General features: G+C 42.9%; 1 protein-coding gene across 7 annotated transcripts; it reads right to left on the bottom strand.

Annotated features, from left to right (window-relative positions):
* Positions 1 to 28,839: 28,839 nt before the first annotated feature.
* Positions 28,840 to 222,473, bottom strand: LOC140186899 (ATP-binding cassette sub-family C member 9-like). 7 transcript variants are annotated; one of them, XM_072241657.1, is made up of 41 exons: positions 222,263 to 222,473; positions 190,126 to 190,267; positions 168,095 to 168,216; positions 163,393 to 163,559; positions 160,522 to 160,764; positions 158,192 to 158,377; positions 156,570 to 156,629; positions 154,912 to 155,073; positions 149,775 to 149,930; positions 145,810 to 145,944; positions 142,673 to 142,835; positions 140,956 to 140,996; positions 137,074 to 137,216; positions 131,455 to 131,563; positions 124,297 to 124,407; positions 123,468 to 123,540; positions 119,487 to 119,592; positions 118,190 to 118,228; positions 117,345 to 117,383; positions 115,370 to 115,468; positions 113,262 to 113,346; positions 112,569 to 112,649; positions 103,033 to 103,170; positions 98,854 to 98,979; positions 95,627 to 95,726; positions 91,598 to 91,839; positions 88,926 to 89,083; positions 77,606 to 77,675; positions 74,397 to 74,554; positions 70,813 to 70,905; positions 70,404 to 70,506; positions 69,673 to 69,786; positions 68,955 to 69,075; positions 64,270 to 64,400; positions 59,442 to 59,520; positions 58,993 to 59,101; positions 55,042 to 55,145; positions 37,613 to 37,746; positions 36,032 to 36,094; positions 32,642 to 32,761; positions 28,840 to 29,508 (listed from the first exon to the last, which is right to left on the bottom strand). In XM_072241657.1, the coding sequence occupies exons 1-41, from the start codon at positions 222,405 to 222,407 to the stop codon at positions 29,371 to 29,373; spliced, it is 4,908 nt and encodes a 1,635-aa protein (XP_072097758.1). In that variant the 5' UTR covers positions 222,408 to 222,473; the 3' UTR covers positions 28,840 to 29,370. The 7 variants fall into 7 exon arrangements, with proteins under 7 accessions (XP_072097758.1, XP_072097753.1, XP_072097751.1 ...); XM_072241656.1 differs by having other exon boundaries at positions 29,419 to 29,508; positions 32,593 to 32,761; positions 158,192 to 158,374; XM_072241651.1 differs by having other exon boundaries at positions 29,419 to 29,508; positions 32,593 to 32,761.
* Positions 222,474 to 288,358: the final 65,885 nt, after the last annotated feature.

Here is a 288,358-nt window from a genome sequence, read left to right on the forward strand (position 1 = left end):
AGTTTCTGTCACCTTCCTATCAGCTTGAACTAGTCTAGCCATTCCCCTTTGGCCCCTCTCATTAGCAAGACTCACTGCTGCTAACTGGATGCTTTTTGTTTCTCGCACCGTTCTCTATAAACTCCAGAGACGGCTGTGCCTGAAAATCCCAGGAGATCAGCAGGTTCTGAAATACTCAAACCACCCCATCTGACACCAATAATGATTCCACGATCAAAGTCACCTGAGTCACTTTTCTTCCCCATTCCGTCATCTGGTCTGAACAATATCTGAACTTCTTGATCATGGCTGCATGCTTTTATGCATTGAGTTGCTGCCACATGATTGGCTGATTAGATATTTACATTAATCAACAGGTGTACAAGTGTACCTAATAAAGTGGCTTCTGAGTGCATAAGTAGACGGGGACTGATTAGGGATAGTCAACATGGTTCTGTGCATGCTAGGTCATGTCTAACCATCACCCATCTAGGACATGCCCTCATTGTGTTCTATCATCAGGGAAGAGGTACAGGGGCCTGAAGACCCACACTCAATGATTTAGGAACAACTCCTTCCCATCAGATGTTGGATTTCTGAATGGTCCATGAACCCATGATCACTACCTCACTATTCCTTATTTGTACTTATCTTTTATAACTTATAGTAATTGTTTATGGTTTGCACTGTGATGCTGCCACAAAGCAACAAATTTAAAGGTATGCATCAGTGAGAACAAATCCGATTCTGATCCTACTTCTGATTCTGACGTATTATTAAGTTTAGTTGTGCGGAACAAGGCACAGCACAAGAGGAGATATTTCTTAATGCAAGCAAGTGGGATCTGCAAGGATGGGCAAAAAGGATGGTCTCAACATGATGGGCCAAAAGGAGCATTTTTTTTAGATTATGAAAACACTCAGTCCTCTTTTATTGTCATTTAGAAATGCATACGTGCATTAGGAAATGATACAATGTTTTTCCGGAGTGATATCACAGAAAACAAGACAGACCAAACACTATTACTGACAGTATTGGACTGTATTCATTAGAGTATAGAAGAATGAGAGGGGATCTCATAGAAACATTTCAAATGTTGAAAGGGTTGGACAGAGTAGATGTGGAAAGGTTGTTTCCCTTGGTGGGTGAGTCCAGGACAAGAGGCCATAGTCTTAGAATTAGAGGGTACCCAGTTAAAACAGAGATGAGGAGAAATTTTTTTAGCCAGAAGGTTGTGGATTTGTGGAATTCATTGCCACATACAGCTGTGGAGGCCCGATCACTGAGGGTGTTTAAGGAGGAGATTGACAGGTATCTAATTAGTCAGGGTATCAAGGGATATGGGGAAAAAGCCAGAAATTGGAACTAGATGGGTGAATAGTTAGCTCATGGGGGAGCTGCGGAGCAGACTCGATGGGCCGAATGGCCTAATTCTGCTCCTTTGTCTTGTCTTGTGTGACAGAACCACATAATTATAACATATAGTTACAGCAGTGCAAAGCAATACCATAATTTATTGAAGAACAAACCATGGGCAAGGTAAAAAAAAGCATTTTTGTTCTTTATAGCAATGTGTGACTCTAAACTGAGCCTAGTCTCCCTGTAAGAAGAACACTTGGCAAATAGTGATCGAGGCTTGGATTGGTAAGGGGTCAGTGCTCTCTGAAAGAGACACTTACAACACGCTGGAGGAACTCAGCAGGTTGGGCAGCATCCGTGGAAACGATGAGTCAACGTTTCAGGCCGAAACCCTTTGTCAGGACCGTAGAGGGAAGGGGCAGAGGCCCTATAAAGAAAGTCGGGGGAGGGTGGGAAGGAGAAGGCTGGTAGGTTCCAGGTGAAAAACCAGTAAGGGGAAAGATAAAGGGATGGGGGAGGGGAGGCAGGGAGGTGATAGGCAGGAAAGGTGAAGAAGGAATAGGGGAAAACACAATGGGTAGTAGAAGGAGGCGGAACCATGAGGGAGGTGATAGGCAGCTGGGGAAGGGGGCAGAGTGACATAGGGATAGGGGAAGGGAGGGGGAGGGAATTACCGGAAGTTGAAGAATTCTATGTTCATACCAAGGGGCTGGAGACTACCCAGATGGTATATGAGGTGTTGCTCCTCCAACCTGAGTTTAGCCTCGTCATGGCAGTAGAGGAGGCCATGTATGAACACATCTGAATGGGAGTGGGAAGCAGAGTTGAAGTGGGTGGCAACCAGGAGATCCTGTCTGTTGTGGCGGATGGAGCGGAGGTGCTCGCCGAAGCGGTCCCCCAATCTGCGTCGGGTTTCACTGATGTAGAAGAGGCCGCATCGGGAGCACCGGATACAATAGATGACCCCAACAGACTCGCAAGTGAAGTATTGTCTCACTTGGAAGGACTGTTTGGGGCCCTGAACGGTGGCAAGACAGGAGGTGTAGGGACGGGTGTAGCACTTATGCTTACAGGGATAAGTGCCAGGTGCGAGATCCGTGGGGAGGGACGTGTCTATCAGGGAGTCACGGAGGGACCGATCCCTGCGGAAAGCGGTGAGGAGTGGAGAGGGAAAGATGTGCTTAGTGGTGGGGTCCTGTTGAAGGTGGGGGAAGTTGCGGAGGATAATGTGCTGGATCCGGAGGCTGATTGGGTGGTAGGTGAGGACAAGGGGAACTCTGATCCTGTTGTGGTGGTGGGAGGATGGGCTGAGGGCTGAAGTGCGGGAAATGGAGGAGATGTGGGTGAGGGACGGCAGAAGGGAAACCACGATCCTTAAAGGAAGAGGACATTTGAGATGTCCTGGAATGGAAAACCTCATCCTGGGAGCAGATGTGGCGGAGACGGAGGAACTGGGAATAAGGAATGGCATTTTTGCATGTGGCGGGGTGGGAAGAGGTATAGTCGAGGTATTTATGAGAGTCAGTGGGCTTGTAGAAGATGTCAGTGGACAGTCTGTCTCCAGAAATGGAGACCGAGAGATCAAGAAAGGGAAGAGAAGTGTCCAAGATAGACCAAGTGAATTTGAGGGCTGGGTGGAAGTTTGAAGTAAAGTCGATGAAATTGACGAGCTCAGCATGGGTGCAGGAAGCAGCACCAATGTGGTTGTCAAGGTACCGAAGGAAAAGTTGGGGAGCAGTACCAGAATAGATTTGGAGCACAGACTGTTCCACATAACCAATGAAGAGGCAGGCATAGCTGGGGCCCATGCGAGTTCCCATAACTACACGCTTAGTCTGAAGAAAGTGGGAAGAGTCAAAAGAGAAGTTATTTTCACCTTTCCTGCCTATCCCCTCTCTGCCTCCCCTCCCCCACCCCTTTATCTTTCCCTTTACTGGTTTTTCACCTGGAACCTACCAGCCTTCTCCTTCCCATCCTCCCCCCACCTTCTTTATAGGGCCTCTGCCCCCTCCCTCTACAGACCTGACAAAGGGTTCCGGCCCGAAACGTCGACTCATCATTTCCACGGATGCTGCCCGACCTGCAGCGTTCCTCCATCGTGTTGTGAGTGTCGCTTTGATCCCAGCATCTGCAGAGAAATTTGTGCTCTCTCTGAAAGAGAACTTGTTAATTGGACATGGGCAGAATTCAATAGGGTGTGAAGTGATTCAACCAAGATTATACGAAACCGAAGCTCAGCAAATACAGCTATTGTGAAACAAGTAAAGAGCAGAATACAAGTTGGTTCCACTCGCATGAGGGGGACAAGTATACCGTTAGTGTTCAAATTCAAAACTAAAACAAAAATTTTTGTTGTGTTTTTACAATAAATTACTGGTACAGTAGATGGTATTGTGAGACTGCATGTGAAAGTGATCAATAATACAGCAGTTGGTTAATTTTCTTTTTTTCAGCATTCAAGATGGTTTGTCGTCATTCTTTAGCAGACAAGTGTAAAGGAGAATGAAATGATTGTTACACTGGATCTGATGCAGCATAAAGATACACAATAAGCAAAAATAACACAGTAAAACACAATAAATATAAATACATAAATGCGAGGAATTCTGCAGATGCTGGAACTTCAAGCGACACACATCAAAGTTGCTAGTGAACGCAGCAGGCCAGGCAGCATCTCTAGGAAGAGGTACAGTCGACGTTTCAGGCCGAGACCCTTCGTCAGGACTAACTGAAGGAAGAGTTAGTAAGGGATTTGAAAGTTGGAGGGGGAGGGGGAGATCCAAAATGATAGGAGAAGACAGGAGGGGGAGGGATGGAGCCAAGAGCTGGACAGGTGATTGGCAAAGGGGATATGAGAGGATCATGGGACAGGAGATCCAGGGAGAAAGACAAGGGGGAGGGGGGGAAAAACCCAGAGGATGGGCAGAGGGTATAGTCAGAGGGACAGAGGGAGAAAAAGGAGAGAGAGAAAAAGAATGTGTGAATATAAATAAATAACAGATCCGTGATGGTAGGTGGGACAATTAGTCCATAAACAGTGTGGGTGGGATCCTTCACATTATTGCTAGCCTCTTTCTTGTACCTTTCTATATACATGTCCTTAACGTCAGCCAGCCTGGAGCTGGTGATGCATTGAGCAGTTTAATGACCGACTGTAGAAATTTCCTGTCTGCCACAGTGCAGTTACCATACCACACAGTGATGCAGCGTGTTAGGATGCTCTCAATCTCTCTTCAGCCTACTCAGAAATTAGAGGCGTTGGTGAGGTTTCTTGGCTCCGGAGGCTGTGTTCTGGGACGATGAGAGGTTGTGCAAGATGGGCATTCCCAGGAGTTTGAAACTCCTTGCAGAATCCACTGTTGTGCTGTGGGTGTATAGAGGGGTGAGACTGGTGTGAGGTCTCTGGGTGAGACTGGTGTGCGGTCTCTGGAAGGCAGTAACCACCCTGAAAGTGATGTTGACAGTGAGGAAGTGCTTATTTGCCTGGCACCAGCTCTTGAGCTCTGTCACCTCCTCTCCGTAAATCATCTCACCTCACCCCACCACTGGTGTCATTGACAAACTTAACAATGTGATTACTTGGGGTGCTTGGCTATACAGTTAATTGTGAGCAGAGTGTACAGCAAAGGGCTTAGCACACAGCCCCGGGGGGCTCCGTGTTGAAGATAAAGGGGAGGGAGGAGCAGTTGACCGTTTGATGTCTGTTGTTTCAGAAATCCAACAACCAGTTGCACAGTTGTATGCTTAGACCAAGGAGTAAGAGTTTTTTAAACCAAGGTCTGTGGGACAATTGTGTTGAATGTCAAACTGAAATCAAGAAACAGCATTCTGACATAAGTTTCCTTGTTTTTTAGGTGTGTCACGGCAATGTGAATGACAAGTGCAGTTTTGTTGGTAAGCATATTGATGAGGGTCCAGTTATGGCAGTAATGGACTTTTAGATATGTACCATCACCAGCCATTCAAAGCACTCCATGATCATTGGCATCAGCGTCTCTGGACAGTAGTCATGTTTTTCTGAAGGTGCAAAGTTCTCAGGCATAGAGATGGTAGTGGCTGATTTGAAGCAAGAGGTGACAGCAGCCTTAATGAATGAATTTAGTTATATGCACTAAATATTAATGAAGATGTCATTTTATAAACATTGCGTTTTGAACTGTTCTACTAATTCAACTGTGAAACCAATCTTTCCAAAATTATGTCAGCTAAGTTGTTTTTCCTTGACACTGAACGGTTCACTAATGTAGATTTTGCAGAGCCAAATTCTCATTTGATGTAATCAAAGCATCTACCAGTGTCAGGAAACAGAGCGGGCTTAATCCAAATGCAGAGTGGTGGAGCCAATTTAGTGGTGAGTGTTACATACCCAGTAACTGGGTTGCCAAACCAGCAGAAATGGAACGCTCGTTGGAGTCTGGATTACTAGGAACTAATAAAGTTTTATTAAAGGCATAAGTAATACAGTACTCTAACCAAAAGGATATTGATGTAACAGGTTAGCAATGATAATGCATACATATACACAGAAATAGGGTAATAGGAATCAACCAAGCTCTATCGCAGTATAGGGGTAAAATGATCAGTCTTAAGTGAAGCAGAGTTCAGTTCAGTTTAGTGCGGTTCGCAGTAATCACTGTTGTACCGTTGGAGAGAGAGAGAGAGAGAGAGAGAGAGAGAGAGAGAGAGAGAGAGAGATGCAATTTGGTTCAGGCAGATCTTTGATGTCTTCGCAGTTGGTTTCGGGCAGACACTTTTGTGTCTTCAATTGTAATGCTAGTATGATTGCTGGTAATTCCTTCTCCACAGTGGAATAATTTCTCTGATAGACATTAAACTTAGAAAAATAAGCCACTGGGTGGTCAATCTCCTCTTTGTCTCTAACAGCACCGCCCCGGCTGCTTCGTCGCTAGCATCTGTTGCTAGGGAGAAGGTTTTTGAAAAGTCAGGCGCATTCAATACAGGAAGGTGACACAGAATAGCCTTTAGACTCTCGAAGGCTTGTTGACAAAGGTCGTCCCACACAAACTTCGCATTCTTCGGCAAGAGCTTAGTAAGAGGGAGGGTAATATCCGCAAAGTTTTTACAAAACTTCCGATAGTACCCCAACATCCCCAAGAACCTTCTCAGAGCTCTCTTGTCCATCGGGATGGGAACTTCAGAGATAGCCCGCACCTTAGCCTGCATCGGGTCCAGCTGCCCCTGTCCTACCACATACCCTAGATAAGTGACCTTCACGTGGCCGAATTCACTTTTTGCAAGGTTCACTGTCAGGCTGGCTTCAGACAGCCGTTCAAACAGTTCATCTACTGCCACAATGTGTTCCTCTCACGTGTCGCTCCAGACCACTAAATCGTCAATATACGCTTCTGCGTTCTTTAACCCTTTTATCACTGAATTAATCATCCTTTGGAAGGTCCCTGGGGGGGGTTTCATGCCAAAAGGTGAAACATTACACTTGTATAACCCGGATGGAGTGACAAATGCTGAGATTTCTCTAGCCCGGTTGGTTAAAGGAACGCACCAGTACCCTTTCAGCAAATCGATCTTTGTGATGTACTTAGTTCTCCCCACTTTATCGATGCAATAGTCTACCCTTGGCATGGGGTAAGCATCAGCTTTTGTGATGGCATTCACTTTTCTGTAATCTGTACAGAATCGTATGCTCCCATCGACTTTCAGGACAACCACACAGGGAGACGCCCATTCCGACTTGGATGGCCTAATAATATCTGTGGCTAGCATGTGCTCAATTTCTTTCTCCACTAGCTTGCCCTTCTCCAAGTTCACCCTATAGGGGTGTTGCTTAATAGGCTGGTCTGAGGTGACCACAACATCATGCACCGTCCCTTTGCATCGCCTCGGGACATCTGGACACACATTGGCATGTCGGTTACTTAGCTTTATCAGCGGCTCGCTCTGTTCAGGGGTTAAGTGAGAGACCTTATCAGCAAAGTTGGCCAAAACAATAGAGTTCTCTAATCTGGTCGGCACCATATTTATCTTTTCAAGATGGGTCTTCCCCTTATCATTTGGCACCCCAGCCTCATTAATTTTCGTGATAACACCAACTAGATCTGCTTTCTGATCGTGGTAAGCTTTTAACTTATTAATGTGTACTAATTGTGTTGGCTTACACCTGTCCGGCTTTTCGATAACATAATTCAAAGAGTCTATCTTTTTAATCACCTTGTACGGACCGTGGAATCTCACCTGGAGGGGGTTGGTTACCACTGGAAATAGAACTAAGACCCGATCACCCACTTGAAACACTTGTTCACAGGCACGTCTATCATACCACTGTTTCATTTTAGTTTGGGAGAGTCGTAGATTTTCTTTGGCAAGGTCACAGATCCTTTTAAGCCTCTCACGAAATTTTAAAACATAGTCAATCACATTGACGTACTGCCGGACTGGACCATTGCTCTTTCAGTAAGGTCAGAGGTCCTCTGGGCCGATGACCGAAGACGAGCTTGAATGGGCTGAACCCCAATGACTCCTGAACCGTGTCCCTTACAGCAAATAGCAGAAGAGGCAAAGCATCATCCCAGCCCCTAGCGTTCTCTTGACAATAAATTTTAATCATGGTCCTTAATGTTGCGTGGAATCTTTTCAATGCCCCATGGGACTCTGGGTGGTACGCGGAGGCCAAAATCTGCTTTGCTCCCATCTCATCCAACACCCGTCGGAATGTGTGAGATGTGAAGACACTCCCCTGATCTGACTGGATTTCCCTGGGCAGCCCCACCGTAGTGAAAAATTTCACAAGTGCCTTTACCACTGCGGGAGCCTTGACGCTTGCCAGGGGCACCGCCTCCGGAAACCTGGTGGCGGCACACATCATAGTCATCACATACTCTCGCCCATTTGCAGTTCTGGGCAGGGGACCGACAAAATCCACAATTATTCGGGAAAAAGGTTCCCCGAAAGCGGGTATCGGTCGACGGGGCGCTTTAGGCAGGACCTGGTTCGGCTTCCCTACCACCTGACATAAATGACATCGCCTACAGTATTCAATAATATCCTTCTTCATGTTCGGCCAGTCAAACTCTTTCATAATTCTATCGACTGTTTTCCTCACTCCAAAATGTCCACGGAGGTTTATCTTGTGGGCCAGGTTAAAAATCTCATCCCTATAAATTTTTGGCACTACCACCTGGTGTACCACCCCCCACTCCTCATCTGCGGGCACGGTACTTGGTCTCCACTTCCTCATTAGTACTCCCTCCTTCACATAATAGCCCACTGGTTCCCTATTTATCTCTGCTTCGGAGAGAGCTGTCTCCGTCAAAACCATCAGCTCCTCGTCTCGTTCCTGTGCCTGTATAAATTCCTCCCTCGCTAATGGTAAATCCACCTCAACTCCCTCACTTCCTTCCACTCCACGATGCTCCTTCTTCTCACTTTCTAACCCCTCCTGGTACAAGGCTGGTAAACATCTCAGCTAAATCTACATTTGCCTCGACAGCCTTTCTGGACATGCGCTGAGTCACTGCGCAAACGGGATAAACCTGTGAGTCCATGGGCGGGTCCTCAGTCCTGGCAGGCTTACTCGTCAGCTTTACTGCTGGGTACACACCTCCGCCTGCAAGGTCATTACCGAGTAAGACCTTCACGTCTTCCATCGGTAATTCAGGCCTCACCCCTATCGTGACCGGTCCGGAGACTAAGTCGCTTTTTAGGTGTATCTGGTGCAAAGGTACTGCTTCAGTCCCTTTCCCAATGCTTTTTATCACAGTGACCTCCCCAGTCTCGGTCTCTGAACTAAAGTCTAACACCCTCCTTAAGATCAATGACTGACGAGCCCCAGTGTCTCTCCAGATCCCTACTGGAACTGGGTTTGTCCCCTCCTTCACCGACACCAATCCAGCCGAAATAAACTTCTCACGCCCTTCCTGAACTCTATCAGACCTCTTCTCCCCTAGCGGTTTGTTTGCCGGCTCAATACAGCCAGTTGGAGTCGCCGTTTTTCCTTTCCCCATCTCCTTCTTTGGGGCAAAACACCTGGACGCAATGTGACTGGCTTTCCCACAATTATAGCATACGACCCCAGGAGACTTCCTACCAAACTGCTTCCTGTCTTCCTTATCCTCCTCACTAGTCCCCGGCTTACTTTCTGGCTTTTCCGGTGGACTTTCTCCGCCCTCTCGACTACCCTTCTGGTAGCTCTTACTCAGGGTAAACTTTGCTTTGTGTGTTAACGCGTACTCATCCGCTAACTTAGCAGTTGCGGCTAAGGTTTCTGCCTCTTTCTCATCTAGATAGGGCCTCATTCCTTCAGGGACACAACCTCTAAATTGCTCAATCAGTATTAACTGTAGCAGTCTGTCATAATCCCCATTGACCCCTTTCGAGGCGCACCAACGCACCACCATCTGCATCTCACGGGCAAACTCTAAATACGTGTGGCCCCACTGCTTCCTCACGTTCCGGAACCTTTGCTGGTATGCCTCCTGGACCAACTCATAAATCCTGAGTATAGCCTCTTTCACCACATCATACCTCTGGGCATCTTCTGCGGACAATGCCGAGTAAGCTTGGTGAGCCTTCCCCTTAAGTACGCTCTGAAGCAAAACAGCCCACTTATCCCTCGGCCAGTCCTGACTTGCAACGACTTTTTCAAAATGTAGAAAGTACCGATCAACATCGGCCTCCTCAAATGGGGGAACCAATCTAACCTCCTGGGTTGCCCTGAACCCTTCACCTTGGTTCGGCATTTGACCCCTCTCTAGCATCATCCTTAACTTCTCCAGTTCAAACTCCCTTTCCTTCTGCTTCTCTCTCTCTTCCTGCTCTAACTGCTTGTCTCTGTCTTCTCATTCCAACTGCTGTACTCTCTCTTCCCATTCTAACTGCTTTACCCGGAACTCATGCTTGAGTTTCAATTTTTCCATCTGCAGCTGCACTGCTTCCCCACCAAGTTTGCTCATAGACACCACCTCCAGCTCCCCGTGGGGAAACACACCTTTAGATATATAATGCTCAATGATAGCTCTGTGCATCTCCACTCTCCTCATTGTCAGCTTCCCCTTAAAAAGATTCAACCGTTTGGCAACAGTCGCCAATTCTGATTTCCTGGCATCGTCTAATGCCTCCAAGGTTGGCACCTTTAGAAATTCCTCAATCTCCATTTCTGCTGTTTGCCCTTTCTTTCTTTCGGGAGTTTTAACCCAATCAATTTACCCAGTCCCAAATTTGGCATTCAAAACTCAGACTAGATCCCCGCTTATGTTACGTACCCCGTAACTGGGTTGCCAAACCAGCAGAAATGGAACACTCGTTGGAGTCTGGATTACTAGGAACTAATAAAGTTTTATTAAAGACATAAGTAATACAGTACTCTAATTGTAAGGATATCAATGTAACAGGTTAGCAATGATAATACACACATATACACAGAAATAGGGCAATAGGAATCAACCAAGCTCTATCTCGGTCTAGGGGTAAAATGATCAGTCTTAAGTGAAGCAGAGTTCAGTTCAGTTTAGTGCAGTTCGCAGTAATCACTGTTGTACCATTGGAGAGAGAGAGAGATGCAAATTGGTTCAGGCAGACCTTTGATGTCTTTGCAGTTGGTTTCGGGCAGACCCTTTTACGTCTTCAAATCCCCACTGTGGTCACCGACTGTGACCCCTCCATTCCGGATACGATTGTTCTTCCACGGTGAACCCGGCACCTAGGCTAGGGCGGACACACACCTCAGGTTCCCACTGATCGTACCTTTACACCCTGTGAGCCTCTGGTCGGTTCCCGTGAACCAGACCTCCAAACTCCCACCACTTGTCGGGGTACACTGCTCTTTCCAGGGTCTTGTGGTCTCGTGGTGTGTCGCGTGCCTTAGCAAACCTGCTCTTTTTATCCCCCTGCTGGGGTATCATCCGTCCATCAAATTTCAAACAGTTCAGGTTCAAAGCAACCGGTCTGTCAATATTCTGAATTGTGTTTCTTTTCCTTTAATCCCTCTCTTCTCTCTTATTAGCATTTTGAATGTTTCTCCATTGTCTTTCTCATCTCTCTCATTAGCATCAATCGTCTGATAGCTTTGCACTAACGTAGATTTTGCAGAGCCAAATTCTCATTTGATGTAATCAAAGCATCTACCAGTGTCAGGAAACAGAGCAGGCTTAACCCAAATGCAGAGCAGTGGAGCCAATTTAGTGGTGAGTGATTAATAATAAACTACAAAATAACAAGCCACGAGGGACAACAAGACAGGAGAGATTGGATACTTAACCCCACAAGGCAACAAGGTAACTGAAGGCTAGGAGCAACTGGTTGAGGCTGGCTGGTTCAATGGGTGAACAAGGACTGGGGATGAGAGCTGGGTTTAAATAGGCTGCAGGTGACGAGTTGGAAACGAGTGGCAGGTGACACCTGTTAGCTGGGTGGAAACTGGGATGTGACTGCCTGTACAGGCCTGACAGACAACCCCCTCCCACAATTAGCACCAAGGTGATCTGGATGAGGCCAGTGGAACTTCTCAATGAGCAATGGATCCAAAATGAAACTGGATGGTACCCTGTTTCATCTCTCCTCTGCGCCATACTCTTCCCTGTTGACCAGGTACTGCATGCCCCCATTCACGATGACATGAATCCATCAACCAGCAAACCGTGTACACTGGACCATCTTCCACCATCCTAGGTTCTGAAAGTGCAGGCCCAGGTGGATTGAGTGGTCAATAGGCGTGAGGCAGAACACGTGGAAGGCAGGTATGATCCTGAGGGACAGCGGCAGATGGAGATAGTAAGTGATGCGAAAGGTGATCTTGAAGGGACTGGTAAACCAGGGCAAGACCTCATAGGAATCAATGCACAGGGGCATATCTCAGGTGGACAGCCAGATGTGGTCTTCATGGTGGAGTAGTCTGGCTGAGTGACACCCGAGGTTGGCCTGGTGGTAGGAGACCTGGGTAGGTAGCTAGGATGGCCTTCCTTGCCCTTTTCCAAGCATTCTGGCAGTGGCGAACAAATGCCCTGCAGGACTAGACCTCCACCATTGGCTTGTCCTCAAGGAACAACATGGGCTGGTAGCCATGAAGCATTTCAAAGGGTGACATACCTATGACAGAGGAGGTGTGTAGATTTGGGAGATAGTTTGGTCCAGAGCAGGTTCTTTTTCCATGTGGAAAGTTTAGAGGTGGTGAAGCAACATAGAAACTTCTCCACTTGATGATTGAGTCTTTCTAACTGACCACTGGTCTGCTGATGATAGCCAGCAGAAGAGGCTTGCTAGAGGTGTGAGATGAATTGTGTGACTCTATCCAACACAACATCCTGAGGGGAAGCGTGGAGGCGAACTACATTTTGGAGAACCAAATCCGCTGACTCAGTAGCTGACGGAAGTATGGGAAGGGCGATGAAGAGGGCTGCCTTGGAAAAACTGGCCCACCACTGTCATAGCCCCATCAGAAGGTGGCAAACCCATTATGAAATCAATGGTGATGTGGGAACATAGGTGTTGGGGCCACAGGAGGAATTAGACCCTGCACATTGAGTGCAGGCAGTGATGAACTAACATACATCTGTGATCATGGTGGGCCGCCAGAACTGGAGTCGTAGAAAACCCAGGTCCGTCTTGCACCTAGCTGACGGGAGAGGGGTAAGAAGTGGGTCCATTGGAGTGTCTCAGAGCGCACATCCAGCAGCACATACATACGGTTTTCAGGTGTGTCGGCCGTAAAAGGTTCATGCTGTAGGGCCTGGTGAAACTAGTTCTCAGAATAGCAGACAACTGGGGCAAGGATCTGTCATGATAAAATGATGGGATGAGGGCCAATCTCCATCTCATCCGGTCAAATTGGTGGGATAGGGAACTCACCTTAGTGTTCTTGGAACCAAGCCAGTTGGAGATCAAGTTGAAATGCACGAAGAAGAGGGCCCAGTGAGCCTGGTGTGGGTTAAATTGATAGATTTGAGTTTAACTTGTGTGAGTAAAAGGCGCAAGGTTGTGTCTTCTCATTGGGTCCTCAGCGGGAGAAGATGGCCATGGCACCCACATCCAATGCATTCACCTCTATCATGAAAAGGCCTGAATGGGTTCGGATGGCGGAGAACTAGAAGTGTGGTCCACGGCAGCAGACCAGGTTATCTGTGAGGTCGGTGATATGGTGAGGGAGGTGAGAGGCTGTAGATTCTGATGAAACAGCAGTGAAAGTTGGAGAAGCCCAAGAAGTGCTGTATCTGTTTGAGGGGCCATGCAACGATGGTGTACATTTTCACTGGGTCCATGGTTACGCCTTGGGTTGAAAGGACATAACTCTGGAAGGAAATGGCTGGGCTGTGGAACTGGCATTTCTCTAGTTTGCAATGCAATTGGTTTTTGAGGAGATGCTGAATGAATGTGGCAGACATGGTCTGGGACTCCAAGGGAGGGGGTTGACTGGTGCAAGTTTGCTGTAATGAGATGGCGAATTGGTTGAGAGTGATGAGCAGACTCTGCTGGCTGAAATGGTGGTTCAAGATAAGTCAAGTCAAGTCACTTTTTATTGTCATTTCGACCATAACTGCTGGTACAGTACACAGTAAAAACCAGACAACATTTTTCAAGACCATGATGCTACATGAAACAATACAAAAACTATACTGAACTACATAAAACAACACAAAAATTACACTAGACTGCAGACCTACCCAGGACTGCATAAAGTGCACAAAACAGTGCTGGCATTGCAAATAAATAATAAACAAGATAATAAACAGAGCAGGCATTACAATAAATAATAAACAAGGCAATAAACCATAGAACCATAGAAACTACAGCACAGAAACAGGCCTTTTGGCCCTTCTTGGCTGTGCCAAATCATTTTCTGCCTATTCCCACTGACCTGCACACGGACCATATCCCTCCATACACCTCCCATCCATGTATCTGTCCAAATTATTCTTAAATGTTAAAAAAGAACCCGCATTTACCACCTCCTCTGGCAGCTCATTCCATACTCCCACCACTCTCTGTGTGAAGAAGCCCCCCCAATGTTCCCTTTAAACTTTTCCCCCCTCACCCTTAACCCATGTCCTCTGGTTTTTTTTCTCCCCTTGCCTCAGTGGAAAAAGCCTGCTTGCATTCACTCTATCTATACCCATCACAATTTTATATACCTCTATCAAATCTCCCCTCATTCTTCTACGCTCCAGGGAATAAAGTCCTAACCTATTCAACCTTTCTCTGTAACTGAGTTTCTCAAGTCCCAGCAACATCCTTGTAAACCTTCTCTGCACTCTTTCAACCTTATTTATATCCTTCCTGTAATTTGGTGACCAAAACTGAACACAATACTCCAGATTCAGCCTCACCAATGCCTTATACAACCTCATCATAACATTCCAGCTCTCATACTCAATACTTCGATTAATAAAGGTATTACAATAAATAATAAACAATACATCTTGTCAGGAGGTATAGAGGAGGTTTAAACCAAACAAAGCAGCCGAGCCGATTTAGCTGTAAGCAATCACTTTAACAATAAAACGCAAAATAACCAAGCCACGAGGAGCCACAAAACAAGAGGGAATGGATACATAACATGACAAGGTAACTGAAGGCCACGAGCAACTGACTGAGGCTGACTGGTTCAATGGTGAATAAGAACTGTGACTGCAAGCAGGGTTTAAATAGGCTGCAGGTGATGAGTTGGAAACAAGTGGCAGGTGACTCCTGTTGGCTGGGTGGAGACTGGAAGCTGCCTGCCTGTGTAGGGCTGACAACCAGCTTCAAAAGTAAAAGCCCAAATCTTAAGGACAAGATAATTGAGCTTCTCAATCATGGAAGTGAAGAGAAGAGGTGGTTGCCAACTTAATTTGACAAGTTTATAAACATTACATTATGAACAATGGATCCGGGGCTTCCCTGAATATGCTCATTTTGATTTCCAAACACAGGCAGCTTTCACTTCTGATGAGAGATGAGTGAAAGAGGCGGCACAGTGTCACGGCGGGTACTACTGCTGCCTCACTTTTCCAGTGAAATAGATTTGAACCTGACTTTGCTGACGTTTGCACATCTTCCCTCTGACCACATGGATTTTCCAAGTTCCAAATCCCTGTCAAAAGGTTAAATAACTACTCTAAATCACCGCAGTGTATCTTGTTAGCATCAGAAGCAAAGGAGAATTGATAGGCATGTGAGAGTATAACGGCACAAGGAAGTGAGAAGGGGGGAAATGAGACTGATGAGATAATTAGTATTTACTTGAATGGGTTCAATGGCCCCATTCATTGTATAAGTAAGACCTGATGTACCATAAATGCAATCTAATCAGCTGACTACTTCCAGCAGTTTCTGATTTTTATCTCCTCTCTAAATACATATAACCTATTTAACTTTCCAAACAAATTACTGTAATATTATACAGTAATGGGAGCACATTTCCACCATCTAGTTAAGGAGCAATGATAGTATTGCACAGGGTGTCCACAATAGCAATGAGTGGCAAACCGAGCTTAAACAGAGCTCTGGTTAATGGAGGTTATTAACAGTCTAACAGGAGGGGAGTCTTCACTTCCCCTGCTATAGGTTGACTCATTATAGAACCTAATGGCCAAAGAATGACCTCCTATAGCACTCTTTGGAGCAGCACAGTTGTTTCACTGAAAAGTCTTGAACTCCGATATTTCTCTGTAAAAATGCTTTGTGCTGTGAAAGGTAACTTGATCTGAGGTCATGGTTGTGATGGCCCATGAGTGCAAACACCTTCCACCAACATTACCATCTAGAACTAACAGATATGATGGTATGGGAAGTATTTTCTTTTGAGGCTCACCATTGGTCAGGGTCAACCATAGATATTATATCCTAGTTGCCTATGTGATGCAGAATCCAGGGCAGTATGACATGGAGAGCAAGCTGTTGCCCATTTAGCAGATTCCCCCTCACCACACAGCTGATAAATCCAAAGGAACAGCAGAGACTGATACTGTCTGGCATCAGCGACATCACAGTCAGCATTGAACTCAATGTAGAACTGCCTTGGGGACTCCAGCTCCGAATTTCTGCTCAGGTTTACTCCCAAAGCCTTCCACATGAGTAGGTATAGCCACAAAGCAGCAGAGGTTTGAGATCAGAGTTGTGCATCTCCTAGAAGAGCTGCCAACCACAACCGATGAGCCCTGATCTGCCTGAAGTGACTGATTTCAAGGCACCAGTAACCCACATCTTCCCCTTCTTTTGTCAGTAGAAACAGTTCCACCAGGCTTAGTAGTTAAGCCACACACGAAGGTCTATAGCTGGACTTGATTGTCAGAGGCTATCTGAGATGTATGCCATTGGGAGCATTTTTTTTTAGGTAGTGGGCGCTTAGCCCCACTACCACCCCCCGGCTATGTCAACCTTAAAGAACCATGTGAGGTATTGTGATGGGAGTTAAAAACCCCAGCTTTGTTATTCTTTGAGTTAATGAGTGATTGACATAAGGTAGAGAGTCATAAATATGCCAAGTGTAAAACAAAAATGTACTGTTGTGGAGATAAACAAGAAGAAGTATTTGATGTGCAAACAAGAGCTCAGGTAGATTTACTTGTCAGACTTAACAATAGATTAAAATTAGTCCACTTCAGGCCAAAAGACTTTCAAGTCTGAAAATTAAAAAAAACCTGCAGATGTCAGCTCGTTCCACACTCCCACCACTCTCTGAGTGAAGAAGTTCCCCCTAATGTTTCCCCTAGGGGGAACTTCTTCACTCAGAGAGTGGTGGCAGTGTGGAACGAGCTGCCAACTGACGTGGTAAATGCGGGCTCACTCTTAAGTTTTAAGAACAAATTGGATAGATACATGGATGAGAGAGGTCTGGAGGGTTATGGACTGGGCACAGGTCAATGGGACTAGTGAAATAAAGTTTCGGCACAGACTAGAAGGACCAAATGGCCTGTTTTCTGTCCTGTAGTGTTCTATGGTTGTATGGTTCTATGTTGGAAATCTGAAACAAAACAATGTTAGGAAAACAATGTTCTGGCTCCATCCGCCAGAAAAAGTGGGATTGCCCAGTGGCCACACATTTTAATTCCACTTCCCATTCTGACATGTCCATCCATGGCCTCCTCCACTGTCATGATCAGGCTACATTCAGGCTGGAAGAGCAACGTCTTATATTCCATCCAGCTGGCCTCCGACCTGATGGCATGAACGTTATCTCTTGAATTTCCAGTAATGCCCCCCTTTCTCTATTCTACATCTTTTTCCCTCTCGCACCTTATCTCCTTGCCTGCTCATCCCCTCTCTTTGATGCTCCTCCCCCTTTTTCTTTCTTCTATTCTTTTCTGTCCTCTCCAATCAGATTCCTCTTTTCCCAGCCCTGTATCTCTTTCACCAATCAACTTCCCAGTTCTTTACTTCACCCCCCCCTCCCGTTTTCACCAATCACCTTGCATTTCTTCCTCCCCTTGCCCCACCTTCTAACTCTGACCTCATCTTTTTTTTTCTCCTGTCCTGCTGCAAGGTCTTGGCCTGAAACACCAACTGTACCCTTTTCCACAGATGCTGCCTGGCCTACTGAGCTCCTCTAGCGTTTTGTGTGTGTTGCCTGGATTTCCAGCATCTGCAGATTTTCTCTTGTTTGTGGTGGGAACACTCAGCAGATCAGGCAGCATCAGCGTTAATATTTCAAGTTAGAACATTAACTCTATTTCTCTATCCACAGATGCTGTCTGACCTCCTAAGTATTTATAGCATTTCCTGTTTTTATTTCTGATTTTATCATAGAACACAGGACACAGTACATGTCCTTCAAACCATGATATTGTGCCAACCAATATAAACCTACTCCATAATCATTCAAACTCTTCCCTCCTGCACAGCCTATAACCCTCTATTTTGATGCATTACAGCTTGGGAAGTTGGTGTTTGGAATTCAATTCTGCCATCCTCTGTTAGAAAGTTGTACGCCCTTCCTGCGAGCTTAAGGGTTTCCTCTGGTGCTCTGATTTCCTCCCACAGTCCAAAGATGTACCAGTTATTAAGTTAATTGGTCATTGTAAATCGTCCTGTGATTAGGCGAGGGTGGGTTGTTAGGCACTGCAGCTCGTTGGGATGGAAGGGGCGGCCCTACGCAGTATTTCTATTAAAATAAAAATAAATATTTTTCTTAAATCCATGTACCTATCTAAGAGTCGCTTAGATGTTCCTTATGCATCTGGCTCTACCATCAACCCTGGCAGTGTGTTCCATGCACCCACCACTTACTGTGTATAAAAAAACTACCTTTGATATCTGTCCCAAGCTTTCTTCTACTCACCTGAAGTGGATATGCTCTGACATTGGCCACTGTTGCCTTGTTACCCCTGCCCATCTTGAGTGTCAGTTTCACAGCTATTGAGATGCTGCAAGGATAATGGGAGTATTCAGATAAGCTGCAAATCATTTGAATTGTTCAGCCTCAGAATATTTACGTCTGCATTGTGGACTACAAGTTTTAATTCATTTATTCATGGTGAAAAGCTACCTTCTAAAAAATTGTTGTAGTTCATTTGTCTATTATTTGTTATTCAGTGAGCTCCTGGTCTTATCTGTGCCTCAGTCCTGTTCGTCTGTCTCAGCTGAAGAGTCAAAAGTCTTTGATATCCTTAAACCGAAGTGCATTGATTGTCTGAATAAATGTGACTGTAAGTTAAGGAGGACAACATTGCTCAGGGTTTTTTATTTCACAACGTTCACACATTTCTAACAGCTATATAAAATACATCAGAACAAGCCTGCAGCAAAGCTAAAAACTGCAGCAATGGAGCAATGCATTCCCATCTCTCCCCTAGGGCTGGTGTATAGGGAGACCTTTACCCTCTGACTTTTCTATGAATTTAAACTTCATGGCTGTCTGCTCCCACTGGAACTCAGAAGCTGGAATGGAAAAATTATGCTTCCCAGCACTTCATGCGACCATAAGACCTAGGAGCAGAATTAGGCCATTTGGCCCATCGAGTCTGCTCTGCCATTGGTACAGATAGATAAAACTGTAATTCAGCAGTATTAAGTCATTTAACTAAATTCTCCCTATTCCTGGATCTCCCTACTAATCGCATTCACCTCATTCCTGGATCTCCCCAGAACACTATTATCCTCAGATCTAGATCTCCCTCCCCACCAGCAGTGTTTTCCTCAGTCCTGGATTGCACTACCAGTCCCGCTCTCCACATTCTTGTAAATCCTTGCCACTCCAAAATGCTAAAATGTCCAGTAACATTATTAAAGTAGTGGCAACAGGGCACTTGGGAAAAATGATGGGAAATGTCATGATAAAAATGAACTTTTGAAAGACTAGTTATGGTTGAAAAATCTATTGGAAGCTTTTGACTATGTAACCATCAGACTAGAAGATTGATGTGGTGTCCTTGGAATTTCAGAAGGGGCGAAACAGGATTATTAAAGAAGACGACAGCACATAGGATTGTGTAATCACAGTTTGTTGATTGATTAATGGAATAAAAACTGAAAACTGGAATCACTAGGCCATTTTGTTTTTAGAAGGCTGTGAGTGTGGTATCAGAGAGAAAGAGTTTAGGGGAATAGAGAGAGATGGCATGGAAACTGGCCTTTCAGCCCACTAAGTCTGTGCCAGCCATCAGCCACCCATTTACACGAAGGCCACATTTTATTCTCCCTACATACTTCCCGGATTCTACCACTCATGCACACCAATACAGAGGATGGTGAAAAAGATATTTACTATGCTGATCTTTGTAGATCAGGGTCTTTGAGCTGAGACAATATGTTGCAGTTATATGAGTCATTGGTCAGGCCTCACTTGGAGTATTCTGTACAGTATTGGTCACCTTCTTATAGGAAAGACATTGCCTCCCCTCTCTCTCTCTCCTTTTTCTCCCTCTGTCCCTCTCACTATACTCCTTGCCCATCCTCTGGGCTTCCCCCCTCCCCCTTTCTTTCTCCCTAGGGCTCCCATCCCATGATCCTCTCATATCCCTTTTGCCAATCAACTGTCCAGCTCTTGGCTCCATCCCTCCCCCTCCTGTCTTCTCTTATCATTTCGGATCTCCCCCTCCCCCTCCCACTTTCAAATCTCTTACTATCTCTTCTTTCAGTTAGTCCTGACGAAGGGTCTCGGCCCGAAACATCGACTGTACTTCTTCCTATAGATGCTGCCTGGCCTGCTGCATTCACCAGCAACTTTTATGTGTGTTGCTTGCCAAGCTGGAGAGTATATAGAAGAGATTTACAAGGCGCCGCTCGGCCTGAGTTATAGGGAGAGAATGCCTATGCTAGATCTTTGGAATACAGGTGAATGAGGGGTGACTCATAGAATTTTATAAAATCACGAGAGGTATGGATCAGGTGGACGGCCATAGTCTTTACCCCATAGTTGGCAATCCAAAATGAGATACAATATTAAAGGGGAGAGATTTAAAAGAGAACTGTGAGGTAACTTCTTTACACAGAGAGCAGTGATTACCTGGAATGAGCAGCCTGAGGAAGTACTCAAGGTGAGTACAATTGCAAAATTTAAGAAGCATTTGGATAGGTACATATAGAAGGTTCTGGCCAAACGCAGGCAACTGGATCTAGCGGAGAGGATGCTGTGACAGCATGGACCATTTGGGCTGAAGGGCCTGCTATATTACTCAACGACTCTATGGCACGGCTCCTGCCATTTATTTCTCAGGAGGCACTGCATTTTCTCAGTAACATCAACACTACTCTCAGTGCCCGCTTTATTAGATACACCTTACACCAGCTCATTAATGCAATTATCTAATCAGTCAATCATGTGGCTGAAAACTCAATGTGTAAAAGCATGCAGACATAGTCATGAGGTTCCGTTGTGGTCAGACCAAAGATCAGAAAGTGATCTAAGTGACTTTGACAGTGGAATGATTGGTGGTGCCATTCAGGGTGGTTTGAGTATCTCAGAAGCTGTTGATCTCCTGGGATTTTCACACACAACAGTCTCTAGAGTTTACAGAGAATGGAGCGAAAAAGCAAAGAAAAACATCCAGTGAGTGGCAGTTCCGTGGTTGAAAACACCTTGTTAATCAGCGATGTCAGAGTAGAATACCCAGACTGATTCAAGCTGACAGGAAAGTGAGAGCAACTCAAAAGTCCATGCATTACAACAGAGGTGTGCAGAAGAGCATCTCTGAACACACAACATGTTGTACCTTGAAGTGGATGGGTTACAGCAGCGGAAGACTACAAACATTTAATCAGTGGCCACTTCATTAGGTAGAGGAGATATCAAATAAAATGGCCATTGAGTGTGTGTTCTCATTCTATTATTGCTTTGACCTCGTATGACCTTAAAACACTGTTGTGAAATAATCTGTGTAGATGGTATGCAAAATAAATTTCTTTCACTGAACCTTGACACACATGACAATAATTACCCAATTGCCAAACTAGCAGTGAATCATTCAGGAAATGTGTCCCATTTCTAGTTTATTTCATTTCCAGTTCCAGTAAGATGGTGGTGTGCTCAGATGCAGTGGCCTCTCTGGGGCCAACGAAAGATGTTTCTGTCTTTTTTTAAATGTCTTTTTTATGATCGCAGGGCAATGTTGGATATTAAGAACTTGAAGTAGTTAGGGTCTATCCCATCAACGAGTTGCTCATTGCTGGAGGAGCTGGGCTTGCTGCCTGCTACAGAAAGACATCGGAGTTGTTGTGCGAGGGGGCAGCATGGAGTCTAACAATGAGTGATTGTCTTGGATGTCTTTCTTGCGATCGCAGGACTCTCTTGGACATGGGTAATGTAAAATATTGCAAGTCCGGATCACTGGTTTACTGGCACGGGAGCTGTGTGGCCTCGACTGTAGCGAAAGCTAGGCCTTATGCCACAGGCTTGCCTGTTGCAGCAATACAGGAAGGGAGTCCAGAGGTGGTGTCCATGCTGGATTAGGGCTGGCCCCATCCATTGGTGCTGCCCTCCAGTGTTCACTTGGTGGAAGATAACTGCATTCCATGTGCGTGTGTACATTTGTCCGCGGACTGCTGAGAACAGCTTATTCTTGCTGACAACATCCATGTACCATCAATTCATAGGACATACCAGTCAGGGAATTGGGCTAAATAAATAAATAAATAAACATACACACACACACACACACACACACACACACACACACACACACACACATATATATGCATGTATGTGTGTATGTGTGTGTCTCTCTCTCTCTTTATATATATATATATACACACACACACATACATATATATATCTATATATATAAATCTGTGTGACTGTATGTTTATTGTTATCTTACATGAGCCTTGTGCTATGTATGACTGAAGGTACTGTGCTTTGCACCACAGCCCTGCAGGAACACTGTTTAGTTTGGCTGTGTTCATTGTACTTATGCATGGTTGAACGATAATTAAACTTGAACTTGTTTACATGGGAGAATTCAAATGCCTCATTGACGAGACCATGTGTATGAAGTAAATGCTACTTTGCAGCGTGGAGAGATCTGCAATTGTGGGGAAGTTGTATGCTTTCTCCAACAGCTATAATCAAATATAAGAGAGAATGCAACATAGTTCATTTTAATTAACAGGGAGTATCATTGCCCTTACCTACATAGCATCAGATGGTAAATCTTAATATGTTGCAAAAACTATCCCCTCTGGCCAGTAAATCTTGATACATAAAGGTCAGCACCATTGCCAACTTCATAGGAACTGGTAAGAAGGTCCTTGCCCTGCTCAAGACGTTGGTGAAACCAGACATGGAGTATTCTTTTGTGCATTACACTATACTGCTGCAGCAAAACTTCAAATTTCATAACATATGTCAGTGATAATAAAAATGATTCTGATTGTGATTCTGTGCAGTTGTAGTTTTCCATCTGCAGCAGGGGTTCCCAACCTTGCTTATGCTTGGACCCTTACCACTAACCAAAGGATCTATTTTCCATGGAGCTTAGAAGCTAAGAGAGGACCTTATATTGTAGAGTTTCATAAAATCATGAGAGACCTGGGTGAGTAGTCACAGTCTTTTCTTCAGGATAGGTGAGCTCAAAACTAGGGGGCATAGCTTTAAAGAGGGGGAAAAGATTAAAAAAGAATGCGAGGGGCAACTTTTTCCACACAGAGGGTGTTGCACATATGGAACAAGCTGCCAGTGGAAGTCACCGAGTTGGGTACAGTTATGACATTTAAGTGACAGTTGGACAGAAAATGGATAGGAAAGGTTTAGAAGGATATGGGCCAAACAGAGGAAGATGAGACTAGCCCAGTTAGGCAACTTGATTAGCATGAAATAGTAAGCCAAAGTGCTCTTTTCATATTGTGTAACTCTATGACTCTAATGTTGCGTTTAAGTTAGAGTATAAAGCATGCTTCAGGAAGAATGTCCTAATTGGAACATATTTACCTCACACACAAATAATTCATCCATATGTTCAACACAATCATCCCATCTAAACTCATCATCAGACTTCAAGACCTGGGCCTCTGCACCTCCCTCTGCGACTGCCTACTTGGTTTCCTTATAAACACACCGTAATCCATGGGGACCTGATCCTTGCTGGCCATCAATACTGGTGCACCTCCAGGCTGTGTAATTAGCCCTATGCTCTGCTCCCTACATACACGTAACAGTGTGGCTAAGCACAGATCTAATGCCAAAGGCAAAATCGCTGATGACACTATTATTGATGGATGAATTGCAGGTGGCAATGAGTCAGGATACCAGAGCAAGATGGTTGGATGTTTCCACAACAACAACTAGAGGTGGCTTGCTCTGGGGTTGGTAGTGTCTGTGTGAGGGGCTGCATGGGTGGTGCGGGTGGGAAAGGCTTGTTCTGTTGTTCTTGTCCTGTTTTATTCCATTGCTGTTGATACTGCTGCTTATGTTGACCTGCTGAACATTGTGGACATGCTACGTTGGTGTCAGCACTTGGGGCTGCCCCAAGAACATCTTTACGTGTGTAGGTTATTAATGCAAATAATACATTTCACGGTATGTTTAAATGTACATGTGATGAATAAATCGGAATCTGAACCTGAAAAACTTCTCGGTCAACGTCAGCAAAACTAAAGATCTGATTTTAGACTTCAGAAAGGGGAATAGACAATAGACATTAGGAGCAGGAGTAGGCCATTTGGCCCTTCGAGCCAGCACCGCCATTCACTGTGATCATGGCTGATCATCCACAATCAGTACCCTGTTCCTGCCTTCTCCCCATATTCCTTGACTCCACAATCATTAAGAGTTCTACCTAACTCTTTCTTGAAAGCATCCAGAGAATTGGCCTCCACTGCCTTCTGAGGCACAGCATTCCACAGATAAGGAAGGAACACCAGTTTACATTGGGGGATGGGTGGTGGAGAGAGTCTGTAGCTTTAATTGCTGGGTGTTAATATATTGGGGGACCTGTCTTGGGCCCTGTACTTTGATGCAATTAGAAGAAAAGTACTCCAGTGTCTTTACTTCTTTAGGAGGTTTAGTTTGTCACTGACATTTGTCACTTGTCGTTGTATATCAAACTTCTGCAGGTGTACTGTTGAAAGTACTCTGACTGGTTGCATCATGGTCTGGAACGGCAACATGAGTGTACAGGAACAGAAGAAGTTGTACCGGCTAGTGGACTCTGCCCAGTACATCACAAGCATATCCTTCCCCACCATTGGTAGCACCTACAGGAGGCATTGCCACTAAAGGGCAAGATACATAATCAAAGATCTCCATCATCTGGGCCGTGCCATCTTCTGGCAGCCACCATTGGGCAGCAGGTGCAGAAGCCTGAAGTCCCACAACTCCATGTTCAGTAAATTACGTCTCTTCAACCAGTCAGGTTTGAACCAACACACAAAACCCAAATCGCTACTGCTTATCTGAACTAAAATGGATGTCTTTTTTCTATTTGTGTATCTTTCTTTTAAAAATTATGTATACTTTGGTTTCAGTTATGTTTTGTGAATGCTGCTTAGGCAAATTTCTCACTGCGCCTGTACACACATGCACTTATGCATATGACAATAACTTCAATTTTGATTCAATCCTGTTCTATCAGTGTGTCCTGCTTTGTGTGCTCATCTTCTCAGTCTGATTGTATTCTGGGACAATATATATTAATGCACCCATGTCTGAAAACAAGAGCAAAGTCCTTTCACCCCTGCCACATCATACCCTGCAGCTTAGTTGCTGGGTGCCCCTGAATATGTACATGTATTTCAATTGAACTAGACACACCTGAGATATGAAATGAGATGATACTTTAGTGCCTGTTTAGTGTTAACACCTAATTTGTCCCATTTTCCTATTCAACTCTAAAGCATACACTATTCACTTTTAATGCGGTTCCTGCTCATTTCAATAGACCACACTGTTTGAAAGTGTAAATTCTCCATTTTATTGATAAGGAAGTGTAAAGCAAACATTCGAAGGCCTTGCATTGAAAACCAGTACGGAAACTTGAATTACATATTTACAATAGTGCAACAGTGGCTGGTGTAGAGCCTTAAAGGAACCAATACCAGTCTGAATGTATTCATCCATCCCAAGTGTGCCACAGAGGCCAAATCACTATTTTCATCTTGTACAATTTCAACAAGTAGAACAAGTCTTTCCAAACTAATTTCAGTTACCTTGTACAATGTATTTTCTACCATTTTTAAAAATTCCTTTTGTCATACCTCGACATCTGCTTCTCATTTGATTTGACTTTAAGATACTTATTAATTTCCAAGGTAACAATTTCAACACATTAAATACAAATCTCTCAACATTTCACAATCACTAAAAGGATAAAGAAAAGGCAGGTTGATTAGTATTAACTGACAAATATAAGGTGTGTATGTATAGCATAATTATTCTAGGTGTTTTCCATTGTGTTTTGCACTGCAGAACAAGAACACGTTTGATATTTCAAGGCAATTTGTCATATCTTAATTGTTGACAATGATAATGTTAAGATCTTTCTTAAGTCAGTATTTATACCAATAAGCACAAATTGTGGAAAATTATCCTCCAATTGCTAAGCTAGAAAGGGATTAAAAGAAAGAGGCCATTAACAAAGCAAGTTCTCAAACTCCCCATTACATCAAGTACTTTACAGCCCATGAATGGTTTGTGAGGGCTGTCACTCTTATTGCATATGTTACAGGTTAATTTTAGAGTAATATTGTCCATGTCTTATTTCAATACTATTACCCTCTGACAACATGCAGATTATGAGTTTTGCTTCAAAGTCAACTAATCTGAAACCTCAGTTGCAGATATGCACCTCAGTGCAACCAGTCTGGTCTTAAGTAAATATTTATTGCAGCATTCAGTAATAATTCTATAGGCTTTTACAAACATACACATTTTTCTACACCACAGGGAAGTTTTATGTTTGTGATACACATTAACAATTTGGATACAAATGGAAGAATGATAATTAAGTTTGCAAATGATACGAAGATTGGTGGCGTAGTTGTTAACAAGGATGGCTGTCCAAGTCCACAGCACAATATAGATCAGCTGGAAAGCTGGTAAACGGATTTTAATCCTGACAAGTGAGAGGTGGTGCTTTCTGGGAGGGCAAACAAGAGTTGCATATACACAGTTATTGGAAGAGCCCCAGCGAGTGTTAATGAACAGAGGGACTTTGGGCTACATCTCCATAAACCCCTGAAATGGCAGCACAGTAGATAAAGTGGTAAAGAAGGCATATGGAATGGTTGCCTTCATCGACAGTGCATAGAATATAACAGCTGAGACATCATTTATAAAACATTGGTTGGTTACATCAGGAATATTGTGTGCAGTTCTAGTTGCTACTGAATAGGATAGATATGATTGCACTGGAAAGGATGAGAGGAGATTCACCTGGAAATTGTCTGGATTGGACCATTTTGTGACGAGGAGACTGTATAGGCTGGGTTTGTTTCTGCTGGAATTGAGAAGCCTGAAGGGTGTCCTGATAGAGGTGTATACAATGATGGGGAAAATATAGAGTGCAGAGTGAAAATCTTTTTCTCATGGTGGGGGAAGTCTAAGACTAGAGGGCGCAGATCTAGGCTGAGAGGCAGAACGTTTAGAGGGGATCTGAGAGGCAGTTCTTTTTTAATCCAGGGGGGTGCTGAAATCTGGAACATCTGAGGGGATGGAGGAGATTGACGCTCTCACAACATTTAAAACGCATCTAAACAAGTACATAAATTATCAAGGCATAGAATACTGTGTACCTAATGCAGATAAATAGGATCAGCATGCAGAAGTACAATGGTCAGCAAGGGGATGATATGCTAATTACTGCACTCAATAATATTATAACTCCATGAAGAATATCTCAAATATTTTTCATAAGCAAAATAGAGAGGCATACTTGGGCGACAGTGAGTGGTTGGGATCTATGAGCTTGGAGAATGAGGAGGGAAGATATCCCTGAGACCCACAGGCAACCCCTTCCACTTGCTTGTCCCCTCAATTCTGCTTCCTATTCCCACTCTGACGACCACCTCCAGCCTCTGATTATCTCATCAGAATATGAGGCTGGCTCAACAACCAGCAACAACATTGCTTTTGTCACAGAGGTTCCGCAACATCCTCACCATCCACTCCCCCACCTCCTCTCTGCCACATAAAGCTAATCTTTAGCTTTTGCCACTTATGACCACACTTGGGGTATTGTGTTTGGTTCTGGTCGCCTCATTTCAAAGCAGCATTGGAGCTTTGCCAGAATGCTGCCTGGATTAGAGAACATGCCTTATAAAAAAGGTTCAGTGGACTAGGGCCTTTCTCTTTAGAGTGACAAAGGACGGGAGGCAACTTGATAGACGTACATAAAGTTATACGATTGAGAGAGTGGACAGACTTTTTTCCCCAGGTAGCAATATTCAGTAGCAGAAAACATCCTTTTAAAGCTGGGGTTCCCAACCATTTCATGCCCCTCCCATTAATGGAGGGGCCTGTGGACCCCAGATTGGGAGCCCCTGTTTTAAAGTGAGTAGAGGAAAGTTTGAGGGAGATGTCAAAATAGCTTTTTTACACAGAGAATGGCAAGTTCCTGGAAAGTCCTGCCGGGTGTGGTGGTAGAGGCTGTTACATTGGGGATAGTCAAGATACTCCTTGATGGGCACAGAGATGAAAGAAAAGTGGAGGAGTGTGAGTTATATGGGAGGGAAGGGTTAGTTTGATTGTGAAGTAGGTTAAAAGGTCACCACAATATCCGGGGTTGGGGGGCAGTGCCATGCTGTTCTGTGATGCTCTGTCTTTTGACGCTACCTATTTACTTCCAGCATTTTGTGTATATGGGGCATTGTTATTGTTTGGATATCAGTTGGAAGGGCTCTTCCACGATGGGGTTTAAAGCCCACAAAGTTTGGGTACAGTCAAGGGCAAAGAAAGGAAGTGTGATATGAAGGAGACTGAAGGCTGTGAATCTCGAGAAGGTCACTGTCAGGCAGGGTTGACAACACACCTGAGAGCCATGTATCTTGAGCTGGTACTGGGGGAACTCAGCAGGTGGGGCAGCATCTGTGGAAATGAATAGATAGTTGACCTTTTGGGCCGAAACCCTTCTTGGGACCTGAAGAAGAGTCTTGGCCCGAAATGTTGACTATCTATTCATTTCCATAGTTGCTGCCTGACTTGCTGAGATACTCCAGCATTTTGTGGATGTTGCTCTGGGTTTCCAGCATCTGTAGACTTCCTCATGTTTATAATTTATCTTTAAATTGAATAACTAAATATTTGAAACAATGCAATCTGTAATAAGTAAAGGTATTAATCTCAGTTGAACTGCAACACTTTTCCCACAAAAAAAACTTACTGATGATTACAATTCAACACGTAGTAATTCTGAGAAGTTAGAATAAATCCATTCAGTCTTGTACAATGACAATTCTCTAGCACTGCAGTGCATTCTATGGTTCATTAAGGTGCAAAATCAATCATTTTAAGGCTAATGCTTGCATAGGCTAGTTGGATGTGACATGTTATACTGACAGACACTGATTAAAGCAAAGACGGTCTTGGAGAGAAGGTATGAAAGTATGTTTTTTGACCTAAGTAAGATTGCATAACTTTAGATAATAAAATGCAAAAAAAAACATGGTTGCAGAGTGAAAAAAAAAAGATTAACGTGGAATACCAGCATTCAGGATTATTCACATATCAGCCTTTACAAAGGATGCAAAGATGCCTCCCTCATGTGCCAGGAGACTTTCAGGTTTATCATATTCAAGGATGGTGCCTCGTTTCATCACAATAACCAGGTCTGCAGTTAGGATGGTATGCACTCGGTGCTGTGGGGAGAGGAGGAACAATTAGAATGCAGCCCACATCCTCTGAAATGGTCGAACTTAAATACTTACATTTTTGATTGTGGATCACAAGTTTTAAGTCTCTTACACATTCTGAGGAGGAAAAGATCCAGGCCATTTAGCTCATTAAGTCTGTTCTAGTATTAACCAATCCTGTTTACCCTCTCAGTTGCTGAGACTTAAACCATTGATACACTATAATGATGTTATGAAAAATGCTTAGATGATCCAACTAACACTAGATGCAGTTTAAAGGGGGACAACACAGCTCAGAAATATTTGTTTTACAACAATCAGAGATTTAAAACACTTGTGTGAAGATTAGACAAAAGGTGCACAGCAAGCTCACACCAGCACTCACAGATGCAGAGAAGCTGAACTCAATGTGTTTTCAAATGCTTACAAGTCAGACAGATAATTGCCTTTGTGACAATGTAAGGACTACTTTCTTCAACATGCTCTCTTGGCACGTAGTCTCACCCAGCAGCAACACATATTGGGAAAACTGAGAGCGAGTTCTCCACCCACTATGAAAAGGGAAGTCCCACCTGAAATTTATTGACATGAGTCCTTGTGTAATGAGGCTGGGAGCCAAGAGGAACAGAGGGAAAGCGGACCCTTCGATGCAGTTATCCTGCATTTTGTTAGTTTCACACCAAGTGAATGCACAAATATCTTCACCCCTATCTACAACAGCAAGAAAAAATTATTAACTGCTAAATGCTCAACTTTCATCACGTTAGCAGGTGTCTTGCACTTGCTAGAAAAGTTGTACTCCCTATCATTTTCACAAGTTTATTTGCATTAGCTAGAAATCAGTAGGCAGTTTACCTGTGATTCCCCAATAAATCTTCCAATAGGTAAATGGAGAATTTGCTCTTCTTGAAATTCAGAGATTGTTGGTTATACTTTCTTCAGCGGCTTTAAGTGAAGTTAACTCACTTTCTTTCATGGAATGCCTGACAATCAGTATAGTAGGGGCCCTGAAATTAATTTAGATGATCGGAAGTGATCCAACCCAGGCAAAACAAAGTGATTGCATTTATCTCTGAGACAACGGAGACTCAATCACAGAGTGTAAGACTATTGTCATGTGCAGGGAAATGGGGTGAGATCCCTCCTGCTTTTCTCATTACAAATGTGCTTGTGCAGCTTTGTAATAATCTGGTCACAAACTGCAAGATTTGTTGAATTCAATGTTTTGGTCTGCTACTATTACACCGGCTGCTAGCCCAGCAATGAAGCCAGCAACACTGAATCGCTTACCCTGTTTCCCTCCCCATAAATACTGCCTGACCCACTGTGTGTCTTCAGTATCTTCTAATTTTATTCCAGATTTTCAGCATCTGCAGGTCTTTTAAGAAATTTTTACTGAAGCCTCTCAGTTAGTCTGCTCACTGTGGTTCTGAAATAATACTTCTGATTTTTCAGTCATGTCTGGTAGCACCTACAGAGCTCATCTGAATTAGGCCATGAAAAGTATCTCTAAAGTACAATGGATTTTCCTAGATGGCTTTGCAATCTGCTATCTCCATATGAATATTCCTTTGTAATCTTGACTACCCAGCTGTCTTTGTGTTCATTCAAAGCTCTGTTGCCAAAACCATAACTTACTCTCAATACTGTTCACTCATCATATCAGTGTCTTCTGGATAATTTTTAAATACTCACACGTATTTTCAAAGCCCGTCATGATCTTGCCCCCTCATTTTCTCTTCCAGCCTTACTGGCCCTTGCACTGTTGAAATGCAAACCTCCTGCACATTCCAAATTAATAATCATTCCATCCTTAGCAGCTTTGATTCTAATTACCTTGGCTCTCGACTCCAAAACTCCCTCCTGAAATCTCCCTGCCACTCTCTTTGCTTTCTTAAGATTGTTACTAAATCAGCTTCTTTAGCCAAGCTTTCTTCTTCTAACCCTCTGTCAAGAAAGTTTGTATTGATATCTCTTGTAAAATTACTCGGGCCATTTGTAGTGTTAAAGACATTTTATACATTCAACTTATAGATGTTCACTGAGTCGTGTGCTTATCTTTAAGTTATATATCTTAAACAAATACCCCCATTATTTATCAAAAAATCCCTATTGAAAACAGCTGATTTTCAGCTGTAGGCTCGTTTAGTTGAGTTAGGTGAGAGAAATTAAATTAATCAGGGTTGTTACTGTGAGTAGAATTGGGTTGAGGGTTTAGAACTTGGATCCTACTTGAAGCTCTCGAAGATTATTTCTTCAGCTACTTCAGAACAACTAATTGAGAACTCAGGATTCATCCCTTAGGCAGTTGCACAATAGTCTGTTTCAGATTGGCCTCTTACGTACGTTTCACAATATTTGATGAATGTTTTTAAATTGGCAGCACAATATAGACGGTGCCGTATCTAAGAGTTTTGGCCCATATCCATCTAGTACTTGTCTTGATTACTCATTAAAACACATATTGCATGATCTGGGGGAAGAAAACAGTTAGGAGGTTGATACTGTCATTGTGAATACAAAAAAAAATTAGTAGTGATTGTTAGTAGAAATTAGTTTGCAATCAACAAGCACAATTCATCAACTTGTCATGTTCCATCTACCCATCAAGTTGATAAAGAAATCAAAAAAACTGCCAATCTCCTCAAAGATCATTTTTTGTCATTACGCAGTCAATATTTACTTTCAGTACGGCTTTTAAGACAAAGATGAATAACAAGCTAATCTATTACACTTGACAGCTGCTTGAGAGCCAAATACAATATCCAAATGCTTTCTCTGAATGTCAGAGAAATGCCAAATTAATCTGAATTTGAGGATTTGTAGAATTAGGGGTTAGCAGGTCACATCTTCAGGATAAGATTAAGTGAAAGTCAAAGGACATTTTGTTTTTTTTTATAAACCTACAGTATGTCTTGAATACAAAAGTTCCAAAACAGCCACACTATAAAAGTTGTGCAACAGCAGTACAGAAACTATGGTAAAGTGCAGTAAGCTAGTGTGTTAACACAAAGATTCTAGCAAAACAACAAGACCGTCAAAGCTGCCATGGCTAGTGCTAATGTGCTAATATCCATCAAATCTACAAACCCAAAAGCTAGACTCTGTGTATTGGATTCCTCTACTTGCTGGACTTCACCAGAGAGGTAAAGGGGCTTTCCTCTTGAGAGAGCAATTTTGAGGAATTGCCACACTCCACTAAAATACCTTTGCAAAAGACTAACACTAGGTCTGTATCCAGAATGGGAGTCACACGATGCTGGAAAGAAAAACAGCAGAAAAAAAAAACAAGAAAATGAATGGCCGGGATGGTGAAAGAGAGAGATGAATAATAATATGAACTGAACAGAAAATTGTTAAAACTTGGGAGAAGCATAAAGATACTGAACACAAATCACAGGATCTGTGCCAACCATTAAGCACCCATATACTGTAAATAAATTCCAGTTGCTTTTGCCTACATTCTCATTAACTTCCCCTCAGATTCTACCCCTTCCTTAACACTGGGGGCAAATTACCACAGTCAATTGACCTAACAACCTGCATAAATTTGGAATGTGGGAGGAAAGCAGAGCACCCAGAGGAAACCAACGTGATCAAAGGGTGAGGGTGCAAACGCCACACAAGCGCCATAGGAGGGGATCATTGGAACCGTAAGGCAGCAACACTCACAGCATCTGCAGCACTGAGCTTCCCAAGTAATGATGTATCATAAAAACCTACCTGTTTCAGAGGGACATTACTTGAGAGCCATTGGCTAATAAACTGAGTTGACCCAACTAGCTTATTAATGAACATATCACACCCTGGGAAAGCACTGTTTCCCAACTTGGTCTTTGTTTAAATTACTTGTTCAAGCTCACTGACCATGTGTTATTAGCTACCACATTTATTCAAAGCATTTACTTCATTAACCATGCTTCTTTATTTTCTCTTCCAACCTTGGTAGAGGTTAACAGTTAAAAGAGTGAACTGGCGGCCTGCTTTATATCTTGCTTAATTGCTTAATTGTTAGGATTCACAGTATGTTAGCACATTAAGTTTAAATCTACCCCATTACCTTCACTGATGCCAATTCATTATAACTACCGGGCATAAAGATTGCTTACATTTGTAAAGCCACTGAAAGGAGAGCTTCCTATGATTGTGGAGTACACTGGAACTTTCTTAGTTTTAAAAGGATTTCATATTGAGTATGTCCTCTCTCCGGGACGAAACTGAGCATTAAAATCGTACCTCTTAGGTTTGTGCCATAATGGATCTTTCAAGTCTGACGTCTCTGGGAAATGATGCTGTCTGTGACTAATTTTCTTGGCCTTAATATTTATTGATGTAATTGCACTAAAATAGCAGGCAGATCTGTAACATTTTATACCTAGACACTTTAAAATATAAAAGATGAGAGTAGGCCATTCAGCCCCTCATATATGCTATACCATTTAGTAAGGTCAAAGTTAATCTCTTGGCGACAACTTCCTGCACAAACCCCTGATTCTATCAGTAACTAAAAAAATATACTCAGTGACTGAGCCTTTACATCTCCCTTAAGTCGAGAATTCCAGTGATTCACTATCCTCAGGATGATTTTCCCTCATCTCACTCCTGAATGGCTGACTCTTTACTTAAGCCCTAGCTTCAAGAAACAACAACGCTGTATCTATCCTTTGAAGCCTCATAAGGATATTGACTGTAATCATTTAAGGCCTCAACACCATTCTATGAATCTTATCCATCTATTCCTGTTCTCTGTCCTTTAACCAATCCTCAGTTCAAACCAATAAATTACTCCAGTTTGATTTAGCAACCTTACTGAAGCAATAGACACAAACTGCTGGAGGAACTCAGCAGGCCAGGCAGCATCATTGTCCATCCTGTTGAAGGGTCTCAGCCTGAAACGTGAACTGTTCACTCTTTTCCATAGTTGCTGCCTGACCTGCTGAATTCCTCCAGGATTTTGTGTCTGTTGCCTTGACTTCCAGCATCTGCAGATTTGGCTCGTATTTGTTTAATCTTACTGAAGATCTTTTGGAAGTCCAAATGCAGCACTTCTGCCAGCTTCCCCTTTTCTATTCGGCTTATTACAACCACAAAACTCCGATAGATATACCAAATATGATAAACGCAAACAACAGGAATTCTGCAGATGCTGGAAATTCAAGCAACACACATAAAAGTTGCTGGTGAACACAGCAGGCCAGGCAGCATCTCTAGGAAGAGGTGCAGTCGACGTTTCAGGCCGAGAACCTTCGTCAGGACTAACTGAGGGAAGAGTGAGTAAGGGATTTGAAAGTTGGAGGGGGAGGGGGAGATCCAAAATGATAGGAGAAGACAGGAGGGGGATGGATGGAGCCAAGAGCTGGAAAGGTGATTGGCAAAAGGGGATACGAGAGGATCATGGGACAGGAGGTCTGGGAAGAAAGACAAGGAGGTGGGGGGGGGGCACCCAGAGGATGGGCAAGGACACTCAGGTTGGAGGAACAACACCTTATATTCCGTCTGGGTAGCCTCCAACCTGATGGCATGAACATCGACTTCTCTAACTCCCGCTAATGCCCCACCTCCCCCTCGTACCCCATCTGTTACTTATTTTTATACACACATTCTTTCTCTTACTCTCCTTTTTCTCCCTCTGTACCTCTGAATATACCCCTTGCCCATCCTCTGGGTCCCCCCCCACCTCCTTGTCTTTCTTCCCAGACCTCCTGTCCCATGATCCTCTCGTATCCCCTTTTGCCAATCACCTGTCCAGCTCTTGGCTCTATCCCTCCCCCTCCTGTCTTCTCCTATCATTTTGGATCTCCCCCTCCCCCTCCAACTTTCAAATCCCTTACTCACTCTTCCCTCAGTTAGTCCTGACGAAGGGTCTCGGCCTGAAACGTCGACTGCACCTCTTCCTAGAGATGCTGCCTGGCCTGCTGCATTCACCAGCAACTTTTATGTGTGTTGCTTGATACCATATATGATATCTCTTTCATAAGAGATACTGCCTCATCCAATTATTATGTATTGTAAGTATCCCATTATTACTTAAAATAATATCCAACAGTTATCCTACAATTATTACCTAGTTTGTGGCAGCATTTTTCTTTGCTCTTTTCTTTCTCAAATAGTGTGATCATTCCAGAAGTTATTGATCAGATCCAGGGTTTTATTAATTCACCGTCCCATAAACTCCTCCAGTCTTCTAGTGTTACTAATGTTCAATTTCTTTCAGTCCTCGTTTGCTCCCAACCTGCAGCTCGCCACTATTTCTGTCACTTTATCTCTGAGATTTCAGCAAAATAACATTTAATGACTTGCCTCACTGACTGACTTAATAGCTGCGATCACCACTTCAGTTATATAAACTATTCCAAAGTAGAAGGGAAAATCAGAATAATACAATAATAAACACAAAATTGCAATACTCCCACATCGATCAGTACAAAGGTCAATGCATGATAAAAAGGGAAAAAAGGATGGATTAAAAAGTATTAGTAAAATAACGTCATATGGACACTACAACACTCGGTATCGTCCTTGTACTTACTGCTATTGTCACCACAGTCCGATCGGCAAAGGCTGTCATCACCACTTTCTGCAAAATGCTCTCCTATTAAACAATAACAGATTTAGACATCGTAAAGTAACTCAGAAAGAATGGCTTCACTATAAAGTTGTGTGAAATAATTTCTTAAAGGAACTTCAATTTTCTTTGTGGCAGGGCTCCACAAAAAAAAAATGAGTCGCCCTCTCTAGGCTCGTTGAAGAATTGCAGGAAGTTCATCTTCAAAACATGCCTGAGCCAGCCCACCCTAGTAAGCTGTGGTAGAGGTAGAAATCAAGCTTGAAACAGAAGATTTAGAACATTGTGTTACAACAGTACAAGACGTTGGTGAGATCACACTTGTGTGCAGTTCTAGTCACCAACAAAAGGGATGTCATTAAGATGGAAAAGGAGTTGAAAAGATTCACAAGGATGTTACTGGGTCTGGAGTGCTTAAGTTAAAAGGAAATGCTGGGGCAACAAACATTTTGCTGGAAGACCTCAACTGGTTAAGCAGTGTCTACGGGAGAAAAGGATTTGTTGGCTCCTCAGTTCGAGACTTTGTGCCAGGACTGAGAGCAGAGAGGCAAGATGGCCAGTATAAAGAGGTGAAGGGGAGTGGCAAGAAAGGATTCTGGGGTGATGGTGGATTCGGGGGGTGTAAGGTGACAGGCAAGTTGTGCCAGTTAGGGCGGGTGATCTGGGATGGAGTTGGTAGACAGTAGCACTCTTAAAGGACATACAGCTTTTCAAAGGAAATGCAGTTTCTATTAAAAAGAGAACATTTTTAACAACCAATCCCTATCAAGATTCAAGTTTATTTATCACATGTACATTGAAACGTACAGTGAAGTGTGTCGCTTGTATCAAAACCCAACTCAACCAAGGTAGTGCCGAGGCAGCTGCAAGTGTCACCACACATTCCTGTGCCAACCATCCCAGAACTAGCTTCAGAAAGATGAAGTAGTTCAGAGACCTCTGATACTTTATCAAGAGGTTATCAAGCAGGTTCCAAGCTACGTTAACACAAACCTCGGAGTGGCCATGACCTTGCCCCCCAACACTGAACCCAAGGAGGAATTGGATCATGCTAAGTTGATCCAGTTGGGCTCATCAGGAGACAACCAGCTCACTGAGAATGCCACTGGTGGGCCGGGTCAATAAAAGCTGTGAAAGGACAGGAATTACTAGAGGCATAGATAGGGTGGATATTTAATCTTTGTTTCCCATGGTACCTGGAGCAGAAAACAGGAGGTAGGAGGTAGGAGGTTTAAGGGGATCCTTGGGGTAAGTTTTGTTTTACACAAAGAGTGGTTGATATCTGGAACGTGAGAAAATAGAAGAATCAAATATAATTACTATATTTAAGGGTATTTATACAAGCCAGTGGATCAGCGTACATATGGTAGGCCAAAAGATCTGTTTCTGTGTTGTACTCTCTGCTCCCTCCTTTTTGTCAATGAAGACACATTTTGCCACATTAGATAAAAGTAGGTGAAATATTTCATTTTGTATATCCTTCAAAGGTTTATGCTTTGTAATGCTGTGAGAAACAGCTGGGCTCTCATCTGATGCTTAACTTACTGTTGCCATGTCAATGGAAGCTGTAGCCTCATCCATAATCAGAATGCTGCTCTTTCGTACGAAGGCCCTGGCCAAACTGAAGAGTTGCCTCTGTCCAACACTGAAGTTCTCTCCACCCTCAGTAACCATGGCATCTGCGAAGAAAACAGCCAGTCAACAACGGATGGAAGCACAGCACTCAATTGTTGGTAATTTTTTGCCCACTATTACCCAAGAAAAACACATCAATTCACAGAAAGTTCCTACAGCTAGAAAGTGAAAGAAATTATCAGTTTGGTAACTATTGGCCAGGACCTCAGGAGATAGCCATGGTGTGTCTTTGAACTCATCATCCATATCCACTTGAACAAGCAAAATGGACCTCATCTTATCCAACAAGACAGCATTCCTAACTGTGCAGTATATCTTCAGAACTGTACTGGAGTGCCAGGGTAATGCTCAACTTTAAAGTTGAAAGATTTTGTATTCAAAGTCAAGTTAAAATGCTATTGTTCTCTCTGAATAATATTCAGTTATATACATAGAAGCATATTCTTTGACAATTGCAACTTTGACATTTTTTATTTTGGATAAATAAATATTTAAAATAACAGATTTAGAATGAGCTCAGTGATTCTCCAAGTTCAATATAAACATATGAATTAGCAGCAGAAGTACCCTACTTGGTCCCTTAGGCCTGCATTTAATAAGGTCATGGCTGAGATAATATTAACTTCATTTCCACGTTGCTGCCTTTCCCTGGTAACCTTTCAATCCCTTCATTATCAAATATCTATCTCCCTCTGCCTTAAAAATTTTCGGACTCTGCCTCCAACATGTTGTGCAGGAAGGGAGTTTCAAACTCCTTCTACAAGAAAACATTCATCTCATTTGTCTTAAATGAGCAATGTGTAAATTGAAACAGTAAACCCTAATTCTAGATTTCCCCCACAATCAAACCCTGTCTGTACATCCATCCAGTAGCATTTGATAATTCTAGATTTCCCCCACAATCAAAACCCTGTCTGTATATCCATCCAGTAGCATTTGATAATTCTAGATTTCCCCCACAATCAAAACCCTGTCTGTATATCCATACAGTAGCGTTTGATTGGTGTAAATGGATGTAATTGACACAAAACTGATGGGCCTGTTTCACACTGTATTTTTTATGACTCTACAAACCCTCAAGATTTTGCATATATCAATCAAGTCACCCTTCTCTCTTTTAATCTCCAGCAGATACAAGCCTAATCTGACCAACATTTCCTCATAATGCAACCTGCCTACTGCAAGTGTTAGAACATTGAACGGTACAGTACTGTACAGGCCATTCGGCCCTCAATGGTTTAGAAACCTTTCAACCTAATTGGTACCGTAGTGGCACAGTACCATGGAAGTTAGCACTGGCTGTAAATTCAAAGTTCAATCCCATTGCTGTCTGTAAGAAGTCTGCATATTCTCCTTGTGAGCTCAGGGATTTCCTGCAGGTGCTCCTGTTTTCTCTCACTTTCCAAAGATATATGGTTATGGTTTGCACGTTGTAGGCATGCTATGTCGGAGAAAGAAACATAGCTACACTTGGAGGATACAAGTATATTTCATTCACCAGATCTTTGCCTCCTCATTTTTGCTATCTACATCTTTTATGGCTTCCTCAAATTGCTTTTGTGTCTAAAACTTTGTGTGATCAGTAAATCAGTAGGCCTTTATTCTTTGGAGCGTAGAAGGTTGAGGGGGACTTGATAGAGGTATTTAAAATTATGAGGGGGATAGATAGAGTTGACGTGGATAGGCTTTTTCCATTGAGAGTAGGGGAGATCCAAACAAGAGGACATGAGGTGAGAGTTAAGGGGCAAAAGTTTAGGGGTAAGACAAGGGGGAACTTCTTTACTCAGAGAGTGGTAGCTGTGTGGAACGAGCTTCCAGTAGAAGTGGTAGAGGCAGGTTTGATTTTGTCATTTTAAAAAAAAATTGGATAGATATATGGACAGGAGAGGAATGGAGGGTTATGGGTTGAGTGCAGGTAGATGGGACTAGGTAAGAGTAAGCGTTCGGCACGGACTAGAAGGGCCAAGGTGGCCTGTTTCTGTGCCGTAATTGTTATATGGTTACATGGTTAAATTTAGTAATCACACCTACAGTGCCAACATCCAAGTCATTTATATAAACTGTAAAGAGTCGGGGGCCCTGGCAGCAATCCTTATAGCAGACTCACTATAGCTTGCTTGCTAACCTAAAAAAAGGTCCATATATTCCCAACACTGTTTCCTGTTAACCAGCCAATCTTCTATGCATGCCAATGTTACCTCCCACACCGTGAGCCCTGACTTTCTACAATAACCTTTGATGTAACACCTTCATCAAATGCCTTCCAGAAATCTTAGCTTAGTACATTCAAAGATTTCCCTGTATCCACTAAACCATTTTGACCATGTCAGATTACCTTAAGTTTTTCTAACTTATTCTGCCATTGTAAAGGTTTGTACCATCTTTCTCTACACAAATGTTAAGTGAACTGATCTGTAGGTTCCTGCTTTTTGCCTCCATCTCTTTGTCAGTAAAGGGGTTGCATTCACCATTTTCCAATCTAATCAAAACTTTCCAAGATCTGGAAAAAATCAGTCTAATACACTGCCTTCAGAAGAAATAATGTTTGACAAAGGATGTCAGACCGAAAATATTGACTGTTTTGCTTTCCACTGATGCTGCTTGAGCTGCTAAGTTTTTCAAGCATTTTCTGTCTTTCATTTCAGATTCCCAAAATCTGAAATTATTTTGATATACATCAGCTATGTTTTCATCTACTTCCAAGACCCATCAGGGCCCACAAAGTAATGCAGGGGCACCGCAAACAGATTTGCTTCCAGTGACCTGGGGTCAATCCTGGTCCCAGTGATCTCTGCATGGAGATTGCATGTTCTTCCTGTCACCCCATTGTGTTTCCTCAGGGACTGCCGTTTCCATAAGACAAAGGAGTAGAAGTAGGCCAGTCGGCCCATCGAGTCTGCTCCGCCATTTTATCATGAGCTGATCCATTCTCCTGTTTAGTCCCACTCCCCCGCCTTCTCACCATAACCTTTGATGCCCTGGCTACTCAGATACCTATCAATCTCTGCCTTAAATACACCCAATGACTTGGCCTCCACTGCTGCCCGTGGCAACAAATTCCATAGATTCACCACCCTCTGACTAAAAAACTTTCTTCACATTTCTGTTCTGAAAGGGCGCCCTTCAATCCTTAAGTCATGCCCTCTCGTACTAGACTCCCCCATCATGGGAAACAACTTTAACAACTTTGCCACATCCACTCTGTCCATGCCTTTTAACATTCGAAATGTTTCTATGAGGTCTCCCCTCATTCTTCTAAACTTCAAGGAATACAGTCCAAGAGTGGACAAACGTTCCTCATATGTTAACCCTCTCATTCCCGGAATCATTCTAGTGAATCTTCTCTGCACCCTCTCCAATGTCAGCACATCCTTTCTTAAAAAAGGAGACCAAAACTGCCCACAGTACTCCAAGTGAGGTCTCACCAGCGCCTTATAGAGCCTCAACATCACATCCCTGCTCCTAAACTCTATTCCTCTAGAAATGAATGCCAACATTGCATTCGCCTTCTTCACTACTGACTCAACCTGGAGGTTAACTTTAAGGGTATCCTGTACGAGGACTCCCAAGTCCCGTTGCATCTCAGAACTTTGAATTCTTTCCCCATTTACATTGTAGTCTGTCCGTTTATTTTTTCTGCCATACACTTTCCAACATTGTACTTCATTTGCCACTTCTATGCCCATTCTTCCAATCTATCCAAGTCTCTCTGCAGACTCTCCGTTTCCTCAGCACTACCAGCCCCTCCACCTATCTTCGTATCGTCAGCAAACTTAGCCACAAAGCCATCTATTCCATAATCCAAATCATTGATGTACAATGTAGAAAGAAGCGGCCCCAACACTGATCCCTGTGGAACACCACTGGTAACCGGCAGCCAACCAGAATAGGATCCCTTTATTCCCACTCTCTGTTTCCTGCTAATCACCCAATGCTCTATCCACATATGTACGTTCCCATAATTCAATGGGCTCTTATCTTGTTAAGTAGCCTCATGTGTGGCACCTTGTCAAAGGCCTTCTGAAAATCCAAATTTACAACATCCACTGCATCTCCCTTGTCTAGCCTACTGGTAATTTCCTCAAAAAATTGTAATAGGTTTGTCAGGCAGGATTTTCCTTTAAGGAATCCATGCTGAGTTCTGCCTATCTTGTCATATGCCTCCAGGTACTCCGTAACCTCATCCTTGACAATCGACTCCAACAACTTCCCAACCACCGATGTCAAGCTAACAGGTCTATAATTTCCTTTTTGCTTCCTTGCCCTCTTCTTAAATAGCGGAGTGACATTTGCAATCCTCCAGTCTTCCAGAACCATGCCAGAATCTATCGACTTTTGAAAGATCATCGCTAATGCCTCCGCAACCTCCACAGCTACTTCCTTCAGAACACGAGGGTGCATTCCATCTGGTCCAGGAGATTTATCTACCTTTAGCCTATTCAGCTTCCTGAGTACTTTCTCTGTCGTAATTGTGACTGCGCATACTTCTCTTCCCTGCCACCCTTGAGTGTCCGGTATACTGCTGGTGTCTTCCTCAGTGAAGACTGATGCAAAATACTCATTCAGTTCCTCTGCCATCTCCTTATCTCCCATTACAATTTCTCCAGCATCATTTTCTATCGGTCCTATATCTACTCTCACCTGTCTTTTACTCTTTATATACTTTAAAAGGCTCATGGTATCCTCTTTGATATTATTTGCTAGCTTCCTTTCATAGTTAATCTTTTCTCTCTTAATGACCTTCTTGGTTTCCTTTTGTAAGGTTTTAAAAACTTCCCAATCCTCTGTCTTCCCACTAATTTTTGCTTCCTTGTATGCCCTCTCCTTTGCTTTAACTTTGGCTTTGACTTCTCTTGTCAACCATGGTTGCATCCTTTTTCCACTCGAAAATTTCTTCTTTTTTGGAATATACCTGTCTTGCACCTTCCTCACTTCTCGCATAAACTCCAGCCACTGCTGCTCTGCCGTCTTTCCCGCCAGTGTCCCTTTCCAGTCAACTTTGGTCAGTTCCTCTCTCATGCCACTGTAATTTCCTTTACTCCACTGAAATACCGACACATCAGATTTCGGCTTCTCTTTTTCTAATTTCACAGTGAACCCAAACATGTTATGGTCACTGCCTCCTAAGGGTTCCTTCACCTCAATCTCTCTAATCACCTCCGGTTCATTACACAATACCCAATCCAGTACAGCCGATCCTCTAGTAGGCTCAACCACAAGCTGTTCTAAAAAGCCATCTTGCAGACATTCTACAAATTCTCTCTCTTGAGATCTAGTGCTGACCTGATTTTCCCAATCTACTCGCATGTTAAAATCCCCCACAATTATCATAACACTGCCCTTCTGACAAGTCTTTTCTATTTCCAGTTGTAATTTGTAGTCCACATCCCTGCAGCTGTTTGGAGGCCTATAAATAACTGCCATCAGGGTCCTTTTACCCCTGCTATTTCTTAGCTCAACCCATAAAGAATCTGCACCTTCCGATCCTATATCACCTCTTTCTAATGATTTAATATCATTTCTTACCAATAAAGCCACGCCTCCCCCTCTGCCTACCCTCCTATCCTTCCGATACACCGTGTATCCTTGGATGTTCAGCTCCCAGAGACATGCATCCTTTAGCCAGGTCTCAGTGATGGCCACAATATCATACCTGCCAATCTGTAGCTGTACAACAAGATCATCCACCTTATTCCTTATGCTGCGTGCATTTAAGTACAACACCTTAAGACCAGTATTTGATACTTTTTGCTTTGATTTCACTGCAACTCATCCCAATGGCTACAAATTTGCCCCATCACCTGCCTGTCTTTCCTGACATCTTTACTGCTCACTGTCTTAGATTTATTTCTGTTTTCCCCTTCCTCCACTCTATCATTCTGGTTCCCATCCCCCTGCCAAATTAGTTTAAACCCTCCCTAACAGCTCTATTAAACTTTCCCGCCAGGATATTGGTCTCCTTCGGGTTCAGGCGTAACCAGTCCCTTTTGAACAGGTCATATTTCCCCCAGAAGAGATCCCAATTATCCAAGAATCTGAAGCCCTGCCCCCTACACCAGTCTCTCAGCCACGCATTCATCTGCCTGATCCGACTATTCTTGCCCTCGCTAGCACGTGGCACAAGTAGCAATCCCGAGATTACTACCCTGGAGGTCCTGCTTCTCAGCTTCCTTCCTAACTCCTGGAAATCTCTCTTCAGGACTTCCTCCCTTGTCCTATCTATGTCATTGGTACCAACATGTACCAAGCCAACTGGCTGCTCACCCTCCCCCTTTAGAATATTCAGGACCCGATCCGAGACATCCCGTACCCTGGCACCTGGGAGGCAACACACCATGCAGGTATCTCTGTCAGGCTCACAGAATCTCCTGTCTGTTCCCCTGACTATGGAATCCCCCACGACTACCGCACTTCTCTTCACCCTCCTTCTCTCCTGCACAACAGCGCCAGGCTCAGTGCCAGAGACCCGGTCACCGTGGGCATCCCCTGTCAGGTCTTCCCCCTGAACAGCATCCCGAACAAGATATTTGTTGCTGAGGGGGAGAGCCACAGGTGTGCTTTCCACTATCTGGGCATTTCCCTTCCCTCTCTTGATAGTAACCCAGTTTTCTGACTCCTGTAGCCTAGGGATGACTACCTCCCTGTAGCTCCTGTCTATCACCTCTTCACTTTCCCTGATAAGCAGTTTCCTCCCACATTCCCAAAGAAATGCGAATTGGTAGCTTCATTAGCCACTGTATGTTGCTCCAGTGTATAGCTGGATGGTAGGATCCAGGGAGAATTGATGAGAACAGATTATAGGGTAATGGAATGGAATTGCTCTGAGTGTTGTCACTGACTTGATGGGTTGAATAGTCTCCTCTATGCTGCAAGCAAACATGGGATCTAGTCAAACTGTAGCACCAATAATTTGCACAGTACCACTTTCCTTGTAATTTTCCTGAATTCCTTCCTCTCATTCCGATTAAGAGCATTTCTGTGTTTACTTGTATCCTCTTTAATAAAAACTGATGCAAAATATCTGTCTAATTCGCCTGGCACCATCTCATTTTCCTCCATAAATTCCCCAAGCTCAGTTTTTAAGACCAACACTCACTTTGTGAATTCCATTCTTTTCAAGACAGCAATAGAAACTTTTACTATATTTTTATATTTCTGTCTTGCTCGATCTTGTACTTATTAATCACCATGTCATTCATTGCTTTTTTTTAATATACTCTACTATATTCTGTACTGCCAAAAGAAAAAATTATTTCCTGGTGCCAAAAAGATTGTCAATTCTGTGAATTCTTTGCAAATGACTGGAAGAGGGTAGGCTCCTCACAAGATTTGCACATGAAGAATGGTTCCACAGGGGCATAGATGGAACTGTAAAAAAAACCGAATCATCGCTTCACTGGAAAACTCGAGCACGGACCGTATCAGTCGTCAGTCAGTTACACGCAGCAGCCAACAAAATAACTTCAGCCAAACTCAGAATACAGTCACAGAGTAACAGAACATAAAAACAGGCCATTCAGCCTCCTGTACCTATCAGTGGGCACCGACTTATTTTAATGCAAGTTCCAGCACTTGGCACATAGCCTACAATGATTTAAGTGCTTGTCGGGCCACTTCATAACTGTTGTCAGTGACTCTCCTTCCACTACTCTCTCTGGCAGTGTTTTCCAGGTACTCACCTCTGTCTGGGAGGGAAAAGGCACCCCCCCCCACCTTCCCTCAGATCAAACAAACAACCTGCTGGATAAACTCAACCATTCAGACAGCATCTATGGGAAAAGACGGGGGGGAGGGGTGGTTATTAAGAGAAACTGTTGATATTCAGAATTGAAACCTTGCATCAAGACTACAGGGTTTAAACCTGAACTGTCAGCAATTCCTTTTCCTCTCACTCTACCAACATTCTGCTCCCCCGCCACAGATATTGCTTGGCCCACCGAGTTCCTCCAGCACACTATTTGTTACCCCAGATTCCAAAATTTGCACTCTTGTGGCTCCTTCTCAAGTCCACTCTAAATCTCTTATTCCTTCTCCAACATGCATGTCCTCTTATTTCATCCACCTCTGATAAGGTGGAAAGTTTCTTGCAGACTACGCTACCTATACCCCTTTGCACCTCTGATTTTTGAATATTCTGCCCTACTGTTCTTCTACTTCCCTCCCTTCTTAAAGAGTGGATGGACATTTTCAATTTTCCTGGAAACTGATGACTCTTGAAGGATCATTCCTCATGCCTCCACAATCTCTTCAGCTGCCTCTTTCAGAACCTTGGGGTGTAGTCCATCTGGTCCAGGTGTCTTATCTACCTTCAGACCTTTCAGTTTTCTCCTTGGTAATAGCAACTACACACACTTCTACCCCCTGACACTCTCAAACTTCTGGCATATTGTTAGTGTCTTTCACAGTGAAAACTGATGCAAAATATTTCTTAAGTTTTTCTGCCAATTCTTGATCCCCCATCACCGCCTCTGCAGCATCATTTTCCAGTCGCCCAATATCCACTCTCATTCCTCCTTTACTCTTTATATATGTGAAAAACCCTATGGCATCCTCTTTTATATTATTGTCCAGCTTACCTTCATATTTCATCTTTTCTCTCCTTATGGTATTTTGTTGCCTTCTGTTGGTTTTCAAAAGCTTCCTAATCCTCTAACTTCCCATTAATTTTTGCTATATTGTATACCCTCTCTTATATTCTTATGTTGTCTTTGACTTACCTTGTCAGCCATAATTGTGCCTTCCCCCTTTTAGAATAATTCTTCATCTTTGGGGTGTATCTATCCTGCACTTTCCAAATTTGCTCCCAGAAACACCAGCTATTGCTGTTCTGTTGTCATCCCTGCTAGTGTTCCCTTCTAATCAACTTTGTCCAGCTCCTCTCAGGCCTCCATAATTCCCTTTACATCTCTAATACTGATTCATCTGACTTTAACTTCTCCTTCTCAAACAGCAGGGTGAATTCTATCTTATTATGATCACTCTCTAAGAGTTCCTTTAGCTTAAGCTCCCTAATCAAATCTAGTTCATTACATAACACCCAATCTAGAATTGCCTTTCCCCTAGTGGGCTCAATCACAAACTGCTCTAAAAGGTATCTCATAGTCATTCTGCAAATTCCCTCTCTTGGGATCCAGCACCAAAATTATTTTCCCAATCTACCTGCATATTAAGATCCCCCATGACTATTAGAACATTGCCCTTTTTATATGCCTCTTCTATCTATCATTGTAATTTGTGTCCTACATCCTGGCTACTGTCTGGAGGCCTGTATATAACTCCTATCGGGATCCCTCTACACACTTCTAGTTTCTTAACTCTATTCTCAGGAATTCTACACCCTCCGATCCTATGTCACCTCTTTCTAAGGATTTGATTTCACATTTTACCAACAGAGGCACCCCATTCCCTCTTCCCACTTGCTTTCCAGTTCGATACAAGGTGTATTCCTGGATTTTAAGTTCCCCACTATGATCTTCTTTCAGCCTGACTCAGTGAAGCTCACAACATCATACTTGCCAATCTCTAACTGCACTACAAGATCATCTACCTTATTCTGTATACCGTGTGCATTACAATATTAGCACCTTCAGTCCTGCATTCATCACTCTTTTCAATTTTTCCCCCATGTTGCACTTCAATTCATCCCACTGACTGCAATTTTGCCCCTTCATCTGCCTGTTCTTCCTGACAGTCTCTCTACACACTGCATCTACTTGTATACCAGCTGCCTCTTCCTCAGCTCTATTCCTCCAGTTCCCACCCTCCTGCCAAATTAGTTTAAACTCTCCCCAACAGCTCTAGCAAACCTGCCCACAAGGATATTGGCCCCCCTCGATGTTCAGGTATAACCCGTCCTTCTTGTAAAGGTCATACTTTCCTCAGAAGAGATCCCAACGGTCTAGTAAAGTGAAACCCGGCCCCCTACACCAATTTCTCAGCCACACATTCATCTGCCAAATCATCTGATTCTTACCCTCACTGACATTTGGCACAGGCAGCAACCCCAGCAATCCAGAGAATGCTATTCAGCTTCTTATCTCACTCCCTACATTCTCTCTTCAGGACTTCCTCCCTTTTCCTACCTAAGCTGTTGGTATCTATAAATACCACAACTTCCATCTGATCATCCGCTCCTGTTAGAATGCTGTGGATCTGATCTGAGAGACATCCCTGACCCTATACATTTCTTATTGTAATTTATAGTATATTTTATATATTCACTGTACTGCTGCCGCAAAACAACATGTTACATGACAGATGTTACAGTTCAAATGTCATGAAACTGATTCTAATTCTGATTCTCCCATGACATGGTCTTCATTGTTGTCCAACACTACATCACTGCATTGTTGTCCAACACTACATCACTGAAGTACCTTGGGATGATCTACTATGCTGCCAGTAGTCTAGAGTAATGCAAGGTCTCTAAATGCATAATAAATAAATTACATGGTTGTAATAATTTATATATTTTAAGTTTTTTTTCATCAGAGGTGAGATTAAACAAAAAGAAAAAGCCCTTCTTAAATAATGGTTTGTCACAGACTAGATGGGCCAAAAGTCCTGTTTCTGTGCTGTATGACTCTAACACTTATGTTAATAGTCATTATCTATGCTTTTCATTCGACTCCATAATACCAAAGCATTAAGGTTCTTTAGGCCCACCCGACTGTGCAGACTGGGCCTCTTATTTAACATTCTATTTAAAATCCTGCTTTGCACAGAGCCCTCCCTCAGTCCAACATTGTCGTGTCAGCCAAGATGATTATTGTTTGTCTCCAGAGTGGGACTTGAACCCATGACTGACAAAATCTGAGACAAGAGTGCATTCTGCTGAGGTACAGTTGAAACCTAATTATACACCATCACACAAAATGTTGGAGGAACTCAGCAGGCCAGGCAGCGTCTTTTTCCATAGATGCTGAGTTCCTCCAGCATTTTGTGTGTGTTGCCTGGATTTCCAGCATCTGCAAATTGTCTCTTAGCTGGGCAAGCTCCCTTGTTTGGGTGCCCGACACTGAGGGTATCAGAGTGGTGCAGCTGGTAGAGCCAGTGCTGCACAGAGCCAGTGACCCGGGTTCAGTCGTGCGTCCGATCCAGTCTGAGTAGAATTTGCACGTATTTCTAGGATTGGGTTTCTTCTGCATTTTCTGGTTTCCTCCCACATTCCAAAGGCACGGGTCAGTAGTTTAATTGGCCATTTAGTTTGTCCCTGGTGTGTAGGTGTGTGGGAGTATCAGAGAGATTTGATGGGAATATTGGAGAAATAGGATTAATGTAAATAAATGCCTGATTGTTCCCATGCCATGTAGCTTTCTGTCACTCTATTCTGAGCTCTTTCATGGGACAGCGTCAAAAAAAAAGAATGTGTTTAAAGCCTTTTCAATAAAATATAATATCCCCACTGATCCTGGAGAATCTCTGACTCCTGGGAATCTGTGAGCCATGAAGAAGCAGCACTCAAGATGGTCATGACAACCGTGAGTTCTTGCATCGGGAGCATGCAGAAGACCAGTATAATGGTGGAAAGAGCTCACCATCTCAGAAATTATCCAAACAGACATCCTATCAAGTGCTTCCTGTCCAGGCTGTGGAAGAGTCTGCAGTTCCCACAACAGTTAGCTTCAAACCACAATCAGATTTTGAGTTGATCCAAAGCAATAATCAGTCTCGAGGAATATGGAGGAAGATCAGGAAAATAATGTGATATTGAAGACCGACCATGAACTTGCTGGATAATGGAGCAGGCTCAAAGGGATGACTAGTTGACCCCTACTCCAGTTCCCATGTTCTTACAAAACCAGACAGGAAGCAAGCCATTCTGAAACCTAAGTAGACTGCTTATGAAATAAGATGACACCAAAGAGATAACGTGAAGCAACCAAGAGCTGGACATATTGTACTACACTTCCATTGGAAGGACCTGTTTCCCAAAAATATAAAATAAAGCCTCCAACCTGATGGCATGAACATTGACTTATCTAACTTCCGCTAATGCCCCACCTCCCCCTCGTACCCCATCCGTTATTTATTTTTATACACACATTCTTTCTCTCTCTCCCCTTTTTCTCCCTCTGTCCCTCTGACTATACCCCTTGCCCATCCTCTGGTTCCCCCCGCCGCTAGTCTTTCTCCCCAGACCTCCTGTCCCATGATCCTCTCATATCCCCTTTGCCAATCACCTGTCCAGCTCTTGGCTCCATCCCTCCCCCTCCTCCTATCATTTTGGATCTCCCCCTCCCCCTACCACTTTCAAATCTCTTACTAACTCTTCCTTCAGTTAGTCCTGACGAAGGGTCTCGGCCTGAAACGTCGACTGTACTTCTTCCTAGAGATGCTGCCTGGCCTGCTGCATTCACCAGCAAATTTGATGTGTGTTGCTTAAATAAATGATCTACCTCACCAAAATATTTTGGAAGCTATCATGTACATTGGAGGAAAGTACCAGTGGTAGTTTTTTTTTTACACAGAGAGGGGTGGGGAGAGGTGGATACATTAGGAAGATTTAAGAAACTATTAAATAGACACATGAATAAAAGAAAAATGGAGGGCTATGTGGGAGGGAAGGGTTAGATTGATCTTTGAGTCAGCACAGCATCATGGGCTGAAGGGCCTGTACTCTATGTTAACTACTCTTCAATCTGAGTAACCGAGATGTCATGAGATGGTTTGTGAGAAATCAGCCTGGATCAGTGGCAAGAGTATATCCTGTGAGAAATGGGTGAAGGATTATTGTTATCACATGTATCATGATACGTTACATGCACCGATCTAGAGTGATACACAGTAAATTGTCTTATGAGAGAAGATTAGTCAGGCTGGGTAGGAATCTGCTGGAGTCTGGAAGGGTAAGAAGGGACTTGATTGAAACATACAAGATCCTGAGGTGCTTTGGAGGGGTAGATGAGGAGACAGTTCTCCTCTTTGAACAGAATCTAGAACTAGGAGTCACTGTGTAAAAATAAGTGCCAACATTTTCGAACAAGTTAAATGAATTATTTTTCTCTTGGAAGGTGATAATTTTTGAAATTCTCTTCCTTGAAGTGCAATGGAAGAAAAATCATTGACTATAAATCATTGGCTAAAAATCATTGGCAGTATGAGTGTGAGGGCAGTTTGCTGTTCTCGGTGTCGGATGTGGGAGGCCCTGGAGTCTCCAAGCCTCCCGGACGTCTACATCTGCGCCAAGTGCATCGAGATGCAGCTCCTAAGGGACCGCGTTACGGAACTGGAGCTGCAGCTCGATGACCATCGTCTGGTCAGGGAGAGTGAGGAGTTGATAGAGAGGAGTTGCAGGCAGGTGGTCACACCGGGGCCACGGGAGGCAGACAAGTGGGTCACGGTTAGGAGGGGGAAGGGGAAGAGTCAGGTAATAGGGAGTACCCCGGTGGCTGTGCCCCTTAACAATAGGTACTCCTGTTTGAGTACTGTTGGGGGGACAGCTTACCCGGGGGAAGCGACAGTGGCCGTGCCTCCGGCACAGACTCCGGCCCTGTAGCTCAGAAGGGTAGGGCAAGGAAGAGGAGGGCAGTTGTAATAGGGGACTCAATAGTAAGGGGGTCAGATAGGCGATTCTGTGGACGCAGTCCAGAGACCCGGATGGTAGTTTGCCTCCCTGGTGCCAGGGTCCGGAATATTTCCGATCGTGTCCAAGATATCCTGAACTGGGAGGGTGAGGAGCCAGAGGTCATGGTACATACAGGTACCAATGACATAGGTAGGAAAAGGAATGAGGTCCTGAAAGGAGAATATAGGGAGCTAGGAAGGGAACTGAGAAAAAGGACCGCAAAGGTAGTAATCTCGGGATTACTGCCTGTGCCACGCAACAGTGAGAGTAGGAATGCGATGAGGTGGAGGATAAATGCGTGGCTGAGGGATTGGAGCAGAGGGCAGGGATTCAAGTTTTTGGATCATTGGGACCTCTTTTGGCGCAGGCGTGACCTGTACAAAAAGGATGGGTTACACTTGAATCCTAGGGGGACCAATATCCTGGCAGGGAGATTAGCGAGGGCTACTGAGGTGACTTTAAACTAGAATGGTTGGGGGGTGGGAATCAAATTAAAGAGGCTAGGCGTGAGGAGGTTAGTTCACAACAGGGGGATGGGAACCACTGCACAGAGACAGAGGGGTGTAAAGTGAGGGTAGAAGCAAAAAGTACTAAGGAGAAAAGTAAAAGTGGCAGGCCGACAAATCCAGGGCAAGCATTAAAAAGGGCCACTTTTCAACATAATTGTATAAGGGCTAAGAGAGTTGTAAAAGAGCACCTGAAGGTTTTGTGTGTCAATGCAAGGAGCATTTGTAATAAGGTGGATGAATTGAAAGTGCAGATTGTTATTAATGATTATGATATAATTGGGATCACAGAGACATGGCTCCAGGGTGACCAAGAATGGGAGCTCAACGTTCAGGGATATTCAATATTCAGGAGGGATAGACATGAAGGAAGGGGAGGTGGGGTGGCGTTGCTGGTTAAAGAAGAGATTAACGCAATAGAAAGGAAGGACATAAACCGGGAAGATGTGGAATCGATATGGGTAGAGCTGTGTAACACTAAGGGGCAGGAGACGCTGGTGGGAGTTGTGTACAGGCCACCTAACAGTAGTAGTGAGGTCAGAGATGGTATTAAACAGGAAATTAGAAATGTGTGCAATAAGGGAACAGCAGTTATAATGGGTGACTTCAATCTACATGTAGATTGGGTGAACCAAATTGGTAAAGGTGCTGAGGAAGAGGATTTCTTGGAATGTATGCAGGATGGTGTTTTGAACCAACATGTCGAGAAACCAACTAGCGAGCAGGCTATTCTGGACTGGGTTTTGAGCAATGAGGAAGGGTTAATTAGCAATCTTGTCGTGAGAGGCCCCTCGTAAGAGTGACCATAATATGGTGGAATTCTTCATTAAGATGGAGAGTGACATAGTTAATTCAGAAACAAAGGTTCTGAACTTAAAGAGGGGTAACTTTGAAGGTATGAGACGTGAATTAGCTAAGATGGATTGACGGTGGATATGCAATGGCAAGCATTTAAAGGTTGCATGGATGAACTACAACAATTGTTCATCCCAGTTTGGCAAAATAATAAATCAAGGAAGGTAGTGCACCCGTGGCTGACAAGAGAAATTAGGGATAGTATCAATTCCAAAGAAGAAGCATACAAATTAGCCAGAGAAAGTGACTCACCTGAGGACTGGGAGAAATTCAGAGTTCAGCAGAGGAGGACAAAGGGCTTAATTAGGAAGGGGAAAAAAGATTATGAGAAAAAACTGGCAGGGAACATAAAAACTGACTGTAAAAGCTTTTATAGATATGTAAAAAGGAAAAGACTGGTAAAGACAAATGTAGGTCCCCTACAGACAGAAACAGGTGAATTGATTATGGGGAGCAAGGACATGGCAGACCAATTGAATAATTACTTTGGTTCTGTCTTCACTAAGGAGGACATAAATAATCTTCCAGAAATAGTAGGGGACAGAGGGTCCAGTGAGATGGAGGAACTGAGCGAAATACATGTTAGTAGGGAAGTGGTGTTAGGTGAATTGAAGGGATTGAAGGCAGATAAATCCCCAGGGCCAGATGGTCTGCATCCTAGAGTGCTTAAGGAAGTAGCCCAAGAAATAGTGGATGCATTAGTGATAATTTTTCAAAACTCGTTAGATTCTGGACTAGTTCCTGAGGATTGGAGGGTGGCTAATGTAACTCCACTTTTTAAAAAAGGAGGGAGAGAGAAACCGGGGAATTATAGACCGGTTAGCCTAACGTCCGTGGTGGGGAAACTGCTGGAGTCAGTTATCAAAGATGTGATAACAGCACATTTGGAAAGCGGTGAAATCATCGGACAAAGTCAGCATGGATTTGTGAAAGGAAAATCATGTCTGACGAATCTCATAGAATTTTTTGAGGATGTAACTAGTAGAGTGGATAGGGGAGAACCAGTGGATGTGGTATATTTGGATTTTCAAAAGGCTTTTGACAAGGTTCCACACAGGAGATTAGTGTGCAAACTTAAAGCACACGGTATTGGGGGTAAGGTATTGATGTGGATGGAGAATTGGTTAGCAGACAGGAAGCAAAGAGTGGGAATAAACGGGACCTTTTCAGAATGGCAGGCGGTGACTAGTGGGGTACCGCAAGGCTCAGTGCTGGGACCCCAGTTGTTTACAATATATATTAATGACTTGGATGAGGGAATTAAATGCAGCATCTCCAAGTTTGCGGATGACACGAAGCTGGGTGGCAGTGTTAGCTGTGAGGAGGATGCTAAGAGGATGCAGGGTGACTTGGATAGGTTGGGTGAGTGGGCAAATTCATGGCAGATGCAATTTAATGTGGATAAATGTGAAGTTATCCACTTTGGTGGCAAAAATAGGAAAACAGATTATTATCTGAATGGTGGCCGATTAGGAAAAGGGGAGGTGCAACGAGACCTGGGTGTTATTATACACCAGTCATTGAAAGTGGGCATGCAGGTACAGCAGGCGGTGAAAAAGGCGAATGGTATGCTGGCATTTATAGCGAAAGGATTCGAGTACAGGAGCAGGGAGGTACTACTGCAGTTGTACAAGGCCTTGGTGAGACCACACCTGGAGTATTGTGTGCAGTTTTGGTCCCCTAATCTGAGGAAAGACATCCTTGCCATAGAGGGAGTACAAAGAAGGTTCACCAGATTGATTCCTGGGATGGCAGGACTTTCATATGAAGAAAGACTGGATGAACTGGGCTTGTACTCATTGGAATTTAGAAGATTGAGGGGGGATCTGATTGAAACGTATAAAATCCTAAAGGGATTGGACAGGCTAGATGCAGGAAGATTGTTCCCGATGTTGGGGAGGTCCAGAACAAGGGGTCACAGTTTGAGGATAAAGGGGAAGCCTTTTAGGACCGAGATTAGGAAAAACTTCTTCACACAGAGAGTGGTGAATCTGTGGAATTCTCTGCCACAGGAAACAGTTGAGGCCAGTTCATTGGTTATATTTAAGAGGGAGTTAGATATGGTCCTTGTGGCTATGGGGATCACGGGGTATGGAGGGAAGGCTGGGGCGGGGTTCTGAGTTGGATGATCAACCATGATCATAATAAATGGCGGTGCAGGCTCGAAGGGCCGAATGGCCTACTCCTGCACCTATTTTCTATGTTTCTATGTTTCTATTTTAAGACTGAAAAATGGCTAATAAGCAAACGTAAATGGAAATGGGGAATTGAGCTTGCAATTGGATCAGTCAATATCTTAGTAAATGGGGACTGGGTGGGCTACTCCTGCTGCTAATTTGCATGTTCATATATAATCTTCATATTTCAAATACCAGCACATGAAAAAGAGAGACATGGAACTTGCCACATACTTAATCCGCCCGGTAGCGACTTGACCATGTTCTTTAGCTGAGCTATTTCCAGTGCCTCCCACAGCATGTCATCAGTGCACTTGCACTCGGGATCCAAGTTAAAACTGAAAGGAAAAGAAAAGCTCACAAAGATACTGCTTTATTTCAGTTTTACATTTTTCATGCTGTTTTTGTGATTTGTTTTGACCATGTTTATTGCAAGATCTTGGTGAAGCCAAATGCTTGTGTAATGTCCTGGTTAACATTTCTACTGCTATACTGAGAGGTAACTTATTTTAGCTGTTGTATGTAAAAGCAGTGTGCCTTGCTGAGAAACACACATCAAAGTTGCTGGTGAATGCAGCAGGCCAGGCAGCATCTCTAGGAAGAGGTACAGTCGACGTTTCGGGTCGAAACCCTTCGTCAGGACTAACTGAAGGAAGAGCTAGTAAGAGATACGTTCACCAGCAACTTTGATGTGTGTTGCTTGAATTTCCAGCATCTGCAGAATTCCTCGTGTTTATGCCTTGCTGAGAAGAGTGTTTTGGCTTCGGCTAATGATAAGGAGCCATGTTGTCCAATTTAGGAATGTTGTTTCAGCCAATCAGGGTTGTGGGATGTGAGATAAGGTTCGAGAGAGCTGGAAGGAAGAGTTTTTTTTGGAAAGATAGTACTCTTGGCTTGGGGCGTTTTGGTGGGAGATGCGGAGGGAAGAGCATCAGGGGAGATGCCTGAAGGATTCCAAGAAGGGAAACTCTACTTGCTGTTGGTGATGAGAATTCAGTGCCATGAGTAAAGAGATACACCCCTGAATTAGCTGCAATGTTTACGAGCACATTGGACTGGTTTAACTGTGATGGGCCCTTTTATTTTTCTTTCCTGCTCCTATTAACTGTTTGATAAAGTTGAAATTGGTAAATAGTTATAATTTTATGCTGTGTATGATCTGTTATTTCTTGGTGATGGATAATTGTGCATAAGCAGTATCTACACAGCATTCACTCAAATTGAGGTTCCTTTAATCAGAACGTCACGATGTTGCTGTTTGGTTGAACCCTGAATCATAGCGACCCGAGACATGTATTGCTTATGGAAGGCGGCCTTCTCACTGCTGAGTCGCACGGATGTTAGCAGGGTCAGTTAGCGAGCCAAGTTGGTGTACGAGCCCCGATGAAAGGGGTGCACTAGCATCAAATGGAGCAACCAAGGTTTTCACATATCTCCTGTTGGATAGGGTCTTGCTTGAATTGGCCCTATGCTTAGCAGAGAGTCTTGACCAAGTAAACTTAAAAAAAAATACAATCACCAATGCAAATTAGCAGTGACAACCCCCTACACCCAGCAGGGCTGATGGTAAATGAGTCTAGTGTAAATTGACAAACTGTAGAACAATGGGGGAAGGCAATAACCGGGTGCCTGTTCTCCAACTGCAAGGTTGTTAACAAATTGGTTAATGTGTTTGAGATGCCATTTCACAGATCTTTCATTTGGTAAAATCAAGACTATGTAAACAAGCCAAAAGATTATTGAAACCCCCAGAATATAATATAATCTTTTTAGGTGATTATTAATTAAAATCACATTGCTGATGAGGAGGATTTACCCCTCAAGAGACCACAAAATCTCATGAGGTGATGAAGTGAAAGGGAGATGACAGAGCGGCACAGTGGTGCAGATGGAAGAGTTGCCGTCTCACTCCTCCATAAGCCCAGGTCTGATTCTGCCCATGGGTGCCGTCTATGTCGAGTTTGCATATTCTCCCTGTAATCAGGTAGGATTCCTTCAGGGACTCTGATTTCTTTCCATATCCCAAACAACTTACAAGTTGGTAGGTGTGTCATCCACTGTAGGTTGCCCCTAGTGTGTAATAAGTGGCAGAATCTGGGGCAGTAACTGTGGGAAGAATAATTGTGGGATTAATGTAGGATCAGTACAAATGGGTGGCTGATGGCCTATGTGGCCTCAGGGGGCTAAAAACTGCTTCTGTGATGTCTCTCTCTAATATTCAAGAAGTCAGAGCAGCCCTCAAAGAAATAGGGAAAACAGTTAAGATTGGTGGGAGAGACTTGAGCAGCCGTGTTGGAATTTCATTACCCTGCCTGGGGAATTAGTCTGGTGCAAGGCAGGTGCCACCAAATCAGCAGGCAGGAAACACCCTATCTAATATTTTCTTTTCCCCGTAGAATTTAATGATATAGAGTGTAAAATTGGACGATGCCTGTTCACCTATCAATGCCATGGCAATAGGGGAGAAAAGACATGAGAACAATTCTGACTGGCAACTACTACAGTCTAGTTCCCTCTCATCATCCCAATCTGATCGTGAGTTGCATCATATTGGTGATGCAACTACAGGATCAGGAACTCCGTTTCCTGTAAAAAAAAATCTCTTGGTTAGGAAAAGCTATTTATTTATTTATCTTCAATTTCATCAGAAGTCCTCCTGCAGTAGGAATACTGTAAGTACATTTAAAAACAATGTGCTATCCTTGAGAATCATTTCAGGGTAATGTTGTTAACATCTACCATAAACGCTGCCTGGGCAGGGAGAAAAGCATTATCAAGGATGCATCTCACCCTAACCATGGATTTTTTACTCTCCTCCCATCCGCTCCCGCACCAGCAGGCACAGGAAGAGCTTCTTCCCTGAGGCTGTGACACTGCTGAACCTCACATCGCAGCGCTAAGCAGTATTGCACCCATATTGTACTGTCTCAGTACTTTTATATTTGTGTGCTGTAGCACTTACTTTATACTCGCAGTTATTTTGTAAATAACACTATTCTTTGTATTTCTGGTCAGATGCTTATTGGCTTTGTATCTGTACTCGGCACAATGACAATAAAGTTGAATCTAATCTAATCTAAACTAATCTAATCTAACCTTGTCTAGGAAACAGAGGCATAGGAATTGCTGAATAAAAACCCTAACTTCCATCTGGTCTACCTTCTTACTGGTCGGTGGATGGTGGAGTTATTGAGTAATTATGCCAAAAAATCCAGTTACAAGCCCTAGGGGTGGAAAGATTTGAGAGTCATTGGTCCATGATTATCTGTTCCTTCCACACAGGATCAACTTCATATTCTGCTTCACACAGGAGATCAAGTTTTTCCAGATTATCAGTTGTAAGATGAAGGGCAACTGAAAGCAACAAGAAATCAAACAGCATCTTTGGGGGGGGGGGTGATAAAGAAACTGTCAACATTTCAGGAAGAAACCCTACATCAGGACCATCAGGACTCAGATTCAGGGTTTCATTCCAAATTGTTAACATTCCCTCTCCTCGCCCGCCCCCCCACCCCCACACTCACAGATGCTGCTTGACTCACTGAGTACCTCCAGCAGATTGTTTCTTGTTCCAGATTCCAGCATCTACAGTCTTTTGGCCATTCTGTTGCCAAGGAATTAATCAAATGGTTAGCTGAACAAACAGCTAATCAAAAGTTACTTTGTTTTGCATGGAGGATTCTTATTATTAGGATAGTTCTATTCTGAACTTGTGGTTTTAAAAAAAGCCACATTGCATTTGTGTCAACTCCTTATAGTTCAAAAATTCAGTTGAATATATATTTTCATTTCTATCTTAGTTCTTATCTATTTCTACTGGCAATATCCATGTGTTTACCTTGTATTTCCATAGTATTTATGAGAGAGAAGAAGGTAACAGAGATTTTCAGACTTACAGATCTGACAACTAGGTGTAAGATTGAAAGGTACCAGGAATTAAAAGCTCACGTAATTCACCGTCTACCTTTCTCCTTCTCCCCCACACGCCAGCTCTCCTGATGCTCAGCATATTTAGATCTTCATTGTATTGAGACTCTATGCTTAACGCAGGCTGTAAAGTTCGAGTTGACATCTGATAGCAAAGCAATCCAACATTCTTATTTACAGTAGTCTGGGATGCTTTCCAAGTTCAAGAAATGAATTCTTTTGGATGTGGGGTGTGCAGTGGTTGTAAGTAATGCTTACCGAATGGATCCACTAAACAGCACAGGATCTTGCAAAATGATGGAAAGTCTGGAGCGCAGAGTATGAAGAGGGAGCTTACTGATGTCTATTCCATCAATGACAATTTTGCCTATTGTATTAACATAAAACACAATAAGGATTATGATTCAAGCTAAAACCTTTCCCTAAGTTTATTGTTATTCAAATCATTTGTTATTTCACCATTTAAAGAAACTATGTTTACAGTTTGATGAAGTCCATATGCCCTTTCATTGAGAGCCCAAACCAGGAGCAGACAGTGGAAAAAGATTGTTTAACCATCGTATAACAACTAAGTGACTCCCGTCTGTAGAAAGTATGCTGTAAATTAGTTGCTGTGATAATGTTTGGCAGTGATTAAATAAGAAGGTTGCCATGTATTTGAGTGTCTTACACCACTGACAAAGTGCACAATGTATTCAAAATCTGACCTTCAAATATATCCACCATTCTGAAAAAAGCCAGAGACAGGGATGATTTCCCACTGCCGGTGCGTCCACAGATCCCTACCTGGAAAGCAAATGTAACAAATTGTCTGGTACTGCATGTTGTTTCAACATCAAATAGGCTTTAATGCAGTAAATGGCAAAATGGGAAGGAGAGAAAACAAGCCCATAAATTAGAGAAGGAGTGGAGGGTGACGGATACTTCAAAGAGGGTAAAAAGACTGAGTGACCATTGGGATAAGCTTTAGATACGGTTACCTGGTTAGCACGTGAATTGAAGCAGGCAGGGGATGAGAACATAAAGAACATAGGCAAAGGCAGCTCATAAAATATTTTTAATAGCTAGTGGTGGACAGGTTGGACACATGATGCCACCAACTACATCCACAAGTTTAACTTGATGCAAGTAAAACCATGAAGGTTGCCAATCTAGCTATATCGCCATCTCATTTTCCAGGTGTTATTCCTTTGACCTTACTTGCCTTTCTACAATGAAATCCCGACACCAGGTGCTTTAAAAGCAAACCTCAGATAAAGAAGCAAGTAATTGTTTTGGATTGTGCAAAGACTGCATGCTGCACAAATGGAACTCCGATTCTGACATATCTGTACCTGCAGCAAGAGATGAGGCTTGCTTCAGCATTAGTTAAAGTTACCTCACCTTCATCTGTGTCTATTGACTTGCACATATTTATTCCTTCAAGTTTCTTCCTTAGGGGTTGCATCCCTTTTGTATTTCATTACAAATATCCATAGTGTTTCATTCAAGTATCTGTCTTCCCTTCTGAGTTAGAACCTATCCATAACCACTTAGCATACACCTCTTTGCCCTTATCTCCACACCTCACTCTCTCACCCAATGAAGCACACAACTCCAGTCCTGATCCTACACCAGATCGTCTCTAAATAGCTCCCACCCACATCTAAGGCTTCCCCTCACTTTCCCTGGTAACTCGTTTTTCTTTTGTTTTTATTCATTTTTATGGGATCTGACAAGGCCAGTAATGATCACTATATGTATTCGACGAAAAAGTGGTAGTGGGCCTTGAGGAGCTGCTCTTCTGGAGGAGATATTCTCACAATACTGCTGGGCAGAGCATTCCACAATTTAGACCATATGAGGATGAAGTACTGCCATTAAAAACAAACACAGCCGATAGAAACCTGGCTGAGACTCACTTTCCTACCTATTCTCCTACAAACTGAAAATGTACCCGTCTCAGCACAGAACACATTCACTGTTCTCCAAAGTAGAAAATGTCAAAGCTTCCCAATGCTTCCAGTGAAGTCCTGCCTCCTCTTCTCTGTCTTAAAAGGTGAAACATTATCCTTTATGCCCAAAATCTGTGTGACAAATTTATTCATCAGATAGTCCCCCATAATTTTTCAATTTTTTGCACTCAAATTACTGGAAACTTTGCCCGATAAAGGTGAGTCAAAGACAATGGGGCAACCTACTCTTGGTGAACGGCACAAGACAAAAACATTTTGTATCTCTCATACAAAGCTCTGACTTTGAAGAAAGAGAATTAACATATTAATTTTTGAATGCTTCAGCTTTCAATTCCCAAATGTACATAGCTCATTGTTTTTTCTCTCTGTCTTTATCACATTGACCTTGTTTGGTTCTTCTATCTGTATAGATTGGCCTGCTGGACATGTGACACAGCCCTGCTCTAAGTAACATTTCCTACAAAGATGTTCAATTTAATCTTAATCTTAAGCAATTGCTACTTTAAATCATATAGTCTCAACCTACCAGAGATGTTCACTTTCTTCTACCCATTCCTTTCCTACCTCGTCTGGTACTGAAATTAACTTTTTTTCCAACTTACCTAGTTCTGATGGAACAACCAAGCCTGAAACATTAACTCAGTTTCTTTCCACAGACACTACCTGACCCACTGTGTGTTTTCAGCATTTTCAGTGTTTGTTTCAGATTTCTAGTGTCTGCTGTTTTCTTTCTAAATTTTCTTTTAAACTTTTCCCTCTCAGTGGGCTGAGGAAGTTAGCAATACTATAAAATCACCGGTATCACTACGCTGCTCAGCTTATCACCAAAACAACCAGTAAAAAATATATTTAAACACTCCGGAACAAAAATAGAAAAAAAAAGATTACCTCAGTGTATACCTTAGTACAGCAATACTATGACCACTTTACACTACAATGGAATTTGCTTTTAATTTTGTTCTCTCATAAAAGTTCTGTATTATTTATGCTTTTTCTCTGAGGATGTTGTGTATCTGATATTACGTGCCTGTGATGCTGCTGCAAGTAAGTTTCTCATTGCACCAGTGTATATGAGAATAAACTTGACTTTTGACTCTAGCCTCAAATTGATTTTTGCAAACAGTACTGAATGGCTAAGTCCTAATTTGAATGGTTGTGTGTTTGTATGTTCTCTGGATCATTTTATCCTGTGGACTCTTCTCCCTTGGCAATGATGCAATTCAAATATTCTTCAGATCTAGATGCCTTCATACAGTGGAAGTGGTAGATACGGGTTGGATTTCAACAATTAAGAGCAATTTGGATAAGTACATGGACAGGAGGATATGGAGAGCTCTGTATGTTCTCTGGATCATTTTATCCTGTGGACTCTTCTCCCTTGGCAATGATGCGATTCAAATATTCTTCAGATCTAGATGCCTTCATACAGTGGAAGTGGTAGATACAGGTTGGATTTCAACAATTAAGAGCAATTTGGATAAGTACATGGACAGGAGGATATGGAGAGCTCTGTATGTTCTCTGGATCATTTTATCCTGTGGACTCTTCTCCCTTGGCAATGATGTGATTCAAATATTCTTCAGATCTAGATGCCTTCATACAGTGGAAGTGGTAGATGCAGGTTGGATTTCAACAATAAGAGCAATTTGGATAAGTACATGGACAGGAGGATATGGAGAGCTCTGTATGTTCTCTGGATCATTTTATTCTGTGGACTCTTCTCCCTTGGCAATGATGCGATTCAAATATTCTTCAGATCTAGATGCCTTCATACAGTGGAAGTGGTAGATACGGGTTGGATTTCAACAATTAAGAGCAATTTGGATAAGTACATGGACAGGAGGGTATGGAGAGCTCTGTACAATGTGCAGATCAATGGGACTAGGCAGAATAACAGTTTGGCATGGACCAGATGGGACAAAGGGCCTGTTTCTCTGCTGTAGTGCTCTATATCTCTATGACTTTATTCGCAATTTGACTTTTTCCATTCCATCTAAACACATAGATCAAATTACATTCTAGGTTGTTTACTTTGGCAAAGTGTCTGCTGAACATATTCAGCAGCTTTCTTGCAGATTATTTTACTGAGCAATCTCTTTGCTTCCCATCATCTTCTGGAGCTTTAACTAAATAGGTATGATGATAAGTGAGAACAAACTTAAGCCTCCGTTTAGCACCCTGCCTGCACAGTCCGGCCAACTTCACATTGGTTGGCCTCATCAGCAACAACGACGAGTCGGCATACAGAGAGGAGGTAGAAAGCCTTGTGAAATGGTGTGAGAACAACAATCCCAGTCTCAACATGGACAAGACAAAAGAGATAATGGTGGACTTCAGGAAGGTGCAGGTCGACTACTCTCTATTGCACATCAATGGCTCTGCTGTGGAGAAAGTGAACAGCACAAAGTTCCTTGGTGTGCACATAATGGATAATCTAACCTCGACACCAACACCTCTTCACTAGTCAAGAAGGCACATTGGCGTTTATGTCTTCTTAGGAGACTGAGGTGTGCAAGGACCCCTGCCCCCATTCTAGCAACTTTCTGCAGGAACACAATCGAGGGCATCCTGTCTGGACGTGTCTTTGTGTGGTATGGAAGCTGCAAGGCATTAGATCGCAAGACTCTAGAGAGAATCACTGGGGTCTCCCTCCCCCTATTTGTGACATTTACTGGAAGCGTTGCAGACAAAGGACCCGAGGCATAGTTGAGGATCCCTACCACCCATCCCACAATCTCTTTGACCCACTACTGTCAGGAAGGAGGTACAGAAGCATCAGGACTAGGGATGCCAGACTGGGTAACAGCTCTTTCCTCAGGCTGTGAGACAAATGAATACCCTGCCACTACTGTGGCCTTGTCACTAGGACAGCAGGCGGTTTACTTTTTACCGCATGGTTTACCTGTACTGTGCACTTCATGCATTTTGAATTCTGTTCAATTAACATATTTATGGTAATATTTGGTTTTCTGTGCCATGCGTGATACATGTTTTGTGGGTGCACCGTTGTCCAGAGGAACATTGTTTTGTTTGGTTGTATATATTTTTTACAGTCAGATGACAATGAACTTGAACTACAGTGGAAGGGCAGAGTGAAGAAATTCTAAAGTGAGGAAAACATGAGACAATGAAATGCTTGCACATATTTATATGCTGCTTCTTCTGGTAAAAAAATTGCAAACACCCATAGCATTGTTTACATGTTATTTCTTTCAGTCACCTTAAGGCAATTAAATTAAATAGTGAAAGAGAGAGCAATCCGATGGCCTAGACAAAATAACTAGACACCAGATGTGTTTACTGTGGGTCTAACACAGTATAATACATATTAATAAAAGGACAGAGCAAATAAAATTCTACTACTATTGAGATCCATTCAAATAAGGCTGCTGTTTGATGCATACTTCCAGAGTCGATAAAATTCAAGCCACATTTTTACTTTGAATTTGAAATTTCTCATATCGGTTGAGTTGTCTTCTTCTGTATCTGCAGTTCCCCCGATATGTTCACTTGCCTGATGCTATTGCCATATTCTTATCTGTAAGGACTATAAGTCAGCAAGATTTGTGCTGGTTCTCACCTTCTGGCCAGGTGTGATGTAGGCTTTGACATGTTTAAGCACCGGTTTGAGAGATGAGTCATATCGGACACAGAGGTCCTGAATTTTTATCTCTCCTTGCTGCGGCCAGTCTTCTGGGACCTGGGATGAGTCTAGATAGAACACAGATATCCAGACTGAGTACAGAACCTCAAGCAGGCACTTCTAATTCGAAAGAAAAATGAAAACTGCAGATGCTGGAAATCTGAGGTAAAAACAGAAAATGCTGCTCAGGCAGCATCTGCAGAGAAAGGAACAGAGTTAATGTGTCAGGTTAATGAACCTGATTATTGCACCACAGAACCATAGCGGCTAACACGATGCGATTACAGCTTGAGATGCCGGAGTTCAGAGTTCAATTCCAATGTCATCTGTAAAGAGCCTGTATGTCCTCCCTGTGGAACGCATGGGTTTTCTCCAGGTGCTCCGGTTTCCTCCCATAATCCCCAAGATGTACTGGTTAGCAGGCTAATTGATCATGAATCAATGGGTCAGAAGCGTCTATTCCATGCTCTATCCCAAAAAATAAGTAAATAAATAAACCTGGAAGTGGAATTCTGATGCAGTGCCTTCAATCCGTTCAATTTTATTTAATGGACTCTGATTCAATTAGTCGCTTCAAATTTAGAGCAAATTATTCGAACTATCTCCCTTCATACAAGGTAACTCCACCTGCGGCCAGGCTCTACCATAGATTGAGACAATGGAGAACTGTACATGTAGAGAATCATAGGTCATATAGATTGTACCATAATTTGTGCATGTTCCAATGCTCCAAAGTTAAGTACATCCAGAGAAACTTCAAACTCAAAGAAATAAATTGGAATTAACATGGAACATGAGAATTAGATGCAGGAGTGAGCCACCTGACTCATCAAGATCACAGTCAAAGCCAATATACCTCCCAAATATCATTTTCCTTTTCCATACTCACATTCCTCGGTTCCCTCACTCTCCAAAAATCTATCCATGTTAATTTGAATGAACCCATTGCCTAAGTCTCTACAGCCTTTTGGAGATCAGAATTCCAAAGATAAACCATTGAATTTCTCCTCATCTCATCCTTAAGTGGTCTATCTCTTATACTGAGAGTGGAAACCACAGCAATGGGAGACATCCTCTCTGCATTGAATTTTTTGAACCCTGCAGAAATTTTATAAATGTCAGTGAGATTTCATTTTTCTAAACTCTAGAGAATACAAGCCTAGTTGACACAATCTTTCCCTAAACAGCAAACTTTCCATTCTTGGAGTTCCTCCAATAAAATTGCAAAAGCCCTCCACTCTTTAAGAAAGGAAGAAGGTATCAGAAAGATAGTTATAGACCAGTTAACCTGACCTCAGTGGTTGGGAAGATGTTGGAGTCAATTATTAAGGATGAAGTTATGAAGTACTTGGTGACACAGGACAAGATAGGACAAAGTCAACAAGGAAAATCTTGCTTGACGAACCTGTTGGAATTCTTCGAGGAGATTACAAGTAGGGTAGATAAAGGATGCAGCAGATGTTCTATATTTGGACTTATAGAAGGCCTTTGACAAGGTGTCACACATGAAGCTGCTTACCAATTTAAGAGTTGTGGTATTACAGGAAAGTTACTGGCTTGGTTAGAGCATTGGCTGATTAGTAGCAGGCAATGAGTGGGAATAAAAGGATCCTTTTGTGGTTAGCTGCCAGTGATTACTGCTGTTCCGCAGGGGCCGATGTTGGGACCGCTTCTTTTTATGCTGTATATAAATAATTTAGATGATGGAATAGATGGTTTTGTTGCTAAGTTTGCAGGTGATACCAAAATTGGTGGAGGCTGCAGGTCATGTTGAGGAAACAGGCAGGCTGCAGAAGGACTTAGATAGATTAGCAGAATGGGCAAGAAAGTTGCAAATGAAATACAATATTGGAAAATACATGGTCATGCACTTTGGTAGAAGAAATAAATGTGCAGATTATTTTCTAATTGGGGAGAAAATCCAAAAATCTGAGATGCAAAGGGACTTGGGAGTCCTTGTGCAGAACACCCTAAAGGTTAACTTGCAGGTTGAATCAGTGGTGAGGAAGGTAAATGTAATGTTAGGATTCATTTCAAGGGGTCTAGAATGCAAGAGCAAGGATGTGATGCTGAGGCTTTATAAAACACTGGTAAGACCTCAGCTTGAGTATTGTGAACAATTCTAGGCTCCTCATCTAAGGGAAGATGTGCTGCCATTGGGGAGGGTTCAGAGGAAGTTCACAAAGATGATTCTGGGAATGAAAGGGTTATCGTAGGAGGAATGTTTGATAACTCTGGGTCTACATTCACTAGAATTTCAAAGGATGAGGGTGGATCTCATTGAAACCTTCTGAATGCTGAAAGGCCTGGGCAAAGTAGATATGGAAAGGATGTTTCCCATGCTGGGGTAGTCCAGGACAAGAGGGCACAGCCTCAGGATAGAGGGGCATCCATTTATAACAGAGATGTGGAGAAATTTATTTAGCCAGAGGGTGGAGAATTTGTGGAATTTATTACCACAGGCAGCTGTGGAGGCCAAGTCATAGGGTGTACTTAAGGCAAAGCTTGATAGGTTCTTGATTGGTCATGGCATGAAAGGTTATGGGGAAAGGCTGGGGAGTGGGGCTGAGGAGGGGGAGAAAAAAAAAGGATCAGCCATGATTGAATGGTGAAGCAGACTCGATGGGCCAAATGGCCTATTTCTACTCCTATGTCTTGTAGTCTAAATCTTTGCCGCACTCTCCCTGGAGAAAATACTGTGCATTCTCTTGTTTTTAGCTAGGAGACCACAATATTCCAGGCGCAGCCTCACCAAGGCCAAAAATAATTGCAGTAGGAGGTCTTTATTCATAAATTAAAGTTCACACATCATAAAGATCATCATAGCTTTGCCCCTTTTCCCTTCCTAATCAGTTGCTGCTCCTCAATTTTGTTGGCTTGTGTACAAGGTTATCTTGTTATATAGTCTAGGGATTATATATACCCAGTGGACACGTTATTAGGTACATCAGTACACCTGTTTACTAATGAACCAACCATGTGGCAGCAACACAGTGCATAAAAGCAGGCAGACGTGGTCAAAAGGTTTAGTTGTTGCTCAGACCAAACATCAGAATAGGGAAGAAATGTTATCTAAGTGACTTTAACCATGGAATGGTTGGTGCCAGAAAAACCAGTTTCAATTTCTTAGAAACTGTTCATCTCTGGGGTCTTCCACACACAACAGTTTCTAGAATTTACGAAGAACGGTGCAAAAATCAAAAAAAAAAAACAGTGAGTGGCAGTTTTGTGGGCAAAAACACCCTTTAATGAGAGAGGTTAGAGGAGAATGGCCAGATTGTGTCATCATGTGTATATAGATGACCTAGATAAAAATGTAGATGGGTGGTTTAGTAAGTTTGCAGATGATACTAAGATTGGTGGAGTTGTGGATGGTGTAGAAGACTGACAGAGAATGAAGTGTGATATAGATCAGTGGAAGATATGAGCAGAGAAATGGCAAATGGAGTTGAACCCAGATAAATGTGAGTTGTTGCACCTTAATAGGGCAAGTGCAAGGAGACAGTACACTGTTAAGGGCAAGATCCTAACAGTGTTGGTGAGCACAGAGATCTTAGGATCCAAGTTCATAACTTCCTGAAAGTAACTGCACAGGTTGATAAGGTGGTTAAAAAGGCTTATGGAATCCTTGATTTTATTAGTCAAGGCATTGAGTTCAAAAGTCTAGAGGTTGTGTTGCAACTTTATAAAACTCTGGTTAGACCACATCTGGAGTATTGCATACAGTTCTGGTCACCCCCCCTATAAGGAGGATGTTGAAGCTTTGGAGAGGGTGCAGAAGAGGTTCACCAGGATGCTGCCTGGTTTAGAGGGCATGTGCTATCATGAGAGGCTGGATAAACTTGGGTTGTTTTCTCTCCTGGGGCAGTGGAGGCTGAGGGGAGATCTGATGGAGGTTTACACGATTATGAAAGGCACAGATAGAGTGGACAAGGCGTATCTGTTCACCAGGGCTGAAATGTCTAATACAGGCTAATACAGAGCACATAAATTGAAGGTGAGATGGGGTAGGTTCAAAAGGGATATGAGGGGTAAGATTTTACTCAGAGAGTGGAGGATGTCTGGAATGCACGGCTTGGTATGGCGGTAGAGGCAAATATGATAGAGGCTTTTAAGAGACTTTTATATAGGTACATGAATGTGAAAAAGATGGAGGGATATGGATGTTGTGTAGGTAGGAGGGATTAGTGTTTGGGTGTTTTTGATTTGCTTTTTAGCTGGTTCAGTGCAACATTGTGGGCTGAAGGGTTTATCCCTGTACTGTTCTATGTTCTATGTAAACTGAAGTAACTCAAGTAACCAGATGTTACAACAGTGGTGTACAGAAGAGCATCTCAAAATGCTTAACACATCGGACCTTGAAGTGGATGGGCTACAGCAGCAGAAGACCACAGACATACAGGAGGTACTGAATAAAGTGGCCACTGAGTGTGTGTGTATATATAAATTAGAATGGCATACCAGAGCTGGTCATGCTTGATGGCCATGCATGAAATATAGAACAAAGACTTTGTTACACTTGAAAGGCACATATTAATACAGTTATCCTTTAACAAGAACACCAAAATATCACTCTTTCTAGGTGTGAATTCAGGGGAACATGTTACATTTTTGAATCCTACCCATGGTTCCTTCGTAATTTTCACTCTCAATGTTCAGGAAACTGTTGACCTTCTTCACAGCTCCCATCTGCACCTCCAGGTCAGCAAGATTCCTTACCACCCAGTTGAGGTAATTACAAACCTGTATTTAAAAAAAATGCATTTAAATAGTTCTTTCCAAGATGCTCCAAGTGCTTCAGACCTAATTAACCTGTTGATATATTGTAAAGACAAGCAAAGAAGTATCTGTTTTGTGGATGTTTTGACCTTGGCAAAGGGAACTCCCCAAATCTTCTTTGAATCAGTGCTATCAGATTACTCTCCAAAGCACTATTTCAAAAACCCAAAGGATGCTGCTTCAACAACCCATGCAAGATCAAGTCAAAACATAAGGGAATTCTCACAGCATATAGGACCCACTACAAAAAATAAATGTATGTTGCAGTTTTGTATAGTCTTTCATGGCATATACTTTACTGGGGTTTAATAAAGCTTTAAAGTTTTTACATTTACTTTTAGTCTATTGGCATGTACTTAATAGAAACCAAGTTAAGACCTGGACAAGACTTAACTGAGAGAATAAACTCAAGAAAATCATGCAGCACTGGTAGTGTACAACCTAATTCAAACACTTTAGAAATGTTCAGTGTGATTCTGAAATGTGGCGAAGTCAAAGCATGCTTTGTGTGACTGTCAAGGGTTTGCCAAACTACTGGTTTTGACAAAAAGCTCAGCTTACCGTTAATGCGTAGGTAAGACCGAATCCTACAAGACCAGGTGAAAGCTTGTAGTAAGAGGCATACATTATGGAGGCCAAGGCCGCAGTAAGTACAATATAGGCACCAAGATAATCCTGTTTATTTCAATAGGAAGAATCAGTCAGTTTACATTAACATTATAAGCCACCTGTAGTAAACTATAAAAAAGATTAAGGTGCCAATAATTCTTTTTGGAATCTTTTGACTAATAAAATATGACGAGAAACACAGATTGTGGCTGTTCATTGTAACCACATTCGAGCAGCAAAGCTGCCAATTTTTCATCTAAAGATTCTACCAATGTGCCACTGCGAGCAGGGACAAGTATCTTTGATGTCTCTCCCTTCACAGATGTACGATGTACACATGTACCACATTACCGTCTGGTAAACTTATTTTTGAACTGAACCATATATAGGAAAGACACATTCCAAAACGGGAGGGTTTGAATCTATGGAAGGACGAAATATATTATTCAAGCAAAGTAGCAGTTTACCTTAGCGATATGAAGAGAAAAATATTTAATTGCTCATAACCAAGGGAAAGTTTAGATTGGCAGAGTGCTGTTACTCAGGCTTAAAAAGAAGCCTGTGCTATTAAGATGCTGTTGTATTGAAACATATTTATTCTCATTTATTACAACTTGTGGCAGCAATGGTCTGATTGCTTGCAACTATAAACACAGATTGAGTATAAATCTTTTCCCTCATACCGTTCTAACTTCCAGCCATCTGTTGGCAGCTGACAGGAACAAGTAGGCAATATTGTTGGCGTCAGTGAGCTCCAGCATACGCTGTTTGAATCTCGATTCATGTCTGCAATAGAACAGGTTCCTCCCTTCAGATTAATCCATTATTTCAAAGCTCCATAACAGAACCCTATTTCATATATTTTATTGCACTTCAAGTTAGGGTTTGCACATGCCATTGAACTGTTTTGTGTGTGAGACCGCATATGATCTTCAGTGTTTCCACCAGGACCCTGTCCTGATCAGAATGCTCCTCTGCAAGGTAAGTGATGAGTAAAGTCTACAGCCTTCTTAACCCACCCCAGAGAACTTATTCAGCACCCTTGTTCCGACAGGCTGGAGATCAAACGGGACTTTGCAACCACCGTCTTACCGGAATGCTCGGATCGTTGTGAGACCTTCTGCAGTTTCGGAGAAATGGCACAATAGAGGTAACTGTGTACTGTCATCCAGCTCCTGGAGATCCCTTTACAAGTTAGCAATTGAAATAAAGAGTTAGCATGGTTTAAGATGTAGTCGACTAGACAGTAGATTCCCACACTATGAAGAGGATGCATTCTTAGAAGCACATCCATAATCATTATTTTCCATAATACAAACTCTTAACAAAAACTGAAAAAAATCATTGCATCTTTCACACCCTGTGTTTCTTCAGCTTCTCTCCCCTCACATAAATTCTGTAGGAGTGCATTTTTAGGAGTTGGTGTTGGGACTCCTTTTCACATTATATGCCAAAGATTCGGATGATTGATGGCTTTGCGGGCACATTTGTGGATGAGATGAAGATAGGTGGAGGAGCAGGTTGTGTTGAGGAAGCAGTGAGTCTGCAGAAGAACTCCGACAAATTAGGAGAATTGGCAAAGAATTGGCTTATGGAATATAGAGTTGGGAAGTGTATGATCATGCACTTTGGTAGAAGGAATAAGAGCACAGGATATTTTCTAAATGGGGAGGAAATTCAGAAATCAAAGTTGCAAAGGGAATTGGGAGTACTTGTGCAGGATTCCCTAGTTGACTTGCAAGTTGAGTCACTAGCAAGGAAGGCAAATTCAATGCTAGCATTGATTTCAAGAGTGCTTGAATATAAAAGCAAGGACATAATGCTGAGGTTTTATAAGGCATTGATCAGAACACACTTGTAAGCAGCGTTGGGTTCATTATCTGAGAAACGATGTGCTGGCATTGGAGAGGGTCCAGAGGAGCTACATGAGAATGATCCCATAATGTAAGGATTAATGTGTGAGGAGCATTTGATGACTCTGGTCCTGTACTCATCGGAGTTTAGAAGAATGAGAGGGGATCTCACTGAAACCTATTGAAATATTGAAAGGCACAGAGAGAATGGATGTGGAAAGGATGTTTCCTATAGTGGTGGGGGAGTCTAGGACCAGAATTCATAGTATCAGAATAGAAGGATGTCCATTTAAACAGAGATGAGGAGGAAATTCCTTAGCCACAAGGGGGTGAACCTGTGCAAATCATTGCCACAGATGGCTGAAAAGGCCAAATTATTGGGTATATTTGAAGCAGAGGTTTACAGGTCTTTGATTAGTAAAGGGGTCAAAAGTTTCGGGAAGAAGGCAGTAGAATGAGATTGAGAGGGATATGAAATCAGTCACAATGGAACGGTAGAGCAGAATTGAGGGGCCATATAGTATAACTCTGCTCCAATGTCTTATGGTCTTATATTATAATAGAGTTATAATAATAAGTCATGTTGAACTCATGTCTGAGGTATTCAGAACCCAGTGTGTGTATTCACAGATGGGGCTTAGCTTCTAAAGCTCATAGCAGCTATTGTATGTGCATGCTGTCTTCTCTGAAGCAACCGCCATGCATTTGAGAAAACAAGGGGGAAAGCATTAAATCGTGGGATGCAAACAAGAGGAATTCTGCAGATGCTGGAAATTCAAGCAACACACATCAAAGTTGCTGGTGAACGCAGCAGGCCAGGCAGCATCTCTAGGAAGAGGTACAGTCGACGTTTCAGGCCAAGACCCTTCGTCAGGACTAACTGAAGGAAGAGTTAGTAAGAGATTTGAAAGTGGGAGGGGGAGGGGCAGGGGGAGATCCAAAATGATAGGAGAAGACAGGAGGGGGAGGGATGGAGCCAAGAGCTGGACAGGTGATTGGCAAAGAGGATACGAGAGGATCATGGGACAGGAGGACCAGGGAGAAGGAAAGAGGGGGGGAGGAACCCAGAGGATGGGCAAGGGGTATAGTCAGAGGGACAGAGGGAGAAAAAGGAGAGTGAGAGAAAGAATGTGTGTATAAAAATAAATAACGGATGGGGTATGAGGGGGAGGTGGGGCATTAGCGGAAGTTAGAGAAGTCAGTGTTCATGCCATCAGGTTGGAGGCTACCCAGATGGAATATAAGGTGTTGTTCCTCCAACCTGAGTTTGGCTTCATCTTTACAGTAGAGGAGGCGGTGGATAGACATGTCAGAATGGGAATGGGATGTGGAATTAAAATGTGTGGCCACTGGGAGATCCTGCTTTCTCTGGCGGACAGACCGTAGGTGTTCAGCAAAATGGTCTCTCTAATCGTGGGACGCTTAGGTATTATGGTGGTGCATGATGGGGGAGGGTTCTCCCAGACAATGGGATAACTTCATTGGTTATCTTTCTTCAATCAGGTGGATGGACATCAAAGCCACAGATTGCTACATTTCATACTGACACTCACAGATCTGAAAGTAGTTATCAGTGCTGCCTGTGCATAAGAGAGGAGCACCGAGAAACCAATGTGGAGGAATTAGTGTGATAAAATCATTACTGCAATAAGGCCCTGTGAATCACCTTTGGTTCCCATCGGTCTACTCCTAGTTTCCCGACCATCTCAAATATCATAGGTTATGACCGTCTGGTCCAATTCCTGTCAGTGAGTCAGAAACAGTGATGCGAAACCCAAGGTGACATCATCACATCAGCAAAATATTACACCAGGGTTAAAAGTGCGGCTAGGGGAGAGGTTAGACAAACTTGGGTTGTTTCCTCTGGGAGCATTGGAGTCTGATGGGAGACCTTACAGAAGTTTATAAAAAAGATGGGAGGCATGGATAAGGTAAAAAGAATCATCTTCCCAGGGGGACAAAAAAATGCCTAATACTAGAGGACATGCGTTAGTGTTGAGGGGGAAAGTTTAAGGGCAAAGTACAGGTCAAGTTTATTTATACAGAGAATGGAGGGAGCCAGTGGGGGTGGTAGAGGCAGATACCACAATGAAGTAGTAAAGGTTGTTACACAGACACAAGAATAAGCATGGAATGCAGGGAAATAGTTTATGTGCAGGCGGAAGAGATCTAGATTATTTCAGGGTCACGCTCAGCACAGATTTCATAGGCGGAAGGTCCTGCTCCTGTGGTGTATGCTTGATGTTTTTTGAACCACCAAGTTCTGATTCCAATGGGTGGCACTCCTATCACAGTCAACACTTTAAACATGCATAAAATATCTTTCATATTAAATTATTGCATGAAACGAGGCACAAAAGTATTTTATTTTCTCCTAATCAAATCGCCAGTCTCATGTCTTGAGTAAAGATCAACGTTCATCAAAATTTTTGAGCCAGGAATAGGATCATTTTATTGGTGAGATGAAATACAGTGGTGCAGAGTGGAGCCCCACATTGTGAATATTTTAGATCTCATTTTTATAAATTGTAGTATAGAAAACTTAAGAGAATAAAAATAGATAGTAGATAGTTTGTAAAAATAAGCCAGGTGATTCAATTTTTTATTCCATTGTCCCATCTTCTTCAGTGTTCAAAGTTACAAAATTATGCTTTAACTTCACTCAACCGTGAATTGTTACATCCTATCCACAAAATGGAAAATGTAAGGTGGACAAAAGTGAAATCTATGCAAGATGCCCAACATTTTTGAAGGAAGATTAGCATCCATCACTTGCAGTTCTCTTCCCTCCATGCAAACTAGGGCACATTGATTCTTACTCACTTTGAAGCAACCCGGAAGTACTTCTGTATAAAGTAGAAAGCAACGCCAAAAGGAAATAAAGCCACGAGGAAGATTGGTGTGACATACGAAAGAACACCTATTGCTGACAGACAGAGGAAGATTGATCTGGTCAAGGACTCCAGTGTCGGTGGAATATGCTGTACAGAAAGAGGCAACAGTTATAATTCATCTCTACCATGTTAACACTTCTGGCCATAAAATCACAAGATGCCAATTATGCATCAACAGTCATACATGTCAAATTCCTCCCTCTGGCAAGGTTAACATTATTCCTAAGGAACTGCAAGCTGCCAGTGGAAGAATACAAAGTGACCTCTTCCGCAGTAACATTTGGCTCACTCTACTGAGAGGGAATCAACAATGACAGAACAGTCTTGTTTTTGTTGGAATCGAGATGCTGCAACATCATGTGGTCAGGAGCACTGCTTTTGCTCAGATATACATGTCAGCATACCATACATCCTTACTGGATGCCAATTCACATCCTGTTTCAGGCTGTATCACTTCCCACCAGCCATTTGTGCTCCCACAATGCACAATACAGGACTGCGTGACTCACTGTATTAGAGGGATGGCCATGGGGCTGATGAATTATGGGGTGCCAAATGGATATCCTGTTTCTGTTCAGTTCTAGTCACACTATAGGAAGGATGTAGAAGCTTCAGAGAGGGTGCAGAGGAGATTTGCCAGGATTCTGCCTGGATTAGAGAGCATAAGGACAGGTTGAGTGGGCTAAGGTTTCGCTCTTTGTAGTGAAGGAGAACTGAGGTGACTTGACTGAGATGCACACGATGATAGGAGGTATTGATCAAATGGATAGCCAGAGACCATTTCCCCCCAAGAAAAATGGCTAATACCATAATTTTAAGGTGATGGAGGGAAGTATAGGGGGATATCAGAAATTATTTATTTATTTACTTACACCGACAGTGGTGAGCGTGTGGAACACCCTGCCAAGGGTGGTGATGAAGGCAGATACACTCGAGGCACTTAAGAAACTCTTAAATAGGCACAAGAATGACAGAAAAGTTGACGGCTATTTAGGAGGGAAGGATTAGATTGACATTAGAATAGGTTATAAGTTTGACAGAAGGGCCTGTACCGTGCAATGACGTTCTATTTTCAACATTCTCTCCCAGCTGACCATAAGACATCCTATCTGGATGCATCACTGCTTGATACTGAAGCAGCTCTTCCCAAGACTGCAAGAAATTGCAGAGGATTATGAATACTCTCCATTGTATCGTAAAAACCAGCCTCGCCTGCATTGTCTGTCTGCACTACTCACTATCTCCTGAAACCAGGCAGCAGAATGAAAGACCCTGGTATAGGGTACAAAGTGTACTAACTGAGAATGAGGAGGAACATTAAACAATGCCCACTGCCTTTTGGGAGGCACCGCGGGGCAGCGAATAGAGCCGCTTCTTCTCAGCCCCCGAGTTCGGGGTTCAATCCGTGCAGAGCTCATGCAGTCATGCCGTGTCCCAGTAGGTTTCTCTCTGGTGACCCGGTTTCCTGCTGCATCCCAGAAAGCCCATATTGGTTGGCGGGTTAATAGGCTCCTATTGTGCAAGTGGGTGGAAGAGAATGGAATGCAAGGCCCTGTTACTGGCTCGATGCTGAGTTGTAGGAATTAACAGTAACTGCCCGTGTGTTCCTACTTTTGGAGTACTTCCACCTAAAGTCAATGATTCAAGTTACAAAAATAAACAGAAATTTAGAAGCAGCAACCAAAATGTTGGCACACGTACAACTGAGTGTACAATCGCCCTATTTGTGTTTGACTCGGTTACCTTCGTATATTAAATATTTAACATCATTTTCTTGTACATGCTTGAGTTCCTAGTGCACCTGCACAAGAATTCGAAGCCAGTAACAGATCCGTTGGTAGATTTCAATTAAAAATAGCTTCAAATCCTGACATTCTTCCTCGTAATTGTTTCTCAGCACAACTTGCAAATCAAATGGCACAAACACAGTTGCGAAATTGGAGGGAAGGCTGAGCAGCTGGAGGATGGGTTCTGGTGAATTAGGTGTACAGCTTTCAAAGTGCCATGGAGCAAATCAGTAAGTGAGATTGTTTTCATCTGCTGGATTTATTGTGCAAATGTTTTTATACCAAATTCTCTTGCTGAGTCTAAATTTGGAAATGCAGTTCCATCTGTTTTATTTCCAAATCACAGTTGTACAGTTATCCTGCCTTCAAATGATTTAATTTTAAGTTGAGCAAACGTGTTAACGATGTTTGAACATTCTTCCTTCATCTTAAGCGCAAGGTTAAGTTTCAGAATTTAGTCAGGTCTTTAAATGTGCACATATTCCTGTTTCAAGCCTACATTGAACATTCAGAAGTTGAGGCACATTGGCCGGAGCCCCAGCTCTGCAAATCTCTGCGGGTCCCCTGGGGTAGTCGAAGGCTCGGTTTCTATGTGTCCATGTCAGAATCCATGTCCAAGTCTGAAGCCAGAGGCTGGAGGCCAAAGAATATGGACTGTCTTGGAGTTAGAGGGCTGTGTGTGTGTGGGTGGGAGGGAGGAATGGGGATTGTTTTGCTGATGTTCTCTTGTTGCTCTTTGTGTCCTGCGTTGTTCTGCCAACCACTGCAGGTATGCTATGCTGATGCCAGAATGTGAAACGACCCTTGTGGACTGCCCCCAGCACACCCTTGGTTTTTAACACAACCGACACATTTCACTGGACGTTTCTATGTGCAAGTGATAAATAAACTTTAATCTGGAATTCTGACCCAAATACGATAACACACTTCAGCAGTTTGGACTTGACTAATGAACAATCATCTGACAAGGAACAAAACACATTCAGTGTAGCCTAGCTCAACATATCAGCTGAAGATTTAAGCCAACTACAAATTTCCTAATTTCATAGAGGATTCCAATGAACTGGTCCTAGTTCAGATTTGATGTCCTACTTTACCAAGTGGATACTGATACATAGGAATGGTAAAATATTCAGTCCTTCAGTCATTTGCCCATTCAGATCAATATCACAACTCATTTGTTTATCTACTTTGATTAAGCTGCTTGTTCTGACTCCACTGACAGTGAAAATATTTTCCATTTGTCTACACCATTAAATTCTTTAATGTTCTCAATCACTTAAGTTACCTTAAACCTCTACTCAAATGAGTGCGAGTCAATGCAACCTGCTGAAATAGCAAACATTCATACCTGATCTATTATGTTTGTGTCAGCAGAAAAGCGGTTGAGGATTTGGCCCAATGGTGTCAGGTCAAAGAACCTAAAGGATCAGAAAACAAAGTAAATAAGTTAAAGCTGACAACCAACCCCAAATATATAACATAGAACTTTCATACTAGGTTAAAACAATCATGTCATGATATAAATAATTATGGCTTTTTGTGATTTTTATTAATGAACTGGATGTGGGGGTAGAAGGGTGGGTTGGCAAGTTTGCAGACGACACAAAGGTTGGTGGTATTGTAGATAGTGTAGAGGATTGTCAAAGATTGCAGAGAGACATTGATAGGATGCAGAAGTGGGCTGAGAAGTGGCAGATGGAGTTCAACCCGGAGAAGTGTGAGGAGGTACACTTTGGAAGGACAAACTCCAAGGCAGAGTACAAAGTAAATGGCAGGATACTTGGTAGTGTGGAGGAGCAGAGGGATCTCGGGATACATGTCCACAGATCCCTGAAAGTTGCCTCACAGGTGGATAGGGTAGTTAAGAAAGCTTATGGGGTGTCAGCTTTCATAAGTCGAGGGATAGAGCTTTAGAGTCGCGATGTAATGATGCAGCTGTATAAAACTCTGGTTAGGCCACACTTGGAGTACTGTGTCCAGTTCAGGTCACCTTACTATAGGAAGGATGTGGAAGCATTGGAAAGGGTACAGAGGAGATTTACCAGGATGCTGCCTGGTTTAGAAAGTATGCATTATGATCAGAGATTAAGGGAGCTAGGGCTTTACTCTTTGGAGAGAAGGAGGATGAGAGGAGACATGATAAAGGTGTACAAGATAATAAGAGGAATAGATAGAGTGGATAGCCAGTGCCTCTTCCCCAGGGCACCACTGCTCAATACAAGAGGACATGGCTTTAAGGTAAGGGGTGGGAAGTTCAAGGGGGATATTAGAGGAAGATTTTTTACTCAGAGAGTGGTTGGTGCGTGGAATGCACTGCCTGAGTCAGTGGTGGAGGCAGATACACTAGTGAAGTTTAAGAGACTACTAGACAGGTATATGGAGGAATTTAAGGTGGGGGCTTATATGGGAGGCAGGGTTTGAGGGTCGGCACAACATTGTGGACCGAAGGGCCTGTACTGTGCTGTACTATTCTACATTCTATGTTCTATTAATATTGAAACTCCTTCAGAAGTTGATTTGATGGATTCTGATAGAGGCTTTGGTATTTCTTAAAGTAGCAAAGATGTTAAAAACGTTAAATCACAGTGTACAGCCAATTGAGTTGTTTCAGTTCAAACATTTATATTCTATTTTATTTCAGGGGTTCTGTTCCACCTTGAATCATTTTAAACACAAAGAATATGTAGGAAGGCTTTGTACTCTGCTGGCACTATGTGGCAGTTCAAGTGCAAAAAGGTAGCTTTTCCTGGTGCAAAAGTTTTATAAGTTTCCCAAATATTACTGCCATTGACGTCAATGAGAGAGGTAGAATAATGTGCTGGCTTGCTATCTTCAGTACTTAATACAACACAGAAAGAGATCAATTGGTTCATCACTCCTAGAAGAGCAATCTATCAGTTCCATTCTCCTCTTCCTGTATCGCTCCAGCTTACTGCCCCTCACACATCCCCATTTGGGCTTGCTCTGTTGGTGCCAGAATCTGCAGTGACACTTACAGGCCGCCCCCAGCACACCCTTGGGTGTGTCGGTCATTGAGACAATTGACTCATCTCACTGTATGTTTCGATGTACACATGATAAATAAACTTGAATCTTAAATTAGCTTCACTTTTCTGATTCCTTTTGCCATTTTTCCTCACTAAGGGTTAGCCAATTAACTGACCAGTGCAACTTTGAGAGGACCTAAAGCACCCAGAGGAAACTCACACAACCTCTAGGAGAATATGTGAATACAATACTAACAGTACCGGAGGTCAAGAGCAAACCCAGGCCACTAGTACAGTGAGGCAACTGTTGTGCTCATTCTGAAGGATCTATGTAAAGCAATTAAACTTTAAGTCACCCTTTCTGACCATTGCATTCTTTTCCAGTCTGAGTTCATGGTCTGTGGAGCTAGAAGTATATTCAATGATGTGGAATTAGGATGCATTATCCTCTTCAATAAAACTTGTCAAAAGTAGCTGTGCTCAATTTGATAATATCATAATACCACTGTGTCCAATTTGTAAATAGCTTTGGACCACTGCTAGGTACCCTTGAGCTAAATGAAATATTGACTGCCCCCATACTGGACACTTTTTAACCCATGCAAAATCCCAGGTCAGTTCTGAGATCAGTAACTCTAAGTCATCAATTATCTTTAGACACAGTGACCTGGGACTTTGTAGCCTAGGTTCTAACATGCAGAGAAAAGCTGAATTTCAAGTGCGTGTCACTGCCCAAAATATCAAATTTTTGACCAGTTGCAAAACTCAAAAACCCTATTAGATTGAAGTTGCAATAATAATGTGCTTTGATGGTTGCAGCAGAAGAAGTCTGTGATGGCTGGGTACTAATTCTATTGCTTTGGTCTTCCCTGCAGTAGTTCCTGGGGATTGTCTTTCAGCCTCTTCCAATCAAAACTCACAGCTGGGGATACCCATTGACAGTGGGATGGTTCTCAGGTTTGATTATAACCTCTTAGGCAATGACGCAGAACGTGTTGGGGAGCAAGTCACAGACAACATTCTGGCACTAACCGAAAAGCCAAATGGCCTGTGTGGCACACAAGTATTAGGAAATGTCAGTTAGCATAACGGCTTTACAGTGCCAGTGGGTTCCGGGTTCCATTCCTGCTGCTCCGTGTAAGAAGTCTGTACGCTTGCCCCATGGTCACATGTGTTTCCTCCGGGTGCGCCAGCTTCCTCCCACGTTCCAAAGATGTACAGGTTAGTTAATTAATTGGTCAGATGGGTGTAATTGGGTTGTGTGGGCTCGTTGGGCTGCAGGGCCCACTACCGTATCATATCTCTAAATAAAAATAAATAATTAATTTTCTTCTTGACATTCAATAGTACAACCATGGTGTAATTCACCAGCTTCAAGAGTCTCATAGACAGGATTGGTCACTTTAATTATCTGGTTACAAGAGAGAACCAGTGCCAGGTATTCTGGAACACATGAATTGCTGCCAGACCGTCAAAGCCTCCACAACACCTACAAGACCAGGAGTGCAATTCAACATCCTCCATTTGCCTAGATGAATGCAATACTCAAGGAGAAAAGCAGTCCACTTGTCTCACCACCTTTGTTGTCCATTCTGCCTATCACCAGCAAAATATCCTTTCAATATGTACAAGATGCATTGCAATATCTACCACAAGGCTTTTCAATGCCCCATCCAAAAACTGTGAGCTTTACCACCTGCAGTGGCAACCTAAACAGTAACATGGACCACGTCACAGATCATCCTGACTAGATAATCACTCACATCTCCTCTATCATTGCTAGATCAAAGTTCCAGGGTTACTCTATCACATTCACTACATGAGCTGTACCAGTTCACCACCACTTACTCAAGGGGAGTTAATGGTAGACAATGGCAGCAATACCCACTGAACTTAACTAAGTGAAAAATAATATTATTTTAAACAAAAAAGTGAGTTAATGGAGATTCTGAGATTGTAGATAAGTTCATAGAATAGGCTTAAATGCAAAGTGGATGGAAAATTGCTTTCACTGAAGAGATGTTGACGTAATTTCTATTTTTAAATTGTTATAAGAGACTTGGTGGTTTATAAAACTGACAGTTTCTTGGATGTAATTCTAAACTCTGTCCTAGATATGCTGATGGTGGCTGATTTTAATAATTAGTCCAGCGTGTTCTGCAAAATCAGCAATTGAACCGAGCAAGAGGTTCAATTTTGTTAACTCACTACAAATGCTCTAGATTATTAGAGGAAATACTCACTTTGGCGAAGATGTAAACATAGAAACAGAGAGAACAAGAAATCTGTCTAACCAGTTCAATTACGCCGGCACGACATTGTGGGCCAAAGGGCATGCTTCTGGGTGAACTGTCCTGTCCACTTCAGTTCCCCATTCCTGCTTTCCCCTCACCTCATGATTCATTAAGCTTTAAGATACACAAATGATATTGATTTGAATTTAAGATTTAACCTCTACTTCCATCAGTAGTAGAGAATTCCATGAGTTCACCAACCACTGATGAAGATATTTCACTGCTCTAAATAGTATGCCAACCATCCTAAAGCTCTGAACCATGGTTTTGAAACTCCAGCCACCAGGAACATCTTTCCTGCATTGTCTGTTGTTCAGTTTGAATTTGATAGGTCTCTGGGATCCCCTCTCATTGTTCTCTACTTCAGAGAATGCATGTCTAATTGACTTGATCTCTCCTCATATTTTCAGCCCTCCCATCCCAGGAAACTGGATCTAATGAACCTTCTCAGTTCTCCCTCCAAAGTTCAAAGTTCACAGTATGTATATCTCACCAAATACTGCCCTGGGATTCATTTTCTTGCAGGTATTCACAGTAGAACAAAGAATACAATAGAGTCAATGACATACAAGGAAGGACAACCAACCACTGTGCAAAAGAAGACAACCTGTGCAGATACAAAAAAACAAGCAAATAAGTAATACTCAGAACATGAATTGTAGAGTCCATAGGTTGTGGAATTAGTTTAGTGTTGATAAGTTCAATGTTCATGCCAACATCCTTTCTCAGACAATGAGAGTCCATATGGGATCTCAACAAAGCCCTGTAATCCCTGGTAATCCTTTCAAAGTGTTTTTTTAAAACAGGATGTGGGCCAGCCAAGCTAGCATTTATTGCCCATCCCTAGTTACCCTTGAGAAGGTGGGGATGAGCTGCGTTTTGAACCGCTGCAGTCCCTGAGGTATTGGTACACCTGCAGTGCTGTTAGGGAGGGGGAATTCCATGATTTTGAACCAATACCAATGAAGGAACAGGGATATGTTTCCAAGTTAGGATAGTGAGTGACTTGGAGGGGGATTTCCAAGTGGTGGTGTTTCCAGGTATCTGCTGTTCTCGTCCTTCTAGATGGTATTGGCTGTGGGTCTGGAAGGTGCTGCCTTAGGAACTTTGGTGTGTTGTTGCAGTGCATCTTGTAGATAGAACACACTGCTGCAACTGTCTATTGATGGTGGAGGGATTGGATGCTTGTGGAAGGGGTACCAATCAAGTCGGCTGCCTTGAACTGGATGGTGTCAAGCTTCTTGAATGTTGATGGAGCTGCACTCATCCAGGTGAGTGGCGAACATTCCATTACACTCCTAACCTGAGCTTTGGAGATGGTGGACAGGCTTGGCGAGTCAGGAGGTGAGTTACACACCGCGGGATTCCTAATCTTTGACCTGCTCTGGTAGCCGTTTATATGGCTAGAACCGGTTCAGTTTCCTGTCAATGGTAACCCCCAGGATGTCGATAGTAGGGGATTCAGTAATGGTGATGCCGCTGAATGTCAAGGGATGATGTAGAGCCTCTCTTGTTGGAGATGGTCATTGCCTGGCACTTACGTGACTTGAACGTCATTTGCCACCTGTCAGCCCAAGCCTGGATATTGTCCAGCTCCTGCTGCATTTGGGTATGAACTGCTTCACTATCTGAAGAGTCACGAACGGTGCAGAACATTGTGCAGTCATCTGTGAACATCCCCACTTCTGACCTTATAAGGAAGGAAGGATTTGATGAAGCAGCTGAAGGTGGTTGGTCCTAGGACACTTCCCTGAGGAACTCCTGCAGTGATGTCCTGAGGTGGAGATGATTGACCTCCAACCACCACAACCATCGTCCTTTGTGTGAGCTTTTTAAAAGTGTAAGCACATAATTGAGAATTTAACACAGTACTGAGGTTAGGTTCACTCGTTTGTAACTCCCTGTACTTTTTCTTCCCTTTTCCACTTGGGAATAGTGGGTTCACATTTGTTACCCTTCAATCTGTGAGTCACGCTCCAGAATCCTAAGAATTCTGGACAATAACCACAATACAATGACTTCCTGTAGTGCTCTGGGATGCAGATTATTGGGTTAGTCTTCTTTGGTCTATAAAACTTGACTAATGTGGCAGTTCTACCCTTCAGGTCTCAACCATCTCACTCATTGGTACTGCTACCATACTTGGTGATGGGCAATGAAATCCTCTACACATAGTAGATTCTATGCCTCTGCTACTTTCAGCACTACTTCCAAATGTTTTAAAACAGAGGAGTGTTGCTTCATTGGCTACTGGAAGAGTGTGTGAGATGAATGTAAAGGCTCTTTGGCCCACACCCTTCTGCCTGTACACCACTTCCCTGTTGCCGTAGGTGGACTTGTTTTGTTGGTGGGACCGACCCGTGCCCAGGGATTGCAACAGAGGAGCCTGGCGCCTTGTCTGCAAGACAAGATTTTGCAAGAATGACTGGATCAAACTGTTACACGGCCAGCCTGTGGGACAGCTCTTCCAATTTAAGCAAAGGTCCCCAGGTCTTTGGGAGCAGGATTTTGTGAGGTCAACAGAGCTGGGCACAACTTTGACAATTTTGAATTTTGAAGTCGTGTCCCTTTATGCTTTCAGTCTTTTTCTGTTAAGTCATAGAGATAATGGTACAATTGAATGGTCTGCTAATTCTTTTTGGAAAGTATTTAAGGGTCAATGAAATGGGATATGCCTGAAGCCATAAACAGATTGAACCAATCCAGGATGGCAAACTTTCTCCCAGGAATAGTGTCTGTGGACCAGATGATTTCTCATGTCAATTTAAGAAGTTATTTTTCTCTGAAATTCCAGCTTATTCACTTTAGTTAAATATCACAGCTGTCATGATGTATTGACATTTGGGTCATTTGATTGTTAGTCCAAGATTGTTAAAATGCTGCATTGACACCATTTTATGATTTAGCGAACAAGACAGAGAATACAGACTTAATTGGGCCAAGTGGTTGAAGTCCAGTACAGCTTTCCTTCATTAGAGGAGAAGGGGAATTGAGTTCTGTCTGCTCAAGAACTACTAGACGTGAAAGTTGTAAATCTGAAGATGAGCAGAGGAACCTTCCATTTTCCACACCCCCATTCCTTCCCTATGTAGAATAACCTCACAAGCTTGCTTTTTATTTTCCTTTTCTCATCACTTTAAGATCGTGCAAGTTGGTAACAGAGATCTAACTTTGGCTTGGTCACAAAAGATAGTGGCAGAGGTGTGTTCTTTTGACTGGAGGTCTCTGACACCAGTGGTGTTCTGTTGGGACATCTGTTATTTGCAATATATATTAATATATTCACTTGGATGAAAATGTAGATTATCTGATTAGTAAGTTTGCAGATGACACGAAAAATAGTGGGGTTGTGGACAGTGAGGAAGGTTGCCAATGTTACTGATGGATATTGAGCAGTTAGAAATAAGAGTGGAAGAGAGGCAAGTGATGTTCAATCCAAATAAATGTGAGGTATTACAATTTGGAGGGTCAAATGTATGAGGAAAATACACAGCAAATGACAGGACTTGGGGCCACTGATGTACAGTGGGATCTAGAGGTGCCTGAAAATGGAAACACGTGGCAAAGAAGACATATACATTATTTGCCATCATTGGGCCATCGAGTAAAAAAGTTGGAAGGTCATATTGCAGCTGTATAAAACTTCAGTTAGGCACATTGGTCATATTGTATACAATTTTGATGTGAAGGCTTTGGAGAGGTGGCAGAAGAGATTTCCTTGGATTAAAGGTGACTAGCTATAATGAGACATTGGAGAACCTCAAACTGTTTTTGGAGTTCTAGGGCATGGGGAGGTGGGCAAACTGATAGAATAGTGCTACAGTGTGAAGCAAGTTTTTCTTTAAAACAGAGCACTTTCCTGTAATGCTTCCTGTAATGTGTTGCTACAGAAGGCTGGAGATGACAATATTTAAGAGGCATTAAGAGAGACAAATGAACAGACAGGGATTAGAGGGATATAGACGACGTGCAGGCAAATGGGATTAGTTCAGGTGAGATTAATTCAGGTGGGCATAGTGGTTAGCACAGATGTGGTGGGCTGAATGGCCTGGTTCTTGGTTGTACTGTTCTGTGTTTAATGTTCTAAAGCAAGTTGATGTATGTGAAGCACCTTGATTCATTTCTCAGCGATCATTAGAAAAAAATTTCAGACCATACCAGACCAATCTCATTCACATTCACCAGTCCTGGGAAGTAACAGTGGGACCAGAGACAGGAATGCAGCAGCTTATTTCTTCAGTTCACCCCTGTCAGTATAGTGTCTGTGTGCCATGATGCACAAACTCCTACCGTTGATGGGGTGGGCCTACGTGTACCACCATAGGGGAGGGCAGGAAATCTTTGGACAATTTGATTGGGAAGGAATGGACAGGTTCTGAGGTAGAAATGAGAAAGGTCTGGTAAAAATTCTAAACCCCAATCTCCTTATAATTACAAAATGGAGCACAACATTTTAAAAGTGGTAACACATTGATAAATGTGGTTACAATGAACCAGACTCTACTCAGTTTAGCTACCTGGCCACCTTTTGTACTTTATTGTATTTAGAGAGCCCATTTGTTAACAAGCCCCACACATCAAAGTTGCTGGTGAACGCAGCAGGCCAGGCAGCATCTCTAGGAAGAGGCACAGTTGACGGTTCAGGCCGAGACCCTTTGTCATTAACAACCCCTTCTGGCCCAACAAGCCCAAACCACCCAGTTACACTGAGATGACAAATTAACGTACAAATATGTAGGTCTTGGGGATGTGGGGGGCGGGGGTGGAGAATGGGAGCACCTGGAGGAAACCCACATGTCATGGGGAGAACGTACAAACTCCCATCAAACAGCAGTAGAGCTGAACCCAGGCCTCTGGCACTGTAATAGTGTTAGGCTCACTGCTAGTTTTCTATGCCGCCCCAATAGCAAGGAGGTGGAGGCTTTGGAGAAGGTGCAGGAGGCACTAACCAGGATGCTGCCTGGATTACAGGGCATGTTGCACAAGCAGAGGTTGGACAAACTTCGATCATTTCTTTGGAGTGGCAGAGGCTGATGGATAACTGATAGAAATATCCAAGATTATCAGGGCCATAGATAGTATCTTTTACCTGAAGTTGAAGTGTTTAATACTGGGAGGTGGTGGTGTAGTGGCATCAGCACTGGGCTTCAAGGCAGATGGTTCTGAGTTCAAACCCAGCCGGGTCCCAACCTGGGCAGCAGCAGTATCTGTGTGCAAGAAAGGCCTGTCCACTTCTGTATCATGAAACCCTATGGATCCTATGGTCTATGAGGTCACAAAGAGTCGGACAACAACAAATGCACTGAAGGTGGAAGGAAAAAGGTTGAAAGGAGCCTTGCGAGGCATGTTTATCCACACAAAATGTGCTCCGTACCTGAATTGTGCTGCCACAGGTGGTGGTAGAGGCAGGAACAACAGTGATGCCCAGGTAGGCACATGAAGATGCAGGGAACAGAGGGATATGCATCATGTGCAGGCAGAGTGCATTCAGGAATTATTAGGTTAATTAGTGTGGCACAACATTGTGGGCCGAAGGGCCTTTTCATGTTCTGTGCCATGTTCTACATTCCTGCCAGAGGCCAGAAGGACATACACTGGAAAAGGAGTTAGAAACCAAGCCCTGAACAATGTGGACTTTGGTATCCGGGTGTAGACCAAGCAGATAGCTGACAGAACCACTAAATTCAGGGAATGCATGGCACAAAGGAAGTCACTGGACCCACCACAGTCCATGCTAGAAGAAGAAAGTTATCCTGACTACTCCAGCTCTTTATCTGTACCTTATGGGCTGTGGCACTTTAAGAACCAAGTGCTTTTTAAATGTGGTAAAGGTGTCTACTTCTACCACTCTTCCAGGACCCCTCCATACTCTGGTGAAACATATTCACCCAATTCACAGCTAATCGTTCTCCGAATGACTTTTCATTCTAAACCACCTGGTCACTAAGGTTCCTTGTGTTAACCTTATCCAGCCCCCTGAGGATTGCATACACCTCAGCTGAAGCTCTCCTCTGCCCCTCTGATCTTCAACTGTACATTGCCTTTGTAAGTTTCTCTGCATCCATTTGGGTTTTATCAAGTATTTCCTGTAATGTGTGTAAACAGAACTATATTCTATATCTAGGTGCACCTTACTCAGTGGTTTATACCATTCTGGTTTTATACTCCATGCTGTAACCACCACAGTTATTGATCCCATCACCACAAGAAACTTGAGGATAAACTTTGTAAGATACATGGTTAATGCATGCCTCAAATTTATCATGTATTCCCTTGTCTTGTTTGCTGTTCTTGAATATCCCATTCTTCTGTCAAGATAATTTTATTTATCAATTCTCCCTACTGGACCTCTTCCTATTTAAGGGTTTTTTTTATCCCTAACAACTGCAAGGCAATATTTAGGCAACACACATCAAAGTTGCTGGTGAACGCAGCAGGCCAGGCAGCATCTCTAGGAAGAGGTACAGTCGACGTTTCAGGCCGAGACCCTTCGTCGGGACAGGCAATATTTATATCATTTGCAAACCTCTGTTCAAATCTAAATGGCTGATACTAGCATCCAGAACATTCTCATTACTGCCATCAGAGAGGAGGTACAGGAGCTTGAAGGCACAACACTCAATGTTTCTGGAACAGCTTCTAACAATATTTCTGATTATGATTTATAGTATATTTTATGTCTTGCACTGTACTGCTGCCACAAAACAACATATGCCAGTGATGATAAAGCTGATTCTGATTCATAAATGATAATCCTACTTCAGCTTAGAACATAGAACATTACAGCACAGTACAAGCTCTGTGGCCCACAATGTTGTTCTGACCGTTTAACATTCTCTATCTAAGATCAAAATAACCCTTCCCCCCTACATAGCCCTCCATTTTTCTATCATCCATGGTGCTTATCTAAAAGTTTCTCAAATGCCCCTAATCTTTCTGCCTCTACCTCCACTGTTGTCAGCATTTTCAGTACACCCAACACTTCTTGTTTAAAAAACAATTACCTCTGACATCCCACTATACTTTCCACCTTAAGATTATCCCTCCTCGTATTAGACAAACTTCTCTGTGTCCTTTGAGTGCTGGTCTATTGTACATTCCTTAATTCTTTTAACAACTGCCTCTAAACACCCAATTCCTAATCTCTGAAATTCATTCTTTAAATATCTGTTCCTCTCTCCCTCTCTCTCTTTCACGAACACACTTAAAGCCAACCTCTTTGATCTGCCTTAACATTTCCTTATATGGCATAGAGACATTTGAATAAATGTCTTCTGAAGTGCTTGAGATATTTCACTACACTAAGGTGCCATATAAGTATGTTATTTTTATTAATGCTCCATTAATTCTCTTTCATTAATGTAATTCAAGACTTTTTACAGCTTACCTCACTGGTGCTAAAATGATCTTGTTTAGGAGATTACGGTGGAGATTTTTGGCTGCTGTTAGGCCCATCCATTCAACAGTCAGAGATGTAATGAGGCACAACATGATCCCCACACTGCACAGGATGCTATACGATACTTTGCAGTAATTTTGGTTGTCCTAAGGAACATAGAGAAAGAGGGTCAACATCCTGAAAGAGATCACCCACACAGTTATTTGGACTCTAACCTGATTAGGTAACCATTATGCAGCAAAAGGTCTAAATTTCAAATCACTGCATCAAAATTGAAAAGTTCTAGATTGTTCAGAAGATATTTTAAAGAGTAAGAATTCATCATATTTTTGACAAAACTAAGGATATAATCTGTACTGAGTAAATAATCATACAGTAATATGCATCAAAAAGGACTTTTAAAATGAGTTTATTAAATCGTTTTATTTTCTAAATTTATTATAAACTTATTTTAAATGAATCTCAAAAGCTTATAATCAAAAACTCACCCAGTGATAAAATGACAACTAAATAAATCAATCTTTTACCCCTGCCCCCTTTTTAAAAAAAAAACCACAGGCATGAAACTTCCTTTGTAAATTATATTGCACTTACACATTACAGTCAGAATCACCATACCGATTTCTCCGAGGTAGAATTGATGTAACAAAATATACTGGACTAATTGTGCTTACATTCACTAGAGTTTTGAGGAATGAAAGTAGATCTCATAGAAACCTCCAAAATTCTAACTGGACTGGACAGATTAGATATAGGGAGGATGTTCCAGATTGCCATAAAGCCATAAAACACAGGAGCTGAATTAGGCCATTTGGCCCTATGAGTCTGCTCCACCATTCCAGTCATGACTGATGTATTATTCCTCTGAATGGATAAGGATTTCAATTCCAGGGGCTGTAATCTAAGGACAGAGGGTAAACCGTTTAGGACTGAGTTGAAGAGAAATGCCTTCTCTCAGACAGTGGTGAACCAGTGGAGCTCTCTATCACAGAAAAGGAGCTGAAACCAAATCAATAAATATTCTCAAGAAAGTATTAGCTATGTTTTTGAAGCTAATGGGATCCAGGGACACGGGGAGGCAGCTGAAACTGGACATGGTATTTGGATGATCAATCTAAGACTTCCCTCCTGCATAGCCCTTTATTTTTTTTTACCATCCATCTGCCTACCTAAGAGTCTTTAAATACGCCTAATGTATCTGCCTCTACCACCACCTTGACAGGGCATTCCACAGTCCCATCACTCTTCATAAAAACCTTTCCTCCAATCACCTTAAAATCATGACCCCTGGTATTAGCCATTACTACCCTGGGAAAAAGTCCCTGGTGGTTCCACTTGATCTATTCTTCTTATTATCTTGTACACCTTATACATCTGCATCTTTTCATCATGTACTTTTACGCTTGGTACATATCTTGCACTGATTTAACTTATCGTTACTGGTTACCTCTGCATCTCCTTGTGGACATGAATTCCACATTCGCACCACTCTCTGAACTCATTTTACTCATCCAGTGCTTCGCTTCGGATTCCCCGCAGAAACACCACACGGATGAAGACAAATATGTTATCCCAATCATTTTCAGAAACTTAACCAGAATCTGGCATCATGTGGGAACTTCATCATGATTGAATGGAAACAAGCTGTCCATTTATTAAAAACATACAGAAGTGGTTTGAAAAGTGCAGTTTGTCTGTCAGTCAAGTTCATCTGGACACTACTGCAGCCTCCACAGATCTCATCATCCCACTTGTACAGTCGAACAGGTAAATGTCATTCATCCCTGGACCATTTTAACAAATTATTTCTGCTCACTCACAAGACCTTGACATCAACCCTATCATCAATGCTTGGAACTGAATACTTCCTCTGAAGCCTAGCAAGTAATTTATAAAACTGTCGAAAGCGTCCTTACTTTCTAATCTATTGCTTTTCAATTGAGACAAAACAAGGATCCCAACATCCTCCTGCTACTTTTGATGACCCGCATACATGAGGCACTGGCTTCTCCAAGCTCTGCATCTTTACCTAAACTTCGTTTCATCTCTTCCCATTCATCCTATTAAACAATTCTCTGTTAAGCGCCTCCAGACCTGTGGCTTATGAACATTCTCATTTGAAGGAAGAATACTCTCAAACATTCGTCAGAAAAGCCACCTCTTGGATTAAGTTTTTGCTTCTTCGCTGGCCCTGCGGTGTATGATGTACTGTATCAGGATGCTTCTGTCTATGTAAGGTCAGTTTTTTATCATATTGCCTCTGATGGGTGAGTCACCCAACATGTTGAGAAACTACCCAAGCCATATTATGTCCTGAAGTTAGGGAGCTTTATGCCTGCATAGCAAGTTGGACACCAACCCAAATATGTAAGGTCACAAGAAAAAGCATCAAAGTAGACAACTCTGTTCATCAAAGTTATTCTATCATTCAATAAGTTAATGGGTGAAACTCTGCACCAATTCCACTTACTTGACCTATCTCCATACTGTCACCCCACCGACCTCCTCCAATTACTGTAATATCAACTAAATGTAAGTTGCTGTCATTTCAGGTGAATGCCAAATTGGGTTCATGTTAACTTCTTGTTTCCCAAGTAGTACACTCCTCCCGAGTCCCTCTGTATCATTACACCCCAACCACTTACAGAGGAAGTTCCTACCTTTTCCGGTGATTGACCATTCTCTGATGATGGCTGGCTCACATGGACAGATGTCCACTTTGCTAGCCAAAAGTCAATGGCCACCATGACGGAATGCTTTAGTAACTTGGAAATTACAAGCAAGAAGAGCAGAAGGAACCCTCCTGAGGTCAGATATCTCCAGAAAGCTCGCCAAGGCATTTTTGTCCGAAGCCTCATCACTGTAGACATGTTATCTTCTTCATCATCTTCTTCGTCTTCTTCTATCCTCAGAGTATGAAAGAAACATTTATTTTGGCTGATACTACACCTTCACTATAAAAGAATAGTACTTTGCATGAAGTACCTATTGGAGAAGTGAAGAAGTGCTTCCTATAAGCGGAAAATGAAAACTGATACATTGATTATGTTTTATTTCATTTATGATCATGCAAAAAGAGAATTCAGCATGGTTTTAAAGTAGCATGCACATGAAATAATACACAATAACCTCTTCAAAAACCAATTAACTTGTGAATGTCTTTTATATCAAAATGCAGAAATAAAAACCATTGGAATCTGTTCTGGACTGTAGTGGGTTGTAGCTGAGCAGACTGCAACTCCGTGACTGCCTTCACTTCATGACCTTTGAAGCAAGAATCCTCCTAACTCCTACCAGATTTGGTTTTAAAGATTTCAGCTGACGACCTCCTCCCTCCCCAACTCCAAACACATCAGGTGACCCACAGCTTCTTGGAAGAAAGAGAGTTTTACTTTAAGCTTTCACTTCTTACAGCCTATTTCTCTTTAAACATACAAAGCTATATGCTATTGTCTACTCAAGAAAATACCAGCTAGCAGAAGACATATCTTAAAGCTCATAAGCAGAAGAGATTCTGCAGATGCTGGAAATCCAGAGCAACACATACAAAATACTGGGGTAACTCGTCAGGTCAGGCAGCATCCAAGGACAGAAATAAACAGCTGAGTTTTTTGGCTGAGGCTCTTCACCGGGATTGGCAAGGAAGGGAGAAGAACCCAGAATAAGAAGGTGGGTGGGGGGGGGGAGGAGGAGGAGTACAATCTAGCTGGTGACAGGTGAAACGAGGTGAGGGGGAAGATGGGTGGGTGGGGGAGGGACAATGTAGTGAATAGCTGGGAGAGGTTAAGTGGAAAAGGTAAAGGGCTGAAGAACAAGGAATCTGATAGGAGAGGAGAATGAACCATGTGAGAGATGATAGGATGAGGGGCACCAGAGGGAGGTGATGGATAAGTGAGGAGAATAGCTTCTTCTTCAACCCTTTACTCTTTCACCACCAAACTTCTTACTTTTTATCCCCTCACCCACCCACCCACCCATCTTCCCCCTCACCTGGTTTCACCTGTGTGTGTATATATATATATATATATATATATACACCTAAAATTTTGGCACAGTACTGTATATCCATACTCCTTGTACCCCAATATGCTTTCCAGCTGAATATACTTCAGAACATTAGTCTTTGAACAAATGATCTATGACATGGAATTGATATACCTTTGCTAAAGCTTGCCAAGGATTGTCAATTAACTGATATGTTTGGCGGTGAGGAAAGCCCAGCCAAAAGAACACTTTGTTTATATATCATCAGTAATATCCATTTGAAATGTTAGCTTTCCATTGGATTAACACCAGCAATCTAATCACGGATTTATGATTAATCAAGGATATATATATAAAGACAAAATAAAGGGCCAATCATTTACAAGTGAGGTATGTAGACATTTCTCCTCCCAGAAGGTGGTGAATCTATGGAATTCTCTGCCCGAGTGGAGGCCTGATCATTAGATATATGTGAGGTGGGAAAGGATAAACAATTGACAGATTGAGGAATTGAAGACTATGGGAAAGAGGAAGAGGAAGAAGCAAAGAGGAGGAGTTGAGGCCAGTATCAATCAGTAATGACCATTTTGAATGGTAGGGCAGGATTGAAGGTCCGTGTGGCCTAATCCTACAATTTTCTTGTGTCTTGTGCACTCCTGGATTGCCTATTTTTGGTTATGGAAGATTTGGGGCTTATATTGGGACCTCTACAGAATTTTAACTAACTCTCTAGTTCTGGTCACTTAACTACAGGAAGGATATGGATAAGTGCGCATGCGCCGGTCGTGCATGCAGCCTGGTACAGCCATTCCGATCTATTCTTTTACTTTCTTCTTCTTACTTTTAATTTATGTTATTTTTTGTATTTTTTTTGCACGGTAACACGTCGAAGCTGCACCCTCTCTAATGTGCTGGTAGGGAGAGTTTTATTTGGGTTTTCTTTAGCGCTGGAAATGGTTACATCCAGACACGCGGGACAGAAGCAAGGTCGCATGGTGTATTCCACAGTCCGGCAAATTCCGGCCGGCTTAGCGAACAGAGCGGCAGACACCCCTGCTGAAATCTGGAGGAAAACACACAGAGGAGGCAGAGGGGGATCACAAAGCCAAGGAAAGAGGACTGGGTTGAGACAACAGAGACTTTTGGAGAAGAGGAGTTCGGTGGGTAATACCATTCCGCCTGACCGGAAGTGCACCGAGAGCGGTAAGCAGCGTGAAGGAGTGGGGTGCTTACTGATCTGGCTAACAACAGATGGTGCAATCCGAGGTATATTACGATTGAGGAACGTGTTTGTAGACCGGATATTGAACTTTTTACTGTTGAACTTTGGCCACATTCCACCGTGATACAACACTTGGCAGCACGGGAGGTCGTTCCTGCCTGTGGCCATCGAACGTGCAGCTCCTCCCGTGGAGGGTCGGACACCCTGAGCCAATAGACTGGTCCTGGACTTATTTTCCATCTGGCATTGTTTGGCATTTTGTTGTTTGACTGCTGGGGTTTATTTGTATTGCTATACTTACACTCTATTCTTGGTTGGTGTGGCTGTAACGAAACCAAATTTCCCTCGGGATTAATAAAGTTTATCTATCTATCTATCTATCTAACTATAGAGAGAGTGCAGAGGAGATTTACAAGGATGTTGCCTGGATTGGAGGGTGTATTTTATGAAAATAGGTTGAGTGTACTTGGCCTTTTCTCCTTGGAGCGATGGAGGATGAATGGTGACCTGATAGAGGTGTATAAGATGATGAGGGGCATTGATCGTGTGGATAGTCAGAGGCTTTTTCCCAGGGCTGAAATGGCTAAAACAAGGGGACATAGTTTTAAAGTGCTTGGAAATGGGTACCAAGGGGATGTCAGGGGTAAGTTTTTCCACACAGAGAGTGGTGGGTGTGTGGAACGCACTGCTGGCGACTGTGGTGGAACGGATACGATAGGGTCTTTTAAGAGCCTCTTAGATAGGTACATGGAGCTTAGAAAAATAGAGGGCTATGCGCCTTCTAGGCCGTCTCTAGAGTCCGTTACGTGGTCGGCACAACGTTGTGGGCGGAAGGGACTGTAATGTACTATAAATTTCTATGTTCTATGTTCTTTGCCAGTAAAAGTCCTGTTACAGCTTTACAACATCATCCTAGTTGGAACTCCTTTGGCATTACTGTATCTCCTAAAGAAACACAGCCCTAACATGTGGTCAGGTGGCATTGATGGGATAGTTGATGGAAATGATAAGGTAACATTCACTTCTCACCAAACTGGCGAATGGTTGCTGGTAAGAAATGTGCTAAAGTTTTAGTATATCTTGTTTCTACTCAACTTCTGGACACTGTAAGTGTCTACTTTTTACCTCATCCAGAGGTACAGATGAGACATGGGACAGTGAGAATGCTGGAGAATCTCCTCTCTGATCTCTGCCTACGTTTTGTCAAATCTGGTTTGCATAAGACTAGACCAGGGTACACAAGAACTGGGGTTGGAGTTGGTGAAGGTGGTGGAGATAGGGCTGGTGGTCATTTTAATTGCCTCTATCTCAGGGCTAACCCTCCCAAATAATTGCCAAGGGAGGTCAAGTGGTTCCCACCTCATGAGACGTCATTGATTAAATGACCCACAGCTATTTTAACCCTCCTTTTCTAATAGTTCTGGACCAGAAAGGAGTGGCACTATTCAATAGCAAGCAACCAGTAAGGACCAAAAAATCCAACCTTCATCTTCATCATCCATTTGAGCTTTGGCTTCTCGAGAATACATCGCTCTGCGCAAGGTTTTCCTTTCAAGAATTGTCTGACTTTCACCTTCTGTTTCCTGAACCAACACAGAAAGAGTCTTGTTAAATTCAATTAAAATAATGTCACATTACACGTCAGGGTTCACACTAAAGGTTCTTGAATTTAAAGGCAGTGGGTATTTGTGCATGTATGATTAAATTATCCAATGCCACCTTACAGTTATCTTCTCTTTTACTGCTAAACATTACATTTTTTTGGGAGGATACTTTTTAAAACTAAGCCATACTGTTAGAAAAGCAATATCATATCGATCACTTTCCCTACACTTCTCTGCATTTACATTTCCGTAGCAGTCTGATGATTAGATGAGAATCCCAAGACCTGGAGACAAAGGTTTGACTCTCACGGCAGAAGAGCATGACTGATTTAAAACTACGTTCTATACGGCCAAACAAGTCAATGAGTTCAAATGTAAATTAGAGACAAAAGAGACTGCAGATTTGGAAATCAAATAAAATTGCTGCTGGAGGCACTCAGCAGGTCAGACAGCGTCTGTCGAGACAGAGACACAGATTGCACTTTGGGTTGAGATCATCTGCCCGGACTGATTTCTGGGGAATTTTAGTGGTGGTTAATAAAATTTGAACTTGCCCACAATATCTACATCTCATAAACAAATGAGAAATGTCAGTGCAGAGGCATCCTTAGGCTCAGAATGACCAGGTGCAGAAAGGATGTTATTTTACAATAGGTCAGTACTGATGACAAAACAAGACTTAAGTGCCGGGGTATATTTTGCTTTTGCTCTCTAATCTAACGAACTCCAATCCTGATATTCCATTCTGAAGTAACCATTGGAACTGAATATCTAGAAGCAGCTAAGGGAATACAAAGTGAGCTAATGCTTTGCTGCCTACTCAACACAAACAAATAGTCTATCAGGCCAGGGCATAAACATTCCCAAACGCATTCCACAGATTAGACAAGATCAGGTCACTGGTGTTGCTTTCACTCATGTATAATTACGGATGAGACTCGACACCAGGAGATAGAACAAAGCCAGAAGTTGAATAAACCTTTATTCAGTAAAACTACTTAACTACAAAAATCTCAAAACTCAACAGTACATCCCAAAGCATGACTATTTAAATACCTTACCCAAGAACATTCGAGATGTTGATATGAACAATGACCAATCAGAGAAAGTCAGCCTGGGATTGGTTTCAGTTGACCAATGAGTGCTAGCTGTTTCAGCTCATTGTAATACTTCCTTCATGACGATGATTACCTGCAGGATTTGAGACAAGGGTTGATTTGGATTGGAACAGGCTGCTTCCATTGGTGACCACTCCTTCTTAGTAGTAGCAGGCTGTCACTTGCTTGTTGCGATGTTGCTTGCAACTGTGCTCATGCTGGAGGTTAGTTCAGTCAGGGTAAATCAAACACTTCCAGTAAGAGATGAAAGGTCTAGCTCTGTGTTTGATGATCTGTCCGACAAACTTGGGCCTTTGGGAGCACATGGTCGCAACTGGTTGACGTGGCGATGCAAGTGACGTCGACCTACGATAACTTCGTAGACCACTTTCCCCATCTGTTTGACAATCTGGCCCGGTATCCAGGGGTCTTGCCCATTGTGATACTGTCTGGCCACACTGCAGATCCAGACATGAATGATTTCACGCTTCGACCAAGGTCAGTGTGGCTGCCTTTGAGCACCTGACCATCTGCTGTCTTGGATGTGGTTGCTATGGCAGCATTGCATCCAACACTGTGCACAGTTTTCTTCACAAAAGCACTTGAGCTGGAGACTTCCTCTCAAGGCTTGGATGCGATGTGACTCGATATGTCAGCAGAAATGTGTAAAGAAGCTCAGCCAATGTTCCTACCCCTCTTGATTTCAGAAGTGATTGTTTGAAGGTATCCACTGTTGGACAGTGGATTATAAGAGGTGAGCAGATGTGGATAATTCCACTGTTCTGGCAGAATACAGCAAACCACTGGGAACTGAATTGGGTGCCATTGTCAGAAACGAACATTTCTGGCATCCCAAAGGGGCTGAAGATTTCCAGCAGATGTTGAATAGTAGGATGTGTCTTTGTTGACCTTTGGTTACTTGGCATAGGCGTCAACCAGGGCTATGCCACTTTAACACCCATGGTTCTTGATTTCAAAATCATATCTGTACTTGATGTCAAAATCATAGGCTAATAACATCATTGTCCACTTTTGTAGACATTTAGCACTATACATTAGGATGCCTTTCCCGAAGATGGACAACAGTGTTCTATGTCCTGGTAAAGTCAACTGTGGATGTGACTATTAAACTCCTTGTAGATTTTGATGGCTTTTGAAACTGCTTGCCCTTGTGTTTCACTGGCATTGAAGACAGTGAAGGATAGCAAAAGCCTTCTTTGTGACCATGGCATTGACATTTGCTGTAAATGTGTTTCTTTTACGGGCAGTTTCATGGATTTTTAGCCTGGATCACAATTGCAAAACCAGACTCTGCTACAAATAAAGAAGCATAATTTGATTATAAAATGTAGCAGTTAGCGCAACGTGTCACTGAGTAAGACAGGGGTTTGATTTACACCACCATCTGTAAGGTTTTTTTTTACATTCTCCCGTAATAGTCTGGGTTTCCTCCAGGTGCTCTGGTTTCCTCTCACATTCCAAAAAATCATTAGGATTAGTGAATTGAAGACATGTTACGTTGGTACTGGAAGCATACCGACATACACTGACTTGATTTGTTGCAAATGACACATTTCACTGTATGTTTCAAAATAAAGCTAAGCTTTAACTCCCACATAGTGTAATCTAGTCTCACCCTAACAGGGGAATTTCCTTTGCTCCACCATTACCTTCTCTCACCTTGTCATCTAAACTAACTTTATTTTTTCTGAATGGTCTTAAACTTCAAACATTATTTTTGTTTCTCTCTCCACAGAAGTTATTTCCAGCATTTTCTGTTTTTGTTACACATTCACCATGCCTTGCTGCTTTGCTTGGGCTCACGAAGAACACTTCCCTGAGAAGGAGAGGAGTTAAATCCAGAAATGAGAGGCGTGCTGTTTCCTTGTATTTTTCTCTCAGTTACAGTTAACAGAAAATAAATCTTAGCAATCAGACTTATAAGTTGTTCAACTGACCGGCTGGTTGCATATATTCACAAGGATGCTTCCTGGAGCTTCACATATTACCTTCTCAAATTCCTGATCCTGTCGATTCATAAGGGTTTTCCATTGCTCATACAGTTCTACGTCATGGTGCTGAAAATCCTTCAAGGTGCCTTCTCTAATGATGGTTCCATCTTTCATCGCAATTATCTGGATGATAAAAAAAAATGCCAGCCTCTTAGCTGAGCTGAAATTCATCTACTATTCTTAGAGAGTCACAGGCTTGAAAGATAGCTTACTACATGCTATGAATGTAGTTGGTAATTGGTTTATTGTTGTCATATGTACCAAGATACAGTGAAGTGTCTTTGAAAATCTGCTGTATGTGTCTGTAGACCTACCCCAAGAGGATGATGCTGAAAGTGATTTGTAAGGCACAAAGCTGTAAATAGTTCACAAAGGCAAATAGGGATGAACAATACACGAGGGAATCTGCAGATGCTGGAAATTCGAGCAACGCACACAAGAAGTACCGGTGGAACGCAGCAGGCCAGGCAGCATCTATTGGTAGAGGTACAGTTGACGTTTCAGGCCGGGACCCTTCGTCAGGACTAACTGAAAGAAGAGCTAGTAAGAGATTTGAAAGTGGGGGGGGGGGGAGATCCGAAATGATAGGAGAAGACAGGAGGGGGAGGGATGGAGCCAAGAGCTGGACAGTTGATTGGCAAAAGGGATACCAGGCTGGAGAAGGGAGAGGATCATGGGACGGGAGGCCTAGGGAGAAAGAAAAGGAGAGGGGAAACCCAGAGTTTGGACAAGGAGTTATAGTGAGAGGGACAGAGGGAGAAAAAAGAGAGAAAAAAAGGGGGAAAGAAAAAAAAATAACAACAATAAATAAATAAATAAGGGATGGGGTACGAAGGGGAGGAGGGGCATTAATGGAAGTTTGAGAAGTCAATGTTCATGCCATCAGGTTGGAGGCTACCCAGACGGAATATAAGGTGTTGTTCCTCCAACCTGATGGCTTCATCTTTACATTAGAGGAGACTGTGGATAGACATATCAGAACGGGAATGGGATGCGAAATTAAAATGTGTGGCCACTGGGAGATCCTGCTTTCTCTGGCGGACAGAGCATAAGTGTTCAGTGAAATGGTCTCCCAGCCTGCGTCGGGTCTCCCCAATATATAGAAGGCCTCATCGGGAGCACCAAACACAGTAAATCACCCCAGCCGACTCACAGGTGAAGTGTCGCCTCACCTGGAAGGACTGTCTGGGGCCCTGAATGGTGGTGAGGGAGGAAGTGTAAGGGCATGTGTAGCACTTGTTCTGCTTACAAGGGTAACTGCCGGGAGGGAGATCGGTAGGGAAGGATGAGGGGGACGAATGGACAAGGGAGTCGCGTAGGGGGCGATCCCTGCGGAAAGCAGAGGGGGGGGGGAGAGAAAGATGTGTTTAGTGGTGTGATCCCGTTGGAGGTGGCGGAAGTTACAGAGAATTATATGTTGGACCCGGAGGCTGGTGGGGTGGTAGGTGAGGACAAGGGGAACCCTATTCCTAGTGGGGTGGCGGGAGGATGGATTGAGAGCAGATGTGTGTGAAATGGGAGAGATGCGTTTGAGAGCAGAGTTGATGGTGGAGGAAGGGAAGCCCCTTTCTTTAAAAAAGGACATCTCCTTCGTCCTGGAATGAAAAGCCTCATCCTGACAGCAGATGCGGCGGAGACGAAGGAATTGCGAGAAGGGGATGGCATTTTTGCAAGAGACATGGTGGGAAGAGGAATAGTCCAGGTAGCTGTGAGAGTCCATAGGCTTACTATCTCTTCTTTCAGTTAGTCCCGACAAAGGGTGTCGGCCCGAAACGTCAACTGTATCTCTGCCAATAGATGCTGCCTGGCCTGCTGCATTCCACCAACATTTTTTGTGTGTGCTGTTAGGGATGAGCAATAAATGCTGGTCTTCTAAGTGAAACCAGAACCCCAGAGACAGATTTTTAAAAAGCCATTGAGATTTCATCGATAGGTACAGAAAATAATCAGAAAGACCTCTGGAATGCTAAGTTTTATTTCTAGAGGTCAAGAAGGTTCAAGTTGTGTAAATGATGGGTTAAAAACTCATTCAAGGAATTGTGCAGGGATAAACCTGGTGAATATAGACCAGTCAATTTAGCCTTAATAGTGGGAGATTTCAAAACAACTATCAAGGACAGAAATGGCAGTCTTCTGGACGCATGGATTGGTTACAGAAAGCTAATGTGAATTTGATGAAAACTAGCGTGGACTGATGAAGGGTTTTGGGCCGAAATGTGGACTGTACTCTTTGCCATAGATTCTGCCTGGCCTGCTGAGTTCCTAAGCATCCTGAATGTGTTGCCTCGATTTCCAATATCTGCACATTTTCTCTTGTTTGTGAACTTGTAAATGACTAAACATGTCCAGAGTCTGCTACCCTATATTCAGCATCCTCTTTTCTTTTTACTACCATATACTGTGCTGAGATCCATCTCCTGCTCTGAGAAAACGAATCTCAGGATAGAATATGGTGACAGACACAAACTTTGATCATAAATTTAATTTGAACATTTACTACATCAAAGCACTTAATGCATGATATGAACTGCCTGAGTGACACACAAACAGAAGATGTTCACTGTATGTCAGTACATTTGACAATAATAAGTCAATTCCAATTTTGATCAAGTACCGGGGTTGTATATTTGGGTGTTCGAAGAAGTGTCAAATGTAACAATCACCACCACCATCAAGTTTGGAACAAACGGTATAACATTAGATAAGTAACAATATTAATGTTGCAAGATTATTTATTACACTGGGAAAATAAAGTCTGGCAAGTAAAGGGGATGCAGGAAACTGGCCTAATGAGTAACAAGAATGTGATTTAAACATAGATCAAGGCCATTACAAGCTCCTGCAGGTTAACTCAAGTAACCTCCTGTGCAATGAGTGAACTCCACGGCATCTTCTGTATCTTGGACAACCAGAGGTGTAGGAAGTGTCATCAGTTGGAGGAGCTTGTGTTCTAAGCTTTGGAAGTTGAGTAACAGTTGATGTCACCCCAGTATATCCATGAACTGAGTGCTTTGTGGATAGTACGTTTCAGGACATAGTGCAAAAAAATGCAGGCAGAGGGGCAATGGGGGACTGGCACACAGATGAAAAAAAGGAGCAGGCAGGCAGTACAGGAGACCCCCAAGGACATTCTGTGCTTAAACCTTTATTTTGTTCTGGGCATAGCTAGGAGACAGATTTTCCCTAGCGTGCAACCAGGGCCAATTCTATAGTGTCATTCATGCTCAGCTTGAAAGGGTGAGAGGATAATGATAGAAAGAACACTGAAACCACATTCTTGAACTCTTGATTTTGTCTCTTCTATTTCTTTTCAAGGATCAAGAATCAACTTTATTCACCATATACATTTACATGTATTCAGGATTTGCTGTGGGGTGTTGGTCAGGATGTGAAATGCAACAAAGTACAACACCATTCATCAATTATAAAGAATTATGTAAAAAGTACAGCATTGCATATAAATAAAAATAGAAAAAAGGCTGATAAAGTTCGAGGTTAAAGGACGGATATGGAATAAATGAGCATAAATAAATAAATGCCGGCATGTATTTACAATGTAAATAACATTATAAAAAGTGGTTTAAAGTGTCTACAGTGCAGTGCAGTTACAGGGGTGGAGATAGATGAGGATGGGCGGGCAGGGGGTGCTATTTGCTCTCCAATACTTTGCAATTTTCCATTGCCTTTTACAATTGTCACTGTATTTCCTGTATTTATAATCAACATGCCGATGGTTTACTCTGTGAACTTCCTGCGAACAAGGAATTTCATTGCAGCATGGTGTATATGAGATTAAACTAACGTCAATCTGAATCAGGCATGTTTCCAGAATGCTGTTTTGCAGGATCAGGATCCTGGATCCGGGATCCCTGTGCCAGGGTTAAGGTCATCATTGAGTATTTGGCAAAATATTCTGGGCCGGATGGAGTGGATGTGAATCGCTAGAGAATGTGGTCCATACAGTATTGGTTTCAGTGATATAGAGAGAACAAGAAGCTCCAAAGGCAGATTTGAAGGAGCTAAGAAAGAAGTTAAGGAGGACCTGAAAGGTGGTTATAAAACGCGTGCAGGCTGCAGCTTGCTTACAGCACACTACGTGGATGATACAAAATCAAGACCTACATCAAGGCGTCAACTGCAAGACACGAGTCCAAATTGCTCGGAGCTCTTGCTTACCCAGTCAGCATGTGTCAGGTACTGCAGCTTATGTGTCACCAGAGCTACGGTCCGCTTGTCTTCTCGGAGGAACTTGAGGATTCCTTCCTGCATCAGGTGATCACTGAGGTGAATATCCAGGGCAGAGAAAGGATCATCCTGGTGGGGGTAAAACAAAGGGACACTTGAGCATTTACAGGAATAAACCAGTACTTCAGCCCCATGTTCAAGCGTTTCTTAGTTAGTGACTGTAGTGGGAAAGCATTTAATGGGTTGTACTTACTCCAAGGGTTGAAAACGCCGATGTGACATTAGCTAGAAAATTCCCCTCATGATCTCCTGTACCTAACTCTTCTGCTGCCATATCTTCGCATTGATTGTCTGACCCCTCAGAGTTATCACTTCATCAAAACCCACTGAGTAGCTGTGAAACAAAATTTTCATCCCCCATCTGCAGTTACTGTACAAACGTATATTTCCTCATGATCTGTGCCTCAGGCAATGTCAAGGAGAGTAACCTTTGATTCCTAAAGGCATAAGTGCATAGAATATAGCACAGGAATAGTCAAGTTCAGCCCACAATGTCTAAGCCAACAATAATGTCAATTTAAACTAAATCCAACTACCTGCACATGGTCTGTATCCCTCCAATCTCTGCCTGTTAATGCTTCTCAGACGTTGCTACCATATCTGCTTTAGTGCCTCACCTGTTCCAGATGCCTACCAATCTCTGCTTCGCAAATCTTCCATAAACTTAACCCCCCCCATCTTAAATCTATCTCCATCCCAAATATCTGACATTGTCACCTTGTAATAAAGACATCATCTACCCTAACTATGCCTCTCATAACTATATATATTTCTATCAGGTGTTCCCTCACTCTCTGATGCTCCAGAGAAAACAAATCCTAATTTATCCAACTTCTCCTTATAGCTAATACTCTCTAGTCCAGGTAACATCCTGGTGAATCTCTGTTCCACCCTCTCCAAAGCCTTCACATTCTATAATGCAGTGACCAGAAATGCACACTTTACTCCTGACCAAGGTCTTAAACAGTTTCCAACTTTTATAGTCAATGCCCTGACTAATAAATGCAAGTATACTGCATGCTTTCTTTACTGGAACTCCTTGTGTTGCCTCTTTCGGATAGGTATGGACTTGCAACCCAAGATCCCTCTCACTGCACATCACTGAGGGTACCGCCACTTACTGTCTACTTTCTTCTTACATTTGATCTCCTAAAGCGTAACACCTCACACTTATCCAGATTAAATTCCACCTGTCATTTCTCCACCCATCTCCAACCAATCTATATCTTCTGTACTCTTTGACAATGCTCCTCGTCATGCATAACTCCACCAAATCTAATGCCTTCTGCAAACTTGCAGATCAGACCATCGCTACTTTTGATTTGGGAGGCGGGGGAGGGTGACACGATAGCGTAGCCATTAGTGTAATGCTTCATAGCGCCAGCGATCATGATTGGGGTTCAATTCCCAATGCTGTCTGCAAGGACTTTGTATGTTCTTCCTGTGACAGTGTGGATCTCCTCCAGATCCTTCTGTTTCTTCCCACATTCCAAATACCTACTGGTTAGGGTTATCAAGTCGAGGGCATGCTACTTTAGTGTAGGAAGCATGGTGACACTTGCAGGCTCTCCACAGACTGTGCTGATTGCTGATACAAACAACACACCGAAGGACCTCGGCCTGAAACATCGACTGTACTTTTTTCCATAGATGCTGCCTGCCTACTGAGTTCCTCCAGCACTTTGTGTGTGTTGCATGCATTTCACTGTACAATTCAATTTTTTGTTGTACAAGTCACGAACTTCAAAATAAACTAATCACAGACCTCCAGTCAGAATAACAACATTCCGGCACTACCCCCTGTCTTCTACGGCCAAGCAAATTTCAATCCAATTTACCAACTCTCCATGGATCCCATGCACTTTAATTTTCTGGATCAGCCAACTATGAGGAACTTTATCAAATGCTTTACTCAAGTCCATATAGACAACAACCACTGCACTACCCTGATCAATGTATTAGAGCGGGTGGAGAGGAAGATGTACAGGACTATAAATGACCAGCTCTAAGGTTGGACACTTTGAGACTGTTTTCCCTTAGACAAGGACTAGTGGAGAGATGTCTGACGTGTATGAAGTTTGAAGGAACGAGATAGAATAGATATGAAGTACTGATTTTCATGTGCAGAAGCCAAAACAAGCGGCCATAGATTTAAAAATAACTGTAAGGATTAGAGAGGGAATGAGGGGAAAGGGTGGTAGAGGTCTGGGACTCAGTGCCTGAAAGAGTGGTACTGGCACACACGTAACATTTAAATAATATTTCATGTGTACTTGAAGAACAGTGGCTTACACAGATATGGACCAAGTGTTGGAAGGAAGGATTAAGATGGAGGTTTCTTTTGTAACCAGCACGAATAACACAGATTGAAGGGAGCCCATCCATGTCCAGGATGGTTTGGGAGAGCTGGCTTACTTAAATACTCAAAGGCACAAGAACTGAGAGCCAACACAAGGCAAACTTGTGGATTCAATCCAGAATGGGGAGGATTAATCATTCAGGACGGTTTTAGCTATTCTGAATTTTAACCCCCATTTATCCACACCTGATCCACAGGCTGTGGCTGCTTACTTTGGAACTGAAATGATTGAGGGACAACATGTGGGGCCTAGAAGAGTATAAATAGAGCGGATGTATTTCTCTTAGTAGCTGGGTCAAAAAGCCAAGAAGCCTAAAGTAATCCATTGAAGGATTAGAAGGGCGAAGAAAGAACAACGGTCTCCTCCTTCCTTGTGAGTAGTGTGGTCTAGAACTTACGGCCTCACAGAGCAGCAGAGGGAGAGTCTCATCACATTTATCAACTGCTTGGATATACACTCAGTGCCACTTTATTAGGTACACCTGCTCATTAATGTAAATATACATTCAGCCAATCATGTGGCAGCAAGTCGATGCATAAAAGCGTGTAGACATGGTCAAGAGGTTCAGTTGTTGTTCAAACCACAGAATGGATAAGAAATCATAGAATCAAAAGTTGGTGCCAGATGGGGTGGTTTGAGTATCTCAGATCTCCTGCCGATCTCCTGGGACTTTCACACACAACAGTGTCTAGAGTTTACAGAGAATGGTGTGCTAATCATACGGATATAGTGAGTGGCAGTTCTGTGGGCAAAAACACCTGATCAATGAGAGAGTTCAGAGGAAATGGCCAGCTGGTTCAAGCTGACAAGAAGGTGACAGTAACTTCAATAACCACACATAACAACAGCGGTGTGCAGAAGGGCATCTCTGAATGCACAGCATGTCAAATCTTGAAGTGGATGGGCTACAGCAGGTGGTACCTAATAAAGTGGCCACTGAGCTGTATACTTGAAGGGCCATGATCAAGCATATACTGAGTGGCCACTTGATTAGGGATCACCTGCTGTAGCCCATCCACCAAGATTCGACATGTTCTGCATTCAGAGATGCCAGGTGTGGTGTTGGAAGGTGAGCTTAAATTGGGAATGCCTTTCTTTTAACCAACACAGGTGGTGGGCTGAATGACCTCCTATTGTATCATAAATCTTCAATGGTTCTTTGATCCCAAACTGAATGAAAATCTATTCATCTTTATCCTACTTAACTCTGAGTCCACAGCCTTTTTGGTGGGGGCGGGAGAAGGCAAAGTTCAGATTTCCACAACCCTTTAAGTAATAACATCTACCAACATGTCCTAAAGTATAGAGATTGCCTCATTGTACCATAAAAAAACGATTCTCTTGATTGGTTTCTGCATTTTCAGCAGTAGTCGTTATGCTGGGATTAACAGTATGGACATGTGGTCAGAGAGGCCAAGATAAGAGTGTGGGATGGTTTTGTAAGTACCATGTCAGTTTGTATAAACATTGTCCAGTCTGTTTGTTTTCCTTCATGGTCATGGGGACGAGTTGGTGGAATTTGGGTAAAATGTCCTGCAGGTTAACATGATTGGAGTCTTCCGCAATTATCAAAGAGACAGTCCGGATGCTTGTTTTAAGAGAGCTGATGATACTGCAAAGCTCTCCTTTGGCAGTTGTGCTCGGGTCGGAGGGGATGGGAACAGCATTAATGAACACAACAGGAAACTCGCTAAGCAGCTAATGTGGCCGGCGTTTAATTGTAAGATGTTCAGTTGCCCCAGAACTGTGACACTAACTACAGATGTTACTACACATTCAGATTCCAGCACAAGTGAATACAAAACCAAGTAAATTCAGCCCATTAGCTCAGTATCGTTGTGGTAGCAAACCAACTATTATGGCAATCTTGTTCTTTAGTTAATTCAAGAATCCAGTGAAGTGTACGACTTTGAACATCTTCTTGTCTTCAAAGATGAGCAGTTTATAAATAGAAGTGTTGTTAGTTAGCAAAATAATACCAGTAACAAATTTCATTCCATTTTAAGTGCTTGTAAAATACTCATTAAGTACAGTTAGTTTACATAACAACATAAGACATTAAGCAGAAGTACAATTACAGAGAATGTTAACTGTTCATTAGCTTGGAATTATGGAGAGGATGGTTCCAGTAGCGTGGTAGTCAAGGACCACAGGGCACAGCCTCAGGAAATCCCTTTAGAAGAGAGTGGAGAAGGAATTTCTTTATAGCAAGTGATTGGTGAATCTGTGGAATTCATTGCCACAGATGGCTGTGGAGACCAAGTCATTGATATACTTAAAGCAGAGGTTACAGGTTCTTAATTAAACACACACATTCTGCAGATGCTGGAAGTCCAGAGTAAGACATACAAAATGATGCCTGCCCTGCTGATCTCCTTCGGCATTTTGTATGTGCTTTGTTTAGTGAGGGCAGCAAAGGTTATGGGGAGAAGACAGGAGAATGGGCTTGAGAGGGATAATAAATTAGCCATGGTGGATTGGTAGAACAGAATCAATGAGCCAAATGGCCAAATTCTGCTCCAATGTTAGGGATTGTGGATAAATGTGGAAAATCAAGTTGGTGCTGGATCCCAGGAGAACAAACTTGCAGAATGCCTACAAGATGGCTTATGGTTGAGCTCACTGGGAAAAGGCAATTCTGGATTGAAAGTTGTGAAATGAAGCAGATTTTATCAGGGAGCTTAAAGAAAAGGAACCTTTAGGAGTCAATAACAATATGACAGATTTTACCCTGCAGTTTGAGAAGAAGCTAAAATCAGATAGACTATTATTACAGTGGAGTAACAGGAACTACAGAGTCTTCAGAGAAGAGCTGACCAAAGATGATTAGAAAGCTGACTTGCAGGGATGACTAGAGCAGCAATGGCTGGTGTTTCTGGGAGAATTTTAGAAGACACAGGACTGATTCATCCCAAAGAAGAAGCATGCTAAAGGGAGGATGAGGCAACCGAGACTCATAAGGGTAATCAAAGACAGCATAAAAGCAAAAGAGAGGGCATACAATATAGCAAAAATTAGTTGGAATCTAGAGGATTGGGAACCTTAAAAACCAATAAAAGGCAATTACAACTGCAATAAGGAGAGAAAAGTTGAAATATTAAGGTTAGTGAACCAATAACATAAAAGAGGACACCAAAATCTTTTTAAGATATATAAGAGGTAAAGGAGTGGTAAGAGTGGATATTGGACCACTGGAAAATTATGATGGAGAGGTAGCAGTGGAACGAAGAAATGGTGGACAACTGACTAAATATTTTGCATCACTCTTCACTGTGGAAGTGACCAGCAGTATGTCAGAGCTTTGGGAGTGTCAGGACAGAGTGCAGTTGCTATTATTGAGGAGAAGATGCTTGGAAAGTTGAAAGATCTGAAGGTAGACAAGTCACCTGGACCAGATGGACTATACCCTGCGGGTTTATGCAAATATTAACATTCATTTCAAGAGGAATAGAATAGAATATAAAATTCTGAGGCTTTATAAGACACTGATAAGTCCACAAACGGAGTACTGTGAGCAGTATTGTGGATCTGTGGAATTCATTGCTAAAGGCGGCTGTGGAGGCCAAGTCATTGGGTACAGTTAAAGCAGTGGTTGATAGGTTCTTGATTGGCAAGGTTGTCAATGGTTACAGGGAGAAAGCCTGAAAATGGGGCTGAGAGGGAAAATAAATCAGCCATGGAACGGTGGAGCAGTTTCGATGAACTGAACGGCCTAAGTCTGCTCCTACATCTTAAGGTCTAAAAAGATATCACTATTGCCTGTGCCAGCTCTTCTTTTTCTCTGCATTGCTCCAAGATTTTCCTTTTTAATATCCAATTCCTTTTCCCAAAGTTACCATTGAATCGGCTCCTGGCGCATTCAAGACCATAACAGTTTTTCCTAAAAATAAATGCCAAAGAATTCATTTCTGGATCTTGATCAGGTGAAATATTCCATTGTTCAAAGTGAGACAAGAACTTTTCTCCCAGGAGAACTGCTCAACTCTCTTCTCTTAACCTGCATAATTGATGGTCCTGAGTTCCTGTTCTCTCAGCTGTGACATAGAGATATTCCAGCAGCTGTAAATGTTGATCGAAAAGCCTAATGCTTAATGATAGCAGTGAAATGGCAACAAACAATTTAAAAAGTAGGTTTCTGGAAACTTGCTCTATGTATATTGGTTCCATGTATAATTAAATGGAACTGGGACGATAACTGGTAGCGGGGAGGAACAATATACAGGCTCTTTTACAGGCGGTGTGTCTGATACTCCCAGTGTTGCATTGCTGAAAAGATGAGAATCACCACAATATTGATTCAACAGCAAACAGTTTCAATCATTATGAAGCACTTTAAGTTTATAAAAAGTTTTGTCCAAGTACAATTTATTGTTCTCATAGGAATACACACACTGGATGTAAATTTCATGATAAATTAACTTTTTGCAGTAGTATCACAGCACACTGCAAGATGAAGACAAGTATAACTTACATGTGTGCAAAATCTGCAATAAAATAAACATAATGACACTAGAGATTGAGACAAAGAACTGAAATATAGTTTACTATACAACTTTAGCTACTTCAGGGGATGTCAGTAAGACATGACTTCATTGCATACAACCCATTTCAGGAAAATTCTTTGTATTTTTTGTCCCAGCACAATCTCAAACCAATCAGAGCAATCAAGAGAATAACAGCACAACCAATACCAGGAAATGCTGGCAATGGACTAAACATGAAGAAAGGGTGGAACCCAATTCTATCACCACAACACTATATTGATAGGCATCCGTTAGTCTTGTGAGACCATGGATTTGCGCCTTGGAAGGCTTCCAGGGCGCAGGCCTGGGCAAGGTTGTATGGAAGACCAGCAGTTGCCCATGCTGCAAGTCTCTCCTCTCCACGCCACCAATGTTGTCCAAGGGAAGGGCACTAGGGCCGATACAGCTTGGCACCAGTGTCGTCGCAGAGCACTGTGTGGTTAAGTGCTTTGCTCAAGGACACAACACGCTGCCTCAGCTGAGGCTCCAACTAGCGACCTTCAGATCACTAGACCGATGCCTTAACCACTTGGCCACGCGCCAACACTCCAATATGATGAACAACCTGATGACAAACAAAAGTGAGGCTGCAGAAATAACAGCTGAAAGTCCTCTGAGGCACAGCTGTGAAAAGAGTTGCCAGAGTCAGAGGCATTGCTCTCTCAAACATCAGAGGCTTGCTGGGTAGCTTTCCATCCCAACATTCCTAGGTGGGAGCGCCAGGTATTCCTGAGAAAGGACTCCGAGGTTCTCCCTTAGAAGATGATGCATTTACTGAATGAGCAGCCAGAGGAAGTGGTCCAGGTACATACAGTGACATCTGTCTTTTAAAAGGAATTTGGGCAGGGCATATTCTCATGGAACAGTGCAGCATGCATACAGGACCTCCGGTTCAACCTGTCCACCTAGCTAGTCCCAATTTCCTGCATTTAGCTCATACCCCTCTAAGTCTCGCCCCTCCACACAGCCAACCAAGTGCTTCTTAAATTATACTATTATACCTGCCTCAATCATTTCCTCTGGCAGCTCATTCTATATACTCACCACCCACTGGGTGAGAAATGTCTCCCAGGTTCCTTTTAAACCTTTTCCCTTTCACCCTAAACCTACACCACCCCCCTCCAGTTTTGGACTCCCCAACCCTGGGGAAAAGTCTATTACCGTCCAGCTTATCTATACCTCTCATAATTTTAAACTCCTCTATGAGGTTGCCCCTCATTCTCCATGTCAGGAAAAGTAGAGGAAGCTTGACCCAAATGGAGAGCGGCAGGGACGATTTAGTAGTGCGCAATCACTTTAATAATAAACTGCAAAATAGCAAGTCATGAAGACAAAACAAGAGAGAACGAGTACTTGACATGACAAGGTAACTGAAGGCTAGGCGCAACTGGTTGAGGCTGACTGGTTCGATGAGTGAACAACAATTGTGGATGAGACCTGGGTTTAAATAGGCTGCAGGTGATGAGTTAGAAACAAGTGGCAGGTGGCTCCTGTTAGCTGGGTGGAGACTGGAAAGAGCCTGCCAGCTGGTGTTACAAAGACATGGCCTTGTCAACCTTTCTCCACAACTCTGGCCTTCTAGTTCTGACAACATCCTGATAAATGTTTTTTGCACTCTTTCAGGTTATCCACATTTTTCCTATAACAGAGTGACCAAAACTGCACACAATACTCCAAGTGTGGCCTCACCAACAACTTACACAACTGCAACACATTGCTGTAGCTCCTATAATCAATGCCCTGACTAATGAAGGCCAAAGTGCTAAAGAGCCTTTGCACCACTCTTCATAGTTATGCTGCTGCTTTCAACAAGCTCAGCACTCCTACTCCTAGATCCCTCTGTTCCATTGCACACCCCAATCCCAATCATTCATATTGCAAGTCGTACGCTCATTGACTTCCTCACATTCATCTGTTTGATATCCATTTGCCACTCTTTGACCCACTTCTCAGTAATCAAGATAAAGATCCCCTGCAATCTACGGTAAACTTCTTCACTAAGTCTGCCTCATCTGCAAACTTACTGGCCAAGTCTCTACATTCTCACCCAAATCACTTATAACAACTCATGAGGATCCCAACACTTTACCCTGCAGCATATCACTAGTCACTGACTTTAATTCCAAGAAAGAACCTTCAACTACCACCCTCTGCTGCCTACCTCGGAGCTAATTTTGAATCCACATAACTAGCTCTATGGGTCCTAACCTTCCAGACCGACCTGACACAAGGGACCATCTTGAAAGATTTGGTAAAGTCTGTATAACCAACATCACTTCCCAATGTACATGGACCTGAATGGTTTAGAAGGCTTAGAAGGATATGGGCCAACCAGAAGAAAATGGGACTACCTTGGATGGGTATCTGGTTGGCAAGGACAGGTGGAATTAAAGGGTTTGTTTCCATGCTATATGACCCAATACCCCATCCATTATGGACAACACAGTTGACAGATTAAAGTGTTAGCCAGGTGTTAATAAGGATGGAGCAGTGAACAGTCTGGTTCATTTTATTCTCATCAACAAAGCAGCTGCAATTGGCTACAAACAGATAATGCTCAATGCAAGATGTGTTGGATTCTTACCAGGAACACTGTACCAGTGTCTTGATACAAAGCTCGAGCTACAGAGATTCTCTGTCTCTGACCTCCGCTCAGGTTAATCCCCTAGAGTAACGAGGTGACATGATTAGCAGACTTGAAATAAAAAAAATCCTTCATACACTAACCAGTCCATATCAACCACAGTGCCCACCCAGCCAGTCACAATTTAAAAAAACACACACAAAATGCTGGTGGAACGCAGCAGGCCAGACAGCATCCATAGGAAGAAGCACAGTCAATGTTTCGGGCCAAGACCCTTCATCAGGACCAACTGAAAGACGAGATCTCTTACTATTTCTTCTTTCAGTTAGTCCTGACGAAGGGTCTCGGCCCAAAACGTCGACTGTGCTTCTTCCTATGGATGCTGTCTGGCCTGCTGCGTTCCACCAGCATTTTGTGTGTGTTGCTTGAATTTCCAGCATCTGCAGATTTCCTCCTGTTTACAATTTTACAAGTATCTTCTCATATCACCTCAACAATGCAGCTTGGATGATATGGCAGAAATTTAAGTGGTGTGACAAACAGGTCAGCCCTCCACCACTTGACTTATGATGCCCACAGTGTTCCACCCACGTGTGAAATCAGAATTGCAGTGAGTGAGAAAAGCATTCACAGTCTGAATCAAATTTACAAGGTGAACGGCACGGTCAAGATCATACATGTCCATGTATTTACCCTCTCTCCAATTTCAGTTTGGTCTCCAAATGGCAATAGATCAATGTCAGGCTGAAGTGAACAGGCATCAATGACGGCTTTGTACCTGAGAGGGCGAGAAATGAAAGGTGTGCCTGCATTAAGACATCAAGACAATTCAGTAGCAATAGTGCCTGCCACTGTTCAAGGGACATACAGGTTCAAAGGGGGCTGGAAAACTTGGCTCTTCCAAACTTCATGCTGGGCCGGCAAAATACGTTCATCACAGCAGGAAATAGAAAAGAGAAACAGTTAATGAAACAGGAAGGTACCATAACATTAGCAAAGCTAGAAGATGATGTACAGTACTCTGCAAAAGTCTTCAGCACATGTATAAAAATTCTGTAAAGAGAAAATGCTTTCAAAATAATGAAATAAATATCAAAATATCAAAAATTCACTATAAAGAGCAGTAAACAGTAAAAACTAAATCAAATCAATATTTGGTGTGACCACCCTTTGTCGTCGAAACTGCATTAATACTCTTAAGTGCACTATCGTGCAGTTTTATATGAAAATCTGCTGGTAGGGTGTTCTAAGCATCTTGGAGAACTTGCCACCATTCTTCTGCAGACTTTGGCCATCTCGCTTGCTTCTGTTTCTCCAGCTAATCCCAGACAGCCTTGACGATGTTGAGATCAGGGTTCTGTGGAGGCCATACCATCTGAAACCAAAATAACCTAGGGTGCCTAAGACTTTTGCATAGTACTGTGGTTTGTAATAATAACATCGGAATTGGTTTATTACTGCCATATGTCTCAAGGTACAGTGAAAAAATTTCCTTGCATATTGTTTATAAAGACCAAGTCATTATTCAATGAGGTAAAAGTAGATAAAACAATAATAGAACGCCAAATAAATTGCAGCGTAGATGACAATAAGGTACAAGATCATAATTAGGCAGATTGTGAGGTCAAGATTTAAGAGTCCATCTTACCTCAATTAATGTTTATAAGTCCCTTAACACTGACAGATTACCCAAAACCATCACTACTGTAACATGTAACCAACAAGATGTAGAAGGCAAACTCAATGGACCATGGTCTTTATCAGTCTAGGAATTCCTAGGTTCCTTGTGAAAATAATTCTATGATCAATGATAATGATCTCAGGAAAGCAGCCAACAGAATCAAGTACCATTCCTGGTCATTCTCACTTCTCCCTCCTCCATTCAGACAAAAGATACGAAGGTTTCAGAACATGTACCACCACGATCACGGACAGCTTCTACCCTGCTGATATCAGACTCTTGAATCGATCTCTCATACGATAAACATAAACACTTGATCTCAGTTTACATCACCTTATTTGTATACCAGCACCGCCTTTTCTCTATAACTCTATTGCTATATCCTACATCGTTTTTTTTCTTTTACTTCCTCAATGTACTAATGTTTGGAATGATCTGTTTGGATGATATGCAAGGAAAAGAAACTTCACTGTATCTGAGTATGTATGACAATAATAAACCAATTTCTAAAACTGTTGGTCCATTAGTTCTGGTGAAAAATATTTGCATCTTTACCTAATACCTTGTCAAGGCCCAGACACCATTAATTTACATCAATCAATCCCTCTTGCGGTTTACATTCATCATTAGATAACTTTACATTTTCTCTCTGTTCTCTTTATTTTTCTTGAAATTAATTTGATGCTAATGAATCTTATTCACTTGTCCATCATTCCTCCTGTTCATGGGTTAAGGAGAATGATGTCTGGGCAGACCTGACTGAAATACAATGAGACATGAACAGCAAGTTATAAAGTACAATTCTTGTTGGTTGTTTTAAGATTCAAGATGGTTTACTGTCATTCTTCAGGAAAATGAAATTATTGTTACTCTGGATCTGATGCAGCATAAAAAACACAATAAATATAAATACATATGATTAGTTAATATACAGTATATAGACAGATTGTATGTATATAAAATGATGCTAGGTACAGGAGTGTCTGTACATTAGATAACTCTTGACAGGAAATAATGAAGTCGTGGTGTTGGGGGTGGGGGTTAATGGGTTGACGTGTTGGAGTTTTAAGAGAGCCACTGTAAGAGTTTCAGTTCCACTTCTATTAACGGGAACAATTACCTTTGTTTTATAAAAGGACTCCCAAACGTAATGTTTTCTTCCACCGTTGTATTTAATAGCCAAGGCTTCTGAGCAGAATAAGCAACAGAATTTCGTGTTCTGCTTGAGATAAAGTTAAAGGCAGTTAAAGTGATGAATTTCGCCTTTATTGAAAACAGAAACATAATCACAGAAAACATTAAGCATTTAGGAGCTCAGGGCCTTGATTCAGAGCAATCATGAGCAAGACACACTCTTTTCTGACACAAAATACTTAGTTTGCATTTTACAGCGTACTCAAATGCTAAAGGACAGACACAGCAATAAAAAAAAGCCAAGCACAGCACCTATATAAAGTGTTTCCTTTCTTGAGTTCTATTTCTTGCTGTTAAAGTTGCCCTTTTGTTGTCCACCCAAGTCAGATTTGGCTTAATTTTCCTTTCTCTAGATTATTCTGTTTGTTCATCATTCAGTTCCCAATGCTTTCTGCTTTATGTGTGGCAAACCCGGAAGGAAAAAAAAATGTATCCTGTTCACAAAGCTCACTAGTTTTTCTGTCAATGAAAGTTGCAATGTAGGTTAACAAAACCAGAAATAATGAAGTAAAAGCTTGGCTAACTTCCACAGGAATAAATTGAAAACTGGAGATGATAAATTGGTCAGAAACTTGTCAACAATATTGTATACGTTTCTGAACTCCAGTTATAATGCTATGGAGTCAAGTGCAACAGAGATTTATGCAAAGAGGTCGAAACATACAACAAAGATTGATGAACTGTGTCTCTTTAGTCTGACACAGGGGTTCCCAAACTTTTTCTAAGCCATGGACCAATACCATTAAGCAAGAGGTCCACAGACTGCAGGTTGGGAACCCCTGGATAGGACAAAGCTAACCTATTGAAACATTTACGAAGGTGTTAGTCACTAGTCTAATGAGTAATGTATTTACATTATGCCATGCACAACTTCTGGTTTAAATTATATAGGAAGGATAACTGTTGGCTGATAATGGGCATCTAATACTTGGAGAAAGGCAGGATTGATCAGATTTAAATTGGCTTTATTTGTCACATGTACTTCAAAATATACAGTGAAACGTGTAATTTGCATTAATTCAAATCAGCAAGGACTGTGCTGGGCAGCCCACACTTCAATATCCTCACTCGGAAGTATCTACAAGAGGTGTGTCTGCCACTCGATGAGCTACAGATCATTCATCCCCTTGATTATTAAGTGTTGCTGCGTGTCCTTCAGGGCTAGCCTGGCTGTCACCTACTGATGTTTAAACATTTGCACTGGGAATTTTGATGGACATTTTAATGGGGAACCCAATCCCTGACAAAGTGGAGTCCTGACTCTTGGGAGATAACAGGCCTGGAATTCTCTCAAAGCACACCATCCATTGTATAAACACAAGAGATTCTGCAGATGCTGGAAATCCAAAGTAACACACACAAAATGCTGGAGGAGCTCAGCAGGTCAGGCAGCATCTATGAAGAGGAATAATGGTCTCCACTGGAAACTTCGACCATCCATTGTATTGTAGGCTCGAAGCTCACATTGGTTCGAAATATGAAATTCCCTCAAGCATACCATTAGTTCTGTGGATTAGCCTCTCGTCATCTATGCCCTTTGTGCTTGACTTTAAGGATTGGTACTGCCAAGCCAAAAACGGGAAGAGCCCAATATCATCGCTATTATTTCAGATAGGACCAAGTGTGACTACAAATGACCAGCATCACATGCAGTGAAAATGGACGGAGCCCTCCCATTGGAGCCATTGGCAGGAGCTTTGACAGAATTATGGAAATACCAGCTAAGCAGGAGAAAGCAATGCTGAGGAGACTAGATAAAGAAGAACCAATACATGGAATAGGATTGTTTAGTTCCAAGTGTAAAAAGCATTACCACTGGTGTGATGGTTATCAGGATGAAGTATCACTAGAAAAATAATACAGCACACAATTAGTTATGAGTAAAGAATAAGAAAGAGTACCTCCTAGTCGCCTCCAACACAGGCTCAATCTCATGTGCACTGCAATTTACGGTAAAACCAAGTTAGCGACAAAAATGTGGTTGAGGCAATAGGTTACTCACTTAGAATTTATTTCACAGCCCAGAGCTTTTTTTTTAAAATTTTGCAGAGAGATCTTATTTTCTTCCCATTACCCAAATGCTGTTCAGTAGTTAATCAGGGAACAAAAGAGAGGGACAGGAAAAGAAACAAAATTCTTCCATAGTGAGCTGTAATTCTTTGTGAATAGTTAATCCGGAGTTTATCAGCAAGAGGATGCTATGTCCTTGTATGGAGGAATCTAACAAACTATGAGCTTGATTATTCAGAATAGTGTTAGGAAACTCATGAAAAGATGTGTGCAAACTTGAAACTTCCTTGTCTGTTGGAGCTGGTGCCCAATTGAAATTGGATCGATATACTTTTGCAGGATGGAATTTGAACCACAATAGGTAAATGAAGCCTCACAAGTGAGGAGCTGCAGTTTTAACCTTAAAAGGGAAGTCTGTAATCACCTCCCTTATACAAATGGGTGCAAAATCCTAAAGGGGTGTAGATTGAGGTCAAGAAGACCAATACATTTTGATTTGGGTCAGAATTTGAAATATTTATGGAGATAAGGCTATGGTATGAAGGGATCACAAAAGGGCAGAGTTATAGAACACATACTCAACAGGTGAGAAAAGAAAACATCCAAAGGGAAAAATGAATTCCTAATATGGCAGTGTACACTCCTCTACCTCAAAGCAGAAAAATTTCAATCCCAAAAACAAAGATTCCATTCATAGATGCAGACCAAAATGTACATATAAAGTACTTCAAAATACCTCCATGATGTTTCCTGGTTCATCTCATTTTCAGGTTCCCTAAAGTTTGTGCCAAAAAAAAAAGAATCACCATTGTCAGGATTAGTGAGCATTACAAACTGCAGGTTCCATTGTATCAGACACCACTTAACATGAGAATAATGTTCATTTACCAATATAGCTTCTGTAGAGTTTGTCTGTAAGATGGTGCCTTCAAGAAGAGAATCAGCACAACGATACCGGAACTAGGTCAATATCAACGTAATTTTTTTTCCAAGTACATTTACAGGATATCACCGTATACCACCCTGAGATTCATTTTCTTGCAACCATTTACAGGAAAGTAAAGAAATTCAATAGAATTTATGAAAAAAATCTATGCATAAACTAAGATTGATGAACACAATGTGCAAAAGAAAGCACATCATGCAAATAAAAAACAAAAACTGAGAATATTAGAATAATATAGAATCCAAAAGGCTAAATTATAGTGTTAACTACCTTCATGGATGTGACAACATAACCATCCATATCTATCACTCTCTCTTTATGTCACTGTTAATTGTGTATGATACTAAGCCTCCGCTTCAAAAAAAGACTTCACTTCTCAGAATAAATATGACTTTAATTTATATGGTGTTTGTGACTAAGTAAAAAATCACAAGGAACTATAAAGAACGTGGTTCGGATGGAAATGAACATTAAGCCAAAGATTAAGTCTGGTGATGATCAAATGTTTGGTAGGGAAGATAAGTTACAAAATACAAATCCTCTGACATGTTATTTTGTATCCCTCATCAGTTTTGGCATCTGTTTAATAATACTGTGGGACAACTTACAGGCCAGATCAGGTGGGTGAGCTGGATGTTTTCCCTGAACTAGCATAGTTGTGGCATTGCTGGCTGTTTTCAATGGTTGCTATCTCAGGCACTAGACCATAAATTAAAAATATTGTCTCGATCACTTTCAGAACTTGGGATTGGACTCATGATGCATGAGTTTCAAAGTTACCAGCTGTACCCCATCAATGCTGATGTAAAGGAAGGTTGAATCAGATGAACAAGTTTATCCTCAATGGTTTCAAGAAACATGCACAGAGATAGCATATGTGAACAGTACTCCGTTTCCAAAATATCACCCTGTACATGCCATTAAATTGTATTTAAGAATTGAATGTGGCTAAATGTGTGCGTTTTACTGAGAACAAATAACAAAGGATTTCTCACTAAAAATTTGGCACATGGGGTTTTGTCTCTCTTTATTTCACTGCAATAAATTTTAACAATATATTTTCCTTCAACATTACAATTTTACTTACTTGCTCCAATATACGCTGCCAGAAACTTTCTGCATCTCTCCAAGTGTTGCCAGGAGAAGGGAAGATTTCCCACATCCTACCTGCCCTACTATCATTGTCAGCTGGCCTGGAAATAAACACCACATACAGATCAATATTTTGTCAGTTTGACATCAGGTAATCTCTTGACTGAATTTCCTAGTAATTTTTTTCACTAATTCGGTTTAGACAATGTGAGAACATGATCAAAAATAATCAAAAATAATGACTTCTAGTCAACATGGCAATGCTCCCATGGCAATGTCGACATCTTCTGGAAAGACCACAAATCTATATATTTCACTTCTTTTATAACTTTTACGTCTGGTTTTCATCTTGAATGTGTTTCTGAAACTGTTGGAGCCTGTGATTTGTAGCGTGGTGTCGTTTGGGTGATCCAGTGCTTTGCTGTCTCCGAGAGGCAGGGAGTGTAAGCCTCATGCTGGGGAGGTTGCAGGAGGCGCGAGCTAATGTTTGACTACATTTTGCTAATTAAAGTTTCCATTGTTCACTGATTAAAGCAACGAGGGGGATTGAAATATTGAGACGGATGCAGAAGGTGACCACCAGCTGCCTGCTTTCTGATCGCTAGTGGGATCGCTCTGCTGCTGGAAAGGAGAGCCTGTGTGGCCTTCTGCTGTGCCCAAGATTTTCTGCATTTTGGATATAGATTATGGACTTTTTTTCAGTCTTATAGTTTTTTTTATTCTGTGTTTTCACCCACTCTTTCTCTTGTTTTGTGTGGGGGAGGGGGATTTGGGGGTCAATGTTCTTGTGCTATTTTGTGAGGGCGAGGGGGTTCTGTGGGGTTCGATGTTCTTGTTGCATTTTTTTTGTTAGTTTTTCTGTGCCGGGAGAGGTAGATTTGGAGGCCGATGTTCTCTTTGCATTTTCTGCAAAGAGGGGCGGGCTTGAGAGGAGTGTCAATGTTCCAGTTGAGTTTTTGATTTTTTTTTGAACGGGGAGAGGGGTATTTAGGGTCCAATGTTCCTGTTGTGTTTCGTGTGGGTGGGGGGGCGCGTTTTGAGGGTGGATGATCATATGACCATTCTTTTTTTCTTGGTTTTGTGGCTATCTGGAGAAGAAAAATTTCACAGCTGTATACTTTGCTATTAACCATATAACCATATAACAATCAGAGCACAGAAACAGGCCATCTTGGCCCTTCTAGTCCGTGCCGAACTCTTACTCTCACCTAGTCCCACCGACCTGCACTCAGCCCATAACCCTCCATTCCTTTCCTGTCCATATAGCTATCCAAGTTAACTTTAAATGACAACATCGAACCTGCCTCAACCACTTCCGCTGGAAGCTCGTTCCACACAGCTACCACTCTCTGAGTAAAGAAGTTCCCCCTCATGCTACCCCTAAACTTTTGCCCTTTAACTCTCAATTCATGTCCTCTTGTTTGAATCTCCCCCACTCTCAATGGAAAAAGCTTATCCACATCTACTCTATCTATCCCCCTCATAATTTTAAATACCTCTATCAAGTCCCCCCTCAACCTTCTACGTTTCAAAGGATAAAGACCCAACTTGTTCAACCTTTCTCTGTAACTTAGGTGATGAAACCCAGGTAACATTCTAGTAAATCTTCTCTGTACTCTCTCTATTTTGTTGACATCTTTCCTATAATTCGGTGACCAGAACTATACACAATATTCCAAATTTGGCCTTACCAATGCCTTGTACAATTTCAACATTACATCCCAACTCCTATACTCAATGCTCTGATTTATAAAGGCCAGCATACCAAAAGCTTTCTTCACCACCCTATCCACATGAGATTCCACCTTCAGGGAACTATGCACCATTATTCCTAGATCCCCCTGTTCTACTGCATTCTTCAATGCCCTACCATGTATGTCCTATTTTGATTAGTCCTACCAAAATGTAACACCTCACGTTTATCAGCATTAAACTTCATCTGCCATCTTTCAGCCCAATCTTCTAACCGGCCTAAATCTCTCTGCGAGCTTTGAAAACCTAATTCATTATCCACAACTCCACCTATCTTAGTATCATCTGCATACTTACTCATCCAATTTACCACCCCATCATCCAGATCATTAATGTACATGACAAATAACACTGGACCCAGTACAGATCCCTGAGACACACCACTAGTCACTGACCTCCAATCTAACAAACAGTTATCCACCACTACTCTCTGGCATCTCCCATCCAGCCACTGCAAAATCCATTTTACTACTTCAATATTAATACCTAACGATTGAACCTTCCTAAACAACCTTCCGTGTGGGACCTTGTCAAAGGTCTTACTAAAGTCCATATAGACAACATCCACCGCTTTACCCTTGTCAACTTTCCTGGTAACCTCTTCAAAAACTTCAATAAGGTTTGTCAAACATGACCTTCCACGCACAAATCCATGTTGACTGTTCCTAATCAGACCCTGTCTTTCCAGATAATTATATATACCATCCCTAAGAATACTTTCCATCAATTTACTGATGTCAAACTCACAGGCCGATAATTGTTAGGTTTACTCTTGGAACCCTTTTTAAACAATGGAACAACATGAGCAATATGCCAATCCTCCGGCACCATGCCCGTTTCAAATGACATTTGAAATAAATGAACCTTTGAAGCAAAATGAATTCCTTATATACTGTTGCTGAGACTGGAACCTCACAATCTAAGGAGAGAAGATGGCTGCTTCATCCAGCCTAGCTGATCCACAATTCAAAGTGCCAATGGATGTCCATGTGCCAAATTCTACTTAAATTCCTTCATATCAGGTCATCAAATATGTATTAGCCCCAGGTTCAATATTAACAAGTGATTTTATTATCATTTGTGGAACTGAGTGCCAATGATTTTTCATTCTCCGTTCATACAGCTTGTTCCTAACTTTACTTCTGAAAGTCTCGTCAAGATTAGTTTGTTGTGCACCGAACCCGATTAAGGAGATTAAGGCATCAAAAAAGGTGGAAGGTGAACCAGTGCTCCAAGTCAGGCAGGATCCCCCACCCAAGCCCATCCTGCCTGCCTGCATCTGATCTGTCTCTCTCTTTTCTCGTTATTATCAATGGGTGTGAGGTGCAGGGTTCTTCCCTGGCTGCACTCGCTTCAGCACTGAACTGGCTCCGTGGCTGTCCACTCTCTTTCAGGGACTCTGCAGTTCATGTTCTGTATATTATTTATTTACCTTTTTAATTGTTTGCACGATTTGCTGTTTTTTCCCGCAAATTTGACATTTGACTGTTTTGGTTGTGTGGGGTTTTTCTTGGATTCTACTGTGTTTCTTTGTTTTGTGGCAGCTTGCAAGAAGATGTATCTCCAGGCTGTATATGGTATACATACTTCGACAATAAATGTACTTTGAACTTTGAAGTTAGAGAAGTCGATGTTTATGCCGTCAGGTTGGAGGCTACCAAGGTGGCATGCCATCCAGTTGGAGTGGCCAGCAAAAATTTGGCTCATTCTGCCCCCTTGGTGAGGTAGGAATGGATTAATTGGGCATGATGATCCCAGGTTTTGCACATCATCTAAATCAGCCCCTAGTAGATTTTAAACACTAAGATTCAATCAACAAAATCGGCCCATTTACATCCTTGTTTATTCCAATACAGGTTCTCCCCTTCCTACAAACAGATGATTTATATACAGCTTGAGCAGCTGAGAGGCTGGTGGGAGGGATTTGCCAGCTGCCGTGTGTCTGCGAGCACGTTCTACCACATGTGAACTTGATTCTGAAAGACTTGAGAGAAATTTGAATGGCTGAGTTAAATATCCTGGTTTAGCTACACACTGCCTTTGGTTTACCTATGATTTTATTTAAATATATTGCTGGGTTACTACATCTCCGACTTGCAAGCTATTTGGGTTTTTAACAGTTCCCTGTTGTAACCTAGGGAAGACCTATAAATTCAGTTCATTCCGTTGTTAGTAATTTGAAAATTTTACCAAAGGTTCAATAAGTGGAAATTACATGTGTTACCTGTTGGAATTCTTATACTGATATCTGAAAGAGTTACTACACCACTGCTCCAAGAAAAGGATCCACGGGTGACCTGCAATTTTAAAGTTAGAGTGAGATATTATTTCATATTGGAAGAAGCAACTAAATTACAAAGTTTTTTTGCATTTTTAAATCTAACAGATTTAACTTGAGAATTATAGAATCATAGTATGTTGCAACACAAAAGCCATCATCTTTGGTGGAAATTCTCAACTAATCCCCTTCCCTAATACTTTTTCCATTGGTCAATTATCCAACTCTTTTTAGAATATTGTGACTGTCCCTGTTTGTACACCATTTCAAAAAGCAATCCATTGGTTCTGCAAATATAGCCTAGTCTGTAAAAGAAAATGGTTATTTTGACAATCCACTACTGCCTTTTTTCCTCCATCAAAGACACCTCCAGTAATTCTCCATTCAGCCTGTGTTGTAGTAGACCGCTTCTCTAGTCTAGGCATGCAACTGAGATCCCTCGTTGATGGTGCAATTAGTAACTATTGAAAAATCAGGATTTCTTTGTTTTATATGCAATTTAAATTTACCAAAACAAATAGCACTGAACATACGTTACATCCAAGGATTTTACATTGTTTGAATTAAAAATTTATCATTGTGATTAAAGGCCAGATATGAATGCTCTCACAGTCTGGCCTCTGTCAACTGTGGGAAAGACATGCCCTGCCTCCCTTATAATTCCCGAGGCACAGTGGGAACTGCCCATGCATTTTCATTCCTCTCTGCACAGATAAACAGGGATTAGTCGTGTGAGAACCACTGATTTAAGATAGGAAACAATTATGTTAATCACCTTGACCACCACATCTTCAGTATCCCTGGACAGAAAGTATCTCCCCTGTGGCTGCTCATATCCTTCCAGATTCCCTTTCAGGGCGTGTCTTCTGTGAAAAGCCTTGGCGTGCTGTAACAAAAGAAAACTGTTACAATCAAACCCACTCAATGCCGACTGTGTTCAACTTTTACTTGCACCTCATCGTGGAATCTCCAACTTCATCTCAATTATTGTCTCCTTCCCAGTCACAACACACACACAGTATCAATCCAAATCCTTGTCATATCTATGCAACCCTATTATCTTTGGGAGGAGATTGTGAGCACAAGGGGGATTGGGTAAAGTTGGAAATATAAATATTAACGCTCTGGTTACCTTGTTCCAACTTAATGAAACTGAGATGGGGAGTTGAGCATCAGCTGCCAGAAGGCAGAATAGAATTTTAAATACAACAGGCTTATCTATCATGTTTAAGCATCTTGGTTCACATTCCTTAATTAGCCCTTGGAAAGGATCAGCCTGGCCTCCTGAGTTATTTTTTCCCAGGTTTCTGGCTTACTTAAGATTTCCAGCATCTGCATTTTATTTTGATTTTCAGCCTTTGGATCTCCTCCACTGAAATCTATCCCTCCTCAGAACAGCCTTTCTGATCTTTCCTCATCTATCCATCCTTTCAGTGTAGATTGGCTAATCCATTCTCCATCACTCTGACAATGATAGATTCTCGCTCTGTACTGTCCCTGCTTTCTGAAGAGAGAACATGGTGGGAGAGCTATCTGCTTCTGCTGGGTAGATGCTTCATCCAATGGGCATAAGACTGATCGTAAATAAAAGTTTGCTTGGGCTTTCAAAGATCCAAAATGGATGACTTTGCACCTCCCCACTTTGGAATTCATCTACCTCAGATTTACTGACTTCCTCCATTTAGCACAGTCCGTTTTCGCTGTCTTCCATTCCAGCCACGCTATTTATTGCACCACCTAACTTAGAATCAGCAAACTTGTATGGGTCTTTTATAAACAACATGGAAAGCTGTGGCCCAAGAACCAATTCTTGACAGGGGGGGGGGGGGGGAGGGGCAGTCACCATTAGTAATCACTGTTATGTTTTGTAATTCCAGAAATCAATCAAAAGAAAAACACAAGAACTGGGAGGTGCATGTCTAATTACTTTTAGTTTCGTGAGACACGCACTTATGATGTGGTGGTTTAATGACATATGCCATTCAAGTACTTTTACATATAACGCATAATGAATTATGTAAACAAATAATGTTTAATGAAAAATATGCAATATTACTCAAATATTAAATGCATTACCCTTCTTAGCTATAAATTCCAACTCAATATAGAACATATCTCAATTATATACACATAATGATAGAAAATACACCTACTATATAGACATCCATAGCATAATAAATTTTAAATTGTCCCACTTAGGCCAAAAGGTTTAATTGCTTTGGAGGATTTCTTACTCTTCTGGGATAAGGGGGGAGGAGAAGATGGTGATGCTACGCAGCGCGTGCGGCCGCTCCGAATTGATATCATATTTGTTAAATAGGGGCCGTGCACAATCCTGATTTGATGGAGGAACATCTGGAGAAACTTCTGAAATGTCTGCTTCGCTGCCGCTGCTACTGTGCAATTAAGAATCTCCGGAGGGGAAGGCCCCAAATCTTTGGCTTTGCCTATTGCCTGTTGCCGGGGCCAGGGTCGAAGCACTCAGCAGAGATGGTGTTCAGTGCTTGGTGTCAGAGGGCTGGTCGGAGGCTCGAAGTTTTCGGGCAGACTCAGAGTCGGACTGTGGTCGGGTGCTTCCAGGATGCTGCATCGGCAAGTTTGCGGTGCTGGAAGCTCATGGCAGGGAGAGTTTCTCCCTTCAACCATCTGCGTGAGATGATGGGACTTTCAAGAGACTTTGAGACTTTTTTTTTTACCGTGCCCATGGTCTGTTCATCATCAAATTACGGTATTGCTTTGCACTGTTGTAACTATATGTTATAATTATGTGGTTGTTGTCAGTTTTTTTTAGTCTTGGTTTGTCTTGTGTTTCTGTGATATCATTCTGGAGGAACAAATTGTATCATTTCTTAATGCATGCATTACTAAATGACAATAAAAGAGGACTGCGTGTCCTCATAATCTAATCTAATCTAATGTCTTCAAACAACAGGAATTCTGCAGATGCTGGAAATTCAAGCAACATACATAAAAGTTGCTGGTGAACGCAGCAGGCCAGGCAGCATCTCTAGGAAGAGGTGCAGTCGACGTTTCAGGCCGAGACCCTTCGAAAGGCCTCGGCCTGAAACGTCGACTGCACCTCCTCCTAGAGATGCTGCCTAATCTAATGTCTTGCCTGACAAGGTGGGGAGGGAAGTCACTCTGCTTGGCAGGTGAGACTTGTGGCTGTGAAACTATCTCAGATTCTGAGGCCCCATCCATGCTGGTTGCAGGATTTGACTCTGAGGCTGTGGGAACTGGTTCTGACAGATCTGGGCACCTTTCCTCTCTAACAACTGACTCTGATCTCCTCAACTGATCATTGTGTCATCTTCAGATGATATCAGACGCAATCTCCACTGTGTAGGGGAGTGATCCAGTTCTGTCCTGAATCAGTCCAAGTACCCACTTTTGAACCTGGGTAGGCCCTCACTACGACTGCTTGTCCAGAAGTGACACATTGAACCTCCTTGTTTGGGGAGCCCTCAATTTGTCTCAGCTGTTTGTCCCGCGTACTCCTTCTGAATTGGGTTTGAGGAGATGCAAGCGCAAAGGTTAATCTGGGAACAGCATAGCTGGTGGGTCGTTGGTTGTGGAGTGTTCTGCATTGCGAGGTGCAAAGAGGAAATTGGCGAGCTTCTGATTCAGTGTTAGTGTGATGGTTCTGTTGACATTGCTCACTGTGCACTCTTTAGACTCCGGGTAAATCTTTCTGCCAAACCATTTGTAGCTGGGGGTGTAGTGCAGATGCAGCATGTCTTATCCCATTCATTTTCACAGGAATGACTGAAACTGTTCTGCTGCAAACTATGGCCCATTGTCACTGACTAAGTGTCCTAGAACACCAGTCCTTAGAAGATGCTTCTCAAAACAACAACAATGTGTGAGGCTGTAGTGGAGGCTACCGGAAACTCTTCTGTACACTTTGTAGCTGCGCCCACTACTACCAAGAAAGCTTTGCTTATGAATGATCTGGCAAAATCCATATGAATCCTCAGTCAGGGCAACGCAGGGGAATCCCAGATGGCGAGGCACTGCTTTTGGCATCTTCTGGATGTGTTAGTATCCCAGACAGTGCATGGCAAGCTGCTTGATCTACAGATCTATCCCAGGCCACCAGACAAATCTTCCAGCCAATGCTTTCATTATGACTAGCATGTATTTTCCTAAACACTTTAGCCCTCAGCTCGGATGGTACAACATCTCTCAATCACCTTCAGGGGCAAGTTCATCCCGGCGCTGGTAAAACTGGGGGAAACTGGAATTTCTCCTGCATATTCCATCCACTTTTTGGTGGCCATGTAGACCTCAGACAGTATAGGGTCGTTTCTGGTCTCCCTTTGGATCTTCTCTACCGTAATAGGGTGACTTTCAATTTGCATTATGGAGAATACGTCAAGAGGAGTATATCTTTAGTAAATTTCACAAGTATTCCCTTTTTCAAGGGTAAACAGGACAATCCATCAGCATTTCCATGATTAGTTGTCCTCTTGAATTCGATCTTATAATTGTGTCCTCTAAGAAACAGAGCCCAATTCTGCATTTGTGCTGCTGCTGTTAGTGGAACACCCTTCTGTGGATTGAAAATGGACACCAGTGGTTGATGATCAGTAATGAGGGTAAACTCTCTCCCATAGAAGTACTGGTTGAAATGCTTTACACCCCAAACCAGATGCAAGGCCTCTCTGTCAATCTGTGCATAATTTTTCTCTGCAGCGGAAAGGAACATGATGCAAAAGCTATGGGCATTCTCTTCCGTCACTCATAACATATAGCATGACTGCACCTACGCCACAAGACAACGTGTCACAGGCAAGCTTCACAGGATGATATGGATAGTAATGTATGGGTATAGTTCCTAACATCACATTTTCTTTCGGAAAGCCAACTCACACTGCTTTGTCCATTACCACTTCTTCCCAATCTGTAGTCATGAGTTCAAGGGGTGGAACACCGTAGCCAGGATTGTCAGGAATCTGTTATACTAATTGACCTATCCTAAGAAGGACTGCAACTGTGACATGGCCTTTGACCTTGGGACATCCACCACTGCTTGAATTTTCTCAGTACACGTGTGTCATTCTTGTGTATCAATGGTGTAACCACAGTAAGTGATGTTTGGTTTAAAGAATTCACACTTGTCACATCATGCTCTGAGCCCATAACCTTTTAATCTTTTTAGCTCCTTCTTGAGATTTTAGAGATGTTCCTTGATATCCTCAGTGTTAACAATGTCATCTGGGTAACACAGTGCCTGGGCAACCTTGCAGCTTTCTGCCAGAATGCAGGTACGGATGCTACTCCAAAAATAAGCCTATTATAGTGAAAAAACCCTTTGTGAGTACTTATGGTGAGAAACACTTTGGATTTGCATCTCCATCTGTAGGTAAGCCTTAGCTATGTCCTCTTTGCTGATGTGTTTTCTTCCAGAAAGGTTTACAAAGATATCCTCTATCCTGGTCAGAGGGCATTAATCTACTTTAGGTACTGGGCTGATGGTGACCTTAAAATCACCACAGATCCTTACAGGTTCATCCTCATTGGTTACTGAGATGACTTGGATTGCCCATGGGCTCCCCTCAACCTTGGAAAGAATTCCTTTACCCTCCATGTGATCTACCTCACAGCTACTTTATCATGGATGGTATAAGGAACCAGACAGGCTTTGTAAACCCGGGGTGTGGCATTTTCATTTAACACTACTTTATCCTTGATATGTTTGAGCTTTCCACTGCCATCCTTAAATGCTGCTGTGTCATCATCCAGTACCCTTCTGAAATCATTTCAGTTGACTCTATTGCAGGGTATCAGGTATGCAAATACTGGATGTATCTTTGAAATGCAGCTCAAACTCATATTATGGAATGACTGAAACAGCTGAGCCAGTGTCCATTTCCATTTTAATTAATTTGCCATTCACTTCTGGTAAATAAGCCATATTGCTTGTCTAGTTAGTTTTCACATTTTAAATCTCAAGGCTACTCAGTCCTGTATCACTCTCATCACTATAAAATTTTTCATCAACAGCATGTAGATTAGTACTCTTTTTGAAACTGCAACTTGACTTTTTATATTTTTCTCCTCCCTGTGCAGTCCATTTATTTTTGTCTGTCTGACATGCTCTTTGTATGTGTCCCACTTTGTGCATTTTCTGCAAGCTTCGCCTTTAAACCTGCATTGGCCTGCTGTATGTGAGCCTCTGCCACAATGGTAACACAATTGGTTTGGCCAGACAGGCTTCTGTTTAGACATTGCAATTTTGTTCACGCTCACCTTCATTCCTGATTGCAACTCAATTGCATCTCTGGCCACTGTTTCCATTAATACAGCAATTTGGACTTCTCTTTTAAATGTGAGTTGTACTTCATTTAGGAGTCATCTTTGAATGTTTTCTTGTAAGGTTCCACAAACTAAATGATTACAGTGCATCATTAAGCCTCCATCACTGAACTAGCAATTTCTTCAATTCGGCCACATAATCTAAAATGAACTCCCCTATCTTTTGATTATGCTTATGAAACCTAAAGTATTCTGCAATTAACAGTGGTTTTGGTTCTAAATGTACCTGCATTATGTTGACAATATCAGCAAAGCTAATTTTGGCTGAAAAACAGTCAAACTTCTAAGCAAACTGTACGGTCTTCCACCAATTGAAATCAGCAAATCTGACCCTCATTTTGCATCAGTCATTCCATTTGCTTTAAAATACTGCTCAATTCATTCAGTATATATAATCAAGTTATCTGTTGTGCAATTGAACACATCTATCATTCTGATGTAGCCAGCCATTTCTGCACTTGTTCTTTATTTATAATTATCATCTGCCACTCTCTATTTATGAATCTGTGAATTTCATTCATTTTCTGCCACTTTTCTTAACTTAACCATCTCTCTCACCCATTTCTAAAGAGAAAAAAATGTGCTGTATTTTTTTTTAATTGGAACGTCTCTCTCCTCCCTTCCAACGTAAAAAGGAAAACCATGCTGCACTTCAACAAGTAGATAGTCATCTTGGGAACACTTTCAAAACTTCCTCATTGCCACTGCTACGTTTTGTAACTCCAAGAATTAATCAAAAGAAAAACACAGAAACCTGAGATGCATGTCTACTTACATCTACTTTCATGATGTGCGTATTTAGGACATGGTGGCATTATGACGTATGCGATTGACGTACTTTTACATAAAGCCCATAATGAATTATGTGAACAACAAAGAATGCTTAATCAAACAAAATATTTACAATATTATTCAAATATTACTGAAATTTCAAATACACAACAATGTCCTGCCAAATGGACCTTATTGCCATTATCCTTGCTCTACCTCTCAGGTCTTAAATCAAATTTCCACCATGAAAAGCCATTTCCAAGCTCCTCTATTTTATATTTTTTTAAAATTTTGCAAATGAAACATTTAACTAAATAGCACACAAGTCAACTGTTACCTAACATTGAAATACAGCAACAAGAACAATGACTGTCAAGCAGGGTGCCAGATTTTTGATAAGTCACATAAATAACATTTGGATGACCTCATTGTTTTAGATTTAGTGAAAATTAAATTTATAGCTTCATAGTTTATCATTCTTCAACATTTAGACAGTTCAGTCACTTAACACTGTAGTAGCAAAGCTCAAGAAGAAATAAAGGGCTCTCTGATATGTAACCAACAGAAGATTTATGTTTGACTGAGAAACTGCATGAAACAATTGTCCTTGTATTGCAAACTCAGAGTTATGTCTTCTAAACCAGAGCAAAGTATGTTTAAATGCGAGGCAATTTGTCTGATGTTATCTTTGATTTATATGGCTCTGTATAGTTTCCAGTTTTTCATCTTAAGCACAGCAGTTTATCCAGCATTGGTCACATCAGTATTGAACATGTTTATTCTGCTCACACTGGTTTCTGAAAAAACTCATCCATACTTCAGCTCAGTTTAACCTGTTACTTACAACTCCTGAATGTTTCTTGCAGGTCTCCACATTCAGTGAAGTCTCGCCACCCCGAAATCCATCATTTGAAATCTCATCACTGGTCAGAAACTCGTTCAACTTCTGTTCACTGGTGGAAATGTGCCAGAAGAAAATTAGTTTCAGCATTGTGTGAGCGAGACAAAGATTCATACGTAAAGAGTCAAGACTCAGGGTAAAAATAGTAAGTTAATTTGCCGATACCGTGTGCACTTTGCAATCAGCAAAAAGCTTTACAAAACATAGAACACAGAACATTACATCATTCTACAAGCCCTTCAGCCACGATGCTGTGCAGACCTTTTAACCCACTCTAAGATCAATCATACCCTTCCCTCCTACATAGCTCTCCATTTTTAATATCATCCATGTGCCTAGGAGTTTCTTAAATTCCCTTAATGTATCTGCCTCTACCACCACCCGTCAAGGCGTTCCATGCACCAACCACCCTGTGTAAAACAACCTACGTCTGATCAACCCCTACACTTTCATCCAATCATCTGAAAATTACGGACCCTGTATTAGATATCCTTCCCCTTGGAAAATGTCTCTGGCTATCCACTCTATCTATTCCTCTTACCAGCTGGTAGAGCTCTATCAAGTCACCCCTCATCCTCATTCATTCCAGAAAGAAAAGCCCAAGCTCGCTCAACCTATTGTCATAAAACATGCCCTCTAGTCCAGGCAGCATCCTGGTACATCTCCCCTGAACCTTCTCTAAAGTTTCCACATCCTTCCTATAATGAGGCAACCAGAAATGAACACAATATTCCAAGTGGTCTAATGCAGGCTTCATAAGTTTGCAACATTACCCATTGGCACTTGAACTCAATTCTCTGACTAATGAAGGCCAATACGCCAAACAGCTTCTTAACAAAGCATCAGGCAACATCTTACAGGCCAGCAATGATTCCCTTTGTGATCAGGATCACACAAATGTTCCTTAATGTTGACACATCATGATGCATTTATATTGATATCCCCAGTGATATTGATCAGTTTTAATGACCATAAAATTAATCAATTGATACCAAATTATTTTAGAAAAGTTTTTAAAGCCAGCTCTGGTTAACATTAATTGATTAATTATATGGTCATTATTAACCATAGTCAAACAGCTCTCGAGTCCCTGCCAACCGTTAAGCATCCATTTAGATGAATCCTCCACTAATCCTATTATATTCAACCTCCAGGTTGAGTCGGTAGTGAAGAAGGCGAATGCAATGTTGGCATTCATTTCTAGAGGAATAGAGTATAGGAGCAGGGATGTGATGTTGAGGCTCTATAAGGCGCTGGTGAGACCTCACTTGGAGTACTGTGGGCAGTTTTGGTCTCACTTAAGAAAGGATGTGCTGACGTTGGAAGGGCACACAGAAGATTCACTAGAATGATTCCGGGAATGAGAGGGTTAACATATGAGGAACACTTGTCCGCTCTTGGACTGTATCCCTTGGAGTTTACAAGAATGAGGGGAGACCTCATAGAAACATTTCAAATGTTGAAAGGCATGGACAGAGTGGATGTGGCAAAGTTGTTTCCCATGATGGGGGAGTCTAGTACAAGAGGGCATGACTTAAGGATTGAAGGGCGCCCATTCAGAAGAGAAATGCGAAGAAATTTTTTTAGTCAGAGGGTGGTGAATCTATGGAATTTGTTGCCATGGGCAGCAGTGGAGGCCACGTCATTGGGTGTATTTAAGGCAGAGATTGATAGGTATCTGAGTAGCCAGGGCATCAAAGGTTATGGTGAGAAGGCAGGGGAGTGGGACTAAATGGGAGAATGGATCAGCTCATGATAAAATGGTGGAGCAGACTCAATGGGCCGAATGGCTGACTTCTGCTCCTTTGTCTTATGGTCTTATGGTCTTCCTGCATTCCTATCAGCTGCACCCCACCCCTAGCTCACTTGTACTCTCGGGCAATTGACGGTGGCCAATTAACCCCGTCACCTGCACTTCTTTGGGATGAGAGAGCAAACTGGAACACCCAGAGAAAACCCTCACAGTCACAGGGGAATATGCAAATTCCACACAGACTGCACTGGAGGTCAGGATCAAACCCAGGTCATCGGAGGTCTGGAGCAGCACCCACGCCTCCTTGAGATGAGCATTTTACTGCTGGTTGTTTTAACCATCATAATTCATATTCTAGAATACTATGATGAGATTCGAACAAGGCCACTCAGATTACTAGTCCATTCTTGGTCTTGTAATCTGACCCCAATACTGATATTCATGCCTGTACAACTGGATAAGAATCTGTATTTCTTTGATGCTCATTGAGCTAAATGTGTGAAAGGGGCATGGATTCAAATTCTTTGACATTCATCCAATTGAAATTTCAAGCAAGGTACAACAAGAATAGGGTGGTTAGTCCTGCCGAAGGGTTTCAGCCTGAAGCTTCGACTGTACTTTTTCCCATAGGTGCTGCCTGGCCTGCTGAGTTCCTCCAGCATTTTGTGTGTGTTGCTTGGATTTCCAGCAACTGCAGGTTTTCTCTTGTCACAAGTACCTTTATGATGGTGCTTTTAGAAATCAGAGACCCAGATTCGATGGAGATAGATCAGCAGTCTATTAGAGCTGCTATTTCCTCATGTAACTGATGGGAACTTCACGACACACCAATACAAGCTTCAAAAGATTAAGATTAGCTTTACTTGTCGCATGTGTATTGAAACAGACAGTGAAATGCATCGTTCGCATCAAATCAAATCAGTAAGGATTGTGCTGGGCAGTCCACAACTGATGCCTTGCTTCCAGAGCCAACAAAGCTTACCCACAGCTCACTAACCTAACTGTACATCTTTGGAATGTGGGAGGAAAGCACAGTAGCCAGAGGAGACCCACCAGTCATGGGAAAACATACAAACTCTTCACAGGCAGCGAAAGGAACTAAAACCCAATTGGTGATTGCTGGTGCTGTAATAGCATTTACACGAATTGCCACGCCACTCTGCTGCCACTGTTGCTGTCAGCTGTTTGCAGTATTTTTCATGAGCACTCTGATGTTCGATTCCTGGAAGGAGCATAACATTTTGAATACTCCACATCAGACAAGATGGGAGAACTCTGTATAATTTCCATCAGGTTAGAGGTTAATATTTTTGAATGGTTTAGTTTTTCCTAATCATAATTGCTTTAAGATTTTAAGATGTGAATTAGTTTTGACAGTCAATAATTTGAGTGTTTTTAAATATCTAAACATTTTGACTTTGAAAGCTTTCAAAGTCACGGGTTGTCAAATAATAACAGCAACAACAACTTATTTACGGAGTACTTTCCATAAAAATGAAGTAGTTCAATTCTAATTTTCAAAATAGTTAAGACAGGAGTGATATGCTTCTTCATCCTAGTTTTAGTTAAAAGTCTAGCAGTGGCATTCTGAATGAGAATGTTTGTCAGTAGATTACTTTCGAAGGCCAGTCAAAAGTGCATTTTAGTCATCTTGTCTACCCAATATAAAGGCATCAATGTCATGATGTGAGGTTTGGCCAAATGTTAAAATTAATCAGCATTTTGTATGATGGGCTTATTGCCTCATTGTCAGTGTTCATGGCAGCTTCTCTCTGCATCTTAACACTGAATGGAAATTCTGGGAGTAACGCCTGAGATTGTTGTGTGGATCCAGGATATCTGTGAAGAATTGAAGTGGGAAAAGCAGAAGGATTTAGTGGGACATACAGTAAATGCAAAAGATCCTGCACATCCTAGAAATCCAGTGCAACACACACAAAATGCTAAACGAACTCAGCAGATCAGGCAACATCTATGAAAAGGAATAAATAGTTGACGTTTTGGGCCGAGACCTTTCATCAGGATTTAGTAGGATCTCATAAGATATTTTCTACTCCTCTCTTCTTACACCTCATGAACCACTGGCCATGACTCACTGGCAGGTCTCGAGTAGACCATAAGTGCCATCTAGGATAGGTCTTCTCAAGATGAAGGCAAATAGTCACTATAAAACTGTGAAGGGATATCAGAGGCTTGAGTTCTCTGTTTTCAATTGAAGCATCAGATTACAATAAGACATGCATTAAGGACAGCTATTCTACCTGCACTCTCAGAATTAGACATCAATTAACTCACCACAGATTGGGTATCAAAACTGAACATCTCCTTGTTTGTATGGCTTAATGTGATAGTTCATTAACCCAAGTAGCTGCATAAGAAGGGCAAAGAACAAATCTAACAACCCACGGATCTGTTTTACTGTTCATGACGATCATGGAAGCACTTTTACACTAACCTATTTTCCAACTCTGTCCTTATCTTTCATTGCTTCTCCTGGTGAATAAAATCCAAGAATTACCATGATTAATATGCCCAGTGGTTGAATATTTGTCAATGCTTGAGGTTGAGAATTCCAACCATTCGCACTCCTTTTAAAGCCCCACATCTTAATTTAAATGTCAGCCCATAACCCTGGAATCTCTAGCTGAGGAGAACTTCCTTTCATCAACCCACTTATCAAGCATTATACATTTCAATGAGTGTTCTTTGAATTAGGAAATATGGGCTCACTCACTTAATTACTACATGAAGGGCTACTCCAAGGTTCTAAACTTCACAACAACAGTTCACTGGCTTCGTTGCTACTTGAAAGACAGATTAGCTTTATTTGTCACCTGCACATTGAATCATGCAAACATGCAGTGAAATGCACTGTTCTGTGTCAAATCAAATCAGTGAGGATTGTGTTGGGCAGCCCACAAGGGTCATCACACTTCCGACGCCAACATTGCATGCTCACAGCTCACTAACAGTAATTGCACATCTGTGGACCGTGGGAGGAAACTCGTATGGTGATGGGGAGAACGTACAATCTTATCACAGACAATGACGGGAATTAAATCCCAATTGTTCACCGCTGGCACTGTAAAGTAACGTGCTAACCACAATACTACCATGACGCCCAAACTTAAATGAGAATTAACCAAGCTGGTGTTGCAAGTCCACGTCAGTGAGGTCTACTGCAGGTACCCCTCAGACCAGTGTGCCTTTGCATCTCCCAGCACGACATTCCCCCATCCTTCCCAAATGTTGGCTGCAAAACCAGCATCCCTCAAACCCAATGACAAACCCAGCATCCAACTGTTCACCACTCAACACCACATACACATGTTCAGAGCTGGTCCGTAAGATCCCTTCTCAGAAGCATGAACCACCTTTTCGTTTGCATGTCCCTCATGTGCAACAGACATTCTGCAGCACAGAGCCCTCGACATAAAAATATTCACTGATCTGAGGGGATCAACCACACCTAATAGATCTTTCCAGGTACCAAAGAACTTCTACATCACTAATCTTTTTTTTACTGAGTGTATCCAGTATTTTCTCATTATTATATTGAGTAGGATTGTTTGCTGTTTAAAAATGAGGCTGCCTATTTAACAAACTTCGTGCCGTTCAAAAATTACTGAAACTAACGTTGAAATGTGGCCATTAACATTTGCATCTTCCATTACTTTATACAATTCAGTCATTCTGGAAATAGTAGTAAGCTTCCACACTTCAGAGTCCAATCATTTGTTGGTGAAGTGTGTTTTCCAAGCTGGTGAAATAGGAATGGCAATTTTAAAAGTTATAAATGAGTACCGTACCTGACTAAAGCTTTAACTGTGAATCTGACCACAGTGGACAGCAGAAATAGGGGGGTCACCAAGATGTTGAACAGGGACAAAGAGGCAAAGGCTACAGCAGAGGACAGATTCGGTGAGTCGAAGTGTGTGTACGCCACAAAGGTCTGGAAAATAGCAGAATAAAGTTCTAATTATTGATCACACTAAAAGTTACGATCTTCAACATTTCTCACCTGATCACTGCACCATTAACTCATTCCCCAATAGAGAAAGGAAGCACAATGGCTTTGCCGGGTGGTTATATTTGAATTGGGGTATATGGGGAGTCAGGGAGGGGTAGCACCTCTGGTGGGGGAGCATGTCGCGTCCTTTTCAAGGTGGTTAGTCCACCTTTGGTTCCCACCTGGCACTCAGCTCTCACCAGTGGCTCCCCGTAACTATTTGCATGCGACCCTGGCCACACCCCGGGCAACGGCTTCGACAAGCTGGCTAAACCAGGTGAGGGTAGCCAACGGGTCTCAAACCCTCGGTGAGATAGGGAGTTGTCTATCCCAGCATGTAAGACAGACTCCGGCGGAATGAGCGGACGGGACCAATGGAAGTTCCAACGGTCAAGAAGGCAGTCTCTGCAAGCGTCTTGTAACATGTAGAGCACGACAAGACACAGAAGACGTACTGGTCATCCACTGCGCCTAGTCCCAGCTCCAACCGTCTCGACTCTGTCTTGCCACTGGATCCAGATGGGAATTGGGAAGAGAGAGTGAGGCTGACACTGCGCAACTCTCCCTCACTTAAATCCAAATCACGCGCTAGTCTCGACACCATCATAATGGTGTTGAGGTCCTCATCGACGTCGACGATGGACGAGCGAACGATATTTGAATTAAAGGACAGTGTCTGGACAGCCACTAATAGTCTGATGTTTTTGCTTTTGATTCAGTTTAGGTTTCAGTGAATAGCTTGTGCATTGACAACCAACTGAAAACTATTAAAATCATTACAATGATTTCAGAAAGATTTCTTCAAACCATGTTCCTACGCTATTAGTGATGTTACAGCAACGCCAACCCCTGATTAGCAAGGGGGTCATATCATTATTAATTTGTCTTAGTTTCTCTGCACTGGCAAAACTTCCAGTTCTGCTTAGAGCCATAGCCTGCTGTTTATGGTTCTCCTTTCAGATCATTGTCTAGCAGAGTGTAAATGAAATGAGTAGGTTTAATTAGATAATACCAACAAAATTTTTTAACTCTATAAAAGTCCAGGATGAGCAGCTGCTCTGTTATTGCATATTTGGTATATCACGTCAATACCATTGACCCAGACCTATTGCCTTACTTAGTCAACAACTCCAACACTAGCGGATCTGTGACCAGTAAGGTGATAGGAGTGAACTGGCTGGTCCTTCACATTTAATATCTACCTGCTCTACAGGGCTAGTTGCACTGGCAAATAGATCAGATCCAACCACTGATTAGGTGCAAAACATTGATCGTAATCCAGATTCCTGCACCTTCACACAGCAAACATTAACAGTAGAGGATTGGCAGAAGGGCAGAAGTTCCTGTTTCTTCCCACTTGCTCTATCCCTGGACAACCCACTGAGCCCAGGAAGATTCTGTACATACCAGGGTGAGGAACTACATACATCTCACATCAGGCCACTCGTGTTAATTCACACCTAGTGTGGCTCCATTCATTTGAATGAAATCAGTGGCCTTATTTAAAATAAAAGTCAAAATAGCTAACTTTAGCTTCATTTTCCACTGTTTCTCTTCATAACTTGTTTAAACCAATCAACAGCATGTTGATGTGTTTTTTGAAAATATCAATTCTAGTTAATATTTAATTTTATTAAACAGTTTTGATGCGTTAATTGTTTAAATTAATTTCATCTACTATTAAAGCCCAATTATCAGAGAAATTTGCCATTTATCAGATAACCCAGTTACCAGGGGCGACAAGAGCTAAGCCGTGCCCGTGTTTTATGACATATCACCGAGAAGCCTGGTTGTCACCTTCAGGGCTGTTGCAAGATGTTGGCTGCCCTGTGGCAATAAACCATTAGTGCAGTCATTGAAGCAAAGTGGGCAGCAGGTAGGGTCAAAAACAATCCACTGGATGCTGGAGAGAACTACACAAGTCAACTATATACCTCAATGTGTTCAGTGAACTAATGTGTAACCTCGAGGAATTCTGCAGACGCTGGAGATTCAAGCAACACACATCAAAGTTGCTGGTGAACGCAGCAGGCCAGGCAGCATCTCTAGGAAGAGGTACAGTCAACGTTTCAGGTCGAGACCCTTCATCAGGACTAACTGAAGGAAGAGCTAGTAAGAGATTTGAAAGTGGGAGGAGGAGGGGAGATCCAAAATGATAGGAGAAGACAGGAGACTATTCCTCTTCTCACCCCGTCTCTTGCAATCTGGACTATTCCTCTTCTCACCCTGTCTCTTGCATCTGGACTATTCCTCTTCTCACCCTGTCTCTTGCAAAAATGCCATCCCCTTCTCGCAATTCCTCCGTCTCCCCGCATCTGCTCTCAGGATGAGGCTTTTCATTCCAGGACAGGGAGATGTCTTCCCTTCCTCCACCATCAACTCTGCTCTCAAATGCATCTCCCCCATTTCACGCACATCTGCTCTCACTCCATCCTCCCACCACCCCACTAGGAATAGGGTTCCCCTGGTCCTCACCTACCACCCACCAGCCTCTGGGTCCAACATATTATTCTCCGTAACTTCCGCCACCTCCAAGGGGATCCCACCACTAAGCACATTTTTCCCTCCCCCCCCCCACTTTCCGCAGGGATTGCTCCCTACGTGACTCCCTTGACCATTCATCCCCCCCATCCCTCCCCACCGATCTCCCTCCTGGCACTTATCCTTGTAAGCAGAACAAGTGCTACACATGCCCTTACACTTCCTCCCTTACCACCATTCAGGGCCCCAGACAGCCCTTCCAGGTGAGGCGACACTTCACCTGTGAGTCGGCTGGGGTGATATACTGCGTCCGGTGCTCCAGATGTGGCCTTCTATATATTGGCGAGACCCGACGCAGACTGGGAGATCGTTTTGCTGAACACCTACACTCTGTCCACCAGAGAAAGCAGGATCTCCCAGTGGCCACACATTTTAATTCCACATCCCATTCCCATTCTGACATGTCTATCCACAGCCTCCTCTACTGTAAAGATGAAGCCACACTGAGGTTGGAGGATCAACACCTTATATTCCATCTGGGTAGCCTCCAACCTGATGGCATGAACATTGACTTCTCAAACTTCCGCTAATGTCCCACCTCCCCCTCGTACCCCATCCGTTACTTATTTATATACACACATTCTTTCTCTCTCTCTCTCTCCTTTTTCTCCATCTGTCCCTCTGACTATACCCCTTGCCCATCCTCTGGGTTTTTCCCCCCTCCCCTTTTCCTTCTCCCTGGACCTCCTGTCCCATGATCCTCTCATATCCCTTTTGCCAATCACCTGTCCAGCTCTTGGCTCCATCCCTCCCCCTCCTGTCTTCTCCTATCGTTTTGGATCTCCCCCTCCCCGTCCCACTTTCAAATCTCTTACTAGCTCTCCCTTCAGTTAGTCCTGATGAAGGGACTCAGCCCGAAACGTCGACTGTACCTCTTACTAGAGATGCTGCCTGGCCTGCTGCGTTCACCAGCAACTTTGATAATGTGTAACCTGACAATTCCAATTTTGCATTTTCTTACAGAATTTCAAGACTTCAATTATCATATTATTTTAGCTACTTATAAATACAATGGTAGAATGGAAACCATCTGTTAACTTATGGTTGCAAACCTACAGAGCAAAACTCAAAATGACAAAACTTGTTCAAATATTCAGGAAGACAGAGGAAAGTACCAAGTTTTGATTACATTTTCACTTACCACCAATACAGCCGCAATCGGTATTGCTGCATTCATAAACACTGGAGAGGGGAAAAAACATTGGGTTGAATGAGAGGAGACCAAAAAGCAACTGGATTAGTCACTTCAGCATATATGTTATGGGAAAGAACAGTCTCCTGTCCCTTCAAGATCCTTCAGACAAATAACAGTGGGTCCAATTGTAGGTGTACAGAAATAAAAGTGCTTGAAAAAATATTGAGGATTTACATAGTTCGGTCCCTGACTTCAGGACATCTAAAGGAGTTTTACAACAAATGAAGCTCTTCAAAAGTGCAGCTGTTATTATACTGTGGGAAACACACATAACAATCTCCCATAAACAGCATGACCATTGATCTCAGATATTGGCTAATAATGACCAGATTAATGGAACCTTTCTAGTGCAATAGGATCTTTCATATCTGCCTGAGGGCAGATGGGACCTCAACTTAGGTCCATATCCAACTGTCAGCAGTTCTAACAATATCATGCACCCTCAGTACCAAACTGCTGTATCAGCCTAGAACTTAATTCCATGAATTTGGAGTCTAGCTTGATCAGGTTCTTCTGATCTGGATGCAAGAGTGTTTACCCAATCCATAACTGAGACCATCTTAAAGTAAATACCAGCAATACATTGCACTTCTGATGCCAAATAACCTTGGTCCAAGGAACATCGAAGTCTTCCTGTAGGTCTGTGTTGCAGGGTACTATGACTGCAAAATGTTTCTAATGGGTGTTGATCTGCTCAATGCATGAGATACTATCAGTTTTTCCTTCCTTTCTATCTATGGTAAACAACAGCAATGACCCATGTAGACATACAGCATTGTTGTAAGGCACACCAACAGCTCTACTTTGGTAAGGCTTTGAGATTTGGTACGTCACAAGATTCTTGAAAATTTCTGAAGGTGCACCCTAGAGAGCATTTGGGCTGGTTGCAGTGCAGCCTGCTATGCAGTGCAAGGGACTACAAGAGACTGCGGAGAATGAGAGACTCAGCCAGTTCTATAATGGGCACAAACCTCCCAACCATCAACACATCTTCAACAGGGAGTGCCTCAAGGCAGCTTCCATCATTATCCTCACCATCCAAGACGAGTCCACAATGCCCTCAAACCCTGCCTCCCATATAACCCCCCACCTTAAATTCCTCCATATGCCTGTCTAGCAATCTCTTAAATTTCACTAGTGTATCTGCCTCCACCACTGACTCAGGCAGTGCATTCCACGCACCAACCACTCTCTGAGTGAAAAACCTTCCTCTAATATCCCCCTTGAACTTCCCACCCCTTACCTGAAAGCCATGTCCTCTTTGCATTACCACCACCAGGGATGTGGTACAGGAGCCTGAAGTCCCCCACTCTACATTATAGTAGCAGCTTCTTCCCTTCCACCACCAGTTTTTTGAATAGCCATGAACTCCTGAACAGTACATTGTTATTTGACTTTACACTAGTTCTTTTTATATGTGTACTTATAGAACTTTTTAAAAAAATCTTGCACTGTACTGCTGCAGCAAAGCAATCAATTTCACAACATGTAAGGAATAATAAACCTGATTCTGATTTCTTAACACACTAACATAGTAAAGTGGGATTGGTGAATTGGGGAGCTGCATCCCGACCTGCTCAATGTCTGCCAGCCTGCCCACCAAACCTTTATCTTAAAATGTTAATGATATCTGCAGCGACAGGCAATTGTGGTCAATGCATACTGGATAAGGATGTGTAGAGTGCAAAGCTCTTGAGACTGGTTAGCTCTTGCATTCGTGTTTTCTCCACATTGTTACAAAATATGTGCTCCCAGGCATAGAGCTTCAGAAGTTTGATGCCCTTCAAAATTTCATTGGTATTCTTCAGTCTTTCTGTGGAGTAGTCCTGTGGATGAATAGAAACCAAACACAAATATCAATAACTGTGATGTATGACTCCACTTCAACTCTAAATGTTAAGTATATAGTCTTTGCAATTGCACATCCTGTGCCATAATGCTCCACTGCTGCTGTTAAGTAGACACAAGAGATTGCAGACACTGGAATCTGGATCAACAAACAATCCACTGGAGGAACTTAGCAAGTTGAGTTGCATCCTTGGGGTTGGTGGGGGAGAGAGGAAAGGAACTATCGACATTTTGTGTTGAAATGCTGCAACAGGACTGGATCAGGCAGTTAACTGAAGATGCTCAGCAGAGTTGGTTTATCCAGATAAACAACAGAGATTTCTTTCAATGGAATGTCCTATTCTACGAGGCCTGCTTACGCAACGAGTTTGAGTTGGAGCGGTGGACACGGTGTACACCCAGAAGCCAAGAGCTACATGGACAGCATGTTTCGTGAGGTGGTCACTCTGCAGCTTTAGAACGTTCAGGCAGAGAGGGAATGGGTGATCGCCACACAGAAGAGGACGGCAGGGAGGTAGTATGGACCCTTGAACTCACCATACAATTTGCTCATTGACCAGTGTCCTGTGCTGGGAGGTCAGGTGGGGCAGAAGGTCAGTTTGGAGATGCAGTGGAGAGGAGGGATAGTCAGCTTGAAGGTGAGGGGGACGGTCAACCAGTAAAAGTCTGATTAATTTGAATTTGGTTAATAATTCAGAGTTTGGAGACTAGTAATTGTTGGTAATCCATGAAGCTAACCACCTGCCTTCCACCTGAGCAAATCTCCCACCCTGCTGATGAGACATTTACTGGAGCAAGATAGGACACCTGCCTGAGTGGTGCCACAGCAACAAAGTCTCTCTCAATGCCAGCAGAACTAAAAGAGACTGTTGATGACTTAGGAAAGGAGGGATTGACTCTACATTGGAGGATTGACTATGGAGAGAATCAGCAGATTTAAATTCCTGGAGATTAACATACTGTATTGGATAATCTGTGCTGGGCCCAGAATAGAGATGCAATCATAAGAAATGTGTGCTTGTGTCTTTTCCTTCTTAGGTGGTTGTGGAGGTTCAGTTTGTCACCAAACTTGAACAAACACCTACAGGTGTGCTGTTGAAAGTATCCTGACTGGTTGCATCATAATCTGGTGCGGTAATTCAAATGCACAAGAACACAAGAAGCTGCAAAGAACAGCTTACACTGCAGAATACATAACGGGCACGTCCTCCCCACCATCGGTGTACCTGCACACTCACTGCCTCAGGAAGGCAACGCCTCTGATCGAAGGTCATCACCATCCGGGCCATGCAATCCTTTCACAGCGACCATCAAGCAGGAGGTACAGAAGCTTCAAATTCCACAGTACTAGGTTCAACTACAGCTACTTTCCCTTCAGTTATCCAGTTGTTGAACCAACTGGCAAAACCCAAGTCAACACAGTTTAGCAACTTTAAGAACTTTGATCACTTTGCACCAAAATGAACTTTTTTTTTTGTTCTAATTGCTTCCTTCTTGTAAAAATAGCATTATTTGTAATTGCCATTAATTGCTATTTAATTAATTATACATAATTAATAATACCATTAATGCTGCCCTCACCTGTGTCTGCTCCATTTCCTGGATATCCACTCTCATTCATCTTCCCCTATCACTCTAACAGTGATAGAGTTCCTTTTATCCTTATGTACCACCTCGTGAGCCTTCATATCCAATACATCATTCTCTACAACTTCCACCATGTTCAGTAGGACCCTACCAACAAATACTTCTTACCTCCCCCACTCTCTGCTTTAAGCAGGGAACTCCCCATGATTCCCTCGTCCATTTGTCCTAGCTCACTGATCACTGTCCTGGCACTAATCCCACCAAGCAAAACAAGTGTTATACCTGCCCATTCATCTCCTCTCCCACCACCAATCAGAGACCCAAGCAGTCCTTCCAGATGAGGTGAAACTTTACCTGTGAGTCTTTCTGGGTTACCTACTGTCTCTGGTGCTCCCACTGTGGCCTCTTCATTGGTGAGACCTGATATAGAATGGGGGACCTTTTTGTCGAGCCCCTTCGCTCAGTCCACAACAGGGAGGATTTCCCAGTGGCTGACCATTTTAATTCCACACCCATTCCCATTCTGAAATTGCTCCACAGGCTCCTCTACAGCCAATGCTGTCGGGTTGGAGGAGTAATATCTCATATTCCGTTTGGATAGCCTCCAACCCGACGGCATTAACACTGAGTTCTCCAACTTCCAGTAATTTATTCCTCCACCACTTCTCTCCAATTTCAAGCCCCATTCTGGTTCTTCTCTCATCTCTGCTCTTCCCCTCACTCACTTAGCACCTTCTCTGGTGCCCCCCTCTTCCTTCGCTTTCTCCCATGGTCCACTCTCCTCTCCCATCAGATTCCTTCTTCCACCTATCACTTCCCAGTTTTTCAATTCATCCACTCCATCCCACCCACCCACCATCCCCCTCACTTGGCTTCACCTATCACCTGCCAGCTTGTTCTCCTTCTCCTCCCCCAACCCCCTTATCCTGGTTTCTTCCCATTTCCTTTCCAGTCCTGAGGAAGGGTATCACCCGAGACATCAACTGATGAAGGGTATCACCCAAGACATCAACTCTTTATTCGTCTCCATAGATTCTGCCTGGCCTGCTGAGTTCCTCCAGCATTTTGTGAGCATTACTAAACATATTTATTTATGTTCTTCTTGTGATACTGCTTAAATTATGCTATGTAACCGTGATGCTGCTACAAGCAAGTTTTACATTGCACTTACGCATGTGTGTACTTGTGCACATAACAATAAACTCCACTTTGACTTTGACCCAAACCTATCACTGATAAAGAAATCCCACTCTTCACTTCAAGTGAATCTTCTAGCCAATCAATAAATGGAATCCCTCGTGGAGCGAGTGAATATTGTCCCGGGTGAAGCCACATTGTCTTCCAGGTTACGAATGTGGTACTTACCAACGTGCTCTTCTGTGCATCCGCGAGCTTGGTTGCTATGAAGTACTGCATGGGAGCGAGCAGCGCTATGACGGATGCGCCAATCAGAGCACTGATTCCCAGCATGTAATACAACAAGATCACACCCATGATGATCTGTGAATAGGAGCAAACACCACACTATAAGTTCATGATTGCAGACCTCTGACCTCGCAGTATTTCTGAGTCCCAGAGCAGGCACCCTTGAAAGACGTGTCAATCCCTGAATACTCCACTGGCACTCACTGCCTACTCCCCTCTGAAGGTACTGGGCCCCAGTCAATGGTGGGGCATTAAAGCACAACAGGCAAACTTAAATTCAAACAGGAAATGCTGGAAACATGCAGCAGGTCAGGTGGCATCAATGAAGAAAGCAAGAGAGTTCAAATTTCAGGTAATTTAACAATCAAAAACACTCAACAGATGCACTTGTTCTGTTTCCAGCATTTTTTTGTTTCTATTTCAGATTTCCCGCCATCTTTTTCTTTATTTTCACTTCTACATGTTATTTCTACAATATTTTAGAAAGTGAACAAATTTCAAAATGTGACCTGGTTTAGTTAAAAAAGAACGTAAGGGAATAATTTTCAAGCCTGGCAGACCAGGATAGAAACTCTTTCTACATGACCATTTAGTGTTTGTTGAAGTGAACACGTAATCTCTGAAGACTTATTATTATCCTAGGGTTCAGAGTGGCTAGTGTGCTGGTGATGGTGGGGAAGGGTTCTGCTCTTGCCGGAATTTTGACAGCATTTGTTGGTTTTCTACATGGTAAATTAGCAGGTTGGGTGCATGGACCCCCAACACTTATAGAAACACAATAAAGTCCTACCTCATGGTTGGATGGGGCAAATCCTGAAGCTTTAACCAAAATGATAACAGAGCAGCAAAAAAAAGTGATCCTGATGCCTACAAATTCTCTTTACTTTTATTTCATTGTAAAACCATTGCCAAAAGCTGAAGCCATAGTTAGTCTCAATAGACATAACGTCTGCTTAAACTCAGAGGACAGGAATTACCAGGCAGCCCAGGAAGACCTGAATCTCTACCTCAAAAATTATTAATGGATCACTACACTAATATTCTCAAGAGAACCATCTGCTTTGTCCCACTCCCATTCAACCCCTACCTGAGATGAGTTCACCTTCACATGGCCAGCTTCCTCCCTCCCCTCTAACATGTTCCTTATTTCTGCCGTTTGACTGTCCCAATTAGGTTAGCTGTGTTGAGGTGCAGTCAGTTCTCCAGCTCTTGCAATCTCACCGCACGCTTCAAAATCAAACACAACCACGCCCGTCGATATCAACAACACATTACTATGTAAATTCTGCTTTCAGAAATTGGCGGTTAAGGTTAGGGAGGGAGGGAACGTCGACTCAGACCATGAGAGGCCTGCGTCGGGCATTTTCATGCCTTACAAGGCGCAGATTGGAAGTCTGTGTGGAGTGCCACTCCTCGCACAGACACTAGAGCAATGTGTGATTAAGTGCCTTGCTCAAGGGCACAAACACACTGCCACAGCTGAGGCTCGAACTAGCGACCTTGAGGTAACTAGACAAACACCTTAACCACTTGGACACTAACTGCCCAATTTTGATTCTACAACTGAAAGGCTTGCCTACCAAGCAATGGTCAGTAAGAATGTAGACTGCTGGTGGAGACTGCAGCCACAGTTAGACTTGTACAGCTGAGGATCATGGGCACTATCCTGCTCTCCATCGAGGTCATCTTCGAAAGGTGATACCTCAAAAAGGTGGCAGCCATCATTAAGCACCCTCACCACCAGGGCATGCCTCTTCTCATTATTACCATCAGGAGGACCTACAGGAGCCTGAACACACACTCAAAATTTAGGAACAGTATCTTCCCCTCCCTCATCAGATTTTGAAATGACAATGAACTCACGAACACCATCTCACTGTTTTTCCTCTGTTTGTCTCTTTGTATATCTTATTTACACTCAATGGCCATTTATTAGGTACCACATGTAACTAATAAAGTGACCACTGAGTATGATTGTGGTCTTCTGTTGCTGTAGCTCATCCACTTCAAGATTCAACGTGTTTTGCATTCAGAGATGCTCTTCTGTACACCACCATTGTAACACGTGGTTACTTAAGCTACGGTAGCCTTCCTGACGGCTTGAAGTGGTCTGGCCATTTTCCTCTGACTTTTCTCATTAACAAGGTGTTTTCACCCACAGAACTTACACTCACTGGATGTTTTTTTGTTTCTTGCACCATCCTTTGTAAATTGTAGGGACTGCTTGCATGAAAATCCTGGAAGATCAGTAGTTTCTGAGATACTCAAACCACCCCATCTGGCATCAACTATGATTCCCTGGTCAAAGCCAATTGGATCACATTTCTTCCCCATTCTAATGTTCGTTCTGAACAACAACTGAACCTCTTGACCATGACTGCATGCTTTAATACGCTGAGTTGTTGCCACATCATTGGCTGATTCTATATTTGCATTAACAAGAACATGTACAGGTGTACCTAATAAAGTGGCCACTGAATGCACATCTTTTATTGTATTTTATGTAGTGTTCTGTAGCACTAGGGAAAAGAGTACAGTCGACATTTCGGGCCGAGACCCTTCAGCAGGACACACTGAAGGGTCTCGGCCCTAAAGATTGACTGTACTCTTTTCCATAGATGCTGCCTGGCCTGATGAGCTCCTCCAGCATTTTGCGTGTGTTGCCTGCACCTTTGTCTTGCGGTTTTGTGCCCCGGTGATCCACTCTTTAGTTCTCCACATTGTCTGGCTATTGAAGGCAGTTCGGTAACCAGTGCACAATGCACCTCATTCCTGAACATGGCCACATTAACTTTGGCTCAAACAACAGCTTACCCTGGACTGGTATACGTCCCATTGTACAGCCCCATACGTTGAACTGATTCCTTCCAGATATATAGAACAAATTCTTAATTTCTGCACCATCTAAAACACCCAGAGGCCCAAATACATTACTTTCACTACAACACAAAAATTATTCTACAGGACCACTGAAAATATAATGGGTGAACTAGCACACTTAGCTAACACCTCCTATATTCCATCAGCTAACTACTTTCAGTGGAGAGGAACCTATCTAAATCACCTGTTGGTTTGCCCAGGAGTTCATCAGTCACCAAGAGGAAGAGGGCAGGCTATAAGCGCAGTCTCTCATGCCTGGCTAAAGACTGCCCTTGGAATTCTCAGCAGTTAGATTTTAGGCGTAGGGAGTGCCAACACGGGAACTCCATCGGAGATGATGGAGCGTTGAAGGGGGTAAGAGAGTGTCACCTTCCTGTCTGTGGAAGGTCAGCTTCTGCTTTCCTTCAAAAGTCAACATGAAAGTGTTCAATGACAGAGGCTGGGTCCCACTGCTTTCCAAGGTCCCACAATCAGACCAAGCACCGATGAAGTTCAGATCATTTGACCGTACGATATAGGAGCAGAATTAGTCCATTTAGCCCATTCAGTCTGCTCTGCCTTTCCATCAAAGCCGATTTATTATTCTCCTCAACCCCATTCTCCTGCCTTCTCCCTGTAACCTTTGATGCCCTTACTAATCGAGAACCTATCAAATTCTGCTTTAAATATACCCAATGAATTTGCCTCTACAGACGCCTGTGGCAATGTATTCCACAGATTCACCACCTTCTGACTAAAGAAACGCCTCCTCATCTCTACTATTCTGCAACAATAACTATCAAGGACCTCTTGAAGCCTGAGACTGAGACAGCTGTAAAGTGTCAACGCAAAAGCAGAAATTTAACTAGTCTGCTCAAAGGGCTGCATTGTATTACCTTGAAGGTTTCAATGCCAAGACAACAGTGCATGAGTTTAATACAGCAATCAGCTCTCTACTGAACACAGTACATTTACCTGTTGATTTCCAACTCTATGTTTTTTTTAAGTACCTAGATGGTTAGCAATATCTTATGAGAGTACTTTACCTGAACTGGCATGGCCCACAGATTAGGACAAAGAAAGAGGAACCACATCAGCTGGTTTGTTTCAATGGCAACAAGATTATTGATTTGGCCCAGCGTCATTTCCCCCATTGACATATTGGAGGTGGATAGACAAAGAATCTTGTTGTAGATCATGGCCTAAAGAAGGAAAACAAACTGTCATTTTTGAAGTCTATAGAGTGCTAGTGAGGAGAAAATGTAAAAGTTAGGTACAAGTAGGAGCAGTAATTAACATGTAAATCAAATAAGCATCATCATCATCATCATCAGGTGCCGTGCCCAGTTTGAGCTTTGACTGCCATGGCCCACACACTCCTGTTTCGGGTCAAGTGGATCAATTCACTGGTATTCATTTCCAGTTCTCTAGCTGCTGTCTCCATCATCATTTGTCTTTGCCTTCCTCTTGCTTTCTTCCCTTCAATCTTTCCCATAATTACCGTGCATTCTAACTCCTCTTTCCTAATCACATGTCCAATGAAGTTACATTGCCTTTTCATGATCTCATACATTATTTCTCTTTTTGTTCTTGCTCTGTTCATGACATCTTCGTTAGGTATTCGTTTTGTCCATGATATTCTTTGCATCCTCCTCAAAAACCACATCTCTGCTGCTACAATTCGTTTCCTCATGTTACTAGATATTGTCCAACATTCTGAGCCACATAACATAACTGGATAAACGTAACATTTCAGTACTCAGAGGCGGGTTGTCATGCCTAGCTTAGTGTTGGTCAGTATACTCTTCATTCTCGTAAAGGTGTCTTTTGCCATCCCTATTCTTCTTTTGATGTCCATGTCGCACCTGCCATCTGATGTCACCCAGCTTCCTAAGTAGCAAAAGTTCTGTACTTGTTTTATGTCTTCCCCGTTTATTCTCAGCCTGCAGATAGGAATCTCCTTTTTTTTTGGATATCACCACATATTCTGTCTCTTTGTCATTGATAGACCCATTTTTGCACTTCCTTCAAAAACTATATCAAGTTTTGTAGTTCTTCCGCCGTACTTGCAATTAACACAGTGTCATCCGCATATCTGAAATTATTGTTTCACTGTATTTATTATTACGGAGAAAGCACACCCTTGTCTAACGCCTCTCTTGATTTCCGTAAACTGACTCACTTCTCCATCTATTCTTACAGCGGCAGTTTGTTCCCAGTACAGCAAATAAGCATAAACAGCATAATGGGCATTAATAATTCTGTACATGGCTGATGTACTTTAAATTGAACATGTTGAAATTTTTCTAAAACTATTTTCTTGCAATGTTATACCAAAGCCTGGCCAGTTTAAACACTTATCTTGCTTAAACCAAGTTTCCTGGCAATTGACAAGAAGGTGGAGGGATTCAGTGGGTCAGGCAGCATCTGTGGACTGAAATAGACAGTCAATGATTTGGGTTGAGACCCTTTCTCTGGACCGCATTTAGCATCTGCAGTCTCATCTGTCTCAAGTTACCCGGCAATAGATAGTACAGTAGATCTCACAACTCCAGTAACCCTGGTACAATCCTGATCCCAGTGCTCTCCATGTGGGCTTTACATGTTCTCCCTGAGACCGGGTAAATTTCCCCGGTTCAAAGTCATGATTGATGATTAACTAACTATGTAAATTACCCCTCAATGTAGATAAGCGGCTAAAGGAATTAATGGAGAGAGATTAAACTGCAGGTTCACAGTTAAATAACAAGGGGTCAAAGGGGCTACTCAGAGGAAGCAGCAATGTTAATGGTCCAAATGGTCTCCTGGGTCATAACAATCTTATCTATTATTGGCAGGAGTGTTAAAATCAGGATAAACAGGCAGAAATTTGATGGATAAGGTAGGGTCCATAGAAGGTTGTAAATCCTTCTTCACTAAAAATTTCAGTTCAACATCATTTAGTGATTAAGAAAACCTACATCTCTCCAACCCGTGACAATGAAAGTTCTTTATTTTTCAAAGAAACATTTCTGATGCATTCAAATATACTAAAAGCATAAAATAAAGCTTTTAAATAATCATTCAGAACCTGAAGGAAAAACTTTTTCACGCTGAGGGTTGTGGATCTGTGGAATGCTCTGCCTCAGAAGGCAGTGGAGGCCAATTCTCTGGATGCTTTCAAGGAAGAGTTAGATAGAGTTCTTAATGATAGCAGAGTCAAGGGATATGGGGAGAAGGCAGGAGCAGGGTACTGATTGTGGATGATCAGCCATGATCACAGTGAATGGCAGTGCTGGCTCGAAGGGCTGAATAGCCTACTCCTGCACCTATTGTCTATTAAGATAAGGAAGCTAAGTCAGCACAAGGTTTCTTGACGGGTATCGGAATTTCAATGGTGGCTCAGTCAATCAGTGTGAGTAATCAACAATTTCACTACTTCTGCAAAGTTTCCATCCCGTACAAGCAAGAAAAATTAGAGTGTAAAATACAATATTTTTTCCATACAATAGCATTCCTCTTCGTAAATGCAAGGCTTCAGAAAATTGCAATGTCCTGAGATTTGGCAGAGCATTAAAAGTAGCAAAAACCCAAGTATCTTCATGATAATCTGGTGATGGATCCATGGAATTCATTGCCACAGATGACTGTGGAAGTCGAGTAATTGGGCATATGTAAACTGGAGCTTTATAGGTTCTTGATTAGTCAGGGCATCAAAGATTATGGGGTTGAGGGACAATAAATCAACCATGATAGAATGGCAAAGCCAAATGGCCTAATTCTGCTCCTAAATCTTATGGTCTAAAATAGGAAGATATCCTAAGACACTTTCCCAGAGAACAATCAGACAAACACAGATTAGGAGAAGATATGAAAGTGGATAAATAAAAGATTGAACAGACATAGAATGGTATTTCTCACCCTGAGGCAACAGATAAGCAGTTATTATCACAATACCTTTTGATCAGACTGATGATCAGAATGATCAGACTGCGTGCATCTTGACTCTTCCATTTCCCATATTCTGAGAATCTCATTAACAGAATCTTATTAACACTCAAGTGCTTTGGCCATAGAAAGCACTGCATATTTTCAAGCTCATTTGTTAAAGAAAGAAAGCAAGCTAGAGCGGACAGAGGTTTGTTAAAGAGGCAGCGCATGTGGATCTCAAGCCTGGAGTTCATGGCTCAGTCATCAGCTAGTTAGAGGGGTCGGTATCGAAGACCAAAGTCCAAAGATCAATCTGAGATCAGGGCGTTGAAGCCTGGAGGCTGGTCCTGGGTTTGGGTGACTGTCCACGTGAGTGGGTCGGTGGGAGTGGAGAAAGGGGCTTGTTTTGCTGCTAGTTGTGTTCTGTGTTCTGCTGAACATAGGTGTGCTGGTTGTTAATGCAAATAACAATTTTTACTGTATGTTAACATGCACATGTGATAAAATCAATCTGAATCCAAAACCAGGATTGAGTCCTAGAAATTCTTAATTTGCTTGAAATTCCAGCATCTGCAGATTTCCTCGTGATTGGGTCCTAGATATCTGAATACAATCACCAATAATGGCAGGAAGAATGAGCAGACACAGACCCAGAAGACCGGTTAGAAGTATTTATGTAATCATACAAGGATTAAAATATCAGTTAGGAGAAAACAAATGTTCACAGACAGACATTACCATGAATGTTCCTAAACATTTGGCGTAACGTCTAATGCAATTTGTAAACTGTTAAAAACGATTTACAAGCATTAGTGCCTTGTAATAGAAACTTATTATAATAATAAATCATTAAAATGAATTGGAAACATAACATCATTAAGTGTAGCTTTTGAAGGCATTAGATTTAATGACATGGACGCACTCAGAGGCATCTCAAAATGTCTGGGAACATCCTTAGATTGGAAAACAACCCCTATTTGAGGGGAATCTATTGGATGAAGTACAATATAATTCATTGTACAATCTTTGCAATCAAGTGCAGACTGAAACTGCTTTAAAATACTCTTATCTCCATATCACATGGGGCAAAGGGAAGAATCTATCTAAATGCTGGAGAACAGAGCACTCAGTGTGCATTTTTGCATTTTTGTATGTGAATATGTTAATGAAAATGTCGACTGCACACAAGGGCCAATGTATCATGTGCAATGAAATAAGCTTTACACTGCCAATTATGCCCACAAGCACACTGAGTCATTCATTCGTATCCTTGACATCAATGGAATGAATTTTGGACGAAACTTTCTAAAACACATTGTTTTTAACTATTGACTGAGGAATAAATTACAGGTAAACATGAAAATCACAGAAAATCACCAAGTTTATACAGGTAACCTGGTAATACTTAACATTCAACCAATAACAAAAGCATGATTATCTTCAGTCTGCTGTTTTCAAGTTGGTGACTGACGCTAACTGCTACAACAGTGACTGGACTTTCAATAGTGCTTGATTGACTGTAAGGCACAAGAGGGCAAACCAAAGAGACCATCTGAACCCACACAACGCAATGAAGGATCACGAATCAAGGATCAACTTTATTCACCATGTGCATTTATACATATATGAAGAATTTGATATGATGTATTGCCATATCATGCAATACAAACAAAAAAAATCAACAATTATAAAGAATAATTTATATATATATAAAATAAAGTTAGAGATTGATGTATGGATTTAGAATGAAATGTGCATAAATACCAGCATGCATTTACAATGTAAACAGCATTATAACAAGCAGCTAAAACTGCTTACATGGGAGAACAATGACTGGGGTAATAGATAGAGGGGGTGGGGGTGGGACTAACTAGAATGGTTGATCAGATTAACTTTCTGAGAGAATAAACTTTTAAGATGGTGTTAAGTTTTGTTTTAATAGTACTGTGGTGCTTTCCAGAAGAGATCTTTTGGAAAAGGCAGTTTGCAGGGTGGGTAGTATCTGCAATGATTATTATTGAATGTTTCTCTGTCCTGAACACATACACGTGTTATACAAAACATCAGGACAATTATACTTGCAGATATCTGCTGGTCAAAAAAGCCAGTTAACTATCTGTAAGGTTCTATTGCAATCTTACTTGCAACATTTCTTATTGAGCCCTCTAAATTGAGCTGCAGACTTTTACCAAAATGATCAGCCTTAAGATAAAGCAGAATTATCACGTGACAGTAAACAGGGAACAACAAAGTCTAGTTTACTTTCTTACGCACCAGTAAGGCTCCACGCAAATTGATTCCTGTTTCAATGGCCACATAGTAGGAAGCTTGTAAAAATGTCCTCTGCAGAATGAGTGCGAGAAAGAGCAACACTGCCAGAACATAAGCGTTCTCCAAGAATTCCTTCGATGACAGAAAATAGACGCCCAGAAATTCCTATAAAAGGAAATATCTTAGCCGACAGTACAAAAGTTAGCTATTACCTTACAGCCTGATGTATGGTGGACATGTGCAAGTATTAGATGAATCCTCTGCCAGTGATTAAGCCCCATTTATCTATTTTAATAAAAGTAAGGTTTTAAACAGGAAATAGTAACTCTGCAAGTCATGTACCCTTTTCAAAGCTTGGTTTGTTGTCTATGTGAGGATGCCAAAGGAAGGCAAATTTAATTAATCCTATCCAAATGCATTTGCCAGTGGACCTGGACCAAAGTTTATGTTCTCCTGCAGGCACTTACCCTTTTGGCTTAGGCTTCAGACAAAATAACATTTCTAAACCAGACTTTGGACAGATAAGTTAATTTACAAAGACTTGAAAGGCAATATGTGATGGTGACCTGGACTGCTCCTGAAAAGCAAACATCCAGCTGTTGGAAATCTAAAATAACAATAGAAAATGCTGGAAATACTCAGCAGTCAGCTAGCTGCTGTGGAAAGAACAAAATATACATTTCTAGTCCTTGACAAAATAGATCCAGGATGTGAAACATTAACTCCATTTCTTCTTCCACAGATGCTTCCTGACCTGCTGAGTGTTTTTTTTTTTTTTGAATCTTCAAATTTGGGAGTGAGTGAGTTTGGAATGAGAGGAAGGGGGAGTGGAAGGGGAAGGGGGAGGGGGAGGTGGAGGGGGAGGGGGAGGGGAGAAGAGGGGAGGGGGAGGTGGAGGGGGAAGAGGAGGGGGAGAGGAGGGGGAGGGGGAGAAGGGGAGAGGAGGAAGGGTGAGGAGGAAGAGTGAGGAGGAAAGGTGAGGAGAGGTGGAGGGTGAGGAGAGGAGGAGGGTGAGGGGGAGGAGACCACTATATTATGGAGAGATTGTATTCCTAATAAAACTGTTTACAGTATATTGCAATTTTCCATAACACAAACTCTTTTCTCCAATTGAATTCTTCGTTATAAATGGATATATGTCCAAAGGGAAGTTTTTCTCAGAATGCTAATGCCTGTGATCAACAGGCAGGAGAATACTGAGTGCATTGTAGGCAGAAAAATGGATGTTCAATTGTTTAATAAATTATCATTGTACAGCTATCAATGGAAGAGATTGCCTTGTCTGTTTTCAAAGCAAATCTCTTCAGTGGCCTCCTGCTATACACCAGCAGCCTATAATTGTGATCCTTGGTAAACTAATTCAGTTCTCCAAATACATTTTGCATTTATTAACTTTTTCACATAAAATTACTAAAAATAAATTTTTATTCAACTTTTCAAATGTTTTGGTAGTATTTTATGAAATCCGTAAGGGAAAATTTCCTCTACCCAAAGTGACAATAGCTGGCTCCCTGCATAAACATGTCTTTATACATTTGTTCATGCATCACCTTTGCTGAACTCGTGAAGTGTAATGGACTGGAATTTGCTCATTTTCCCACTAGATGCAAATCTCCTAAAATACATCATGAACTGAGAGGAAAGGGATTAATTTTACTTACTTTGTCTGTCTGATTTTCTACTAAGCCAAGTCCTCCCTGATCGTCGACCGTTGCATTGACCTGAGGAAAATCAAAATTTAAGTGGTCCACTTCTACAAGCTACGGAGTACATTATTGAAAAGATACACAAGACCCAAATGTCAGTGTTGTAATTTGTACTTGATTGTTAACATGCTGAATTAATGGACTTGAAAACATTTACAACTAAAGCTCAACTTTGCATCACAGAATCAATGTTACAGTTCAGTAGGTTCATTTAAATCAATTTGTCACCATAGCAGGCAGGTGGCCAGCTGTGAGAATGGGAAAACTGATGCCTGGTGGGGAAGACAGTATTATTTAATGGCAGCGTGCAATACCTTGAAGGGGAAATACTTTTCCATGAAACTAATTCAAAATGGGTTTCTAAATCAACAGCAATCTCAACTTGCTTCAGGTTCCCAGATTCCTGACTATAACCATGAAAATGCAAAGAACTTTCCAGGAAAAGCTAAAGGGTTCCTGCCCTTTCAAGTGGGAAGCAGATTTTTAGAAGACTGCAGAACAAGTGCTGAAAAATGGAATTGGTACAGGTACCCGATGGGGAACATGGCCTTGATGGGCTGAAGAGCCTGTCATCATGCTCTCGGGCTCTATAACTGTAAGTGACCTCTCAGTGATGCTGATTCACTTTTTATATCCAACACCCAGCACATTTAAAGTCTGGCAGATCTTAAGGTCTGATCAGGCAGAATTTATTGTTATGTGCACTAGAAGTGATATACAGGTGCAATGAAAAACTTACTTGTGGCAGCATTACAGGCACACAGGTACAATCAACTCAAATAACACAGATCATAAATAAAGTATACAAATATTTATACCAGCAATAAAAAGCACTACATAAAAGCAAGGCGTAAGTGCAAGAAAAAAACGAAGGCACAAAGTCAAGGCACTTGTGCTAGTTTTACTAGAAATCATACTCAGTAAAGCTGCCTTTGACTTGAAAGGTTAATCTTCTCTATTGCTCTGCATTGTGGTAAATTTGGCTTGGCCTTCCTTTCCAAAAAAAAACGCGTTTCAATTTTGTGCATAAAAATTGACAATTCTAAGCAGAATTTTTAGACAATGCGGTGACGGAGCCTAAGCTATTCTCCTTGGGCACAAGCAAATAAAGTGCGATTGAAAAGTGACTGTAATTTGGTCAGAGTTCAGTTAATTGGCAACAACAAGACTATCTCATCAGTGGGAGTCACATCATCCTGTAACTCCATCATGTTGGGGCATAAGGGTACTAAAAAATGGCAAGTACCTAGCTGAATCGTTCAAGCAACAGGAGTGAATGCAGGTGACAGGGCTATTCAATGCTGTTGGTTCATTTCATCACTAAAACGGTCATCTGGGATAAGAACCAATTTTCAATTGCACATTGCAGGAAAAACATTATTCAACCAAATTTCTAAAGAAAGTTACTTTCTCAGCAAACTACTTCCAATGTAATTCTGCTTCCAACTTATGTCTTCAAAACAGGCTTACAGTTCATGGAAAAGGCCAAATAAGTTGGTTTCGATTGGATAATCCAAGTACCATGGTCAGGCTAGCAACAAGGGCACAACTGGGAAGATATCAAACTGCAGACTCACTGTGATATTCAACTTGGATGTCTTGCTAAGACGGTCAACAATTTTATAGATGCAGAGAGGTCCAGCGAAACCCAGGAGGTCAGCAAGGTAGCGGAATGTGCTGCTGAGGAGGATAGGTCGGCCGTACGCCCTGTACATGGATCGCCAAATGGACAGAGGCCGACCCTCTGGTACACCCTCATTCTTCTGAGGGAAAGAATCAATGAAGGTGTTAAATTGATTTCAAAGTACTGTATATTTCAAGAGAAAGGAGAAGTGGGGGGGGGGAGAAAAGAGGGTTAAATACTGGTTTGAGTAAAAGCCTTAGGGGTTAGAGAGAGATAAATCAGGAAGCAGGCCATTCAGCCCATTGAGTACATGCCAACCATCAAACATCCCATTTACAATAATCCTACCCTAAACCATTTTATTCTGCCCATCAACTCCTCCCCAGATTCTACTTCTCCTACACAGGAGGGGCAATTTACAGTGAAAGATTAACCTACTGACCCACACATCTTTGGGACATGGGAAGAAACCAGTGCACCTGGAAGAAAGACATGTGACAGGCGGAATGAGCACACTCCATATGAACAGCACAGGAGGTCAGGATTGAAGCCGGGCTGCCAGAGCTATGAGGTAGAGACTCTGCAGGCTGCACCAAGTTACTGTCTGGTTCCAAGTCCGATGTTATTAATTTCCATTCATTAATAAGAGATCAAAATGATTGGTAATCATCATCAGCCTGGCACTTTCCAAGAGTGCTCGTTCATCACATATTTACTATATTTCCAGATATTTTCAAACTATCTGATGATAGTTTGAAAATAGGTGATTTGGACACCAACTCCCAAAAACACAAGGGATTCAGAATTATTTATCACAAGTACATCGAAACTTACGATGACTTACATTTACATTAACAACCAGCAACCCAAGAATGTGCTGGGGGCAGCCCACAAATGTTGCCATGCATTTTAGCAACAACAAAGTATAGCATGCCCAGTTTGTTTAACACATCAAGTACTGCAGGGCTATCCTGAGAGCAAGTTACTCGATAGTGATGGAGCTGTAAATTATTGGATACCATTGGTGTGCCGTCACCTGGACGTGTTAGGTACCATTATGTCCTAACCATTTTTAATGGGTAACATAGAATACTTTAAGTCTAGTTTATTGGGGAGACTGATGGCAGGGTTGCTGAGTTCCATCGGTTGTGGTGAGGACGAGGCCCAAGTCGCGGGCTCGCCTGTTACAGTCGCCCGGAGAGGAGGTGCCAAAGTGATGAGGTCGAGCCCCGGTGGGGTGCTTTGGAATCTGTACTGGTTTGGGGCCCGGCCCCTCCCATCAGTGCTGGCCTCCAGTGTTTGCTTGGTGGAAGAACAAGCTGAACCAGAACTATAGCCATGCCACTCAGGGACTTGGGCTCTATATATTTTTTCTTCGTGACTCTGCGTTTTTCTGAAATCATAACCATATGTGTTATGTGCTATTGGTTATGTGTGTTGCACTTTGACCCCAGAGCAACACTGTTTCATTTGGCTGTATTCATGGATAGTTAAGTGATAATTGAACTTGAACAACACACAACATAAAACGACTCAAGCAGCAATTACAACAATAGAACAAAACAAGTCAACAACAACAAAACAAGCCCTTTTCCTATCTATCCTCCAGCCTCTGCCCTGGACTCCCAGACCTACAGAAATCAGGCCTCCATCCTCCAGTCTCTGGCCCAGACTCCCAGTCCTGAAGAAATCGGGCCTCTATCCTCCGGCCTCTGGCCCACACTCCCAGACTCAGCCTTCGGGCCTCTACTTCCAGGCTTTCTGACTTCGATCTTCAGCCTTTTGGGCTTTCTACCTCTGGTCGTGCTGAGCTCTGGCCTTCCACCTTTGGCTTTGCCCTCCAGACTTCATCAACCTTTGAGTATTGACCCAGAATTCACCTTAAGGCCTCAATCTAGGGACACATCTATCACAGGTTTGACCTTACAATAGTCAGTGACTTACAACAGACAATTAGCCCATCATTCAGCACATCTTCAGGTTGTAGAGGAACACAGGAGAAATCACATGGTCACAGAAAAGCCATGTAAACTCCACATTGACAATGCTGGAGGTCTTAATTAACTTGGGTCATTGAAGCTGTGCAATAACAACTGTCCCACTGTATTATACTAAGATAATATTATAATGTATTACTAAACTATTTTTTGACGTGAAGTCACATGATTTCTGGTGATAAAGGCTAAGTAAATGGAGAGGCAGATAACAATATATTTTTGATAGACAAAGAACACAGGAGATAAATTTTTATCATCAACGTTGATATTTCATTGTAATTCTTACCTTCTGCTCTTCATAGGCTTCCTTTAGTAACATGTAGTTGGTGAGAGCCCGTGTGGCTATGGGGAGCTTGCCAATGGTCTTTAGGTCTATTGGTCTTTTGTGGGCCGAAATAATGAGGGTGTTCATCCACCAGTAGGTAGCCTTCGACAGCAAGTTGACAAATGGCTGTAGGAATCTCACTCCCAGATCTTGCAAATCTTCTGGAGGTTTTACTTTCTTCGGGTTGTTAAAGAACACGTATTTCTATCAGGAGTGAAAGTAAGATGGATTCATCGAGTGCTGCTTGATTGATAGATTTGAGTTTCAAAGCAAGAGGAGCTGTAAAATATTAATCAGGTTCTAGTTGGGAGATTGCTGCCAATTGTGACCACCATTTGTCAGGGATTATTCTGGAGCTACAAAATTATGTGAATGTTGCAGATAACAAGTCTAGATGTCACTAAGCACACCAAACCTGGTCACAGGTAGATTTGATCTATTAATACTTGGCATTTTATGTCCACAGAGAGCCAGCCCTCATAGAAACTTTCATTAAAAAATGAGGGCCAGTTCTCAATTGAATCAGTATCCGCTATATTCACATAATTTCATAACTCCCAAATAATCCCTCACACCATCTTTCGGAAAAGATGCCAAGCACTTGGAAGTGATTGATTCCTGGGATGGCAGGACTTTCATATGATGAAAGACTGGATCGGCTAGGCTTATACTCTCTGGAATTTAGAAGACTGAGGGGGGATCTTATCGAAACGTATAAAATTCTAAAGGGATTGGACAGGCTAGATGAAGGAAGATTGTTCCCGATGTTGGGGAAGTCCAGAACAAGGGGTCACAGCTTGAGGATAAAGGGGAAGCCTTTTAGGACCGAGATGAGGAAAAACTTCTTCACACAGAGAGTGGTGAATCTGTGGAATTCTCTGCCACCAGAAACAGTTGAGGCCAGTTCATTGGCTATTTTTAAGAGGGAGTTAAACAAGGCCCTTGTGGTTAAAGGGATCAGGGGGTATGGAGAGAAGGCAGGTACAGGGTTCTGAGTTGGATGATCAGCCATGATCGTACTGAATGGTGGTGCAGGCTCGAAGGGCCGAATGGCCTACTCCTGAACCTATTTTCTGTTTCTATGTTTCTATGAAGCAGTCCCATACTGGTACCAGGGATAAGGGTCAACTCAGATGAGGAGAGATTCTGGAAATAGGTTAAATTCCTCTTAAGCAGCATGGTTTAAGGCAAAGCAAGTGCTCTAAGTTATGAAGTTTTGCACAATTAAGAGGGAGAAACTGATTCTCTATCCAAAGGGTGTATAGATTCAAAGTAATTGGCAAAAGACATTGGCTATGCTTGACTCTGATCCCCTCTAAACCAAGAAAGTACAGGGGAATGAGCTCTGCATAAAACTGAAGTCACATGCCAAACTGAATTAGGTAAGATACAAGGCAACACCAGGTGAACTGTTTTTAACAGCTTTACACCTCTGAAAAATACAGAGCTATGATGTGATTTTAACAGTATGGTTACCTAACAGAGGAGGTGCATTCTGTGGCAGCTGACTCTCCAACTCTTCTCTGCCATATACAAGGAGCATGCCTGCACTTGGCTCTACGAAGGCAGCTCTAATGGCAATAAAGAAACTCAACACAACTCTGGATCATCAGCACTGTTGGCACCCTCTCCACTGTATTAAACAGTTATTCCTTCTGCCACGACACATCATGTCCTCTGTGACCTCCTACCAATTCTTATTGATATGCCATAGACAGCATTCTACCTGGATGCGCGAAGGCTTGGTATGACAACTGCTCTGCACATAACCACAAGAAACTGCAAAGTCGTTGGCACAACTCATCATGAAAACCCGCTTCGCCTATCTATACTTCCCATTGCATCGGTTAAACAGCCGGCATAATTAAAGACCCCACCCATCTCTCTTCTCCTTCTCCTCACTCCCACAGAGTAGATACAAAAACCTACATGTGAGTGTAGAGTTAAATGGATCTTAGAATAGGTTAAAGAGTCAGCACAACACTGTGGGCCAAAGGGCCTGTATTGTGCTATAATGTTTTAAGTTCTATTGTCCATGAGGTGAAATCTGTCACTGCCTATGTTCTCCCTTTCCACATTTCAAATCTTAATCCCTCTGGTGTCAGATACCAGGGAAATGTTTCTTACGATTACACACCTCTGAGACCCCCTTTCATCTCCTCTGCTTCAGAGCAAACAAACCTACATTATTCAGTTCCTCTTCAGAACTCCATGATAAGGAGCATGGAAACAGACTCTGAGGTCCATGCCAACTGTCCATCACTCATCTATACTAATTCCATTTATTTTCTACACATTGCCATCAACTCCTCCCTGGATTTCTGTAGTCACCTGCACAGAGGGGGCATACCAACTGGCATGGCTTTGGGCTGTGGGTAGAAACTGGAGCAGCCAGCGGAAACCCACAAAGTCACAGGGAGAACATGCAAGCTGCACACAGAGAATACCGAAAGTCAGGATTGAAGCTGGGTCACAGAAGCTATGGGGGCAGCTCTATTAGCTACACCATGGTGCTGTCGCAGTTCACCAAGCTTCAGTATAACTTCTACCCTGCTACTATAAGACTATTTACAGTAAGTTAGACTCTTAACCTCACAATTTACGATCTTTACAATTTATGATCTTGCACCTGATAGTTTATCTGCACTGCATTTTCTCTGAAGCTTTATTGTTATTGTTTTACCTAGTTTTACTCATTGTGCTGTGTAATAATCTGATCTGTATGAAGGGCATGCAAGATAAACTTTTCATTATACCTCTTCATTATTAATAAGCCAATTCCAATTTATTCCAGTTACTGATAAACATTGAAAATTCCACCTGCATACATACTCTGAAAATGATCACGTTAATCTCGACAGCCATCAGAGACCCATAGAGGAACACCAGAATGAGTGTTATACAGAACCGCAGCTGGGACATGTTGACGCCGTGATCACAGTACTTCACCAGTTTAATGGACTTTGTGATAAAAGCCAGGACCCAGTAGATAAAAAGAGCTGTGAAAAACAAGTTAAAATCAACAGCAAGAACTTGCGCTTTACAATGACTTTAAATCAGCAAAATAGCGCAGGGTTCGACCATCTAGGTCTTACTCTTGTCTCACTATTACCATCAGGCAGGAGGTTCAGGAACCTTGCGTCCCACACCACCAGTTTAAAGAATAGTTATTACCCTACAAGCATTAGGATGCAGTGTGGATAACTCCACTCACCTCAACAATGATTCCACAACCTATGGACTCACTTTCAAGGACTCTACAACTCATGTCTCAGCATTATTTATTTATTTGTTTTTAATTATTTGCACTTTATTTTCTTCTTTTGCACATTGGTTGCTTGTCAGTCTTTGTTATTTATAATTTTTAATAAATTCCATTATATTTCTTTATTTTCCTGTTAATATCTGCAAGAAAGGTAGTCAGGTAGACAGGGTTGTAAAGAAGGCTTTTGGCATTCATAAATCAAAGTATTGAGTATAGGAGTTGGGATGTCATGTGGAGGTTGTATAAGACATTGGTGAGGCCAAATTTGGAGTATTGTGTGCAGTTCTGGTTACCTAACTATAGGAAGGATATCAACAAGATTGAAAGAGTGCAGAGAAGATTTACTAAGATGTTGCCAGGAGTTGAGTTATAGGGAAAGATTGAACAGGTTAGGATTTTATTCCTTGGAGCGTAGAAGAATGAGGGGAAATTTGATAGAGGTTTACAAAATTATGAGGGGTATAGACAGAGTAAATATGAATAGGCTCTTTCCACTTAGATTAGGAGAGATAAATACGAGAGGACATGGCTTTAGGGTGAAAGGGGAAAGGTTTAGGGGGAACATTAGGGGGAACTTCTTCACTCAAGAGAGTAGTGGGAGTGGGAACGAGCTGCCATCTGATGTGGTAAATGCAGGCTCACTCTTAAGTTTTAAGAATAAATTGGATAGGTACATGGATGGGAGAGGTCTGGAGGGTTATGGACTGGATGCAGGTCAATGGGACTACCAGAATAATGTTTCGGCATAGACTAGAAGGGCCTGTTTTCTGTGCTGTAGTGTTCTATGGTTCTTAAAATTAATCTCAAGGTCATATATAGAGTCATATACGTACTTCGTTAATAAATTTACTTTGACTTTGGCATGGTTTTATGTGAAACCACATAAGGAGATAATACAACAACTTGGCCTAAGGTGCTTTGGAAGGTGATTCTAAAAATGGAGAGAGTGGCAGGGAGCTTGGGATGTAAATTTCCTGGCTGAAGGTCAGTTGAATGAATGCTCAGTGCTGGGACGCTGGAAGCCCAGGCTTGGCACTGTTTTAGGCAAACATCATTAAGGATTCAGTTCAATGATCCATCACAGGAAAAGCCCTCCCAACCATTCAGCACATCTGCACGGAGCACTGTCATAGGAAAGCAGCATCCACCGCCAAAGACTCCACCATCCAGGCAATGCTCGCCTCTCACTGCTACCATCAGGAAGGAGGTACAGGAGCCTTAGTGGCAACACCACCAGGTTCAGGAACAGTTATTACCCTTCAACCATCAGGCTCCTGAACTGACGTGGATAACTTCACTCACCCCAACTCTAAAGTGATTACGTAACATACTGGCTGATTTTCAAAGACTCTACAACTCATGTTCTCAATATTATTCATTAATATTTTTTGTTTTTTTAGTATTTACACAGTTTGTCTTCTTTTGCAGAATAGTTGCTTGTCCGTCTCAGTTTGTACATAGTCTTTTTATTGATTCTATGTATTTTTTTGTTCTACTGTGAATGTCTGCAAGAAAATGAATCTCAAGGTAGAATATACGTACTTTGATAATAAATTTACTTTCAACTTTTAACTTGGATTCCCTTTGCACAAGTGTCACGGTTACACTAGAAAGGAGTGATTGAGAGATTTGCTGAGGTCTGAGGTGTCCTTTGAACTGCCTGTACCTATTTAGGCCTTTATGAATACGTTGGCAATGTAAATCTCCTTCTCCAGCTGATACCCTTGCACCAAATTGGGGGGGGGGGGGGTGTTTAAACAAAGAAGATTAGCAACACACCTCCATGCAGCAACTTTCAGACTGCGTCTCCCTGTCCACCTGGTACATCCATCTATGGTAAGGCGGATGCCCTGTACAATTCCCATACCATCCACACACACTGTTTTCACAGCTTGTGCTCCCTTCGAGTCCTGACTGGAATTGACCACAGCCAGAGTACCGTGAACCATGGGAGAAAGAGGAGGAGGAGCGGCACTCGAGGAAATGGATGGGCAGGTGAGAAGAGAAAGGGGTAAGAGAGGAGCCAGAATGGGGAATGGAAAAAGAGAAAAGGGGGAGGGGGGAGAATTCACTGGAATTAGCGAAATCAATGCTCATACTATCAGGTGGGAGGCTATCCAGATCTCAGCCAGCCTGGTGAAGTTTCTGAACACTGACCTCATTTGTCGGTATGGGACAAGCTCATCTGCAGGGTATTACATTAGTCAGCTAATCAGAGGATCACAGGAATGTGGAATGGAGAAAGCTGGGGTGACCTGCCTCCTCCAAACAGTAGCTGTATCCGTCCACACAGCACCGCTTTCTGATCCTAAACCTGGACGTACGTCGTCCGCTAAAGTCAATGGAAACGCACTCCGTCATCTTTTCAGTGGGTGACAGGAACAACCCTGATAAAAGTTATTGTCATCTCCAGTCTAGATCCTTGACCAATTAAGTTTAGTGACTGACCCACCCAGCAGAGGGAGCAGTTTTTCTATCCCAGCTCTGACAATTCCCTTTTATAAATCCCTCCAAGTCAACCCTTGCAGTTACATCACAGCTTTCAACATAACCCCATCTCTGTCCATGGCCTGATAAAACCCTCCTCCTTCCCTGAGCAACTTACAATGTGGTGGTTGATATTGTCCAGGTGAGGTCTTAACTCATAATCAAGGATCAAGGACCAACTTTCATCACCATATACATTTACATGTATTAGGAATTTGTTGTGGTGTGTTAGTCAGAGCGCGACATGCAACCAAAAACAGCAACATTTAACAATTATAAGGGATAAAGAATTATATTAAAATTATAGTATATATAAATAAAAAAAGAACTCTATTTCAACATTCCTTGCTTCTTTAAAATCAAGCCATCTATATCATTTATTCCTTTCGTAACAAGTGTGAGTTAATTAACAACAAGGTGTCTCTGTTTATCTACACTAGGTGAAGCTATCAATTATTGAAAATACTGGTTTTCCATATCAGTTAACCCAGGTGTAGCAAAGCACAACTGTCCACATTGAACTCTATTTCCTAAACTTCAGTCCACTCTGTTGCCAACCAAACCGGTCTACAACTGTCCTCACTACTAATCAGAACATTACCAAAGGATGAATGCAGGATGAGTCCGTGCACAACGGTCAGTACAGACCTGATGAGAGTCCTGTTTCTGTGCAGTGTGTCTCTTTGATTCTAGTATGTATGGGACAGAACCAGGGCACCCTGGGGAATCCTACACAGTCACAGGGAGAATGTGCAGACTCCACGCAGACAACGCTGAAGGTTAGGACTGAATTTTGGTGCTGTGAGGCAGCAACTTTACGAGTTGTGCCACTGTTCTGCCCCAATCTGTAGTTTGCATTGTCTGTGACTGTGTGGCGGAGCTCCCAATCCCTTCTAAAGACTGAATGACAAGTGGCTCAACAAGTGCCAGAGACCCCAGTTCAGTCCTGACTGCTGGTGTTGTCTGTGTGGAGACTCCACATCTCCTGGTGACTCAACGTGTGCTCCGATTTTCTCCCACAACCCAAAAACATTTGGGTTGGCTGGTTGATTGGCCACTGCAGAGAGACCAAGTATGAAAGTGAGGAATAGAATCCCGGAGGAGGGAAGGAGGGTGGTAGCGGTCAATGAAAACATGGAGAGAATTAAAAATGGGATTAATGCTGGATCAGTGAAAAAATGAAAGCTCGATGGTCAGTGCCAGCTCGACAAAGTGAAGAGCTTTTATCTGTGCAGCAGTTTTCCATGAATGATGTGAGTAGTGGGATCTGCAAACCACCTCTAAGTCAGAGGGAAATCCATTCAATCACCAACACCCTCAGTTATCATTACCCCATGCCTTTAAAAGAGCAGACTCTCGATGTAGGGCTCAGGTCCGTCCTGGTCTTGTGTTTACTCATATTCCTTTTCAGTATTAAAAGTCACATTTCTTCAGCTTGTCCAGAGAACCATATGAACATTCAAAGTAAGTTTATAATCAAAGTATTTACAGTATATGTCACCCTGAGATTCACTTTATTGCAGGCATTCACAGTGGGACAGAATCACTGAGAAACTACACACAAAGACCAACAAGCCTTTGTGAGGTGGCTTGCAGATCCCTTTACTTACATCAGTCATAGAGAGATACAGCACAGACACAGGCCATTTGGCCAGTCAGGTTGGCACTGGCCATCAGACAGTCATTTTACACTGATATAAATACAAAAAGATTGATAGTACTGTAAAAGGATGACTAATGGGAAACGATTTTGGAGTTGGGAAAGCAGAAATTCAAACTCACCTAATAACAGCTTTGGAAAGTTGGAAGTTTCTATATTGTGATAGTAAACAATAGACGTGGTTGCCGCTATAAATCCCATTGTTGCAGGCATGAAGAGGTGCAGGTGCCGCGTGTTCATCTTCCTGTTTCAGCAAAATAAAAGAAATTGTAAGAAACACATGGCACTATATTGTGATATCTTACAGATAAAATTAGAAGTGATGTGCAAATTATGGAAGTACATGGCACAGAGAGTTCAGCTTATCCATGGGCAAGTGCTGCTTCTTTCAAAAAGTTCACAACTAGACTATATCTCAAAGTCAAACTAAATTTATGTATGATCAGTGGCCACTTTACTAGTTACCTCCTGTATGTAATAAAGTAGTCACTGAGTGTATGTTTGCCATCTTCTGCTGCTGTAGCCCATCAACGTTTGACGTGTTATGCATTCAGTGATACTCTTCTGCATACTACTACTGTGACACGTGATTATTTGAGTTACTGTCACCTTCCTGCCAGCTTGAACCAGTCTGGCCATTCTCCCCTGACTTTTTCCATCAACAAGGTGTTTTTGCCCACAGAACCACCGCTCACTGGATTTATTTTCTTTGCTTTTTGCACCATTCTCTGTAATGCTAGATATTGTTTTGTTGAAATCTCCGGAGATCAGCAGTTTCTGAGATACTCAAACCACCCTATCTGACACCAGCAATCATTCCATGGTCAAAATCACTTAGTTCACATCTCTTCGCATTCTGATGTTTGGTCTGAACAACAACTGAAACCCCTGACCATGCATTGCTGTATTGAGTTGCTGCCACATGATAGGCTGAACAGATAATTGCATTGACGAGCAGGTGTACAACTGTACTTCATGAAGTTGCCACTGTGTGTATGTATTACTTTGAGATTCATTCTCTTACAAGTAATTACAGGAAAATAAAGACATACATAAAGACTGATAACCAATGTGCAAAAGAAAAAAAATCTGTGCAAATAAAAAAGTAAATAATACTGTGAACATAAGTTGTAGATTCCTGAAAGTGAGTCTGTAGGTTGTGGAATCAATTCAGTTATAGTGACAGAAGTTATCCATGTTGGTTCAGTAATAACATCCTGCTCTTCTGTCATAATCAAGAAATTTAAATAGCAAAGTGTATACAGCTTCCTTCGGATTCTGTTCCTGGCCATCCCTGGAGTTAGAGGTCACACTGACTAGCTGCCAGGCCTGCACAGGCAAGAGCCTTCCAGTCTCCACCCAGCTAACAAGAATCGGCTGTTACTCGTTTCCAACTCATCTCCTGCAGCCTATTTAAACCCAGCTTGCATCCACAATCCTTATTCACTCATCTGAACCCACCAGTTGTTCCTAGCCTTCAGTTACTCTGTTGCCTTGTTAAGTTTCTGTTCCCCCCTGTGGCTTGTTTTATTTGCAGCTTATTAGTAAAATATCAGTTACTGCTATATTGTCTCTGCTGCTCTGCTTTTGGGTCAAGCCTCCTCTACATTCCCAGATAGGGTGAGTGAACACATGTTTGACCCAGCAGAATATTCTCACCCAAAGGAAGCAGTCCTTTGACAGGAGTATGGGTTCCCGAACCAGCAGAAAACCATTGACCATCTGCTTGCTGCTCTCAATCAACTCTGTCTCAATACAGCAACCCCAAGTCAGTTAATCTCCTCCCTCAAGCCCCGGATTCCAGTGCCCGAACGCTGTGATAGATCCCTAACCCCGTGCTGCAACTTCCTGTCCCAGTGCACATTATACTTTGAGCTCTAGCCATCTCTGTATTCTACAGACAGAGCCAAGATGGCCTTCAGTCGTTTCTCCCTGGAATGGGTGAGCTCTGACCTGGGCCACTACTAACTGTGGCAATAAAACTACCATCTGCAATAAACATGTAAAATTTACCACTGGCCTCTTGGAGTGCTTGAAGGGTGAACTGTCTACCCGGGAGATGCCAACCAACTTCAAAAGCCTCATCGCTCTGGCCCTCCAAATTGACATGCGTCTTACTGATCGACTCTCCAGTTCATTAGCCAGAACCCCGGTTCCATTCCCAGAACCATTTCAGGCTGTAGGACCATCTTCAACAGCACCAGATCCCATGCAGGTACGGTAGGGAGAACTCCCTTAACCCCCCAAGAGCACGAGTGTTGGAGAAGAAACAAATTGTGTGCTTGCTGCGGAGCCACTGATCACCAGTGTATCGAACGCCCACTGGTTCTGGCAAAAGCAGCATTACCAGGTAGGGTAGAGGGGCTTTCTATCTGGTAAGGTCTCCAGTCTCCTCATTCCAGCACCACAGCCCAACTTGCTCCCTCTGTCCTCCTCCACACACCGACAGCTCTACGCACACAGGAGGCTCTGGTGAATTCTGATGCAGCAGGTAACCTTCTAGACCGGACTCTGTATGTGCAGCTTGGACTCCATACCAAGCCAATCTCTCACCCCTTCTACATCACGGACACTGACAGACATCTCTTGGGGTCTGGGATGGTCAGAGTATGCATACAGTCTGTGCACCGTGCGTCCATTCAGTTCCTCCGTATCAACTTGCTCAACTCTCCTCTCATCTTGGGTTAGCCCTAGCTCTCCACTCACAACCCTCACTTCACCTGGCCATCTAGTTCACTGAGTGAGGTACACACCCGTCTGCGCCTCAATTGACTTCACTCCATAAAGCTGTGGAGACAAAGGAAACCCTCGCAGGAATACCATGATCTAGCCATCACCTTCAGTGAAGCCAGAACCCTACCCTCTCACATACTACATGATCGCACGATTGCCCTCCTCCCGGGCACCACCACTGTTCTCCCTGACGCCCAAGCCATGAATGACTATTGCTGAAGCACTACAGCACGGCTTCATTTGACCATCCCAGTCCCCTTCTTTGTCAGCAAGAAAGATGGATGTCTTTATCCCTGCATTGACTACCATGGACTCAACAAAATCACCATTAAGACCTACTACCCTCTCTCCTTGATGGATAGCAAATCTAAAACACTCTGCTCTGGACACAGATTTTAACCAAGCTGGATCTACGGAGTGCAAACAATCTGATCTGCATCCACTGGGGATAGGTGGAAGATGTATTCATTGTGCTCACAGGCCACCGGGAATACCTGGGACTCCTTTCAGACTTTCCAACAGTCCAGCTGTTTTCCAAGCCTTCATCTAAGAGATCTTCCGAAACATGCCATACTAGTATATGTTTGTCTACCTCAATGACATCCTCATCTTCCCTAAGGGCTCTCAAGATGTCTGTCACGTCCGTACAGTCTTTCAGCATCTCCTCAAAAACATCTGTACTGCAATTTAGAAAAATTCCAGTTCCACACCCCAGTCATTGCCTTGCTGGGTTACGTCCTTACACAGCACGGCACAACCATCAACCCAGAGAAAGTGTGCACTGCAGTTGAATGGCCTGACCACACTCCCTCAAACAGCTATAGTGCTTCTTGGACTTCTCCAAGTTCTACTGCCAATTCATCAGGAACTACAGCCAATGCGCTGTTCCTCGCACCTCCTTCACGTCTTTCAAGCAGCTCAAGAAATGCTTCATTGTTCCTATTCTCCACCATCTGAATCCCTCTGAACCTTTTGTGGTAGTGGTGGACATATCTGTCATGGGCGAAAGGGCCATCCTCTCCTAGCGAGGACTGGACAGGAAGACGCACCTTTGTGCCACCTTCTCACACAAGTTCAACTCTACCCAGCACTGTTATGGAGTAGGAGACAGGGGGCTACTTGTCATTAAATGGGCTTTGGAGGAATGGAGACATTGTCTTATGGGAAACACCAAGCCCTTCCTAATCTGATCTGACCACCAGAACCTCATCCATTTAGCAGACCCAACACCCCAAACCAGGTTAGTCTCAGTGGGACCTCCTCTTCAACTACCTCACCATCTCCAACTAACCCAGCTCCAAAGACACTAAGGCAGACACCCTGTCATAACTGTTCGACCCAGCTAAAACAGAGATTGACTCTCACTCCCATCACTCCATCCTCCCAGATATTCTGGGACCTTGACAAACAGATCTGCCTGGCCCTACAGCACGAGCCTGCTCTGGCTGACATGTCTGACAACTGCATGTACAGTATGTGCTGACAGCCATGCACTCTGAGGCTGTCCAGTGGGCCCACCCCTCACCACTCTCCAGCCAGCCAGGCGCATCATCGACTTTCTGTGTTGCCGGTTCTGACGATCCAACGTGATTGTAGATGTAGTCAGTCTGTTGTTACCTACACTCAATGTACCCACTCTAATTCCTTCAGCCAACAGCCCCCTGTGCTCCTGTAGCCCCTGTCAGTCCCTCGATGCTCATGGTCCCACATCACCATGGACTTCAACACTGGTTTGCCGCCTTCCAAAGGGGCCGCGGTGACCATGGCGGTGATGGACCAGTTCTTTCACCCTTACTTGCCTAAATGAAAGCAAGTTCCACAATGGACATGGAACTCTGCCCAACAACCCAACTGATTATCAGCCTGACCATTCACTCCCATGCACAACCTGTCTAGGCTTTTCTGACCGGTCCTCAGAAACTACTGCCTGCCATCTTCTCCACGGGTAACAGTAGCAAATACCTGACCCCAGTCACCCTCAAGTATACAACGATTTTGACCCATTTCTAAAGATCCCTACCTAATGTCAAGATAGGAGCACAGTTGCCATATAGAATGCGGAGGCTCAAAAGGGCAGCTCACCACCAACCCCTCAAATCTAGTACGTGAAGCCATTACAAGCTGGCATCTCCAGTGATACCACAAATTGAGTGAGGGGAAAAAAAACATGCTGAACAAAGGCATTGTAGCGTCAAGCAGCACAGAAATAGGCCCTTTGACTCATTGTATCTGTTATGCCTCGGCACCTTACTATTCTAACCCTAAACACAAAATAACCTGCAGATGCTGTGATCAAAGCAGCACTTACAGCACGCTGGATGAACCCAGCAGGTCGGGCAGCATCAGTGGAAACGATGAGTCTTTAAATTTTAAGACGTTTCGGGCCGGAACCCTTCGTCAGGACTGAAGAATGAAGGAGGTGGAAGGATTTGAAGAATGCTTGTAGGTTCAGTTGAAAGACCAGTAATTTGAAAGACAAAGGGGTGGGGTAGAGGATTTTTAATTTTAATTTTAATTTTTAATTTTTAGTTCTAACCCTATCTAGCCACATCAATTTGTGCTTCACCCCACAGCGTTTGCACCCTTCTCACATTTTCCACATTTTTACAGTCTACTTCTAACACCCTGCTCTGTCTGCTTCATGCTGCAGCTGATTACTCTCACACCTTCCTTGACTGTTTACCCTCTTCACTCACCCTACACAATCTGCTGGAGCTCTCAAGCTTCCATCTTCCTTTCAGGACCACTTAAGTCAGACCCTACCTTCTCCATTTCACTTCTACTTGAGCTCCACTCTGTCAAGTCCACTCTCTTATCAGGGGTGCCGGCTCATCACACAACACTTCTATAGTTGTACCGTGGCGAGCAGTCTGATATGGAGGGGCTACTACACAGGACTGAAAGAAGCTGCAGAAGGCTGTAAATCCAGTCAGCTCCATCTTGGGCACTAGCCTACAAATTATCCAGGACATCTTTAGGGAGCGGTGTCTCAGAAAGGCAGCATCCATTATAAAGGACCTCCAGCACCCAGGGCATGCCCTTTTCTCGCTGTTACCATCAGGTAGGAGGTACAGAAGCCTGAAGGCACACACTCAGCGATTCAGGAACAGCTTCTTCCCCTCTGCCATCCGATTCCTAAATGGACATTGAAGCTTTGGACACTACCTCACTTTGATATACAGTATTTCTGTTTTTGCACATTTTTTAAAAAATCTATTCAATGTACGTAATTGATCTACTTGTTTATTTATTATGTTTTATTTTATTTATTATTGTCATTATTTTCTCTCTCTGCTAGGTTATGTATTGCATTGAACTGCTGCTGCTAAGTTAACAAATTTCTTGTCACATGCCGGTGATAATAAACCTGATTTTGATTCTCTCCAAGGTCCACTTCTCATTTCTTTGTGCCCGATTAATTGTACACATTTATTGCTCAGTTAACCCCTCTCTCCGTTCCCAAAGACCATAAGACATAGGAGCAGAATTGGACCACTTGGCCCATCAAGTCTGCTCTGCCATTTGATCATGGCTGATTTATTTTCCCTGTCAAACCCATTTCCCTGCCTTCTCCCCATAACCATTACTAATCAAGAACCTTTCAACCTCCACTTTAAATATACCCACTGACTTGGCCTCCACAGCTGCCTGTGGCAATGAATTCGACAGATTTACCTCCATCTAGCCCTCCCGGCTCCAGGTTCGCTCTACATCAACCGTCAGAGCTACACCCTCATTTCAATCTTGAAGGTCAGCAGTCAAATTGCCATGTGTGCGGAGCTTTGTTTCATATTGGACTCTGTAACCACATATAACATTTCAGAAAAAATATTATTTTTGGAGCGACACGAGAAGCAAAGAACCAATATGTTCCAATTGCTCTAACAAGACAGAGTCTCTGTCATTTTTGACAGGGTCCCCACTTCAGGCAATGGTACAAGTCTCCATGCTCATTACCATTCAGAGCAACTACATGTTCCAGCCCTTAATTCAGGACTAGTATATTGTCATCCTTTTTGGTTGCCTTTCAATTTTTAAAGAAATGCTTTAATCCCAAGTTACTGTTATAAAATCCTTCATTGCCCCATGAAAAATTTGAAAGTACTCTGCCACTGTAGAAAATTTTACTGATAAATATGAGTACAGTATTACATTACAAGTATAATATAACATAATAAATAACATAAGTATTATGAACAGCGAATGAGGAATTGCTTATGGCTCACTAGTTTATAAAAGTATTACAAACTGTTTAGTTTCTTTCCTTCAGATACCCAGCAAAGTTGTTTCAACACATAGTCATTTAATAATTTGTTAACCTTGGTTAATGAGAGGACAATAAACTTGGGTGGCCATTCAGTACTTTATTAGGTACACCTGTACACCAGCTCGCTAATGCAAAGGTGTAAGCAGCCAATCACGTGCCAGCAACTCAATGCATAAAAGCATGCACACATAGTTACCAGGTCTGGCTGTTGCTCAGCCCAAACATCAGAATGGGGAAAAAGATGTGATCTAAGCGACTTTGACCATGGCATGGCAAATCACTCAAGATGCCGGAGGAACTCAGCAGATCAGGCAGCATCTATGGAAATAAATAATGGTTGTTTCCTTCTTATTCTGACTTCTCATCTTTTTGTCCCCAGTCCTGAAGAAGGGTCTCAGCCCAAAATATCCACTGTTTCTTCATTCCCAGGGATACTGCCTGACCTGCTGAGTTCCTCCAGCATTTTGAATATTTTGCCTTGAATTTCCAACATCTGCAGGTTTTCTCATGTTTGTGGTTGACCATAGAGTGATAGTTGGTGCCAGACAGGTTTTGTTTACTTATTTGAGTATCAGAAACTGCTGATCTCCTGGGATTTTTCCACAAACCAGTCTGTGGATTTTATACAGAATGGTGTCAAAAGCAGACAAAACTATCTGGTGAGCAGCAGTTCTGTGGGCGAAAACACCTAGTTTATGAGAGAGGTCAGAGGAGAATGGCCACACTGGTTCAAGCTGACAGGAGGTAACAGTAATTCAAATAACCACACATTGGCGTGCAGAAGAATATTTCTGAAAGCACAACATGTCGAGCCTTGAAGTGGTTGGGCTACATCGGCAGAAGACCACAAACATACACTCCCAAGCACAAGAAAGTCTGTAAATACTGGAAATCCAAAGCAACACACACAAAATGCTGCAGGAACACAGCAGGACAGGCAGCATCTATGGAAAGAGTAAGCAGTTGACGCTTTGGGCAGAAACCCTTCTTCAGAGCATACACTGCTGTACCTAATAAAGTGGCCAGAGAGTGTATTTTAAAGTTTCTGCTTTCCTCTGAGCACTGGCTGTGTACCCTTAACTTCCTTTCATATAGTTAGTTATCTTCAGACAATTAATATGATGGGGTCAGGACAAACAGTTGAAGAACTGAACAGCCTGTACCAGGACAGATAGCATCACCTAGATGGACTGACTAACTGGGAGGGATTGATAAACTGAGATTCAACATCAGCATTTATTTTAATTGAGATATTTCTGGCAATTTTACATTACCAGCGGTTACTTCTTACTTTTTTTCCTTGATGCGTGTTTTCTGCATTCTGTTTTCTCATTACTACCTCACTGTACTGACCTGTTGGATAGCATGCATACAAAATCTTTTTACTTTATCTTAGGACACATGACAACAATAGAGCAATGTCAATATCATTCTGAAAGAGTAAATTTGACTCTAGAGGTAGAAGGACACGGTGTACTGCATACCAAAATATCATCTAAACAATAGATACAAAATGCTGGAGGAACTCAGCAGGTCAGGCAGCACCTATGGAAATGAATAAACAGGCAACGTTTTGGGCCGAGACCCTTCTTCAGGACTCAAATAGAATGGGGAAGACACCTGAATAACAAGGTGGTGGGGGATAGGAGGCTAGCAGGATGGTGATAGGAGATAGACAACAGGTTCCCATTTCATTGCGTGACTTTGTCCTGCTGATATGGGCAGGGAACAGGTTAATAACCGGGAGACTGGTGTGGAGATAGTAAGTGTTTATTTTAACTGTTAGAACATGACCAGTGATTACTCCCAAGCATCTGTTAGAACATGACCAGTGATTACTCCCAAGCTTTCCACAGTGTTTATTACAGATGAAATGAGAGGTTGGATTTTTACAAAGAAGCGGAAGAGCTCTGCTCAAAGATGACAGCATTATTCACCATGCATTTGATGGCTTGCCCAATCCAAGTTCGGAAGATTCGGTGGTTGTGAACTTGCAGACTGTTCTTTGTCAGCACTTTCCCAACAACCCATTGGAGGAAACCAATGAAGATGTGGCAATGGCCAGCATTTGTGAATCAACCCAAAAAAAACATGCCAGCAACAGCATTTCCATTCATGGAAAGCAATGGTCAAAATAGAAAAAGATATTAAATAATCTGCATAATTTTGAGTTGAGTTTAGTTATATTGTTGATGTTTCTAATCTTTTTCCTACTGTCAATTTAAAATAATAGTGTTTGAATGGTTTCACTTCAAAAAATATTCAGAAATATTTAAAGCCTTTGACAACTTGCTAATCTGTTTGGCTTCAATTAATGTTTTTTTTTCCCCCTAGAGTTTTCATAGCTGATATCCGAAAGGTTGCAAGTGATGCCTGGCCCAAGCCTTCATCACAACAAACGGTTTGGACGCTTGGGTCAAAACAGAGTGACAAGCTTTAATTGGGTTCATAGACAAAGTTAAACCATTGCCCAGCAAAGAGCTGAGAAAGCTGAGGGCTGAATGGCCTCCTGTTTCTGAGAGCTGTCAAAGTAAACGTATTATCAAAGTACATTTAGATTAGATTAGATTAGATTATGAGGACACACAGTCCTCTTTTATTGTCATTTAGTAATGCATGCAAAAAGAAATGATAAAATATTCCTCTGGTGTGATAGCACAGAAACACAGGACAGACCAAGACTGAAAAACTAACAGAAACCACATAATTATAACATATAGTTACAACAGTGCAACAATACCATAACTTGATGAAGAATAGGCCATGGCACAGTAAAAAAGTTCAAAGTCTCTCGAAAGTCCCACATTTCACGCAGGCGGGAGAAGGAAGAAAACTCTCCCTGCCATACCCGACCACAGTCCTACTCTGAGTCGTCCGAAAACTTCGAGCTCTGATCAGCCCTCCGACACCGAGTACCGAGCACCATCTCTGCCGAACACTTTGACCTCAGCCTCGGTCGCCAGCAGCAGGCAAAGCCGGGGATTTTGGGGCCTTCCCTCCGGAGATTCTGGATCGCACAGTAGGAACAGCAGCAAACCAGGCATTTCAGAAATTTCTCCAGATGTTCCTCTGCTTCTCACGTCTGTCTTCATCAAATCAGAATTGTCCACAGCCCCTATTTCACAGATACGATATCATTTCACCGGAGAGCTGTGTCGCGCTGCCATCTTCTCCTCCCGCCAAATGTCACCATACACTACCTTGAGATTCATTTTCTTGCGGGCATTTACAGCAAAATAAAATAAATAACTGAATTTATGAAAAACTATACTCAAACAGGTAGTCTTAAACAAAGACTGGCAAACAAGCCATGTGCAAAAGACAGTTTTAAACACTGTCCATCATAAATAGAATGAACCAGTGAGGAATTGCTCAGAGCAGATTTCTGCAATAAAGAGACTCACAATGAAATCTAATTTAGTATTTGGTATTTATGTTTGAATCCTAAAACCTGTAAGGAAATAATTGAGGATATATCAACAAATACAACTATTTCCAGTAAGCAACAGTTACCAGTAAGTTGCATGTTTTCTCAACAAGTTGCTGAGTCAATAGTTGCAACCTGGCACTTGATCAAAGTTCCAAAACAAATTTGATGGACAAGAAGAAACAAAGAAGAGAGGAATTGAGGGAGTACACTAAAATAGGACAAATAAGAGTTGTGACACCACCAATTGTAGCTAATACCGGTGCATACTTAGTGACATCTGTCTGAAAGAGGCTCAAGATTGGGTATTAAATATACCAAATTATTAGAGCGACAGAAAAGGTAGTGAAGATGACAGAAAGGGGAAGGATAGTGTTATGTTTTGTAACTCCAGAAACTAATTGAAAGAAAAACACTGGAGCATGGGATGTGTGTACTTAGTATTTTTAATTTAGTGAGGCACTCACATATGATGTAGTGGTGTTATGATGTATGCCATTCACATACAACCCATAATAAATCATGTAAATAAACAAAGAATTTTTAATTAAACTATATTTTTACAATATTACTCAAACGTTAAATACACAAAAAGTAGTGATTGTGTTTGATGATGAAATCACTTCAAAGATAATGTACCATTCTTGAAGTAAGCAGTAATGGAGGTTGTGTTTCGGTCATCTAGATGCAGTTTTGAAATAGCAAACTATATAAATGAAGAGATCAGATAAACAACAACAGTAGAACAAGCCCCCTCCCTCCTTCCCACCCACCCACACATGTATACAGTTCTCTAACACAGGGACAGGCATCCTTCATCTCCAGAGGACTCATGGAGTCACACCACCAACATTTAAAAAAATCCTGACTCTGAAGATGGTCACTGGATAAAAAGTAAATGATGAGATGTTACCTAGTTCAGCTTTCTGTCCTCTGGAATTTAGAAGGCTAAATTGTGATTTGATCAAAATTTTCAAAATGTTAAGCAAAATTGAAAGGGTAAATAGAGAGAAAATATTTCTTCAGTGGGGGAAATGTACAGATCAAAATTTTGAAACAAAACTTTTAGAAGTGAAGTTAAGACCTGGGGATTGTCATCAAGGAAGTAATTGATTTTTGGTCAAAATTTAATTTTAACTCTGAGATTGATAAATCTTTGATTCCCTAGGGAAAGGGACAAAAACAGGAAGAGAGAGTCATGAATCTCCCATGATCTCAGTGAAGGGGAAAGAGCTCACTAGGTGGCAAGTGGTTCACCCGGTTCCTATGTACCTGATCTCCCCTCAAAGTCCTCTGTATGGATAACTACTAAGAACGGAAGGCGCCAGTTATAAAATGACTTAATGGTGAATGCAGATTAAGCTGCATTTTATGCACGTTTGGGCTGGCAGAGCTTGGGGCACTCTGTAAGAGGACAAGGTCAGGGTGAGGGAATGATGTGAACTTCATGGCTGAAGTTTGAATTAGTAATGATACTCTCACACTGTGTGACCATCAGGTAGAGTACATGTCAATGGCTGTTGAATTGAATGGTATCTTCTAGGTTTCAGTGACCCCCTCCAAACAAGGGGTGATGTGGTGGTGCAGTAGTTAAGCCCTCCTGCCTTACAACTCTAGCAACTCAGGTTCAGCCCTGACCTCATGGTCAGCCTGCATTCTTCCTGCAGCCATATAGGTTTCCCCAGGGTTCTCCACTTTGCTCCCAGATCCCAGCATGACACTGGTAGGTTTATTGGCTCTTAATGCAAGTCAAAGGCAAAAGGATCAAAGGTGAGTTGATGAGTGTGAGAGAGACAAGGTTGCAAGGGAAAAGGGAAGAGGTGTAGGCCTGATGGGATCAGCTCAGCTGGCAGACAGTATGAGCAAGTAGCTGTATGGCTTCCTTCTCTGCCTTAATGCATACACAAGTGTAAGAATGGATTATAGATAGTCACATCATCACACTTCCTCAAATATGGGTTGGCCAAATAGTTTACCCAGTAGGTCGAATGTTTTCCTTCCATATTTAAAGCCAGATTCAAGTGTAACTGGAACACTTGAAATGAATGTTTCCTCCATTATCTGGGTGTGAGGGCCTTATCTGGATATTCTACAAACCCAGTGCTAATTATAGATCTTTCACTGAGTGCATGGGAAGTTCATCCCTCTCTAGAAAGAGCTATGGCATGTTTTGGGGAACAGATTAGAAAGGGAGTTGGTCTACAGCTCGCTATACATTACAGGAATGCTTGCCCTGATAAAGGGCCCGTGGGAGTTGGAGAGGTCCTTTCCTACACTTTACGTCAAGACCCATTCCACTGCACTGAACACAACACCTGGCATGAAACTTCTGAGCCGTGTTGCAGTACAGCCATACTGTTGGAATTCTTCTTTTTAATGATGATTAAACCACATTTATAGTTCTTTATTTCAGAGATACATATAACATCAGTCAAGCAATAACCACTCTACCCGTTCCAATAGACATTAGGGTTTTCCACTGTATTACCTGCAGAAGGCCAGGGAGTGGACCTTGTCAATCAGGAACAATAAGATAGATTACTAGCAGGAAAGTAGTAGAGGAATACGGGTTCTAATGTGGACAAATGGGATTAGCATTGTTACATACCTCGTAGGTATCTTGTGACTGTCTTATGACCAAGATGTAATTGGGTATCTTGTGAGCATGATGTAATCGTCTTGTGATGGTGGGGTGATGTAATTTTCCTGCCAGTGTGAGGTCACATGATGACATGTTCCCTACAGGTATATAAAAGGGGAAACCCCTGTTGTGTTGCAGTTGATTCGTTGTATAATTCATCAGTTACTCTGTTATGCTGTGTATTCGTCTCATGACACAGTTTTGTTTTAAAGTGGAGTTCTACTTTCTATTGTAAGGTAAAAATCGTTGTGTCGGCAGTTTCGCCAATCGCTGCCAGTTTTTGTGTGTTGCACCTTTGATTTACCTTTACTGTTTAGTATTAGAGAGTGAGGACCTTACCAAAGTACGGGAACTCGAAGGATTGAGGAAAGTTGGTGTCGTTCGGCGGTTTTATAAAGGATCGACCTTTTTGAATCTTCATTCAGGAATAGTGGCCTGCATCTGAGATAACTCCTACAAGATCAGGAAGGTTTGTGCAGTGTTCACCATCCAGGAAAAGGTCAGTTCCTTTAAGCCATTTTATTTCCTTTGTCGTGAATTCTTTGGACAAGACATCTCGGCTAGGATCAGCAGTAATGTCAAGTCTTCGAAGAAATCAGTTTCAGAAAAGTCTCTCCTTACTGACTGTATAAATTACTTGGACTTTCGAATTTACCATTTTAAGAACTGTTCCAGAGTTACCATATAGCAGTTAACTTCCGGTTAAGTTAGTCGTTTGAATACTTTTCACTATTGTTGAGCAGAGTTTAACAAAAGGTTTGTTTATAAAACCTGACTCAATTATATATTCATTATTGCTGATGATGTAACAGCATAGATAGGCATCATGGACACATGGGTGGGGTGAACTATAAGGACCTGTTTCTGTGTTGTATATCTCTGTTTTATTATGTTGCCCCATTACAGGAAGGTTAAGAGGGCCCTGGAAAGGATGCAGCAGAGGTTTACTAGAATGCTGCCTGGATTAGAGAGTATAAGCTATAAGAAGGGGTTGGGCAAAGTTCATCTGTTTTCTCCAGAAGTATGAAAGACATAGGTAGGGTAGATGGTCAGAATCTTTTCCTCAGGGTAGAAATGTCAAGCTCTAGAGGACATGCATTTCAGTACATCATCCAATCCAAACTCATTATCAAGCTTTGGAGAACTGGGCCTCTGTTCCTCTCTCTGCAACAGGATGCTCAACCTCCTCATTGACAGACCTCAATCAGTAGTGATCAGTAACACCTCCTCCTTGCCAACCAGCAAGGCTGCATGCTCAGCCCCCTGCCTGACTCTACACAACTATTCCATGTCATATAAATGGCATTAAAAATTTGCTGATGATACCACTCTTGTTGGTGATGGCGTACAGGAATGAGATATGACACCTGGTTGAGTCATGCCATAACCTCTCACTCAACATCAGCAAAACTAAAAAGCTAATTATTGATTTCAGGAAGGAAACAGGAGGGTGTACAAGCTCCAGTCTACAGTGGGAGGAAATTGATGGAGGAGAGAGTCACTAGCTTTAAATTCCAGGGCATTAACACAGCAGATGACCTGGCATGGGACAGCATATAGATACAATCACAAGGAGGGTACACCGGTGTCCATAACTTTCTGAGGTTAAGGAGGTTCAGCTCATCACCAAACACTAACAAACTCTACATTTATACCGTTGAGAGTCACCTGACTGGTTGTAGCATGGTCTGTGCAGAAACACCAGAAGCTGCACAGCATAGTAAACTCAGGCCAAACGGGAGGAACTGCCTCAGGAGGGCAACGTCCAGCTTCGAAGGTGCCCATCATCTAGGCTATGCCATCTTCTTGGAACTACCACTGGACAGGATTTACAGAAGCCAGAAGTCCCACACCTCCAACTTCAAGAACAATTATTTCCCTTCATCCATTTGGTTCATGAACCAACCTACACAACCCTAATCACTACAACACTGTGACCACTTTGATCGCTTCGCACTAAAATGGACATTGTGTGTGTTTTTTAAATTCCAATTGTGTTTTCTCTTGTAAAAGTGGGATATAATTTACTATTTTTATATGAATGCCAAGTCTGAAGCTATGTGTCTTTGATGCTGCTGTAAGTTTTTCATGGCACCTGTGCATACACATACTTGTACATATGACAAACAACGTGACTTTTGATTTAAGATGAGAAGAGGAAAGTTTAAGGAGATGTGTCCGTTAAGTTTTTATTAGCACAAAAAGTGGTGGCAGCCTGGGACATGGTGTCAGGGTGGGGCATGTAGTGGAAAGCAGATGTAACAGTGACATTTAAGAGACTGTTAGAAAGCAGGGAAGGGTAGGAGACAGGATACAGGTCATGTATCGATGGAAAATAATTAGCTTAATTGGGTATCATGGACATGATGGGCTGAAGGGCCTGTTCCTGCACTGTACTGTTCTGCGTTCTCTAATTCTTGTGCCTTACCTCCAATGTTTCTTCTGCTGAAACCTTATGTGCAAATTAGCTGACACAATTCCCAATATCACTCTTAAAAATTGGCACCAAGATGTTATATTATCTATAGAGGTCACAAAAAAGTTCTATAAATGCAAGTTTCTTTTGGATAGCTATAGAAACCAAGAACATTACGATGCAGATGAGCAAATACACTGGAATGTTATAAATGTTCCAAGTGTTTATAAAATAAAAGTACTCAAACACAATAAGATGGTTGTATAGAGATACAAGGAATGCCTCCTTATTTAGTGAAAAAGTCCACTTCTATTGGAATAAATTCTGCTTAAGTATCTGGCTGACAGTAAGAGCCAGCCAGAGATGTTGCCCAATGACTCGGCATAACATGAAAATATTTACTCATGGGTCTGGCATACACACTTAGTTTTACTTTAGACTTTTTTCCATTGTTATCCTTGGCAATATCTAGAGGGTTATTCAAATTTAATACCAGAATTTAGCCTTGAATTATGATTCAATAAACAATTCTGTGTATTATTTATAATTTGTCAAATTATGCACTTCTAATCATTAGTACCTAACATTGTTTTCCAAAATAAAAGTTTCAGATCTATAAATAGTGTTGCAGCCGCTTTTAGTAATTCAGTCGTTGGTTTCACTCATTTATCTTAGAGAGAATTTTTGTTGTCTGTCTTGGAGACCAATTTTCTAAGAGATACAACGTGCCATTTGGTGTTGCTCAAGAAAGCTGTCCTGGTCCCCTATTCTTCTCCTTGTACATGCTCCCCTTAGGAGACACCATTAGGGAGCATAAACTTGATTTCAACAGTTTTGCAGTTGACACGCAGTTGTACATCTCAGTTGAGCCTCGTGATGATAACACCCTATCTTCTCTGATTTCCAGTATGACTGCAATAAACAAATGGATGAGCGATAATTTCCTCAAACTAAATGAACACAAAACTGAAGCCAAAAGATATAAATTTATTAATAAATTATTGTAAACTCAGAAGCAACTATCTTGGGTGTTTATCCTTAATTCAGCATTAAATTTTAATTCCCACATAAAAGGTGACCAGAGCAACATTTCTTCACTTAAGAAATACTTCAACAGTACGTTCATTTCTGTCATGTAATGATGCTGAGAAACTAATTCAAGCCTTCATATTGAATAGACTAGATAACCACAATGCACTTTATACTGGCCTTCCGAAGCAATGTATTGATAAACTTTAACTCATTCAGAATGTTACTGTCAGACTTTTAAGTATGATGAGGGAGCACATCACTCTTGTCCTAGCTACTCTGAATTAGCTTCCCGTATCTTTTAGAATTGATTTTAAAGCTCTCAATGGTCTGGGACCAGAGAACATCACAGAATTGCTCTTGTTATATAACCCTGCTCGAGTTCTTAGGTCTTCTTCCCCTGGTCTCTTAAGTTTAAAAGTCAAAAGGTAATTGGCTGGTCAGCTTACTTTAAGCTGCTCTCCTAAACTACCCAAAACTATCATGCATGCAGAGGAAGTTTTAAAATTTTGAAAAGTTAGTTCAAAACCTATTTGTTTAACCTTGCTTTTAACTAACATCTTTTTACTTTTCATTTTCACATTTGTATTTTATCCTATTATAAAGCACTTAGAATTATATTGTCTGCATGAAAAGTGCTCTATAAATAAATTATTATTATTATTTGCCGTTAAGATACTAACATAGGCTGATTTTATACAAAATACTTAACAAAACTCACAAGGCAGTTTGCGGTCTCCACACCTGCACCAGACTCCGTTTTTGTAGTTTAGGTCAGCAATAAGTGCTCAAAGTGGTTGAAGTTTGTTTGGATGGACTGTGCGCATGCAAAGAATGAGATTGCTGGCCCAATGACAGTTTCCTTCGCTCATTCATTACTTAATGATGAGGGTTACAATCAGCCACATCTGGTTTCTAAATTAGTTTCATGTGCTGATTACCAAAAACTGAATGTTAATTCAAAACAAGTAGTAAATTTCGTGCAGTAGATTTCACACATGGGGGAGAGATGTCATTAGGATTGATTTCACTGTCCAGTAATCAGTGATTGGTTAATAACCAACGCCACAATATCCTAATGGTAATCTAGTAAATTGTATATCATGATGCAGTATCTTCGCTATTGCTTTAATCGATTATCTTCTTCTATCACACATCATTTCTGTTCAGAGAGTGGGAAAAAGTGGTTTTGCGACAAATCTTGTTTACACCTGCGATCACCTTTGCACCGTCCACAACAAGCATGATTTTCTGGTTGCCATCCATTTTAATTCCAATCTCCATTCACATTCCAACATGTCCATACAACCCTAAGACAGAAGAGCAGAATTAGCCTATTTGGCCCATCGAGTCTGCTCTACCATTTAATTATGGCAGATCTATTTTCCCTCTCAGCCCCAATCTCCTGCCTTCTCCCCGTAGCCCTTCATGCCTTGACTAATCAAGAATCTATCAAGCTCTGCCTTAAATATACCCAGTGGCTTGGCCTCCACAGCAGCCTGTGGCAATGAATTACACAGATTCACAACCCTCCTCATCTCTGTTCTACATGGAAGTCCTTCTGTTCTGAGAATCTGTTCTCTGGCCTTAGACTCCCCCACCATTAGAAATATTCTCTCCACATTCACTCTATCAAGGCCTTTGAACATTCAACATTCCTCTGACTTCTAATGATTATCGGCCCAGTGCCATCAAATGCTCCTCATATGATAAGCCTTTCAATCTGAGAATAATTTTCATGAACATCCTTTGAACCCTTTCCAATGACAGCACATCCTTTCTTACAAAAGGGGCCCAAAACGGCTCACAAAAGTGAGGCCTCACCAGTGCCTTATATAGCCTCAGCATTACAACCTTGCTTTAATATTCTAGTCCTCTTGAAACAAATGCTAACATTGCATTCACCTTCCTCAGAACCGATTCAACCTGTAAATTAACCTTTCGGGAATTCTGCATGTGGACTCCCAAATCCCTTTGCACCTCAGATTTTTGAATTTTCTCTCCATTTAAAAAATAGTCTGCTCTTTTATTTCTTCGACCAAAGTGCATGACCATACACTTAATGACACTGTATTCCACCTGCCACTTCTTTGCCCATTCTTCTAATCTGTCCAAGTCCTTCTGTAGCCTCTCTGCTTTCTCACACTACCAGCCCCTCCACCTGTCTTTATAATGAACCGCAAAGTTGGCCACAAAGCCATCAATTCTGTCATCCAAATCATTTAAATATAATGTAAAAAGAATCAGTTGCAGGGCAGACCCTTGTGGAACACAAGTCACTGGCAGCCAACCAGAAAAGGCTCCTTTTAAACCCACTCTTTGCTTCCTGACAATCAGCCAAAGCTCTATCCATGCTAGTTTCTTACCTGTAATACCATGGGCTTTTAACTTGTTAGCTGACCTCATATGTGGCACCTTGTCAAAGGCCTTCTGAAAATCCGAATACACAGCCTCCACCAATTCTCCTTTGTTCATCTTCCTTATTAGTTCTTCAAAGAATTCCAACAGGTTTGTCAGGCAAGATTTTCCCTCAAGGAAGCCAATGCTAACTTCAGCATATTTTATCATGTGCCTCCAAGTACCCTGAAACTTCATCTTTAACAATAGACTTCAACATCTTCCCAATCACTGAGGTCAGACTAACTGTCCTACAATTTCCTTTCTTCTGCTTCTCTCCTGAGCGACATTTGCAATTTTCCAGTCCTCTGGAACCATGCCAGAATCCATTGATTCTTGAAAGATCATTACTAATGCCTCCGCAATCTCTTCAGCCACCTCTTTCAGAACCCTAGGATATAGCCCATCTGGTCCAGGTGATTTATTTACCTTCAGACCTTTCAGTTTCCCCAAGCACCTTCTCCCTAGTAATTGCAACTTCACTCACTTCTACCTCCTTACATTCTCAAACTTCTAGCATACAACTAGTGTCTTCCACAGTGAAGACTGCTGCAAAATACTTATTCAGTTCATCTGCCATTTCTTTGCCCTCCAGAGGTCTGATATCTACTCTCGCATCCCTTTTATCCTTTATATATCCAAAGAAACTTTCGGTATTCTCTTTAATATTATTAGCTACCTTACCTTTGAATTCCATCTTTTCCTTCTTAATGATTTTTTTAGTTGCCTTCTGTTGGTTTTTAAAAGCTCCCCAATCCTCTAATTTCTCCTATTTTTTGCTCTATTATATACTCTCTCTTTGGCTTTTATGTTGATTTTTGATTCTCTTGTCAGCCACTGGTTTATCATCCTGCCTTTAAAATACTTCTTTCTTGCAGTGTGTCTGTCCTGCATCTTCTGAGTTACTCCCAGAAACTTCAGCCATTGCTGCTTTGCCATCATCCCTGCTAGAGTTTCCTTCCAATTGATTTTGGCCAGCTCCTCATGGTTCTATAATTCCCCTTACTCTACTATAATCCTGAAACATCTGACTTTAGCTTCTCCTTCTCAAATTGCAGGGTAAATTCCTTTCCATAGCTTGACCTGCTGAGTTCATCCAGCATTGTTTACAATAAATTGGTACAGTGGTACAAAACTCCAGACACCCAGATTTAATCTTGGTCCCTGTCATTGCCCTCAGCACCCAGGCCATACTCTGTTCTCATATCTACCACTGGACAGCAGGTACAGGAGGCTTAGGTCCCACACCACCGGGTTCAGGAACAGTTATTATCCTACAACCACCAGGCTGTTGAACCAGTGTGGACAATTTCACTCACCTCAGCTCTGAGCTGATTTCACAACCTATTGACTCATTTTCAAAGACTCTACAACTCATGTTCTCGGTATCATTTTTTGTTGCGCAATGTGTTTCCTTTTGCACATTAATTATTTGTTACTCTTTACTTACGTATATTTTTTCATAAAGAAATAAATAGAATTTATTTTCCTGTAAATACCTGCAAAAAATGAACCTCAGGGTAGCATATCGTGACGTATACATACCTTGGTAATAAATTTACTTTGACTTTTGAACTAGCACAGTGACAGAAAAACACAGCCTAAATCATATTCTTGCTTCAAACTAGCAGCTCAGTACTCATATTTTCAAATTAACAAGACATAGGAGCAGAATTTAAGCCACTTGGCCCATCAAAATCTGCTCTACCATTCCATCATGGCTGAATGCTTATCGCTCTCAAACCTGTTCTCCAGACTTTCACCAAAATAGAAACATAGAAACCTACAGAACAATACAGGCCCTTCGGCCCACAAAGCTGTGCCGAACACGTCCTTACCTTAGAAATTACCTAGGGTTACCCATAGCCCTCTATTTTTCTGAGCTCCATGTACCTATCCAGGAGTCTCTTAGAAGACCATATCGTATCCACCTCCACTACTGTTGCCGGCAGCCTATTCCACGCACTCACCACTCTCTGAATAAAACACTTACTCCTGCCATCTCCTCTGTATCTACTTCCAAGCACCTTAAAACTGTGCCCTCTCGTGCTAGCCATTTCAGCCCTGGGAAAAAGCCTCTGACTATCCACACGATCAATGCCTCTCATCATCTTATACACCTCTGTTGATAATCAAAAATCTATCAACCTCTGCTTTAAATATACGCAATAACTTGGCCTTTACAGCCATCTGTGGCAACAAATTCACCACCCTCTGGTTAAAGAAGTTCCTCTTCATCTCTGTATTCTGAGCTCGCCACCTGCTCTGAGTTCTCCCACTACAGGAAACATCTTCTCCGGTCTCAGTCCATCTTGTGCTTTTCACATTCTATAGGTATTAATGAGTCACCCCACCCCCACATTCTTTTAAACTCCAAAACTCCAGCAGGTACAGACCAAAACTATCAAATGCTCCTCATTCATTAACACCGTCATTCTCAGGATCATTCTCCCGAAACTTCTCTGGACTCTCTCCAACATCAGCACATGTTTTCTCAGATAAGAGACCCAAAACTGCTCATAATACTCCAAGTGTGGTCTGACCAATGTATTATAAAACCTCAGCATTATATCCTTGTTTTTATATTCTAGGCCTCTCAAAATTAATGCTAACATTGCACTTGCCTTCCTTACTACTGACTCACCCTGTACAATTTAGGACAAAGAGAATGGAGAATGTGGATTGAGTGGCTGTCTTGCTCATGAGGGGCACTTTTAGTAGATGATTATATAGGACGAAGAGGATGAAGAAGAAAAGAATGGATTGGAAGGCTGTCTTGCTCATGAGGGGCACCTTTAGCAGCAGATTGACAAAAGGAAAGTAGAAAAGCAGTGTGTTGTAGGTTATAGATGGTGAAGGAGCATTTTGGAGAGTGAAGAGTATTTCTCAAGGGGAGGTTATCAACAGAAGAGGTAAGAACAGGAGTAAGTGTTAAATGATTGTAGGGAATGGACAGTGAGGAATACTTGTAGGATACATAATGGAAATAGGGAGAGATGAGATCATTGAAAAACTACATCAGGATTAACAATATTACTGATTCCCCAACACCTATTTCCACACAACTGTTTTTTTTCACAGAAATACTAAAGGCTGGAAAATTGACCTCCAAAAACATCTCTTCACTCATTCTGACATCAACGTAGTCAAAACAAGTTCTAGTTGTAGTCAAATGATCACATTTCAATTTGCTAAAAACAGACAATTTTAGAAAATTAACAATGTAAGAAATCCAAGCCATACCTGTCTGAAACCATTCCCTCTGCGATTTCACAGACAAGTACAAAGAGTAGTATAAAAGTGAGGATCCAGCGGAAACTGTGTCCCGGGAAGTGTAACCATGTGTTGTGGTGGATTTGAACCTTTGAACTTTGACTTCCCCAACCTGAAATTCAAAATATTATTTTCCTTTAATAATTGCCAATAATGGAATACAATGTTAAAGACTAAAAGAAAATTATTGCGCACACTGTATTATTTGCAACCTGGGCAGCCTCTGCATCTTATCACAGGCATTTCCTCTGATCTAGAGATAAAAGATGGCAGATGCTGGAATCTGGAGCAAAACTATAAACCACTAGAAAAACTTAGCAGGTCAAGCGGCATCTGTGAATGCAAAGGGATGATTGATGTTTTGGACTGAGACCCTGCATGAGTGAAGAGGGAAGATAGCTGGTATATAGAAATGAGAGGGAGGGGTGAGATAGAGGCTGGACAGTGAAGATGAGTGGGAGATGGAGCCAGGCAGAGAAAGGTGGGAAGTGTTGAGACAGAGACTGGTGGGTGATAGATGGAAACAGAAGAACATCTCAGGTAGGTAGAGAGGGGAGGGGAGGAGGGGAGGGAGGAGGTAAAGTGAGAAGCTGGAAGGTGACAGGTGGAAATAGATAAGGGACGGATGATGGGAAGATGGAACCAGATAGGGAGGGTGATGTCTAGATGACAAAACAGAGGGTGGGAGGAGGAGAGGTGGCTGGTGGTGAGATAACATTGAAGCTTATGGAAGTAGTGAAGGATGATAATGCTGGAAGCAGAGGCTAGTGAGGTAAAAGACAAGAACCATGGGAACCCTATCTCTCTTCTCCTCGGGAGAGAAGGGGCTGAGAACAGACATGCAGGAAATGGTAGAAGTATGTTCAAGTGGCCCATCAACAAAGACAGAGAGGATGACATGGTTCCTGAAGGAGGAGGACACTTCATTGGTCCTAGAGTAGAAATCCTCATCTTATGAACAGAATAGGTGGAGACAGAAGAATTGAGAGAAGGCAATGGCATCCTTACAGGAGATAGGGTGGAAGGAGGTATTGTTGAGATAGCTGTGGGTGTCCATTGGTTTGTAGTAGAAAATTGTGGACAGTCTGTCTCCCGAGATGGAGACAGAGATACAAAAAAAAATGGAGAGAAGTGTCAGAGGTAGTCCAGGTGAATTTGAGGGCAGGGTGGAAGTTGGTGGTGAAGGTGATGTTCTGCAAAAATTTCCTTTGTTCTCTCTACCCTTCTGCCCTGCAAATTCAAACAGTTGTAGCTTCAATGAACCAGTTCTGAAGAAGGGGCCTTGACCCGAAACATCAGCTCTATCGCTTTCCCTACTGATACTGCCTGACCTGCTGAGTGCTTCCAACATTCCTTGCTTTAGTTTCAATCTGTCGATGTTGCCCTTTGAAAACCAAACGTACCTTTGTTCTATTCCTTCTGGGTGTGATTTTCATTTACCGATTTTGAAAATCATAACACAGATCCAATTGCTTACATTAACTGCAAATCCACATACAGCATGTGCAATAATACTAATCTAGCTGTTACCGTGACATCTTCCAATTCACAACAGATAAAGTGAAATGGAGCGTGAAACTCATGCTGATATAACTCATTTACTTTGGGCTAATTCTGAAGTATTTACCTCTTGGACTCACATGACTATTATTAATGCACATAATTCTTTTAATCATTTATAGCATGCAGGTGAACACCCTTGAACACCCAAGGGCTGTGTGCCGAGCCCTCTTCTGTACTCCCTTTTCAACTATGACTGCATTCCTGTACATGGTTCTAACTCCATAATCAAGTTCGCAGATCACACCACGCTGGTTGGCCTGATCAGAGGGGATGACGAGGCGGCCTACAGGGACGAGGTCCAGCACCTGGCCACGTGGTGTGCTGACAACAACCTGGCCCTTAACACCCAGAAGGCCAAGGAGATCATTGTGGACTTCAGGCATGCTAGAGCTGTAGTGGACCGTGTATCAAGCTTCACATTCCTTGGTATCCACATTTCCGAGGATCCCACCTGGTCCCTGAACTCTTCCGTCCTGATCAAAAAGGCACAACAGTGCCTTTATCTCCTGCGGAGCATGAAGAAAGCTCACCTCTGTCCCAGGATACGGACGGACTTTTACCGCTATACCATTGAGAGCATACTCACTAACTGCATCTCAGTGTGGTATGGCAATTGTCCTGTATTGGACCGCAAAGCACTCCAGCGTGTGGTGAAAACTGCCCAGCGGATTTTCAGCACCTAATTGCCCACCATTGAGAACATCTACCATAAGCGCTGCCTGGGCAGGGCAAAAAGCATTATCAAGGATGCATCTCACCCTAACCATGGACTTTTTACTCTCCTTCCATCCAGTAGGCGCTACAGGAGCCTCCGCTCCCGCACCAGCAGGCACAGGAGGAGCTTCTTCCCTGAGGCTGTGACCCTGCTGAACCTCACATCACAGCGCTGAGCAGTATTGCACCCATATTGTACTGTCTCAGTACTTTTATATTTGTGTGCTGTAGCACTTACTTATTATTTGCAGTTATTTTGTAAGTAACACTACACTTTGCATTTTTGGTTAGATGCTAATTGCATTTCATTGGCTTTGTATCTGTACTCGGCACAATGACAATAAAGTTGAATCTAATCCATGGCTACAAGGTCATAAGATATAGGAGCAGAATTAAGATGATTGGCCCATCAAATCTGCTCTGACATTCAACTACAGCTGATTTATTTTTTAATCGCATTCCCGCACTTTCTCCCTTAATCCTTAACTCAATTACCATACAAGAACCTATTAATTCTTGCCATAAATATACCAATGCTTTGCATACCACATCGCTCTGTGGCAATGATTCACCACCTTCTGGCGGAAGTAGTTCATCCTCATCTCAGTTTTAAAGAGATGCCACTTTATTCCGAGGCTCCGCCCTTGGGTTATGGACTCTCCCACTAATGCCAAGACCCTCATCATATCCACTCTATCCGGGCCTTTTCAGTATCCGGCAAATTTCAATGAAATCTTACCTCAACCTTCTGAACTCCAAGAGTCATCAAACACTCTTAATATACCTATTATCAAGTCTCCATCGCCAGCAGAACAATGACAAAGATACATAGTGAATTCACCACTACTGTGGTTTCTCAACCAGCTTGCTCACCTCTGTAACATCAACCCACTCTGAGTTTCTTTCATCCACATTCATTCAGAGGTCCATGAAAGACATCTGTGAGGCTAGGCATAGCTCAAATACCATCGATAAATTTGCTGATGATGCAACCATTGTTGGTAGAATCTTAGAAGGAGCTGAGAGGGCGTACAGGAATGAGGTATACCAGCTAGATGAGTGGTGTTGCAGCAACAACTGTGCACACAAAGTCAGCTAGACGAAAGAGCTGATATTAGAACTCAGGAAGGGCAAGACGAGCAAACGTGAACCAATCCCCATAGAGCGATCAGAAATGGAGACTGTGCGCAATTTTAGGTTCCTGGGTGTCAACATCTCTGAGGACCTAACCTGGTCCCAACATATCAATGCGTCTATAAAGAAGGTATGACTGCAGCTATATACGTGGTCATGCACTTTGGTAGTAGAAATAAATGTTGGGACTATTTTCTAAATGGGGAGAAAATCCAGGAATCTGAGGTGCAGAGGGACTTGGGCATCCTTGTGCCGAACACCCTGAAGGTTAACTTGAAGGTTGACTCGGTGGTGAGAAAGCCAAATGCAATGTTAGCATTCATTTCAAGAGATCTAGAATACAAGAGCAAGGATGTGACACTGAGGCTTTATAAGGTACTGGTGACACCTCACCTTGAGTATTGTATACAGTTTTGGGCTCCTCATCTTAGAAAAGATGTGCGGCCAAAAAGTTCTATTTTAACTTCATCAGTCCACAGGACTTGTTTCCAAAATGCATCAGGCTTGTTTAGATGTTCCTTTCTAAACTTCTGAAGTTGAATTTTGGCCGCAATGAGCAGAGGTATGTTTGGAGAAAAAAGGGTGCAGAACTTCATGAAAAGAACACCTCTCCCACTGTTAAGCACGGGGGTGGATCGATCATGCTTTGGGCTTGTGTTGCAGCCAGTGGCACGGGGAATATTTCACTGGTAGAGGGAAGAATGAATTCAATTAAATACCAGCAAATTCTGGAAGCAAACATCACACTGTCTGTAAAAAAGCTCAAGATGAAAAGGGGATGGCTTCTACAACAGGATAATGAACCTAAAACATCTCAAAATCCACAATGGACTACCTCAACAGGCACAAGCTGAAGGTTTTGCCATGGCCTTCAGAGTCCCCTGACCTAAATATCATCGAGAATCTGTGGATAGACCCCAAAAGAGCAGTGCATGCAAGATAGCCCAAGAATCTCGCAGCTCTAGAAGCCTTTTGCAAGGAAGAATGGGCGAATATCCCCCAAACAAGAATTGAAAGACTCTTAGCTGGCTACAAAAAGCATTTACAAGCTGTGATACTTGCCAAAGGGGGTGTTACTAAGTACTGCAGGGTGCAGGGTGCCCAAATGTTTGCTTCGGGCCCTTTTCCTATTTTGGTATTTTGAAACTGTAAAAGATGGATATAAAAAGTAATCTTGCTTAAAACATTAATATGTCATCTTTAACTTTATGCCTTTGGAAATCAGGTCATCTTTTACTCACTTACCTAGTCACAGTAACAGAAATTTTGACCAGGGTACCCAAACTTTTGCATACCACTGTGTATATTATTTCTGGGTTTGCGCTATTTTTAATCTACACAATATACATACATATACTTACTGTAATTGATTTACTTATTTTTTTCTTTCTATATTATCATGTATTGCACTGTACTGCTGCTGCTAAGTTAACAAATTTCACAACACATGTTAGTGATAGTAAACCTGATTCTGGTTCTGATCTCGGCCTGAAATAATGCATAAACTAGTGCAAACATCCTCTGAGACCTTCTGGACCTTGTCCAAACTACATATCATTTGCAGGACCAACTCCAGCCATAACCTGGAGATAATGCTGACCTCAAGTTTATTTACACAAGATATTGTACTAATGCTCCCACAATCCAAATATCAGACTGCATCTCTGCATCAAATTGCTTTAGTCCATCCAGTTGAGAGTAAATATGACAAGGCAGAATAAAGAGGCAAGCTTTATTTGTCACATGTACATCAGAACATATAGTGAAATCTGTGACTTACATCAAATCAAGTCAGCATGAACTGTGCTGGACAATCTGCACGTGTTGGTATGCTTCCAGCAACAGCTTGCATGCCCACGACTGACTAACCCCAGCCAGACGTCTCTTGAATGTGGGAGGAAACTGAAGCACCCGGAGAAAGCCGATGTGGTCATGGGGAGAACGTATAAATTCCTTACAGACTTCAAGAATCGGACCCTGATCTTACAGTCGATGCTGTAAAGCGACAGTGCGTCCATACAAAGTGGTTAAAGGAGAGTTTTATATTTACTTCGTTAAAAGTGCCTGTCAGAAAGGAGGTCTAATGAAGCAACAACAGCAATGTTCTCCACAACCAAAAAGATCACATCTTGCTTTTGACTTCAGCATTGCTCTATATGAAGGCAGCCAACAAAGTCTCCGTGGGGAAGGACTATAGTCCAGTGCCCAGCCATGACTAAACGCTGTGTAACAGCCTTTTTAATGCTTTACAAGGGTATTGTTTAAGTAGGAAGTCATTGTCATAGTCATACTTTATTGATCCCGGGGGAAATTGGTTAAGCTTTCATGATATGAACGCACTGTAGGAGAATGTATTGGTATGATGGATGTAGACAATGACATGTCTTGGTTGCATTTTCTGCATATGTTATGAATCAACACATCACCAGCACGAGCCTACCCACCAAAGAGATACTGTAAATACAGAAAAGTGCCAGAAAAGGGGCAGTAACATTATGAAAGATCCCACACACTTTGCTCATGGACTGTCCGTCTCACTCCCGTCGGGGAGGAGTCTACACAGTATCCACACTGGGACCACCAGACTCAAAAATAGCTACCTTTCCCAAACAGTGAGACAGATCAACACCTCCACCCACTATGCCACCTCTCCATACCCCCAACCACCTCGACTTTATCATGTCCTGTCACCTTAGGTACAGACATTCCTATGCCTACTGTCACTTGTGGACATACAATGGATATATGCTTATAAACCATCTTATGTATTTATATTTATAGTGTTTTTTAAATTATTGTGTTCCTTTTCTTATTTTGTTTTTTTTTTGTGCTGCATTGGATCTGGAGTAACAGATCATTACAGCGCAATACAAGCCATTTCACCCAGAATATTGTGCCGACCTTTTAACCAACTCTAAGATCAATCTAACTCTACTCTCCTACATAGCTCTCTATTTTTCCAACATCGATGTACCTAAGAATTTCTTAAATGCCCCTAATGTTTCTGCCTTCACCTTCCCCAGCAGGATGTTCCACACTCACTCTCTGCATAAGAAACTTACCGCTGACAGATCCCAGCCCTCATACTTCCCTCGAATCACTTTCAACTTCTCCACCCTTGCATTAGCCATTTCTGCTCTGGGAAGAAGTGTCCACTCTATCCACGTCTCTTATCATCTTGTACACCTCTATAGAATCACTTCTCATCCTCCTTTGCTCCAAAGCGAAAAGCTCCAGCTCATTCAACTTGTGCTCATGAGACACCAATTATTTCATTCTCCTTTACACTTGTGCACTGGAAATTCTGGGGGAAATTTGAGTGGAATTCTCTGAGATCACAGAGACACTTGGTTGTGGAATTTAAGCACCAAATTTAAAAAGCGAGTCAAGCATGTCGGGACTTTTGGCATGATTGAGATCACAGAGATAATTGTTTATGGAGTTTAAGTGCCAAATTTAAAAAGTCAGCAGGGCTTTTCAGGATTTTCTGTGAAGATTGAGATTGTTTCGGTTAATAGGCACTTGGCAAGTGCCATTGATAAGAAGTTAGGTTTAGGCGGGCTGGGCATTGTGTGAGTGGAACAGAGTTAGAGTGGGGAACTGAGACTTTGGCTCAAGAGGCTTCAGCAAGGAAAGGCAGAAGCTAGGTTGTGGTTACTGTCAGGTTTCTCTTTCTTTGTCTATTAGTGCCTATGTAGTGAGTATGGATCCCAGCACCCTGGCGTGCTCCTCATCCAAGATGCAGGAGATGTGGGAGACCATTAATCTACCCGATTGCTACATCTGGGTGCAGCTCCACACAAACCATGTTAGGGAACTTGATCTGGAACTGGACGACCACTGGCTTACTCATATGAATGAGGAGGTGATAGTTAAGAGCTATGGGGAGGTAGCCACTCCTAAATTGTTGGAAGTCGGTAGCTGAGTGACTGTCAGAAGAGGGAAAGTAATAGGCAGAGTATTTGTGCGACCATTCTCCACAATAATCACTTTGGATACTATTGAGGATACGTTGGACCGCCTACCAGGAAAAAGCCATAGCAACCAAGTCTCTGGCACTGAATCTGGCTCTGTGGCTCAGAAGGGAACTGGGAAGAAGAAAAGAGTGGTGGTGCTAGGGGATTCGATAGTTAGGGGAAAAGACAGGAGATTTTATGGATGTGAAAGAGATTCCCAGATAGGTGTCAGAATCAGATCGGGAGAATAAACAACCAAGAGTTGTGGTACATTTTGGTATCGATGACATAGGTAGCACAAGAGATAAGGTCCTGAAGAGAGAATACAGGGAGCTAGGTAGGAAGTTGAAAAGCAGAACATCAAAGGTAATAATCTCTGGCTTTCTACCTGCGTCACTCACTAGTGAGTCTAAGAGTTGGATGACTTAGCAAATGAACGTGTGGCTGATGAATTGATGTAGAGGGGTAGGGTTTCCGATTTGTGGATCATTGGGATCTCTTCTGGAGAATGTATGGACTGTACAAAAGGACCTTGAGGAGGACCAATATCCTTGTGTATCCTTCTAGAGCTGTTGTGGAGCGATTAAACTAGTTTGGCATGGGAATAGGAATCAGGGTGATAGGTCAGATGATGGGGCAGTTAGGGTAGAGGTTAATACAGCATGCAGAGCAGGGGTACCCAACCTGAGCTCAATGGACCCCTTGCTTCATGGTATTGTTCCATGGTGTAAGAAAGGTTGGGAAACAAAGTGTGATAGATGGTCGGTGAAAAGGATGGGTTGGATTGGTTGCAATGTGTCTATTTTAGTGCGGGAAGTATCAGGATCATGGATGCTGAACTTAAAACATGGGTGACTACATGGAACTATGGTGTCGCAGCCATTACAGAGACTGCCTGTCACAAGGGCAGGAATGGCCACTGGATATTCCAGGGTTCAGATGTTTCAAAAGTGACAGGGAATGAGGTAAAAGAGGCGGGAAGAGGTATTGCTAATCAGGGATAGTATCATGGCTCCAGAAAGGGAGGATGTCGTGGAGGAATTATCTACTGAGTTAGTGCGAGTGGAAGTCAGAAGCAGGAAGGGAGCAAGCACTCTATTGGGAGAACTCTATAGACCACCCAGTAGCTACAGAGAATGAGGCGCAGTTTGAGAGGCAATCTTTGAAAAGATGTAAAAATAACAGGGTGGTTGTCATGGGTGACTTCAGATTCCTTAATATTAATTGGCTCCTCCTTAGTTCAGAAGGTTAGGTAGGACGGAATTTATTAGGTGCATCCAGAAAGGATTCCTGATAATATATGCACTGTAGATAGGCTGACTAGGGGGGTAGGGCGTACTGGATCTGCCACTCCGTAATGAGCCTGGTCAGGTGACAGACCGCTCAGCCGGTGAGCACTTCAGAGACAATGGCCACAACTCCCTGATTTTTAGCATAGACTTGGACAGGGGTAGGAGCAGACAGTATGGAAAAGTATTGAATTGGGGGAGGGGAAATATGAAGCTATTAGGCAGGAAATTGGGAGTGTAAATTGGACACAGATATACTTAGGGAAATGCACGACAGAAATGTGGATGTTGTTCAGCGAGCACTTGCATGGGATTCTGGAAAGGTTTATCTCATTGAGGCAGGAAAAAGGCAATAAAGTGAAGTACTGGCAGACCACAGTACGTGTGCTTGCAACACTGTGTGTCCGACAGAGTGATCCCAAAGGAAATTACAGTGTCACAGTAACATAACAAGTGTACAGGTATAAATATTAGATTAGATTATGAAGACACGCAGTCCTCTTTTATTGTCATTTTGTAATGCATGCATTAAGAAATGATACAATAGGAGAAATGATACAAAAGAAGAGAAGTAGAAAGAATTAAATATAAGTTATATCAAGCAGTCTAACAGGAAGGAGTCATCACTTCCCCAGCTATAGGTTGACTCATTATAGAGCCTAAAGGTTGAGGGTAAGAATTACCTCATAGACCGCTCTTTGGAGTATATTACTAAAAGTGCTCCTCTGTTCAGCCAAGGTGGCATACAGTGGGTGAGAACCATTGTCCAGAATTGCCAGGATTTTCCGTAGGGTCCTTTGTTCTACCACAGTCTCCAGAGGGTCCATTTTGACTCCAAAAACAGAGCCAGCCTTTCTAATCTGTTTATTGAACCTGCTGGCATAACCTGTGTTGATGCCATTGCTCCAGCACACCACCCCATAGAAGACTGCACTGGTGACAACAGACTGGTAGAACAGGTGAAGGAGAGGCCTGCGTACTCCACTCCAGTTTGTCATCCAGGTGCACCCCCAGGTACTTGTAGGTCCTCACTACATCCACATCCCCACCATCAATGGTAACAGGGAGCAGTGCAGACTTAGTTTTCCTGAAGTCCGTCACCATCTCCTTTGTCTCACTGATGTTGAGCTGCAGATGATTCATCTTGCACCATTTGACAAAGTCCTCCAACAGGGCCCTGTATTCACCCTCCTGCCCTCCCTTTATACACCCAACCATTGCTGAGATATCAGAGAATTTCTGCTGATGACATGTTGTATCTGAAGTCCGAGGTGTACAGGGTAAACAGGATGGAAGCTAATTCAGTACCGTGTGGGGGCCCCAGTGCTGCTTATAGCCATGTCTGACACACAGCTCTGAAGCAACACAAACTGTGGTCTGTCATTCAGGTAGTCCATTATCCGGGATACAGTGGAAGTGTCAACCTGCATTGAACGGAGCTTTTCTCCCAGCAAAGAGGGCTGTATGGTATTGAAGGCACTTGAGAAATCAAAAAACATGATCCACATAGTGCTTCCTTGCTAATCCAAATGGAAGTAGGCTCTGTTCAGCAGGTAGATCAAGTCAAGTCAAGTCACCTTTTATTGTCATTTCGACCATAACTGCTGGTACAGTACACAGTAAAAATGAGACAATGTTTTTCAGGACCAAGGTGCTACATGAAACAATGCAAAAACTATACTGGGCTACGTAAAACAACACTAAAACTACAGTAGACTACAGACCTACCCAGGACTGCATAAAGTGCACAAAACAGTGCAGGCATTACAATAAATAATAAACAAGACAATAGGCACAGTAGAGGGCAGTAGGTTGGTGTCAGTCCAGGGTCTGGGTATTGAGTCTGATGGCTTCGGGGAAGAAACTGTTACATAGTCTGGTCGTGAGAGCCCAAATGCTTCGGTGCCTTTTGCCAGATGGCAGGAGGGAGAAGAGTTTGTATGAGGGGTGCGTAGGGTCCTTCATAATGCTGTTTGCTTTACGGATGCAGCGTGTGGTGTAAATGTCTGTAATGGTGGGAAGAGAGACCCTGATGATCTTCTCAGCTGACCTCACTGTCCACTGCAGGGTCTTGCGATCCGAGATGGTACAATTTCCGAACCAGGCAGTGATGCAGCTGCTCAGGATACTCTCAATACAACCTCTGTAGAATGTGGTGAGGATGGGGAGTGGGAGATGGACTTTTCTCAGCCTTTGCAGAAAGTAGAGACGCTGCTGGACTTTCTTTGCTATGGAGCTGGTGTTGAGGGACCAGGTGAGATTCTCCACCAGGTGAACACCAAGAAATTCGGTGCTCTTAATGATCTCTACGGAGGAGTCATCGATGTTCAGTGGAGAGTGGTCGCTCCGTGTCCTCCTGAAGTCAACAACCATCTATTTTGTTCTGTTCAGATCCAGAGACAGGTTGTTGGCTCTGCACTAGTCCGTTAGCTGCTGCACCTCCTCTCTGTATGCTGACTCATCGTTCTTGCTGATGAGACCCACCAAGGTCGTGTCATCGGAGAACTTGATGATGTGATTCGAGCTGTGTGTTGCAGCACAGTCGAGGGTCAGCAGAGTGAACAGCAGTGGACTGAGCACACAGCCCTGGAGGGCCCCTGTGCTCAGTGTAGGTGACAGTATCGTCAACTACAATGTACTCCTGGTAGGCAAACTGCAGTGGATTGAGGGCTGATCTGACCAGGGGTCGGAGGTGACTCAGGACCAGCCTCTTTAGGGTCTTCATGGTGTGTGAGGTCGGGGCCACTGGACAGTAGTCATTCAAGACTTTCAGTTGGCCCTTCTTGGATACTGACACCACACATGATATGTTTTCCACAGAGTTGGGACCCTTTCCAGGCTGAGACTCATATTGAAAATGCTCTGGAGAACTCCACACAGCTGCCCGGCACACTCCTTCAGAAGACAGGGCTTCACACCATCCGGTCCCAATACTTCGTCATGTCTGAGATTCCCCAGAGCCCTCCTCACCTGCTTAGTAGTGAAGGTGAGTCCATGAAGATTGGGGAGCTGGTGGAAGGTGGGAGTTGGGGGAGGTGAAGATCGGGATGATCGCAGTTGGTATGTGGAGGTGTTGATGGTAGGTGCAGAACAATTTGGACATTTTTGAAGTTCTCTTTTCACTGACATTTCCAGGTAAAATGTGTTTTTTTCTGCTCACAGACCAGAAAATGACCATAAAAAGCTTTAATTAGCTATCAGGAAGACACACCATTCAGCACATTTACAAGGAGCACTGCTACAAGAAAGCAGCATCCATAATCAAAGACCCACACCATCCAAGCCTTCTTCTCACTACGACCATTGGGAAGAAGATACAGGAGCCTTAGGTCTCACACAGTCAGCTTCAGGAACAGTGATCACCCTGCAAATATGAGCTTCCTAAACCAGCTTGGATAACTTCACTGCTACAACTCTGATTTCACAACCTACAGACTTAATTTTAAAGTCTCTACATATCCTTAAATTCTATTGTATTTATTTTCCTGTAAATGCCTGCAAGAAAATGGATCTCAAGGTTGTATATGGTGACATATACATACCTGATGCAAGGAATAGAGGGATATGGATCAGAAAGGATTTAGTCTAATTTGGCATTGTGCTTAATGTACACATTGTGGACTGAAGTGTCTGCCCCTCTGTTGTACTGTTCTGTGTTCTATATTCAGGAAACCATCAGTGGTAATATGTTAAACAAAAATCAATCCTGGTGGAGGTAGAATAGTAACTGTTAGCGTATCTGCTGAGTACTACACTTGGAAGCAGTACGGTATAGTTGGATTGCTGTCACAGCTCTTGAACTCTCTGTGGAATACATTTCTCAAATTCAGTTATCTGTGGAAATTCATGCTCACGTCATGCGTGTTTCATGTTGGCAATGTGAGCCGTGCTCTTCACGACAGAGGCAATTTCTGTGTAGACTCACTTCTTCGACACAAAACATTTCCCAAGCTTTCTCACTACACACCTGCATCTCACCTCTGACAAGCTTCCCATTAGAATGCAGTTAATTCATAGGACAAACGGGAACTGAAATGACTCAGCCCACGTCCCCTTGTACTTATGGATGTTCAGACTTTGGGCTCCAAGTCATCATTAAATCAGAGCAGCACATTGACACAGCTAGTAGAGCAGCTCCCTTGCATCAGAGACAGAGATTCAGTCCTGACCTCAGGTGCTGGCTGTGTGGAGTTTGCTTATTCTCCCTTGTGTCAACAGGGATTTCCTCCCACATCCCAAGGAACCAGAAGCTGATAGGTTATTTGGCACTGTATATTGTTCCGAGTGCCCAATCACGTGGCAGAATCTAAAGGAAGCTGATGAGAATATGATATGAGACATTGTTGTAGCAGACACTTACACTCCACTAGGAGCAGGACTATTGGCAGTGCTGTCTCTGTTATTCACCTTCATAAGCAGCTGCAAAGCACAGACATTGCATAAAGGATGACAAGAGATAAATTGGTAAAATAGATGTAAATCCTCTCCAGCTCATGACTGGAGAAGCTATGAGGATGCTAGAAGGTCCAGGGCCTCCAATGCGTTCTTCTTAATTTATTCCTATTAACTTTGTTTGTTGCTCTTATATTTAGACCTTTTGCTATATGGTCAAGCAAATTTAAATTTCCGTAGATGTGTCATGGAGAACATTCTGATTGGTTGCATCACCATCTGGTCTGGAGGTGCCGATGGGCTAGATTAAAGGAGGCATCAAAGGCTTGTAGACTCAGCCAGTTCCAACACAAGCAGAAGCCTCCCCACCATCAAGAACATCTTCAAAAATCAGTGCTTCAAGAGCTTGGCATCCTTCATTAAGGGCCCTCACTCTCTGGGACATGCCCTTTTCTCATCACTAACATCAGAGAGGAGGTGCAGGAGCCTGAAGACCCACAATCAATGTTCTAGGAACAGCTTTTCCCCTCTGCAAGAATAGGCAGGGTTTTTGGAGCAAGATCCCAGCAGGAGAGTTGACATGTCAGGTTTAGATAGGGAAACATGAGCAGATCATTCAAGAAACAAAAAACACAGCTTCAATGTGATAGGCAACTGTTATCGGGGGTCTCAACAGCTTTACACCGTGGATCCAGGTTGGGAATCCCTGACTTAAAGGCAGGTTTTGAGAAAAAAAGGATCTTATATAGAAAATTACCTATAACCTGTAATATCACTGCCTCAATGGTAGTGAGTCATCAGGGCTTTCAAAGGATTTTGGATTTACACTTCAGTGAGGACTATAGAGAAAGAGCAAAGGGAATGTAACTAGCAGGATTGCACTGCAAGGAAGAGTGCAAACTTGATGGGCTGAATGGCCTCTGTAAAAATTCTATGGCTGTCTTTAGGAACAAATGAGCAAAAACCAAGTCACTACACATGAAATAAAAATGAATCTGCAATACTTCTTAACGTTAGAATTTAAAATGTTATTGAAATATTCTGCGTCATCCTATTTTCAGAACTTCCCTGGACTGACAGTGGCAAAATGAAGGATTTTTTCCTGTTTGTTGCTATGGACATGAGGAACTTCCCAACAGAATGAGTGTAAAGCACTTTATAGATTTGCCTATTTAGATTCCCATATCTCTTATTATTTACTGACTATGGTAAGACAGTATAATATCTCGGCTTTAAACATTTATCGTCTCAGTTCTAAAATAAAAAAGCTGCTGTAAAAATAATATATGTTTCAAATCCACTCTGTGGGAAAATTATTTGGTTCACTATCAAAAGAATTTGAAAAATACATTGCAGCAGCCTTTCACTTGTTTGACAGCTGCATCTCTACAGGTTTTTAAACACCTACCTCATATTCAGAGAACTAATAGAGTTCGCTCTCACTACAACAGTGAAATATTGCTAAGTAAACTGGAAAATAACTAATGAATCATTGTTTGAATGTATAAAAGCCATCTGCAGTGTTATATTTTTGAAGTAGGCATAATCTTTGGAATCTCTTGAGATCACTGTTATCTTCCTTCTCATAATCTGGGACAATTATTTATTAACTCAGAGCAATTCAGAAGGATCAAAGTAAGAGGCAAGAATTGTCTGGTAAACAAAGTCAAACCACGTGTTCATTTCTCTTATGTAGTCTGTCTCCTGATGGTTCTCTCTCAATCTTAACTAAGATTAGTTTTCAAAATTTTCCTCTGTTTAACACAGGTACCAAGGAGGATATACCATTGGCTTTAAAATTGTCTCGGGGCCATAATCTTATGAGCTGGCTAGTCCAGAGGTCAATACCAAAGATCAGAGCTTGAAGGTCATTCGGAAGTTTGGAAGTCGAATCCCAATTGCTGAAGTCTGGAGACTGAGGCCTGGTCCTGGATTTGGAGGACTGTCCGTGTGTGGGTGAATAGGAGGGAGGAAAAGACCTTGTTCTGTTAGCTGTTGTGTTCCATGTATTCTGACAAGCACTGTGAGCATTCTATGTTGGCACTGGAATGTGTGGCCATTCTTGCGGGCTGCCCCAAGCACATCCCTAGGAGCATCGGTTGTTAACACAAATAACACATTTCACTGTACGTTTCGATATACATGTGATAAATAAATCTGAATCTGACCCTGATATGCCATACGTCAAGCGTTATTTAAACATCTGTATCATATGCCTTGCTGCTGTGATGCCAGGTGACTGTTCTTTCTTACATAAAACATAAAAGAGCAGGTTAGGTCATCAAGTATGTCTTGACCTTTAAAACTTAAGGATGTGACTGATTGCTGCCAAAAGTTTCAGGGAGTTCACCACTTCCGTAGTTGATAAAAAAACTAAGTGAAGATGTTTTCTAAATTGCCACACGCACACGCATCCACAACAAAGCAAAACTAGAGAGCGAAGTATTTTAACATTTAAAAAGTCCTCTGTAAAAGGCAAAATTATTATGCACTTAATTTCTGCTGCTGCATCAGACTGGTGAACTGGGTTCCAGACATCCCACCTCTCCCAGAAGTTCCGGGAGTCTCCTGCATATTAATAGTGGCTCCCTGATGCCCACAATTTATATACAATATCCCGGAAATCAATTTCTTTGAGAGCGAGCAAGTGAGAGAGCGCGAGAGCAAGAGAGAGAGCGTGAGAGAGAGCGAGCATGACAGCGACCACAAGAAAGAGAGAGAAAGAGCAAGAGAGCATGAGCACGCGAGGGAGAGAGAGAGAGAGAGAGAGCGCGCGCGCCATGGCAGAGTGTTCTGAAAAAAGAAAATATAAAACGTACGTCACCCCAGACTACCCTAAAGTGTACCCCCGCCTAATAGGCGTCAAAAATAATGACAGTGTCGCTCGCTGCACTGTTTGCAACAGTGACTTTTCTATTGCCCATGGTGGGTTAAGATTGTAAAAGACATGTTGAGGTGAGTTTAACAGGTGTTATTCGTTCATTAGCATAGCTAACGTTATTTAAACTAGCTGGATAGCTGCTAAGGAGCTACTCTATTGCAGATGTCCCACCTCTCCCGGAAGTTCCGGGAGTCTCCTGCAAATTGATGGTGCTACCTCCCTGAAATGAGTTTTTGCAGGGTGGGATGTCTGGGGTTCAGATGGTCTGTGCAAAGGAATTTCAGACTCACCATTCTGACTGTCCTGTGCTATTGGATACTGAAGAGCACCGCGGGCTACATGAATGGTACGTGTTGTAGGCACACAGTTTGTGGAGTTTGAATGGTTCTTTCTAATTCCGTTTTGATCGCTCTCTCCCTCCAATCCTCTGATCTTTCCCCTTGTCCGCTGGCCAACCCAATCTCCTAACAAGTAGCTTGTTGATTAAAAATTAAACACAGTCATAACAGTGATAACAAGTGCTTCCAGCAAAAGGTTCCAATTAAGTGTATACACAGTAGGGAATGGCAGGGGAATGACGGGGCCCATTTAGTGAGGATACGACTGGAACAGGTCCCTGCTTAAAGCTTCAGACACAAACAAGTCATGAGGGGACCTGCAACATCTGATTTCTGGGGATATACAGCAGGTCAAGCGTCAAGGCAAAAGGTACAAGTTGGCATTTCAGGGCAAGACCCTGCAACGTCACTGAGAGGGAAGAGGAAACTTTACGAGTTCAGAGCAGTACGAGAGACTTTAGACTATAGGAACAGAATTAGGCTGTTAGACCAGAGGGGTGGGTGAAGCTGAGGCTGGTGAGTGACAGGCAGTTTGAGGTGGGGAGGGGATGGTAGGCCAGCAGGGATGGCGGGGGTGATGTGGCAAATGGAAACTGGTGAGGAAGAGAAAAGGATGGGAAAGGTGAAGAGAGAAAGAGAGTGGACAGGTGTGTGTGGGAGGAGTACACCAGGAGTGTGAAAACTTCCCAAGTGGAATGTGAGACGTTGTTCTTTCAAGTTGCATTTGGCCTCTCTACAGCAATGGAGAAGGCTGAGAGCAGACCATTTGGTGTGGGTGTAGGAAGCAGAGTTAACATCGTGTGCAGCTGGAGCTCAAGACTGCAGACGAAGCATGGGTGCTCCACAGATCAGTTAGCCTGGTCTACAGTTGGTGTTATCAGTCTGTAGAAGGCCACATATGAGCAGCAGGTACAGTCGAGAAGGTCGGAGGAGGTAAGATGAATCTCTGCTCTGGTTGGAAGGGGCGTTTTAGTGCCAGGACAGAAGTAAAGGAGGAGGATAAAGAGATTAGAGAGATTGGCTTTATTTGTCACATACAGATAAATGTATCGTTCTGCATCAAACCAAATCAGCGAGAGCTCTGCTGGGCAGACCACAGGTGTACCCACACTTCCAGCACCAACGTAGCATGCCTACACCCACCAACTCTAACCATATATCTTTGGGACGTGGGAAGAAACCTGAGCACCCAGAGGAAACCCACGCAGCCATGGGGAGAACGTACAAACTCCTTACAGGCAGTGCTGGGAAAGAAATCTTCCAGGAAACACCAAGTTCACTGAGATTTGAACTTTGAGATGTTTCCTCACTTTGAACTTCGTATTCCAGGCATTCTAAGTAACACTGGAAGTGCTGGAGGAACTCAACTGGTGAGGCAGCGTCTATGGAGAGGAATAAAGAATTAACATTTCAGGCCAAGTTCCTTCATCGGGACTAAACAGGAAGGGGGAAGAAGTCAGACTGAGGAGGTGCGGGGAGTGGAAGGAGCACAAGCTTGAAGGTGAGACCATGTGAGGGGGGAGAAGGCAAGTGAGTATGAGATTACAACATATTGTTTTGCTGAGGCTTAATTTAGGTTTTGCTAATGATAATGGGCTTCAAGCTTTTCAGTGATTTTAATCTGTCTTGATCATGATAAACACCAATGCCTATTTATCTCAGTTAGTCCCAAGGCAAGGTACAGTAATCCCAACAAAACAGCTTCTCAAGGCTCATCCCCACAGCTGAGCAGGGCATAGGCTGAAGACTACAGTCGAAAGCCACTGCAGATGCTGGAGCTGAACAAAACTCTGGAAGAACTCAACAGGTCAAGCTGCATCTCTTCCCAACTTCCTGGTCTGCTCATCACTCCCCACTCCATGGGATGTTCCCCTGTAACCACAGGAGTTGTAACATCTGCCTCTTCACCTTCTATGGATGTAGTGGTGAGTGTAACCATTCTAATTCCGGCTCTAAGATCAGGATTCAATTCCTGCCGCAGTCTGTAAGGAGTTTGTACAATCCCCCCGTGACTGTCTGGGTTGCCACTGGCTGCTCCAGATTCCTCCTGCATTCAAGGACACACAGCTTAGGATCAGTGAGTTGTGGACATGCTATGTCGACATCAGAAACATGCCAGCTCTTGCAGGCCGCCCAGCAGAATCGTTGTGGACTTGATTTGATGCAGACAATGCATTTCACTGCATGTTTCAATATAATACTAACAAGCAAAGCTAATCTTTTTTAAATCTTTTTATTAAAAAGAACCCAAGAAACGATAGGGTTTGAGAATAAGCATAGAGTTGGCCTGCTCTAGAGCTGATGGCATGATAGTGTTCTGCTAACTGCCAAGCTATTACAATGCCAGTGATCAGAAGATCGGTGTTCAATTCTCACCACTGTCTGTAACGGGCTTGTTCATTCTCCCCGTCACCACGTGGGTTTCCTCTGAATGCCCACGTACCATATGTCATGAAATTTGTTGTTATGCAGCAGTACATTGCAATGCACAATAATAAAACTAAATTAAAGCGAGAAATATATATACAGTTAAATTAACAAAGTAGTGTAAAGGAGAGAAATAAAAATGTGGTGAGGTAGTGTTCATGGATTCGTTGTCCATTCAGAAATCTGGTGGCAGAGGAGAAGAAGCTATTCCTGAGGGATAGGGGTCCTTAATCATGGACACTGCCTTTCTGAGGCCTTGCTCCTTGAAAAAGCTGTCCTGGATGCTATTGAGGTTAGTGTCCATGATGGAGCTCACAACTTTCTGCAGCTCGCTTCGCCCCTGTGTAGTGCCCCCTCCCCATGTACCAGGCGGTGATGCAGCCAGTTAGAATGCTCTCCATGGTCACAACACAGCAACAGCCCCTTCTGCCCACCTCGTCCATGCCAACCGATTGGCCACCAACACTACTGCCACTTGCCCACATTATCCTTCTACAGCTCGTCTATTCCCATGCCTGTCTAAAAACGCTCTTAATCATGGTGAGTGCACCCGATTCCACCACCTCCTCTGATATCAACCAGTCACTTACTCTCCAAAACCCACCCCTCAGATCCCCTTTAGAAATATTTTCTCTCTTCTTAAAACTCTGCTCTCTTGTTTTTGATACCCCGATTTTGATTACTGAAGCTATTTCATTCTGTCCAACAAGTCACCCTTCACTTGAGAGAAATAAACTCAGACTATCTAATCCCTCTCCATCATTAAACTCCTCCAATCCAGGCACCATCCAGGTGAATCATTTCTGAGCAATCTCCAGCTCCATTCCTCTTGAATTCTCCCACTGAACCACATTGCCTCTCCATCCCTTCCTTCTCCAGAATTCTCTAAACAAACCCCCGCTGACTAGATCCCAATAGAGTGGACCTCTGTTAACTGAGACACATCGTGACCAGTACATTTTAACCCAATTAAGTGGCTGCCCCAATTAGCTGAAGTTTCATGGAAATAGTTAAAAGGCATAGCAAAGCCAAACTACCATTTAACTGACTAACAAATTATGCATTTAAATAAAACACAGAACAAATTAGAACACTACCAATACCACCACAGTATTATAAAACTGTATTTGTTCCAAATAATTATCGACAGATGAAATTCAACACTGCTATGTTCTTTTGATTGACTGGAAATAAACAAGATCAGCACAGAAACCAAGTGCAGACAATGGACTACCTTCTTTGCGTTCCTGCAAAATTCAAAAGAAAAAAGAAAACGATCAAAAATCACTGCTTTTTGAATAGGTGTCCATCAGCCCAAATGGATAACACAGCACAAGCCCACATAACTAACTGATGCTATTTAAAAACTGTTTGCTCTATAACATGTAATGGCTGTTTCTGGCACCTCCAAGCCTGAATGCCTGAAACTGCAATGAGCAAAGCAGTTCTGAGTTCTCTTACTGCTTATTTCTCACCAACTATCAGAGACAAAAATCACTGCTTTTTGAACACAAGCACATGCAACTGATGCTACTTACGAACTGTTCACTCGAAGCAACTGCATGTGACTGACAATAGTTAGAAACTGTCCAAATTCAGCAGCATAGCGTCCCAAATAAACAAAGGGAATCTGGGCTATTGTCTCAATTAGTTCTTTGTTCTTTAAGAATTGTCCCAAATAAGCGGCTAGTCCAATTAACTGGAATCCACTTATATTTTTTTTTTGGTTGGTGCTAATTCTTAGCCTGGTCATATTCTGTGAACTGTCTAGTGATATCTAGCACTCCAAAGCACTAACTAACTGCACATTGTTGTTATTGCTGTAGATGTTGCTACATTTCTAGGTCTTCACTATGCAGTTAAATCTCTACTGTCTGCATATGTTCACTCAGAAAGGATCTACCACTGGAAAGAGAAATTTGCTGTTTCCACAGAAAACTTTAACCAATGTTCTTACTTCCCTTTCTACTGCAGTAAATAATCTGCTCCTTTCAGACAGGCAAATGGATCCCCTTCAAAATTATATATGTTGATCTAAGGTTGAGGGTTTCCACAATCTACAAAATTCCAAATAGGAGTGAATGCCAGACTTAATGAACATCATCCCCATGTAGTAAACAATTATATCCTCTTGCAATACATCCTGGCATTTCAAGTTCACTTTAAAATTAAGACTCTCGCAAACATCCATCTGGTTTTCCTACTCTTTTGTGAAGATGGTGGCCTCAAGCTTTGACCTTCATGGACTTCAGAGGAGAAAGGAGCTCAGATTCAGACCGCAAACAGTTTGTCACTTTTTGCCACAGGTGATTATTATACACCTGATGGCTCCCCATTCGGGTGACTTAATATCAGCAGCTCAATACATTTAATCAAGATATTCAAACCAGCTATGAAAACCTTGAAGCCCACAAGAACTGCCTGCTTTTGGTTGACAATCCCAACAAGCATTTTTCTATAAGCCTCCCTTTGCTCTTCGGAAGTCGCTGGTCAGATACAATCTCAGTTATTACTTTGTAACTTAGAACATGATGCTACAAGAAAACACTCCACAAAGGTACCAAGCTATGTGCATTACAGAATGTTCTATCCAAATTTTACATGAATACTCCTTGCTGGGGGAAATTCAAATCTATCGCATCCCATGTGAATGAAATCCGGTGGGATTGTGCCTGTTCTTCACTGAAGGGTGCCTGCTGGGGTGCTCATCTGAAGGTGGCAAGAGTCTCACACATTAATGCCAAGTGCGGGGTCTAATATTTCAACAGAACTCTAGTTGGATATTAGCTTGGGCATAAAGTCTCTATAAGTTCCTGGACAGGATGAAGCAGGTGGCAGTCTCATTATGGAGGTAAAGATATCCTGACAATAAGTCACATCTATCAGAAATGTTATAGCCTGCTCTACCACAGAAATAAACCCTCAAATCTAAAGTGAAGCTCCTTTCTTGCCAATTACCTACCTGCTGAAGAGCCTCCCACTGCTGCTGGTCAGTTAAGTCCAATGTTCAACTTCTATAGGTGCCCAGTGGAGGCAATCCTGACTAGTATCACTGACTGGTATAGAAACACCAAAGCCCTTGAACAAAAAAGCCTATAAACAGTAGTGGATACAGCCCAGTCCATTAGAAGCAAAACCTTCCCCATCACTGAGCACATTTACAAGGAGCACTGCCACAAGAAAGCATCAAAGAAGACCCCCATCATCGAGGACGTATTCTCTTCTCACTACTATCATCAGGCAGAAGGTACAGGAGCATTAGGTCCCAAACCACCAGGTTCGGGAACAGCTGTTTCCCTACAACCAACAAGCTCCTGAACCAGCATAACTGCACTCAGGTGCTAAACTGACTCCATAACCAAGCAACACACATAAAAGTTGCTGGTGAACGCAGCAGGCCAGGCAGCATCTCTAGGAAGAGGTACAGTCGACATTTCAGGCCGAGACCCTTCGTCAGGACTAACTGGAGGAAGAGCTAGTAAGAGATTTGGAAGTGGGAGGGGGAGGGGGAGATACAAAATGATAGGAGAAGACAGGAGGGGGAGGGATGGAGCCAAGAGCTGGACAGGTGATAGGCAAAAGGGATATGAGAGGATCATGGGACAGGAGGCCCAGGGAGAAGGAAAGGGAGGAGGGGGGAAAAAACCCAGAGGATGGACAAGGGGTATAGTCAGAGGGACAGAGGGAGAAAAAGCAGAGAGAGAGAAAGAATGTGTGTATATAAATAAATAACAGATGGGGTACGAGGGGATGTGGGGATTTAGCGGAACTTAGAGAAGTCGATGTTCATGCCATCAGGTTGGAGGCTACCCAGACGGAATATAAGGTGTTGTTCCTCCAACCTGAGCATGGCTTCATCTTTACAGTAGAGGAGGCCGTGGATAGACATATCAGAATGGGAATGGGATGTGGAATTAAAATGTGTGGCCACTGGGAGATCCTGCTTTCTCTGGCGGACAGAGCGTAGGTGTTCAGCAAAACGATCTCCCAGTCTGCGTAGGGTCTCGCCAATATATAGAAGGCCACATCGGGAGCACCGGACGCAGTATATCACCCCAGCCGACTCACAGGTGAAGTGTCGTCTCACCTGGAAGGACTGTCTGGGGCCCTGAATGGTGGTAAGGGAGGAAGTGTAAGGGCATGTGTAGCACTTGTTCCGCTTACACGGATAAGTGCCAGGAGGGAGATCGGTGGGGAGGGATGGGGGGGGACGAATGGACAAGGGAGTCGCGTAGGGTGCGATCCCTGCAGAAAGCAGGGAGAGAGGGAAAGATGTGCTTAATGGTGGGATTCGGTTGGAGGTGGCAGAAGTTACGGAGAATAATATGTTGGACCCGGAAGCTGGTGGGGTGGTAGGTGAGGACCAGGGGAACCCTATTCCTAGTGGGGTGACGGAAGGATGGAGTGAGTGCAGATGTGCGTGAAATGGGGGAGATGCGTTTGAGAGCAGAGTTGATGGTGGAGGAAGGGAAGCCCCTTTCTTTAAAAAAGGAGGACATCTCCCTCATCCTGGAATGAAAAGCCTCATCCTGAGAGCAGATGCGGCGGAGATGGAGGAATTGCGAGAAGGGGATGGCATTTTTGCAAGAGACAGGGTGAGAAGAGGAATAGTCCAGATAGCTGTGAGAGTCAGTAGGCTTATAGTAGACATCAGTAAATAAGCTGTCTCCAGAGATAGAGACAGAAAGATCTAGAAAGGGGAGGGAGGTGTCAGAAATGGACCAGGTAAACTTGAGGGCAGGGTGAAAGTTGGAGGCAAAGTTAATGAAGTCAACAAGCTCAGCATGCGTGTAGGAAGCAGCGCCAATGCAGTCATCGATATAACACCTTATATTCCGTCTGGGTACCTCCAACCTGATGGCATGAACATTGATTTCTCTAACTTCCTCTAATGCCCCACCTCCCCCTCGTACCCCATCCGTTAGTTATTTATATACACACATTCCTTCTCTCTCTCTCCTTTTTCTCCCCCTGTCCCTCTGACTATACCCCTTGCCCAACCTCTGGGTTTTCCCCCCTCCCCCCTTTCCTTCTCCCTAGGCTTCCCACCCCATGATCCTCTCATATCCCCTTTGCCAATCACCTGTCCAGCTCTTGGCTCCATCACTCCCCCTCCTGTCTTCTCCTATCAGTTTGGATCTCCCCCTCCCCCTCCCACTTTCAAATCTCTTACTAACTCTTCCTCCAGTTAGTCCTGACGAAGGGTCTCGGCCCAAAACGTCGACTGTACCTGTTCCTAGAGATGCTGCCTGGCCTGCTGCATTCACCAGCAACTTTGATGTGTGTTGCTTGAATTTCCAGCATCTGCAGAATTCCTGTTGTTTACGTCCATAACCAAGGACTCACTTTCAAAGACTCTCCAACTCATATTCTTAGTATTATTTATTTTTTTTATTCACACAATTTGTCTTATTTTACATACTGGTAGTTTGTTAGTCTTTGTTATGTATCATTTTACATAAATCCTCCTGTATTTATTTATTTTCCTGTAAATAAGACCATAAGACATAGGAGCATAATTAGGTCATTTGGCCCATTGAGTCTGCTCTACTATTCGACGATGGCTGATCCTTCCCCCCCACCCCACCACCCCCCTCAGCCCCACTCCCTGGCCTTCTCCCCGTAACCCCTGATGCTGTGGCCAGTCAACAACCTATCAAGTTCTGCTTTAAATATACCCAAATACCTGGACTCCACATCTGCCTATGGTAACAAACTCCACAAGTTTACCATACTCTGGCTAAAGAAAGTTCTCTGCATCCCTTTTCTAAATGGATGCCTCTCTATCTGGAGGCTGTGCGCACTTGTCCTAGACTCCCACATCATGGGAAACACAGTTTCCATATCTACTCTATGTAGGCCTTTCAACATTTGAAAGGTTTCAATGAGCTTTCCCTTCATCCTTTAAATTCCAATGAGCACAAACATGGAGCTATCAAATATTCCTCATATGATTACCCTTTCATTCCCAGAACCATTCTTGTTAACCTGCTCTGAAATCTCTCCAATGCCAGCACATCTTTTCTAAGATGAAGAGCCCAAAATTGTTGACAATACACAAGGTGAGGCCTCTCAAGTGTCTTATAAAGCCTCAGCATCACATCCCTGCTCTTATATTCTCTTGAAATGAATGCTAACATGGCATCTGCCTTCCTCACCACCGACCCCACCTACAAGTTAACCTTTAGGGTGTTTTGCGCAAGGACTCCCGAGTCCCATTGCATCTCAGATTTTGGATTTTCTCCCCATTTAGAAAATAGTCTGCACATTTATTTCTACTATCAAAGTGCATGACCATGCATTTTCCAACATTGTATTTCATTTGCCACTTTCTTGCCCATTCTCCTAATCTGTCTAAGTCCTTCTACAGCCTATCCATTTCCTCAACACTTACCTGCCTTTCCACCAATCTCTGTATCATCTGCAAACCTAGCAACAAATCTATCTTTTCCATCATCTAAATCATTGATATACAGCGTAAAAAGAAGTGGTCCTAAAACTGATCTCTGTGGAACACCACTACTCACTGGCAGCCAACCAGAAAAGGACCCTTTTATTCCCACTCGCTGCCTCCTATCAATCAGCCAATGTCCTAACCATGTCTGTAACTTTCCTGTAATACCATGGGACCTTATCATCGACACAGCCTCATGTGTGGCACCTTGTCAAAGGCCTTCTGAAAATCCAAATATACAACATCCACTTTATCCATCCTACTTGTGATTTCCTCAAAGATTTCCAATAGGGTTGTCAGGTAGGATTTTTCCAGAAAGAAATCATGCTGATTTTGTCTTATTTTGTCCTGTGTCTACAAGTACTCCATAACCTTATCCTTAACAATTGTCTCTAACATTTTCTCAACCACTGAGGTCAGGCTAACTGGTCTATAATTTTCTTTCGCCAACACGAGAAAATCTGCAGATGCTGGAATTTCAAGCAACACACACAAAATGCTGGTGAACGCAGCAGGCCAGGCAGCATCTCTAGGAAGAGGTACAGTCGATGTTTCGGGCCGAGACCCTTCGTTAGGACTAACTGAAAGAAGAGATAGTAAGAGATGTGAAAGTAGGAGGGGAAGGGGGAGATCCGAAATGATAGGAGAATATAGGAGGGGGAGGGATGGAGACAAGAGCTGGACAGTTGATCGGCAAAAGGGATATGAGAGGATCATGGGACGGGAAGCCTAGGGAGAAAGAAAGTGGGAGGGGGAAGCCCAGAGGATGGGCAAGGAGTATAGTGAGAGGGACAGAGGGAGAAAAAGGAGAGAGAAAAATATATATAATTAATAAATAGATAAATAACAGATGGGGTACGAAGGGGAGGTGGGGCATTAACGGAAGTTAGAGAAGTCAATGTTCATGCCATCAGGTTGGAATATAAGGTGTTGTTCCTTCAACCTGATTGTGGCTTCATCTTGACAGTAGAGGGGGCCATGGATAGACATATCAGAATGGGAATGGGACGTGGAAATAAAATGTGTGGCCACTGGGAGATCCTGCTTTCCCTGGCAGACAGAGCGTAGGTGTTCAGCGAAACAGTCTCCCAGCCTGTGTCGGGTCTCATCAATATATAGAAGGCCGCATCAGGAGCACCAGATGCAGTATATCACCCCAGCCGACTCACAGATGAAATGTCACCTCACCTGGAAGGATCGGCTGGGGCCCTGAATGGTGGTGTGGGAGGAAGTGTAAGGACATGTGTAGCACTTGTTCTATTTACAAGGATAAGTGCTGGGAGGGAGATCGGTGGGGAGGGATGGGGGGCATGAATGGACAAAGGAGCTGCGTAGGGAGTGATCCCTGTGGAAAGCAGAGGTGGGGGGGAGGGAAAGATGTGCCAGAGAAAGCAGGATCTCCCAGGATTCCACGTCCCATTCCCATTCTGATATGTCTATCCACGGCCCCCTCTACTGTCAAGATGAAGCCACACTCAGGTTGGAGGAACAACACCTTATATTCCGTCTGGGTAGCCTCCAACCTGATGGCATGAACATTGACTTCTCTAACTTCCGTTAATGCCCCACCTCCCTTTCGTATCCCATCCGTTATTTATTTATTTATTATTATTATATATTCTTGTCTCTCTCCTTTTTCTCCCTCTGTCCCTCTCACTATACCCCTTGCCCATCCTCTGGGCTTCCCCCCCTCCCCTTTTCTTTCTCCCTGGGCCTCCTGTCCCATGATCCTCTCATATCCCTTTTGCCAATCAACTTTCCAGCTCTTAGCTGCATCCCTCCCCCTCCTGTCTTCTCCTATCATTTCGGATCTCCCCCTTCCCCTCTTACTTTCAAATCTCTTACTATCTCTTCTTTCAGTGAGTCCTGACAACGGGTCTCGGCACGAAATGTCGACTGTACCTCTTCCTATAGATGCTGCCTGGCCTGCTGTGTTCACCAGCATTTTTTGTCTATAATTTTCTTTCTGCTGCCTTCCTCCATTCTTAAAGAGTGGAGTGACATTTGCTGTTTTCCAGTCCTCCGGAACCATGCCAGAGTCATTGGACTCTGTCCAATGATTCATGAAAAATCATTAATAATGCACCAATAATCTCTTCTGCTACCTCCTTCAGAACCCTAGGGTGCAGCTTATCTGGTCTGGGTGACTCATGTACCTTTAGGTCTCTCAGCTTTTGGAGCATCTTCTCCCTTGTAATAGTAACAGCACTCACTTCTCTTCTCTCACACCCTTCACATCTGCTACACTGCTAGTGTCTTCCTCAGTGGGCAGTGATGCAGAATAATTATTTAGTTCATCTCCTTGTCCCAATTTTTTATTTTTTCAACCTCATTTTCTAGTGGTCCTATATCCACCCTCATCTCTTATTTTTTAATACTTGTAAAAGCTTTTTTATCCACTTTGATATTATTTTCAAGCTTGTTTACATATTTCATCTTTTCCTTCTGAATGATACTTTCAGTTGTTGTCTGTAGGTTTTTAAATGTATCTCAATCCGCTATCTTCCCAATAATTTTTGCATTGTTGTTTGCCCTCTCTTTTGGTTTTACATTAGCTTTGACTTCCCTTGTCAGCCACATTTGTACTATTTTGCCATTTGAGTATTTCTTTGTTTTGGGAATATATCTATCCTGCACCTTCCTCATTTTTCCCAGAAAATCAAGCCATTTCTGCTCTGCCAACATCTCTGTCAGCATTTCCTTCCAATTTATTTTGGCCAACTCCTCTCTCATACCATTGTAATTTCCTTTACTCTGCTGAAATACTGCTACATCAGATTTTATTTTCTCCCTATCAAATTTCAAGTTGAACTCAAATCATATTGTTACCACCGTCTCCCAAGTGTTCCTTTATCTTAAGTTCCCTAATCGCCTCCAGTTCATTACATAACACCCAATCCAGTAGAGTTGATCCCCTAGTAAGCTCAATGACAAAGTGCTCTAAAAAGCCAACTTGTAGGCATTCAAATAAACTCACTCTTCTGGGATCCATTACCAACCTCATTTTCCCAATCTACCTCCATATTAAAATCTACTGTGCCTATCACAACATTACCCTTTTGACATGTTTTTTCTAATTCCCGTTGTAATCTGTAGTCCACATCCCAACTTCTGTTTGGAATGCCTGCAAGAATGAATCTCTAAGTAGTATATGGTGACACATATGCAATTTGATAATAAATTCACAAACGTAGTTTTAACTTTAAATTGAATTCAGCCTCTAACCAACGAATTGTGACATTCACCAAACAGCTGACTGTCCAGAGTTGAGGTCAAGGGCTTAAAGTATCCACCTAGGAAGTCTGGACTGTCAAATAGATTTCCCACTTACTCTTCACCTACAACATGCTTAAAACTCACTAAGGATTAAAATCTTCTACCATGTTACAACAGCTCTCGACAGTTTAAATATGTCTGGGAGGAACCCTCCTTTCTGCCTGTGCACATCTCCTATTGCTGTGGACTACATTAATCTAATAATGACTACCCCTCTAGAAATTAAGGAGCTTTATCTTATCTGCCAATAGAATTACTTGTGGTTTATCTGAAAGTCCTGGCCAGAAGACAAATACTCAATGCACTCATCAACTAAACACAGCTTCTCTGGTCTGTTTCATGTGATTTTGGGGTTGTCATTGCTGTTGTTGACACCTTCAGCTAGTGGCTCCTTTCATTTCCTCAAGATATTCCTTAATCTTTGCAGGTTTCCTTGCAGAAGCAAGTAGGCAAGGAATGAAGTGGACAATGTCGTGTTCTGAGACGAGGCCCAAACAGATAGCTCCGCCATCTGGTTACCTAATTCCTTCTACATTAAAGTATCTAGTCCATACCCGGATCTCTTACCTATATATGTTCCTCCACCATTGATGCTGCTCTTACACACATCTTCTCCATTTCCTGGACATCAGCACTCAACCCAGCTTCACGCTGACTGAACAGACTACCACCCCAGGAGCCTCTGCATCCCACACACCATTCTTCACAACTTTCACCATCTTCAATGGGATCCTACCACCAAAATTACCTTTACCACCCTCCCCCACCCCCCCCCCCCCCACCATCCCTGGCCAATCTCCATTTTCTGCTTGGATCGCTCCCTCAGTGCTCCCTCCTGTCACATATCCCTGCAAGAGGCGGAAGCTACACCTGCCCATTCACCTCCTTCCTCACCTCCATTCAGGGCCCCAAACAGTTCTTCCAGGTGAGGCAGCATTTCACTTGCGAATCTGTTGGGGGTCATCTATTGTATCCGGAGCGCCTGGTGTGGCCTCTTCTACAGTGAGAGACCGTACATAAATTGGGGGACTGCCTTATCGAGCACCTCTATTCTATCTGCAAAAGCAGAATTCCCCAGTGCCCAAACATTTTAATTCCTATCCTCCATTACAACACACAAAATGCTGGAAGAACTCCGCAGGTCAGGCAGTATCCATGAAAATTAACAAACAGTTGATGTTTCGGGCCAAGGCTTTTCATCAGGACTGGCAAGGAAGGGAGAAGATGCCAGAATAAAAAGGTGTGCAGAGGGGAAGAAGGACAACCTGGAAGGTGATAGGTGAAGCCACGTGTGTGAGAAAGGTAAAGGGCTGGAGAAAGATGAATCTTTTAGGAGACTACCTAGAAGAAGTATGAAGTGTTGGTCCTCCATCCTGAGAGTGGCCTCATTGTAGCAGAATAGGATCCTATTCCCATTCCCATTGCAACATGTTGGTTCATGGCCTCCTCATCTGGCATCATGAGCCTACTCTCAGGGTGCGGAAGCAACATCTCATTCAGTCTAGGTAGCCTCCAACCTGATGGCAGGAACATTGATTTTTCCTTCGCTAATTTTTCCCTCCCCCTTCCCTCTTCATCTATTCCCCACTCTCATCTCTTACCTCTTCTCCCACATGCCTAACACTTCCACCTCCCCCTGGTGTCTCTCCTCCTTCCGTTTCCCCCATGTTCCACTCTCCTCTCCTATCAGATTCCTTCTTCTCCAGCCCTTTGCAATTTCCACCTATCACCTCCCAGCTTCTTGCTTCGTACCCCCTCCCCAACAACCTGGCTCCACCTATCACTTTCTAGCTTGTCCTTCTTCCTTTCCCTTCCCCTTTTTATTCCGGCATCTTCTCCCTTCCTTTCCAGTCCTGGTGAAGGATCTCGATCCGAAACGTCAACTCTTTATTCATTTCCACAGGTGCTGCCTGATGTGCTGAGTTCTTCCAACATTTTGTGTGTTGTATGTCTCACATTGCCTTCTTTTTAAGTTTACTATTGTTCTGACAGTTTGCACATGTTTTCTGTTCATCACCTATTACATCTGCCTGCCAATGAAATCACCATGGATATATCACACCGTTTTCCAGTTATCACTTATGTGTTCTAAATTACAATTATTTTGCTCTTGTTAACTGTAAAGTTGTTGTAGCCCATCTTTCACAAGAATGTGGCTTTCTTAATAAACAGCCATACTTTATTTGTGCAAATGTTGGGCAATATGTTCACCTGGATTTATGCCAACTCACTAGCGCAACTACAAGATGTTGGGCAATCTTTGCCAGCTCTCCACTCTACCACTCATTGTCAGGATGCTCAATCAGAAGCGAGAAGGATGAACAAGGTGTTTGCATTCTAACTAGATGCAGCTGCTGGACACTCTCCCCATAATTTATACATAGCAATTAATGCAGGAAGAGCCTTTTATTTTTTTAAAAACACTGCATAATGTGTGCACTTGAGCATTGAGAACCACTGCTTCTAAAAACAAAATTAATCTTGTTTGCCCTATCCAACTAGGCTGAAACTGCCTGATGTACTGATCTGTACCTAATGCCACCCTATCCATATTCCATCTGCTTCCAAATCCGCTCCTTAGAACAAGCCCCTCCTAATATATACCTTATTTCCAGATTTCTCAAAAATCCCAAGATTAAAATGAAGACTTAACGGTATCTTGGCAAGATTCCACCAAAGCCTTACATCCAAAATAGAACAACCCAGGTGAATCAGTCAAAATAAGTTAATTGCATTTAAGCATGCGGTTTTTAATCACTCGACGGAACCAAACCGTTATAATATACTTCCTCAACACTGAAATATTATATTTATAAACAGCAGTCTATTTTTCTCATATTCTCCAATAGAAACGCTACTAAATTTCATCCAACTAAATGTATAAAAACATTTGAGCCCTCAAGATGTTCCAGCAGACCCGAAGTGACTGTTACTAAACAAAACACTCTGTTCTGTGACATTGTCTTTCGAAAATCAATCAATAAAACCACTGCTAAACAGTGCGATTATCGAATCGCACATCAGGTATATTTAATCCGGTTGCAATTAAACAAATTGCTTAGTCTGTGCACGACGAAATCTCTCAGTAGATGAAACAAGAATTGTGCCTGGAAGCAACAGACGTGGACTGAAAAATCTAATTACAAATGAGATCGTCTTATATAATCGTTTCCTCGTACACCATGATACAGATGAGGAGCGTTTGGAGAAGCACTTGAACCTACACTGAAGGCCTAACTATCACGGTCGCTTTTTCCACTGGTCCCTCTATAATTTCCCTGTTTAGACCACGTAACGCTAAACATTCTCTTTGGTGGAACAGTGGCAGGCTGTGCAGACCATGCCGATTCCAGCGAGAAGATGCTAGTGTTCCACCAACTGCTCCCACAACTCGCTACTTGGGAGGAAATTGTCTGTCAAACGCACGGGTGGACACGAATCCCGAACAGATAGCTGTGAAGGGAATTGAAGAATCGTTCTCCCGAACCCCAGTTGGGTTAATGCGACCAGACAAAGCTCGAAGAGTCGTGGACTTCCCGAGGCAGACTGGGACCTTGCTTCTTAAAGAAAGCAGGCAGAGAAAACCTGAATTACAAACGCACCCAAATCCGTGAGCTAAGCGACCAAATATCTCGCGCTGTGGGCGAAACCTCTCCCATCCCCAATAACATCCACCTACTCACCGATAAATAATATAGGGAAAGTGATGAAAAGCAGGAAGACGTGAGGGACTAAATTGAGCGCATCCACGAAGCAGCCGTTGTTTAAGACGCCGTCGTCGACGTTGTAAGCACTGGCGGTGTCATTGCCACAGAAAGACAGTGCCATATCTGCGCGCAACGAAACGGGAAAGCGGTCCTGCGAACGAAGCGATTCGCAATCCTCACACCACTCATAATCCAGGGATTGCAAGGCTCCGCAACCCTGCTATTTATACTCAGATGGTCCAGAGATGACGTTCGGAGGGGTGCGATTTGGCTGTACCGAGTCCCGCCTCCCGTCGCAGTGAACACACATGCACATAGGATCCGTGCGAAAGCCCCGCAGCATGCCGCAGATATATGCACCGCTTGTGTGAACGCTCGGAAGACGCCGGAGCCCCACCTATTTCAGAACCGGATCCGCTGGAAAAGTGGCACGTTACTTTCCGTCTCCCCTCATGTATGGTTCTGAACCGCTCAATAAAGTGGACTTCATCTACTGCACGGAAAGACAGATTCGCTTTACCGTCCATTGAGGCTGCAGTGTGATATTTACCATTGTGAAGCTCCCGGTTGAGGAGTTGTAAATTCAGTTTTTGCATTGTATTGCTTTATTTCGGCGGCAGAGCGAGGGTGAGCTGCGTGGGGAAGCTACTTCAAGTCTTCAGAATTTAGTCCTTCACACAACCCAGCTCCTGTTATAGAACGCTCTCTACAATTGCCTTTGGGTCGGACAGACAAATATCGTCGCAGCATTTCCAAACATAATAGGGTCTCTGTATATGTCAACTGCAACTTCGAGTCTTCGCTGTTATTATTATTGTGAAGGGTTTAAGTGAAGTTTGTTGACTGATAGTGGCGTTGGTGACGAGAGACTTGCGATAAGTCTCAAGGCAGAGAGAGGGATGGGCATTTTTTATACATTTTGATGTTTTCTGATTTGGACTCACCTGAAACAATGGTAACATTTAAAATGCAGCTGTATACGGTAACTGACAGTGAGGCGGGGAAAGAGCAGCACCTGGGACTGGCTGCCTGGGCCGGCCTGTGCACGATCAGCAAAAGGCTCTCCTTCCTGCACCCGTGCGCTTCTACGATTCTGTGTGTGGATACAAAAAATGATAAAACAGATCAATATAGCTTAACGAAGGCATGGGGCACAGCAGAAATATTCATGGAAAGGCTGTCCAGTGTCAAAAATCCCTCTCATCCTGGCCATTCCCTTTTATCACTTCTGATCAAGATTGAGGAGCTTGAAACTAGACACCAGCTTCCCCCCTCCCCCCCCCCATCACCTCTTTCATATCCTCTTCCCAGTGGTGCTGCCACGCCCTTGGACTCTACCTACCTCAGCTATTCCATTATTGTCACCTTAGACATGGAAGAGTACAGCACAGGGACAGGTCCTTTGGCCCATAATATCGGCACCAAAGACAATTCCAATTTAAAATAAGTCCCTCCTGTCTGATTCCTATCTGTCCATTCACTGCATATTCATGCGACTATTTAAAAACATCTTAAAGCACCACTATCATATCTACTTTTGCCAGTACTCCTGGCAGCCTGGTCCAGGCACCTACCACTCTTTGGGTAAAAAAAAACCTTCACCACACACTTCCTTCAAATATTCCCCTTCCTGCTTTCAATATGCACGTCTCTAGTATTTGGAATTTTCATACTGCAGAAAGGATAGTGACTATCTACACTACCTATGACTCTCATAATTTTATAAACTTCTATCAGGTCTCTTCTCAATCTCCACTGCTGCAGAGAACATGACCCAAGTTTGCCCAACCTTTCCTTATAATTCAGGGGAGTATTCCACCATCATCCTGGTAGTGATGTACATTCCACGTCAGGCAGGCCTTGAAGAAGCTGAATACCGTGATCTGCAGTCATGGAACAGTGCACCCTGAGGCCTTCCCTATCATTGTATTGTATGTCAACCAGACCAGCTTGAAGAAGTCTCTGACAACTACCACCAATATATCACCTCTGGAACCAGAGGGCCCGACACATTTGTCCACTGTTGAACCACCCGTATGTATGCTTACCATGCGATTCTACGCCCACACTCAAGAAAGTCTGATCACCTGGCTTGTACTTCTACTCCCGGCATACAAGCAGAGACAAAAGACTACAGCACCACTGGTGAGAACCAAAAAAGGAAGATCAAGGAAGGCAGAGGAGTGCTTACAGGACTGCTTTGAGTTGGTAGACAGTACAATATTCAGGGATTTATCTTTGAATCTGAATGAATATGCCACAGTTGCCAACAACCTCTTAAAGACCTGTGTGGTAGAGTGTACACCTTCGGGAACATACCAGATATGCCCAAACCAAAAGCAATGGATGAACCAGGAGATTCACAGTCTGCTGAGGGCTAGGTTTATGACATTCAAGATCAGTGATCCAGAACTATAAAAGGCGAGCAGGTACAACCTATGGAAGGCTATTTTAAGGACAAAAAACAATTCCAATTGAAGTTAGAAATGGAATTGAACGCATGATGCCTCTGGCCGGGTTTGCAGGCTGCTACATGTGGCAAGGTGAAACCTAACATCATGAATAGTTATGATTCTTCATTTCATGATGAGCTTAATGCCTTTTATGCATATATTGAAAGGGAGAATAAAACTGCGCCTGTGTGAATCCCTGTGATCTGTGTCTCAGAGAATGACTTTGGAACATCTTTCAAGAGGATGAATCTGTGATGAAATGCTTTGAGAGGCTGGCCAAAGACAGAATCAGCTCCTACCTAAGCAAAGGCCTACACCCTCTGCAATTTGCCTATTGCCACAGTAGGTCTCCAATGGATGCAATTTTGCTGGCTATCCACTTGGCCTTGGATCACCTGGACAATACTAATACCTATGTTGGGCTGCTGTGTATTGACTACAGCTCAGCGTTCAACACCATCACACACTCAGTTCTAATCAACAAGCTCCAAAACAGGTGCCTCCGTACCTCCCTGGATCTTCAACTTCCTTATCAGGAAACCACAGTCAGTGTGGATCGGAAAAGCATCTTCTCCTCGCGGACAGTCAACACTGGAGCACCTCACGGTACATGCTTTGCCCACTGCTCTACTCTCTCTACACCCTTGACTGGATGGATAGACACAGATCAAACGCCACCTGTAAATTTGCCAATGATAGCAGAATTTCAGATGATGACCAGGGGCGTACAAGAATGAGATAGATAAGCTGGTTGAGTGGTGTTACAACAGCAACCTTGCAGTCAACGTTAGGAAGACCAAGGGATCGATTGTAGACTTCAAGAAGGTAAGATGAGGGAATACATACTAGTCCTATTCAATGGATCAGCAGTGAAAATGATGAGCAGTTTCAATTTCCTGGGTGTCAACATCTCTGAAGATCTATCCTGGGCCCAACATATTGATGCAGTTACAATGAAGGCACAGCAATGCCTATATCTCATTAGAAGTTTAAGGAGACGTGGTATGTCACCAAATACTCTAGCAAATTTCCACAAATGTAACATGGAGAGCGTTCTTACTAGCTGTATCACCATCAAGTATGGAAAGGACATTGCACAGGATTGGAAAAAGCTGCAGAAAGTTATAAACTCAGCCAGCTCCATCATGGGCACTAGCCTTCCCAGAATCCCAGACACTTTCAAAAGGTGAGGCCTCAAAAAGGGACCATCCACCATCAAGGACCCCCTTCACCCAGGACATGCCCTCTTCCCATTGCTACCATCAGGGAGGAGATACAGGAGCCTGAAGACACATACTCAACATTTTAGGAACAGCTTCTTCCTCTCCACCATCAGATTTCTGAATGGACAATGAACACATGTATACTATTTTTTTCTGTTCTACCTCTATTTTTGCACTACTAATTTTCTTTGCCTATTGCCACAATGTGTCCACAGCAGACACAATATCAATGGCTCTCCACAATTACCTGACAATGCAAATACCGATGTCAGCATGCTGTTTATTGACTACAGCTCAGCATTTAAACCATCATTCCTACTGTCCTGATTGAAAAGCCACAGAACCTAGCTATCTGTACCTCCCTCTGCAACTGGATCCTTGACTTCCTAATCAGAAGACCACAATCTGTATGGATCAGAAATAACATCTCAATCTCGCTAACAATGAACACTGGCGCGTCAAAAGGATGTGTGCTTATCCCACTGCTTTCTACACCCATGACTGTGTGGCTAGGTATAGCTCAAATGCCATCTATAAATGTGCTGATGATACAACCATTGTTTCAGAGTTTCAGATGATAATGGAAGGGCATACAGGAGCAAAATGTACCAGTTAGTTGAGTGGTGTCACAGCAACGACCTTGCACTCAGTGTCAGCAAGACCAAAGAGCTGATTATGGACTTCAGGAAGTGTAAGACAAGGGAACACAAACCAATCCTCGTAGAGGGATCAGAAGTGGAGAAAGTCAGCAATTTCGAGTTCCTAGGTGTCAAGATCTCTGAGGAACTAACCTGGACGCAACATATTGAAGCAGCTATAAAGAAGTCAAGATGGTGGCTATATTTCATTTGGAGTTTGAGGAGAATTGGTTTGTCAACTAAAACACTCGAAAACTTCTACAAATGTACCATTGTGACTGGCTGCATCACTGTCTGGTATGGGGGAGGGGGGCACAGCACAAGATCGAAGTAAGTTGCAGGAAGTTGTGAAATTAGTCAGCTCCATCATAGGTACCAGCCTCCGTAGTGACCAAGACATCTTCAAAGAGCGGTGCCTTAGGAAGGCGACATCGGTCATGAGGAATCCCACCACCTAGGACATGGGTGGGAAGCTGGTACAGAAACCTGAAGGCACACACTCAGTGATTCAGGAACAGCTTCTTCCCCTCTGCCATCTGATTTCCAAATAGACATTGAACCCATGAACACTACCTCACTACTTTATTATTTAAGCTCTCCTGCATTACTTATTTTCACTTAACTACTGAATAGACAAATATATACTTAATGTAACTCAGCTTTATTTTCTCTGTATTTATTTATCACGCATTTCATTGTACTGCTGCTGTTAAGTTAACAAATTTCACAACATACACTAGTGATAGTAACTGGGATTTTGATTCTGATTATGTATAACCATAGAAGCTTACTGCAGGAAAGTGTCCCTTTGGCCATTGTGCACATGCCAGCTCTTTGCAAAGCCTATGCAGTCAGTCCCAAGTTCTGCTCTTTCTCCGCCTCACTGTGATTTAAAGTACACAACTCAGCTTTAGATGTTACTATTGTTTCAGGTGATTCCAAATAAGAAAACCTCACAGAGTAAACAAATTCCCACTCCGCTCTCATTCTTTGTCAGTTATCTCAAGTCTCATATCGCCGACACCACTAACAGTGGACACTGGGTCAACATACTCCACTCAAGTCCTTATTATTTTAACAGCGAAGACTCAGAGTAATTTGCAATTGACATGCACAGAGGCCCTGCTATGTTTGGAAACACTGCAACAGTGTTTGTCTGTCAGTCTGATCCAAAGATAATTAGAGAAGGTGTTCTATATTAGCAGCTGGATTGTGTGAAAGCCTAAAGTCTGAAGACTTGAAGTAGCCTCCCAATCCCATTCATCCTCACCCTGCCATCGAAAGAAGGGACTGTGTTGTGTATTCAGAGATGCTCTTCCGCACACTACTGTTGTAAAATGTGGTTATTTGAGTTACTGTCACTTTCCTGTCAGTTTGAACCAGTCCGGCCATTCTCTTCCGACCTCTCTCACTAACAAGAGATTTTTGCCCACAGAACTGCCATTCACTGGATGTTATTTTGTTTTTGCACCACTCTCTGTAGAGACTGTTGTGCATGAAAATCCCTGGAGATCAGCAGTTTCTGAGCTACTCCATCCACCCAGTCTGGCACCAACAATCATTCCACAGTTAAAGTCACTTAGATCAAATTTATTCCCAATTCTGATGTTTGGTCTGAACAACTGAACCTCTTGACCATGTCTGAATGATTTTATGCATTAAGTTGCTGATTAGATATTTGCATTGATGTGCAGGTGTACAGGTGTACCTAATAAAGTAGCCACCAAGTATATATTTCATACATTAATTTTTCTCCATCAGTCCAGATATAGACTAATATGCTTCAGAAATTATTGTTCTCTCCACTTAAATAATCAAGGTTTTAATGCATCATTTGTTAGTTTCTTCCAAGAGAACTCTTTTTTTAACCATAGTTATGGAGAATACCTGTGAAAACTCATCACTGTAACTATGGCCTCTTGTTGCACTAGTGCTGCCATTTTCCATTGGGACGATGGTAATTATGGTTGATGGGTTGACATAGACTGTGGACGTAAGGGAGATAATACCAGAAACACATTTATAAAGTAAAGAATTATTAACATTAAATAAGAACTGAAGGGCAATAGGATGCCGTAGTCCAATTAGCCCAAACTTTAAGCAGTCCCCAGTAGCTGCTCAGTAATGAACTTGCTCATAAGGTACTTAAAATCATAGAACAATGCATATTTCTTAATTGGACAACTTTATTTCCTTTGTCATGTGCCTACTTTTACAGCAATGCGCTCTACATTGTATTTGGATTCTCCTTGGATGAGTTGCAGTGTCAGATAACTCAAGAACACCAAGAGAGCAGTATAGCCTGTTTTCAGGGCTCAGACAAAAGCTACAACTATAGTACAGCAATGTTTTATAGTTCTTGAGAATCCACTGGTCTGAAAGCAATAGATAGGTGAATGTCATTACATACCCACATTGTGGCACAGTGGACTATCAAGGAATCGAACTTCCTTCCCCTGTTCCAAGGTTCTGCCCATGCCCAGGTAGCCTTAAAGAGACTGCTGGCTCACTAGGGGTGCTCCAGAACTGGTGGGCACTGCAGGGGCTGGAGTGTTCTTAGGCAGTGAAGGAAACATATTAGTTTAAGTTTTATATTTGCTTTAAGTAAACTTATTTTAAAACCAAATAAAACAAGAAACAAGGTAGTCAAAATGCAGACCTGCTGAAGAAGGCCAAAATATGTATTTATATATAGATGTGATCACAGATTCAACAGAACCCAGGTTTCCTCACTCTAGACTCTCAGAATGGTATAGGTTTCACCTTGCTTCTCACCCACCAGCCGTCCCCTGGCCCTTCTCTGGGTACTGGGATACTGGGAGTTACTTCCCTTCCACCTCTCTGCAATACCGCTTTGATTTAGCATTCTTGTTCATGGTAATCACTTCCTCCAGATAATTCTGCCACTGGGCACTTCCATCCTTTTCACTTCCCACTCCCCGATGGTAGAAACAAGAAGAGGGCATGTTCTGAAAGGTGAGAGTTCTTCATGATGGAAGTCATCTTTCTGAAGCACCGCCCTTTGAAGATGTCTTTGATGGTGTGGACGGTTGTGTCTGTGATAGAATTGACTGAGTCTACAGTCCTTGGCAACCTCTATCAATTATGTCCATTCTAAGTGGTGATGCATCCCATCAGAAAGCTCTCTGTAGAATTGGAGCAGGTTAATGAAGCAGGCTGAAGAAGGAACACAGCTCTAGAATATTTATTCTCTCTCTCAAATCCAGCACTGCTGCCACTATATCTTCTGCTCTTCAGATGAAAACAATCACTGTTTCCCTTTCTACCAACACTGCCTGAGTACCTTGAACATTTTCAGTTTCTATTTAAGATTTCCAGCACCTACAGTTTTGTTGTTGACTTCCATTACCCCGTCGTTATTCACCTTAACCATTAAATACACCATTTCATAATCACTCATTCACTGTGCTTCAGGATCCTGTCATATTGGTGAGGTCTGGTCAGCTCTAGGTAGCGCTTCATTGTGATGAGGATGTTGGCTTCATTACACATCGGTAGGAAAACCCCAAAAGCTTTTTACCTATCGGAGAACTTCGGGGCAGGTTTGAACCCACAGATTAACACTCTATAGACAGAGAGACCCTTGAAGGAGTCCACAAGTCCCTGACAGGCCTGATCAACTGGGCAATGGATAAGATGGATTCAGATTACAGAAAATGTGATTCAGGCAATGCATGTTGCTCATTACAGACAATTCTCTTAAGTCTTAGACCATAAGACCATAAGAGATAGGAGCACAGTTAGGCCATTCAGCCCATCGGGTCTGCTCCACCATTCCATCATGGCTAATCCCGGATCCCACTCAACCCTATACACCTGCCTTCTTGCCATATTCTTTGATGTCCTGACCGATCGGGAAACTATCAACTTCCGCCTTAAGTATATCCACGGACTTGACCTCCACCCCAGTCTGTGGCAGAGCATTCCACAGATTTACTACTGTCTAGCTAAAAAAAAAATCCTCCCTACCTCTGTTCTTTCAGTTTTGAGGCTGTGCCCTCGAGTTCTGGATACCCCCACCATAGGAATCATCCTCCCCACATCCACCCTATCTAGCCCATTCAACATTCAGTAGGTTTCAATGAGATCCCCCTGCATTCTTCTAAATTCCAGTGAGTACAGGCCCAAAGCTGTCAAACGCTCCTCGTATGTTAACCCCTTCATTCCCGGAATCATCCTCATGAATTTCCTCTGGACTCTCTCCAATGACAACACATCCTTTTTGAGATATGGGATCCAAAACTGTTGACAACAGTTCACTCATTTCTTATTTTATTTTATAATGAAAACAGGGGAGATAGTTGTGCAATTGCTTTCTCTCCCCTTATTTGCCTGTACTCCTGCAACATATCCTCTCTCATACCTGCCCTTCAACTCTCCTTTGCCATTAACTTTCACCAAGGGGCACCTCAGAGTGGCCAGTAGACCAACTAAATCATTCCTCCCACCATCACCCATTCCAGGGACAACTACAGTGGACTACTAACCTATCAACTTGCGATTCATTAGGAGGTGGGAAGAAACTGGAGCACTCAGGAGAAACACATAAAGTCACAAGGAGAACATGGAGACTCCACGCAGACAGCACCCAAGGTCAGGACTGAACCCAGGGATCAGTACTGACTGCTGTGCCATTCTAACGTGACTCTATTGAATAATTGCAGACACTGAATACTGTTTAGTAGTCTTATGACAACAGAACAGAAGGTGACTTTAACCAGGCCTTTTTGAAGACAACCCTGCCCCATTATCACCAGCACTTTAACCTGTTGCACCAGAGGTCCCAACGCACTAGATCACTGCTACACTACAATAAGGAATGCCTATCATTCCTTGCCTGGACCATAGTTTGGCAAGTCAGATCTTTTGGCAAACTGCATACAGACAGAACCTAAAGTACAAGGCTCCAGGGATCAAGACAACCAAAAGGTGGTCACGGGAGGCTGAGGAACGGTTACAGGTTTGCTGTGAATCAGTGGAATGGGCCGTGTTCAAGAGCTCATTGAGGACATGAATGACTACACCAGGGTCATTACTGACTTTATTAAAACAGCTGCGGATAAAAGTGTCCCAACAAAATCATTCAGGGTTTTCCCCAATCAGAAGTTCTGGATAAACAGTGAAATCCAGAATTTGCTGGGATTCAGATCAGAGGCATTCAAGTCTGGAGATCAAGAATGCTACAAGAGGTGCTGGTATGATCTGCAGAAAGCCATCTCTTGGATGAAGTGGAGATTCCAGACTAGACTGGAATCAATGAGGGATGCTCGACAGCTGCGGCAGGGTTTGAATGCCATAACCTCCTACAAAGCTAAACCGGTGACATAAAGGACAGCAGAGCTTCGCTTCCAAATGAGCTTAATGCCTTCTGTGCTTGCTTTGACCACCAGAACAGGGAGGAACCATCATGTACCCCTATGTCTCCCGATGATCCTTTGGTCTCAGTATCTGAAGATGCCGTGTGGGCTGCCTTCAAGGAAAGCATCCGGTATGGATGGGGAACCTGGCTGGGTACTGAAGACCTGTGCTGACCAACTGGCTGATGTGTTCTCGGATATCTTCAACCTCTTGCTCCAGCAGTGTGTCGTACACACCGGCTTAAAGCAGACTTCATTCGTACCAGTGCCCAAGAAGAGCACGGTAACCTGCCCCGATGGCCATTGCCCAGTGACACTTACATCCACTGTGATGAAGTGTTTGGAGAGGCTGGTGTTGAAACATATCAGCTCCTGTCTGAATGGTGACCTGGATCTGCTCTAATTCTCCTACTGAAGCAACAGGTCTACAGCAGATGGTATCGCGTTGGCTCTTCACACAACCCTGGAACATCTGAACAGCAAAGATGCATGCACCAGGATGTTCTATATCGATTGCAGCTCAGCATTAAATACCATCTTTCCCCTCAAAGCTAATCAGTGAACTCCAAGGCCTGGACCTCAATACCCCTTTGTTCAATTGGATCCTGAATTTTCTCACCACAGTCAGTTCCAATTGGCAAAAAAAAATCTACACAATCTCCATCAGCACAGAAGCACTGCAGGGGTGTGTACCTAGCCCCCTGCTCTACTCGCTTTACACCTGTGTAGCTAAGTGCAGCTCCAACCCCCATATACAAGTTACAAACAAGAGAAAATCTGTCCCTCCCCCCCCCCACTTTCTGTTTTTTGCAGGTTCTCTTCCTACGCAACTCCCCTGTCCATTCGTCCCTCCCCACTGATCTCCCTCCTGGCACTTGTCCTTGCAAGCGGAACAAGTGCCACACCTGCCCCTACACCTCCTCCCTCATGACCACTCAGAGCCCCAAACAGTCCTTCTAGGTGAGGCGACACTTCACCTGTGAGACTGTTGGGGTCACTTACTGTGTCCAGTGCTCCCGGTGTGGCCTCCTGTATATTGGTGAGACCCGACATAGATCTGGAGACCGCTTTGCCGAGCACCTACGCTCCATCTGCCAGAACAAGCGGGATCTCCCGGTGGCCACCCATTTTAATTCCCCTTCCCATTCCCATTCTGATATGTCCATCCATGGCCTCCTCCACTGTCGTGATGAGGCCACACTCAGGTTGGAGGAACCTTACATTCCGTTTGGGTAGCCTCCAACCTGATGGTATGAACATCGATTTCTCAAATTTCCAGGAAAGCCCCCCACCCCTCCTAATTCACCATTTCCCATCACCCTTTCCCTCTCTCGCCATATCTCCTTGCCTGCCTATCACCTCCCTCTGGTGCTCCTCCCCTCCTTTTCTTTCTTCCATGGCCTCTGTCTCTTTCACCAATCAACTTTCCAGCTCTTTACCTTCATCCCTCCCCCTCCAGGTTTCACCTATCACCCGGTGTCTCTCTCTCTCCCCTCACCCCCACCTTTTAAAGCTACTCCTCAGATTTTTTTTTCTCCAGTCCTGCCAAAGGATTTTGGCCCAAAATGTCGACTGTACTTTTTCCCATAGATGTTGCCTGGCCAGTTGAGTTCCTTCAGCATTTTGTGTGACCGTATACAAGTTTGCTGATGACACCACTGTGGTGGGCTGTATCAAAGGTGGTGAGGAATCAGCATACAGGAGGGAGATTGAAAATTTGGCTGAGTGGTGTCATAACAACAATCTGCCACTCAATATCAATAAAACCAAGGAATTGATTGTAGACTTCAGGAGAGGAAAACCAGAGATCATGAGACAATAATCATCAAGGGGTCAGAGGTGGAGAGGGTCAGTAACTTTAAATTCTTGGGTCACTCTCTCAGAGGACCTGTCCTGGACCTACCATATTTTTATGAAGAAAGCATGACAGCGCCTCTGTTTCCTCAGGAGTCTGCAGAGGTTCAGTATATCATCGAAAACCTTGGTAAACTTCTATAGATGAGTGGTGGAAAGAGTACTGACTGGCCACATTATGGCCTGGTATGTGAATACCAAGGCATTTGAGCAGAAAATCTTACAAAAGGTACGGGATTTGGCCCAGTACATCACTGGTAACACCCTCCCAACCACTGAGCATATCTACATGAAATGTTGCTGTAGAAAAGCAGCATCCATTATCAAAGATCCTCACCACTCAGACCATGCTCTTTTCTTGCTGATGCCATCAGGTAGAAGGTACAAGAGCCTTAGGTTCAAGAACATTTACTACCCCTCATTCATCAGACTCTTGAACAAAAGGAGATAACTACACTCATTTAAGGATTCTGTTATATTGTTAGGTCATGCTCGTTATTTATTGCATTTTATTTATATTTGTATTTGCAGTTTATTTACAGTTTACAGTTCCTGATGTTTACAGTTGGCAGTTACTGTTCTATAGATTTGCTAAGTATGTTCTCAGTAAAAGAACCTTAGGGTTGTATGTGGTGACAAGTATGTATTCTGATAATAAATTCTACTTTGAACTTTGTACTTGAGCCTGGTGGTACATGCTTTTAATTTATCTTCTGCCCATTGAGGGGGGAGAGAGGAGAGAATGCCCGAGGTGCATAGGATCTTTGATTATGTTGGCTGTCTTACCAAGGCAATGAGAAGTGTAGTCAGAATCCTTGGAGAGGAGGATGTTTTCTGTAATGTGCTGAGCTGTATCCACAACCCACTACAACTTCTTGGGATCTCAGGATTTGTGTATTCAATATTTCAGTAGTATTTGAGCAATATTATAAATATATTGTGCGTGCGCCGGTCGTGCATACAGCCTGTTACAGTTGCTCCATAGTGTCTTACTTTTAAACTTTTTAACTTAGTTATTTGTTGTATTTTTTTCTCACGGTAACACGTTGAAGCTGCACCCTCTCTAACGTGCTGGTGGAGAGAATTCTACTTGTTTTTTTAGCACTGGAATTAGTTACATTCATTGCTGAGGCCAGTTCATTGGCTATATTTAAGAGGGAGTTAGATATGGCCCTTGGGGCTACGGGGGTCATGGGGTATGGAGGGAAGGCTGGGGGAGGGTTCTGAGTTGGATGATCAGCCATGATCATAATAAATGGCGGTGCAGGCTCGAAGGGCCGAACGGCCTACTCCTGCACCTATTTTCTATGTTTCTATGTTGATACGTCTCGTTAGCGTGGCAGCAGGATGGCCGCATTGTTTATTCCAGGGACCAATTGATTGCGCTCATGCCGCCGGCTTAGCGAACAGAGCAGCGGACATCCTGGCTGAAATCTGGAGGAAAACACACAGAGGATGCAGAGGGAGATCAAAAAGGCGAGGGAAGAGGACTGGGTCGAGACAATAGAGGCTTGTGGAGAAGAGAAGTTATAAGCCATGTCTCCCCTCTCTCATCATGGGAAATGTGAGATTGCTGGGGAATAAAATGGACAAACTGACTGCGCTTGTCAGGAGTCAGAGAACATTTCGGGAGAGCAGTGTCATGTGCTTCACTGAGACGTGGCTGCACGAGGACATATCCGATCAAAGCGTTTCCATAGAGGGCTTCCAGACCGTTCGAGCTGACCGGAATTGCACTGAGAGCGGTAAGCGTAAAGGAGGGGGGCTGGCAGTTCTGGTAAACAACAGATGGTGCAATCCTGGGCATATTACAATCAAGGAACGTGTCTAAGGCCTGGATATTGAACATTTTGCTGTTGGGCTCCGGCCATATTGTTTGTCAAGGGAAATCTCGCATGCAATTGTGGTTGTTGTGTACATCCCTCCCGACGTCGGCATGTAACATCATTTACACCGTCATAGCCAGATTACAAACCCAGCACCTGAGTGCCCTCATTACCATCTCGGGTGACTTCAACCATATTACCATGGCTAGAACACTGCCCAACTTCACGCAGTATGTGAGCTGCACAACCAGAGGGGAGAGGACTCTGGATTTGATGGACGCTAACGTTAAGGATGCATACAGCTCCTCTCCCCTCCCCCCACTGGGAAGGTCAGATCACAATCTGGTGCATCTTAAACCTTGCTACGTGCCTCTGGTGAAGAGTAAACCTGCAACCTCCAGGACAGTGAGAAAATGGTCAGAGGAGGTTTATGAGGCGCTCCAGAGTTGTTTTAAGGCGACAGGCTGGCAGGCACTCTGTGAGCCACATGGAGAGGATATTGATGGGCTCACTCACTGATTACATTCAATTCTGTGTGGACTGCAATGTTCCGACAAGAACTGTCCTTTGTTGTTCAAATAACAAGCCATGGGTAACAAAGGACATTAAGGACATCCTGAACGCTAAAAAGAAGGTGTTTAGAGATGGAAATAGGGAGGAGCTGAGGGCAATACAGAGGGACCTGAAAGCCAGGATCAGGGAGGCTAAAGACAGGTACAGGAGGAAGCTTGAGTGGAAACTCCAGCAGAACAACATGAGAGAGGTCTGGAGGGGGATGAGGACCATCACTGGGTTCCGGCAAACTAGCAACAGAGGAGCTGAAGGCAGTGTGGACAGGGCCAATGAACGTAACCTGTTCTTTAACAGATTTGACATTGTGGCCCCTGCCCATCCCCCACATGAGCCATCTGTTGTCGGCCCCCAACCATCACATATTCCACTCTCCCTTCCTACCCCTCCTCACAGTCCCCCACCCTGCTCTCATGACTATACCCCTTCCCCACACGAAACCACCACGGTGGGCTTCACAGCTGAACAGGTGAGAAGACAGCTGAAACGTCTCAACCCAAGCAAGGCTGCAGGACCGGATGGTGTCAGTACCAGGGTGCTCAAAGCCTGTGCCCCTCAGCTATGTGGAGTACTTCGCCATGTCTTCAACCTGAGCCTGAGGCTCCGGAGGGTTCCTGTACTGTGGAAGACGTCCTGCCTCGTGCCTGTGCCGAAGATGCCACGCCCCAGCGGCCTCAATGACTACAGACCAGTGGCATGGACCTCCCACATCATGAAGACCCTGGAGAGACTTGTTCTGGAGCTGCTTCGGCCTATGGTCAGGCCACACTTAGATCCCCTCCAGTTCGCCTACCAGCCCCGACTAGGAGTTGGGGATGCCATCGTCTACCTGCTGAACCGTGTCTACGCCCACCTGGACAAGCCAGCGAGCACTGTGAGGGTCATGTTTTTTTGACTTCTCCAGTGCGTTCAACACCATCCGCCCTGCTCTGCTGGGGGAGAAGCTGACAGCAATGCAGGTGGATGCTTCCATGGTATCATGGATTCTTGATTACCTGACTGGCAGACCACAGTATGTGTGCTTGCAACACTGTGTGTCCGACAGAGTGATCAGCAGCACTGGGGCTCCACAGGGGACTGTCTTGTCTCCCTTCCTCTTCACCATTTACACCTCGGACTTCAACTACTGCACAGAGTCTTGTCATCTTCAGAAGTTTTCGGATGACTCTGCCATAGTTGGATGCATCAGCAAGGGAGATGAGGCTGAGTACAGGACTACGGTAGAAAACTTTGTCACATGGTGTGAGCAGAATTATCTGCAGCTTAATGCGAAAAAGACTAAGGAGCTGGTGGTAGACCTGAGGAGAGCTAAGGTACCGGTGACCCCTGTTTCCACCCAGAGAGTCAGTGTGGACATGGTGGAGGATTACAAATACTTGGGGATACAAATTGACAAACTGGACTGGTCAAAGAACACTGAGGCTGTCTACAAGAAGGGTCAGAGTCGTCTCTATTTCCTGAGGAGACTGAGGTCCTTTAACATCTGCCAGACGATGCTGAGGATGTTCTACGAGTCTGTGGTGGCCAGTGCTATCATGTTTGCTGTTGTGTGCTGGGGCAGCAGGCTGAGGGTAGCAGACACCAACAGAGTCAACAAACTCATTCGTAAGGCCAGTGATATTGTGGGGATGGAACTGGACTCTCTCACGGTGGTGTCTGAAAAGAGGATGCTGTCTAAGTTGCATGCCAAGTTGGTCAATGTCTCCCATCCACTACATAATGTACCAGGTGGGCACAGGAGTACATTCAGCCAGAGACTCATTCCACCGAGATGCAACTCAGAGCATCATAGGAAGTCATTGCTGCCTGTGGCCATCAAACTTTACAACTCCTCCCTTGGAGGGTCAGACACCCTGAGCCAATAGGCTGGTCCTGGACTTATTTCATAATTTACTGGTATAACTTACTGGCAGATTTAAAAGGGCAGACGTCCTGCTTCGGGTTTGATTCGAAGAAGGAGTCTGAGAGTCTGAGTGGGAGTGCCGAGAAAGACATATTTAAAATTTTCGTTATTTTTTTTTCTCCAACGGCGTTCTGAGAGGCGGAACTGCGCAGGCGTGTGACGTCGGGCTGTGCAGTGCGGCAGATTTAAAAGGAACAGAGCCTCAAAGAGCGGGCAGCGTAGTTTGCGGGCTGCGGAGTGAGCCGGGACCAGAGTGAAGACTTAAGGGCTTCGGCTCAACGGGCTTAGGTGGAAACGGGCGAGGAAGGTTTGGCATTCATTTTCTGTTGTTATTTGAGGAGAGGGGCAGTATGAGTGCGAGGGCAGTTTGCTGTTCTCGGTGTCGGATGTGGGAGGCCCTGGAGTCTCCAAGCTTCCCGGACGTCTACATCTGCGCCAGGTGCATCGAGATGCAGCTCCTAAGGGACTGCGTTACGGAACTGGAGCTGCAGCCCGATGACCTTCGTCTGGTCAGGGAGAGTGAGGAGGTGATAGAGAGGAGTTGCAGGCAGGTGGTCACGCCGGGGCCGCGGGATGCAGACAAGTGGGTCACGGTTAGGAGGGGGAAGGGGAAAAGTCAGGTAATAGGGAGTACCCCGGTGGCTGTGCCCCTTAACAACAGGTACTCCTGTTTGAGTACAGTTGGGGGGGACAGCTTACCCGGGGGAAGCGACAGTGGCCGTGCCTCCGGCACAGAGTCCGGCCCTGTAGCTCAGAAGGGTAGGGCAAGGAAGAGGAGGGCAGTTGTGATAGGGGACTCGATAGTAAGGGGGTCAGATAGGCGATTCTGTGGACGCAGTCCAGAGACCCGGATGATAGTTTGCCTCCCTGGTGCCAGGGTCCAGGATATTTCTGATCGTGTCCAAGATATCCTGAAGTGGGAGGGTGAGGAGCCAGAGGTCGTGGTACATATAGGTACCAATGACATAGGTAGGAAAAGGGATGAGGTCCTGAAAGGAGAATATAGGGAGCTAGGAAGGGAGTTGAGAAAAAGGACCGCAAAGGTAGTAATCTCGGGATTACTGCCTGTGCCACGCGACAGTGAGAGTAAGAATGCGATGAGGTGGAGGATAAATGCGTGGCTGAGGGATTGGAGCAGGGGGCAGGGATTCAAGTTTTTGGATCATTGGGACCTCTTTTGGCGCAGGCGTGACCTGTACAAAAAGGACGGGTTGCACTTGAATCCTAGGGGGACCAATATCCTGGCAGGGAGATTAGCGGGGGCTACTGAGGTGACTTTAAACTAGAATGGTTGGGGGGTGGGAATCAAATTAAAGAGGCTAGGCGTGAGGAGGTTAGTTCACAACAGGGGGATGGGAACCAGTGCAGAGAGACAGAGGGGTGTAAAGTGACGGTAGAAGCAAAAAGTACTATGGATAAAAGTAAAAGTGGGCCGACAAATCCAGGGCAAGCATTAAAAAGGGCCACTTTTCAGCATAATTGTATAAGGGCTAAGAGAGTTGTAAAAGAGCGCCTAAGGCTTTGTGTGTCAATGCAAGGAGCATTCGTAATAAGGTGGATGAATTGAAAGTGCAGATTGTTATTAATGATTATGATATAGTTGGGATCACAGAGACATGGCTCCAGGGTGACCAAGGATGGGAGCTCAACGTTCAGGGATATGCAATATTCAGCAGGGATAGACATGAAGGAAGGGGAGGTGGGGTGGCGTTGCTGGTTAAAGAAGAGATTAACGCAATAGAAAGGAAGGACATAAGCCAGGAAGATGTAGAATCGATATGGGTAGAGCTGCGTAACACTAAGGGGCAGAAGACGCTGGTGGGAGTTGTGTACAGGCCACCTAACAGTAGTAGTGAGGTCGGAGATGGTATTAAACAGGAAATTAGAAATGTGTGCAATAAAGGAACAGCAGTTATAATGGGTGACTTCAATCTACATGTAGATTGGGTGAACCAAATTGGTAAAGGTGCTGAGGAAGAGGATTTCTTGGAATGTATGCGGGATGGTTTTTTGAACCAACATGTCGAGGAACCAACTAGAGAGCAGGCTATTCTGGACTGGGTTTTGAGCAATGAGGAAGGGTTAATTAGCAATCTTGTCGTGAGAGGCCCCTTGGGTAAGAGTGACCATAATATGGTGGAATTCTTCATTAAGATAGAGAGTGACATAGTTAATTCAGAAACAAAGGTTCTGAACTTAAAGAGGGGTAACTTTGAAGGTATGAGACGTGAATTAGCTAAGATAGACTGGCAAATGACACTTAAAGGATTGACGGTGGATATGCAATGGCAAGCATTTAAAGATTGCATGGATGAACTACAACAATTGTTCATCCCAGTTTGGCAAAAGAATAAATCAAGGAAGGTAGTGCACCCGTGGCTGACAAGAGAAATTAGGGATAGTATCAATTCCAAAGAAGAAGCATACAAATTAGCCAGAGAAAGTGGCTCACCTGAGGACTGGGAGAAATTCAGAGTTCAGCAGAGGAGGGCAAAGGGCTTAATTAGGAAGGGGAAAAAAGATTATGAGAGAAAACTGGCAGGGAACATAAAAACTGACTGTAAAAGCTTTTATAGATATATAAAAAGGAAAAGACTGGTAAAGACAAATGTAGGTCCGCTGCAGACAGAAACAGGTGAATTGATTATGGGGAGCAAGGACATGGCAGACCAATTGAATAATTACTTTGGTTCTGTCTTCATTACGGAGGACATAAATAATCTTCCAGAAATAGTAGGGGACAGAGGGTCCAGTGAGATGGAGGAACTGAGCGAAATACATGTTAGTAGGGAAGTGGTGTTAGGTAAATTGATGGGATTGAAGGCAGATAAATCCCCAGGGCCAGATGGTCTGCATCCCAGAGTGCTTAAGGAAGTAGCCCAAGAAATAGTGGATGCATTAGTGATAATTTTTCAAAACTCGTTAAATTCTGGACAAGTTCCTGAGGATTGGAGGGTGGCTAATGTAACTCCACTTTTTAAAAAAGGAGGGAGAGAGAAACCGGGGAATTATAGACCGGTTAGCCTAACGTCGGTGGTGGGGAAACTGCTGGAGTCAGTTATCAAGGATGTGATAACAGCACATTTGGAAAGCGGTGAAATGATTGGACAAAGTCAGCATGGATTTGTGAAAGGAAAATCATGTCTGACGAATCTCATAGAATTTTTTGAGGATGTAACTAGTAGAGTGGATAGGGGAGAACCAGTGGATGTGGTATATTTGGATTTTCAGAAGGCTTTTGACAAGGTCCCACACAGGAGATTAGTGTGCAAACTTAAAGCACACGGTATTGGGGGTAAGGTATTGGTGTGGGTGGAGAGTTGGTTAGCAGACAGGAAGCAAAGAGTGGGAATAAACGGGACCTTTTCAGAATGGCAGGCGGTGACTAGTGGGGTACCGCAAGGCTCAGTGCTGGGACCCCAGTTGTTTACAATATATATTAATGACTTGGATGAGGGAATTAAATGCAGCATCTCCAAGTTTGCGGATGACACGAAGCTGGGTGGCAGTGTTAGCTGTGAGGAGGATGCTAAGAGGATGCAGGGTGACTTGGATAGGTTGGGTGAGTGGGCAAATTCATGGCAGATGCAATTTAATGTGGATAAATGTGAAGTTATCCACTTTGGTGGCAAAAATAGGAAAACAGATTATTATCTGAATGGTGGCCGATTAGGAAAAGGGGAGGTGCAACGGGACCTGGGTGTCATTATACACCAGTCATTGAAAGTGGGCATGCAGGTACAGCAGGCGGTGAAAAAGGCGAATGATATGCTGGCATTTATAGCGAGAGGATTTGAGTACAGGAGCAGGGAGGTACTACTGCAGTTGTACAAGGCCTTGGTGAGACCACACCTGGAGTATTGTGTGCAGTTTTGGTCCCCTAATCTGAGGAAAGACATCCTTGCCATAGAGGGAGTACAGAGAAGGTTCACCAGATTGATTCCTGGGATGGCAGGACTTTCATATGAAGAAAGACTGGATGAACTGGGCTTGTACTCATTGGAATTTAGAAGATTGAGGGGGGATCTGATTGAAACCTATAAGATCCTAAAGGGATTGGACAGGCTAGATGCAGGAAGATTGTTCCCGATGTTGGGGAGGTCCAGAACGAGAGGCCACAGTTTGAGGATAGAGAGGAAGCCTTTTAGGACCAAGATTAGGAAAAACTTCTTCACACAGAGAGTGGTGAATCTGTGGAATTCTCTGCCACAGGAAACAGTTGAGGCCAGTTCATTGGCTATAATTAAGAGGGAGTTAGATATGGCCCTTGTGGCTACGGGGGTCAGGGGGTATGGAGGGAAGGCTGGGGCGGGGTTCTGAGTTGGATGATCAACCATGATCATAATAAATGGCGGTGTAGGCTCGAAGGGCCGAATGGCCTACTCCTGCACCTATTTTCTATGTTTCTATGTTTACATATTACTATTTATCTATTTATGGTTCTATTACTGTTTATTATTTATGGTGCAGCTGTAACGAAAACCAATTTCCCCCGGGATTAATAAAGTATGATTATGACTATGACTACTATATTGTTCAATTAAGCATTCTTGTTTATTTAAATAATTCCTTATGGGTTATATATAAACACCAGTGAATTGCATACAACCTGACGCTACCTCGTGACATACACACATCTCACGAAAGTAAAGAACAAACAAAGACTCATTCTCCCGAGCTTCCATATTTTCACTTAAATTAGTTTTATGTTTTGGAGTTACAAAACATAACAGTGGCAATAACGTATTTTTAATACGAACCCAAGGCAACTACCTACTTGTTGAAGTACAGCAAGACATTCGAGTTTTAAAAAGTGCATTGAGAAACGGTCAAGTAAAAAATAATGCAACACATTTTTTTCTTCAGAGCAGCACATTTTCTTCATAAGAGGAAACATGATCGAGTATAACAAAAGGCAGAAAAAGGACTAATTTCACAGGTTTATAAACAGTGAGTACTGGGAGATAATGATCATTAAAAAAGAGGAGAAATAGCTGGTTCCATCAAAAAGATTGACATATTTGATTACACAACAGATAACTGTAATTTGTATACGGAGTTAATTCAGCAATATTTTAAAGCAAAAGGAAAACTAATGAGGAAAAAAAAGTACCAGTTTTGCTGAGTGCATTGGGTGAAAACCCATAGTCATTGAAAGTGGGCATGCAGGTACAGCAGGCGGTGAAAAAGGCGAATGGTATGCTGGCATTCATAGCAAGAGGATTCGAGTACAGGAGCAGGGAGGTACTACTGCAGTTGTACAAGGCCTTGGTGAGACCACACCTAGAGTACTGTGTGCAGTCTTGGTCCCCTAATCTGAGGAAGGACATCCTTGCCATAGAGGGAGTACAAAGAAGGTTCACCAGATTGATTCCTGGGATGGCAGGACTTTCCTATGATGAAAGGCTGGATCAACTAGGGTTATACTCTCTGGAATTCAGAAGATTGAGGGGGGATCTTATTGAAACGTATAAAATTCTAAAGGGATTGGACAGGCTAGATGTAGGAAGATTGTTCCCGATGTTGGGGAAATCCAGAATGAGGGGTCACAGTTTGAGGATAAAGGGGAAGCCTTTTAGGACCGAGATGAGGAAAAACTTCTTCACACAGAGAGTGGTGAATCTGTGGAATTCTCTGCCACAGGAAACAGTTGAGGCCAATTCACTGGCTATATTTAAGAGGGAGTTAGATGTGGCCCTTGTGGCTAAAGGGATCAGGGGTTATGGAGAGAAGGCAGGTACAGGGTTCTGAGTTGGATGATCAGCCATGATCGTACTGAATGGCGGTGCAGGCTCGAAGTACCAAATGGCCTACTCCTGCACCTATTTTCTATGTTTCTATGTTAATGAGTTTGACTGTTCCAACCAAAACAGGCAAAATGAGCTTTGCTAATATCATGAAAGTAATTAGATTAGAAGATAGAACATAGAATAGTACAGCACAGTACAGACCCTTCGGCCCACAATGTTGTGCCGACCCTCAAACCCTGCCTCCCATATAAGCCCCCACCTTAAATTCCTCCATATACTTGTCTAGTAGTCTCTTAAATTTCACTAGTGTATCTGCCTCCACCACTGACTCAGGCAGTGCATTCCATGCACCAACCACTCTCTGAGTAAAAAATCTTCCTCTAATATCCCCCTTGAACTTCCCACCCCTTACCTTAAAGCCATGTCCTCTTGTATTGAGCAGTGGTGCCCTGGGGAAGAGGTGCTGGCTATCCACTCTATCTTAGATTCAACTTTATTGTCATTGTACCAAGTACAGATACAAAGCCAATGAAATGCGGTTAGCATCTGACCAGAAATGCAAAGAATAGTGTTATTTACAAAATAACTGTGAATAAAAAGTAAGTGCTACAGCATACAAATATAAAAGTACTGAGACAATACAATATGGATGCAATACCGCTTAGCGCTGTGATGTGAGGTTCAGCAGGGTCACAGCCTCAGGGAAGAAGCTCTTCCTGTGCCTGCTGATGCGGGAGCGGAGGCTGCTGTAGCGTCTACTGGCTGGGAGGAAAGTAAAAAGTCCATGGTTAGGGTGAGATGCATCCTTGATAATGCTTCTCACCCTGTCCAGGCAGTATTTATGGTAAGATGTTCTCAATGGTAGGCAATTGGGTGCTAATAATCCGCTGGGCAGTTCTCACCACACGCTGGAGTGCTTTGCGGTCTGATACAGGATAATTGCCATCCACACTGAGATGCAGTTGGTGAGTATGCTCTCAATGGTACAGCGGTAAAAGTCCGTCAGTATCCCAGGACAGAGGTGAGCTTTCTTGATGCTCCACAGGAAATAAAGGCGCTGTTGCGCCTTTCTGATCAGAATGGAGGAGTTTAGGGACCAGGTGAGATCCTCGGAAATGTGGACACCAAGGAATTTGAAGCTTAATACACACTCCACTACAGCTCCGTTGATGTAGATGGGAATGTGAATGTGGCTCCTAGCATGCCTGAAATCCACAATGATCTCCTTGGTCTTCTGGATGTTAAGGGCCAGGTTATTGTCAGCACACCACGCAGCCAGGTGCTAGACCTCATCCCCGTAGGCCGTCTCGTCATCCCCTCTGATCAGGCCAACCACTGTGGTGTCATCTACAAACTTGATTATGGAGTTAGAACCATGTACAGGAATGCAGTCATAGGTGAAAAGGGAGTACAGAAGAGGGCTCAGCACATAGCCTTGAGGCACGCCGGTCTTCAGGGTGAGAGTGGAGGAGGGGAGGTTGTCTAACTTAACTGATTGAGGTCTGTTAGTCAGAAAGTCCAAGGTCCAGTTGCAGAGGGATGAGCTGATACCAAGCTGGCAATGCAGGAACATTAGAACTGAAACCATTGTTGATTGTAGAATGCTTTAGGTTCCATAGGCAGAATCAAAAGGAAGGGAAGTCCATTTCAGCATATGTGGCTGAATTCAAGAGGATGTTTTATCATTGCTTTTTCAATGATGGGTTTAATGATACACTGAGAGATTGTACAGTTTGTGGAATCTTACGGGAAAGCATTCAAAAATGGCTCCTAACTGAAGCACAACTTACATTTTTAAGAGCAGTTGAAATTGTGGTTTCAATAGAAACTGCAGACAGAGACATAACTGAGTTGCAGTTAACAATAAGTACTCCTGCTTGAGTACTGTTAGGGGGGACGGCCTACCTGGGGGAAGCAACAGTGGCCATGCCTCTGACATAGAGTCTGGCCCTGTGGTTCAGAAGGGTAGGGAAAGGAAGAGGATGGCAGCAGTGATAGGAGACTCTATAGTTAGGGGGTCAGACAGGCGATTCTGTGGATGCAGGAAAGAAACGCGGATGGTAATTTGCCTCCCAGGTGCCAGGATCCGGGATGTTCCTGATCACATCCACGATATCTTGAAGTGTGAAGGAGAACAGCCAGAGGTCGTGGTACATATTGGAAACAATAACATAGGCAGGAAAAGGGAGAAGGTCCTGAGAAAAGACTACAGGGAGTTAGGAGGGAAGTTGAGATGCAGGACCTCAAAGGTAGTAATCTCGGGATTACTGCCTGTGCCACATGACAGTGAGCATAGGAATAGAATGAGGTGGAGGATAAATGTGTGGCTGAAGGTTTGGAGCAGGGGACAGGGATTCATATTTCTGGATCATTGGGGCCTCTTCTGGAGCAGGTGTGACTTGTACAAAAAGGACAGGTTGCACTTGAATTCGAGGGGGTCGAATATCCTAGCAGGAAAGTTTGCTAAGGCTATTGGGGAGAGTTTAAACTAGAATTGCTGGGGGGCGGGAACTGAACTGAAGTGATGGAGGAAAGGGAGGTTGGCTCACAAATAGAGAAAGTATGGAGCCATTACGAAAGGCAGGTGATAGAGAAGGGACGCGTTCTGTCCAATGGTTTGAGATGTGTCTACTTTAATGTGAGGAGTATTATGAATAAAGCTGATGAGATTAGAGCATGGATCAGTACTTGGAGTTATGATGTTGTGGCCTTTACAGAGACTTGGATGGTGCAGGGGCAAGAATGGCTACTACAAGTGCCAGGCTTTAGATGTTTCAGAAAGGACAGGGAGGGAGGCAAAAGAGGTGGGGGCGTGGCACTGTTGATCAGAGATAGTGTCATGGCTGCAGAAAAGGAGGAAGACATGGAGGGGTTGTCTATGGCAGTGGTCCCCAACCTTTGGGCCACAGACTGATACCGGGCTGCGAAGCATGCAGGGGTGCAGTGGTAGCCGAAGCGCACCCAGCACATCTTTAAGAAAAAAGCCGAAATAAACAAGCTAATTAATTTGGTGCCGCCCAGAATCCAGTCTTCATTAGAGGCACTGAGGTGGAGAGGGTCAATAACTTTAAATTCTTCGGCATTAAGGATCGACGTTTCTGTCTCTGAAAAGTGTCAGAGAATCCGTCCTGGGACCAGCACGTAACTGTCATTACAAAGAAAGCACGGCAGCGCCTATACTTTATTGGAAGTTTGTGTAGATTCAACATGTCACCTCGATCCTGACAGCCCTGTCTTTTCAGCCTGTCTGGGCTGGCGTCTAAATTGACCAAACAATGGAACAGCTAAAGGCTCCAGCACCCTGGAAAGAGGAGAGAACATCACGTAGAGCAAGTGAAATCGGCAATCGCCTCTGATCTGGGCAGAAATTTATGTGCCAGGCGGCACCTAATTAATTAGCTTGTTTATTTCGGCTTTTTTCTTAAAGATGTGCTGGGTGCGTTCCGACTACCACTGCACCCCTGCATGCTTCGCAGCCCGGAGGTTGGGCACCACTGGTCTACGGAGTCTCTGTGGGTGGAAGTTAGGAACAGGAAGGGGTCAATAACTCTACTGGGTGTTTTTTATAGACCACCCAATATTAACAGGGACATCGAGGAGCAGATAGGGGGACAGATTCCAGAAAGGAGTAATAATAACAGGGTTTTGTGGTGGGAGATTTTAATTTCCCAAATATTGATTGGCATCTCCCTAGAGTGAGGGGTTTAGATTGGGAGGAGTTTGTTAGGTGTGTTCAGGAAGGTTTCTTGACACAATATGTAGATAAGCCTACAAGAGGAGAGGCTGTACTTGATCTGGTATTGGGAAATGAACCTGGTCAGGTGTCAGGTCTCTCACTGGGAGAGCATTTTGGAGATAGTGACACAATTCTATCTCCTGTACCATAGCAAAGGAGAGGGATAGGAACAGACAAGTTAGGGAAACATTTAATTGGAGTAAGGGGAAATATGAGGCTATCAGGCAGGAACTTGGAAGCACAAATTGGAAACAGATGTTCTCAGGGAAATGTACGGAAGAAATGTGGCAAATGTTCAGGGGATATATGCATGGGGTTCTGAGTAGGTACATTCCAAAGAGACATGGAAAGAATGGTAGGGTACAAGATCCATGGTGCACAAATGCTGTTGTAAATCTAGTCAAGAAGAAAAGAAGAGCTTACGAAAGGTTCAAGAACTAGGTTATGATATGAATCTAGAAGAGCAAGAGGATAAGACATGAGAAAATAGGACCAATCAAGTGTGACAATGGAAAAGTGTGTATGGAACCGGAGGAAATAGCGGAGGTACTTAATGAATACTTTGCTTCCGTATTCACTACGGAAAAGGATCTTGGTGATTGGAGGGATGACTTGCAGTGGACTGAAAAGCTTGAGAATGTAGATATTAAGAAAGGGGATGTGCTGAAGGTTTTGGAAAGCATCGAGTTGGATAAGTCACTGGGACCGGACAGGATGTACCCCAGACTACTGTGGGAAGTGAGGGAGGAGATTGCTGAGCCTCTGGCAATGATCTTTGCATTGTCAATGAGGACAGGAGAGGTTCTGGAGGATTGGAGGGTTGTGGATGTTGTTCCCTTATTCAAGAAAGGGAGTAGGGATAGTCCAGGAAATTATAGGCCAGTGAGTCTTACTTCAGTGGTTGGTAAGTTGATGGAGAAGATCCTGAGAGGCAGGATTTATGAACATTTGGAGAGGCATAATATGATTAGGAATAGTCAGCATGGTTTTGTCAAAGGCAGGTCGTGCCTTATGAGCCTGATTGAATTTTTTGAGGATGTGACTAAGCACATTGATGAAGGTAGAGCTGCAGATGTAGTGTATATGGATTTCAGCAAGGCATTTGATAAGATACCCCATGCAAGGCTTATTGAGAAAGTAAGGAAGCATGGGATCCAAGGGGGCATTGCTTTGTGGATCCAGCACTGGCTTGCCCACAAAAGGCAAAGAGTGGTTGTAGATGGGTCATATTCTGCATGAAAGCTGGTGACCAGTGATGTGCCTCAGAGATCTGTTCTGGGACCCCTACTCCTTGTGATTTTTATAAATGGCCTGGATGAGGAAGTGAAGGGATGGGTTAGTAAATTTGCTGATGACACAAAGGTTGGGTGTGTTGTGGATAGTGTGGAGGGCTGTCAGAGGTTATAACGAGACTTTGATAGGATGCAAAACTGGGCTGAGAAGTGGCAGATGGAGTCCAGCCCAGATAAGTCTGAAGTGGTTCATTTTGGTAAGTCAAATTTGATGGCAGAATATAGTATTAATGGTAAGACTCTTGGCAGTGTGGAGGATCAGAGGGATCTTGGGGTCCAAGTCTATTGGACACTCAAAGCTACTACACAGGTTGACTCTGTGGTTAAGAAGGCATACGGTGTATTGGCCTTCATCAATCATGGGATTGAGTTTAAGAGCCAAGAGGTAATGTTGCAGCTATATAGGACCCTGGTCAGACCACACTTGGAGTACGGTGCTCCGTTCTGGTCGCCTCACTACAGGAAGGATGTGGAAACCATAGAAAGGGTGCAGAGGAGATTTACAAGGATGTTTCCTGGATTGGGGAACCTGCCTTATGAGAATAGGTTGAGTGAACTATGCCTTTTCTCCTTGAAGCAATGGAGGATGAGAGGTGACTTGATAGAGGTGTACAAGATTATGAGAGACATTGATCATGTGGATAGTCAGAGGCTTTTCCCCAGGGCTGAAATGGCTAGTACAAGAGGGTGTAGTTTTAAGGTGCTTGGAAGTAGGTACAGAGGAGATGTCAGGGGTAAGTTTTTTTACGCAGAGAGTGGGGAGTGTGTGGAATGGGCTGCCAGCGGCGGCGGTGGAGGCAGAAATGATAAGGTCTTTTAAGAGACTCCTGGATGGCTACATAGAGCTTAGAAAAATAGAGCGCTGTGGGTAAAGCCTAGGTAGTTCTAAGGTAGGGATATGTTCGGCACAGCTTTGTGGGCCGGAGGGCCTGTATTATGCTGTATGTTTTCTATGTTTCTATATTTCTATGAATGCAACTCAATTACGCTAAATGGCACCTGCATACAATGGGTCTTTGGTCAACATCTTCTGGATAGATCGTGAAACCATATATATCAGTTCTTTTATGTCTCTTAGGTTTCTTTTTCATCTTGAATGTGATTCCAGAACTGTAGGAACCTGTGGTTTGCAGTTTGGAGATCATTTGTGTGCTTCAGCACTCTGCAGTCTCCAGGAAGATTGGGGTGGGGGGGCAGAGGCAACATCACGAAACTCGTGGCAACATTCAACTTCACTGATCAAAGCAACAAAGGAGACTGAAACAGTGAGGCAAATGTGAAAAGTGAGCACCAGCGGCCTGCCTTTTTATCACTGGGAGATCACTCTGCTGACAGAAAGGGTAGACGGCCTTTTGAGAACCGGTACGATTTCTCTGCTGCTGGAGAGGAGAGACTGCCTTTTGATTGCTGCTGAGGTAGCTTTGCTACAGAGAGGGGAGACTGCCTTTTAATCGCTTGCTGCCGGAGAAGGAAAGGCCTGCCACTGTGCCTGGAAAATGTTACCCAGGTTTTCTGCATTTTTGGGTGTGGACTTGGACTGTAGACTTTTCCAGTCTTACAGTTTTTTTAATATCCTGTGTTACATACCCCGTAACTGGGTTGCCAAACCAGCAGAAATGGACCACTTAGTTGGAGTCTGGATTACTGGAACTAAGAAAGTTTTATTAAAGAAATAAGTAATGCAGTACTCTAATAGTAAGGATATAAATGCAACAGGTTAGCAATGGTAAAACACACATGTACACAGAACTAGGATAATAGGAATCAATTAAGCTCTATCGCAGTCTAGGGGTAAAATGATCAGTCTCAAGTGACGCAGAGTTCAGTTCAGCTTAGTATAGTACACAGTAATCGCTGTTGTGCCATTGGGGAGAGAGAGAGAGAGAGCGAATGATGATATTTAAATCGGATTCAAACAGACCTTTGATATTCCTCGCAGTTAGCTTTCGGGCGAGCCCTTTGTAATGTCTTCTGAGGTCACCGACTGTGACCCCTCCATTCCGGATACGATCGTTCTTCTGCGGTGAACCCGGCACCCAGGCAAGGGCGGACACACACACCAGGTTCCCGCCGATCATACCTTTCTACCCTGTGCCTCTATGGTCGGTCCCGTGACCAGACCTCCAAAACTTCCACCAACTTGTGGGGGGGGGGGGGGGCGGGGGGACACAACGCACTTCTAGGGTCTCGTTATCTCGTGGTGTCGTGGTGTGTCTTACCTTAGCGAACCTGTTCCTTTTATCCCCCTCCCCCTCTCACTTTCAAATCTCTTACTAACTCTTCCTTCAGTTAGTCCTGATGAAGGGTCTCGGCCTGAAACGTCGACTGCACCTCTTCCTAGAGATGCTGCCTGGCCTGCTGCGTTCACCAGCAACCTTGATATGTGTTGCTTGAATTTCCAACATCTGCAGAATTCCTGTTGTTTGCCTTTTATCCCCCTGCTGGGGTATCGCCTGTCCATCAAACTTCAAACAGCTCAAGTTCAAAGCAACCGGTCTGACAATACTCGGAACTGTGCCTCTTTTCGTTAATCTCTCTCGTCTCTCATTAACATTTGGAATGTTTCTCTCTTTGCCTCTCTTATCAGCATCAATCTTCTGATAACTTGGTCTTTTGTCACATCTGTGTTTTTTGCCTGATCTTTCTCTTTTTTTGTGTGTGTAGGGGTGAGGGATTTGGGGGTCAATGTGCCTGTTCCATTTTTTTTTTTGTTTTTGTTTGTGTGGGAAGAGGGATTTGTGGGTTAGTGATCTTGCTGCTTCTTGGTTTTGCGGCTATTTAGAGAAGAAGAATTTCCGAGTTGTATACTTTGATAATAAATGAATCTTTGTACCTTTGAATGAAAGTGAGTGAGAACAAGATTGCAACATCTAAATGGAAACCAACCAGGCTGAACAAATTGTGTTATTGTCGTGGCAGGGTCTCACATACACAAGACCAGTGTAGCTTTAAAGTTGAACCTTGCAGAAAATGCAACAAAGAAGGACACAGACTAGACAACGATCATCTTGAGCAGACACAAATAAATAGGTTCCACAGAGCAAAGAAAAATATAAAAACTCAAGTTGCAGTTTCAAAAAGACCATTAATCTGCATGCTGTTGGTTAAAAAAAATCTGATAAGGATGAGAGTGACGCAGGATTTGGTAGCCTTGAGATTTAAAATGTGAAGACTAACAAGAGACAGGCAATATGGCTTCCACCTGAGGTGAACAGAAAAGTAATTAAAATGGTATTCGACACAGTCTCATCTATTTCAATCATTCTGCAGAATTAATTTGAATAGAAATTCAAAGATATTAAACTGAAACCTGCAGATATCCAATTAAGAACTTATGCAAGAGAAAAGGTAACTCCTATGGGAATGTCATTGATAACACAACCAACAAAGCACATCGGGCTTGTAGTTGTAAAAGCAGAAGGGCAAGCATTCCCGGGCCATAATTGCCTGAGAAAACTACAACTTGATTGGAGATCTATAAACCATTTGCACGTTTCTTTGTGATAGAGTCAATTGAAAGTGAATTAAGAGAGGTACTAGATGATGCTACAGCAGTGTTCGAGGATAGCATTGAAAAGTTCAAACATATCAAGGGTAAAATTGTGCCACACCGTAGTTTTACAAAGACCACCTGGTTCCTTATACTATCCTTGATAAAGTAGCCAGTGTGCTAGATTGGAAGGAATCTTTTCCAAAGTTGAGTGGAGCCCATGGGCAATGCCAGTGGTCCCAGTAGTCAAAAATAATATGTCTGCCAGGATCTGTTGTGATTTTAAGGTCACCATCAACCCAGTGCCGAAAGTAGATCAATACCCTCTGCTCAGGATAGATATCTTTGCGAACTTTTCTGGAGGGAAACATTTGAGCACTATGGACTTAACTGACACATCCCTACACATGGAACTGGAAGAGGAGTCCAAAATATTTCTCACCATAAACACTCACAAAGACCTTCATTGCTTTATTTTATGGAGTAGTGTCTGCATCTACACAAGAGACAAGCAATATGGCTTTCATCAGAAGTGAACAGAAAATTAATTAAAATGGTATTGGACATTATCTCAACTGTTTCAATCATTCTACAAAAAAATTTGAATAGCAGAAAGCCATGGACCAGGAGCTGCAAGACTGCACAGGTAATCAGTGCTACCTGGACTACATCATTGTTATCAGTAAAGATAAAAAAGAACACCTCCAAATTTCTTGGTAGTGGTGGACGCAGATAGAAAGTGGCCAGAAGTCTTCCCAATAGCCTCTACTACAGCATTGTACACTATTGATGTGTTCAAAATCCTCTTCTCAAGGACTGGTGTTCCAGAACACTTAGTCAGTGACAATGGACTGCAGTTTGTTGCGGAACAGTTTCAGTCATTACTAAAGATGAATGGAATATGACTTCTGCACCGTACAACCCAACTACAAATGGCTTGGTGGAAAGGTTTGTCCAGCATCTAAAGAACGCACAATGAGAAACGTCAGCAGAACACACTACATTGATGATGAAACAGGTTTGCACCAATTTCCTCCTTGCATATCACAATACAGCAAATTCCACAACCAACAACTCAACAGCTATGCTGTTCCTGGGTCGTTCCTCGCATTCACGCTTGGATCTCCTCAGACCCAATCTCAGAAAGAGAATGCAGGACAAACATTTGAGACAAATTAAGGGTTTCTCAAACAAAGTGGTTCAATGTTTCATTCCTGGGCAAGCAGTCCTGTCAAGGGACTACAGAGGTGATCAAAAGTGGGTACTTGGAAAGATTAAGGACAGAACTGGACCACCCTTCTACACAGTGGAGATTGCGTCTGAAGATGATTCACTGATCAGTTGAGGTAAGCAGTTAATTGTTAGAGAAGTATTGTGTCCAGAGCTGTCAGAACAACTTCCTACAGTCCCGGAGTCAAATTCTACAACCACCACAGAGGAGGTGGCCCCAGAACCTGAGATTGTTTCATAGCCACAAGTCTTACCTGCCAAGCAGAGTGATTCCCTTGTCAAGAAAGATATTATCCCACAAGAGTAGAAGTCCTCCACAGCGATGAAATCTTCAGGCCTGAATGTGACAATTTACAATTTACTATGATGTGGATGCCTAGAATAGAAGTTGCTATATAGTATATTTCACATATGGTTGAGATGCATTCTTTATTGAGTTAGAATTTATAGCTAGTGGTGAGGAGTGCTGTGTATTTAATATTTCAGTAGTATTTGAGTAATATTGTAAATCAAGTCAAGTCAAGTCACTTTTTATTGTCATTTCAACCATAACTGCTGGTACAGAACATAGTGAAAATGAGACAATGTTTTCAAGAACCATGGTGCTACGTGAAACAATATAAAAACTATACTGAACTACGTAAGAAAAAACACAAAAACTAAACTAGACTACAGACCTACCCAGGACTGCATAAAGTGCACAAAGCAGTGCAGGCATTACAATAAATAATAAACAAGACAATAGGCACAGTAGAGGGCAGTAGGTTGGTGTCAGTCCAGGGTCTGGGTATTGAGTCTGATGGCTTGGAGGAAGAAACTGTTACATAGTCTGGTCGTGAGAGCCCGAATGCTTCAGTGCCTTTTGCCAGATGGCAGGAGGGAGAAGAACTTATATGAGGGGTGCGTGGGGTCCTTCATAATGCTGTTTGCTTTACAGATGTAGCGTGCGGTGTAAGTGTCTGTAATGGCAGGAAGAGAGACCCCAATGATCTTCTCAGCTGACCTCACTATCCGCTGCAGTGTCTTGTAATATAGTGCTTAATTGTACATTCTTGTTCATTTAAATAATTAATTGCAGGTTCTACATAAAAATAAGTGAATTGTGTGCATCAAGGCGCCACCACATGATACATGTGCGTCTCACTGAACTAAAGAACAAACTAAGACCTGCTCTTTTCCTTTAGATTAGTTTTATGTTAAAACAGAACATCGGGCAGAGCAGTTTGCATACTAAGCTGTGATGGATTTGGATAGGATATTCTCAATGGTGCATCTATAAAAATTGCTGAGGTTTAGAGTAGACATGCTGAATTCATTGAACCTCAGACAAAATGAATATCATCATAATTGGGCCATAGAGAGTGAGTGCTGGGGAAGAAGTAAGACAGAGCAGTTTCTTTCTGAGCTGGAATAGTTGATAGAAATCAAGCATCCTCACCTGGAGTTAACGGGTGATCTTTAAATGCTGGCTGCATCAAGCAGAATTGCTAACTTTCCTACTATTGAATGTATCTTCAGCTCTGAGATGTTAAGAGACAGTACTTGTTGAATTTCAATATGATGCATTTTGCCAGAACTGTGTCACACTAATTGAAGCTACTATCTACTTATGCCTTATGTTTCATTTGAATGTTAGCATTGTATGCCAACTCACCTACAGATATGGTAGCTGGCATGACTCAAAACAACAGACATTTTGGATCTAAGTTTTATGGCTTCAGTGTATTGAACAACTCACCTCATAAAGTGCTGCCCCTGGACTTTAATGGACAGCTGAACAACAGGGCTCACACTATCGCCAATGCAAGCATTTCTCTTGTCAATCAACTTACAATCCATTTGTCTAGGAAAAATTAATCATGAGATTGAATCAAGATAAACTTATTAGCATATATCATTTTTTTTTCACTGGCCTTAAATAAACCAATCGAATGAGACAAGATTCATGTATAGTGGATTCCAATTAAGTGGGCCATCAGTTAATTGAGATAGCACTTAGTTGGGACAACTCTTAAAAAACAAAACCTAAATTGAGAAAATAGCCAGATTTTCTTTTGTTTATTTGGGGCATGATGCTGTTTAATTGGGGTAGGAGACGGTTGACAAACAGTTTCTAATTATCATCAGTTGTGTACACTTGCATGGCTTTTAGACACTACACCACGCTTAGAGTGATCAGTTTTTAAACAGCATGTGTTTGTGTTCAAAAAAGAGTGATTTTTGTCACTGATCATTGGTGAGAAATAAGCAGTAAGACAATTCGGAACTGTTTTGTTTGCTGTGGTTTCAAGCATTCAGGCTTGCAGACGCCAGAAACGGCCCAGGTTGAACATAAAATGCTTTCATGACTTCACCAAGTTAGGAATTATAAAGAATTTGAAAGTATCGACACTCATCTTGAGTGTTGCCATGCAAATGAAGAATTGGAGGATGCATTTGTCTAAAGCTTTGTATGATGCTTTAGTCTGAAGAACTACCACCAACGTATCACCTGTGGAACCAGAGCCAACTCACTTGACTACTGTTACACCATCATCAAGAACTCTTACCATACCACCCTATGCCCACACTTTGGAAAGTCCGATCATCCGGCTGAACTACTCCCAGCGCATAGGCAAAGATGGTGGTGGCAAGCAAGAAGGTACGGTTAAGAGAGGTGCTTATGGGACTGTGTAGCGTCAGTGAACTGGACAATATTCAGGGATTCATCTTCAAGTCTGAATGAATACACCACAGTTGTCACCGACTTCATCAAGACCTGTGTGGGTGAGTGTGTGCTTTCATAGTCATAGTCATAGTCATAGTCATACTTTATTGATCCCAGGGGAAATTGGTTTTCGTTACATTTGCACCATAAATAATAAATAGTAATAAAACCATAAATAGTTAAATAGTAATATGTAAATTATGCCAGTAAATTATGAAATAAGTCCAGGACCAGCCTATTGGCTCAGGGTGTCTGACCCTCCAAGGGAGGAGTTGTAAAGTTTGATGGCCACAGGCAGGAATGACTTCCTATGACGCCCTGTGTTGCATCTCGGTGGAGTGAGTCTCTGGCTGAATGTACTCCTGTGCCCAACCAGTACATTATATAGTGGATGGGAGACATTGACCAAGATGGCATGCAACTTGGACAGCATCCTCTTTTCAGACACCACCGTCAGAAAGTCCAGTTCCATCACTGGCCTTACGAATGAGTTTGTTGATTCTGTTGGTGTCTGTTACCCTCAGCCTGCTGCCCCAGCACACAGCAGCAAACACGATAACACTGGCCACCACAGACTCATAGAACATCCTCAGCATCGTCCAGCAGATGTTAAAGGACCTCAGTCTCCTCAGGAAATAGAGACGGCTCTGACCCTTCTTGTAGACAGCCTCAGTGTTCTTTGACTAGTCCAGTTTATTGTCAATTCGTATCCCCAGGTATTTGTAATCCTCCACCATGTCCACACTGACCCCCTGGATGGAAACAGGGGTCACCGGTACCTTAGCTCTCCTCAGGTCTACCACCAGCTCCTTAGTCTTTTTCACATTAAGCTGCAGATAATTCTGCTCACACCATATGAGCATACCAGACATAACCAAGCCATTACTTCCTACAAAGCAAAACCTAACATCATGAATCACTGTGATGTTTGATTCCCAGATGAGTTCAACACCTTTTATGCTTGCTTTGAAAGGGAAGGTAGAAGTACCCCTGTGTGAGTCCCTGCAGTATCTTGTGAACCTGTGAACTCTGTCCCAGAGGCCACATCAGAACATCTTTCAAGAAGGTGTACCCTCACAAGGCATGATGGTGAACCTGGGAGGGTTCTAGAAACCTGTGTCAACCAACTAGTGGGAGTGTTCAAGAATATCTCAATCTTGCACTGCTACAGTAAGTAGTTCCATCTGCTTCAAAAGGGCAACAATCATTAGAGTGCCCAAGAAGAGCAGAGTGAGCTGCCTCAACAACAATTGCCCAGTGGCACTCACATCTACTGTGATGGGCATCAAAGTTGCTGGTGAACGCAGCAGGCCAGGCAGCATCTCTAGGAAGAGGTACAGTCGACGTTTCAGGCCGAGACCCTTCGTCAGGACAAACTGAAGGAAGAGCTAGTAAGAGATTTGAAAGTGGGAGGGGGAGGGGGAGATCCAAAATGATAGGAGAAGACAGGAGGGGGAGGGATGGAGCCAAGAGCTGGACAGGTGATTGGCAAAAGGGATATGAGAGGATCATGGGACAGGAGGCCCAGGGAGAAAGACAAGGTGGGGGGGGGAGCCCAGAGGATGAGCAAGGGGTATAGTCAGAGGGACAGAGGGAGAAAAAGGAGAGTGAGAGAAAGAATGTGTGTATAAAAATAAATAACGGATGGGGTACGAGGGGGAGGTGGGGCATTAGCAGAAGTTAGAGAAGTCAGTGCTCATGCCATCAGGTTGGAGGCTACCCAGACGGAATATAAGGTGTTGTTCCTGCAACCTGAGTGTGGCTTCATCTTTACAGTAGAGGAGGCCGTGGATAGACATGTCAGAATGGGAATGGGATGTGGAATTAAAATGTGTGGCCACTGGGAGATCCTGCTTTCTCTGGCGGACAGAGCGTATGTGTTCAGCAAAGCAGTCTCCCAGTCTGCGTCGGGTCTCGCCAATATATAGAAGGCCACACCTGGAGCACCGGACGCAGTATATCACCCCAGCCGACTCACAGGTGAAGCGTCTCCTCACCTGGAAGGACTGACTGGGGCCCTGAATGATGGTAAGGGAGGAAGTGTAAGGCCATGTGTAGCACTTGTTCCGCTTACAAGGAAGTGTGTTGCTTGAATTTCCAGTGTTACGTACCTCGTAACTGGGTTGCCAAACCAGCAGAAATGGACCATTTAGTTGGAGTCTGGATTACTGGAACTAAGAAAGTTTTATTAAAGAAATAAGTAATACAGTACTCTAATCGTAAGGATATAAATGCAACAGGTTAGCAATGATAAAACACACATGTACACAGAACTGGGATAATAGGATCAATCAAGCTCTATCACAGTCTAGGGGTAAAATGATCAGTCTCAAGTGACTCAGAGTTCAGTTCAGCTGAGTACAGTTCGCAGTAATCGCTGTTGTGCCGTTGGAGAGAGAGAGAGAGATAATATGCAAATTCTGATTCACACAGACCTTTGTTCTTTGCAGTTAGCTTTCGGGCGAACCCTTTTAATGTCTTCTGTGGTCACCGACTGTGACCCCTCCATTCTGGATACGACTGTTCTTCTGCGGTGAACCCGGCACCCAGGCAAGGGTGGACACACACATCAGGTTCCCGCCGATCGTACCTTTTTACCCTATGCGTCTATGGTCAGTCCCGCGACCAGACCTCCAAAACTCGCACCAACTTGTGGGGGCACACCGCTTTTCCAGGGTCTCGTTATCTCGTGATCTCGTGATGTGTGTCATGCCTTAGCGAACCTGTTCTTTTTATCCCCCTGCTGGGGTATCGCCTGTCCATCAAACCTCAAACAGTTCAGGTTCAAAGCACCCGGTCTGTCAATACTCTTAATTGTGTTTCTTTTCCATTATCTCTCTCTCCTCTCTCATTAACATTTTGAACGCTTCTCCATTTGTCTCCCTACTCTCTCTCATCAGTATCAATCTTCTGATAACTTGGTTTTTCGTCACACCAGCATCTGCAGAATTCCTGTTGTTTGTGTTGTCTACTGTGATGAAGTGCTTTGAGAGGTTGGCTATGGCTAGAATCAACTCCTGCAAAAGCAAGGACCTGGACTCACTGCAATTTGCCCATCATGAGAATAGGTCTACAGCAGATGCATCTCACTGGTTCTCCATTCCGTCTTGGATCACCTGGAGATTACCAATACCTATGTTAGTCTGTTGTTCATTGACTGCAATGTTGTATTCAACACCATCGTACCCTCAGCAAGCTCCAAATCCTGGGCCTCTGCGCCTCCCTCTGAAACTGGATCCTCGACTTCCTCACCAAGGGACCACAGTCTCTGTGGATCAGAAATGACATCTTCTCCTCACTGACAGTCAACACTAGTGCACCTCAAGGAAGTGTCCTTAGCCCACTGCTCTACTCTCTCTACATCCACAATTGTATGGCTAGACACTCAAATGTCATCTATAAATTTGCCAATGACACAACTATCGTTGGCGGATTTTCAGATGGTAACGTGAAGGTGTACAAGAGCAAGATCGATCAGCTGATTGAGTGGTGCTGCATCAACAACCTTGCACTCAATGTCAGTAAGACTAAGGGATTGTCGAGTTCAGGAAGGGAAATTGAGGGAACACACACCAGTCCTCACAGAGGGATCGAACGTGGAAAGGGTGAGCAGTTTCAAGTTCCTGGGTGTCAAAGTTTCTGAGGATCAGTCCTAGATCCAGCATATTGATGCAATTACAAAGATGGCGGGACAGCAGCTATATTTCATAAGGAACTTGAGAAGAATAAGAACGTCACCAAAGACACTTGCAAATTTCTACAGATATACTGTGGCGAGCATTCTAACTAGTTGCATTGCCATCTAGTAAGGAGGAGCCACTGCCCAGGATCGGAAAAAGCTGCAGAAAGTTGTAAACTCAGCCAGCTGCATCAGAGGCACTAGCCTCCCGAGCATCCAGGACAACTTCAAAAGGCACTATCTCAAAAACGCAGCATCCAACATTAAGGACCCCCATCTCCCAACATATGCCCTCTCCTCCCTGCTACCATCAAGTAGGAGGTACAGGAGCTTGAAGACCCACACTCAACATTTTAGGAACAGCTTCTTCCCCTCTGGCGTCAGATTTCTGAATGGACAATGAACCCATAAACAGTAAATCAGTATTTCTATTCCACTCTTTTTAACTTAATTTTCTTTTTTAATATATACTTACAGTAATTTGTAGTTTATTATTATGTATTACAATGTATTGCTGGCACAAAACAACAGATTTCATGACATACAGTATGCCAGTGCTATGAAACCTGATTCTCATTCTGATTCTGAAGTTAGTCCACTATCTGTACTTGGTGTCTGCACTGATTTTATTCATTTACAGACAACCAAAAGGACATGGCAGATAAATTCCTCTGTTGATAACTGTTAGGAACTGATGCACAGTTTTATGGTAACGTAGAGGCAATGGTAGTGTTCTTATTTGTTTTATACTTCATTTAAATACATAACTTATTGCTCAGTTAAATGGCAGTTTGTCTTTTTTATATCTTTTAACTATTTCCTTGAAACTTCGACTAATTGGGACAGCTGCTTAATTTGGCCAAAATATACTGGCGCTGATGTGTCCGAATTCACTGGAATCCACTGTATTCACAAGATTCAAGATTCAATTATTTAATATCACTTCCAATATGCAAACATAAAGAAAAATGAAATAATTGTTAGTCCTGATGAAGGGTCTCGTCCTGAAACGTCGACTGCACCTCTTCCTACAGATGCTGCCTGGCCTGCTGCGTTCACCAGCAACTGTGATGTGTGTTGCTTGAATTTCCAGCATCTGCAGAATTCCTGTTGTTAATTGTTAGTCCTAGTCCATTGCAACACAAAAGGGAAATACAATAATATAAGGAACACAATAATAAAAAGCAAAATCAATATGAATACATAAGATAGCTAATGTACATAGATAAATTATAATGGTAGCTCTGAAGAAATTTCTCTGGACAGAAACTGTCACATAACGCAGTCAGTCAAATTATTTGTTAACATCTGGGGATGTGCCTGAATCATTTCTGATGTACCACAGGGCAGTAAAGCAATGGCCTGAAGAAGCCGCACTCACAGAACGAGGTATTGCAACCAGTCCCTCTGACTCCACCTTTGGATATGGCATGGCCCAGCCGGACAGACCCACCATAGATGAACATAAATGCATATGAAGCAGGAAGGCCATTCAGCCCCTTGATCCTCCTCCTCCATAGTATCATGGTTAATCTTCTACATTATCTTGATCTTTCTTCATATTCCTTTATTCCTTTAATACAAACATCCACTGTTAATGAACAGGTTTCATTTTTACAGACATCCAAAAGTCAATTTTGGCCCTAAAGCAGGAAATACGTAAAAATCACTCAATATGGTAACTATAGTTCCAAAGTATTGTCATGAATGGCATCAAATCCATGTAAGACTGATAACAAATGGAGGGAGAGAGAGAGGGGGAGATAGAGGGAGAGAGAGAGAGAGAGGAAAGTAGTTCTACCATTCATAGGAACAAGTGTACACTCAATGGCCACTTTATTAGGTACTTTCTGTACATAATAAACTATCCACTGAGTGAATGTTCATGATAGTCTACTGCTGTAGCCTATCCACTTCAAGGTTTGAGATATCGTGCATCAGGGATGCTCTTCTGCATAACACTGTTATAATGTATGGTCATTTAGGTTACTGTCACCTTCCTGTCATCTTGAACCAGTTTGGCCATTCGTCTCTGACCTCTCTCATTAATAAGGTGTTTTCACCCACAGAAAGCCACTCACTAGACGCTTTTTGTTTCTCGGGCCATTCTCTGTAAACTCCAGATGCTGGTGTGCATGAAAATCCCAGGAGATCAGTAGTATCTGAGATTCTATAACCACCCCATCTGGCACCAACAATCATTCCAGGGTCAAAGTCACTTAGATCACATTTCTTCCCCATTCTGAAGTTTGGTCTGAACAACTGAACATCTTGACCATGCCTGCATGCTTTTAAGCATTGAATTGCTGCCACATGATTGGTTGGTTAAATATTTGTATTAACCAGCAAATAATAAACTGGGCACTGAGTGTATGTGCATACATTAGAATTTTGAATTTAGTAAGATTATGGGAGCTCATTTGTAGGCAGGGTGTTTGTAACCTGGAGACAGCCTGTATCAAGAAATCTGTTGATTTCTATTTTAAATTGAATTAAATTGCCGTAACACCATTTCCTGCATTCTGTTATTATTTGCCTTTTGTACTACCTTCTGTATTTATCCACAGAATGATCCATCTGGACAGTCTATAAAGACAAGTTGCTTTTCACTGTATCTTGGTACATGTGACAATAATAAACCAGTTATCAAATTAGCCCCTAGGTCAACTGGAGAAGAGAAGTCTAAGGATTCTCCTTACTTTGTATGAAGGAATTTCTCCTTACTTCAACCCTAAATGACTTATCCCTTATTTTGAGATTGAGATTCTTCACTCTAGAAACCCTAACAATGGAAAACAGTTGCCCCGCAACCACCCCTGTAAAGTATCAACCCTGTTATGTTTCAATGATGCCATTTTCATTTACAGATCCAGGATATATCTGGTGTGGATAGGTATCCAAGCATAAAGCATAATGCAATACCACATTTGTTTCTTCTATTTTATTTTTCCTTAAAGTATATATTGTAGTATAGGCTAGTCTTTGCATAATTTTGTGACTAACAAAAAATTAAAATATACAGAAATCATATTGAGATATTTGATGGCTGCTGTCTTTTTCCTTCACATTATTTGCAGAATATCAATTTCAATTGAAGTTCTTGGAACTCATTCAAAATCAGAAACTGGTTTATGATCACTGAAATATGGTTTGAAATGTATTGTTTTGTGGCAGCAGTTCTGTGCAGGGCATAAAAATGACTATAAGTTACAATAGATAGCGAGATAAATATATAGACAGATACTAGATAAAAAGAGGAATAGTGAGGCAGTGTTCACGGACTATTTGGAAATCTGATGGTAGAGAAGAAGAAGCTGTCACTGAAACATCAAGTGTGAGTTTTTCAGGCTCCTGTACCTCCTCCCAGGAGGTAGTAATGAGAAGAGGGCTGGTCCTGGATGGTGAAGGTCCTTAATGATAAGAAGAAAGAACAACCAATTTTTTAGTTAACTCCCAGTTGCTGCATGCTAATTGCTTTATTCCAGACCTGCAAATTAGAGTCATAAAGTTGTACAATTCAGAAATAGGCTCTTCAGCCTGTTTGGCGATCCATACGTTTTGAACCATCTACATTATTAGTACTTAACTGCACAAGGACCATATCATTCGATTCATTGTCTATTTACGTGTTTGCTAAATGTCTATTAAATATAGTAAACATATCTGATTCCACCACTTCCTCTGGCAGCACATTCTGGATATCGACGGCTTTCTGTGTAAAATATTACCCATCAGTTTCTCTTTAAAGTTCCTATCTTTCACCTTAAACCCCCTTGACTACACATAGTAGAGGAGGATATTCTGGATGGGATTGAGAGCCTCAAGTCCATACCCAAGTTATAGAGAGAGATTGCACAGGTTAGAACTTTATTCCTAGGAGCGTAGGAGAATGATTTGACTGAGGTATGAGGAGAAGAGATATGGTAAATGAAGCAGGCATTTTTCCATTGAGTGAGACCAGAACTAGAGGTCATGGGTTAAGGGTGAAAGGTGAGATGTGTAAGAGGAACATGAGGAGAAACTTCTTCACTTAGAAGTTTCGATTTCAGTATTTCAGAGAAATTTGGATGAGTACACGGATGAGAAGGGTATGCAGGGCTATGGTCTGGGTGCAGATTAGTGGGACTAGGCAGTCCAAGCATGGACTAGATGGGCTGAATGGCCTGTTTCATTGCTGTAATACTCCTTGGCTCCATGCATAGGGTGCACGCAGAAGTAATGCACCAACACTCAAGCCACACACCCACAGACCAGCTTCTACCCATCAGTGGCAGAGTTCCCTCCTTCCTCTCTTCAGCCATGTCAAAGCCCACAGAAGCAGGGTGAAAGTCAGTCGCACCTGATCCTAAGTGACTGCCCCGGAAAAAAACAGCAGTGAACATGTCATATCGTAACATTTTGCACTGCCTGGTTCAACAACAGCTACTTTCCTGCAAGCATCAGATCTTTGAGCCAACTTGCACAACCCTAATACTATTGAGGAATATAGGGAAGCAAGAAAGGAGCTTAAGAAGGGGCTGAAAAGAGCAAGAAGGGGGCATGAGAAGGCCTTGGCGAGTAGGGTAAAGGAAAACCCCAAGGCATTCTTCAATTATGTGAAGAAAAAAAGATAACAGGAGTGAAGGTAGGACCGATTAGAGATAAAGGTGGGAAGATGTGCCTGGAGGCTGTGGAAGTGAGCGAGGTCCTCAATGAATACTCCTCTTCGGTATTCACCAATAAGAGGGAACGTGATGACAGTGAGGACAATATGAGTGAAGTTGATGTTCTGGAGCATGCTGATATTAAGGGAGAGGAGGTGTTGGAGTTGTTAAGATACATTAGGACAGATAAGTCCCCGGGGCCTGACGGAATATTCCCCAGGCTTCTCCATGAGGCGAGAGAAGAGATTGCTGAGCCTCTGGCTAGGATCTTTATGTCCTCGTTGTCCACGGGAATGGTACCGGAGGATTGGAGGGAGGCGAATGTTGTTCCCTTGTTCAAAAAAGGTAGTAGGGATAGTCCGGGTAATTATAGACCAGTGAGCCGGTGGGAAAGCTGTTGGAAAAGATTCTTAGAGATAGGATCTATAGGCATTTAGAGAATCATGGTCTGATCAGGGACAGTCAGCATGGCTTTGTGAAGGGCAGATTGTGTCTAACAAGCCTGATAGAGTTCTTTGAGGAGGTGGCCAGGCATATAGATGAGGGTAGTGCAGTGGATGTGATCTATATGGATTTTAGTAAGACATTTGACAAGGTTCCACATGGTAGGCTTATTCAGAAAGTTAGAAAGCATGGGATCCAGGGAAGTTTGGCCAGGTGCATTCAGAATTGGCTTGCCTGCAGAAGGCAGAGGGTGGTGGTGGAGGGAGTACATTGAGATTGGAGGATTGTGACTGGTGGTGTCCCACAGGGATCTGTTCTGGGACCTCTACTTTTTGTGATTTTTATTAACGACCTGGATGTAGGGGTAGAAGGGTGGGTTGGCAAGTTTGCGGATGACACAAAGGTTGGTGGTTTTGTAGATAGTGTAGAGGATTGTCAAAGATTGCAGAGAGACATTGATAGGATGCAGAAGTGGGCTGAGAAATGGCAGATGGAGTTCAACCCGGGGAAGTGTGAGGTGGTACACTTTGGAAGGACAAACTCCAAGGCAGAGTACAAAGTAAATGGCAGGATACTTGGTAGTGTGGAGGAGCAGAGGGATCTCAGGGTACATGTCCACAGATCCCTGAAAGTTGCCTCACAGGTGGATAGGGTAGTTAAGAAAGCTTATGGGGTGTTAGCTTTCATAAGTTGAGGGATAGAGTTTAAGAGTCGCGGTGTAATGATGCAGCTCTATAAAACTCTGATTAGGCCACACTTGGAGTATTGTGTCCAGTTCTGGTCACCTCACTATAGGAAGGATGTGGAAGCATTGGAAAGGGTACAAAGGAGATTTACCAGGATGCTGCCTGGTTTAGAAAGTATACATTATGATCAGAGATTAAGGGAGCTAGGGCTTTACTCTATGGAGAGAAGAAGGATGAGAGGAGACATGATAGAGGTGTACAAGATAATAAGAGGAATAGATAGAATGGATAGCCAGCGCCTCTTCCCCAGGGCACCACTGCTCAATACAAGAGGACATGGCTTTAAGGTAAGGGGTGGGAAGTTCAAGGGGGATATTAGAGGAAGGTTTTTTACTCAGAGAGTGGTTGGTGCGTGGAATGCACTGCCTGAGTCAGTGGTGGAGGCAGATACACTCGTGAAGTTTAAGAGACTACTAGACAGGTATATGGAGGAATCTAAGGTGGGGGCTTATATGGGAGGCAGGGTTTGAGAGTCGGCACAACATTGTGGGCCAAAGGGCCTGTACTGTGCTGTACTATTCTATGTTCTATGTTCTATGTCAGCTACGGGCCATCTCTTGCAATACCATGGGCCTGTTTCTAATTGTGAATTTTGCACTACTGTGTAGTTTTACCTAGTCATTTTCTTCACTGCCTATATAATTTATACACTCCGTGCTGTCCGTACCAACGTGCCTAAGATACTGTTGTAAGCAAGGTTTTTATTGCATTTGTTCTGCTCCGTACTTGTGCACATGGTAATAAGCCAGGCTCTACTTATATTTGATAGAGAATACACAGTATGTTTGCAAAACAAATCCTGCTTACCATTTTTAATGCTACAGTAGTGATATGAAGAGTCAAGGTCAAAGGGGGAAATAAAGTTATAGAATTGCTTGTGGTTCAGAAGGAGACAAAATGCTCCCTCTAGGCCAACAGGTTCCCAATAAGCTTGTTCAATAACTCTCATAAGCAATCTGCTCCCTCTAGCTACAATCAACCATCCTCCGCTCCCATTTTCTGAAGACAAGCCTTCCTGACCACCGTAGGAGGTCCAGTGACCACTATCTAACCACCAAACCTTGCCTCCAAGTTACTCATGAACTGGACCCACTCTCAACTAAGACTAGTTGCTTTCCTTTCTGAGGTTATGTACTCCTACAGGGTTGCTACTTCATAACCCTCTGACTCATGGAGAAAACTAGATGGAAATAACTTAAATGCTCTTTGGGACTGCGAGGCATTCAGAAAACTCCCTCTGTCAAGCTACACATTCTTACAACAGCTCCTGCTACAGGAGACATGTGCCTGGGCTACAATCCAAGTCACAGGAATTGCTAGATATAAAAAAATTTCTTCACATTCAGCCATCCAGCTTCTCACCAGGAATAGATCTGTCAACTAATTATAGCTATCAGTCTCTATCTATTGATTATTTTTATTGCTTATTTAGAGATGCAGCCCAATTACTCCCATGTGATCAATCAGTCTACTGACCCCAACATCTTTGGAAGCAAACTGGAGCACAGGGAGGAAACCCAGATAGTCACAGGAAAAATGTATGAACTCCCTACAGAGGTGGCGGAAATGAACCCAGCTCGCTGGCGTTGAACTAGTGTTACACTAACCACTATGATACTGTACCATCCTGTAACACCACCCCACTAATCTCTAGCTAGGAGTCATAGAAGGAATCATGAAGAGTTCCAGCTTGGAGGCAGACCCTTCAGCCCATCAAGTCTACCCCAACCATCAAACACTTACACTAATTCCATATGTTTCTTTTCTCTTTATTTTCTCATCATCTCTCCCCAGATTCCAACACTCACCTACTCATGGGGGCAATTTAGAAATTTGAAGTACAGTTATAACCAGTAGATAGAAAGCCTGATAACCTATCCAGATTTGTGTGCAGTACAAGGGGAATGATGCATTGCTAGAGCTGTCTCTTCCTGAACACTGAGAATTCAACAGTTGCCAAGCCAGTCCTAGAATGTCTTTTCCTTCAATTGCTTGCTGCTGATATTAGTTTGTCAATATATACACAGTGGGCTCTGGTTGGGCCATCAATTAATAGGGGTAGCCACTTATTTGGGACAACTCTTAAAGAACAAAAATTAATCTAGAAAATAAATGGGACTATGCAACTTAACTGGGACAGGGGACTGTTACAAATATTTTCTAACTAGCGTCAGTCGCATGCACTTGTGCGGCTGTTAGACACCACACTAGCTTAGAGCGAGCAGTTTTCAAATAGCAGCACACACAGAATGCAGGAGGAACTCAGCAGGTCAGGCAGTATCTATGGAAAGGTGTAAATAGTCAATGTTTCAGGCTGAGACCCTTCCTCAGGACTGGGTTCTTCCAGCGTTCTGTGTGTGTTGCTTTGGATTTTCAGCATCTGCAGACTTCCTTGAGTCTGCAGTTTTTAAATAGCGTCAGTTGTTTGTACTTGTGTTAAGTTCTTCATTTGGGCCGATGGACACTGATTCAAAAAGAAGTGATTTTCGATAATTTTGTTTCTTACTTTGACTTGAAGCAGGAAAGCAATGAAGGTAATCCATTATCTGCACTAGGTGTCTGCACTGATTTTATTCATTCACAGTCAATCACAGGAAGGACAGCATACACTGTATGAACTCTGTCGATAACCATAGGGAACTAATACACAGTTTTATAGTGCTGTAGTTGTATTCGTAGTGTTCTAATTTGTTCTGTATTTCATTTAAATGCATAATTCATTACTCAGTTAAAATGTTTTGTCTTTTTTATAGCTTTTAACTATATATACTGTGTGTGTGTGTGTGTGTGTGTGTGTGTGTGTGTGTGTGTTTATGTGTAGGTGTGTGTGTGTATTGTATGTGTGTATGTGTGTGTGTATGTGTATGTGTGTGTGTTTGTGTGTGTATGTGTGTGTGTGTTTGTGTGTGTGTATGTGTGTTTTGTGTGTGTGTATGTGTTTGTGTGTGTGTGTGTATGTGTTTGTGTGTGTGTATGTGTATGCGTGTGTGTTTGTGTGTGTATGTGTGTGTATTGTATGTGTGTATGTGTGTGTGTGTATGTGTGTTAGTGTGTGTGCATATGTGTATGTGTGTGTGTGTGCTTGTGTGTATGTGTGTGTGTGTTTGTGTGTTAGTGTGTGTGCGTATGTGTTTGTGTGTGTGTATGTGTTTGTGTGTATGTGTATGTGTGTGTGTGCTTGTGTGTGTGTGTGTGTGTGTGTGTGTGTGTGTGTGTGTGTGTACATATATATGAAATAAATAAGTCGTGCAAAAAGAGAGCAAAAATATTGAGGTAGTGTTCGTGGCCTCATGGACTGTTTCAAAGTCTGATGGCGGAAAAAAAGAAGCTGTTCCTAAAACACCGAATGTATGTCTTTTGCCTCCTGTACCTCCTCCTATTGTGACCTATTGTGGCTGTAGGCAAAGTCCTCCCACATGGAAGCCCATCTTTTTGTCTGATTTGTGTTGGAGAGCCCTGCTCCGGTCAGCATCTCGCCGGCTGTGAGAAATAGGATGAGTGCAGCTGATGCTGGAGGTAACTGATGGGGATGGCAGAGCGCCAGAGAGTTCGAAGAACCACGGCATAGAAGCAAACCCCTCAGCCCACTGTCCATGCTGACTATCAACCACCCACTTACACTAATCACATCTTTTGCCACTGGGTTTGCAAGGGTGGGAAATGAACCTTCCCTGCACCAGTTTGTTACCAGCAGTCAGGATCAAAACTCTCTGTTGTCTAATCCACAGCTGGGAACTCTACCCTCCCAGAGCTCTGTTTGCTGGCCACTTTCATAGTTCATGACAGGAAGATGGATATCTGCAGTTGCCCAAACGTTCCCCCACACTGGGCTCCAAACCTTCTGCTTGTGGTGGTTATATGCACTTTGGGTTCCCAGTGATAAAATAAAGCCCTTGGATGCTTCTACCATGAGAACCACTTCTTACAAACCTTATCACAAAGAATTCTTGTCAAAAATCATGAAGGTTATGTGCTCTTTTAACCTGCCTCAGGGTTTCCATGTGATACAGCCCTGATCACCATCGATGGATAGATATTTCTTTAGCCAAATGGTGATGACCCTGTGGAATTCATTGCCACAGGCAGCTGTGGAGGCCAAGTATATTTAAAGCAAATAGTTTTTTGGTTAGTAAGAGTGCCAAATGTTTGGGGAGAAGGCAGGATCATTTCTGTTTCCTTGGTAGTCAAAAACTCCCAGTGCTAGTGTAGACTGTGAGTTTCCCCTCAGGATTCAATGTATAATTGCGTCCTTTAGGAAACTCCTCCCATGTGTCAAGTCAAGTGGAGTTTATCCTCACATGAACTAGTATGGTGGGGTATGAAAACTTGCTTACAGCAGCATCGCAGGCACAAAGGTACAGACAACATGCAGAATATCAACAAACATTAATTACACCACATAGTGAAGAAAAGAAAAACTGTGCAAAGCAAAACATAAAAGCAAATAAAAGTAGACCAGAAAAGGTCCATGGTAACCTGCACTGCACGTTCGCCGTAACACTATATCCTGCATTCTGTTACTACTTAGCACTACCTCTGTGTACTGATGTTTGAAATGATCTGTAGGGATGGCTTGAAAAACTAAAATGTTTCACTGCCCCTCAGTGCAGGTGACAATAATAAACCAACACCAACACCAATACCAAATCTGTCCATCAGGTATTAGTGCACTTTATTTAAACAGTTAAATGGTCCTCTTAAGGAGGGCTGAGTTTCACCAGAGGAAATATTGAAAATTCAGCTGTCCCATATAATGATCCATAGATCCATGAAGAATTTTTACAAAACATTTTATCATAATATATACAGCAAATACAATCAGGTGTATCCTTCTCTTTGTTTAATGTTCAATCAATTAAATCCATTCTCTTACAATGTGGCAACACTGCTTATGCTTCCTGCTTAAATAATGCATTGTGAAGCACTTGAGGGGATGTTGCATAGGACCCAGCCCCTCAGAGACCAGAGGCATCAGACCATAAGACCATAAGAGCAGAATTAGGCTATTCAGCACAACAAGTCTGCTCTGCCATTCATCTTGGCTAATTTATTATTCCTCTCGACTCCATTCTCCCACCTTCTCCCCAAAACCTTGACACTCGTACTAATCAAGAAACTATTCACTTTAAATATACCCACCGGCTTGGCCTCCACAGCCGCCTGTGGCAATGAAATCCATAGGGTCACCACCCTTTGCCTAAAGAAATTCCTCCTCATCACTATTCTAAAAGTACGTTTTTGTATTCTGAGGTTCTGTCCACTGCCCCCAGACTTCCCCCACTCTAGGAAGCATCCTCTCCATGCCCATGGCAACAAAATGGAATGTTTTTGTCAATAGAAATGCTGCCAGCAAAATAAATAACCCTGCATTGACTCTGGAGATAAACTGGAAATGAGGAGCTCTCTGCCAATACTCGCTGAGGTTTAGATGAATGGGAATGGAGGTAAACAATCAATGGATGCTGTCTAAGCTTCTCACTGCCTCAGCATAAGCAAAGACCCTTCCCACCCTAAACATTCTCTCTTCTTCCCTCTTCCATTGGGCAGAAGATACAAAATCTTAGAAGCATGCATCACCATGCTCAGGGACAGCTTCTATCCCAAAGTCATAGACTCTTGAATGGACACTTCGTACGTTGAAGATGAACTCTTAACTTCACAAGTTACCTCGATCTATCCTTACACTTGCACTCGATAAACTGGAAATTTAAGAGACTACTAGACAGGTATATGGAGGAATTTAAGGTGGAGGGTTATATGGGAGGCATGATTTAAGGGTCAGCAAAACATCGTGGGCTGAAGGGCCTGTAATATGCCGTAATATTCTATGTTCTATATTCTATGTAACGCTTATTATTCAGGCATATAAATGTGGAAGCAACTTAAAATCTCCGAAATCTTTCAACTGCCAACACTGTAAGATTCAATACAGCTGTAGGTGACTCCCTCTTTAATTGGTATTCACTGCCCTGTCGATAGGTTTCTGTCAACAATCCCGTGAGCTATAACAAGATAGTATAATATTCATTCCAACTAGAGAAGATAGTACCAGAATCCTCACAAAACCAGAGGTTGCCAGTCTGCCAGTCTGAGTGCATTCATCAAACATTCGCCAGTTTCTGGGAGGTGAGCTTCCTGTCTCAGGAAAACTTACATGATTAAAATGCACCTTGGAGTTTCTAACTGAATGTTCTACTGACTCTAAGTTTCCACATTTCTGCACTTCCTCAGTGAAGGTCAGATTAAAATTAGGGTGCTTGGATAATGAGCAGAGACAGCTCTTAAAGATAGTCTGTGGTTAGCTCTGAAATATATGCAATCCGAACGAAATACGATTAGTTTCAGTAGGTGAAGCTGTTGGTGAATTATAGATTCTCCTAGTGGGGAGGGCTCAAAGCCTTGACTTAAAACCTCAGTAACTCCGCAGAACATCATTGTCTCAATCTTCCTTCCTTTCCCTGAAGTACGTGCAGACTGAAGCAGCCACAAGCCAGTCATCATCAGAGAACAGCTGCCTCCAAGCAGTGACCTTAGCAATGTGATGTAAAACATCCATCGCTGCGAAAGACACTTGCTTTTCATAGGGCGTGAGAGGGCAGAGAACTTTCCATAAGCAAGGCGGATGACAAATCTTATACAGGGCAGATAGCACAAATGCTAAAAGATTTCCCAGTTGAGACTTCATGGCAACAGATCGAATGATGATGTACAACTTGAACTCTCTGTGGCCTACTGTGATTCCCATCCTCAACACTACTGCGGCTGTTGAACTGAAGAAACAGTAACGTTTTCCAAAGGACTGACATTAGAATAAGACCACAGAACATTGTCCACAGTCATTGCTCTGGAGTTACATATGTTACTTTAGAACGACTTTGGACTGCTTTCAGCTGGTTTAAAGATCCAGAAACTTGGTTTATTTTGAATATTACCAGTTGAAAAAGCACTTATAAAAGAACAACAATGAATCGGAGTCACCAAATATTTAGAAGAAAAAAAATAGTAATTTATGTTTTAAATATTAGCTCTTTAAAAATCAATAACTTACAAAATGTACCTTTATTATCATTTGCTCCAGTTATAATCATATGCAGATCACTAATTCTGAGCTGATATTATTGCAAGTTGCCTGCAAGATCTCTGTAAAATATTGCAGAAGACCATTTTCCATCGTCCTTGCTTGTTTTTCATCAGCAATTTGGAATTTACCTTGGGCTGCTTCCAATCAATTACCATGAATTCCACCATATGACATTGGCAGAAGCTTTGTCTGCTGAGTAGGGGCAAAGTTGGTCTTCTGAACCTCAAATTGCCTTCTCTCTATCTGTATTCTCGATCTGCAGGGGCCTAGAAAAATGCAGAAATTTGGAAAATTAGGAAGCGTGGTCTGCAAGCAAGCTTGTTACTGTCACCAGATTACTGAGCACTCAGGACTAGTAGGATTGTTTCTTAAACACTGGGCAGATTCTCTTGCTATGCAGAAGGAGCATAGAACGTAGAACGGGACTACATAGGCATAGGCCCTCAGCCCACTATGTCTATGCTGAACACATGTACAATTAAACTAAATCCTTGTTGCCTGCACATGTTCCAGATCCCTCCATTTCCTACATGTTTTTATCTCTATCTAAAAGATTAATTAATGTCACTATTGCTGGCCTGTTCCAAGCATCCACCATTCTCTGAGTAAAAATATTTGCCCCATTCTTCTCCTTTAAACTTACCCCCACCCCCCTCACCTTAAATACATGTCCTCCTAGTATTTAAGATCTCTGGTCTAAGAGAAAGAGTCTTGACTATCAATCCTACTTATGTCTCTCCGAATTTTATAAGCTGCTATCAGGTCTCCATTCAGCCTCCAGCACTCCAGAGGAAACAAGAAAACTGCTTCTTATAGCTCATAACCTCTAATCCAGGCAGCACCTGGTAATCTTCATTGTTACCCTCACCACATCCTTGCTATAATGGGACAACCACACTGTAATTGTATATAGTATTCCAAAAGTAGTCTAATCAGAGTTTATATAGCTGCACCCTAACTTCCTGATTCTGATACTCAATGCCCTGATCAATGAAGGTAAGCATGCCATATGCCATCTTTACCTCCCTATCTTCTAGCATGGATATCTTCAGGGAGCTTTGAACTCAGACCAAAGAAACAGAGGTTTCTTCTCTAATTAGCTAGCCCTCACCCTGGCATTGTTTTATCCAGTTGAAAGCAGCTGACACAGATACTAGCCAGTGCACTTCAGGAATCGTGCTCCCTTCACAATCTCTAGATATTTTTATATTAACTTTTAGCACTATAACCCATTCATTCAAGCTTTAAGTTTCCTGTTAGTATTGACTTTCAAAAATGTATTTAGCTTCTTCCTTTAAATTTTGCATATTTTCTCATTCAACTTTTATTCAACATTTCAAAAATACTGCAGATCATGAAGATTCACTTACTCTCTGCAGCCATGTTCAAAGGCAAAGGCAAATAGCTATCACTATGATGATGTTTCCATCAGGAAGAAGGTACAGGAGCCTCAGGACTACTCCCCAACTCTTGATCATCAGGCTCTTGAACCAAAGTGGATGAATTCACTCAACTTCACTTGTCCCATCACTGAAATGTTCCCACAACCTGTGGACTCACTTGCAAGGACCCTTCATCTCATGTTCTCAATACTTATTGTTTGTTTGTTTGTTTATTTATTATTTCTATTTATATTTACAGTTTGTTGTGTTCTGCACATTGATTGTATGCCCATTTGGTGTGGTCTTTCAATGATTCTATTATGGTTATTGGACTTATTGAGTATGCCTGCAAGAAAATTAATCTGAGGGTTGCATATGGTGGCATATGTATATATACTTTGATAATAAATTTGAAAGTTGAACTTTGAACACTTGATTATAGTTAATTCAATGAAATCCAGGACCTCCAGGGTAGTAATCTTGGGATTGCTACCTGTGCCACGTGCTAGCGAGGGCAAGAATAGTAGGATCAGGTAGATGAATGCGTGGCTGAGAGACTGGTGCAGGGGGCAGGGCTTCAGATTCTTGGATCATTAGGATCTCTTCTGGGGGAAGTATGACCTGTTCAAAAAGGACAGGTTACACCTGAACCCAAAGGGGACCAATATCCTTGTGGGGGGACGCAGACAACAGGAATTCTGCAGATGCTGGAAATTCAAGCAACACACATCAAAGTTGCTGGTGAATGCAGCAGGCCAGGCAGCATCTCTAGGAAGAGGTACAGTCGACGTTTCAGGCTGAGACCCTTCGTCAGGACTAACTGAAGGAAGATTTAGTAAGAGATTTGAAAGTGGGGGGGGGAGGGGGAGATCCAAAATGATAGGAGAAGACAGGAGGAGGAGGGATGGAGCCAAGAGCTGGACAGGTGATTGGCAAAGGGGATCTGAGAGGATCATGGGACAGGAGGTCCGGTTTAATAGAGCTGTTAGGGAGGCTTTAAACTAATATGGCAGGGGGATGGGAACCAGAATGACAGAGCGGAGGAAGGGGAAAACAGAAATAAATCTAAGACAGTGAGCAGTAAAGATATCAGGAAGGACAGGCAAATTTGCAGCCATTGGGATTAGTTGCAGTGCAATAAGGTTGCAGTGAAATCAAAGCAAAAAATACCAAATACTGGTCTTAAGGAGTTATACTTAAATGCACGCAGCATAAGAAATAAGGTGGATGATCTTGTTGTACAGCTACAGATTGGCAGGTATGATATTGTGGCCATCACTGAGATGTGGCTAAAGGATGCATGTCTCTGGGAGCTGAACATCCAAGGATACACAGTGTATCGGAAGGATAGGCAGGTAGGCAGAGGGGGTGGTGTGGCTTTATTGATAAGAAATTATATTAAATCATTAGAAAGAGGCAACATAGGATTGGAAGGTGTAGAATCTTTATGGGTTGAGCTAAGAAATCACAGGTGTAAAAGGACCCTGATGGCAATTATATACGGGCCTCCTAACAGCTGCAGGGATGTGGACTACAAATTACGACAGGAAATAGAAAAGGCTTGTCAGAAGGGCAGTGTTTTGATAATAGTGGGGGATTTTAACATGTGAGTGGATTGGGAAAATCAGGTTGGCACTGGATCTCAAGAGAGAGAATTTGTAGAATGTCTGCGAGATGGCTTTTTAGAACAGCTTGTTGTTGAGCCCACTAGAGGATCGGCTGTACTGGATTGGGTATTGTGTAATGAACCGGAGGTGATTAGAGAGATTGAGGTGAAGGAACCCTTAGGAGGCAGTGATCATAATATGATTGAGTTCACTGTGAAATTTGAGAAAGAGAAGCCGAAATCGGATGTGTCGGTATTTCAGTGGAGTAAGGGAAATTACAGTGGCATGAGAGAGGAACTGGCCAAAGTTGACTGGAAAGGGACACTAGCGGGAAGGACGGCACAGCAGCAGTGGCTGGAGTTTATGCGAGAAGTGAGGAAGGTGCAAGACAGATATATTTCGAATGGAAGAAATTTTCTAATAGAAAAAGGTTGCAACCATGGCTGACAAGAGAAGTCAAAGCCAAAGTTAAAGCAAAGGAGAGGACATACAAGGAAGCAAAAATTAGTGGGAAGACAGAGGATTGGGAAGTTTTGAAAAGCTTACAAAAGGAAACTAAGAAGATCATTAAGAGGGAAAAGATAAACTATGAAAAGAAGCTAGCAAATAATATCAAGGAGGATACTATGAGCTTTTTCAAGTATATAAAGAGTAAAAGACAGGTGAGAGTAGATATAGGACCGATAGAAAATGATGCTGGAGAAATTGTAATGGGAGATAAGGAGATGACGGAGGAACTGAACGAGTATTTTGCATCAGTCTTCACTGAGGAAGAAATCAGCAGTATACCGGACACTCAAGGGTGTCAGGGAAGAGAAGTGTGCGCAGTCACAATTACGACAGAGAAAGTACTCAGGAAGCTGAATAGTCTAAAGGTAGATAAATCTCCCGGACCAGATGGAATGTACCCTCGTGTTCTGAAGGAAGTAGCTGTAGAGATTGCGGAGGCATTAGCAATGATCTTTCAAAAGTCGATAGATTCTGGCATGGTTCCGGAAGATTGGACGATTGCAAATGTCACTCCACTATTTAAGAAGGGGGCAAGGAAGCAAAAAGGAAATTATAGACCTGTAGCTTGACATCGGTGGTTGGGAAGTTGTTGGAGTTGATTGTCAAGGATGAGGTTACTGAGTACCTGGAGGCATATGACAAAATAGGCAGAACTCAGCATGGATTCCTTAAAGGAATATCCTGCCTGACAAACCTATTGCAATTTTTTGAGGAAATTACAAGTAGGCTAGACAAGGGATATGCAGTGGATGTTGTATATTTGGATTTTCAGAAGGCCTTTGACAAGATGCCACACATGAGGCTGCTTAACAAGATAAGAGCCCATGGAACTATGGGAAAGTTACATGCGTGGATAGAGTGTTGGCTGATTGGCAGGGAACAGAGAGTGGGAATAAAGGGATCCTATTCTGGTTGGCTGCCGGTTACCAGTGGTGTCTCACAGGGGTCCGTATTGGGGCCGCTTCTTTTTACGTTGTATATCAACGATTTGGATTATGGAATAGATGGCCTTGTGGCTAAGTTTGCTGATGAGACAAAGATAGGCGGAGGGGCCAGTAGTGCTGAGGAAACGGAGAGTCTGCAGAGAGACCTGGATAGATTGGGAGAATGGGCAAAGAAGTGGCAAATGAAATACAATGTTGAAAAGTGTATGGTTATGCACTTTGGCAGAGGAAATAAACAGGCAGACTATTATTTAAATGGGGAGAGAATTCAAAGTTCTGAGATACAACAGGACTTCGGAGTCCTCGTGCAGGATACCCTTAAGGTTAAACTCCAGGTTGAGTTGGTGGTGAAGAAGGCGAATGCAATGTTGGCATTTATTTCTAGAGGAATAGAGTATAGGAGCAGAGATGTGATGTTGAGGCCCTGGTAAGACCTCACTTGGAGTACTGTGGGCAGTTTTGGGCTCCTTATTTAAGAAAGGATGTGCTGACGTTGGAGAGGGTACAGAGAAGATTCATTAGAATGATTCCGGGAATGAGAGGGTTAACAGATGAGGAACGTTTGCCCGCTCTTGGACTGTACTACTTGGAGTTTAGCGGAATGAGGGGGGCCTCATAGAAACATTTCGAATGTTGAAAGGCATGGACAGAGTGGATGTGGCAAAATTGTTTCCCATAGTGGGAAAGTGTAGTACAAGAGGGCATGATTTAAGGATTGAAGGACGCCCATTCAGAACAAAGATGCGAAGAAATTTTTTTAGCCAGAGGATAGTGAATCTGTGGAATTTGTTGCCAGGGGCAGCAGCGGAGGCCAAGCCATTGGGTGCATTTAAGGCAGATTTTGATAGGTATCTGAGTAGCCAGGGCATCAAGTGTTATGGTGAGAAGGTGGGGGAGTAGGACAAAATGGGTGAATGGATCAGCTCATGATAAAATGGCGGAGAAGACTCAATGGGCCGAATGGCCGACTTCTGCTCCTTTGTCTTATGGTCTTATGGAAATCGATCCCACTATAGAGCTGTTACATAATAGAAGGCAAGCTTTGTTATTTGTTAATTGAGTTTGCTTTTGATTTGCTATATACAGGCAATAGAATTTTTCACTTCATATTCTAACATTGATAAATTGCTGCACAGTGTGGGAACTGCAAAGCTCTGCTTTGAGTCCAGGACTTCGGGTTTTACTCACACTTATTAGCCTGAGTTACAGTGGACTGGGAAAAATATGACCGGGCTGGCCAAAGTCATCAAAGCACACAATGCTTCTGACATAAAACAGGGGTGTTGAGATCTCCCATTTGATAGACAGCTGCTTACTTCACCAAGGCACTGCTGTTGATAGACACAATAAGCCAGAATGGAATCTGGGCCCCTTTTCACAGGGGAATACAGAGAAACCAGAGCAGCCAATTTATTTCAAATGTAACTGTTTGTGTTGCAGAATGAGTATTTAAGATTTTTTTTCCCAAATGCCAAGTGTGTATTTCTGCTAATTTTGTTTTCCTTTATTCATTGACAGTATACAGGTCCTCTCTAGACTATGGCAGGGTTTTATTCCTACAAATTGCACATGATCCAAACAGTTTGCAAGTCAGAATTGAGATCAAGTTCCCACAGGGCAGATGCCTGCAGCCCCACAGCAAATGTCAATGCATCTCACTTGTTTCCCAAACAACCCCCACATGTGTGTGGACTAAAGGCATTTGTAACCTTGTGAGGATCTGTATGTGAACGCAAATCTCTGGTATGCCCATCTGTAAAGTGCTACAAATCAGGAAATGTGACAAATCTCTAGTTACATTTGAATTCTGGATACATTTGTTCATGTAACTTGATTACTTATAGAGCAGAAGTTAGTGCTAAAGTAGATTGCAGCCAATAATTGAGACGCTTAACTCTATGAAGGAGGTCTGATTAAGCTATTAATGCAAATGGCACGTTTCACTGCATGTTTCCATGTACATGTAATAAATAAATCTGAATCTGAATTTGATCTGATATTAAGAGTTTTTAGCTGCCGTCACTGATAGTCTTTAGTCTTTGTCACACTTTAAAATTTTCTCAAGATCATGTTTAACTACGCTTTCAAAACTTCTCTATTTCTCTATGTCATTCATTTTTACCTACTTGCTCTCTCTCTTCACTGCTGATGCCGTAAATAACTGCAGGTAAATGTTGTTTGAACCTCAGCCTGTGTTTATGCTGTTTCTATGTTATCCATGTTGCTGGAATGGAATGGTAAGCAATGGGGAAAGAGGCCAAAATAACCAAGAAGTAATCAATAGAAGTTATATTAACATATATATATAACAGTAAAGGCTGATTTATACTTGTGCGTGCTTGCTTACGCCGTAGCCTATGCAAGTGGGCTACGCCATTGTGAGCATTTATACTTGTGTGCTGGTGTGTCTGTGTCGCTCTGCAATTCACCGCCAAAACGCTAGTTGGTGGTGGGGTTTCTATGCCACTGTGTTGAGTTTCTTCGTGTTGAAACTCAACACGAAGAAACTCAAACTTCCAACAATGGCGACTGAAACTGAAGGAGGGTGAATTTTCTGGGCTTGTCCGGCCACTGAGAGACATGGACGAGGAAATGCATTTCAAATATTTTCGGATGTGGGCAGGTAGATTTGACGATTTGGTCCATCGTCTCCAACCATTTATTTTGCATCAGTGTACACACAGTATACTCAGAGACCGGCAATCACCATTCGGGTTTTAGCTTCAGGTGGAAGTCAACAGGCTGTAGCAGCTAGCTACAAACTGACGTCAAGCACAGGGTCCTCCATAATTTCGGAGGTCTGTAAAGCTTTATGGAAAGCATTGCAGCCAGAGTTCCTTCCCTGCTCTTGAGTTGGCCAATGGGAAGCTATTGCAGTGTAGGAGGAAATGCGATGCTACCAAGCGGACCAATCACAGTTGTTGCGGTCTGCATCACCGCGACATGTAGTTACATTTTTGGAGAGGTGCGCGTCAGGCTATGACGTAGGGTACGGCGTAGGGTATGGCATAGGGTACGCGGCTACGCCGCACCTATGGCATCTATTTGACGCACAAGTATAAATTTGCCTTAAATAGGAAACCAGATGTAAGCAGGGATGGACCAATGCTGTACACAAGCAACAATGCACTGTTCTGTGTGCAGAGCAACTATATTGAATGCCCATTCACATGCATACTATGTGTATAGTCTTTACCTTAACATTTAAGTAGAGTTGCTGAATATGTAAGTTTGATGCATGTGTAGCCCCCTGGTAAGCCTCAGGCTCGCTCAGCTCGCTTTCGTCCAAGGGGAGCAGCCTTCGGCCCCGCCAAACTGGGTAATCAAGTTTGTGAGGATGCTGTGTGATGTACCCCACCCCGCCAAATAACAGACAATACACCAAATGCGATTAAACGATTACACTTTATAGATCTTACTGGAACTATGTAATTAATAGAGATACAATATAAAAGGAAAGTAAAAGGCACCAAACTTATCAAATTACAACCACTTCGTGCACAACAGTTGGAGCCCAATTAACGGAGTCTTCTTTCCACCATCCGATCCCCTCCGACCTCCTCGACCTGCCGCCTGGGACCAACCACGGTGGTCGACCAGGCGCTCCACACAAGTCTGTCTTCGTCTCCTCTCCTCGCTGAACACTCTGGGCCTCGGACTCCCGCTCGGGGTCTGTCCCACTGCCCAGCTTACAGCATTGCGTCTCCTCTCTTTGCCCCCATCGCCTTCTGCTCCAAAGCCCGCAAAAACAATAGCTTACAGACACACAAAAAAGAATAACATCTATCCCAATTGGTTAGCAAATGAATACAATGCTCTTATCAGTAATATAACCCAAACAATCTGCGAGAGAGGAGCACTTTCTCAGCAGTTAACATAACAAAGAAGCCATTTTATTGTAACATAACAAAGAAGCCATTTTCATTAGCCTTAGCAGTAACATAAGAGAAGAAACCCCTTACACATGTAATTGCATTTACTTAACAAATACAATATCCAGTAACTATAAATCAGAATCAGGTTTACATCACTGGCATATGTCATGAAATTTGTTAAATTTACGGCAGCAGTACAATAAAATGCATGATAAATAAATATAGAGAACCAACTAACTTACAGTAAGTATGTATGTCCATTAAATAGTTGTTAAAATAAGCAGTACAAAAAAAAAAGAAATAAAAAAGAAGTGAGGTAGTATTCATGGGTTCAACGTCCATTTAGAATCGGGCTGCAGAGGGGAAGAAGCTGTTCCTGAATCACTGAGTGTGTGCCTTCAGACTTCTGTAACTCTTTCCCGATGATAACAATGAGAATAGGGTATGCCCTTGGCAATCCTCAGTGATGGATGCTGCCATCCTAAGGCAGTGCTCCTTGAAGATGTCTTGAATACCTCAGAGGCTAGCACCCATGATGAAGCTGACTAATTTTACAAGTTTCTGCAACTTACTTCCATATTGTGCAGTAGACCCCTCCCATACCATACGATGCAGCCAGTCAGAAAGCTCTCCATGGTACATTTGTAGAGGTTTACAGGTGTTTTAGTTGACAAACCAAATCTCTTCAAACTCCCAATGAAATATAACTGCTGTGTCCAGTGCTTCCTGTGAGGTCTTCTGTATATCCCAATATAGATTGGGAGGGAGCTTCGCCGAGCACCTAAAAAGCCAGAAAAGACGGGATCTCCCCTGGGGCACCCACTTCAATTCTACTTCCCATTCCCATTCCAACATGAAGGTCCATGGCCTCCTCCACTGCCGTGATGAGGCCACATTCAGGTTGGAGAAGCAACAGCTTATATTCCATCTGGGTAACCTCCAACCTGATGGCATGAACATCGATTTCTCGAACTTCTGGTAATTGCCCTCCCCCCCTTCATCATTCCCATTCCTGTTTCGCTCTGTCTGGTGTTCCTGCTCCTTCCCTTTCTTCCATGGTCTTCTACCCTCTCCTATCAGATTCCCCCTTCTCCAGCCCTTTATCTCTTTCACCAATCAGCTTCCCAGCTCTTTACTTCACTCCTCCCCTCTCCTGGTTTCACCAATCCCCTCCTACCTTGTACTTCTTCCTCCCCTCCCCCCCCACCTTCATGGCCCAACTTCTCATGTTTATCTTTTATCCTGATGAAGGATCTTGGCCCAAAATGTCAATTGTTTATTCTTTTCCATAGATGTTGCCTGGCCTGCTGAGTTCCTCCAGCATTTGAAGGTTCGTCAGAGAGTGCAGAATACTAAGTGTTTTATGAAATAAATACGTCACTTACTGTATGCAACACATTTAGTAAATGATGCACAGAGCAAAATATCCCACAATAAATCACAATCATTAGTTAAAGTATGACCCTCTAGATTAGAAACAAACATTAGGTCAAAATATTTAAGGACCACTTTAAAAGAAGAAGAATGAACTCAAGGAGAGAATACTTTATACTTTATACTTTATTGCCGCCAAACAATTGGTACTAGAACATACAATCATCACAGCGCTTCACACTCCCTGGATTACAAATATTAAATATTAAAAATAGTTAAAATTAGTAAATATTAAAATTTTAAATTATAAATCATAAATAGAAAATAGAAAAATGGGAAGTAAGGTAGTGCAAAAAAACCGAGAGGCAGGTCTGGATATTTGGAGGGTACGGCCCAGAACCGGGTCAGGATCTGTTCAGCAGTCTTATCACAGTTGGAAAGAAGCTGTTCCCAAATCTGGCCGTACGAGTCTTCAAGCTCCTGATCCTTCCCCCGGAGGGAAGAGGGATGAAAAGTGTGTCGGCTGGGTGTGTCGTGTCCTTGATTATCCTGGAAGCCCTGCTCTGACAACGTACAGTGTAAAGTGAGTCCAAGGACGGAAGATTAGTTTGTGTGATGTGCTGCGCCACATCACGATTCCTGAGGTTTTGTACCTACACAATTGAAAGAAGGTCTACTGACACTAGAGTGGCTAATATTGGAGATATAATCAGTTATAATAATAAGTCAAAGCGATTGTAAATGAACAAGGATTTGAAACTAAGGGGTGAGAATTTCAAAACAGATTTTGTAGCTGAGTTAGGATGCAGGGAGTAGAGTTTTGGAGAAGGAGCTGGCTTATGATGGGTTGATAAGGAGACGATTTGCAACACAAGTCTATAAATAGCAAAAGAATGCCATAAGGATTTTCACTGATGAAAATCTGAAATGGGGGCAAAGTCAAGCAATATTAGAGATGCTGAAGGAAGCCGATTTTACGGGAGCATCTATCTGAGGTCACCTCAAGTTCAATCTTAGGTAGCTGTCAAGGAAAAAGATGATATTAACAACCTGGAAACAAGGTTTTGGTAAGAACAAAAAGCAATAGCTTCAGTATTGGCAGTATTTATATGAAGGAAATTTTTGCTTATACAGTACTAGATAATGGATACCAGATTAAATACATTTCATGGAATAACTCAGGGGTGGGAGGGGCACATCTTTGTTCACCATCTATTACTCCCTGGATGTAAAATTTGAGAGCACGGATTTGGAAACTGAAAGCATACATTATTTCTGGATAATGTTACCAAGTAGACAAGTTACAGAAGTGGCCAAAGAGCCTTGAGGCATCTCGGAGGTAACAATGTGGGTAAGAAGCAAACCACCATGGAATTCGCTGATTTTGTTTGAGGAGAAAAGAGAGGCAGCTCTGTACAGCCCCACTGGGTGACAGAGAAGGAGAAGTGATCAATTATGTTGGAGAGAGACAGGGTGAGAGTTCTATCCTTTGTTACTTCAATAAGCGATTTTCCAGTCTTGTGTTATTGGCAGAAACCTGATCAGAAACAACAGAGTTTTGGAGGTGACAGTGTATCCGAGTGCTTTGGAAACAAAAGGGAAAGTGGAGATGTGGTGGTGTCTTGAAAGGATAATATTCCCAAGGGCTGTGCTTATCAGGAAGTTTATCAGGACAGAACTAATGGCCACAAATTCAATGGAGACAGGTCAATGGTTGAGGAGAGCAGCTCATATGGAGACTAGGGTGGAAGATCAGTGGCCAGTTGCTTAGATAGATTGATACTTCATTGATTCCAAAGGAAATTACAGTATCACAGTAACATTACAAGTGCACAGATATGAATATTAGAAGAGAAGTAGAAAGAATAAAAAATTAATTACCTCAAGCAGTCTAAAAGGAGGGTTCCATCACTTCCCTGGCTATAGGTTGACTCATTATAGAGCCGAATGGACAAGGGTAAGAATGACCTCATATCGCGCTCTTTGGTGTAGCACAGCTGTCTTAGACTATTATTAAAAGTACTCCACTGTTTAGCCAAGGTGTCACGCGGAGGGTGAGAAACATTGTCCAGAATTGCCAGGATTTTCCGTAGGGTTCTTTGTTCTACCACAGCCTCCAGTTTGACTCCTATAAAAGAGCCAGCCTCTCTAATAAGCTGATTGAGCCTGTTGGCATCACCCGTGTTGATACCATTGCTCCAGCACACACCCCATAGAAGACTGTATTGGTGACAACAGACTGGTAGAACATTTGTAGGAGAGGCCTGCATACTCCAAAGGACCTCACTCTCCTCAGGAAGTAGAGATGACTCTGGCCCTTCTTGTACACAGCCTCTGTGTTGGTGCTCCACTCAAGTCTGTCATCCAGGTGCACCCCCAGGTACTTGTAGGTCCTCACCACATCCATGTCCTCACCATCAATAGTAACAGGGAGCAGTCTCAGTCTTCCTGAAGTTCATCATCATCTCCTTTATCTTACTGATGTTGAGCTGCAGATGATTTAGCTTGCACCATTTGACAAAGTCCTCCACCAGGACCCTGTATTCGTCTTCCCGTCCTCCCTTTATACACCCAACTATTGCTGAGTCATCAGAGAATTTCTGCAGATGACATGACTCAGTGTTGTATCTAAAATCTGAGGTATACAGGGTAAACGGGGAAAGAGCCAATACAATCCACTGTGGGGCCCCAGTGCAGTCTATGGCCATGTGTGACTCACAGCTCTGAAACCGCGCAAACTGATCTGCCAGTCAGGTAGTCCATTTTCCAGGATACAATGGAAGTGCCAACCTGCACTGAGGGAGCTCTTCTCCAAGAAATGAGGGCTGTATGGTATTGAGGGCACCTGAGAAATCAAAACACATGATCCTCACAGTGCTGCCCTGCTTATCGAAATGGAAGTAGGCTCTGTTCAGCAGGTAGATGACAGCATCGTCAACTCCAATGTGCTCCTGGTAGACAAACTGCAGGGCATGGAGGGCAGATCTGCCCAGAGCTCAGGGGTGTGCCAGAACCAGCTGATAGAGTCTTCATGATGTGTGAGGCCAGCGCCACTGGACAATTGTCATTCAAGACTTTCGGTTGGCCCTTCTTGGGTATTGGGACCTGTGAGGGGATCCTGGAGTGCCCCTATTAACTGTTTGAAGAGAGAGAGAGAGAGTTATTTATCACTTTGGAGGTTTGTTTTGAAAAGAGAGAGAGAGAGACAAAGATTAACGGTTGGCTGTCACGTTAGGGCATGGGCGGTAACTTTGGAGATAACACTGAGCAGCTGGAAGGTTGCTATGGTAACCGACAGCACATTATTGATGTTACTTTCAAGCACAGCTCTGCTTGCTTGCATTTCTTTACAGACAACGGAAAGAGGGACTCTTTGAATGACAGGTGATGCTCAGCCCGGTGAGATAAATAGGAGGTCAGATGATACAGACCTCAGACACATGATCTGGACACTGGACGAGCATTGTTGTGCCCGCAGAGAAAGTGGGTTTCGGAGGATCAATCCAATTGCTCTTCCAGTGAAAATTCAAAGGCAAGACCGGTGGGGAGTTGTCCACATGTCCAACCCTTGCCTGGGTCGATAGCTGCACCACACCAAAGTACGGTCTCCTTTGTTGTTAAGTCACAGTCGGTGACTTGTGAAAAATTTCGGAGGATGACGAGAAGATCGACGGCAACAGCTCACCTGCAGACTCAACTCACTCTCTCTCTCTCTCCATCGCTACTCGCTACTCAACTAAATACCCCAAACTGAACTGAACTGAACTTTACTCATCATTGTAAGACTGTATCTTTTTAACCCTAGACTTAAAGAAGCTTGGTTTTTCATACATATATTTCCACACTTACTGATTTACTTACATATATATATAATTATTGCTAACCTGTTTGATTTATCTTCACTTAGTTTACTGTATTGTGTAGTTACTAATAAATATTATTAGTTTATAGCAATACGAGACTCCAAAGTGTTTTCCATCTCTGCTGGTTCTTTATTCCCGTCACGGGGTACGTGTCAAAATTGAAGCCTGCGTCCGCGATATGAACAAATTGGTTGGGAGGCTGGTTTGAATTGATTGGGGAAAATCCCTTTTGATTTGGTTGTGCAGAAAAACAGCAGAAATGGATGTTGCGGGATTTCTGGAATCGCCAGACTCCACGTCCTTGAAGAAGGCTAGAAAGTATGAGTTGCGGGACATTGCTAAAGAATTAAAAGTTGAGGTAAAGAGAGGAATGACAAAAGCAGAAATTCAAAGGAAAATAATTGAATATTATATTTCGACAAAGCAGTTTACTGAGGATGTTGAAAATGTTCGTGGAAGGTAAACCTATTGGGGATGAGCTTCAGTTTCTGTTGGAAAAATTAAAGATGGAGCAATTGAAAGTAATACAGTTCAAGAGAGAGGCTAGAAAGGCAGCAAAACAGAGAGAAGAGGCAGAAAGAGGTAGCTCAAGAGGGAGAAAAGATAATGTGAAGATCATGAGGCAGAAAGGCAGAGACAGTTTAAAAGGGAGAGGTTGCAGCAAAGAGGTTTAGTGTCGGACCCTGATGATTTTTACAGCTCGGAAGGGCTTGTTTCGTGTGATGAATTTAAAAGTTGTGTTCCTGATGAGGTAAAGGCATGTCCAGAGGCAGAGGATGCCCCTACCCTGCAGGGGGTCTGCTAAGGAAGCAGACGAGGAAGTTTTAACCCACGAGATTCAGTTTACTCCAGATGAGAGTTTGCCAGAGAATAGCTGTGAGGTTCGGGGTGACCTTGAATTTGAAACTGGGACAAGTGATGACAGCCCAGAAGAGGCAGCTGTTCCGATTGACTGTGTTCAGGTTGTTGAAGTACCCGTGAGTTCACAGGGTTCTGAACCTTATGTTGAGGCTCGGTTAAAGTCTGAGGTGCCTGGCTTGGTTGGAAAGGAACGCAGAATTTGTGTGTCAGATTGATCTTAGTTCAGTGAATAAGGGGTTAACATTGGTGCCAGTGGAATGTGAGGATTCTCAGTCATTTGTATAAGACCATGTTTTAAAAGTTGACGAAGAGGTGGAAATTGGTGAGGTCTGTGTTGTTGAAAATAATGGCAAAAGTGCTGTTCCTAGACTTTTGGATAAAGCCTGCTGAGAAAAGATGTGCTAGTTTGTTGAATTTTGTTTGGACATTTGGAATTAAGCACCTGCAAGATCATGCTGTTATTCAGGGTAATGTTATGTTGAAGAAGAAGAACTGTTATGGTTTTGGAGTGGAAGTTGCCATGGAAGCAAGTCAAAGTATGGGTCATAATCAGATGGGTAATTTGCCTGGTCTCTTTCATAATGTATGCATGATTCTGATCAGTCTGATGATGGTGCTGAATTTAATAAACAATGGACGTATGTTGATAGCTCTCCAAGATAAGAGTGTTTCTGAAATTCAGCGGATGAACAAAGTTGCTGTTGAGACCTACAATAGCAAAACCAAAGTTTTAAATTATGATGTGTCACAGACTTTTCTGCCTTCCAGATTTCAGCGGGACTTAGAGGGTAGTACAGCTGATAAGAGTAAGGTGTATAAGAAAGGTTTGTCTTTATTGAGAAAAGAATGTACGGAGGAACAGAAGTGAGATTCTGAAATGGTGGCTTTAAGGGAGATAGCTCTCTTAGGAGAGGAGGTTCAGAGAGAGTCAGTAGAATGTTACCTTAACGATGGGATGTTGATGAGGAAGTGGAGACCAGCCACAGTGCCTGCAAGTCACGTGGTGGTTCTGA

The sequence above is a fragment of the Mobula birostris genome, chromosome 23, assembly GCF_030028105.1.
Source record: "Mobula birostris isolate sMobBir1 chromosome 23, sMobBir1.hap1, whole genome shotgun sequence".
NCBI classification, from domain to species: domain Eukaryota; kingdom Metazoa; phylum Chordata; class Chondrichthyes; order Myliobatiformes; family Myliobatidae; genus Mobula; species Mobula birostris.

Bases quoted from the DNA above. Each gene is read 5' to 3' on its own strand.
- LOC140186899 (XM_072241657.1), bottom strand. From the start codon at position 222,407: ATGGCACTGTCTTTCTGTGGCAATGACACCGCCAGTGCTTACAACGTC. The intron at 137,217-140,955 runs GTAAGTGAAAAT...GCTATTTTCCAG, and splicing joins CGATTGCGGCTGTATTGGTG to ACCTTTGTGGCGTACACACA. The intron at 29,509-32,641 runs GTGAAGTCCAGC...CTCTCCCCACAG, and splicing joins AAAGCCCCTTTACCTCTCTG to CACCGAGTGCATACCATCCT.